The 247,411-nt window shown below is 40.7% G+C and overlaps 6 protein-coding genes across 12 annotated transcripts in view; 4 read left to right on the top strand and 2 right to left on the bottom strand.

Annotated features, from left to right (window-relative positions):
* The first annotated feature begins 6,078 nt into the window (after positions 1 to 6,078).
* dhrs9 (dehydrogenase/reductase (SDR family) member 9) lies at positions 6,079 to 20,607 on the top strand. 3 transcript variants are annotated; one of them, XM_054788480.1, is made up of 5 exons: positions 6,079 to 6,212; positions 8,912 to 9,228; positions 16,621 to 16,879; positions 16,948 to 17,111; positions 18,962 to 20,606. In XM_054788480.1, the coding sequence occupies exons 2-5, from the start codon at positions 8,916 to 8,918 to the stop codon at positions 19,183 to 19,185; spliced, it is 960 nt and encodes a 319-aa protein (XP_054644455.1). In that variant the 5' UTR covers positions 6,079 to 6,212; positions 8,912 to 8,915; the 3' UTR covers positions 19,186 to 20,606. The 3 variants fall into 3 exon arrangements, with proteins under 3 accessions (XP_054644455.1, XP_054644456.1, XP_054644454.1); XM_054788481.1 differs by lacking the exons at positions 6,079 to 6,212; positions 18,962 to 20,606 and adding exons at positions 6,237 to 6,614; positions 17,181 to 18,306; XM_054788479.1 differs by lacking the exon at positions 6,079 to 6,212 and adding an exon at positions 6,246 to 6,614 and having other exon boundaries at positions 18,962 to 20,607.
* On the top strand, positions 19,567 to 37,175 carry rdh1 (retinol dehydrogenase 1). Of its 2 annotated transcripts, XM_054788458.1 has the most exons (7): positions 19,567 to 19,604; positions 23,608 to 23,640; positions 23,733 to 24,063; positions 27,584 to 27,842; positions 32,666 to 32,737; positions 34,581 to 34,744; positions 34,807 to 37,175. In XM_054788458.1, the coding sequence occupies exons 1-7, from the start codon at positions 19,602 to 19,604 to the stop codon at positions 35,025 to 35,027; spliced, it is 1,083 nt and encodes a 360-aa protein (XP_054644433.1). In that variant the 5' UTR covers positions 19,567 to 19,601; the 3' UTR covers positions 35,028 to 37,175. The 2 variants fall into 2 exon arrangements, with proteins under 2 accessions (XP_054644433.1, XP_054644434.1); XM_054788459.1 differs by lacking the exon at positions 32,666 to 32,737.
* Positions 35,045 to 170,169, bottom strand: lrp2a (low density lipoprotein receptor-related protein 2a). 2 transcript variants are annotated; one of them, XM_054788394.1, is made up of 81 exons: positions 169,453 to 170,169; positions 158,727 to 158,834; positions 158,419 to 158,541; positions 154,324 to 154,440; positions 153,826 to 153,936; positions 149,299 to 149,412; positions 149,092 to 149,208; positions 146,224 to 146,367; positions 146,011 to 146,130; positions 145,786 to 145,914; positions 144,043 to 144,212; positions 140,274 to 140,497; positions 136,659 to 136,865; positions 132,950 to 133,152; positions 132,731 to 132,871; positions 132,449 to 132,652; positions 127,046 to 127,238; positions 122,687 to 122,812; positions 122,458 to 122,588; positions 119,187 to 119,324; positions 118,833 to 119,114; positions 118,523 to 118,762; positions 117,923 to 118,042; positions 114,761 to 114,877; positions 113,512 to 113,892; positions 113,318 to 113,332; positions 111,946 to 112,194; positions 111,339 to 111,550; positions 111,078 to 111,262; positions 110,772 to 111,000; positions 109,022 to 109,199; positions 108,744 to 108,872; positions 104,862 to 105,028; positions 103,981 to 104,124; positions 103,792 to 103,901; positions 101,183 to 101,360; positions 100,910 to 101,123; positions 98,779 to 99,018; positions 98,437 to 98,625; positions 94,769 to 95,689; positions 94,522 to 94,687; positions 94,256 to 94,414; positions 90,838 to 91,127; positions 90,571 to 90,771; positions 88,586 to 88,612; positions 88,465 to 88,500; positions 88,144 to 88,386; positions 85,911 to 86,036; positions 84,123 to 84,242; positions 82,005 to 82,136; positions 80,131 to 80,332; positions 79,756 to 80,051; positions 78,993 to 79,659; positions 69,815 to 69,985; positions 69,507 to 69,730; positions 69,178 to 69,355; positions 67,861 to 68,057; positions 67,531 to 67,776; positions 65,746 to 65,874; positions 62,217 to 62,336; positions 60,640 to 60,756; positions 59,050 to 59,166; positions 57,210 to 57,347; positions 57,021 to 57,143; positions 56,825 to 56,953; positions 56,490 to 56,621; positions 54,572 to 54,703; positions 54,347 to 54,490; positions 54,120 to 54,285; positions 50,678 to 50,806; positions 50,378 to 50,601; positions 50,130 to 50,309; positions 44,668 to 44,787; positions 44,419 to 44,509; positions 44,278 to 44,345; positions 42,831 to 42,948; positions 41,376 to 41,496; positions 41,068 to 41,178; positions 39,236 to 39,355; positions 38,519 to 38,590; positions 35,045 to 37,295 (listed from the first exon to the last, which is right to left on the bottom strand). In XM_054788394.1, exons 1-81 carry the CDS (start codon positions 169,520 to 169,522, stop codon positions 37,272 to 37,274), a joined length of 13,896 nt encoding a protein of 4,631 aa, XP_054644369.1. In that variant the 5' UTR covers positions 169,523 to 170,169; the 3' UTR covers positions 35,045 to 37,271. The 2 variants fall into 2 exon arrangements, 1 of the variants encoding a protein (XP_054644369.1); XR_008572556.1 differs by lacking the exon at positions 44,419 to 44,509 and having other exon boundaries at positions 39,236 to 39,352.
* Positions 170,170 to 172,696: 2,527 nt separating this feature from the next.
* Positions 172,697 to 189,863, top strand: zgc:172182 (coiled-coil domain-containing protein 89). Of its 2 annotated transcripts, XM_054788457.1 has the most exons (7): positions 172,697 to 172,974; positions 179,784 to 180,256; positions 180,336 to 180,466; positions 182,679 to 182,815; positions 182,885 to 182,961; positions 187,169 to 187,268; positions 187,338 to 189,863. In XM_054788457.1, exons 1-7 carry the CDS (start codon positions 172,876 to 172,878, stop codon positions 187,422 to 187,424), a joined length of 1,104 nt encoding a protein of 367 aa, XP_054644432.1. In that variant the 5' UTR covers positions 172,697 to 172,875; the 3' UTR covers positions 187,425 to 189,863. The 2 variants fall into 2 exon arrangements, with proteins under 2 accessions (XP_054644432.1, XP_054644430.1); XM_054788455.1 differs by having other exon boundaries at positions 187,169 to 189,863.
* LOC129188218 (ATP synthase subunit beta, mitochondrial-like) lies at positions 187,499 to 202,901 on the bottom strand. Its single transcript, XM_054788426.1, has 10 exons — positions 202,730 to 202,901; positions 202,067 to 202,240; positions 201,817 to 201,991; positions 196,632 to 196,753; positions 196,359 to 196,543; positions 191,802 to 191,960; positions 188,396 to 188,518; positions 188,117 to 188,329; positions 187,815 to 188,016; positions 187,499 to 187,722 (listed from the first exon to the last, which is right to left on the bottom strand). The coding sequence occupies exons 1-10, from the start codon at positions 202,833 to 202,835 to the stop codon at positions 187,625 to 187,627; spliced, it is 1,557 nt and encodes a 518-aa protein (XP_054644401.1). The 5' UTR covers positions 202,836 to 202,901; the 3' UTR covers positions 187,499 to 187,624.
* Positions 202,902 to 210,988: 8,087 nt separating this feature from the next.
* Positions 210,989 to 247,411, top strand: part of col28a2a (collagen, type XXVIII, alpha 2a) — a 48,057-nt gene continuing 11,634 nt past the window's right edge. For both annotated transcript variants that reach the window (XM_054788396.1, XM_054788395.1), the window contains exons 1-21: positions 210,989 to 211,342; positions 211,470 to 211,607; positions 218,852 to 219,426; positions 222,927 to 222,947; positions 223,048 to 223,107; positions 225,448 to 225,501; positions 226,681 to 226,725; positions 226,810 to 226,836; positions 226,926 to 226,970; positions 227,053 to 227,097; positions 231,023 to 231,076; positions 235,309 to 235,377; positions 235,488 to 235,556; positions 235,625 to 235,693; positions 237,750 to 237,818; positions 245,559 to 245,627; positions 245,708 to 245,776; positions 245,852 to 245,920; positions 246,324 to 246,395; positions 246,495 to 246,563; positions 247,319 to 247,390. In XM_054788396.1, the coding sequence (XP_054644371.1) occupies position 211,342; positions 211,470 to 211,607; positions 218,852 to 219,426; positions 222,927 to 222,947; positions 223,048 to 223,107; positions 225,448 to 225,501; positions 226,681 to 226,725; positions 226,810 to 226,836; positions 226,926 to 226,970; positions 227,053 to 227,097; positions 231,023 to 231,076; positions 235,309 to 235,377; positions 235,488 to 235,556; positions 235,625 to 235,693; positions 237,750 to 237,818; positions 245,559 to 245,627; positions 245,708 to 245,776; positions 245,852 to 245,920; positions 246,324 to 246,395; positions 246,495 to 246,563; positions 247,319 to 247,390 (1,761 nt within the window). In that variant the 5' untranslated portion in view covers positions 210,989 to 211,341. The remainder of the gene's footprint in view (positions 211,343 to 211,469; positions 211,608 to 218,851; positions 219,427 to 222,926; positions 222,948 to 223,047; positions 223,108 to 225,447; positions 225,502 to 226,680; positions 226,726 to 226,809; positions 226,837 to 226,925; positions 226,971 to 227,052; positions 227,098 to 231,022; positions 231,077 to 235,308; positions 235,378 to 235,487; positions 235,557 to 235,624; positions 235,694 to 237,749; positions 237,819 to 245,558; positions 245,628 to 245,707; positions 245,777 to 245,851; positions 245,921 to 246,323; positions 246,396 to 246,494; positions 246,564 to 247,318; positions 247,391 to 247,411) is intronic.

The following is a 247,411-nucleotide window of genomic DNA, read 5'->3' as shown; positions in this document are numbered from 1 at the left end:
TAATAGCCCCCCGGCTCGGTGCCTCTGTGTTGGAGTCATCCCCGGTGAACGAGAGGGTCATTTCCCTACGCCTTCGGGTTGGGGAAAGGGTCCTGACTGTCGTTTGTGCGTACGCGCCGAACGACTGTTCAGAGTACCCAGCCTTCCTGGAGTCCATCAACTGGTGACTCCATCGTTTTGCTGGGAGACTTCAACGCCCATGTGGGCAATGACAGTGTGACCTGGAGGGGCGTGATTGGGAGGAACGGCCTCCCCGATCTGAACCCGTGCGGTGTGATGTTGTTGGACCACAGTTTGTCCATCACAAACACCATGTTCGAACATAAGGATGTCCATAAGTGCACATGGTACCAGGACACCCGAGGCCGCAGGTCTGTGATCGACTTTGTAGTCGTATCATCAGACCTGTGTCCGCATGTTTTGGACAAGCGGGTAAAGAGAGGAGCTGAGCTGTCAACTGATCACCACCTGGTGATGAGTTGGATTAGATGGCGGGGGAGGATGCCGGACAGACCCGGGAGACCCAAAAGTGTAGTGAGAGTGTGCTGGGAATGTTTGGCAGAGTCTCCTGTTCGTCGAGTCTTCAGCTCTCACCTCCGACACAGAGCTTCGCCTGCATCCCGGGGGAGGACGAGGATATTGAGTCCGAATAGGCTCTATTCTGTGCCTCCATTGCTGAGGCAGCCGATCGGAGCTGCGGCCGCAAGGTGGTCGGTGCCAGTCGTGGCGGCAAGCCCCAAACCTGATGGTGGACACCAGAGGTCAGGGCTGCCGTCAGGCTGAAGAAGGAGTCCTATCGAGCATGGATGGCTTGGGGGACTCCTGAAGCAACCAACTGCAATCAAGCGTTAGTGATAACTTGCAATGAGTCTCTGAGGAGGAATTGTGGCCCACTCATCTTTGCAAAATTGTTGTCATTCAGCCACATTAGAGGGTTTTCCAGCATGAAGCGCCTTTTTATGCCACAGCATCTCAATAGGATTCAGGTCAGTTTGACGAGGCCACTCCAAAGTCTTCATTTTGTTTTTCTTCAGCCATTTAGAGGCGTACTTGTTGGTGTGTTTTGGATTACTGTTCTGCTGCAGAACCTAAGTTGGTTTCAGCTTGAGGTCACCGACAGATGGCGGACATTCTCTTTCAGGATTTTTTGGTAGAGAGCAGAATTCATGGTTCCATTTATCACAGCAAGTCTTCTAGGTTCTGAAGCAGCAAAACAGCCCCAGACCATCACACTACCACAACCAGATTTTACTGTTGGTACTTTGTTCTTTTTCTGAAATGCAGCATTACTTTTATGGCAGATGTAATGGGACACACACCTTCGAAAAAATTCAACTTTTGTCACATCAAACCACAGAGTATTTTCCCAAAGGTCTCGGGGATCATCAAGATGTTTTCTGGCAAAACTGAAAAAAGCGTTAATGTTATTTTTGTTCAGGAGTGGTCTTGGAACTCTGGCCGTTTTTGCTCTGTGTCTTTCTTATGGTGGAGTAATGAACACTGACCTTAACTGAGGCAAGTGAGGTGTGCAGCTCTTTGGATGTTGTTGTGGGGTCTTTTGGGGTCTTGGGGTCATTTTGGTTGGCCGGCCACTCCCGGGAAGGTTCACCACCATGTTTTTGTCATTTGTGGATAATGGTTCTCACTGTGGTTTGCTGGAGTCCCAAAGCTTTCGAAATGGCTTTATAACCTTTTACAGACTGACAGATCTCAATTAATCTGAGTTAAGTTATGTTTTAACGGGCAGGCAATAACTTTATCACACAAGGCCTTGTAGGTTTGGATTTTTTCCTCCCTTATTAATGAAAGGTTTTGTTTAAAAACTGCATTTTGTGTTCAGTTGTGTTGTCAATGACTAATATTTTAATTAGTTTGATGATCTGAAACATTTAAGTGTGACAAACATGGAAAAAAAAACAAATCAGGAAAACACTTTTTCACACCACTGTATATCATATTAATAAAATACAAAGTGTAATAAACAGTATTTCTTTCTTTTACTATTATATTTTATTTGTCTATGTTTTATTTTATATATATATATATATATGATTAAAATAATTAGAATCAATGATTATTTATTTAACATTATTTTAAATTTGAATAAATTGGTCAGATGTTATATGTTATTGATGGTTAATTAGTTATATATTATATTTTTTTACACAGAGGTATTAGTTTTTGTATTACATAATGATGATTAGTGGAAGTCATTATTCTAATTATTATTTAAAAAACTGTGACAGAGATGTAAGTCAATATTGCAATATAGTCATTAATTTTGGCTTGGCAGCTTGACTGATTAATTTGTTAAAATATTTATTATTAATTGTAGTTAATTAATGATTATCATTTGTGTTGCTTCATATTTCTTTAAGTTATTTCCCAAGTATAGTACACAAATAAACAATTATGGGGTGATGAGTAATGGTTTGTCATATTAGTCATATTAGTACAAGTACAAATGGTCAAGAAGGGGAGAGATTTTTTTTCATAAATGAATAAATACAGTATGTAAATATACTGTATGTATATCTGATGAATAATAGTTGATATAGTGCAATGAGTACAAGTCATTAGCCTATATTCATCGCTCTATGACAGTATTTCCTATTGTTCTACCGCGCTTCTTATCTTTGAGGGCATCCATAGTGCATAAATATAATAATAATGTGTGGTGACGAGAGGTTAATGCCCACACGGACACAAGTCGTTAGATGTGGAATTTGCTCTGTCTGATATTCTCGGCACAGGTGATTGATAAGTCAGAGGAAGGCGGGACTTCATTCAAAGACAACACTGTAATGAAAACAAAGGACTCTTAGGATCTTCTTGGATTGATGGCGCTTTTATGCACTCTCACCTCTTATGTTCATGTTTTTACTGTATAGCATGCAGTACAGTCATGCATCCTTCACTCCGCCATCATATATTGTGTATACACAATAAACAATACTATGTACTGTACAGCCAAAATGGATGAATGGATGAACAAAGGGGTAGACCATAGCATAGATGGTGCTACATTTCTGCTGCTGCTAGCATTATATTGCTCGTAAGCCACGCCCCACACAACACACACAAAGCTGTTGATTTCATTTACAATCCAATACTGAGTAAAACTCAGGGTGGTATCGGCAATCCCGATCCGATACAGATACTTTCTGCAAATTCACCTGATGTGTCTGGTAAATTTTAAAGAGTAGTGTATTTCATATCATAGCATAAAGAATAAACGACATTTAAAGACTGTTGTGATGCATGTCGAGGGGGTTGGGACCCCAGAGGCAGGGAGCTTTAGGAGCAGTTCAACACTTTTAATGCAAGTGTGCAGGCAAAATCCAAAGAACAACAAAAGGCGATTGTGTATAAAAGGCAAAATTAGGAATCATCATGAAGTAGTCCAAAAACAACAGAAGCAGCAGGGCTAGCCTGGCTAAAACTGGAGACTAGGAGTAGACGTGTGGGCAGATGGCGGTAGTCAGAAACAAAGAACCAGCAGCATCCAGCTGCAAGCAGTCAGCCGAAATGGAGGACGAGTAATCAGCAACAGGTGTGCCCAGTGTCCCCGCCTCCAGCCCGCTCACGGTGTAACTGCAAGAGAAAACCCAGGCCAGGAGAAGGCAGGAACTAAAGCAACATCGAGAGCGAGAGAAGGCCACTGACGAACGTGACGACTGTATTGATTAAGTAATTTATTAAGTTAAATACATTAACCATTGAATAAATAATTTGAATAAATTAATCATTTAATAATTAATTTTAGTAATTCATTTACTTATCTTAAACCCTGAAGGATATTGAAGTAGCAGGGTGATTACAATATAGCCAAGCAACAAAAGCATATAAAATATGTGAAAATTGTATTTTAAACAATAAAAAAGAAAATAAATAAATAAAACCATTAAAATAAATCATTCATTCTTAAGAACTACTATAAGAATGAAAACTTTATTCACAATTAATACATGGCTCCGTTTACGATCGGTCATCGTTTCAACAGACAAACGTTTCACACAAACATGACTTCAAATGACTGAAGTATCAAAAGGATCTATGTTTTGATTTGAGAATCAACTTTAGAGCATGAAAAGCTGGTATCGGAAGTATCGATATTTCAGTATTGATCAGCACATCACTGACAAGTATTATTAAGGTTGTGGTCAGCGAACATTACTGTAGTGATTTGGCAAAGTTTAGCTACAAACATTAGCTATCATTGAATGTATATTCTATCATAACAGCAACATGAATATAAATTGTTGCTCGCCTCTCTAGCGGTTGTTTTGCATGTGTGTGTGCATGTGCGTGTGTGTACCCACCCCTTGGCGTATACGTGAACCAACAGCCGTAAGTGACAGCCATTTTATTAGGCCCGAAAGTGCCTGACAATTTGTTATGCAGTTTAACTCCTAATTGTGGAAACATTTTTAATTATCCTTTATAGGGGTAGTTGGGATTTTTTGACACAAAGTTGTATGACATCCCCATCAGAAGTGTAGTCCATTAACAGTGACTTACCACCCCCCCACTTGGTCTCCCAAGTCCAGTTCTGCCGGATTTGGGTGATGAAGAACGTCGTTCCAGGTAGTCGCTGGGGTTACACAAGTACAGAGTTTGGCTTCTCAAAACAATATGCCTTCAAAAGAGTAATATATTTGCATCACATTTATGGAGGCATTTTTGTGATGCAAATGTATTAGTCTTTCGAACGCATATTGTTTTGAGGAGCCAAACTCATTACATGTTATGGCGCACATGCTTTCATGCCGCTAAAAAGAGTTAATGAATGAAATAAATGAGTTATCACCGTTAACGCACTGTTTTTTGACAGCCCCATTTTTCAAAACGGTTGAATGATTTTATGAGTTTTGCCTTTAATTTATTGATTTTATTTGAATTTATTTTATTTCACACATGCTTAACACGTTACATTAAGGCAGTGGTTCGCAATTATTTTCTGTCATGCCCCCCTACGGGACAGAAATGTTTTCACACCCCCCGATTTGAAATACTATTGAGAAACTGACAATATCTATTTATTTATCCGTACTGTATAGACTGAACTTGAAATTGAAACCAGGAAAATGCAAAAAAATGGAGAGCTGAGAAGCACACAAGCGTATTCAAGAGCCAAATTGCATGTTGAGTACAATAAATTCATACATGTTGGCAGGTCTGCACTAACATTGAAAGTACTCCTGCCTCTCACCCTCCTGACAATTCATCGTGTCCCCACATCAGAGTAAAGACATGTAAGCACAAAGACAGTAAGAATAAATATATACTGTAAATAAATGTGTGTGTATATATATATATATATATAAATACTGAAAGTGAATTTTTTGTACTGAATAAAACACAGGACAAATATTTTAGGCAAACAAAAGTATTTGTATCAAGAAATTTACAGCCTTGGTGAACAGTTGATCAATATTTAATACACCAATGTATACTTTTATTCGCTAGTTTGAGCAAAGTAAAGTCAATAGTGCAAAATACTTCAACAAAAGCAAAAACTACTATAGTATAAATATTTAAATGCATGCAAAATATTTGAACAACACAACAAAAACACAGAGATGTTTATGAAAAATGGCATAGAAGAGATGTTTGTCTGGCAACCAGTCCAGGGTGTACCCCACCTATCGCCCAAAGTCAGCTGGGATAGGCTCCAGGATACCCCCGCGACCCAAGTGAGGATAAGCAGCATAGTAAATTAATAATTTATATTAATAGTATTTGTTTATTTATTGAAAACCCTGAAGTATAAATCATATAAAGTATGTGAAAATGTATTTAAAATAAGAAGACAATAAAAAAAGAAAATAAGTAAAATAATAAAGCCATTAAAATACATGACTGACTATTAAGAACGACTATAAGAGTGAAAGCTTTATTCACAATTCACACATGGCTCCAAATACGTCAGACAAATACTACTCAAATGACTTCAGTATCAAAAGTATCGATATTTTGATTTTGGAATAGATGTACCATGAAGCGATGGTATCATTAGTATCGATATTACAGTATCGATCCGACAGCACTATTTTTTTGTTTTTTCTTTACCTTTACTTCAGAGATCAAACCCGGAAGTACAAGCACAAATACAAGGCAGACAAATATTGGGGGAAAAAAGGGAAACTTACGTCCACCTCGTCGCCACTCTTTGCTGCCCCTTCCTGCCTCTCCGAAGAACACTTTTACGTGTAAGTTGATAAGTTAAGTACTATGTACACACTGAATGTCGACGAAGTAATGCTAATAACGGTGCACGAGCCAAACCAGTTTTACCGTTAACGTAACAAATGAGAATTACTTACATTTGCCTTTATTGTAGTGGATCAGTGCTACCAAGTAGTATTATAAAACTGTGGAACTATATACAATAGACGAGAGGAGTGAAAATTAATCTTTAAATCAAATATTACCTCAGAACGTGCATTCAATCAAATTGTTCTGTACTGTCATGTTTTACTTCACCGAATTCATTAAAATGTAATTTTTGGGCCGTAAACACTCGAGTCGCCGGAGAACAAGTTACAGCACGCAGCGTGTATTCATCCGCTGTGCGTGCTGTGGATGAACACTGTGTACCAAGGATTTTGGAGGTAAGAACAGGATTGCTGACTCGGCCGCAAACGAATGGAAGAGTGAAGTATGGCATGGAGCTGAAAGTCCGCCATGATAGCGTAAAAAAGAGGTGGGCGGGACTAGGCGGACAATACAGTACAATTTATTCGCTAGCTCTGAACTGAGTATAAAATAAAGTTATATATGTGTGTGTGTGTGTGTGTGTGTGTGTGTGTGTGTGTATATATATGTAAATATATATATGTGTGTGTGTAAAAATCCTTTATACTGCAGAAATATGACCTACATGTAGATGTAGACATGTAGATGTAAACCTGAGCAGTAGCAAGAAAGTGTTTCCTTTTTAATTTCCTTTTTTCCTTCCTTTCAGTGTTACCAACACTTAACAATCAACATACAGAATAATAATAAATCCTAATAATTGTAATTGATAAAATAAATCACTTTTAAAAAATATATATATTTTTCTTCCCTTACAGTGTTACTAAGACTTAACATTTATAAAAAAATGCTCCAATGAGGTGACATTACTTTACTAAGTGGATGAGCAAATCAAGTGCTTCTTTTTTCTACTGTTTGTGACGTTAACGTCCAGTCGTAACATTTCCTAAGCTCACTTGTAAACAAACATTCACTTTCCGTGGAAGACATTTCGTGTGCTAAATGTACCAAATGCTCCATTTTGAGGGGGGGGGGGAAAGTCATTGAGCACACGAAAAACCCCACCTGAGATGCCAGTACCACAGTGTTTGAAAAGTGCAAAAGGGACCTCCGTGGCGTCACACCGGCTGCTCTAAGCATGTGTCCGAATACAGTGTACCTTGCTGGGCCACAGGAGGTTTCTTCCTCCGCTCTACACTGTGGTTCTCCTGATAGTAGGGCACATATAGACAATCATTCCATTCACAATTCAGAGTCGCCAATTAACTTCCGCTGCATGTTTTTGGAATGTGGGAGGAAACAGGGAGAAAACCCATACGCACACGGGGAGCACACATGCAGAAATGCCCAGGGGAGAATCGAACCCAGGTCTTACCGATCTCCAACCAACAGCCGTAAGTGACAGCCATTTTATTAGGCCCGAAAGTGCCTGACAATTTGTTACGCAGTTTAACTCCTAATTGTGGAAACATTTTTAATTATCCTTTAAAGGGGTAGTTGGGATTTTTTGACACAAAGTTGTATGACATCCCCATCAGAAGTGTAGTCCATTAACAGTGACTTACCACCCCCCCACTTGGTCTCCCAAGTCCAGTTCTGCCGGATTTGGGTGATGAAGAACGTCGTTCCAGGTAGTCGCTGGGGTTACACAAGTACAGAGTTTGGCTTCTCAAAACAATATGCCTTCAAAAGAGTAATATATTTGCATCACATTTATGGAGGCATTTTTGTGATGCAAATGTATTAGTCTTTCGAACGCATATTGTTCCCGATCTCCAGACTGTTACTGTGTTGGCCAACATGCTAACCACTAGACCACTATGCTGCCCTCATGATATTTCATAAGGACAAATCAACAGGTACAGTTGGTGAAATCCTAATTTTTTCCTATTCTTCTCCCCTCCTGGTGTGCACAAACTACAGTTAAGTATACATTAAAAAAAAGTAGATCTAACAAAGTCATGGGTTACAATAACGGTGCAATAAACCTGTGGCTTGATCAACATGTACACTTCTGTAAATTATGTAGAGTGGGGCAAAAAAGTATTTCGTCAGCCACCAATTGCGCACATTCTCCCACTTAAAAGATGAGCGAGGTCTCCAATGTTCATCATAGGTATACCTCAACTATGAGAGACAAAATGAGAATAAAAAAATCCAGAAAATCACATTGTCTGATTTTTAACTAATTTATTTACAAATAAAAACTAATAGAATAAATAGACTGAGTGCTTCTCCAGTTAGGCTGAATGCTTTATTATTTTAGTGATGTTTGGCGGGCTGCCTTTTGAGGATCCCTGCTGTTTATCATGCAGGTTTTACGGAATCTACTACTAAAACATTTGTCAAAGATCCTCTGAATGACAGAAGCTGCCAAAATGCTACTTAAAGATTCTCTGCATGCCAGGAGTTTCTTTGAAGGACCGACAGCAAAGCTGTCAAAGCTGTTCTATTGGAGAGGAGTTTTTTGGTGCTTAGGAATCTGCTTCTAAAATGTTAGTTGTTCCCAAGTTTTAAACTGAACTTGCAGGGGCACTTCTGATGTCATTTGAGGGCTGGATTTGGCAGTTTGACAGTTAGCAGAATGTGTACTTATTCTCAGCACACAGTATTTGATGTAAAGTTCTTCTCTTACTTGCTTCCCCTGCTGCAGAGAGATGTTCCTGTACATGGTGGGACTGCTGGCCTTGTGGTATGCCTACCGGTGGTTCAAGGAGTCCAAACGAGTGTCCAACAAGGGAGCCAAACATGTCTACATCACGGGCTGCGACTCCGGCTTTGGCCATGTCCTGGCCAGGCACCTGGACACGCTGGGCTTCCCCGTTATTGCCGGCTGTTACACGGAAAAGGGGGAAGATGAGCTGAAGAAGATGTCCTCTGACAGGCTGACGACCCTCCATGTGGACGTCAGCGACTCTGCCAGTGTTGGACAAGCTGCCGCTCTCATCCGCACGCTGGTCGGACAGAAAGGTAAAGGGACTCGACACCTAATAAGATTCAATATATGAGCAACAATTCTGTTATTTTAAAGACGGTCAATATGTTTACATGCACTAAAAAAATCCATCTATTGCATCACCTTGCTCAGAACCAGCTTTTGAAAACACATGTAAACACCATTCAGAGGTATCCAAAGTGCGGCCCCAGGGACATTTACACCTCATGGCTGTTTTTTTAAATTGGCCCGCAGCACATTCTAAAAATACAAATTAATAATATATTGTAATATAAATATAATTTATTATTAAGATAAAAAAAAAGTTGTAATCTTTGTAATAACTGAAAAAGGCATAAGTTGTCATTTTTTGAAAGGGAGGCTGCCGGAAAATAATTTTTGGAGAATAATGTAATAATAATAATGTAATAATAATGTTTAGTCTCATAATAACATTATGAGACTAAAGTCATAATTACAAGAAGAAAATTTATAAGAAGAAAGTAGAACAAGTTGGAAAATATAAAAAAAAAAACAGCAGAAATGAAAAAAACAGCCATTATTTTTGGAGAATAAAGTCAAAAAGTTAGAGAAAAAGTTGTAATTAACAAAAAAAGTCATCATTTTACAAAAATGATGCATTGTTGTACAAAATATCAAAGTAGCCAAGTTGCGTCAACAAATCTCACAATACTACAGCATCCTGTAAGGCACATTCATTTGGCAAACTCGCATGCTCAAACTAGTCCTTTTGCCTGCCTATCATTCCACGGACTGCAGTGCCCAAACAAAGAATCCTGTCATGATCTGAATCCCTGCTTTAGCCCCCCTGTATATGTGGGAACGTTCTTAGGATTTTTTTTTTTTTTTGAAAAATGTTGCGTCCGCGCTGTGACATTGATTAGTCCATAGTTTCATCCAGACGGGAAGACATCACTGAGTGAAAACAATGTAATACACAAGGCACACCTACGTGTGGCGCTGCGAACAGACATGCAGATGAAACCACCTGACACTCCAAACCATAGAAGAAGAAAGAACTACTGCGCATAAGTCCGTCGTCTTTCACTTACGAGAAGTGGAATTACTTCTGTGAGCCATTATGGTGCATAAGACAACGAAATATCACAAAAATGTCGACTGAGGTGAGTCATGTCTGTCTAAATGTTCAGATATTATGTTGGGTTGTCGTTTAAAGCTCACTTCTGGTCACGTGACGACGACAAGGCGGAAGTGGGTCTGTAACATCATCGTTCTCCTATTGCCTGAAAGCTAGTGCTTTCAGTGATAAAATATTTTGCCGTTTTGACCTGAAAACGTTTCCGTGTGGATAGCCCCTAGACCGCTAACTAGTTGAGACTGACTCCCCTGGTTGTAGACAAGTAGTGCACCCCTCCATTGCTTCATGAATGAGCAATGTTGTTATGATTATATTAAGGTTTAGTATTATTTAGTATTATTTAGTATTATATTAAGGTTTAGTATTATGTTATTCAAGATGTGGTCCTGGACTTCAAACTCCTGTAGCGTCTGCCTGACGGTAGGAGTGTGAATAATGAGTGTTGTGGATGTGTGCTGTCCTTGGTGAGGTTGTGTGTTCTGCGTAGGACTCTGGTTTTATAAATGTCTTGCAGTGAGGGGAGGGTTGCCCCAACAATGTTCTGTGAGGTCTTGATCACCCACTGGAGTGCCTTCCTATCACGTGTTGTACAGTTACCGTACCAAACAGTGATGGAGGCAGTAAGGACACTTTCGATAGTGCATCTGTAGAAACAACTCAGGATTGTGGTGGGCATGCCAAATTTCCTCAGTCTTCTCAGGAAGTACAGTCTCCTTTGGGACTTCTTCAGAATTTGTTGGGTGTTGTGAGACCAGGTGAGGTCCTCGCTGATGTGTGTGCCAAGGAACTTGAAGGTTTTCACCCTCTCCACCTCAGTCTCATCAATAAACAGGGGTTTATGCGGCTCCTTTTCCCTTGTTCTTGGGTCGATGATCATCTCTTTAGTCTTATCTGTATTGAGAAGGAGATTGTTAGCACGACACCAAGCTATGAGGTCCGCCACCTCTCTTCTGTATGATGTTTCACCACCACCAGTGATCAGTCCGATGACTGTAGTGTCATCCGCAAATTTAATGATGCTGGTGTTGTTCTGGGAGGCCACGCAATCGTAGGTGAAGAGCGTGTAGAGGAGTGGACTCAGCACACACCCCTGTGGGGTCCCAGTGCTCACAATTCTTGAGCTGGATGTGTGGTTGTGGACTCTGACTGACTGGGGCCTGCCTTTGAGAATGTTAAACACCCAGTTACAGAGGGAGGGAGACAGGCCAAGTGTGAGGAGCTTATCTGTGAGTTTGTGGGGGCTGACTGTATTAAAAGCAGAGCTATAGTCTATAAATAGCATTCTGACATATGTGTCCTGGCCCTGTAGGTGAGAAAGGGCTGTGTGGATGGCAGTGTTGACTGCATCATCCGTGGACCTGTTCTGGCGATATGCAAACTGTAGAGGGTCCACAGTTGCCGCCGGGATGCTCTTTTTGATGTGGGTCATGACTATTCTTTCAAAGCACTTCATAACAATAGGAGTGAGTGCTATAGGGCGATAGTCATTCAAGCAGGTCACGTTGCTCTTCTTGGGTACGGGCACTATGGTGGTGGACTTAAAGCAGGTCGGTACAGATGCTTGTGCAAGCGACAGGTTAAATATGTCAGCAAGCACATCAGCTAGCTCTGATGAGCAAACCCGAAGTGCACGTCCTGAGATGTTGTCTGGGCCTGCTGCTTTTCGTGGGTTTGTTTTGTTCAGAACCCTGCGCACATCAGCTGATGTCACCATGAGAGGTGAGTCCTGTGTGCTCCCCAAGTCCAGCCACCCTCTCTGCTCATCAGGAGTTTGGGTGTCAAAGCGGGCATAGAACTCATTCAGCTCATCTGGAAGTGTGGTTTGGCTGGACGTGGCTACGCTACTCCGCTGTCGATAGTCTGTGATGTGCTGGAGCCCCGCCCACATGCGCCGAGGGTCTGAGGTGGAATAGTAGCCCTCCAGCTTTTGTCTGTACTGTTTTTTGGCCTCTCGTATGGACCTTCTCAGGTCATATCTGGCCTTTTTGTAGTCATCAGCGGTGCCCATGACAAATGCAGTCGAACGAGCACGTAGCTTAGCCCTTACATCACAGTTCATCCACTGTTTTTGGTTAGGGTATTTTCTGTAATACTTGGTGGTGGTAACAGTCTCTATACATGTGCTAATGTAGCCAGTAACAGCAGAAGCATATTCATCCAAATCAACAGTACAATCTTCCCTCCCCGCTGCAGTTTTAAACACATCCCAGTTTGTGCAGCCAAAGCAGTCCTGAAGTGTCACAGTCTATGTGTTAGCCTGCGTGACAGTTTAGTGTGTTTACACTTTTATGCCTTAGTTCCTGTTCTATGGTCTTATTTTGGTAGTACTTCCTGTTTTGCCTGGTTTGTGTCCGCCTGCTTTGCTTTCTTCTTTATCTCTTGCACCTGTTGCTAATTTGAGTTGTCCTATTTAGTTCAGGTGCGTGCATCTTTCTTGGTTGTTGCATTTCGTTTGTGTCGGTGTCTGTGTAAGCCTGACACGCTACTGCAAAGCGTTCTTTATCGAGTTCCTGCCGCTGCGCTGCAGCCATCATTAAAGATAAGTTTTTCCTGCAACGAGTGCCTGCTTTCTGCATACTGGGGTCATCGCCACTATGCCAAGAACAAGACGTGACAGAATGCAACAACCAGAAGAAGATGACCTCGCAGAGAGCGATTTCTGGACCTGGCAGATCCTAAAGGCTATGGAAGAGAAGTGCACAATGTTCTCCCCAGAGGAGCTGGAGGACATGGTGTGGGGACCGGACGGCACGCTTATTCCTATGGCGTGGGTTTACCCGGGACCCACCAAAGGCACATCTGACCAGCCGCGACGCCAAGGCTTGTTTGGACCGGCTCCAGCGAGAGGTTCACGGCGTAAAAGGGTGAAGCCACTCAACTCTTCCTCGCCACGCCAAGCAGAGGTGCAACTCCCTCTTTGCAATGTTGCTGAGTGCCGGCTGATGGCTCAGCCCATTACGGTCCCCGCTCAGCGTCAGCACGATGAGCTCTGGCTGCCCCCCTCCTCCGTTTCTCCGCTTCCCACGCAACGCCAAGAGGAGGTCAGTCTCCCTCAGATTCCCGCGTCCCGAAGCTCCGAGCTCCAACTGCCCTCCGTTGTTTCCAAGTTGCTTCCCAGGCAACGTCAAGAGGTCAGTTCTCCTCCCACCCTTGCACCTCGGCTCAAAAAGTGTCAGACTCACCCTGTGCCCACTCCACGCGGTGTGAAGTCACAGACTCCGCTGGAGCCTACACCACACAGCTTCAAGCTTCAGTCCCTCCCGGTGTCCGTGCCGTGTTGCTTGAAGTCACAGACTCCCCCAGAGGCCACACCTGGCTGCCTCGAACCTCATAACCCCCCTGTTCCCACCCCGCGGCATTTCAAGCCTGTTCAAAGACCACGCCTGACGCCACCTGCAGTTCCGTTCGGGAGGTCAGAGCAGGTGGAACTACTGACCCACCTCCAAGCCCCCCTCCTCCCTTCCCTGGTTCCGCCTATGGCAGTGAACGGCGTCTGGGATCCGCCTTCGGAAGGGGGGGGCTAGTACTACCAGCTGTGAGTTGGACGCGCATTCCGTCTCGCTTGTGGAAGAGAGGAATGGTGCCATTAGTTCTGCGTCTGAGGAACTCCAGTATGGTCCCGCACCTGCTAGCCAAGACGCAGGGCTCGCTGTAGCTGATCAGGAAGCACAGTCCACTCCTGCTCTTACAAGCGAAGACACACAGCTCACTCCTGCTGCTGCTAGCCAAGACACACTTCTCACTCCTGTTCCTGCAACACTGGACGCAGGGCCCACTTGTCCACATTCAAGCATGAACGCAAATCTCAGTCCTCCACCTGTAAGTCAAGATGCGGGGCTCACTGCGTTAGTAAAAGACTTACAGCCCACTCCTTTGTCTGCTAGCCAAGACACACAGCTAGTTCCTGCCGCTGCAAGCCAAGACAAACTTCTCGCCCCTGTTCCTGCAACACTGGACACAGGGCCCACCTCTCCACATTCAAGCTTGACCGCAAAGATCATTCTTCTTCCACCTTCAAGTCAAGATGCGGGGCTGTCTGCGTTGAGAAAAGACTCACAGCCCACTCCTTCGTCTGCTAGCCAAGACGCATAACTCGCTCCTGCTGCTGCTAGCCAAGACACACTGCTCGCTCCTGCTCCTGCAAGACGAAACGCAGGGCCCACTTCCCCGCACGCAAGCTTGAACGCAAGGATCATTCTTCCACCTGTAAGTCAAGGTGCGGAGCTCACTGCATCAGGAGAAGACTCGCAGCTTGTTCCTCCTGCTAGCCAAGACGCACTGGTCAGTCCTCTACCTGGAAGTCAGGCTGCAGGGCTTGTTGCAGCAAGCCAAGAACAGCAGCCCGCTTCGCCTGCTTCTCCTCCTTTGAGTCCAGAGGACGAGACTCCTGAATATGTTCTCTCAGTTCCTGTCCTGGCGTTTCCCACACGTCAGCCGGCTTCGCCTGGAGTTTCCACCCTGGGGTCTCCAACATGCCACCGTGCCCCAACTCTCGTTCCTATTCTGACATCTCCCACACGCCAGTCTTCCTCTGCTGAAGTCCCTGCCACTGTTCAGCTCTCCCGCCAGGCTCACCATCCTGGCCGTCCTCCGGAGAGGTTCCGCCACTCACTCCACCGGACCTGCCGTTCTAGCCGACCGCCGGATGGGTCCCAACTCCTCTGCCAGGCTCACCATCCTGGCCGTCCGCCGGAGGGGTCGTGCCGCTGACCCACCACCGGTCCTCCCACCACCCATCCCTCCTTTCTTTTGTTGTGACTTTGGACTTTTCGGACGTCTAGGATCCGTCCTTGAGGGGGGGGTACTGTCACGGTCTATGTGTTAGCCTGCGTGACAGTTTAGTGTGTTTACACTTTTATGCCTTAGTTCCTGTTCTATGCTCTTATTTTGGTAGTACTTCCTGTTTTGCCTGGTTTGTGTCCGCCTGCTTTGCTTTCTTCTTTATCTCTTGCACCTGTTGCTAATTTGAGTTGTCCTATTTAGTTCAGGTGCGTGCATCTTTCTTGGTTGTTGCATTTCGTTTGTGTCGGTGTCTGTGTAAGCCTGACACGCTACTGCAAAGCGTTCTTTATCGAGTTCCTGCCGCTGCGCTGCAGCCATCATTAAAGATAAGTTTTTCCTGCAACGAGTGCCTGCTTTCTGCATACTGGGGTCATCGCCACTATGGCAAGAACAAGACGTGACACTGAAGTACTTGATCAGTTTCTTCATTACACACTTTGACTGCTATACGTACAGGGGGAGCTTGTTTGAGAAGTTGTCTGTATGTTGGATAAAGGAATATAGAGATGTGGTCAGCCTTTCCAAAGTGGGGTCTTGGAACAGCCTTCAAAGCCTTTCCCCTTGTGGGAAAGCTCACATACTGGTAATATTTGGGGAGGACAATCCTGAGGTTACAGTGGTTGAAATCGCCAGATATAATAAATACAGCGTCTGGGTGTTTGGTCTCGTGTTTATCAATGATGTCATGCAGGAGGCCTAGTGCGTTAGCGTTGTTAGCTCGTGGTGGGATGTAAACAGCAGTTAAATACACAGCGCTAAACTCACGAGGTAAATAAAAAGGTCTACATTTCACCATCAGCAGCTCAATGTCCTGCGAGCAGTGCTTTTCCATCGTCTGTACGTCTGTGCACCACCGTTTGTTTACGTAAACACAGACGCCGCCACCTCTGTGTTTATCAGATGCTAAAGTCCGATCTCCCCGGTAAGCAGCAAATGTTTCCAACTGGATCGCCGAGTCCGGTATATCCTCCGTCAGCCAGGTTTCTGTGAAGGTGAGCACACAGCATTCCCGGATCTCACGTTGAGCTGTAATCCTTGCTCTCACGATGAGCTGTAATCCTTGCTCCTAGTTCGTCCATCTTGTTTTCGAGGGAGCGGACGTTGGCTAGCAGCAGGCTTGGTAGCGGTGGCCTAGTCGCTCTAGCTTTTAGCCTAGCATGCCTCGTTTGCCTCGTTTACGCCTCGGATGCTTTGCTCGCCGGGTATTCACAGGCAAAGTCTGAGAGGCTAAATGAGAGTTCATGGTGAACCCTACCGATGTTTAAAAGTGTCTCTCTGTTGTAATGTACTGCGTGAGTGTGTTGAATGTCCCAAATGAACAATAATATAGCAAAAAATAGAAAAAAGCGGGAGAGTGTCACAGAGACGTCTGCCACGGAGGGCGCCATCTTTGACGAGGCGCCCTCCGTGTCATAACAATGTCATCATAACATTCCATTGTTATGATGACATTGATGGTAAAAACTTACTGTGTGGTAAAAAAGTGTCATTTATTTGGTGCTTTCTATGTTGTGTGCTCTTCTAGGTCTCTGGGCTGTGGTGAACAACGCAGGCGTCTCGGTGCCATCGGGCCCCACAGAGTGGCTCACGATTGATGACTACAGAAGCATGCTGGGCGTCAATCTGATGGGTGTGATCGGTGTCACGCTGAGCGTCCTGCCTCTTATCAAGAAGGCGAGAGGCAGAGTGGTGAACGTGGCTAGCGTATTTGGACGACTCAGTCCCTTCGGCGGGCCGTATTGCGTGTCCAAATATGGCGTGGAGGCCTTCAACGACAGTCTGAGGTAAGCGAAGCCACTCCCCACACAACACGCCGCATTCACCTCCTGCAAGCGGCGCTTCTGTGCTTCAGGTTGAACATGGCGCACTTTGGAGTCAAGGTGTCGTGCATCGAGCCCGGCTTCTTCAAAACAAACCTCACCAACATTGAGCATGTGAACAACAACCTGAAGAAGCTCTGGGACAGACTGCCTCAGGAGGTGAAAGACGACTACGGACAAGATTTTTTGGAAACATGTGAGTTTCTTCCAGCTTTGTGATAGAATTGCTCTGCACTTCTTTGTAAACATGACATGTTAATGCTAGCTGCTGTCATGGGGGTATTCTGCGAAAGTGACTCAACCAACCAGGCTTTGTGCTCAAGATGCAGCAAAACCTAAGTTCTCCAAACAGACCTCAACAACTGCAGCGGTGGTTCTCAACTATCTTTGTCAAGTCCAGTTTTCAGCTTTGTGCTACTGTAAGTGCACGTTCACATAATAGGGGGCGTTTGACGTCATATTAGTCTACTTCTGCTCAAACATGTCGCCATCCTGACTGGTGTATTTTACAAAACATTAGTAATTACAATGCAGCGTTCTGAGGAGTTCCCAAAAGATTATGACTGCTGAAAGCAACACTCTCGCTGCCAACAGAGCGGGGAAGGACCGCTGACAGAATATTGCTGAGATGTAATGGGCAAATTAACACCAATTTATTATACTAACTATACTCGTCTTTTCATTTGTCAATGCGCAACATTACACAACTTTGACATCTTAACACTTATCCATTAAAAAAATAATTGGAGCAAACAACTTATTTTTTTCATCTTTGACATATGTCTTCTTGTTGTATCTCGTTGTGACCACTAGATGGCAGTGTTGATGTACTCATATTGCATTTCATTCCTGGTGCTCGTGTGAGCATACCTAGCGTATTTCCTCGTCTGAAAATCTATCTTGCTTATAGATGGATAATATCATCAGGGAATCCTGTTTTTTTTTCTCCCCATGTCCCCAAGGTACCTACGGAGATTATAAATAAACATGCAAGTGATGCCATCTCCGAATTAGCTAAACCGTGAAACAGTAGCACTTTCATAGACGACTTTAAGATGAAAGCCTGGACATAACCAGGTTGTGAGTTTAGCCTCAGTAACAGCTGCTTTAAAAGATAGCTACTGTCGCTGAACAGGCAATACAATCAACACTGCTCTCTAACCCACTAAACTCGCTTCACAGAATACACAGTAATACTTACACTATTTTGCCGTGGTCATTTTAAGCATTAGCAGAAATACCTTCCTGGATGCATTGATTTCACATTGATTTCAATATACGGTTCTGGTGTATAAGTCGCTATGTCAGTAACGTAGTTCGTGGGCGTAACAATGTTAATAAAACAATAATAATAACAGCTGTAGCTTGGTTAATATGCATGTCACATTATGTAAATGGAGCCTTGTTGGCGCTTTTTGGAGGTTTTTTCAGAAGTCTTTATAGGCTGGATAGGTGCTTCCCATTACGTGCATTCTTAGCAGCCTCTTTTTAGCTCTTTTTAAATCTTTAGAAAGCACAGAAAAGAGAAAGATGTGTGTTCATGTCTTGCGTAAGGATTGTGGATGATGGGCAAAATTCCGAAAAAAGTGCACTAGCCTGCACTGCTACTCGCCAAGTAACAAGTCAGGCGTTGATTAAATGCGGGACAAGCCGCAAGTTAATTTTCATACACTCTGTGACGGATAACTCGAATGAAAATGAGTACCTGATTCACTTCAGTGAGTGGCCTACAGCATAAGAACTTGAGTCAGTAAAAGGAATCTGGTTTCCCATCGCTAGTGTGGAGCACGTCATCATCGCGCCGATATCATTATCTGCAGAAAAGCCAATACTGATATGAACCGATATGGCATTTTTACGCCAATATCGGTCCGCCCATCTTTAATCAAACCTATAGTTGATTCTCAATTTATCATCTTCCATCAGAATGAGAATAAAGCAGTATGGAGGGTAGGAAGTTAGCAAGGAGTTGGACAAAAACATAATGTGTAATATTATATTCATTATAATAAGTTATGTTATTGAAACAAAACATTCGCATTCCAGCGTTGAAAACCACAAAAGACAACTTTGATAAGCTGATGGACGGCGACCTGATGAAAGTGGTGGGCTGCATGGAGCACGCCGTGGCCGCCATCCACCCTCGCACTCGCTACTCGCCTGGATGGGACGCCAAGCTCCTTTGGCTGCCTCTGTCGTACCTGCCGTCCTTCATTGCAGACGGATTCTTCCTGAAATTTAGCCCCAGGCCTAAAGTGTCTTTCTTGTAGCAGCGGTGTGCAGCTTGGTGCACCACTGTGTCTTTTCTTCACTCTCAAACCAAACAAGTCTGTGACCTTTCATCTAATAGTGTTGCTGGTGGAGGGCTTAATCTTCAACTTGCTTTTCTTCTTCTTGGACTTTGACTCAGTAAGGATTTGGGAAGGGCAAAAGAAATCATCTTTGATTATGGGTTATATTATACTGTATGTGTTTCCATGTATCTCTTATTAGTACGGCATGTGCATGTAACATGTCAAAACACACTACACCAAAGTCTACTTTTCATTTCACCTCATTATTACACTATTTTTTTCAGTGTTTGTGTGTTCATTATCTCGATGCTATTGTGTATTACACAATCCTGCACTAGTGAAACATTAAAGGGATCTTCTGTGCATTCACCCACACCGCGGCTTGTGCAGACATGGTAAGTTTGTTATTTGAAAACACAGCTTATGTAAATGTACGTTTGTTTGTCTGCTGATTGTTAGATGGAACATTTCTCAACGCGAGCTCAAGTATAAGTGTGAATGGTACAAGACATACACCAAATGTGCTGGTGGTTAAGGCGCATTCAGTTAGTTTCTTTTTGTCCTGTCCAGCCAACGGGGCAAATAGTGTTGTTGATCTTGATGCCCTTACATGCTAAACAGATTTGTTCTGCCAGGGAAAAGTGAAAAATACTCTTAGCTCTCCTGTTGCATACTTTTTATTTGACTGGTGGGGATAGAGAAGAGGCGAAAAGGAAAGAGGGGGTAGTGCGGGGACAACACAGAGAGAGACAACAACAGCAACAGAATTACAGACTACAGACTACATCAGCAAATGTCTATGACAGCCTAAAGTCCATGAAAAAATATATATATATTATCAACAGCCAGTAATAATGAAAATAATAGCCATGGTAATGATGAGATTGACAATAACTGTTAGTAATTTTATGATTACCGTCATGTAATCCCACTAACACGACAATACCATGAACACACAATGAATGCATGCAGTTCACCCACAACTCCGTTGAAACAACTCAACAACAACAACTCAACGTTGAAACAACTCTGTTGAAAGGATGACCAATCGTAAACGAAGCCATGTATAAAATGTGAATAATGTTTTCATTCTGATAGTTCTTAAAATCATTTATTTTACTTTTCTTTTTTGTTCACATAGTTGATATGATTTTGTCCTCTTGAGTTTCTGTAGTTGTATTTTTGCGTGGGTTTTTTGGAAAACACCCCCGCTACTGCAATGTACTTCAGGGTTTAATTAAATTAATTATCTGAGTGTGAATGGTTGTTTGTCTATATGTGCCCTGCGATTGGCTGGCCACCAGTCAGCTAGGATAGGCTCCAGCATACCCCCGCGACCCTGATGAGGAGAGGCCGCATAGAAAAGGGATGGATGGATTACATAATTTTAACAATGTATTAATCATGCTAATGATATATATATATATATATACATTTATTTGACATGAAATAAACTGCTTTTTAAAATTTACCAGACCCATACTGTTGCTGTCGACGATACTAGCCTGACTTTTACTCAGTATCGGATCAGAGATGAATTCAGTGGTATCGCACATCACTAGTATTGTGCACATTAATAGTGCGATACACACGGTTGGTCAGGTAGAGGTGCTGTTTTCTCGTTTACTAAAATTGTACTGTATAAGGCGTTCTGCATATAACAACAAATAAAACTTGGACACAATTTACAAATGTAAATATTAGTCAATGACAACACAACTGAATACAAAATGCAGTTTTTAAAGGAAACTTTTAATTATTGAGCGAGAAAATAATCCAAACCTACATTGCCCTGTGTGAAAAAGTGATTATCCCCTGTTAAAACATAACTGTGATTAATTGAGATCTATCAGTCAGTAAAATGTTATAAAGCCATTCCTAGAGCTTTGGGACTCCAGCGAACCACAGTGAGAGCCATTATCCACAAATGGTGAAAACATGGAACAGTGGTGAACCTTCCCAGGAGTGGCCGACCAACCAAAATGACCCCAAGAGCGCAACGACGACTCTTCCAAGAGGTCACAAAAGACCCCACAACAACATCCAAAGAACTGCTGGCCTCACTTGCCTCAGTTAAGGTCAGTGTTCATGACTACCGTAAGAGAGACACTGGGCAAAAACAGCCTGCATGGCAGAGTTCTAAGACCAAAGCCACAGCTGAACAAAAAGAACATTAAGGCTTGTCCCAATTTTGCCAGAAAACATTTTGATGATCCCCAGGACCTTTGGGAAAATACTCTGTGGTCTGACACGTCTAAAGTTGAACTTTTTGGAAGGTGTGTGTCTCATTGCAACATCTGGCGTAAAGGTAAAAAAATAAAAAGAACATCATACCAACAGTAAAGTATGGTGGTGGTAGTGTGATGGTCTGGGGCTGTTTTGCTGCTCCAGGACCTGGAAGACTTGCTATGATAAATGGAACCATGAATTCTGATGTCTACCAAAAAATCCTGAAGGAGAATGTCCGCCATCTGTTGGTGACCTCAAGCTGAAACCAACTTGGGTTCTGCAGCAGGACAATGATCCAAAACACACCAGCAAGTCCACCTCTGAATGGCTGAAGAAAAACAAAATGAAGACTTTGGAGTGGCCTAGTCAAGGTCCTGACCTGAATCTTATTGAGATGCTGTGGCATGACCTTAAAAAGGCGCTTATGCTGGAAAACCCTCCAATGTGGCTGAATGACAACAATTCTGCAAAGATGAGTGGGCCAAAATTCCTCCACAGCGCTGTAGAGACTCATTGCAAGTTATCACAAACGCTTGATTGCAGTTGTTGAACTGCATTTTGTGTTCAGGTGTGTTGTCATTGACTAATATTTAAATTTGTTTGATGATGTGAAACAAAGTGTGATAAACATGCACAAAAGTACGAAATCAGGAAGGGGGCAAACTGTATATACTGTATATCTATATGTAACGGATGCCAGCCTGTGAGACTGTGCTAGTGTACGTTGGTCAACCGCACTCCCTCTGCCTCAAAGCAATGGCCGACAGTCTGGGCTTTTAGTCGTGTGGTCAGCGCCCTCGCCTCCCATTACGAATGTGTTCGAGCCTCGGTGCGGGGAGGGGCGAAATAGGGCGGGTTACATATACTGTAGATATAGATATACAGTAGATATAGATATATACAGACCTGATAAAAATCTTAAGACCAGTTAAAAAATTGCTAGAATTTGTATTTTGCACATTTGGATCTTAATGAGGTTTTAAGTTGAGCTACAATATGCAAAAACAAGAAGTGGGAGTGAGACAAAAAGCATTTGGAACTTGTAATTGAAACAAAAAAAAATAGGCTGTTTATCAGCTGATCAAAGGTTTAAGACCACAGGCTATAAAAGGCTATAAAAAATGTTCATTTTCTGTCAGGCATTCACACTGTCATGTCCTGATGTCTAAAGCTAAGAAGTTTTCTTTTTTGAACGTAGTCGGATTGTGGAGCTGCATAAGCAAGGCCTCTCGCAGCGTGCCATTGCTGCTGAGGTTGGGCGCAGTAAGACAGTCATTCTAATATTTTTTTTAAAGATCCTGAGCATTATGGAACGAAAAAGTCAAGTGGTAGTTGCCAACACCTGTACTGAGCCAACAAGGGATGCACTTTGTCATGTATGGCTGGGAGAATCCCAACTAGTCTGTAAAACCTCAATGGCTTCAGTTTGACTGCTTGCCACAGGCTACACCAATCAATGCCAGTGTGTTTGATCACTCCCTTATCAAACCTATTGTTCAACTTTTCTCGCATCTTTGTTTCCATGCTTTGCCTAGCCGTCACTGGCAGCAGCTGGCTAGCTAGCTAGCTAGCTAGCAAGAGTTGTCCGCATAGCTTCTCGTCTTCCAACTCCAAATGTGACTTTTTACCACAGTGACATTTGGTTTTTAAAACACACAAGCAATGCGGTTAGTTTGCAGCTGATTTTTGTCCCAGGGGGAAGTGGATATCACATTCATGGGTACGTACTAACTTTTCCAAGCATTACTGAACAATTTTGCTCTCTTGTTGTCATTATACTAATTATGTCTCGTCCTCCAATCACCATTTGTGTGTGGTTGTTTCGTGAACAGCCTTATGATGGTGATACTATCACAGGGGTCTCCGAGCTCGACAACGGATTTTGAGTATCTCACAAAGAATATTTGCTTCAATTCTTAGTTTTTTAATTTATTTTATTTGATAACTTTTGAATTGAGACTTTATGCCTTTATATAATGACAAGTGAGCACAAAATAATATAATATAAATAATGTAATTTGCATACAGGAACGAATCACAATTCACTAACAAACAACTCGTAAATGCAAATGGTTGTCAATGTTCAAAAGAGCCGTTCAAAAGACTCCAACTCTTTTGTGAACCTCACATTTCTATGAGACTGAATGGTGATGTCTTTTGTCTGTTCAGGGGATTGAAGGACTGACATCACATCTCTTGGAGGTGGGTGGAGTTTTATCGAAAGTGGGTGGAGTTTTCTGTCTGCATGAATATTAACGTTTGTTTACGAATGCTATGAAAATGGTGTGTTTTAGGCCGTGGCGTCATATCCAGTCCTGACCTTCGCCTTGCTTTTGGCCACCCTGTCCTCCACATGTTGGTACATCCGAGACTCCTCCAAGGTGGACGCCTTCAGCCTCAAGCACGTGCTGATCACAGGATGCGACAGCGGCTTTGGGAACCTGCTGGCCAGGCGGTTGGATCTCCAAGGCTTCCACGTCATCGCGGCCTGTCTCACCCAAAAAGGCTCTGCAGACTTGGCGTGCTCAACCTCCCCCAGGCTGAAGACGCTCCTCTTGGACGTAACGGACAGCGAGAGCATCCGGAGGGCGCAGCACTTTGTGAGCAGGGAGGTGGGAGAGCGAGGTGAGCTGCAGAGGGTGCAGGCTGATAGGGTGCGAGTCACAACTGAGCACCGGGCGATAACCTGCACCACCATACCCATCATCATCATCTACTCTTCATCCTCCTACTGATAGTCTGACACAACTTCGTGCACTGGAGAAAATAACCAAGCATCTAATTTACAGTGGTAGGAAAAAGTATCTGAACCTTTTGGAATTTCTCACATTTCTGCATAAAATCACCATCAAATGTGATCTGATCTTTGTCAAAATCACACAGATGAAAAAACTGTGTCTACTTTAACTAAAACCACCCAAACATTTCTAGGTTTTTATATTTTAATGAGGATGGCATGCAAACAATGACAGAAGGGGGAGGAATAAGTAACTGAACCCTCACATTTAATATTTTGTGGCCCCCCCTTTGGCAGCAATAACTTCAACCAGACACTTCCTGTAGCTGCAGATCAGTCTGGCACATCGATCAGGACTAACCTTGGCCCATTCTTTTCTACAAAACTGCTGTAGTTCAGTCAGATTCCTGGGATGTCTGGCATGAATCGCTGTCTTGAGGTCATGCCACAGCATCTCAATGGGGTTCAAGTGTGGACTTTGACTTGGCCACTCCAGAACGTGTATTTTGTTCTTCTGAAACCATTCTGAAGTTGATTTACTTCTGTGTTTTGGATCATTGTCTTTTTGCAGCATCCATCCTCTTTTTAGCTTCCACTGTCTGACAGACGGCCTCAGGTTTTCCTGCAAAACATCCTGATAAACTTTTGAATTCATTTTTTCATGAATGATTGCAAGTTGTCCAGGCCCTGAGGCAGCAAAACAGCCCCTAACCATGATGCACCCTCCACCATGCTTCACGGTGGGGATGAGGTGTTGATGTTGGTGAGCTGTTCCATTTTTCCTCCACACATGACGTTGTGTGTTCCTCCCAAACAATTCAACTTTGGTTTCATCAGTCCACAAAATATTTTGCCAAAACTTCTGTGGAGTGTCCAAGTGCCTTTTTGCGAACATTAAACGAGCAACAATGTTTTTTTAGACAGCAGTGGTTTCATTCGTGGAGTCCTCCCATGAACACCATTCTTGGCCATTGCTTTACATATAGTTGATGTGTGCACAGAGATATTGGACTGTGCCAGTGATTTCTGTAAGTCTTTAGCAGACACTCTAGGGTTCTTTTTTACCTCTCTGAGGATTCTGCGCTGAACTCTTGGCGTCATCTTTGGTGGACGGCCACTCCTTGGTAGAGAAGCAACGTTGCCAAACTCTCTCCATTTGTTGAGAACTTCTCTGACTGTCGATTGATGAACATCCAGACTTTTAGAGATGGTTTTGTATCCTTTCCCAGCTTTATACAAATCGACAATTCTTGATCGCAGGTCTTCAGACAGCTCTTTTGAGCGAGCCATGGTGCACATCAGACAATGCTTCTCATCAAGACAATTCTTACCAATTCTATGTGTTTTATAGTGTTCAGGGCAGCTTTAAACCACTCATCAGTGATCGGGCACACACCTGACTTGAATTGTTTGGTAAAAATTGGTTTTAATTGCTCTTTAAGTCTCCTTAGGCAGAGGGTTCAGTTACTTATTCCTCCCCCTTCTGTCATTGTTTGCATGCTATCCTCATTAAAATATAAAAACCTATAAATGTTTGGGTGGTTTTAGTTAAAGCAGACACAGTTTTTTCATCTGTGTGATTTTGACAAAGATCAGATCACATTTGATGGTGATTTTATGCAGAAATGTGAGAAATTCCAAAAGGTTCAGATACTTTTTCATACCACTGTAAGCTGACATGAATTCAGTCAGTCGAGCATCCATAGAAGGTACATTTAAATGTCTCATGTTACTCTGCACAAACAAATATACAAAAATGCAAAATACACTTGAAAAATATGTGCTAAAAATACAAAATGTTAAAATATTCTAAAAGGGGACCTACAGTATTACACAAATTTTCAGGCCTTTGTATTGAGTTCTGGACAGAGCAGCTACACACGATAACTTGCATCTTCCAGACTCTGCGCCTCTTCCTGCAGTGTTTCCTGCCCCCCGCGCAAACGGTCTGTGTAATTTACTCTACCCCTGGCCTTCCTCCAAGGTACGGGTCCCGCCGAGCCCACTCCGCTGTGATTGGTCACACTCCCTCCGCTCGCTGTATGCACACTCTATAACACATGTGTCAAACTCGTGCCACGGAGGGCCAAGATGCTGCAGGTTTTTTCTCCAACCAGTTTCTTCAGCGGGTGATTTAAGTGATGAGCTCCTTCCCTCAAACTGAAGGTGTTGATCATTAAAATCACCTGCTTTAGTGTCTCGGCCCTCCGTGGTACAAGTTTGACACCCCTGCTCTATAATAACCGCTTTTGTCCGATTACTTACAAAAAAGTTAGGACACTGATAAATTGTTACTTACAGCTTGCTCTTCTGACTCTTCGACACGACCAAGTAACGTTGAAAAGACGTCGGATTTCAGCAACAGTTTGGCGGATAGTCCATCTTCGTATTGCCGTTGACGATGAGCATGTTTCTCTCTTGCTGGCTGCGAATCAGCAACTCCAACCACTTCTGCCTGATGCTTGACTCTTTAGGCACACCCGAACAAAAAATTCCTGGGAGCCATGCTAACAAGGTAAACAGAGAGAAGCGGGGTGGGGGTGGGGGTCAGACCTACAGCGTGTGCTTGGGCATACCCATATAAGGAAGTCCGGGTTGACATCAGTGGAACTTGGTGTTAAAAAAAAAACACAGCGTGCAGAGCCGTCCAAAACTGCTTTCAGGGCTCACTTCCAAATGCGCAACCTCATTATCTGATGCGTTGGCATCGTTTAACACGAGAATACAACATTGTAGCAACATTTATACGTCAGAAAAGAGGAAAAGCATAATAGGTCTTTTTTAACCTTATTCTTGTCCATGATAACTCATTTTTTTCAATGTAAAATGTTAATATGCAACAAATAATATGAAAACAACATAGAAATATGTCATAGAAATACTCCAAAATAAGTATAAAATCAAATAGTATAAGAAACATTTTATCTGTGCATGATAACCACTCCCCCAAATTCATTCAAGCTCAAAATGTGTGCAAAATATGGCTGAAATATTAATCTGCAACAAAAAAAATACTGCAAATATTTGTACTAAAATAATACATAAATTTAATTCATTTGTACTAAAAAATTAAATGTGTACTCAGAGCAATTCCCCCCCTCCCCAAAAAATCCCTCCACTAAATACATTATAATTGGATGAGATTGTTTAAATTAATTTAGTAGTAGTAGTAGTAGTACTAATACAACTACTAAATAACTAGTGTTACTTCTAAAAATATTTGACTTCAGCTGGAAGGTAAGTCGGAGAGAAAAGGTACATCAGTCAGCCTTTGGCGTCTTCTGAAAACACAAATTGTTTTGATGGCATCCTCATACTGCTTACAGCCACTAGGGGGCGTATTGGCGCTATCTGGGGATTGCTATGAAGCATTTTGAAAGAGTTGCATGTCCTTTCCTCATCATGCAGGTCTGTGGGGGTTGGTGAACAACGCTGGCAGGTCCACGCCCATCGGCCCGTGTGATTGGATGCGATTGGAGGACTTCACCAAGGTTTTAGACGTGAACCTGCTGGGCGTCATCGAGGTGACGCTCCAGTTTCTGCCGCTCCTGAAGAAAGCCCGGGGGCGGGTGGTGAACATGGCCAGTGTGCTGGGACGCCTAGGGATCATTGGAGGCGGGTACTGTCCTTCCAAGTGGGGGGTGGAGGCCTTCTCTGACAGCCTCAGGTCAGCATCATCACGACCACATGTCGCTTAGAAGTAGTGATGGTAAACTCGATTCCTTTCTTTGACTTGAGTTTTTTTTCACTCACTCAGCACGCATGCGCAAAATCCTCACCAACACCTAATTGAGTTGGTTGGCCCGTTGCAACGATACTTTTGATATGGCAGATCTGCTCCTTAAATAAATGTAAGAGAATTTACCAGCCTTGATAAAGCGCCTTTCTACAAAGTCTTTGGAGGCTGGTTTCACCCACAGTATTATCCAACAGCATTATGCCACAAAGTCAACAAATTCTGTTGGTAAAATGATGTTATAATGGTCAAATACAATGAAAAGTATTTTTCAGTCTTACCTGTGAGATTTAGTTTGGACTGTAAACTAGTTGGTACAATTCCGTTAAGAACATGAAGTGGGCATCTTCCCCTTTCTCTCTTGCCACAGCCAATATGGTGGTGACGTCGACGTATGATTCAGCACTCAATGTGGCGTCCACGTCAGCCAAGAAGCTGGCATATGCGCAACAAGTCCACCCACCCGACTCACAAAACCTGTGAGCCCAAGTCAGGTTCATGACTCACTTGTCGGCACCCTCACTCGTGTGGCCGAGTGAATCTAGTGAGTCTAGGTTTGTGAGTTCCCGGGTTCAGTGCTCGGCTCGAAACTCGGGAGTTTTGAACAATTCGGTCAATACTCAACCATCATTAATTAGAAGCTAAACTAGTTTACAAACTCAGAACATGAACGCCCTCGCAGTTGTGTTAAAAAACGCATCATTTTCATGACTACAACCTTATACAATCCTAAGCATTAATATTAATATAGACCTTTAAGCACAAGTGCATGTCAGTAATTTGGAATATCATTGAAAACGAGTAGCTCTTCTATGGATTCACTACACACACAGTGGAATAATAAAAAACATTGTTCATCATTTTGATTAAATAGTTTGCAACTAACAAAAAAACGAATTCAGTATCAAATGTAAAAAATTGTCAAAAAGTTTGACATTGTAAATTACTGGCTCATGCTCTAATCAGCAAACTAGTGATGTGCAGATCGATACCGAAATATCGATACTTACGATACTTCTCAAATCAAAATATTGCTAGTTTTGATACTTGTCATTAAGGACGAACGTCTGAGTGATTGAGTGATCCGGCGTCGCTGTTGGATCGGTATCACCGATACCAGCCTTAATTCATCTGTCAAAATGCATCTGCAAATGATCTAATAGTAGTCTAATTGTCTTGTCTAGTATGTTGTATACTAGTCTAATTGTCTTATTGTAAAATATGTTGTAAAGTAGTCTAATTGTCTTATTGTATAGTATGTTGTATAATAGTCTGTCTTATTGTAAAATATGTTGTAAAGTAGTCTAATTGTCTTATTGTATAGTATGTTGTATAATAGTCTAATTGTCTTATTGTAAAATATGTTGTAAAGTAGTCTAATTGTCTTATTGTATAGTATGTTGTATAATAGTCTAATTGTCTTATTTATAGTATGTTGTAAAGTAGTCTAATTGTCTTATTGTGTAGTATGTTGTATAGTAGTCTAATTGTCTTATTGTATAGTATGTTGTATAGTTGTCTAATTCTTATTGTATAGTATGTTGTATAGTAGTCTAATTGTCTTATTGTGTAGTATGTTGTACAGTAGTCTAATTGTCTTATTGTATAGTATGTTGTATAGTAGTCTAATTCTTATTGTATAGTATGTTGTATAGTAGTCTAATTGTCTTATTGTATAGTATGTTGTATAGTAGTCTAATTGTCTTATTGTGTAGTATGTTGTATAGTTGTCTAATTGTCTTATTGTGTAGTATGTTGTACAGTAGTCCAATTGTCTTATTGTATAGTATGTTGTATAGTTGTCTAATTGTCTTATTGTATAGTATGTTGTACAGTAGTCTAATTGTCTTATTGTATAGTATGTTGTATAGTAGTCTAATTGTCTTATTGAATAGTATGTTGTATAGTAGTCTAATTGTCTTATTGTATAGTATGTTGTATAATAGTCTAATTGTCTTATTGTATAGTATGTTGTATAGTAGTCTAATTGTCTTATTGTATAGTATGTTGTATAATTGTCTTATTGTATAGTATGTTGTATAGTAGTCTAATTGTCTTATTGTGTAGTATGTTGTATAGTTGTCTAATTGTGTAATTGTCTTATTGTATAGTATGTTGTATAGTAGTCTAATTGTCTTATTGTATAGTATCCATCCATCCATTTTCTATACCGCTTCATCCTCATTAGGGTCGCGGGGGCATGCTGGAGCCTATCCCAGCTGATTCGGGCGACAGGCGGGGTACACCCTGGACTGGTCGAGTATGTTGTAGTCTAATTGTCTTATTGTATAGTATGTTGTATAGTAGTCTAATGGTCTTATTGTATAGTATGTTGTATAATAGTCTGTCTTATTGTATAGTATGTTGTATAATAGTCTAATTGTCTTATTGTATAGTATGTTGTATAGTAGTCCAATTGTCTTATTGTATAGTATGTTGTATAGTAGTCCAATTGTCTTATTGTATAGTATGTTGTATCGTAGTCTAATTGTCTTATTGTATAGTATAGTTGTATAATAGTCCAATTGTCTTATTGTATAGTATGTTGTATAGTAGTCCAATTGTCTTATTGTATAGTATGTTGTATAGTAGTCCAATTGTCTTATTGTATAGTATGTTGTATAGTAGTCCAATTGTCTTATTGTATAGTATGTTGTATAATAGTCTAATTGTCTTATTGTATAGTATGTTGTATAATAGTCTAATTGTCTTACAGTATTGTATAGTATGTTGTATAGTAGTCCAATTGTCTTATTGTATAGTATGTTGTATCGTAGTCTAATTGTCTTATTGTATAGTATAGTTGTATAATAGTCCAATTGTCTTATTGTAAAATATGTTGTAAAGTAGTCTAATTGTCTTATTGTATAGTATGTTGTATAATAGTCTGTCTTATTGTAAAATATGTTGTAAAGTAGTCTAATTGTCTTATTGTATAGTATGTTGTATAATAGTCTAATTGTCTTATTGTAAAATATGTTGTAAAGTAGTCTAATTGTCTTATTGTATAGTATGTTGTATAATAGTCTAATTGTCTTATTTATAGTATGTTGTAAAGTAGTCTAATTGTCTTATTGTGTAGTATGTTGTATAGTAGTCTAATTGTCTTATTGTATAGTATGTTGTATAGTTGTCTAATTCTTATTGTATAGTATGTTGTATAGTAGTCTAATTGTCTTATTGTGTAGTATGTTGTACAGTAGTCTAATTGTCTTATTGTATAGTATGTTGTATAGTAGTCTAATTCTTATTGTATAGTATGTTGTATAGTAGTCTAATTGTCTTATTGTATAGTATGTTGTATAGTAGTCTAATTGTCTTATTGTGTAGTATGTTGTATAGTTGTCTAATTGTCTTATTGTGTAGTATGTTGTACAGTAGTCCAATTGTCTTATTGTATAGTATGTTGTATAGTTGTCTAATTGTCTTATTGTATAGTATGTTGTACAGTAGTCTAATTGTCTTATTGTATAGTATGTTGTATAGTTGTCTAATTGTCTTATTGTTGTATAGTAGTCTAATTGTCTTATTGTATAGTATGTTGTATAATAGTCTAATTGTCTTATTGTATAGTATGTTGTATAATAGTCTAATTGTCTTACAGTATTGTATAGTATGTTGTATAGTAGTCCAATTGTCTTATTGTATAGTATGTTGTATCGTAGTCTAATTGTCTTATTGTATAGTATAGTTGTATAATAGTCCAATTGTCTTATTGTAAAATATGTTGTAAAGTAGTCTAATTGTCTTATTGTATAGTATGTTGTATAATAGTCTGTCTTATTGTAAAATATGTTGTAAAGTAGTCTAATTGTCTTATTGTATAGTATGTTGTATAATAGTCTAATTGTCTTATTGTAAAATATGTTGTAAAGTAGTCTAATTGTCTTATTGTATAGTATGTTGTATAATAGTCTAATTGTCTTATTTATAGTATGTTGTAAAGTAGTCTAATTGTCTTATTGTGTAGTATGTTGTATAGTAGTCTAATTGTCTTATTGTATAGTATGTTGTATAGTTGTCTAATTCTTATTGTATAGTATGTTGTATAGTAGTCTAATTGTCTTATTGTGTAGTATGTTGTACAGTAGTCTAATTGTCTTATTGTATAGTATGTTGTATAGTAGTCTAATTCTTATTGTATAGTATGTTGTATAGTAGTCTAATTGTCTTATTGTATAGTATGTTGTATAGTAGTCTAATTGTCTTATTGTGTAGTATGTTGTATAGTTGTCTAATTGTCTTATTGTGTAGTATGTTGTACAGTAGTCCAATTGTCTTATTGTATAGTATGTTGTATAGTTGTCTAATTGTCTTATTGTATAGTATGTTGTACAGTAGTCTAATTGTCTTATTGTATAGTATGTTGTATAGTTGTCTAATTGTCTTATTGTTGTATAGTAGTCTAATTGTCTTATTGTATAGTATGTTGTATAGTAGTCTAATTGTCTTATTGAATAGTATGTTGTATAGTAGTCTAATTGTCTTATTGTATAGTATGTTGTATAATAGTCTAATTGTCTTATTGTATAGTATGTTGTATAGTAGTCTAATTGTCTTATTGTATAGTATGTTGTATAATTGTCTTATTGTATAGTATGTTGTATAGTAGTCTAATTGTCTTATTGTGTAGTATGTTGTATAGTTGTCTAATTGTGTAATTGTCTTATTGTATAGTATGTTGTATAGTAGTCTAATTGTCTTATTGTATAGTATCCATCCATCCATTTTCTATACCGCTTCATCCTCATTAGGGTCGCGGGGGCATGCTGGAGCCTATCCCAGCTGATTCGGGCGACAGGCGGGGTACACCCTGGACTGGTCGAGTATGTTGTAGTCTAATTGTCTTATTGTATAGTATGTTGTATAGTAGTCTAATGGTCTTATTGTATAGTATGTTGTATAATAGTCTGTCTTATTGTATAGTATGTTGTATAATAGTCTAATTGTCTTATTGTATAGTATGTTGTATAGTAGTCCAATTGTCTTATTGTATAGTATGTTGTATCGTAGTCTAATTGTCTTATTGTATAGTATAGTTGTATAATAGTCCAATTGTCTTATTGTATAGTATGTTGTATAGTAGTCTAATTGTCTTATTGTATAGTATGTTGTATAGTTGTCTAATTGTCTTATTGTGTAGTATGTTGTATAGTAGTCTAATTGTCTTATTGTGTAGTATGTTGTATAATAGTCTTAATTGTCTTATTGTATAGTATGTTGTATAGTAGTCCAATTGTCTTATTGTATAGTATGTTGTATCGTAGTCTAATTGTCTTATTGTATAGTATGTTGTATAATAGTCCAATTGTCTTATTGTATAGTATGTTGTATAGTAGTCCAATTGTCTTATTGTATCGTATGTTGTATAGTAGTCTAATTGTCTTATTGTATAGTATGTTGTATAATAGTCCAATTGTCTTATTGTATAGTATGTTGTATAGTAGTCCAATTGTCTTATTGTATAGTATGTTGTATAATAGTCTAATTGTCTTATTGTATAGTATGTTGTATAGTAGTCCAATTGTCTTATTGTATAGTATGTTGTATAGTAGTCCAATTGTCTTATTGTATAGTATGTTGTATCGTAGTCTAATTGTCTTATTGTATAGTATAGTTGTATAATAGTCCAATTGTCTTATTGTATAGTATGTTGTATAGTAGTCTAATTGTCTTATTGTATAGTATGTTGTATAGTTGTCTAATTGTCTTATTGTGTAGTATGTTGTATAGTAGTCTAATTGTCTTATTGTGTAGTATGTTGTATAATAGTCTTAATTGTCTTATTGTATAGTATGTTGTATAGTAGTCCAATTGTCTTATTGTATAGTATGTTGTATCGTAGTCTAATTGTCTTATTGTATAGTATGTTGTATAATAGTCCAATTGTCTTATTGTATAGTATGTTGTATAGTAGTCCAATTGTCTTATTGTATCGTATGTTGTATAGTAGTCTAATTGTCTTATTGTATAGTATGTTGTATAAAAGTCCAATTGTCTGATTGTATAGTATGTTGTATAGTAGTCCAATTGTCTTATTGTATAGTATGTTGTATAATAGTCTAATTGTCTTATTGTATAGTATGTTGTATAGTAGTCTAATTGTCTTATTGTATAGTATGTTGTATAGTAGTCCAATTGTCTTATTGTATAGTATGTTGTATAATAGTCTAATTGTCTTACAGTATTGTATAGTATGTTGTATAGTAGTCCAATTGTCTTATTGTATAGTATGTTGTATAATAGTCTAATTGTCTTACAGTATTGTATAGTATGTTGTATAGTAGTCCAATTGTCTTATTGTATAGTATGTTGTAAAAGTGTGGTCGGGATGATTGCACAGTTTTGATTGTACTGCTGTATAAGAGACAAGTAAAGGCATTCTGATACTAAATACTTGTCTTTATTACAAAAAATTAAAATTACAATATTACATATTGTGGCTTTAAAAAGGTTTTGCTTCAGATGCCTTAAAATTGACTACAATTTCTACTGAAGTAAAACACGTAGTTATTAGTTAAATGCATTTTTCTACTGAAAATGTATGAAACAAATGAGAGGTTAACGTGAAGAAAACAGTATTATTTCCTGATTTAGTGTGATAAGCCTAACTCTGTTCGCTGGCTGTGGGTTTGAATGAGTATTTTCAATATTGTGTGTTCTGCTCAGGAGGGACATGCAGCAGTTTGGTGTCAAAGTGAGCATCATAGAACCCGGTTTCTTCAAGACTAACCTGACCCAGCTGGATCTTATTGAAGCCGACCTGAGGCGGCTTTGGACCCGCCTCCCCCAGGAAGTGAAAAGTTCCTACGGCGTGACGTACTTTGCAGACTGTGAGTAAAAGCGCAAGTCGGAAAAGCAATGAGGAGTCTGACTTTGTCTCCTTGGCTTTCAGACTTGAAGGCCCAAGATTTGTCCATGCGCATCCTGTGCAGTCCACACATCGCCATGGTAACCAGGTGCATGGAGCAGGCCTTGACTGCTCGCTTCCCTCACACGCGCTACAGCGCTGGCTGGGACGCCAAACTGTTGTGGATTCCTTTGTCCTACCTTCCTTCTTGTGTGTCCGACTTTGCTGTCAGCTTCTTTCTACCTGCACCTGCTGCTGCACCATGAAGACCACCTTCACACGCTCAAGACAAAATAGAACATTTATTCACGTTTCAGCAGCAACCATTCAAAGAGATGTGATCAGATCAGAGATGTGGAATCATTACCATTTTTCAAAAACGGTGTGACTCTTCCAAGATCAATGAACTTCCATATGCGCACGTTCAAGCACTGCGTCCATTACGCTCATATTAGGACTTTAAACATCTTATTTGAAAAATCACAATGATTGACTCATTTTTCAACACTCACACGTTAAACTGCATGTTTGATGGACAGATCATTCTATACACCCCCAACATATTCAAGTGTATATATACTGTACATACATACACACGCATATATACAGTATATATATATTCGGGATGCACGATAATTATCGGGCCGATATGAGGGAATTATGACATCATACCGATAATCCAATTAATTAACATTGAAAATAGCTCCGATAACAGATCAATTTTAAAAAATGCTCCAATTAGACAAGATTACCCGGACTGTGAGGTGAGTGAATCAAGCGCTTTTTGGCACACCGGCTGCTCGGAGTGTGTGCCCAGATATAGTGCAAATCAGCAGGTACAGGTGGTCAAATCCCAATTTGTCGCAGTCCTGCTTACCTCCAGTGTGCACAAACTACAGTTAAATCCAAATTTTAAAAAGTAGATATAAAAAGAGTTATTGGTTATCTGTACCATATTGGTAGCACATTGGTGTCGGTTTGAAAAAGAAGGTATCGTGCATCTCTAATATGTTTCGATCTTTTATCTCATGGCGAAGGCAGAAATTCATTCTGTACATTGCAGAACACAGCTCAGCTTGTACAACATGAAGTACTCATAAAATGAAGTACAGTAAATCCCTCATTTATCGTGGTTAATTGGTTTCAGTTGTGGCACAGGAACCCTGTTTACCATCTTCCAAATAGCTTTAAACCTTTAATTAGAGTCCTCCAGACATGAACTAACGGCCATATACAGTAGTCACCTTTACGTTAGCTTACCCATAATAAGAGAAAATAAGCCTTAAGCCTTAAAGGAAAACTGCACTTTCGGAATTTTGACCACCATCCACAATCCTTGAACACAGCTTTCTATTTTCTGTGCTTTTTAAAGATATAAAAACAAGTTAACAAGAGGCAGGTAATTAATGCACGCAATGGGACAAACCTATTCCGCCTATTAAAACACCTCCACAAACCTCCAACAAGGTTTTATGGTTTTATATCCATGCTGTGTTCATGTAGTAACAGGTACATTCATGATAACATGTAATACTTACACTATTTTGCTGTATTTTTGCTGTATCATTTTAAGCATTAGTAGAACTTCCTTCCTGGGTGCATTGACTTCACATAGCAACATAGAAAGGAACGCTACACCGAGCGTTAACTTTCCCAACTCAGCAGCAGCGGCGGCAGCTCCAATATGTAGCGTTACCTTTCGGTAGTGGCCCGAGGCATTGTGAGCAAGTGTGTGGTGAAGCTAGTCGCTAGCTGGCAAGTAGCTAGCCGGTGGGGTGTGGCGAGGTGTCACTAGGCCAGTAACGTAGTTCCTGGGCGTAACAATGTTAATAATAATAATAATGTTGCTGTAGCTTGGATAATATGCAGGTCACATTATGTAAATGGAGCCTGGTTGGCCCTTTTATTGTTTTTTTCACAAGGCTTTATAGGTGGAATAGGTGCCATTTTATGCGGCTTCTTAATTCCTTGTATTTAACTTTATTTAGCCTTTTTTTTTTTTACTAATAGGCCGTATTCAACCACAAAACAGCAAGATTTAAGAATGAATATATGTCTGAAACACTGATGTGACGAGGGAAGACTGTACTCATAACATGAAGTACTCAGATCTTACTGCTGAAATGCAGCGTGAGTGCAAAGACATACATATGCAGCTACACGCACCTGGAAAGTAGCTCACAATCAAGAATTGGCATGAGAAACGGCACAAGGCATAGACTTTTTCTCTTCGTTCTATAGAAATGTTTATCTTTAAGCTGTTTTTTTTGTTCCCCGCAGGCTGCATAAAAAAATAAATTCTGTGCAAAGTGTGACCGCCATCGTTGTGGGCGGGGCTATACGTCACTGTCCTCTTTGACCAGGTTGGCGGTGTCCTTGAAAGTGTCCTCTGTTGGTGAAAAGGTGCCGGGATGATGGTGGTGGTGGTGGTGGTGGTGGTGGGGGTCGTCGCTCCTTGGAGATTTAGTAGGTGGGGCAAGCGGTGAGGGCGCAGAAGTGTCTCCGCCCCCTCATTCGGGCTTCTCATCCTTCATCTGGCAAATGTTGGAAAGGAATAATAAGTAAGTTCATAAGTTGAGTACATTGGATTGCTGGTTCGCTCCAAAGGTTTGATGAAAATAAATGTAAATCCATTTATTCCCTTTCAGACACCCAAAAATATGAACAAAAAATACATTTGATAGCGAATATTTGTAGTTTTACATGCATAAATATATGATGATATATGAATATAATAATGATAAGTGAGAAATGAATGGAACTTATGGAACCAGCAGCATCAAATTGTCAGCATCAAATTGGTGCCACTTGTAACTTTCTTTGGCCCCATGACGGGTTATTTAGCAGCCGCACTCGATAAAAAAAAGGATGCTTATTGAGTCTGCAACGCGTCAGCCGCTTTGTTTGGGAACTCCATTCAGCGGAACGATACAGTACAGGTCAAATGGACTACAGCAATCCCTCACCACTTCACGCTTCGAATTTATGGCTTCACTCCATCACGGTTTATCAAAAACAGATCCATAAATCATGCTGTTTCCTGGCTGACTATGGCCTATTATTACTCCAAAAAGTATTCACATTGGAGCAAATTTTACATATTTTTTGCCTAAATGAACCATTTTCAAGCATAAAAATGACTAAATGAAGTAAAATGCAAGTACGAGGCACTCAAAACATACGTTTATTACTCTGGTCACTAGGTGTCAGTAATGTTACTGGAATCTCGGGACAGACACACCAGCACCAGACTTGATGCCTGAACAACAGGCGAAATAATCCTTAATAAAAACATCAGCGACCCACGCCAAGTTAAAAATCAACTGGAAACCTTCCACCTCCGGTCCGCCCCTCACTCAGCTGCCCAAGCACTGGAACACATTTAGAGCAACACACACGTCTCATTTCTATCTTATTTTCTCTTATGATGTCTTCTATATTGGGTAATAGGAGTGTAAAGGTGACTATAGGGGGGTTACTTCATGTCTACAGTGCTCCAATAATGTTAAAAAGCGTACTTAGAAGGTGGTAAACAGGCTTTCTATGCCGTAACTACCAAAATATTCCATTTCTAAATAAGGAATCCTACTTCACGGACATTCACTTATCACGTGCGGGTCTGGAGTCTAACCACCATCAACGAGGGATTACTGCACTTTGTTACGTGCAATACTGTACAAAACAGTGTATGAAAACTGACACCAAACTTTTTTGCTGGAAGCCTCTAGACTGCCTTTGTGGTTACAATCCAACCTACCTTGGAGTAAGACGGCTTCTCAAAGGCGCTGCCGGTCTTCAGTTTGCGTTTGAATAATTTCCATGTTGACTCCTGCAAATCCCAACACAAACATCATCACACTGGATATTTACCTCGCGTCCGTGTCTAGAACATCCAAACTACACTAGTACTTATAGCACCACGCCTCTCATTTACCACCCCCCCTCTATTTCTCAAGGGACAACACTATCGAAAGGCAACTTGATTGTACTTTAGAGTAGTCCGTGTACAGCTTCCAGTATTGGTAGTCCTGTAACGGCGTTATCGTTAGGGACAGTGAAATGTGGCGCATTGTTATGCACGCATATGTCTAGCAAGCATCTGGAGGTGGCTTCCTCGTTAACTACTGCTACACAGGAACATAAATAGTTAGCAACAAGAGTTGTGCTTGCGCACACCCAGGAAAATACTGCCCCTTGTGGTAGAGAATTGCAAGTCACGAGCTCAGCCTTCAGCCTTCATCTCATGAAACATCCTCAACTAACTACTAAGAATGACTAACTAGTAACTAACTAACTCGCACCCCATTGGATGTGTAGATGTCGTAGTGTTCATGTGTGGCAACACAAGTGAGTGCATGAGTGCTGCTGGCACAGGGGAGCTGCGCTTCATTGAGGCACAGTCCCAAGAGAAGATGTTTGTGTGAGAACCAGTACATGTTTTTGACATAAAGTAACAAAAAGAAAAGCGACAGACCTCAGCTGCTTTGGTGCTGACACACGTGGGGTTAACAAGAACCCCGCTGTGTTCCGCACGATACACCGGGTTCACAAAGTTGTTCTGGAACGGCTCAGCGCTCACATTCACTGTCACCTGCTTATGAAGAAAAGAGTGATTATTTTGCACATCCCGGCAGACATGAAACAACTTCAAAATGCATGAAAGTATCCAAGATGTAATATCCAAAATATTCAAGATTTACCAAGTTAATTGACCAAGAAATCCACATTTGTTTTACTTTGTATGATTTAACTATGTTTTATCATCATTTAGAAAGATCAAGCACACAAGTAAACACTGGAATGAGTAGAAAAGTTCTATACTTTTTCGGTGAATTGAAAAACGTGTTGTATAAAGGCATGTCAAGCTAACGTTGCTAAACAAAAGTCCAGTTCAAACACAATGTACTGCACAGTTTATGTACTACTACTTACTAACGCCTCATAAAAACACTGCACTGATGTACGGTAAAATGTCCTAGGATGACATGTGACATGTTTAAATCTATTTGTTAATAAATGATTCAGCACTGAATGGATGTTGTTGTTGCAGTTCACAAAAAGTGAAATCAATGACTGATATTTGTTAAGCCTGCACAGGGCTAGTGACCAACTTTGGTCACACGTCGGAAACTGGTGTCCTTTGAAAACCACGTGATTGTCAGCCAGCCAATCAGTGAGAATCAGTCTACATCCCAGTGTGTGTCATTGCAGCAAATGACCAGTCAGTGGCGGTATTTAGCACAGTAAACGTCCTTGTTCTTTGGAAGCCAAAAATATGGTGAGTAGTACTTGCGATACCAGCGCTTCATCCTCTAAAATCCATTCCCAAATCAAAATATCAATACTTTTGATACTTCAGTCATTTGAGGTCACGTTTGTCTGTTGAAAGGATAACCGATGGTCAACGGAGCCATGTGTGAATTGTGAATGAAGTTTAATTGTTGTAGTAGTTCTTAATAATTAGTCATTTATTTTAATGGTTTTATTATGTTACTTATTTTCTTTTCTATTGTTTAAAATACAATTCTCATATATTTTATATGACTTTGTCATCTGTTTTTTCTGTTGTTGTATATTAGCTCGGCTATATTGTAAGTCACTCCGCTACCTCAATATACTTCAGGGTTTAAAATAAATAAATACATAATACAATACAATAATACAAATAATACATAATACAAATTAAATTATTACTTTATTTAAATTATGACTTTTTATTTATTAATTAATTCATTAAATGTCTTGTATTCTTTATGCTATGATATGAAATACATCCATCCATCATTTTCTATGCCGCTTATCCTCACTAGGGTTGCGCGGGTATGCTGGAGTCTATCCCAGCTGACTTTGGGTGAGAGGCAGGGTACACCCTGGACTGGTCGCCAGCCAATTGCAGGGTGAATATAAAATGCACTAATTTTTAATTTTTTAAATTTAATTTTAAATTTACCAGATACATTAGGTATCGGCATCGGATCGATATTGCTGATAACAGCCTGACTTTTACTCAGTATCGCATCAGAAACTAAATCAGCGGTATCGCACATCACTAAGTAGACGATGCGCAACATATTTTATGGCTGAAGCGTTCAGGTTAGTGATGATGCAAGTGTTTTGTATGGTTTTCACCACCACTGGGCAAGGAACCGTAGAAGCTCACTTTGTTCAAGTGGATGAAAAAATGGTTGTAAATATTATGGAAGTATAATGTTTAAATAATCAATACTCTGAGGTTTACAAAATGACCTAACGACAAAATGCACCTAATTATAACCTGTGTGTGTGTGTGTGTGTGTGTGTGTATACCTGAGAGGCGTGGATCACAGCTGGGTCGGCGGACACGGCGGTTGTGTTGGCATATAACGGGTTCTCAAACGTGACAGGATGCCTCGCAGCTTCCATAGCAAAATGATCATCCTATGGTGACATTGTTTCATAAGACAAGCTTCATGTGCTGCTACAGCGCCCTCTGCCGGCAGGACGCTGCTGTGCAATGTCAGCATTAGCCGTGCTTCATGTCAACATGCAAATACATTTTTTCTCACTTCATGCCTGCTAGCCTGCCAGGAACAACCCTTTTCAAACAAATCCTGACTATTTCCATTTGAACTCACCATCTGCATGGTGGTGTCAATGAAAGACACTCCAATGTGCGCAGGTCCGAGATCCACATTGTCACCGGAGTGAAAGGTCACCCCATTGCCTGCGTCGCTGGACTTCACCAAACTGCTGAGGCTGCAGAAAAACAAACACTAATATTTCAGCTTACTCCTTAACTCATTCAATACCACAGACGCATGTATACGTCTTTTACGTTTTTTTTAGGCAAAAACAGGAGATGACGCAATTGCAACATGGACCTTTTTGCATGTAAAAACACACTCGACAGCAAGGAGGAAGTGGTAGAGCATGGAGGATAGTAGCATGCAGAAGGGTATGTATTGTAGGGAAATATAAACACATGCACACTCGCATGCACACACACAGTTTAATTCCAAAAGTGAAAATTGTAAATAGTTCATGGTGTTATATTTGTATTGTTTATGTTGTGGTATATTTGTTTAGATATTTGAGTCAAAGTGATAGTATGCTTGAAATGTATCTTTTCACAAAAAGTTGTTTTTCTCCCTTTTCTTGTTGGGAACTGATATTTTCCTGAAACTTGCCGATGTTCTACTGCTCATTACTAAAGAAATATACAAACAAACATTTTTTCTGATGAAAGACGAGAGTCTAATCTTTCGTTTGGTAGGCTACATTTAAATATCGCCAAAGAACACAATATGTGTTCCTTGTGTGCCTTGAAAGATCAGTCAAAATTGTCTAAAATGGCCGCTACTGAAGGGGTTGTCTTTTGTAAAATGGCTGGGATTGAATGAGTTAATATCCTTTATACAGTTTTCAAACTCAAACTATATTAATGAATACATCAGGCTGTTTCATGGTCCCAAAATAGGCATATTAAAGCCATTTTCTTGTATTTTGGCCTACATGCAAGGGTGTCCGAAGTGCGGCCTGTGGCCGTTTTATTCATGGCACGTGGCAGATAAAAAACAAAAACTTAACATGATGATGAAAACTAATGTCATTTTAGCATAGAGTTGAAATATTAAAGAAAATCTTTGTTATTTTTTAAAAGTCATAATATTAAGAGAAACAAAACAAAAGTTGTAATTGTAATTGAAATTAGGCTGGAGAAAGTTATATTATGGGAATAAAGTCATAATATTACGAAAAGAAAAGAATTTACAAAGATTAAGATGAAAGTTGAAATATTTGGAAATAAAAAAACAACAGTAAAAATTGTGAAAAATGAGTAAAGTTGATATAATAATATACTTTTTCACCTGTATGACAAAGCTGAGATGCACTGTTTTTTCTTGAAATATAACTTACATATCTACATGTGTGGCTTTACAAAACAGCCGAGTGGCAAAGTTGCATCATTTCATTTTTTTTCCTTTCATTTGTCACTGGGAAAATGTTTGGACACCCCCGTCTAATTACATTTATGAAGGAGTAATTCCATTACTAATAGAACTATTTTTTGTGGCGGGCGGTGGGGGTACCTGGGCAGCTTGGGCATGGAGGGGATGAAAGATCCGGTACGTTTATAGTTGAGGAAGACTCCGACTGCCAACGCTCCAGTGATGATGATGATGATGACTGCCAGTAGAACTGCCACTGCTGCAGACACGAAAGGTGGAAAATGACATGTCCAAAATGTGTCATAAACGTCTTGTAAAAGCAATAATAAAGGATGAATGATCTGAGCATCATCTTAGTGCTACCACAACGTCCCTCATTTTCAGAAAAAAAATCCTTTAGTGTTACCTTACTAACTTGATATAGCCCTTCAACACAGCCACAGCTGAAGCGAAGGGCTGGACGTGCAATTTTGAAGTAAAATACAGGAAAAAACAAATATAAAAATAATTCCAAAAATGTTTTCAAAGAAATTAGGTGTATAACCTTTGAGTCAAAGACGAATAGCATGAAAACATGACTCGGACTAAATACAGCTTAGAAAGTTACATATAAGTAGTCTGAGTAGCGTCTTTTGTTGTCTATGAAATGTACTAATTACTCTGTAGACAAGCACCTAGCTTCATATGATGCATGTCACATAAGCGTCAAAGTAGCCCTTTTTGCGTCATCATCGTCATATTCATATTTAATGTACGTGTATTTTTAGCATCTTCATGGTCATAAGACCAAAAGACCATGACCAAAGACCAAAATCATCATTATCTTTGATGAATACTAGTACAGTTATGTGGTGTTTATTAGAGATGCACGATATCTGTATTCATTATTGTGACTGTTGTGAGATCATTTAAACCTGCAATAAAAGTCTGTTGTTCCAGCGATCAAGTCTGGTGCTTGTCTCACCAAACTGTAGTCTGACACCTAGTGACCAACGTAGAATACTACAGTTTTTTTTATGCAACTTCTTAGTTCCTTGTATTTGTATTTTAGTTAATTTAGCCATTTTTATGCTTAACAATACTTTATTTAGACAGAAAATACATAACATTTGCTTTTATATGCATATTTTTTTAATTTTGATTTTATGTGAAAAACCTGAGTGAAGCCACAAAATTCAAAACGCATTGTGACGAGGGATGACTGTATAAGTTACACTTTTGCATCTCACAGCAAATATGGTCAATGTTTGAGGAAAACACAGTGAAGCATAAAGACATAAACATGTCAAAATTGCGGGCTTTTTTAAGCAGTGGTACATTTTACCTGTATTATCCCGCATTTATAAATTATTACCTACTTTTGGGGAATGATAATGAGTTTTCTGCGGAAAAAAATCTGCCTATTTTGAACAATTTTTTACTACATTGAGCAAAAATCTGCTTTCCTGGGGCTGTGAATGCTGAAAGGCGAATATGTGGGGATGCACTATCCAGCTTTGTACCGGGGTCATTAGATTGTGCAGGTGTATCTACCTCTCTGTACTGATGTAACATAATGAAAGCTTCAGTTGGAGCAGTTTTGCTGTACCTGTTCCTGCGGGAGCGCCTCGTGACTTGCCCATCTCACAGTAGCTCCCCACATAACTGTAAGGACATCTTAGCAGAAGACAGGACGACATTAGTGGGTGAATATTTACCGTCTGGTCATCGACACCTGTAGTACACTCACTTGCACTTGGGCAGACCCCCCTCATCAGTGTAGCACGTCCCACCATGCATGCATCTGCATGCAAGCGGCATTGCAACAGGCGCCTCAATGGCTGCGGGGGAGGGGGAGGGGGAGGGCAGAAGCCCAGCAAACATCAAAACAAAGAAAGCAAATGTGTGTATTTCCAACAAAAGGGAGACGGAGACACAAGGCAAGCAATGCAGCACACGATGGCAGTGATGCAGTCATGCAATCAGGATGAAAGCTTACCCGCGTCACATTCACTCGAGTCAAAATTCATTGGAGAGGACCCTTGGGGGCAGCCACAGGTGTACCCCCCAGGCCGGAGGAGACACAGGTGACTGCACACATTCTTGCAGGGGTTGGGCACTGAGGAGGGCGGAGCGCAATCATTGGATCATGTTGACATGAAAACACGTCATTGTATGAACATCATTAAATAACCGTTGACTCCTATAAGACTTAGCATCTAGGAAATAACTCACTGGATTACTTTGATGGCAATTCTTGTCGTGCCTGTGCAAGTTTTTTTTACTTCATCATGACGATACTTCTTGATGATACTGACACTTTTTCCCGCAGGTCTTTGTGGTGTGGCTGCTTCTTTATTGGTGTGTGTGCGACTGACAGAAAGAAAAGCTCTGCTGAAAGTAGGAAGCTCCAATCGATCGGCCACCGATCAGCATTGACCGGTTTCTGTGAAACCGGTTTCTGTCACTTGATCGACTTATGCCAATAAATCGAGGAAAAGGCTTCTTGAGACGTCATCTGTACTTCTGTGAAGAAGGTGTCGGACGTTTCGCTCCTCATCCGAAGAGCTTCGTCAGCGAACTAATAAGTGCTGGTAGCTTAGGCCTTAAGAGACTAATTTTTGTCTCAAAAGACAAAAATTTGTGCATCCTAAAGACAAGGCTCCAAACCGGAAACAGAGCAATGTGGTCTATTCCATCCACTGTAAAGATGAGGAATGCAAAGAGCACTACATTGGGGAAACTAAGCAAATGCTCCAAAAAAGGCTTACATCGCAGGGACAATGCTAGTGGTCCTCAATCAGCAGTACATCTACACCTTAAAGCAACCAATCACTCTTTTGAGGACAGCGAGGTAAAGATTTTAGCCAAAGAAAACAGATGGTTTGAAAGAGGAGTAAAGGAAGCTATTTTTGTCAAACAACAGAACCCATCATTGAATCAGAATGGTGGTTTGAGGTTTAATTTGGACCCTGTGTTCAGCAGGTTACTGAGACCAAAACCCACAGCTCTTAGTCATGCAAATGAGGTGGAGCCAGGGTCGAGCCAGAACAATAGATGCTAACGAGCCAGTATCAGAGTCGTTCATACCCAACTCAGGGAGCGACACTTCCCTTTTATCGGAGGTGTTAATAACAGGATAGGATTATACCACTACTCCCCCCAGGCTTAGTGTAACGAACCAATAGGAGGAGGGTGTTGGCACACCAATTCCGCCCACTCTTACTGTATTTAAGGCCTAAGCTACCAGCACTTATTAGTTCGCTGACGAAGCTCTTCGGATGAGGAGCGAAACGTCCGACACCTTCTTCACAGAAGTACAGATGACGTCTCAAGAAGCCTTTTCCTGGATGGACAACTCCTGTACGACTGAGAGCCTACACAGACGTATGCCAATAAATGCCTTTAAACGCCAATCACCTGTGGCTCGTACTATTACAGGCTGCAGCCTGTAGTGATTCCTGCGTGCAGGGTAGTGTCTTGGGTAGCGTCCTCCTCCGACTTTCCTTCACACTGCACAGACGTGCCAAAACGAAAACAATCATGTCTGCCATGTGGAACTTACTTGACAACACATTGACAAAAGCTATGTTGTAGGGGTAGCTTTCAAAAGCTTGGACTTAATATGCCGTTTGAAGAACAAACACTTGACGGAGCATGGTGAGTTAACGCAACCAAAAGGCTGGGCAACACTCACCCGTATGTGTGTGACAGTCAGAAGGCTAACCATGTGTTACCTGGAAGTCGTAGCTCCACCAATGTAATCTCACATCCAAAGTGTCGTTAAAGAAGTCGTCTCATCCTCTGTACATTTCATCAGTCATATATATTCTCAAATATGTTTTTGTCTAAATCCTCGGTTCCCAAAGTGGGGTACGCCTACTCCCAGGGGTATGCCAATTGTGATTGGGGTACGTGAATAAATATGAATAACAATTAGTGCCCAACGCTCACAATTACGAATGTGTATGAACGCCTCACGGCGTGAGAGGAAGGCAGCAGAAAGAAGACAGTGCATGAAGTTGTTCATTGCTCTGTGTGCATTATATGAACAAATAAGTAAGTTTGATGATTATCTTGTGCATTAATAGCGTTTAATCTAGGAGATTTCATTTATTTTGGGGTTCCAATCCCCGCACGGTGCAGCGGTGAAAGCCTGTCACTGTGAGTGGGGATTCCCCCGAAAATGAGGCTTTATCGGTGCTTGTATGTATTTTTGCACTTCGGAAACAGTGACTGTTAGATGTTCCTCTTCAATTTGGTATGACATTAATATGCAGACTTAAACCATAGCCATCGTCAGTGGACAAAAAAGTGATGCTCAAATTCAGCCCATTCAAACGGAAGTATGCCAACATCAGGCTGGAATAAAAGATATGTAGGATGATTACTTATCTATTTATCAGTGCTCATGTCGAACTTTAGCAAAATGTGACATCCAAAATACACATTTTTGACCTGGAATTACTATAAAAGTAGTGAAACAATTTTGTTCACTATTTCAAATGCATTAAGATGAAAAGGTGTATGCATTTAAGTGCGCAGGAGTAGGGCGTACATGGCTTCAGGTCAAATGTTTGAAATTACTTCTGGTCTCAATGAAGGTGACTTTATGGTGCCTTTTTCATATCACAGAGCCAATAGCAGGGGTGCAACCAGGACTTCTGGGCCCCATGAAAAAAATATACCCTCAAAAACACCCGTTTTGGCTCCATTCGCTGCTGTTTGACAGACGATCACATCGTGGGACTCGAAAAGTCACCACACTCCAAATTCAAAATTAAAGCTTTTTAACATGCTACCCTGGGGAGATATTTTTCGTGGCATGTTTTGCAGGGTGCAAATTTTTTTGCAGGTAAGTTCCACATGGCAGACATGTTTGTTTTGGGTTTGGCACGCTTGCGCAGTGTGAAGGAAAGTGGGTGGGGGATGATCACTGGTGATCAGGTGATCGACTTTTCTGATCGGCGTTGAAAGGCATTTCTTGGCATATGCCGATCACGTGCTTTTTCACAGAAATCGGCTGATACTGATCCGTGGCCAATCAATCTGAGCATCCCTAGTAATTACCTATTTTTTTGGCCTCATGGCAGTCAGAGGACCATGGAATTGTCTTGACTTTTCCCCCTTATCGGCACCCCTGGTCAATAGCACTTACAGTATCATAAATAAATTGAGAAATGTATAATTAATCCATGTGATTAGTATCTGAGGATTTCACTTATAGATGATCGGCAGCATAAAATCCTGATTGGAGCTTCCCTAGTTGGGGCCACCAGTTGGTTTGCACGTATAAATCTCATGTAATTTTTTTTTTCTCAGGAAAAAATACTGCCTCATATTTGGGTACGGCTCGTCAATCCAGTCAAATGTTGTTTTTTGTACGACCCAGTTTTCACATGATGTTTAGTTACTGTTTTCATACGCCATCTCGGTTATCATACAATTTTGCTCATAACAAACGAGTCACTGTATATATATATATATATATATATACAGTCAAACCTGTCTTAGCGGCCAGCTGCCTATAGCGGCCACTGAAAAATCCCCCGCAGAAAATTTACGTGTTATAGACCCTGTGTATAGCGGTCACCTGTCTAACGCGGCCAGCGGCCACCCATTTTGTATCCCTTGGTCAATATCTGACTGCATATAGCGGCCAAAATGCCGACTCAAGTAGAAGCTTCATGCACTAAAAAGTTTCGTTTTTTTAAGCAATGAAGCCGTCGTGTGTAGACTTTAATTACTGAGTCCTAGTTCGACATAAAAAAGCCGTCTTCTTACTTTGCAATGCTGCCCTGAAAAGATTCAATGACGGCCAAAACGGTAATCTTCCCACTTTGCAATGCCGTGAATAAATTCTAAAATAGCCAAAACACCTGAATAAAACATCTAAAATATCACTTAATTGCCGACTAATTCGAGATTAGAAGCCCATTCAATAAGAAAGGAGCGGTGGTATTGTTAGTTTACGACGATCTTCGCACCTCCTCCGCACTCAATTGTTCACGCACACACCCATTCATGACTGCTTCACGCGTATCCTGTACATATATCCACGGGCTCGTTCACTAAAATTTTTATTTCTTGCTTTTAAAATCGTGTTTTAAAAAAAATCAAAGATGGAAATTTGTGACGTTCTGCAGGACAGGAGCGAGCGTCCCCTGTCCTGTGTTCTTATTTGGCGGGCTGTGCCTTCTCCGGGGAGGAAGAGGCAGCCGCTTCATGCCTGGCGGCCGCGCAGCTGTGGTCAATTAACATTTGTGGCGGATAAAAGGCCAGTGCTGTCGAATGTGAGGCGCTGGTTCATTGTTGTTATTGATATTACTAGTTTCCTCAATGGAGCTGTTACCTAGATTTACCTACCTGTTTATGTGTCAACAGAGCGTTTTCCCCTATGTCTCTTGGTTTTGCTCCAGTCTTTTTGTGAATACATGTTAATATGTGTGCGCACAAATTCCAAATGGCCGCCAACCTGTCTATAGCGGCCACCTGTCTATAGCGGCCACTGAAGGGAAATGGCAAAAGTGGCCGCTATAGACAGGTTTGTAGATAGAATAGATGAAAAGAAAAGTTACAAAGATTATTTAAGAAGAAAGTTGAAATATTTTGGAAAAAAAACAGCTAAAAAGGGGGAAAAAATAAAAATAGCAGAGACTTTTTGCTTTTTCACCTATATGACAAAGCTGAGATGGAGTTTTTTTCTTGAAATATACACAACTTAGCATATCTACTGCGGGTGCACGATAATTATCGGAAGCTACAATGAGGCGAGATTACCCACACTGTGCGGGTGAGCAAATCCAGCGCTCCTTCTGTCTCCCGCCTGTTATGTTAATGGCCTGTCGTAACTTCCCCTGAGCTCACATGTAAACAAACATTCACTTTCCGAGGAAGACATTTCGCATGCTAGTTGTACCAAATGCTCCGCAATTTGGGGAAAACACCCCACCCCATCGAGCACTCAAAAAACCTTATCTTCCACCTGAAACGTCAGCACCGCGGTGTTTGAAAATGCAAAAGGTTCGACAGAGACCTCCATGGCATCACACAGGCTGCTCGGAGCATATGCCCAAATGCAGTCCACCTTGCTGGGCCATGCCAGGTGGCTCCCTCCGCTCTATACTCCGGTTCTGATAGTAGTGATGTGGTAGTAGTAATGTCATGATATTTGATTAGGACTAATCAACAGGTTGGTCAAATCCTAATTTGTCCTTCTTACCTCCAGGTGTGCACAAACTATAGTTAAATCTAAATTTAAATAGCAGATATAAAAATGTTATTAGTTATAAGTTATTAGTATAAAAAAGACATAGTGCATCTCTAATATGCTTTACAAAATATCAAAGTGGCAAAGTTTCATCCTTTCATTTTTCACTATGGCCATCGCTGGAAAAGGTTTGCACACCCCTCCCTGCATTAGTGTCTGGCATCAACGCGTTAGTGTGATGGAGGTCTGACCTGACAGGTTGTGTCGATGCTCCTGGTAAATGCGGACCTGGGTCAACCAGGGGTTGATGGTTAAAACTTTGACTTTGCTTCCTCTCCCAAACTTGTTGGTCCTCCACACTTCCCCTTTCTCCTTGGTGGTCCAGTACACATGGCCCTCAAACAGGTCAACGCTGTAGGGATTTCCAATGTCTGGATCACAAAACAGCACAAGAGTGTTTAGGATGCCTTGTTTTCATTTTTAAGAAGACATTTCTGACCTCCAGATATGATGATCTTTCTGTCTGTGCCATCAGGCTTCATGGACTCAATGATGTTTTCTTTGGAGTCACACCAGTAGATCCTGTTCCCATTCAGATAGTCCAAAGCCAGACCAGTAGGCCAGCCAAGGTCTTCTTGGCTAACCAGAACCTGCCGGTTCTGGCCGTCCATCCATGCTGACTCGATTTTGGGTCTCCTGCCCCAGTCTGTCCAGTACATGGTCCTGCAGTGAACACAATGCTTAGCTTCATAGAACACATTGCACAACAACCACAACCCGTATACACCCATACCCATACCCGAGTGCTGGGTTGACAACAATAGCAGCAGGCTGGTCCAGGTCAGTGTGGATCAGCCACTTCCTGTAGCGCCCATCTAATTTGGCCACCTCGATGCGATTGGTGCCTGCATCGGTCCAGTAAATGTGTCTGGAAGTACACATACGTGTTACCCATAAAGGCATATCTAACTGTATTTTCCAGACTATGAGTCACATTTATTTCACAAAATGTAAGACCAACAGCAGAAATTCATGTGGAAACGACCCAACATCACACACAACAGACTAAATAGGTGTCCGCTAGGTTAACTTAACACATGACACTTATTCAGCTACACAACAGCATAAAGCAGGGGATCTCAAATGGTCGCAACCTGGGACCCATGTTTTTCCAAAGGTCATTACATCAAAGGTCATTACATCACGACCCATTCGTTTTTTTTTTTAATTCCATCTTTTAAACATTAATACACACAATGATATACCCACAATGTATTTTTTATGAAATTATTAAGGCATTTTATTGAAATGAGGAGGAACATGGTAACTGCATGCAGACAAAAAAATGCATACATAAAAATTAATTTTAAAGATTGCTATAGATAAGGTCACAAAATAACATATTTCATGAATATATATCAAGGGGGAACATGACTAAAATATTGCTTAAAAAATTGCCAACATTGACTACAATTTTACTTTAAAATAAAAAGTCAGAAAATCAATGGTCAAAAGCTGGTCAAAATATAATTTTTGACCAGCTTTCGGTGACCCACCGAGAATGGATCTGTGACCCACTTTTGGGTCCTGACCCACCAGATGAGAATTACTGGCATAAAGAACATACCTGGGAGGCTGAATAGGCCTAATTAACATAAAAGCCAGCAAGTCCAACAACCAAGTCACCGGTAAGCAAGTTCACTGACCTCCCGATCTCATACTACATCACTGAATCTAAGCATGAGTGCAAGAGTGCCCTCTTGTGGCGAAGGTAATGTTCACCCCTGGGTTCAGTCAGTCAGTATGAATTCACATTTAAAAACACGTTCAATTAATATTTTAGACGTGGGAGGACCAGATAAACTATGAAAAAAAATTTAGACTTATACACTGCTCAAAAAAATTAAAGGAACACTTCGAAAACACATCAGATCTAAACTGGGGGAAAAATGATCTTGAATATCTTTCCTGATAATAAGTGGGTGATGTATTAGTAACAAAATGATGCCACATCATTTGATAGAAATGAAAATGATCACCCTATAGAGGGGGGAAATCAAAGACACCCCAAAAATGAAAGTGAAAAAATGATGCAGCACACTGGTCCATTTTGCTAAAATGTCATTGTAGCAACTAAAAATGATTCTCGGTAGTTTGTGTGGCCCCCACGTGCTTGTACGCATGCCTGACAACGTCGGGGCATGCTCCTAATGAGACTACGGATGGTGTCCTGGGGGATCTCCTCCCAGATCTGGACCAGGACATCACTGCAGTACCTGGACGCATGGAGGAGATGCCAGGAGACAGGTAGTTACTCCAGGAGAGCTGGACAGGGCCGTAGAAGGTCCTTCAACCCTCAGCAGGATTGATATCTGCTCTTTTGTGCAAGGAGGAACAGGATGAGCACTGCCAGAGCCCTACAAAATGACCTCCAGCAGGCCACTGGTGTGAATGTTTCTGAACAAACAATCAGAAACAGGCTCCATGAGGGTGGCCTGAGGGCCCGACGTCCTGTAGTGGGCCCTGTGCTCACTGCCCAGCACCGTAGAGCTCGATTGGCATTTGCCATAGACCACCAGAATTGGCAACTACACCACTGGTGCCCTGTGCTCTTCACTGATGAGAGCAAGTTCAACCTGAGCACATGCGACAGACGTGAAAGGGTCTGGAGATGGATTGGAGAACGTTATGCTGCCTGCAACATCATTCAGCATGAATTGCTATTAGGGATCGGGATGAAATCTTTGGACCCATTGTCAGAACCTACGCTGGTGCAGTGGGACCTGGGTTCCTCCTGGTCCACAACAATGCCCGACCTCATGTGGATAGTGTATGCAGGTTGTTCCTGGAGGATGAAGGAATTGATACCATTGACTGGCCCCCACGTTCACCTGACTTAAACCCAATAGAACACCTCTGGGACATTATGTTTAGGTCCATCTGGCGCCTCCAGGTTGCTCCTCAGACTGTCCAGGAGCTCATTGATGCCCTGGTCCAGATCTGGGAGGAGATCCCCCAGGACACCATCCGTAGTCTCATTAGGAGCATGCCCCGACGTTGTCAGGCATGCGTACAAGCACGTGGGGGCCACACAAACTACTGAGAATCATTTTGAGTTGCTACAATGACATTTTAGCAAAATGGACCAGGGTGCTGCATCATTTTTTCACTCTCATTTTTGGGGTGTCTTTGATTTCCCCCCTCTATAGGGTGATCATTTTCATTTCTATCAAATTATGTGGCATCATTTTGTTACTAATACATCACCCACTTATTATCAGGAAAGATATTCAAGATCATTTTTCCCCCAGTTTAGATCTGATGTGTTTTCGAAGTGTTCCTTTAATTTTTTTGAGCAGTATAGTTGGTGAAATATGGTGTACAGTCGTACATCGTTTATGGTGGTTAATTGCTTCCAGACCTGATTGCGATAAGTGGATTTCAGAATTCAATATTAATAAATTGAATATTTTCATAGTTATGGCATAGAAAACCTGCTTACAATCTTCTAAATACAGCATTAACATTATTAGAGCCCTCAAGACATAAAATAACACCCCACAGTCAACTTTACATTTGTATTACCCAATATAAGCTATAATCAGAAAAAATAAGACATATTAGACATAAATACAGTGGTGTGAACAAGTGTTTGCTCCCTTACTGATTTCTTATTTTTTTGCACGTTTGTCGCACTTAAATGTTTGAGATCATCAAACCAATGTGAATATTCGTCAATGACAACACAACTGAGCACAAACTGCAGTTTAAATGGCTTTACACTAGAATTACCCAATGTAGTAGACAAAAATGGGTGTAAATAAGCCATTTAAGACATACTGTAAAGCACCGTGTATAAACCGCACTTTTTTTCCACTGATAAGAAGCAAAAAATCGGGGTGTGGTTTATACACGATGACAGGTCTGTGACCAGACACAGAAATTGACGAGAAGCCCATTTTAGAATAGCCGTCTGTGGGTCAGACAGTTGCTTTGACTTCCAATGTAGAATACTACATTCATGCTTTTTCTGCCTTGTATTTGTATTTTAGTTCATTTAGCCATTATATGCTATATTTTTAAACTAATACTAGGCCGTATTCAACCACAAAACTGATCATTATATTAATTAATGTTTGAAAAAACACAATAGAGCGAGGGAGCAATGTTCAAACTGCAATATTGCGAGGGATGACTGTACATCCATTTGAGCAAAAGTAAAACAATTTCTGGTGCGTTACCCGCCAACCCAGTCCACAGCGATGCCGTCAGGATTGGCCACGTATTTCAGGTTGAGGTCCACATCTCTCACGGGGTTGTTGCCTTGATCGTTGAAGGTGGTCATGTACGCCCGTTTGATGGAACCAAATTGAGACGCCCGACCAAGAACCGTCCAGTACACAATACCTACAGCACAATATCAGTCAAACTACAGCAAAACATTTCAAGGATTATTATAAAGTCTTACTCAGGCCTTGTCTGTCCGGGTCCCACAGGTAGTCCAGAGCTTGAATGTGCTCTGCATTGTCCACGTAGTCGGAATACTGCTCCGACGACAGGTTAAATCGACGGATGCGCACGTTATCTGGCAGGAGAAGCACTGGTGGGTTTCCTTTTGAACGCATGGCAAAAGTTCATATTTTAGTACTTTTTAAATGAACATAAAGGTAATGTGTCTTCTGAGAGCGCAAACCTTGGGCAGCACACTCTGTGCCGTGCGGCTCTCCGAAGGAGACAAAGCCTTCGGCACAGAAACACTCGTAGCTTCCCTTCGTGTTTTTGCACTCTTGTGGACAAATCCCGTACACCTCACACTCGTTGATATCTTTTAAAAAAACACAAAGTGTCAAGTGAATGTAGAAAACAACAACTGGAAGTTCCCTTACGAATAATACACTGTGAATTGCTGCCAAAATACCAACAACAAGATACTAAAGATATCTTCACTGATCTTGATTTTGGAAAAACCTTCTTTTAAAATCCTATTTTCAATATCAGTGAAATAACAACTGGTAGTTAATAAAATATATATATATATATTTCTTGGTTGGCTAATGATTCTGCTTCATTGATCAGCATCAGTTTGCATGTATAAATTCAAGATTCAAGAGTTTTATTGTCATATGCATAGTAAAACAGGTAAATACTACGCAATGAAATTCTTATTCTGTTCATTCTCCCAAGAAAAGAAAGAAAACACAAGAAAATGAATAAGAACATAAGAAACATTAATACAAATAAATTAAGCAACAACAACAGAAGAGACATTAATACCAATAAATAAATAAATAAAGTGAAGAATTTTTGCATTTTATTCACTAACCCAAATAGCACACACTCTATTCTGGTAAAATAAGTAGACAAGGTAAAAAAATGAATTCTAAAAAATTTAAATGGAATTCAGGAAAAAAAAATAAAACAGATTTCATAGGGCCATAAGACAGTTTGTTAGAAAAATGTCATATATTCTAAATCACACCATAAATTGATCTAGAACCATGTCAAATGATTAGTCCTACCCTAAAAGTATTTGGCACGCCCATTTTTTCCAATTTCATCTTTTATTGGATCTTTTATTGGATTGGAGACCTGACTCACAGAAGATTGTTACAAAAGCCAAACAATATTGTTGATCAAGCTGTGGAATAAAAAAGTAAATTCAGCAATACTTTGGTTGCATTATTTTTAATACTTTGAAGAGCTGTTTTCATATTCACACATTCTTGCACCTTTAAATATATGAAGACTTGCCCACATACAGAGATACCTGTACACACGTACATATGCACACTCACAGTACATACGTACTTCCCCACATTACTCACGGAGTTAACCAGGGTGTTATTATGTTGTTGGTTTTATTACAGCAACGGTGATATCAGCAGTATGATTATAGTTTTTACAATGATGTGCATTACAGTAATTATCATTCTGTTCACTATCATAGATAATCATTTCATTACTACAATTATGTGACTGTTTCAATGCAGTATTGTCATTGTGGTTGTTGATATTATTTTGTCCTTTCCGTCAGGGTCTTTATAGTCATCACAGACATTTATTTGCTGATGTAGTCCTGTATGTTTCTGTTGTTCTGTTCTTGTTGTTACAATTGTTGTTGCTGCTGTTTTCTCTTGTCTCTTTTTTTTGTCCCCCTCCAATAAACCTGATTGTGATTATGGTTATTTCATGTCTAGAGGGCTCTAATAATGTAAAAAAAACAGATCATAAACAGGTTTTCTATGCCATAACTACACAAATATCTCATTTCTAAAGAATGAATATATTTACTATTATAGTACTATAGCACCAACTGGGCATCCATAAATGACCCTTATGTCATCCGTGTGCTTCTCACAGCCACTTGAAGGTATACTCTGTATATGCATGCAACTGTAGGACTGCTACAATATGCTGTAAAGTACAGTATTGACCCATATACAGTGTATATATACATATACACACACACACACACACACACACATATATATATATATATATATAGTCCACTAGGACTAAAATAGTCCACTATTTTGTTATTAACATAAATAATACAAGACAAGACACTGAATGATAACTCTTTGCATAGAAGTGTTGAAAGTGTCCCTCACCTTCACAGGTGTGTCGTTCAGTGCTTCTGGCCCGGTAGCCCGGAATGCAGGAGCACAGAAAGCCTCCGTCGGTCAGGTCGGTGCAGTTGTGTTCACACAAGTGGTCACGGCAAGTGTGTCCACTATGCTGGTCTGACATCAGCACATGCAACAATATGATGAGCATTACATCTATACAATATTGTATAGGTCAATCCTCTGTCATATGCTATATAGGAGATTAGGGTCCAATTAAAGCCCAGTTGGAAAGACCAGCTGGTACCTCCTCTGACAGCCTTTCAAGGTAAAATCAAGTCCTGGTTTTAAATCGTTTTTAAGTGTTTCATGTTACTTACGGCAGCCCAGTTCATCGGACTGGTCCCCACAGTCGTCATAATCATCACAGGCGTACTGTACAGGAACGCATTGGCCATTAGTGCATTTGTACTCCTCATCTGTACATGGCCCATGTGTGGGACTTTGGCCTGGAGGAACACAAACACCACTCACCGATGAAAGTCAGATCATCCATGACAGTCGTGTCTCACTTACAGTTTTCTTGTCTCTCGTCCGAGCTGTCGCCACAGTCGTCTACGGAATTGCACAGCTCGTGGGTGTAGATGCATCGGTTGTTGTCACAGCGGAAACGAAACTGCGTCTCACACGGCACCGTCACTATGGAGGAAAGACGCGGTGACACCCACGTATGTGGAATGCAGGACTTTGTGTGCGGCGTCTTACAGCACAGGTGAAGCTCCTCGTCTGAGTTGTCTCCGCAGTCGTTGTCTCCGTCGCACTTCCAGTGAGGCTGGATGCACACGTGGTTCTTGCACTCAAACAGGAAGTGGGGGCAGTATGTGCCATTTGGAAAGCGTGGCGCTAAAAGTCAGAAGCAGAATGTTCAAATTAGGGGTGCATCCAGAAACTCAAGATCTGCAGTATCAGTGCCTCATTTGGGTGGTCAGCAGCCTGCAACAAGTGCTTGACAGTGAGACTGTGCACGCACCATTTTGCAAGTACTCTAACATCCTGCCACACTCACACAAGGTCTGACGCTCATTTTAAGCGACACACTTTGTCTCATATTTCTGTGACAATCAACACCAGTCTGTAAAACCTCAATGGCTTCAGTCTGATAGCTGACACAGGCTACACCAGTGTGTTTAATCACTCCTTTATCAAACCTATTGCTGTTTGACTTGTTGTTGCCCTTGGAATTGCCCCTGGCCAATACCACTCATCATAAATGAATTGAAAAATGTATAGTTAAACCATGTGATCAGTATCAGTATCAGTATCGGCCGATCTCACTCACTGAATATCGGGGTATTGGAATCGGCAACATAAAACCCTGTTATACAGTATCATCACATTGTGGTTCGAATTTCGCAGCTTCACTCTTATCGTGTTTTTCAAACATATATGAATTAATAAATCATGCTGTTTCGTGGTTGAATATAGCTTATTAGTCAAATATAAAGATAATATACATACTGAAGCAAAGGTTTCGTATTTTTGGCCTAAATTAAGCATTGTCAAGCATAAAAATGGCTATATGAACATAAATACAAATATAAGGAAATGAGATTTAAATTGTGAATGTCGTATTCTACATTGGTCACTAGGTGTCAGTAACTGTTCGGTAAGACAAGCACCAGTTTTTTTGTGTGCTGGATGTTTTTTTTTCCCCTCATTGCATAGCATTTGGTACCTAGCATGCAGTGAACGTTTGTTTACAAGTGAGCTCAGGGGAAGTTACGACAGGCCGTTAAGGTCACAGGCAGGAGAAAAAAGGAGCGCTTGCTTTGCTCACAACCGCACAATACGGGTAATCTCGCCTCATTAGAGCTTTTATTGTTTTTAATGTTATCAGAGCTTTCTACATGATGTTATAATTCCCTCATATCGGCACGATAACTATCATGCACCCTTAATGAAAATATTCTACTAATAAATAAGGAATCCTACTTGGTAGAAATCCACTGATCACTGAAACCAATATAGACAAACAACCATTCATCCCTATGGACAATTTAGAGTCTCTAATTAACCTAACATGCATATTTTTGGAATGTGGAAGGAAACCGGAGTACCCGAAGAAAACCCACACACAAGGAGAACATGCAAACTCTACACAGAGTGCGGCCCTCTATGTAAATGATAAATCAAAATAATAAATAATTAGAGCATTTACGGGAGACTAAGAAGCAATGGAATCATGAAGAAGATTTGGTTGTCACCGTTAAAGGCAATGAGAAAAACAACACTTTAAACCAGGGGTCTCAAACTCAATTTCACTGGGGGCCAGTGGAGTTAAAGTTGGTGGGCTGCAAATGGCCCGCGGGCCGCGGGTTTGACACCCCTGCTTTAAACTCAGCTAGCTCGTATCGGCCCATCCCCGTGTCTGTCAAAATCAATACATTTCTTATTGGGTATAGGAGAATAATCCCTGAATAAAAATCGCTGAATAATACCATCTGAGTAAAGTTTACTGCACTGTTTCTCCAATGGAGCGTTTTCTTGAAATTGCACAGGGAGAAGTTTAAAAAGCGAGAAGAAGCACACAAAAGTAGACACTCACGACATGCCAATTCGTCCGTGTAGTCCACACAGTCTGCGTTGCCGTCGCATTTGAAGCGATCGGCGATGCAGTGTCCACTTCCACACTGGAAGTAACCTGGGTGGCACCTCCGTAGCTCTGCAAGATAAAAACAGTGCTACCATACATTTTACAAGACTTTTCTCACAAATATTGTAACCACTGCCATTCTATTATGATGGAGATATTACAGTCCATCACTATTCACTGACAGTACAAGTCTAACAACAACATGGAGGTATGGGGAATGTGAGATGTTAGCTTAGCTCATTTGATTCATTTGTTTGGATAATCAGCTGATTGTATGCAGAATGCTGGTGCCACCAACTCATGCAGTGGTCTGTACAGATACATAAATAAATATGAACAGGCTCTCAATCATATTTCAATTCGGGAGGGTGTGAAAAATTTTTGTCCGCTGGGGCGGCATGACAGAAAACAGAATATAGAATTTTTTTTAGAAGTCTAAGAAGACTAATTTTTTCGAAGAAAAGGGTGAGGTACGAGCCAGGTACGAACCATAAATAGACATTTTTACGGGCGTATCCATTTTTTTAAGAGTTTTACCATTCAAAAAAGTGGGGATGTATACACTATATGTACAGTATATATGATTTACATTTTATTTATTTATACGTCATACTCCCCCAGGGAACAGAAAATGTTCATGCCCTCCTGAACTGAAATACTGTTGAGAACCTGATCATATTTATTTATTTATTTATTTGTACAAATGTATTTAACTGATTTATTTGAAAAAAAAAAATAAATCAGATTTTTTTGTAAAAATTATTGTAAAAAAATTATGTACAGCATAAAATATATATTTTTTCAAAAAAATACGCAATTTTCACAGAAAACACATCTAATTCACCATAAGTGGGTAATACTTTATAAATATGTGATAATAAAGTAAAATATACAGCATATATATATAGCACTGTTAAAAAAAAGCTCACAATTTTTTTACATGTTTATGTCTTTCTGCTTTCTGTTTTTTGCTAATTTCATTAATTTAATTCAATGAAAATTTCTTGTCAAGCATAGAGACTTGGCACTTTGTTCAGTCATCCTTGAACGCACCATAGTTGCTGTGAGACGCAAACATGTCATTTGAAGAGAAAAGGGGAGGGCTATGGAGCTAATAATCTAATCTAATAATTCTAACAGTCACTTTTATTGCAAATGTAGATCTGAAATCAGAGAAAAACGTGAACATCAAGCCAACAAGAAAGTTTGAGGGGGAGGAGTGAGCTGCGTGTCATAAATAGACATTTTTAGGGGTGTATCAATTACTTGCAGATTTATACCATTTAAAAAAGCGAGGGTCTACTGTATTAGTAATTTTATGTACCTGATTATGTTGTATAATCAAGTTTGAGAGAGAACACGGTCATCTATTGTCCCGACTCTACTAGCACTGCATGCATGGAAGCTTTCATTTGGCCTGAATAAAAGACGGCAGGTGGTCCTGTCTCAGAAAAATCCAAGTTTTATAGCGTCTTGGCATGGTGGTCCACAGCTCCTCACAAACAGGCAGACCCCCAGCCAAAACAAAGAGCCTCCACCCACCACAGTCTCTTTCATCCGAGTTGTCCTCGCAGTCGTTGTCATGGTCACAGACCCAGCGGTCGGGAATGCAGCGCAGATTATCGCAGCGAAACTCACTCTCGGTGCAAGTGCGTGGTGCTGAGGGGGAAACAGAAAAGGAGATATTTCACAAGTGAGGAGTTAAAGCTGCTTATTTTCACAAAGTCATTCCTCTGAGATGCATTTATCAATCCTGAAGGAACAAGTCAACATGCTTTCAAGGCCTCCTTATGATTGTACTCCTTATTATGACCCAACCATCCACATCTTTAAGCATCAGCAGAACCAGTAAGACACTTTTTTTCCTCCTTATGAAGCAGCATCTTCTCAGGGTGGATTGAATTCTGTGGGGGCAAAGGGTGACAGATTCCCTCCCTCCTGAGGACAGTCTGGTTCTCAAGATGCTGATAAGCTTTGCATGTCTCCTCTAAGCAGCACAATTCTTGCAAAATATCAGTTCTGATAAAAGCACAACAGAAAAGAATGATTTGCCGTCTGTGCTTATTGGCATTCACACACTTCTCTTACAAAACATATGGGCACTTTATGACACACACCGTCATTCATTACACGTTTACAGTAATTCTGCCTGAAATGATAACAATGCTCTCAACATGTATGAATTATCTCTTTTTTTGTCTTCAATTTCTAGACGAAGGACTGACTGGAGGTTGATGGTGATGGTTTCATTTATTTTCAACATGCATACACATTACAACGGAATACAGTACATCACATATTACAGTTCAAAACTCCACATGCCCAAAAAGGAGTAGGAAAAAGCACGGCTTATTTAATCCTACCCCCATCCGTATCAAGGTTAAAAGTGTAATTTACCAACTTCACCACTAGGTAGGGCAATGACACTCTAGCACAGGGTTCTTGCTCTCACCCTGGGACCCACATTTTCCCAAGGTCCCTAAGTCTTGACCCACTTTTATAGAATTCCAACCAAGAACCAAGAAAACATATTTTTAGTTTTAAAAAAAGTATGTATGTAATATTTTAACATAGCTACACATCATACAATCGCTCGGCGTTATATTTGTCTCCCGCCGTATCCCTGTCGCCTCTCCATTCATGTGTATACGATGAAGATTCTCGCATCTTCATCCGAGCGCCGCAGCCATCTTGTTCACGTGTGTTCCACAGCGGAAGAAGATGCGAGCATCTTCATCACATACACAAGAAGGGAGAGGCGACAATGTACAAATATAACGCAGAGCGATTTGTAAGGTCTGATTTTTTTCGAGCAGGCCTTTTTATGATGCTATGATTTTTATGACTTTTGAACGCATATTGTTTTCAGAAGCCAAACTCTTTACTTAAACTCTTTACTTAAACTCCTGCCATTTTGTGGCATTAGTATTAAAAAAAAACAAAAAACTACATCAGGAGGTTGTCTACAGCCAGAGCAGTTTTTGACACGGTGCTAATTATAGACCCAGGTGGTTATTTGCTTTCGTAGACCATGTAGAGTTCCTGGCTACATGAGACCGAATTTTGTCATTGTCTCCCGCAGACAAACAACAACCAGTTGGAGCAAGAGGAACACTCACCGCAGCTGTGTTCGTCAGAGTTGTCCCCACAGTCGTCATCCCCGTCACAGCGCCACCGCAGCGGGATGCAGCGATGGTTGTCACACTGGAAGTCTCCACTGGCATCACATTCCACCTCATCTGAAGGGAAACGCGATAAATACATTACATACAAATACATACTACTTAGAGATGCACAACATCAGAGATGCAGTTTGTGCAAACCTGGAGCTAAGACGGACTGTAGAACAAATTAGGATTTGACCAACTGTACCTGTTGATTAGTCCTAATCAAATATCATGACATTACTACGACCACATCACTACTATCAGGAGAACCAGAGTATAGAGCACCTGCTGTGGCCCAGCAAGGTGCACTGTATTCAGGCACACGCTCTGAGCAGCCGGTGTGACGCCACGGAGGTCTCTAGCAAAACTTTTGGACTTTTCAAACGCTGTGGTGCTGGCGTTTCAGGTGGCTGATAAGGTTTTTTGTGTGCTCGATGGGCTGCGATTGGCTGGCGACCAGGGTGTACCCTGCCTATTGCCTGGAGTCAGCTGTGATTGGCTCCAGCATGCCCCCGCGACCCTAATGAGGAGAAGCGGCATAGAAAATGGATGGATGGATGGATGGGTTTGCTCAATGGGTTTTTTACCCTCATCGTGGAGCATTTGGTACAACGTCCGTCCTTTGAAAGTGAATGTTTGTTCACAAGCAAGCTCAGGCAAAGTTACAAAAAAGTGTGCTTTATTTGCTCAGTAAGGGTAATCTCACCTCATTGGAGCAGTTTTTAAAATTATCAGTAAGTATGTCACAAGGTCTCATGCAAATATAACGTGACAAAAATGTCTGGTGTACACCAGGCCTGGGACAGTAAAAAATAAATTAATCACTGAATAAATGAAAATGAACTTGATAATTTTCAATATATTGCCATGTGCATTCATGTCTGTTTTCGACAAGTGTATGTCGATTTTGAGAAATGATCACTCTACACTTAGAGTTTACAGCAGGGGTGTCAAACTCGTGCCATGGAGGGCCGAGACGCTGCAGGTTTTCTTACCAGCCAGTTACTAAAGCAGGCAATTTTAATGATCAGCACCTTCAATTTGAGGGAAGGAGCTCATCCATTAAATCACCTGCTAGAGAAACTGGTTGGAGATAAAACCTGCAGTGTATCGGCCCTCCAGGGCACGAGTTTGACACCCCTGGTTTACAGTATATAAAAATGCACCCAAATCCAGATTTTGACCTCATTAATGTTTAATGCTATACTTTAAAACTGTTAAATATACAGATGAATGTACAGGCCAAAGATGTATTACTGTTTTATTGCCATCCTGACATTACTCAAGTCTTTTGTAGATTTTCTCCTTGTTGTTTTCCTTTAGAGCTGCATATCTGGCCACAGTGAAGAGATAGTCGCTTACTCTGAGGAAAATAGGAATTTATTTACCAGATTTATGGTCACGTTTGTTGCAGAGAACAACGCATGAACGGAGTGACTCTTTGTGTCAGTAATACAGTCTCTTTGTCTCACTGGGTGGAGGTGATAAACACAGAGTACAGAAAAGTATAACATAGTGAAATTTAATTAGTAGATTGCAATATATTCTCATATTCTATATTCTCATATATGTTTTATATTATTTTATTTTTGTATTTTTCTTAAAAGTAATGTTAAACTCTCATCCTGTCTCGTTCTCGTACACCCAATCTCGTGTATCGTCTCATCTTGTAAACTGAGTGTCTCATGACACCCGTGATTATCGGTTATCTGAGCTATTTTTAATGTTATCAGATTCATCGGTATGATGTCATAACTCCCTCATATTGGCCCAATAATTTCCGTGCACCTCTAACATGTACCTTATACAAGTACTGTATATAACCATTTTTATCAATCTCAGCAGCACTTTACTGCACTCAATATAATGATTGTAATAATGGACTGATTTATATAGCACCTTTCTCAACACCCAAAGTGTTTATACTGACAACCCATTATTTATTATTTATTGTCTCCACAGTCACACTGTGGTGGTGGTAAACTCCATCTGTCGGCATAACTAGCACAGAAACGTGGGTGGCAAACTACAGGATTACTATTGCTACAACAACATCAGTAGGCTAAACTAACCTGTCTCAGGATGGTCCAAAGTCAGCTTACGCTCCCTGCCAATACATGCATGTGCCCCCACCCCCATTTATACAGTTTGGGCTGCACTTGCTGTCAGGGGGGTGAAGTTTCTTGCCCAAAGGACACAAAAGCAGTCGCTGGGATGGAGGAAGCGGGGTTCCAACCCCCAACAATCGAGTTTCTGGACAACTGCACCAACTGAACCACTGCCACTCCCTCAAAAAAATCTATGCTCATTAAATTTGATCAGATTTCTTTTTTTTATTATTTTGTTTATTTATTTTGTATAAGCTCTTCAACACTTGAGCATCTAAAAAGCCAGGCCATGCAACACGCGAATGTTTATGTACTAATCTGTGCTAATACAACTATAATAGTTTTACTGTTATCATAAATACATTACTCATAAAAAAACCTTATTTGCTCTGATTGAATTTGAAAAGTAAAAAAAAAACAATAATAAAAAAAACCTTTTACAATAGGAATATGTTGGAATGTTGTGAAGGTTATATCTAGTTTCTTGTGATTATGCCAGAATCAGCATGCAGATGGTTGTATTTTTTTCGAAGAATGTCATTTGTATGAACCTGGCAGGTATGAGTGGGTGTGAGGGGCAGCCTTGTTTTCATAAGATCTGTTACACATTGCTAAAACGTATCCTCACAATGTTATGAGTAGACATTCTCTGCCTGTGTTTACACCATAGATTGAGTTCTGACAGCGTTTTGGCACACATGACATCCCTGCTTTCATAACTTCATTGTCGGGGGTCTTAAGTCATGCTGAAAGTTTGAAACGAAACGCAACTCCTTTCTTAATTAAAGTGCAAAGGAGGGAGCAGAGGAGCATGTCTGAGACAGATGGGTGACCTCCATTCATGCCCGTGTGTGTGTGTGTGTGTGTGTGTGTGCGCGCGTGTGTGTGCGTGTGTGGACAAGGCTGCAGTGGGAAGTGGAGGGAAGTTGATGTGAGCCGTCTCCACCACACGGTGCTGGGTGTGAAAGATAGAGTCTCCACCTGGCCCATCTGCTGCATTCTTACAGGAAGATTAGCGCAGCTCTCCCTCCTGCTCGGGCATGGCACTAATGGAGCCAGGGCCTCTGATAAGAGCCGGGAAGGCGGCGGCTCGTGTGTGTGTGTGTGCGTAGACTACAAAGCTTCCCATATGAACCCGTGCCCCCACGCACGGACACACCAACAACACAGATATGGAGGCCTATTTTATCCAACAGCTCGTAAATTTGGGAATGCTGATACGCTCTTGTCGACAATTTGCACTACATCACAGTGTGTAATGTTGCTGCCGAGGTCAAGGTTAATTGGCATTCACACACTCTTGTTTCCATGTGTGACTGATGGTGTGTAGGTGGAAGCTTCATAGCAGTGTCACTGAAACACGGGGGACTTACCACAACTCTCCTCGTCGCTGTTGTCTCTGCAGTCGTTGTGTCCATTGCACACAGACCAAAGTGGCACACATCGGTAGTTGGTCTTGCAGGAAAACTCAGTGTGGTTGTCACATCGATACGCCGGCCCCACTTGGGAAAAAAACAAAGACACTGTGGCACTTTCTAAACACAGCGACCCTGAGAGGTGTTGAACTGTTTGGAGGCCCAGAAACTCAATCTACTCTCAAACGCAAAGTCACTCCTAAGATTTGAAGGACAACACTAAGGTTGGGTATTGTTTACATCAGGGGTGTCCAAACGTTTTTCCAGCGAGGGCCACATAGCGAAAAATGAAAGGATGCAACATTGCCACATAGATATTTTGGAAAGCAACACATGTAGATGTGCTAAGAAGTTATATATATTTCAAGAAAAACCTGCATCTCAGCTCTGTCATATACTGTAGATGAGAAAACACATTTATTAGAATGAACGTCCATCTTTGCTTATTTTTTCCCCAATTTAGCTTTTTAATTTTCAACTTTCTTCTGAAATAATCTTCATAAATTTTCTTTTCGTAATATTATGACTTTATTCCCATATTATAACTTTTTTCTCCAACCTAATTTTATAAAAAAATTACAACTTGATTTTGTTTTGTTTATTTCTCATAATATTACGACTTTAAAAAAATAATATATAATATTAGAATACATATTATAAATATATCAAAACATATCTAATAATACTGCTATTGGCTGGCGACCAGTCCAGAGTGTACCCCGCCTGTCGCCCGAAGTCAGCTGGGATAGGCTCCAGCATACCCCCGCGACCCTAATGAGGATGAAGCGGTATAGAAAATGGATGGAATGGATGGCACTAAAATGTCATTCTTTTTCCTCATGATATTACAAGTTCATTATTTTTTCTCGTTAGAATATGACTTTTTTTCTCTTAATATTTGGACTTTATTCTAAAAAAATTGCAGTATTTTTTTTCCATTTTTTCCCGTTTTTTTAAATTGCCAAATATTTCAACTTTAGTCTTAAATAATCTTTGTAAAGTTTGTTTTCGTAATATTATGACTTTATTCCCATAATATTATAACATGTTCACCAACCTAATTTTCCAAAAATTAGAACTTTATTTTGTTTTGTTTGTTTCTCATGATAGACAGATATTATCTTATTATTATATTATTAAAAAATAACATTTTTTCTTTAATATTTCAACTCTATGCTACTAAAATGTCATTATTTTTCCTCATTACATTACGACATTATTTTTGTAAAATGACAGTTGTTTTTCTTCTCATACTTAGGGCTTTTAACTTTATTCTCCAATATTCTAACTTTTTCCGCAACCTTATTTTCCAGAAATTACAACTTTATTTGTTGTTTTGTTTATTTTTTCATCATATTCCGACTTTGAAAATTTTTTGGGGTATACTATTTCAATTTCATGCTAATAAAACAACGTTATTTTTCCTCATAATGTTACAACATTTGTCTCATAAAAATGACTTTTGATTTTATTCTTGTAAACTTACTGCAGATTTTTCCTTTTTTTTTTTTTTTTTAAATTATAGGAAAAAAACTGCCGCGGGCCGCAAATGGCCTCCAGGCTGCACTTTGGTCACCCTTGCTGGAGAGTGTTTAAAAGTTAAATGTGACCACTAACTGCAAATAGAGCCTCCTATTCTGAAAGTCCTCTCACAGTTCTGTATATGAAAAATTAGTTTTGCTTGTATACGAGATGACAGAATGATGGAAGACATAATGAAGGAGTGGATGACACTTGACTTACTGCATTCGTCGAGAGGCTCATCAGAGTTGTCCCCACAATCGTCATCCGTGTCACATTTCCAGCTCTGAGGGACGCAGCGGCCATTACGGCATTTAAACTGTCCAGGGCGACACGTCCTGGTGGAACAATGAGAAGGGTCTTCGTCGGACTGATCAGTGCAGTCCTCTTCTCCGTCGCACTGCCACGACTCGGGGATGCATTGCTTATTCCCACATTGCCACTGGTGAGCTTGACACTGGTGTGTCGCTGCGGGGAAATAACACTAAACACTGAGAAGAAGAACATGAGAATAAGACAGACACATGAAGGCAGAAATAAAGCATAGCCAACCACACAGCACAGGGTCTTCATCAGAGCCATCATGGCAGTCCTGCTTGCCGTTGCACAGGAAATGCGGACTGGTGCAGTTCCCGTCGTGACACTGGAAATGGCCCAGCCTGCAATGGCGAGGGGGGCAGGTAGACGGCTCGTCCGAACCGTCTCTACAGTCTCGCTGACCGTCACACTTCCACCAGATTGGAATACAACTGTTGGAGCAACAACAAGAACATTTTATGGCCTTTTGCTTCACACGTTTGATTCGTTTATGTGCAATGTTACTAGCAGGAATATCCTTGCCTGTGAAGCCCTTTTTGTGCTAAGCAATGATGACTGCATGTATTTCTTCGCAGGTAACCAAGGTTAACAAAGGAAAAACTAAGATTTCAAGCCACCCCCCCCTTTTTAAAGCTTCCGGTTTGTTATTCTTTCTCAGTCAGTATGACAGACTCATCCCAGCCTTCATCCTTGTCAACACTCCCACCTATGTTCAGCAGAGAATCACTAACATGATTTTCAGCTGCTTCTTTTGTGTCAGGGCTGAAATGCAGTGGAAATGCTTTTTTGGGATCAAGTTCATTTTCATGACAAAGACTTTGCAATTCATTGCCATTCATCTCATCACTCTTTATAATGTTCTGGGGTATGTGCAAATTGTCCTCCTAAAAACTGAGGCAGCAGACTTTGTGACAATTAATATTTATGTCATTCTTAAAACTTTTGGCCCTGACTGTACAATCAATGTTCAATGTTCATACAAAATCCGCACATTTTCAGGGTTCAGAATGAATGGGGATCCCAGGTATTGTTTTTTTTTTTTGTTGCCATTTTTAGGCCTGCCGGAGCCGCCGATTGATGTGTGGTAGGATTCTCCCACATCCCGGACAAGAAAGGCGTAGTTTAATCAACTCGAAAAAATGAGATTCCTGACAGCTTGCCCATCCTCACAAAAAAAAAATTGACCTGTCGGAAAAGTGGTGGGTTTTTTTTCATCTTTGGATTTCGCCAGGACCCCTAATAAATGTCTGGTAAGTTCCCCCAACTTCCGGACTAAACGTTTTCCGACGGGTCAGTTTTCGGCAGAGTCTTTGTGCAGACATTGCATTAACATGTTGAAATGTTTAACAGCATTTTGCTTGTTTTGATTGGTTCATGTTAATGTTCTCATGTCCATATTCATGGTTCTGTAGTATGTGACTGGTAGTTACCATAAAAGTAACCATCATCACCATCATCATCATTAAGAATAGTATGAACATTACCAAACCCACACCGAGGATAACATAGACACTCAAGGTAATCGGATCCAAAAACAGAAAGACAACAAACCGCTCATTGTTGGTGCATCGGTACTGGGTGCTGGTGCACATGGGAAGGCATCTGGTCACACCTCCTATTTGCACTGCCAGGAAGTGGTCGGGACACTCGCAGGTGTGCTCCCGCCCCCCGTGACGGATGAGGCACAGGTGAGTGCAGCCTCCATTGTTCAGCCCACAGGGGTTGTTTACTAGCAGAGGAAGGAGCAAACAATCTCAGTTTACCATTGCTGGTCAAATACAGGACGAGCATTGTTGAGCAGGTAATCTAAACCTCTGCTTAAATCAAAGTAAACGGCAGCACAGGATGAGATCAATCAACAGCAGAGCACTGCTACTCACCAATGGGCTGTCTGTAGGGATGGCACACATGGATGTCAAAGGGTCTGTGTGTGGTGTTGACCAGGACCTGGCGACCAGAACCATCGTATTTATTGCCTTTTTCCACGGTGCGTGTGTTCCAGTCGGTCCAGTAGACCGTGTCTTCGAACAAGGTCAGGGCAAACGGGTGAGGCAAGACTCCGTCGTAGACAGTGCGTCTGTGGTGACCGTCCAGGTCCGAGTACCTGACACGTCAAGAAGGATGGATGAAAATGCTAGTCTCAAAGTCTGTACTGTAAGAGAATTCCAGACAGACAGGATGTACTCACTCAATGTAGTTCAGATGTGCATCAGACCAGTAGAGCTTGTCATTCGTGTAGTCAATGGTGAGCCCATTGGGCCACTCGATCTTGGTGGTGACGATCGCTACTTTGTTGCTTCCATCCATTCCAACTCGACCTATGAAGGCTTTTTCTCCCCAGTCAGTCCAGTAAATATATCTAGCAAGAAGAAACATGTCAGAACGCATTACAAACAGTGTAAATAAGATACAGTAAATACATGCATAGTACAAATATGATGGACCACTAAAGCAGATGATCGGGGTTTGCCTTAGCAATGACAGAAATGCAATTTGTCACATTCTGCTCGTGTTTCCTATTTAAATGACTGAGCTCCAGTTGTGGCGGCACCATAGGATTCTCCTGTTTCCCATTACAATTGTCCACCCTTCTTATACCTTATATAGGGCCCTATGATTTTCACGTTGACGGAATCACAGAAAGAATCGTGGAATTGGTGGAGTCTCACGGAAATTGACGTCATGTGAATGAAATGCTGTCATTGTCATGAGAAGGAACGTTTGTGTAGGCAAGTATTTCCCCGGCGGACTGCTCAATCGTGGCGGAATGTCATCACAAACACTGACTCCCTCACAACCCAAACATGTTAATACGGTGGCCTGAAACACCGTCAAATGTTGGCGGAAAAACTCCTCTTACAGAGCGTGAATGGAAGCTAGCTGGGTTAGCTGAGTTTAGCAGAGCATGCTGAGTGAAGTTCTGAGTGAAATAATATGTGAGGCATGTTTATTCCTGCTCCTAGCTCATCTGAACTAGACAGATATTCTAAACACACACAATACACTTCCGGCCTTCAAAATAAGAGTGCTACCTCCTGTCTAATTGTGCAAACAAAATAAGGGTGTCATAATAAATATCTTACATTACAACTGGAATTGCATCGGTGACTACGTCCATGAATATACCATAAGCACAGGCATTACAATTTGTTGAGGATTTTGTATGGCAGTGGCTGACATCCCGTTAGAAAAGTTAGCCAAGCTACATCCTCTTCTGAATTACTGGGCAAAATTGTCCAATGATGTATTGCATCAATAAATGTAAGAATTTTTAAATTTAATTAAAGGCTTTTTATTCAGTAAAAAGCACAAACGCTTTGCTGGTAAAATAAGTATAACAGGTAAAAAAGGGAATTCTTAAAAACGGAAGAAGCAGAATTTCGTAAAATCGCTAGTCTTACAACTTGTGTGTGTTTGCTGTACGAAAAAAACAACAGCCGTATGCCCAAGCAGCCTCAGATTTTGCGCGTGGTATGCACATTCGACTTACAGGTTGTACGTTGGGTGAGCAGTAAACTAACTCCTTCATGGTCACCCAAACTACATTCTCCACAGAAAGAAGAAAAACGCAGTAAATTGTGGAACGCCATAAATCGCATGGCCAAAAAATCTGACGTCCAGTTGTGACCAAGGCTTTAGGAACTTTTCAGTGCTTTTTTTTGTTTATATTTTGGGATCCCACTAAACTAAACATGACACTATTACATTATTATGACTTGATGCAGCTTAAAGTCGCGCATCTCTGCAATAATTACATAGATAATGCGAAATTCAACAATATTAAACGATTTCCAGCCATGGAAAAAAGGATTAGATCAGCCTTGTTTCTTCAGTTTGTTGTTCATTTTAATGCCTGTTACAACTAAAAGTTTTAATTTGATGATGACAACAAAAATAGCTTAAAACACTGGAATTTTGTGGCAGGACAATGTTCTTATTAGCTATTTTTGTTGACACAATTACTTAATATCCAGAAATTACTGACAGACTTCAACGCCCATGTGGCCAATGACAGTGTGACCTGGAGGGGTATGATTGGGAAGAATGGCCTCCCCGATCTGAACCCGTGTGCTGTGATGTTATTGGACTTGTTGAACACCATGTTCGAACAAAAGGATGTCCACAAGTGCACTTGGCACGAGGACACCCTTGGCCGTAGGTCTAAGATCGACTTTGTAGTCGCATTATCAGACCTGCGTTCGCATTTGTGGTGGTGAAGAGAGGGGCTGAGCTGTCAACTGATCACCATCTGGTGATGAGTTGGATTAGATGGCAAGGGAGTATGCCAGACGGACCTGGGAGAGTCTCCCATTCGTCAAGTCTTCAACTCTCACCTTCGTCAGAACTTCGCCTGCATTTCGGGGGAGGACGAGGATATCGAGTTCGAATGGGCCGTATTCCATGCCTCCATTGCTGAGGCAGCTGATCAGAGCTGCGGCCGCAAGGTGGTCGGTGCCAGTCGTGGCAGCCAGCCCCAAACCTAATGGTGGACACCAGAGATCAGGGCTGCCGTCAAGCTGAAGAAGGACTCCTATTGAGCATGGATGGCTTGTGGGACTCCTGAAGCAGCTGACAGGTACCGGCAGGCCAAGCGGCACGCGGCTTTGGTGGTGTGCAAGGCAAAAGCTCGAGTATGGGCGGAGTTTGGTGAGGCCATGGAGCACGACTTTCGGTCGACCAAAGAGGTTCTAGCAAACTGTGCGACGCCTCAGAAAGGGGAAGCAGTGCCCGGTCCACACTGTTTACAGTGGGGACGGAAGCCTGCTGACCTCGACTGAGGATATAGTCGGACGGTGGATGGAATGCTTTCCCAAGCACATACCTTCCATAGAGGAAGCAGAATCCGAGGACACGAACGTGGACAGTTCCATCACCGTGGCTTAGGTATCTGGGGTAATCAAAATGCTCCGCAGTAGCACAAGACCCTGGACGTTGAGGGACTGTCTTAGCTGACACGTCTCCTCAAAATTGTGAGGCAGTCGGGAACAGTACCTGTGGATTGGCAGCCCGGGGTGGTGGTCCCCCTTTTCAAGAAAGGGTACCAGAGGGTGTTTTCCAAATATAGGGGGCTCACACTCCCTGGGAAAGTCTATTCTAGTGTGCTGGAGAGAAAGGTACGACCGTTGAATCTCAGCTACAGAAGGTGCAATTTGGTTTTCATCCCGGTTGCGGGACACTGGACTATCTCTACACCCTTGCGAGGGTACTGGAGGGTACATCGGAGTTTGCCCAACCAGTCTACATGTGATTTGTGGACTTGGAAAAGGCATTCGACCGTGTCCCTCTCAGTGTCCTGTGGGGGGTGCTCCGGGAATATGGGATTGGTGGCACGCTACTATGTGCCATTTGGTCCTTGTACAACCAGAGCAGGAGCCTGGTTCGCATTGCCAGCAGTAAGTCCAGCCTGTTTCCGGTGAATGTTGGCCCCCGCCAAGGCTGCCCTTTGTCACAGATTCTGTTCATAATTTTCATGGAGAGAATTTCTAGGTGCAGCCAATGCGTCAAGGGAGTCCAGTTTGAGGGCCTTCGGATCTCGTCTCTGCTATCTCCAGACGATGTGGTCCTGAAGGCCTCTTTGGGCTGTGACCATCAGTGTTTACTGGGGAGGTTTGCAGCTGATTGTGAATCTTCTGGGATTAGACTTAGCACCTCCAGGTCTGAGGCCATGGTTGGAAATGGGTGGATTGCACCCTCTAGGTTGGGAATGAGATCCTGCCGCTGGTGGAGGAGTTCTAGTATCTTAGGGTCTTGTTCACGAGTGAGGGAAGGATGGAGCAGGAGGTCGACAGGCAGATTAGGTGCAGCCTCTGCAGTAATGTGATCGCTGTACTGGACTGTCGTGGTCAAGAGAGAGCTGAGCCGGAAGGCAAAACTCTCAGTTTACCGTTTACAGTTTATGTTCCCACCCTCACCTATGGTCATAAGCTTTTGGGTCGTGACTGAAAGAACGAGATCGAGGATACAAGCAGCTGAAATGAGTTTCCTCCGTAGGGTGGCTGGACTCACCCTAAGACATAGGGTGAGGAGCTCAGTCATCCGGGAGGGGCTCAGAGTAGAGCTGCTGCTCCTTCACATCGAGAGGAGCCAGTTGAGGTGGCTCGGGCATCTAGTCCGGATGCCTCCCGGACACCTCCTGGTGAGGTGTTCCGGGCATGCCCAGCCGGGAGTTCCCGTGGCAGACCTAGGACACACTGGAGGGATTAGATTTTGGTTCACTTTTTTCATGTTTATTTGAACATGAAAACAACATTTATTCCTATTTTACTACTTTTATTCAAATTGAATACAGTTTAATTTCCATCCATCCATCCATTTTCTATACCGCTTCTCCTCATTATGGTCGCGGCGGTATGCTGGAGCCTATCTCAGCTCACTTCGGGCGAGAGGCGGGGTACACCCTGGACTGGTCGCCAGCCAATGGCAGGGCACATATAGACAAACAACCATTCACACTCACATTCATACCTATGGACAATTTAGAGTCACCAATAACCTAACATGCATGTTTTTGGAATGTAGGATCCCGATATCCAGACTGTGACTGTGTGGCCAACATGCTAACTACTAGACCACTGTGCGGCCCCCAGTTTAATTTAAACCAGGTAATAAAAAAATAAAAGCTAAAACACAAGCAGCCTTTCCATCTCAATAATAAGACCACTAAATTGCCTAGTTGATATTGAGCCAGGCGCGGATTTAGAGGGCGGTGTGGGGGGTGTACACCCCACCGTTTTGAGGCACCCACGATTTTTTTTGCCTGATTCTAATGTATGTCCATAGGGACATGTGTAACGGATGCCAGCCTGTGAGGCTGTGCGAGTGTACGTTGGTAAACCTCACTCCCTCAGCCTCAAAAGCTGCGCTGAACATGCGGCCGACAGTCCGGGCTTTTAGTCGTGTGGTCAGCGCCCTCGCCTCCCATTACGAAGGTCCTGTGTTAGAGCCCCGGTGCGGGCGGTGCGGAACAGGGCGGGTTACACATGCATCTGACATGCATCTGAATTATGGGCGCGTGGTGGACACATATGCCAAAATGCAAACGAGACGCATGCTATTCCTGAACCCACTGCCAGGCTGATCATTGACATTGGACATGAACCTGTGCTGTACATGGCTATTCAGGTGGAGGTGCAAAATAAAGGTTCTGGCATCATGACTATAAGGAAAACTGTTGTCTATTCTCAATGACAATTAACCAGAAAAGCGATCCCCAGCGACATAAAATTATACTCAAATCCTCGGAATTTACAGCTGCTTCAAATTGGAAAATATTTCAGGAAATTGAGCTAAAATGGGTTTCTCCTAGTACCGGTAATTTTAGAAATAGAATGTTTTGGCTTAAATGATATATTGCAAGGATAAAAATAACAACAAACTCTTGAATCTAAGGACATAAAATTGGCCTCAGATATCACCAGATTGCAGGAAATGAGGTCTAATTTTAAAATTTTTTCTGGGGGAAGGTACCCAGACCGCCCGCTCCATTTCCACCGCCTCGGCCTGTGGCCTCCGCCACACCCCCCATTTTCAAAAAAGCTACATCCGCCCCTGTGAGTACATGGTATATTCTTCTACAGCAAACTGCACGGTAACTAGCTTTCTAAAAAGTCTCTTGTTTACAGACAAAAATAACATTTTTTATAAATTTATGGGAGCACAAAGTGTAAAGCCCCCGTCACAGTAAGCACAAATCAGCATGAATCCAGCATGAATTAAAAAGTTTTTAAAATCTCGCCACAATCAGGAGAAAATTTGAAATTCGTAAATTTGGCTCCTTTTTCTTAGCGCCGCGTCAATGGTGAGTGACGTTTCAGAGGGCTTCTTGGCTAACAACACCTCTGCACTGCCCACGCCGTTGGCCGCTGGTGCGTTTACTTGGGCCTTTGGTTTTTTTCCTAGGCGAGTGATGAGAATGAGGTGACGTTTCATAGCGACGCAGCTGGCTGCCTTTTTTTTCCCCTAATGCGATCACAATGGACCTCATTCACGAAACGTTCTTACGAACAAATGTGTTCGTAAAGCCTTCTTACGAAGATTTTTGGCATTCATGAAACGTGTTCTTAACTCACAGTTCTTAGATCTAAGAACAAATTCCACGAACGCTCAGGAGGACTCTTACGCACAAGCAAAGCTCGCACTTTCAATGCGCAATCGCCCTCATGATGGCTTTTGCAACCTGATCCCAAAAAATGTAGTGCAAATAAAATATCCCAACAATTATTTCTCATCAAAACAACTAAAATATACTCCATCGATAAATATATATTCAAATCCCAATTCATCCAAAAAAAAAAGGAGGAATTTCACAATTAGAATATGTAAATATTTTCTGCCAATTAAGTCCGATTTAAATTGAATAATCCGCAGACCCCACAAGAACAAATGTACAACCAAAAGCACACACGTACACGCTCCTGCGTGGAGCGCACCATCGGTATACTCAAGGGACGCTGGATGTGTTTGGACACTGCAGGTGGAAGGCTGCTCTACAAACCAGAAAAGGTACAGTAGGTTTTGTAGTATTTAATATGAGGTTTTAGTTTATTTATGCTTTGGAATGGCAAAAAAATAAGAGGCAAACATTCTGATTCTTTGTTTGTGAAGGCTCTCATTAATCCAGGAATTCTCCATTGCAAATATGTTTTATTTGGTCAACTGGATAAATAATTGATTCTCTCTGTTATTGCAGGTGTGCAGGATCATAATGGCCTGCTGCGTCTTGCATAACATCGCAATGAAACGTGGGGTGTCTATTGCGCACGTCGCACCACCAGATAACGACATGCGCCCCCAGCCACGTCTTGAGCCAGAGCACGGGGCTTCTGTATTAATTAGGCAGCGTCTAATCAAATGTAACCACAGAAAAAATAAATTGTCACACACAAACTATGTATTTTGACTTTATTTTTCCATCATAATTGTGTAAATATTTACTAGAGTTTCCGAAATGGTTTGGAGTGTCGTGGCAATTTGAGAAAGTGAGTGTGCTATTTGTTGTTGATTAGCCAGTACAGCATCAGAGATGATTCTGGGGTGACGGTAGGAAGCAGACACTTGTGTCGGAGTCCTGGCTCGTGTCGGGGTTCGGGCCTGAGTCGGGATTTGTTCTTCTGTTATCGCCTGTGTTTTCCGTCCTACTTGGTCCTCTGAAATCAAATGAAAGAGATACAGGGGTTAAGATAGAAATAAATAAAACCGAATTAAAAGTCTAAATTTGAAGTGTGGAATTATAAGAGAACTACAAAGTCACCAAAGTTTGGTAACAAAGATAGGACAGCATCAATTTGAAAGGCATTTACAATGTTAAAATAGCAAAATGTGACTCACCAGCTTCGGAATCAGATATGAAAAATGAAAAGTCCACATCCGTATCCAGGGCCTGGGTGTTTGGAACCCCACTGATGGATGTCTCCCCGATGATGGCGATGATTCTCTCATCCACCTGTGAGGAGCCTGCACTGATTGATGGCCCACCTCCCGTTTCCTCCAGATCCCTCCGATGCAGTGCAATCTTTTTTTTTTACTCTGATTTTAAGTCAAACCACTTCTTTTTAACCTCTGCGGTGATGCGTTTCTCCGTGGAAACGGCATTTATGTTTCCTGCAATGGTGCTCCATGCCGACTCTTTTTGGACGGCCTGATGACCGGTGGATACACATGAAAATAAGGTGGTCTTGTGTTCGCTCGCTCCTTGTAAAAGCACCTCTATTTCAGTACAATTGAAGTTTTTCTTTCGTTTGTTGTCCAGCTGCTCCTCAGTCTTGCCCTTGCGCTTTGGCATCTTGGCCTCCAGCTCCCTGTTGCACACGGCACATTTTTGACCTTATATAGGAAATAATAGGCGGTGACCTATGCAAATTAGGCCTCACATGCACGGGCATCGCAGTTGGCATTCATCAACCTAAGAACACCGGTGCGAACGATTATCCCTACTTAAGAACGTGTCGTGAATGTGGCGCAGTTTCCAACCCGTGCCTTCTTAAGTACACTTCTTAAGAAGACTTTTAAGAAGATGTTCGTGAATGAGGTCCAATGTTTGGAATGCTTTTGGAATATCGTAACAATATTTAAGAATAGGCCTCAATATTTGGAATGCAGTCAGTAATTTTTGAAGGCACTTCAAATATCCAAGAATAAACCACTAATTTTCATTACGTCATTCTGGCTCATTCTTCCTCTCGTGCAGGAGTTAGTAACCCGCGGCTCCGTAGCCGCATGTGGCTCATCAGCCTCCATGATACGGCTCCCTTCGCAGTGATTTTTTTCAACACCGGAAGATGGGAAATGTCCATTTTCGAAAAGAATGTGAAATATCCTACACGCCGCAAGTCCGTCAACGCATCTAGACTGCATTCTGACTGCTGATTGGATGAGCAACCTAGGCTAGTGTATGCGGTGAGTCTCACTGTGCGGGAGAGAAAAAAGGTGAGGGAGTTTTGAGTTGAGTCTGAAGCAACTTACGGCGCAGTAAAATAAATACATTTAACAAGAGCATAGAAATATGTTTTATAACTAGAAGCGCGCTGTAGCTATGTGCTCAGAGCCGGTGACACGCTAATCGCCGAGGTGGTGACTCCAGGAGAGGCAGATAGTGTGCTGCTGCAGCTGGCTGTGCAGTCACCGCTCACAACAATATGTGCTTTAGCTTTCACGTCTCAAAAATACCAGAAAAATCTCCCAGCGATGTCAGGAGAAGTCTTTGCATTTGTCGCTGGTCGCTTTTGAGAAAATAAGTCAACAAGAGGGTTTTGGAAAGTCGCCAGATTTAGCGAGAAAATCGCCACTGGGCTGCACATGATATGGGAAGCCATTCACAGATGGAGAATACATGAAAGAATCGTTCATAAAAATATCAGCGCATCTGTTCTCCGAATTAAAAAACATAATAGTCAAGGACAGCACCAATAGATGACAATTTAGCGCAGGTATGTAAGATGTGAACTCTGGACTTTTTTTTTAATCTTAAAGTTGGCTACATTTTTTTACATTTATTTATTTGACACAAATATGGGAGACACTCAGTAAGACTTACAGACTAAAGTGTTTAAATGGTTCCAGAGTAGGCCTACAAATGTAGGCGCACTTCTGTTTGATTCATTTTGTGGTTGTAACAAGTTCATGAGTTGTGTAATGTTTTGTGGCTCCCGACAATTTGTTTTTTTTACTGAAAGGGGAGGCAAAATGGCTCTTTTGATGGTAAAGGTTGCCGACCCCTGCTCTAGTGTGACCAGGGTATAATAATGAAACAGTGTAACACAGTACAGAGCATGTCTGTTGCCTAACCTTAACCCAAACCCTAACACGTCTACCACACTGATCCTGCCAATCCATCACTCAGGTTCAATGCTGAAGTTGTTTCTACTCACCCATGTTTGGGATGCAACACCATGGCTCTGGGGTTCTCAAAGCAGTATGTGTTGTTGGCGTCGACGCAGTGTTCGGCCAGTTTTTTCACAAAGCGACCATCCAGCTCCGAAACTTTCAGGCAATCCATAAAGCTGTCCACCCAGTAGAGCTTCCTGCCGATCCAGTCCACGGCAAGGCCCTCTCCGTGCAGAACCCCGTTGACCACCACCTCCCTGTTGCTGCCGTTGAAGGACATCCTCTCGATCACTCTGCGGCTGACGTCAATCCAATAGAAACGCTTGTCCACGCGGTCAAAGTCTAAAGCAACCACGCTGGTGAGGCCCTGCAGGATTAACGAGTAGGCCTGCCCGTCCGTGGACAGGTTCCTGAGGTAGTAGCGGTTGCTGAAGATGAGGTACGGCGATATGTTGCTGTTCTGGCGGCAGCTGCGCCCGTTCGGCTCGCGTAGGAACCCCGGCGCACACTTGCAGACGTACGAGCCCACTGTGTTCTCACACACTTGGCTGCATACGCTCGGCGTGTCGTCGCACTCGTTGACATCGTCACATGTTTTGGCGTCAGACATGAGGCGGTAGCCGGGGCGGCACGTGCAGATGAAGCTAGTGGGCGTGTCAGTACAATTGTGGTCGCAGTGATGGATGGATGGGTCTGTGCACTCATTGATACCTTTAATGAGAGATGCACAGGAGTCATTACTGATTCTGCCTCTTCACATTCTGCTCAAGTTCAGGGCTGCAAAAGATGAAGTCTGGTCACACTTACCGCATCCTTTCTCGTCACTGTTGTCAGAGCAATTGTCATCACGGTTACACAACTGGCTCAGAGGAATGCAGCGTCCGTTGTCACATCGGAACTCTCCTGGGGGGCAGGTGGGTGGCGGGGTGTGGCACATATGCTCCAGCTCGTCGGACTCGTCGCCGCAGTCGTTATCCCCGTCGCAGACAAAGTCATGTGACACACAGCGTCCATTCTGGCAGGTGAACTGGTGCTGTTGGCACGGCTGGTACGTGCAGCCTTGTTCATCGCTGCTGTCACCACAGTCATTGCGTCGGTCACACCTGATAAAAGCAACATCAACGCTGTAGAGCCAGGCAGGATAGACAGACGTCGTTTTCAGAAGAAATAGCTTCATCTGACCTGTAAGAAGAACGTACGCAGAGGCCATTGCTGCACGTGAACTCGTTGATGCCACAGGATCTGCGGGTGCAATTCTGATGCTCATCTGATGCGTCGCCACAGTCTGCATCACCATCGCACAACCAGTCCCGAGGAATGCACTTGCGCTGAGGAGGTTGGTTGTTTTCACAGGTGAACTCTGCACTGGAACACGTGCGGTTGGCTGCATGCAATCAGACAGGAAGACGACCCGTAGTCACAGCCCAAACATTCCAAACTGGATTTCAAAAAAACACTCAGCCTTGACTGGAAATTCTTCATTGGTCTAGCACGGTTGATCCACTTTGTTTAAAGTCTTCTACAGGGCTGGAGGCTTCTTATAGCGCAGAAAGAACACACACGGTAATGAGTGATGAAGGAGGAATGAAGAATGTGAGCTGCTTGTACAAAACAGGAGACTAACATGTGTACTAGCTATCCTGAACGCTAGGGGTGTCACAAGATCTAGATTAAAAATGTCTTGTGAGCACTAGGCCTGGGCTGATGATAAATAAATTCATTAATCACAATAAATGAAAAATAGTTTGATAATTTTTTTTATCGTTTTTTTACCAGTTTCAATATATTGCCATGTGCATGCGTGTCTGTTTTCCTCATCTCTCGGTTCCAAACGGAGAGGAAGAGGTTCACTCTGTGCATTGGTTTCAGCACCAGAGTGCAGAAGTGTGCATCGTAGGAGAAATTATATTAGATTATATTTTTTTTCATTGTACTTTTCTTAAAAGCATCATGAAATGAGTCTTGTGACACTTCTACTAAATGCCATATTGGCCCCAGTATAAGACATGTAACACAAACCCTCTTTTTCAAAAATCTTTTTTAAGACAAAAAAAAAAACTATTCTGAGCTTCACTGATCAGCATTGTCAATTCAAATTAGCATCATAACTCTTCCTCTATTGCTAATCAGCAGGTCCCAGTGCCTCTCCAGGTCACTGGTGTGTGTGAGTGACAGGCAGAAAAGCTCTGACTCATTTGGGGAAAAGTTGTTTGGCATTACCTGCTGGTTTACAATATAGGTGGTCCTCAGTTTATGGTGTTTTGGTGATTATGAACGCGGTCCCATAAATTTATTAAAAAGTTAGCTTGGGTCCGTAAACACAAGACTTACTTTTGAACTAGTTACAGTGTTCCCTGGTGGAAGAATATAATATAATAACAATATATAATAACATCGCTTATTAGTTCACTTTTCACGCTTCATCACCAAGCGGCAGTGCGGCAAAGAAAAGGAAATCCATTACCATAGAAGTGAAAATGAACATCATCAAAAGCTCAGAGGGAGGAAATGTGCCCACCAATATTGGTTGCAACTAGAGGTGCAAAATAGCGATAATTATCGACTTATGACGTCATACCAATAAAATTAATAATATCTCCGACCAACCAATAATTTAATTAATAGTTCATTTGAAAAGTGCAAAAGGTTTTGCCAGAGACCTCTGTAGCGGCACACCGGCTGCTCAGAGCAAGTGTCTGAACATAGAGCACTTTGCTAGGCCACAGCAAAGTTGTCTCTTAGCCAAAAAGGTTCCTGACACCTGCCACAATACAATATACAGCATGAATAAAATTGTTGCTTGTTAGGAAGCGCGACTCGAAGTAACAGGCAATTGGCAATTTGGGGCTCCACTGCCCCACACAACAGAATAAAGACAAGGACACCCGGCAAAAACACATATAGACAAAGTAAAATAGACAGACAAAAGGTCATTTTTCCCAAAACAACACCATTATGACAGGTATTAATTTTGCAATGAATCCATTGAAACAAACTGACACTGATGATGAAAAGGAATGATATGGATTAAGAAAGCGCTCATGAAGGCCACATACCACAACTGTGCCTCTGATCTTCGTCGCTCATGTCACCACAGTCGTTGTCTCCGTCACAGATCCAGGAGGAGGCGATGCACCGTCCATCATCGCAACGGTACTGATCAGCATTGCAGGTTCTGGCTAGCGTGGCTACAAAGACCAAATATAACCCCAGCTAAGTGATCTTCCTAAAACATTTCATTCATTCATTGTCTACATCCATGGGTAAGCTGGAGCCTATCCCAGCTGATTTGGGGCGAGAGGCGGGGTACGCCCTGGACGGCTTTCTGTCAAGAACAGGGCACAGACTGGAACCTTGGTTTTTGGTAATTGGTTCCAAAACGTCAGACAGATGCTTTTTCATTCCAGTCCGTTACAAACCTTTACGTGTAGCCCTTAAAACTTTCTCCCCGCAACCTGTGTTTTATACATTTCCATCCGACGCTACACTCCTACTTTGCTACCACGTCTTCCTTCAATTCAATACAGTGTTTCTGTATTGAAGCAAAGTTTAGCAAAGTTCTGTCACTTGCTACTTTTTTTGCAGTCATACGCAATAAAAAAAAAAGCCCACTGTCTGAAAGCCTACTTGAAATACGCAGTGTGCTTGAATGCCTCATCAGACCGCGGCGCACAGTACGTATTAGGAAGAAGAAAGGAGAAAGGATACGAGTTGTGTTCTGTGTGTGTTCTATGAACAAATAAACCACACACACACACACACACACAATAAAGATGATTACTTGCAAGCATGTTAGGATGCAAGCATGGGGAGTAGTGATGTGTGGATCCATACTGAAATATTGATACTTCTGATACCAGCACTTCATGCTCTAAAATCGATTCTCAAATCAAAATGATACTTATATTTCAGTCATTTGCGGTAATGTTTGCTGAATGGATGACCGATCGTTAGCAGAGCCATTGTGAATTGTGAACGAAGTTTTCAATCATAGACTAGTTCATAAAAGTTCATCATTTATTTTAATGGGTTTATTATTTTACTTATTTTAGTTTTTTTTATTGTTTACAATGCCATCCATCTTTGCCGCTAATCCTCACCTAGGATAAGTAAGATGGAGCCTATCCCAGCTGACTTTGGACGAGAGACGAGGTACACCCTGGACTGGTAGCCAGCCAATCGCAAACAAGCATTCACTCTCACATTCATACCTGTGGACAATTTAGAGTCGCCAGTTAACGTAACATGCATTGTTTTGGAATGTGGGAGGAAACCGGAGTACCTGAAGAAAACCTACACAAGCACGGAGGGAACATGCAAACTCCACACAAAGATGCTCAACAGAGATTCGAACCCGGATCTTCCAGATCGCCTGACTGGCCAACATGCTAACCACTAGGGCCACCTGCTACCTCAGTATACTTCAGGGTTTAAATTAAATAAATAAATTACTTAAATTAATTATTACATTATTATATAAATTAGAAATATCAATAAATCAATTTATATATTTATTTATAATACAAATTATTTATTTAAATTAATAAATTACTTAATGAATACATTAATTATATGTATTGTATTTTTTATGCTATGATAAGAAATAAACTACTTTAAAATCGGATCGGTATCGCTGATACCAGCTTAAATTTTACACAGTATCGGCTCAGAAACAAAATCAGTGATATCGCACATTACTAATGGGGAGAACACTGCCACAGTGCTGCCCCTAAAACACTTTGGTTATAAATATTGGTAGCCTTTATAAAAATCACAGCTCCATGTGTATTTTGTAACAATCTAACATGGGTAGAGCTTTCAAACTAGCAAAACGGTCTTGGTAAGCACACATTCCCATGCATGGCTAGCTATTTAAACAAAAGCCAAAGTGAGGCTCTGGAACCCCCGCACGACAAAAGGGGTTTGGAGAGGGGGTGCACCACAGTCCAATCCAAAACACAATAGGAGGCCTGGCTGACTACCTTGTCAACAAAGAGACACACCGCTCAAACACTCCCGGGGCGCATCACTCACCGCACTCACAGATGGGCGGACAGGCACCGACACACAAAAAGCAGGGGGGAGGGGGTGGGTCAGTGGTGATGAGTTCAGACACACAAAGGCAGCAGAGGCCATTTGGGCCACTTTGGGTAAAAGAGCTGCATGACACTCACTGCAGGAGAGGGGTTCATCTGAGCCGTTGGCACAATCGGTCCCTCCATCACAGTACCAGTGGGCGGGGATGCAACGGCCACTGGAACAACGGAACTCGCTCTGGGAACATGTGGATGTTGCTGTTTGGAAGGGATGATGACATCACTTGCAAGTTTTACTGAGGGTTAATGCACATAACACATATACGTCATACACACTTACATAATACATATATATCACAAATCATCAATACAGTTATTGATTTGTATGCAATGTTGTATTTGTTTTACAATCACCATATCGGATGCAACAAACGCATCAAGCAATGACTTTATGAAAGCACATGCAACAATTACATGTCAGAATGCAGAATACTCAATTGATGTGTTCAATTTGTAAGCCAGGAGTGTCCAAATGTATTCCAGTGAGGGCCAGGATGCAACATTGCCACTGTGATATGTAAAATTGGAAAGCAACACATGTAGATATGCTAAGAAGTTACATATTTATTTCAAGAAGCTTTGTCATATGGGTGAAAACGGACTGTGCTCTTTTTTTCACCCATTTTTGATGTTTTTTTGTTTACATTTTCCAAATATTTCAACTTTCTTCTGAAATACTCTTCTTAAACTCTATTTTTTTACATTATTCCCATAATATTCTAACTTTTTCCCAAACCGAATTTACCAAAAACTGCAACTTGATTTTGTTTTGTTTGTGTGATTTTCATAATATTACCATTTTTAAAAATTATGTATTTTTCTTTAATATTTCAACTCTATGTACTAAAAGGACTATTTTTCCTAAAAAATGACTATTTTTCCTAAAAAGGATGATTTTTCCTTAAAAGGATTAATTTTCCTCATAATATTACCAGTTAATGCTCATAAAATTGCAACTTTTTTCTGTTAATATTTTCGCTTTAACATTGCAGCTGCTTTTTCTATTTCTGCTGTTTTTTTAATTCAAATTTTCCAACAATTTAAATTTTCTTCTTTTAATTATGACTTTATTGTAGGAATGCACAATAATGATCAGACTAATAATTATCGGGCCGATATGTGGGAATACTGATAAATCTGCTAACATTAAAAATAGCTGAGATAACCAAAATGAGGCGACAGTTGGTCAAATCCTAATTTGTTCCAGTCCTTCTGAACACCTCCAGGTGTTCCAGGTTAAATGAAAATTTTTAAAAAGTAGATATAAAAAAGCTATCAGCTATCAGTTATCAGTTATCGGTATCCTATCCATCTTGAGAAGCAGAAAGTTATCGGTATTGGTCACAGTTTGAAAAAAAAGCTATTTATTATTCTCAGAATATTTTGACTTTACATTGATTACTAAAACATTTATTACATTATAACTTTTTCCGCAACCTAATTGTCCAAAAATTACTACTTAATTCTTTCTTTTGTTTGTTGCATAATATTATGATATTCTAAAATGTTTTTTTCATATTTATGCGACAAAAATTACGTTATTTTTCCTCACGATATTATGAAGTTATTGTCATAAAATTATAATTTATACTTGTTATTACAACTTTTTTCTCATAATATTTTACTTATTACTGTTGATCTTTTAATTTTTGCTTTTTTTCCCCATAGTTTTATTGTTAAAATTTTATTTTTAAAATGTGCCGCGGTTCAATAAAAAAACAGCTGCGGGCAGGAAACACCAAATTGCAATTACATCATTCATTGGTCATATGTCATAATGGGGACTACCCAGAAAGGGAATTAGTTCCATTACAGAGAAGAAGTGTACCAAGAATACAACCTTTATTGATTTCTTCTCAAACTCACCACAGTGTGTCGGACTCTCGTCGCTCATGTCTCCACAGTCGTTGTCTCCATCACACAGGTAGGAACGAGGGATGCAAATGTTGGTCGACTGACACTTTGTGTGCTCCGGCTGGCAGGTTCTCTCCGCTATTTCAGCATTTAAAACATGAAATCTCTATTCAATATAGCATTACATTTTCTACGCTGCTTATCCTCAATAGGTTTCTTGGGGGTATGCTGGAGCCTATCCCAGCTGACTTCGGGCGAGAGGCGGGGTACACCCTGGACTGTTCGCTAGCCAATGAATGGCAGGGCATATACAGACAAACAAATCATTCACACTCACATTCATACCTATGGACAATTTTGCGTCGGCAATTAACCTAACATGCATGTTTTTGGAATGTGGGTGGAAACAGGAGTACCCGGAGAAAACCCACGCACACACGAGGAGAAAATGCAAACTCCACACAGAGACTGTGTGGCCAACATGCTAACCACTCGGCCACCGTGCGGCCTATAACATGAAATATCTAATACATTTAGCATTTTTCAGATTTAGCTCAGAGCTGGAGCTGAACCGGTGTTGGCCAAGAACAGATTCTACACCAGATTAATTTTCATTGTGCTGGGGAGCCGCTCTATTACGTCACAAGGGTTATGCCTCTGATCAGGAAATAACAAATGGAGATCAGCGGGGGTCACGCAATTTAAATAATGCAATTCAATGACTTGTCTTTTATTTTGAAGATTACGCATCTTCCGTCAGAATTTAACAAACTACCAGACAATCAATACTTAAAAAAATACTAACGGCTATTATTTTGTGCAATATTCAAGTAAAGAATAACTGTTATGTAAGACTACAGTATTTATTTTTGAACGTTACCCTAAAGCACAGCTCTGTCACCGATATGAAACTCTTTCTGCTCTCCAAAATAAAATACAATACACGACCGTAGAAAAACCATAAAAACCTAGAAATAATCATAAAAAATATACTCTAAATGTAATAAAACTGTGGATTAAAAGAATAAACCTACATCAGTGGTCACCAACCTTTTGGAGCCCAAGATCTCTGGTCTCGGCAGTGAAATTGTGCAAGATCAACCCCCCCAACCCCTGGGTTTTGGGGACTCGGCTCCTGGCTGGAGCTTGCGGGGTGCGTCCCTGGGGAGCGGCAAGGCGAATGGGCGTGTTCATTGTTCAAAATGCGTGCCTGTTGGTCACTCGCGGGGACGTGGGGCACTGATGTTATAATACTTTTAAGAAATATATATATATATATATATATATATATATATATATATATTTATTTATTTATTTTAAATTTATTTATATATTTTTATATATATTCTCGCGATCGACCCGCAGAGTCCCAAAGATCGACTAGTAGCCCGCGATCGACAGGTTGGTGAATCCTGACCTTGATGGTGACTTATATGTTTATATTTATATGCAGTGGAAACACACTCCTTCATAACAAATAGTGATTTAATATTAAGAAATGTCAGAAGAAATTACAATTTAAATTATTCACTGCATTGTTTGAGGGACGTTGCGGTACAAAATATTTTCAGACATTTGCGTAAAAGTATGACACTTGCTGACTAAATTAAGCAAGCTTTTGGAGCCAGAGCTGAACCAAAAAATACGGCACCAGTTCTGCACCCCCGTGGAACCATGATAATGGAAAACCAAACCTACTCTGAAGCAGCTCCAAACCAGTTTCGGTGGAAAAAGTGAACTGTCTTCCCTCCTGTTTGGAGGCGAGAGAAGAGGAAAACAGACACGCATGCACATGGCAATATTTTAAGGCCGGCAAAATGATCCACTTAATTTTCATTTATTATGCGATTAATTAATTAATTTATTATTGTCCCGGGTCTAGTGACCACAAGACTGTTTTTTTCTGAATGAGAAATCTTGTCAAGTTTTAATCTCGCATAACAAACACTGAATCATATGAAAAATGGGGTGTACAAAAACCGAGGTAAAAACTGTATAAAGCACACAACAGCGCTTCTTGGATACGCATACGCTGGCTGAGACAGGCGTAGACAAACACAGCTCATTAACATTAAAGCTACATACACACAAACTGACATGTCCCCAATAGGGCTTACTAAAAGCACAGTCTCATTTCCAGCATCAAGGCTAGAGGGCTCCATTGTGGGACTTCTGAGACTTATTAACAAAGCTGAAAAATAGCATCATAGGGAACCTTGAAGTGAAATAAGTGTGTTTTACTCACGGCAGTTTTGCTCATCAGAGGTGCCATTGTCATAGCAGTTGTTGATACCATTGCAAACATAATCCTTGGCAATACAACGGCCATTGTTGCAGGCAAACTCCGCGTTTGGGTCGCACGGTCTGAACAGACAGCCCCCCTCATCGCTGTTGTCGCCGCAGTCGTCGTAGTGGTCACAGCGATAGTGGTACGGCACACATCGCCCATTGCCGCAGGTGAATACTGTGGGCTCACAGGTGTGGAAGGCTGACGGATGGAATGAATATGTCAGAGTTCAAAGTATATTTCCACTTTGTGCACACCTGCACTGGATGCTGACGTTACCTGACAAATCTATGAATGATGACAGCAACCGAGGGACTGCATGCAAGAATATGCTTGATGTGTTAGTTTGGATTGGTTGCAGGGTGAATGTTCATTCTAATCAAGAAGCAAGTATACACACCAAAATAGTTGAAATCACTCTTGTCTCCTAAAAATGGCAGTTGTTACAGTGAAAGAGAGAGCTTGTTAGTACAAGTAGTATCAGGTTAGTGTTTGGATGATTGTACGAGCAATGCAGGTACACTAAGTCAGAGGTGTCCAAATGTTGTTCCAGTGAAATATGAAAGCTGCAACTTTGTCACTTTGATGTTTACTGTATATATATATACAGTAGTACCTCGCATAACATAAACCTCCTTTTACACCGCCTACGCTCTCATCTCATTGGCTGATGATCGGGGCACCACCTACGCTCTCATCTCATTGGCTGACTTATCCGGTGCATCCAGTTTGTGTGTGAGCTCCCTTCCCCATCTTAGTCGCCCTTAAACTAGTTTGCACGCATTGAAATCTCTTCTTAATTTATTTACTTTTATTTGTGTTAAAATGACCGTAGTCATGGGCCCTAAACCAAGTGTAAGTGGTAAAAAAAAGGGAAAAGTTGTCGATCGAAAAGAAACAGGAAGTTATGCAGAAATTCTGACGCTTCATGCTCTCATTGGCTGATTCTCGGAGCACCGCCTACGCTCTCTTCTCATTGGCTCTCATCTCATTGGCTGACTAATCCAGCGTGTCGGTGTGTTTATGAGAGACATGCTGCTCCCTTCTCCCATCGTAGTCGCCCTTAAACTAGTTTGCACGCATTGAAATCTCTTCTTAATTTGTTTACTTTTCTTTGTGTTAAAATTACCGGAGTCATGGGCCCTAAACCAAGTGTAAGTGAGAAGAAAAAAAGGGAAAAGTTGTCGACACAAAACAAAGCAGGAAATGATCCAGAAGCATGACGGTGGTATGAAATGAAGTGATGTTGCTAGACTATACGGCCGTTCCCCATCGACCATTATACCTTATTTACCTTATTTTATATTGGAATGTTACTCTACTATGTTTATGCTGTTTTCTTATATTTTCCCACCATATTTGGTGGACTTTGAATATTTTGAAGTGCCAAAGGGGTGAGTTTGGGAAGATCTTGGAACGGATTAGGCTATTCACATGTATTTTATGCTTCGTATAACATAAAATCCCTATAACATAAAGGTTCTTGGAACGGATTATTTACGTTGTCGGGGCGTCTACTGTACTATATTTCAAGAAAAACTGCAACTCAGCTTTGTCATATAGATTTTCATAGACATTTTTCAACTATTTCAGCTTTGTTCTTTAAATTTTCTTCTCACAATTATGACTTTATTCCCATGATATTTTGATGTAATAAATTTAGTACTATATTACTATTCTTGTGACATAACTTTTTTCGCAACCTAATTTTCCAAAAATGTATTCATTTTGTTTGTCTCATATTACAACTTCCATCCATCCATCCATTTTCTATACCGCTTCTCCTCTTTAGGGTCGCGGGGGTATGCTGGAGCCTATCCCAGCTGACTTCGGGCGCCAGCCAATCACAGGGCACATATAGACAAACAACCATTCACACTCACATTCATACCTATGGACAATTTAGAGTCTCCAATTAACCTAACATGCATGTTTTTGGAATGTGGGAGGAAACCGCAGTACCCGGAGAAAATCCACACACGCATGGGCAGAACATGCAAACTCCACACAGAAATGCCCAAGGGAGAATCAAACCCAGGACTGTGTTGGCCAACATGCTAACCACTGGACCACCGTGCGACCCATATTACAACTTCTAAAAAAAAATGTCATCTTTATACAACTAAAAATTGTTATTTTTCCTCACAATATTATGAAATAATTTTCATAAAATGACAATTATTTCTTTGTTAGATTCCAACTTTTTTCTTTGAATATTTTACACTTTATTCTTGTAAATTAACTGCTGATTTTTCATTTTTTGCTGGGGTTTTTTTTGAGAATGTGCTGTCGGTCAATAAAAAACACAGCAGGCTGCGCATTTTGGACACCCCCGCAATGAGAAGAGCAAAGGACGGAAGTGCAGGAGATTTTCAGGTTGCCTACCACAGACTCTCTCCAGCTCATCACTGCCGTCTCCACAGTCGTTGTCATTGTCACACTTCCATTGGGCACGGATGCAGCGGCCATTCAGGCAGCTGAACTGTCCCACCTGGCAGCGGGTACCATTATCAGGGATGCAATGCTTATTGTCAGCAAGGTACCAGTGGCCCTCTGACGGACAGTGACACTCCGCTCCATTAGGTCCTAACAAGATTGCATGAGCATTTATGTCATTGATATTGGCATGAAAAGCAAAGGTGGTGAAGGTACCTGGTGTGCAAATGTGGCTGCAGCCTCCATTAAACTGCTGGCAGGGACTGAGACACTGCTGCTGCTTCCCGCTGGCCAGAACGTGAATATCCATTGGCCGAGACGGAAGGTTCTGAATCAAAACCGTTTGGTCAGAACCGTCGTGTTTGTTGGCACGGTAGATGCTCCGTGTGTTCCAGTCGGTCCAGTAAATAGACTGCCCAAACATGGCCATGGCGAAGGGGTAGATGGCCGTGCTGACGATGACCTCCCGATTTGATCCCGTCAGAGAGGACCGCTCAATCTTCTGTCTGGTGGCAGAGAAGAAATGATAACAACAACAACAATTTAATACTTGAACCTGGAAGAGGAGCGTAAAGACACTCGGAACTTGGATGGGTTGCAAATAAGCATGAAAGTGAAATGGGCTGTTCATGAGCTGATCAAAAGTTTAAGACCATAGCTAAAAAAAAACCCAAACCTCCCTAAAATAAAACTTTGTAAAAAGGAGTCAGTAATGAGTAGCTGTGCCATTCTTGTTAATCAGCTGAAAAATGGGTTAGGGCATGCTTGATGCCAGTGTTTCCAGGAGGCTAGTGGGGATGTTGCTCCAGGTGGTGAAGATGACTTCACGGCGCGCCTCCTATGTCTGGAACATTTTTTTGTACACTTCCGTTGCCATTCATCCCCAAATGTTCTCAATTGGATTTAAACCAGGGAAACACGCAGGATGGTCCAAAAGAGTGACTTTGTTCCTCTAGAAGAAGTCCTTTGTGAAGTGCAGCGTTGTCTTCAGTCATGAGGAATGCTCCCAGCAACATCTTCACATAGCCAGCTGCTGTTTGATGCCCCTGCACAGCCTGAAGCTCCATTGTTCCATTAAATGATCATGATGGCGCCCCCTCCACTGTGCCATGTGGAAAATATCTCAGGTGGGATCTCCTTGTCATGCCAGTAATGTTGGAAGCCTTCAAGACTATCAAGGTTACATTTTTTTCTCATCAGAGAATAAAACTTTCTTCCACCTTTCAATGTCCCATGTTTGGTGCTCTCCTGAAAATTCCAAACAGCCAATTTTAGATGGTGTCTGATGGTTTTCGGACTGCACTCGGCATCAGTAGCAACCTTCATTTGGGCTGAGGATGGTCCCGTGTCCTGATGGGCAGCCAATGGGATCCTCCAGCTCAGTGACATTTTTTTAATGTGTCCAACCTCAGCAGCAGAGGCCTTGCTTGTGCAGTTCAACAATACCAGCGTGTTCAAAGAGAGAATGCTTTTTTGTGACAGTGTGAATAACTGACACAAAAAATTCCATTTCAGGCACATTTTTGCCAAGATTTTGCCTTTAAAGGCTGTGCTCTTAAACCTTTGGTCAGCTGATGAACAGCAAATTTCACTTTAACGTTTCTTTGAAATAAATTGCTTACTTATTTCTTCTTTTTGCATTTTGAAGCTCTACTGAGAACCTCCTTAATATCCAACAGTGCAAAATGTACATTTGTGCTATTTTTCAACATTTTGATCCAGAGTATATATACCATTTGAAAATTAGAGCTAAAAGAAGGAAGCTATATCGCTATATGCATCAAAATAAAGTGTGTTTCACGATTTCACGCTTTCATTTCCAAAAGGGCCCGTCCCTCACATTTTAGCAACCATTTTTATTCGAAGTGTCACAAGACCTTGCAAAATTAAAACATCACAACAAAAAAACATCTCATGGGCACTAGGCCTAGGACAAAAATAAATACATTAATTAATCACACAATAAATGAAAATAAACTTTGACGGCCTCAATTTTCCTGCCATCTGCATGTGTGTCTGTTTTCCTCGTCTCTTGCCTCTAAACAGGCTGGGAGAGGATTCACTCTGTGAATTGGTTTCAGCACCTTGGCACCTTTGTTCCCTAGAACCATGGCATGAATGGAGTGCGGCCTTTTGTCAGTCATACAGCCTCTTAGTCTTGGTGGGTGGAGGCAGGGCCGCTAGCATACACACGGAGTGCAGAGTGTGGCCTTGTGAGGAGCAATGCAAGGTAATGTAAAGTAGAAATTCAATTAGTATATCACAACATATTGTCATATATTTTTGTTCTTGTACTTTTCTTAGAAGTAATGTTAAAAATCTTGTCTCGTATGCGTGTCTTGCGTATCGTCTCATCTCGTGAACTGAGTGTCTAATGACACCCCTAATTTTATTACAGAATATCTTCTGAAAGGACAATACTATAGAAAATACAGTAAATCAACACACAACCATTATTGTGTCAATATTTGGCAACACAAGTGAGCAACAAGATCATTGTGTCTTGTCTACAGTCAAGCAATCAAGGAGTTCATTAAGCTATCATTTAGGTAGTTTAAGTTCCAAATTATACTAAAGCGGCGTTTACACTTGCACGCATTTTGCCTCCGTATTGTTCCGCAATTTGCTGTGGCATTACATGTCATTTTTATTTATTTATGGCATGCCTGAAAATCGTAAAGAATAGTTTGTGCACTGTTTGCCTTGTGTTTACGCATAAAGTATGCACTTGACATGCAATTCGTGACCGAAAATGGTGCATATTGGCACGAAATGATTACGCTCCCTTGTCAAGTAGTGTTTACTGTACAGCCAGTGCACGACAATAGTGCATGCAATGCTCATTGTTCCTGCATGGGTATGCATTGTCATCACCACTTCCCGCATCCGTGAAGAAGTCATGGCATTATTTGGTTGTGCAGTATCCCGCTGTTGCCACGCACCAGCATGCATCACCCCATAGCTTCATTAATTCCTCTATTTGCAAGGGACCTACAAGATGTTGAACTTCAGAGAAGAAGCTCATGCAATAAAGAAAGGTAAGTCTATATTTATTATTATCTTGCAGCTGCAGGTAGAGCATCTGCAAAGAGCAGGGAGGAGGCAATAAACTAGAAAAAAAAGAAACATGGACAGTGTGGGAGAGGGAATTGCTGACTAGAAGACATCGCTTTGGACATTATGATTAGTTATTAACAGAAAATCACGAGGAAGATCCAAGACACTACAGAAATCGCTTGAGAATTCCTCCCGAATTGCTCCAAGAGGTGGTGGAAAAGGTAACCCATTCATGCGAATGAGAAACGCAGAGGCACGCTTTGATACGCACCACCCGCATTTGTACATAGATCGCGGTGTGTTCACGTTGCATTCACGACTAGTTCATTTATGCTTGCCGCAAATTTTGAACATTTGAACATTTTCATTGTGCTTCACACCTGTTTACTCATTGGCACACAAAATTGCGTACCACTGTGGGGACAAAGTGTGTGCAAGGCTTAAAACACGACTTACTCACAGCTTAGGAATGGCAGTCTTTGGTAACCTGAGGATAAAATGGTTGCTGGAAATATTTGGGAGTGTACTGAGGCCACAGAGATACTGTATTTTTAAAAAGTATGTTGTCAGATCTTACAAGCTGGCATCCGCCCAATACAGCCGTTGCTCTTCATAGTCTAAGGTCAGTCCATTGGGCCACACCAGACTGCTATTCACAATCTCCTTCCGGAAGTTCCCACCTAAGGTAGCACGCTCAATCTTTGCATGGGTTCCCCAGTCTGTCCAATACATGTATCTGTGCAACAAGACAGGAAGTACATCAAAATACACACAGCAAAACAATATGTGTGTGGGTGTGTGCGTGTGTGTGTGTGTGTGTGTGTGTGTGTGCAAGTGTCTAACCCCCTGCAGGGATCCAACATGATGGCCCTTGGTCTGGACACATGGGCAATGGTGGTCCTCTGAGATCCATCCACAGACATGGAGCTGATGCTCTGGTTAGCATAGTCACTGTAGTAAATGCGTTTATTTATCCAATCATATGCGATTCCATCAGGCGCCCCTAGATCTGCCACATCGTAAGAATGGAATGTCATTCAGAGGCATCAAAAGCTCATCATTAGGCTCATGAATGAACTGTATGAGATACCTGAGGCCACCAGCACTGGAGCTGATGTCGGAGAGGAGAGGCTGATGTAGCTGATCTTGCTTGCTCCTGCACCTGAGCTCTGAGTGAAGTAGATCCTTTGGTCAGTGAGGTCAAAATCCAGCGCCACAGAAGTTCGTGGCACGTTGATGACAGGGAAGGGCACGCTGTGGTCTTCAGGATCCAGGCGCAAGCTTCGCACTGTGCTCTCCGTGGTGTAGATGAGATAGTCATCCGTTGACACCACGCAGCTCTCATTATCTGCTGCAAGATTTCCAAATGCACAGGAACATTTTTTGGAGGGGTTCCCTAGATGGGTGCTAGGCAGGGCAAAGCAAAAGTGGGCACAGCCTCCGTTAGACTCCAGGCAGGGGTGATTGTTTATTGTGGGCTGAGTGCGCTGGTCAAAGATAGCAATGTCTCTCAACATGTTTATGTTGTCTCGGATGACGACGGGTTGCTCTGTGCTGCCGGGCTCTTTGCTGGCTTGGAACACCTTCTTCAGGTTTCTGTCCACCCAAATGATACTCCCTTCAAACACAGCAATTCCATAAGGAGTCGGATAGCGACCGCCATACCGGACTACCTCTGTCTCCCCTCCCTGGGGGCTGACTCGAGCAATCATATCCAGAGAGTCATCTACCCAGTAGACAAATCCAGTTTCCTGGTCGAGAGCAAGACCACGTGGGGTGATAATTCCTGATGATACTAAAACGCTGCGGTTGCTTCCATCCAAGAGCGCTCGCTCAATTTTGGGGTTCTGACCATAGTCAGCCCAGAATAGATATCTATTTCTTGGGTCCACCACAAGGTGGCGTGGCATGTCCACCTGGGTCTTCAATAGTACTCTTCGGAAAGTTGTGTTCAGGCGAAGAACTTCAACATATGTCTCCGTCAGGAAAGCGTTGGTGAAGTAAAGGTTCCCTGGGGATCAATCAAAGTGAATCAATGCCATAAATACATCATCAAGCTGATTGTGACGAATACAGAACTTGAACTTACTGCTATATTTGAAGGTTTGACAATATAATCATTGGAACATTCTTTATCACACTAGTATAATATTTATTCATTCATTCATTTTCTACCGCATGACAAGAAACAGGGTATACACTGGAGTGCTCACCCGGAAATCACAGGACATGGTATACGGCCATGCTCGCGACATCACGATTCGAACTTCCCTCCCTCTATCGCTGATTTTCAAAAATTAATTAATTAATTAGATGATGCAATGAACATAAGAGTAGTTTGTAAGCTGAAGCTGGGCTGAAATGCTGTGGAACTGTGTTGAAATGTAAAATGAATGTATGAAAGATACCCAGCATGATAGCCAAGTGTTTCTATAAATTTGTACTTACAGTATAATAACGGCTAAAAAGGCTAATATACTAAGCATGCAATTTAGTTAATAAATAATCACTGTTTTGTGGTTGTGGTTGTCAACTTGTGAATGTAGTTTTCTGCATTAGTCACTAGGTGTCAATAATTGTTCGGTGAGACAAGCACCAGACTCGATCGCCAGAACAACAGCCTTTTATTGCAACTTTAAAATATCTCACAACAGGCACAATAATAATAACTAGGGGTGCACGGTTATTTTGGGCCGATAATTACCAGGTCGATATGATGGGGAATTATGATGTCATACCGATAAATCTGATAAAGGTCTATTATTAATATCAACTTCATTCTTGGCCCTTTTCCCCATTTTGGCTGTTTTTATTTTTTAATTTTCCAAATATTTCAACAAGGGGTGCGCGATAATTACCGGACTGAAAAATTATCAGGCTGATATAAGGGAATTATGACATCCGATAACATTAAAAATACCACTGCGACCCATTAATTTTAAAAAATGCCCCAATGAGGCAAGATTACCCATACTGTGCGCGTGAGCAAATCAAGCGCTCCTTTTTTCTCTGCCTGCGATGTTAATAGCCTGTTGTACTTTCCCCTGAACTCACTTGTAAACAAACATTCACTTTCCGAATAACTAATTTTGCGTGCTAGTTGTCACAAATGCTTCGCGATGAGGGGAAAAAACCCATCGAGCATATAAAAAACCTTATCAGCCACCTGAAATGGTAGCGCCATGGTGTTTGAAAAGTGCAAAAGGTTTGCCAGAGAGCTCTGTGGCGTCATACCAGCAGCTCGGAGCGTGTGCCCGAATACAGTGCAACTTGATGGGCCACGCCAGGTGGTTTCTCCCGCGCTATACTCCGGTTCTCCTGAACTCCGTAGCGGCACACCGGCTGCTCGGAGCATGTGCCTGAATACAGTGCACTTTGCTGGGCCACAGCAGGTGGCTCCCTCCACTCTATACTCTGGTTCTCCTGATAGTAGTGATGTGGTAGTAGTAATGTCATAATATTTGATTAGGACTAATCAACAGGTACAGTTGGTCAAATCCTAATTTGTTCCAGTCCTTCTTTACTCCTGGTGTGCACAAACTACCGTTAAACCTAAATTTAAAAAGTACACTCAACAAAAATATAAACGCAACACTTTTGTTTTTGCTCCCATTTTTTATGAGATGAACTCAAAGATCTAAAATGTTTTCCACATATACAATATCACCATTTCTCTCAAATATTGTTCACAAATCTGCCTAAATCTGTGATAGTGAGCCCAGGACCTCCACATCCAGCACGTTCACCTCCAAGATCGTCTGAGACCAGCCACTCGGACAGCTGCTGAAACAATCGGTTTGCATAACCAAAGGATTTCTGCACAAACTGTCAGAAACCGTCTCAGGGAAGCTCATCTGCATGCTCGTCGTCCTCATCAGGGTCTCGACCTGACTCCAGTTGACCGACTTGAGTGGGCAAATGCTCACATTTGATGGCGTCTGGCACGTTGGAGAGGTTGTTCTCTTCACGGATGAATCCCGGTTTACACTGTTCAGGGCAGATGGCAGACAGCATGTGGCCCCCCCATAAAACAATACTGAACATTTCAGAGTGGCCTTTTATTGTGGGCAGTCTAAGGCAAACCTGTGCACTAATCATGGCATCTGTGCATCTTGATATGGCACACCTGTGAGGTGGGATGGATTATCTCAGCAAAGGAGAAGTGCTCACTATCACAGATTTAGGCAGATTTGTCAACAATATTTGAGAGAAATGGTGATATTGTGTATGTGGAAAAAGTTTTAGATCTTTGAGTTCATCTCATTAAAAATGGGAGCAAAACCAAAAGTGTTGAGTTTATATTTTTGTTAAGTGTAGATAGAAAAAAGTAATTGGATATTGGTATCATATGGGTCTTGAGAAGAAGAAAGTGATCAGTATCGGTTGAAAAAATATATATATTGTGCATCTCCAATTGCAACAGTCATTTTTAATGCAACTATTGATCCAAAATTCATGGAGCTGAACAAGTACTATACGCACAGGATATTATGTTCTACAAGCTAAGCAATTAAAGCCTTTATGGTCCACCTCACTGCAACTTGAGGATTTTTTTGGAGGTGCATGTCACGCTGAAACTGGAGAAATGCAACAAAATGCGTACCTGGAGAGCCATGCAAGCATATTCAAAGGTGAAAATGTGTGCCGAGTGTAAATACTGGGTCTGTCAGTGAATGAGACTCCAGGTTTCCAGATATAAGGTATAGATGATGCTAGTTTACAAAAACAGCCTTTAACGGTCAATGGTGAGCAGCATACCTGCAGCCCAGTCCACGGCTATGCCACGTATCCCATTGCGGCCAATTCCAGACGTGACCATGCTACGTAATCCTGAGCCATCTGACTTGATCCGTCTGACCCCGTTCTGTGCTGTAACGGTGCTGCTGAAGTCACACCAGTAGATGAAGCCGGATGCTACGTGCACATCGATGTGTAAAGCATTGCGGCCTGGAAGGACAAAATAAACTTATTAGGTGCAATTATTGTCTCTTTAAATACAAACCATACATTTTGACATGGACCTTGAAAAAAATGGGATGCTATTCCGTGTTAATGTTGAGCATCTATTATTGCAGGATAATCATAATCACATCGACTAACCTCGTCCGGCCACTGGCACCATGGCCTCCGAGTGGTCTTCCCCTTCCAGACTAAATCCTTTGATGGCGGATAGTGTAGAGATGACCACGTAGGACTGGTAATGTCCGCAGGTTGTGTTGTCAGCGTTGAGTTTAAAACCTGTGGCACACGCGCACCTGAACAGACCCTGTGGCCGAGGCAGGCACAGCTGCTCGCATGCAGCCTCGCTGTTGGTGCAGCCATTGGACGTGCCTGCAGAAGCTACAAAGTGTGAGAGAAGTTAGTAAGTGAGATTAGTGTGTGACAAACAACATTAGAACAAACAGCAATTAGGCAGAATCGATGGCCGCAACATTAGGTACACTTGAACAGTGTAATTTGAGGATGGTATCAAAAATACCGTGTGAGAGAAATATTTATTATTGCGGTTGGTAATATTTTGATTATTCAACTGCAGGGAGGGGAAACATGTTAAGTTAATCATGTAAAACTTTTTCCGCCGAGAGCTGCATACAGAAAAATGTAAAAATGGGGGGGGGGCCCTTGAATATTTTTATATTTTTTTTGCATTTTTGTACAAAGGTAAAAGGTAAAAATCTTTTATGTCTATTTCAAGACAAAGTTTTGTGTTATTATTAGTTATTAGTATGGGTGTCACTAGATCTTGTGTGACAAGAGCTTACAAGATTAAAACGTGATTTTCTCGTTCAGAAAAAAGTCTCATGTACACTAGGTCCGGGATGATAATGAATAAATGAATGAATCACACAATAAATGAAAACAAACTTTTGCTAGCCTCAATTTATTGCCATGTGCATGCATGTCTGTTTTCCTCGTCTCTTGTCTCCAAACAGGCAGGAAGAGAGTTCACTTTGTGCATTGGTTTCAGCACCTTAGTGTGTTTTTCCATCGAACAACGGCATGAAACAGTGAGCCCTTGTCAGTCATACGGTCTCTTTATCTCTGTGGGAGGAGGTGAGGCCAGTAGCACACGCAGAGAGTGCAAAAGAGTGTAATGTAGTAGAAATGATATTAGTAGCAAAATATTGTCACACATTTTAAAATATTTTTTCATTGTATTTTTCTTAGAAGTAAAACCTTAACTCATCCCCATCTCAATCTCAATCTCGTTATCATCTTGCCTTGCGAACTATTAGTGTTAACAGTTTAGCTTTTTCTCTTCACATTCTGCCTTTTTGCTCTATTTTACCATTTTTTTTTTTTCTACATTGTGCCTCAAGACAATAAAAAGCCAGCCATGGGCGACAAATTGCACCTGGGCCACACTTTGGACACCCCTACCGTAACACAATTTATTTATGTACCATTAATATTATTATATTATATTATGCACTTATGGCCCTGCAAAATTAATTTGCTCGAATTTGTAATGGTTTTTGACTCCAAAAATTAATTTTTTCCCACAATTTTTACATTTTTATGTCTTTATTAGGGGGTGCAGGATACTTATCGGACAGATAATTATTGATCCGACATGCGGGAGATAGGATGTCATACTGATAAATACGATAACATTAAAAATATCTCAGATAACCGATAATTTAAAAAAATGCTCCAATGAGGCGAGATTACCCATACTGTGCGGATGATCAAATCAAGCGCTCCTTTTTTCTCCTGCCTGTGACATTAACGGCCTGTCCAAGGAAGACATTTCACGTGTTAGTTTACCAAATGCTCTGCGATGAGGGAGATAAAAACCCATCAAGCACACAAAAAACCTTATCAGCCACCTGAAATGCCGTTCCCACAGTGTTTGAAAAGTGTAAAGGTTTGCCAGAGGCCTCCGTGGTATCACAATACAGTGCCCGAATACAGTGCACCTTGCTGGGCCACAGCAGGTGGCTCCCTCCGCTCTATACTCTGGTTCTCCTGATAGTAGTGATGTGGTAGCAGTGATGTCATGATATTTGATTAGGACTAATCAACAGGTACCAAATTTGTCAAGTCCTTCTTACCTCCAGGCGTGCACAAACTACAGTTCAGTTAAATCTAGATATAAAAAAGTCATCCGTTATTGGTATCATATCGGTCTTGGGAAGCAGAAAGTTATCGGTATCGGTATTGGTTTGAAAAAAACAGGCAGAGTAGCAAGAGTTAGATTGGTGCAGGTAATATTTAGCATTTTACTCACTCTCTCGATAATGGACTTTCAGAACCCTGAGCCCAGACACGTTGTCTCGTAGCACAACCCGGTTGGCCCCTGTGGATTTGTCCACGCGCTCGATGACCTCAAAGTCGCGGTCAGTGAAGTACAGGAAATTCTGATAGACTGCAACGCTGCAGGGATGAGCCAGACCAGATACGATGGTGACACGGTTGGTCCCATCAGCATCTCCACGTTCAATCTGTGGACATCCAATATCAGTATTTGTACATGAAGGCATCACAGGATGAGGTGACCAACCATTCCGGTGCTGGTAACAGCCCAGTAGAGTTTGTTCTCTTCAATGTCCAGAGTGAGGAACTCAATGTGGTCCAGGTTATTGGTGAATAGTATGGCAGAGTTCCTGCCATCCATGTCTGCAGATGCCACCTTGGCAGGGATGCCGCTCTCGGTTCCTTGATCGCTCCAGTAGAGTTTGCTTCAAAACAAAAGTGGAAGGTGAAGGTATACACAGACTAAGGAGCTAACGATAATGGTTTAGTTTATTTCACACATGCTTAACAAACATTGAAGTACACCACATGTTTACACTTGCACAATTCAACATGTCCGAAAAGGAGTCGGATTATCCTATCTCAGTTACTGATTATAAAGACAAGAAGTCTTTAACATGTTTCATGTTACCAATTTGTGATCGAAAAAAGGATCAAGAATGTCTAATAATGCAAGTTTTACATAGCTTATTCCAGGGGTGTCCAAACTCTTTTCCAGCAAGGGCCACATAGCGAAAAATGAAAGGAAAAATGAACGGCCTGTCGTAACTTCCCCTGGGCTCACTTGTCAACAAACATTCACTTTCGGAGGAAGAAATTTTGCGTGCTAGTTGGATCAAATGCTCTGCAATGAGGGGAAAAAAAACATCAAGCACACAAAAAACCTTATTAGCCACCTGAAACGCCAGCGCCGCAGCGTTTGAAAAGTGCAAAAGGTTTGCCAAAGACCTCCGTGGTGTCACACCGGCTGCTCGGAGCGTAAGTCCGAATATAGTGCACTTTGCATGGACATAGCAGGTGGCTCCCTCCCCTCTACTCTCTTTAGAATATTGTTTCCACTAATACTATGAGCTTTTTCTCGTAAAATTGCAACTTTTTTCTTTTATTATTTGGACTTTATCTGTCCCCGCTTGGTGCTTCTGGCTTCCGTGCCTCGTGGGTGTGGCCGTGCTCCGCTCTGTGTGGGGACTGGTTCTCTTGTGGTCTCTGGTGGGGTCTGGCGGCTGCTCTGCTGCTGGTGTGGTCTCACCTTCTCAGCTCTGGTGCTCGGCCTCCCAGCGGCTTGGGGGCGTGGCACTCCCTCTCCGGGGATTTGCTGCCCCGCGGGTGTTGGCTGGCACGGTGTGGTGGGTTGCCATGCTGCTCGTCTGTTTGTCCGACTGCGTGCTCAATTGCTGGCTTTCCTCCTCGCCTGCTCCTCTGTCTGCCTTGCTGGTAACGTCCTGCTGTTGGGATGGGGGGCCCTGGGGTTTTCTTGCTCCTAGTGGTCTGCTTTCTCCGGGGCTCGGGATCTGGGTTGTGATCTAGGTCGGGATCTCCAACGCGGGTCCCCTGCGTGCGGTATCTTGCGATGAGTCTTCCGGGTGTCGGGCGGTCAACCACGGTGTGTGTGTGTGCGTGCTTTTATTTATTTATCTTTTAAATCTTTGTTGTTTTTTTTTTAATGAGAAAACACAGGGGTTTGCTGCGTGGGGGCAGGTTCTGGGTGTTACATCTCTGCCACTCTGGCCTCTGTCGCGTGCCTCCTTCGTCCCTGGGCAGGGGGGTCCTCTATTCGAGGTTGGGCATGGGGTGGACAATTACACGCTCACACATTCTTGCACCTTTATATACTGTATATGAAGACTTGCACACATACAGAGATACCTGCACACACGTACATATGCACACTCACAGTACATACTGTACGTACTTCCCCACAGTACTCACTGACTTAACCAGGGTGTTATTATGGTGTTGGTATTGCTTCAGTGACGGTGATGTCAACAATATAATTATAGTTGTTACAATTGTGTGCATTACAGTTATTGTCATTCTGATTACAATCATAGTTCTGATTAATTAATTAATTTCATTACTACTATCAGTACTATTATGTGTGACTGTTTCAATGCAGTATTGTCATTGTGGTTGTTGATATTATTTTGTCCTTTCCATCAGGGTCTTTATTCCGTCACAGACATTTGCTGATGCAGTCCTGTTTGTTTCTGTTGTTTTGTTATTGTTGTCACAACTGTTGTTGTTGCTGTTGTCCTTGCCTATCTCTTTATTGTCCCCCACCTTGTCCCCCCTCTGTTTTCTTTTCTCTTCTTTATCCCCTCCTGCTCCTGTCCGGCCACTCCAAATGTGCATAACAAAAAAACATCAAAGTCAAATAAAGTGTATCTGACACTTTTCCCTGGCAGAGCAAATCTGTAGGGGCCAGGGGCAGGCAGGGGCATTTAGATCTACAATACTATCTGCCCTAATGGCTGGACAGGACAAGAAAAATATATTTATATATATAGTTGGACTTTATTTTTGTAAAATTACTGTTGATTTGCCTTTTTACTATTTTTGTTGTTTTTGCTTACTTTTCTGGTTACATTTATTTTTAATATGTGCCACAGTCCATTACGACAACAGCCACGGGCTACAAACGGCCCCCGGGCCGCACTTTGGATAGCCCTGGCTTATTCACTAATAAAGAATACATAAATAAACAAAGTACCGGTAGTCAAATTTGACAGAAACATTGTAACAGTTATAAATAAGAACAGGATACATGATAAACAATACCTTAATGAAATGAAAGTATACATAATGAGTACAGAAACAGAGGTTGTTAGTGTTTGTGAGGTGTAAAACAAGGCTTACCCACGTGCAGGGTCCACAGCAATTCCAACAGGACTGCCAGCTCCAGTTGGAGAGCCATTATTTGTGATGAGAGTTTTGCGGTACTGAACCTCCTCTCTCAGCCTCAACACCTGCCCAAGCACAAACAGCTCTGCTTTATTCTGGATGTATCCAGTCTTTTTTCTATATTAATATCATTCCAAGAAATACCTCAATGGACTGTGTAGTAGGATTGGTGTAGTAGAGGTTTTCTGTAATCCAGTCAAGGGCCAGGCCCACAGGGGAGCCCAGAATAGCTGCAGGGGCAAACTCGGTCCTGTTGGTACCGTCTGACTTTACTCTGTGGATCTCACCCTGAAAGACAAAAACACACTCACCTTCATGTCCAAAACCGAAGCAAAAACCTTCTGCTTCTCAAGACCGATATGGTACCGATAAGCGATAACTTTTTACATCTACTTCTTTAAAATTTAGATTTAAGTGTAGTTTGTGCACATCTGGGGTTAAGAAAGACTGGAACAAATTAGGATTTGACCAACTGTACCTGTTGATTAGTCCTAATCAAATATCACAACATTACTACTACCACATCACTACTATCAGGAGAACCACAGTATAGAGCGGAGGGAGCCACCTGCTGTGGCCCAGCAAAGTGCACTATATTTGAACACATGAATCAGCCGGTGTGCCGCTACGGAGGTCGGGAGAACCGGAGTATAGAGCGGGAGGAGCCAACTGGCGCGGCCCAGCAAGGTGCACTGTATTTGCCTACACGCTCTGCTCCAAGCAGACAGTGTGACGCCACGGAGGTCTCTGAAAAACCTTTTACACTTTCAAACTCTATGGCGCTGGCATTTCAGGTAGCTGATAAGGTTTTTTTTTGTGTGCTCAATGTTTTTTTCCCCCTCATCGCGGAACAACTAGCAACAACTATCACACAAAATGTCTTCCTCGGAAAGTTTGTTTACAAGTGAGCTCACGGGAGCTTTTTTTTTTTAATTATCGGTTATCGGAAAATTATTGTGCACCTCTATGTTAAATGTATTAATATGTCTCTTTTGCTACTGTTTACTGTACTATAAATGACTTACTGGGTGTTCGACCCAGTAAATGGTCTGTTTGCTGTCATCAAAGTCGACGTCGTAGCCGTTCTGTAGCCCGGCCACTGGCACCATGGCACCATTGCTTCTGTCTTCTGGGCTCAAGGGAATGCCATAAATGATGCTGTCTCTCACCACCACCAGGAAAGGATCCACGGCTAAAAGCAGAAAAGACATTGCATAAAAGCCATTGTGTCTTTCAAACACAATGATGTGGTACATATGTTCCATGAGCGTTATCGTCTACTGATGAGTGAAAGTTTGTGCCACGATGTGCTTTGCTTTGTCAGCAGAGATTAGAATCAGTCAGTGGTTGAGGAGCAATTTCATTCTTGGATAATCATTGCCTGCGGGATGACTGTGTTGGCTTTCATGTGCTGAAACCTGAGATGAGCTCAACTGGAGACACAAGAGAGACTCCTTAAGACACTCAACTAAAGACTCATTGTCTTCTTGAGACTTTGAAAAGCAGGACTATATGATTCTTTATTCTCTTTTTTTAAGGGAGCCATACCTGGCAGGGGGATCTGAAGGACAAATGAGGAGACTCTTAGATTGAAAATATGGGAGAAAGAAATGAACAATACAGAAAATAAAAACACGGTGGAAACTCGGTTAGCGTGTTTTTCAGGTCAAAAATTTTCACCAAAATGTAATTACATTTTCTGGTTAGCATAAATACGGTGCGCATCTTGCGGCGCTATTAATAAACAGCTTGAGTCCAGCTGTGTTCTCCATGTGTTTTTATCACAAAACGTCCTTAGCCCTTCCAAAGAAGCCAGCTTGCTAAAAAAATGGCAACCGGAAATGAAAGTCAGCAACAAACATGTTAAAACAAAACATCTTTTTTTTACAGTTTTACATGCATAAAACTATTCTAAATAAATATAAATGATGAATTAAAGAGATTAACATTTCAGGTTACTTTTCCCTTCATTGAAGACGTGATAGTTGACGTGAGTGTTCCCAAAGACACAATGTTGCAGCGGGACACACCACGGACACATTTCTTGAATTCAGTTCAATTCAATAGTGTTTTTCACCTTCTTTATCAAAATGCTGGCACATGAAACTTTCTTTGGCTCCATTTTGGGTTATTGAGGTCTTGCTGCCACATTGTGTCTTTGGGAAGACTCACATCAAGAATCACGTCTTCAATGAAGGTAAAAGTAAACTTAAATGTTCATTTACCCCTTTAATTTATCATTATATGTACAGTATTTATATGCATTTAGATCTGTTCTCTTTGCATGTAATGTGGATCCACCTAAATAGCTCTGACTACTAATGAGAAACCGGTAGCGCTGCACACACTTTCCAGGGGCCACAAAGCAGCTACACATCTGGCCAAACAGGAAACAAAAAAACAAAATAAGAGCGCGAAACAGGAAAGGACGTGAAAATTAAGGAAAAGTGCAATGTGTCCTGCGTTTTTTAATAGACAGGGGAATAAGGCATCTTCTTGCAATACTTTTAATCCAGGGGTGTCCAAAGTGCGGCCCAACACTGTTTTTTTGTTATTGGTCTGCAGCACATTTTGAAAATAGAATTTAACAAGAAAACAAAAAAAAAAATAAAAACAAATAAAAATAATATTATAAGGAAAAATAATGTAATTTTAATAGCATAAAGTTGAAATATTGGAGAAAGATTACTTTTTCAAGTCATAAACAAAACCACAAATAAAATTGTCATTTGTGGAAAATGAGGTTGCAGAAAATAATACTAATCAAAATACTACTAAAGTCATAATTACAAGAAGAAAATGTACAAGAAAAAAATATTATGCATACATGTACATCATAACATTTTATATATATACACTCAACAAAAATACAAACACAACACTTTTGTTTTTGCTCCCATTTTTTATAAGATGAACTCAAAGATCTAATACTTTTTCCAAATACGGTTTCTGACAGTTTGCGCAGAAATTCTTAGATAGCTCTTTGAGTTAATCTCATAAAAAATGGGACCAAAAACAGAAGTGTTGTGTTTATATATTTTTTGAGTGTATAAGAAATAAAAAAATAAAAAATAAAAGTAATTAAATTTGCGGATGACACTACAGTCATCGGCCTGATCACTAGTGGTGTTGAAACATCATACAGAAGAGAGGTGGTGGACCTCATAGCTTGGTGTCGTGCTAACAATCTCCTTCTCAATACAGATAAGACTAAAGAGATGATCATCGAGCCAAGAACAAGGGAAAAGGAGCCGCATAAACCCCTGTTTATTGATGAGACTGAGGTGGAGAGGGTGAAAACCTTCAAGTTCCTTGGCACACACATCAGCGAGGACCTCACCTGGTCTCACAACACCCAACAAATTATGAAGAAGTCCCAAAGGAGACTGTACTTCCTGAGAAGACTGAGGAAATTTGGCATGTCCACCACAATCCTGAGTTGCTTCTACAGATGCACTATCGAAAGTGTCCTTACCGCCTCCATCACTGTTTGGTACGGTAACTGTACAACACGTGATAGGAAGGCACTCCAGCGGGTGATCAAGACCTCACAGAACATTGTTGGGGCAGCCCTCCCCTCACTGCAAGACATTTATAAAACTAGAGTCCTACGAACACACAACCTCATCAAGGACAGCACACATCCACAACACTCATTATTCACACTCCTACCGTCAGGCAGACGCTACAGGAGTTTGAAGTCCAGGACCACAAGGCTGGCTAACAGCTTTTACCCACAGGCCATCAGGCTTCTCAATGAAGCACTCACACACGCCGCACGCAACACACGCACACACTCATAGCACTTTTATTTATTTATTTATTTATTTATTTGTATTATTTATTTGTATTAATGTCTCTTCTGTTGTTGTTGCTTAATTTATTGGTATTTATGTTTATGTGTTTATGTTTTCTTATGTTCTTATTCTTTCTTGTGTTTTCTTTCTTTTCTTGGGAGAATGAACGGAATAAGAATTTCATTGCATGGTATAACTGCCTGTTTTACTATGCATATGACAATAAAACTCTTGAATCTTGAATCTTGAAGACAAACAGACCGACACTTTATTCATCTCCAAGAGACATTCACGTTTCGAGCAGCTCTCCAAAATCATAAAACGTCATAATAACCAATCCAGGCAAGACAGGAGAGATACAAAAAGAAAAATGAGAAAATAGAATATGAATAAATACATGAATAAAATCAAATGAAAAAATCTACAATTTTACAAGAATAAAGTCAAAATATTAAGAGAAAAAAGTCGGATTCTAACAAAGGAAACAGTTATATATTTTACTATACTATGAGGTAAGACAGTGTCATTTTAGTGGCATAGAGTTGAAGTATTAACGAAAAAATACATCATATTTTAAAAATTGTCATATGATGAGAAACAAACAAAATAAACTAGAATTGTCATATTTGGAAAATTAGATTGTGGAAAAATTGTAATATTAAGGAAATAATCCAAAAGTTATTTGAAGAAAATTTACAAAGATTATTTAAAAAAAAAAAAAAGTAAATATTTGGAGAAAGCAAAATGGGGGAAAAAAAAAGTTCATGTCAAAGTGGGAAAGTTGCATATTTTTCACTATGTGGCCCTCGTTTGGACACTCTTGTGCTAATTCAATATCACGCCTTGGGAAAAAATCAGACAATATCGTAAGAAAGGCCATATCCAGCACCTGTAATTATGATGTCTGAGTGTGAAATAAGCAGCATTAGGCAAAAAGTGGACGAGATTTTTTTGCAATTTATGTTTGATGTGAATTCGGTAGTACTTTTAATACTGGTACTACTATGTACAGTATCAGTGTCTGCAGATACTCACGGTGGAGCTTTGTACGAGTACAAGACAACAACCAGAGATGTACAGAAGCACATGAAACTTAGAAAGCATTCGTACTTTTGGTGCAGGTCGCTTTATCCGCTGCCAGCATCCACCCGGAGGGGCATGCACATGAGTAAAATCCAGGTCCAACCGCTGAGAGCAGGCAGATGTGAGTGCACGGGTTCTGGAAGCAGGGATTGGTTCCTATAAATGAATAGCCACACTCATAAATGTGAGGGAAAAGCTTGTGTATAGAAAACAGAGTGACACATTTCATATAGACACCAGATTCCTAAAACTGCATAAGCCTGCTAATAGAGCGGTTCTGCTGCAGCACAAGAACTCCGCCATACCTGCTGGCTGCCGGGCTGGGTGTACAGCCACCAGACCCATGGGCTGAGGGAGGTTGAACAGCATCACTGTCTGGTTCTCCCCGTGCCACTTATGCGCTCGCATCACGCGGTTGATGTATCTGTCGGTCCAATAGACAAAATCCTCAAAAATGGTAATTGCGTGGGGGTGTTGAAGAACCTTTTCACAGAGAGCAGCAAAAGAAACAGAAACACACAGTGTCTTAAACATGCAATAATCTCTTTTCAAGTTACACTATGTTTGAATAACTTTATAAAATAAGGTATTGGCCATAGTCCATCTTATTATGACCCTAAAGCATTCATATGGAGTTGGTTCAGCCTTTGCAGCAGGAACAGCTTCCAGTCTTCTGACTTGTCCATAACATGCAACTTTACGTGTTGGTGCAGGGGTGTCCAAAGTGCGGCCGGGGGGGCCATTTGCGACCCGCTGCTTTTTTTTTTATTGGCCCGTGGCACATACTAACATATGTTATTTTTCTTAAGTCTTAATATTTTGAGAAACAAACTCGAAATAAAACAACAAACAAAGTCAAAATTTTGTGGGAATAAAGTCCTAATATTACAGAAAGGAAATTTAAAAATAGTTGAAACACTTGGAATAAAACAACAACAGCAGAAATGGAAAAAGCAGCTGTAATCTTACAAACATATAGTCAAAATATTATGACAAAAAAGAGGTATTCTAATGAGAAAAAAGTTTCAGTTTTAGAGGATAAACTCTCAATAAAGTCTCAATATTGTGAGAAACAAAGTCGAAATAAAGAAATAGATAAATAAAGTATTAAATAAAGTAAAATATTAGGGGAATAAATTCATAATATTACATGTAATATTAGCTGTAATTTTACACAATAAAGTAAAAATATTATGAAAAAAAATTAGCATTTTAATGAGAAAATAATTGTAGTTTTACGAGAATGAACTGGTAATATTAGGAGGAAAAATAATGTCATTTTAGTAGTACAGAGTATAATATTACAAATAATATTATGAATATATTGTGTTCTGATTATTATATATAAATATATATACTTTTAGTAAATAGGATCAGGACTAGGGACTACAGATGAAAAATTGCCTTTTGGCTAGTTGTGGCATATTGACAGAAATGTTTATTAATATGCACTGTCTTTGTAAATAAATAAATAAATAAGTATGAGAGAAATAAATGTGGAAATGTAAATTCATTTAAAAAACAAGCAAAAGAAAATATAGTTGCAATTTTTTGGAAAATTGGGATGGGTGAAAAGTTATAATATTATAGGAATAAAGTCACAGTATTACGAAAGGAAGACTATGAAGAGATTAAATGTTTGGAAAATTTAAAAAAGACAAAAATGTAAATCAAAAATGGTTAAAAAAAAGAGCAAAGATGGAAGTTCATGCTAATAATATGCAAACAAAGCTGAGATGATGTTTTTCCTTGAAATATATATATGACTTCTTAGCACGTCTTTACAAAATATCAAAGTGGCAAAGTTGCATCCTTTCATTTTTCACTATGTGGCCATCGCTGGAAAAAGTTTGGACACCCCTGTGTTGGCGGAAGACTTGGTGTAGGTCCTTCCTGCTTCCATTTTGCATGAAAATCTCTTGTGAACGATCTAGTAGGTAATACATTTCTCTAATCGATGTGTTGCATCCAATCACATTGGCCCTGAATTTAGTTATCACGAGGTGTGGCCCAATATATAACATGCACTATCGTACAAACGTGTCAGCCACTCACCAGGTCGCTGGCCAGAACTTGTTTCCTGTTCTTGCCGTTATAATCGCAGTAGTCGATGAAGTCCAAATAGGCATCAGCAAAGTAGAGTAAGTTGTTGGGGTAATCTACGGTAAGACCGTTGGGCCAGTACAACTTGTTGCTGATGATGACGGTTCTCAGGTTCCCATCCATGCTTGCTCTCTCAATGCGAGGGTTCCTCCCCCAGTCGGTCCAAAACATCAGGTGAGCGCTGCAAGACAAAACCTTTTAGCACCAATGGGATAGATAATGACACACGGAGATGATACCATGCACTGCTGGCCTGACCTGTCTCTTGGGTCCAGCACCAGGCCTCGAGGGTTTGTGACGTTCTCACTGACCAACACGGTCCGGTGAGTACCATCAAGTCTGGAAACCTCAATGGTCTCCAGAACATAGTCGCTCCAGTAGAGGTTCCTGCCCACCCAGTCCACTGCAAGGCTCTCAGTTACTGTCACGCCGCTGTCAAACACCTGCCAACCAACGTCTTCAGTTTAAGGCAACATGTTTGCAAGTCGATTCATTCTTTATTTCAGTGTGCACACTCACCACAGCTCGATCGCTGCCGTTTTTGTGAGCGCTCCAAATCCTGTCCTGGCTGGTGTCGGACCAGTACACGCGGTCAGAGGCCGAGTCAAAGTCAAGGGCCACGATGTTGCGTCCGTCCCGGACCAGTGAATGCACCACGTTGGGCTGAGCGGTGATGTCATCTTGCACTATCTGATTCCGACTGGCCACCAACAAGACGGCTTGACGGGAATCTGTTGGCAGACATGGAATACTTTCTTATGTCTGTTCTCATGCTAATAGGAGCGCTTGCGTGTCCACTCAACCCTCCAACAGACCCTTCTCGAACGGAACGGCCATCCTTGTGGAATGCAGTTATGCGCAAATAATGAGACCTATTGTATTGCAATTCCTTTCAAGGGGTTTTCAGTGGAAAAGGCACACTCCCTATAAACAGCCCTTTTGTGGGTGATGACGTCCTAATTACACCAGCGGTTGACATGTATGCTATCTTATCTACAGGTATCCGAGCAGCAAAGGGAGACAAGCGGGAAGAAAGGGGTAAAGCGCCCCTTTAATCATTGCTCATTCCTGCAAAAGCCCAAACATGAGAAAATCAGCTTGTAATGTGAGGTTCATGCTTCATCACCTGAGGCCTTGCAGGTCCGCTGGTCCTCTTGCAGCGCGTAACCATCGTGGCAGTGACAGCGGAAAGAGCCTCTCTCGTTAAAGCAATGCTGGCTACATCGTCCCGGAGGGTGACATTCGTCCACATCCACACAGGTTTTGGAGTCGTTACTCAGTTGATAGCCAACAGGGCAGGTGCACTGCGCACCAAAGGGCCCTTGGATGCAACCGTGGGTGCAGCCAGCATTGTTGTCAGAGCAGCTCTCCTGGTCTGAGTTGGAAGAAGGAGAAAAATATCATCAGAAACATTATAAACATCAATCACAGTACATGCATTGCAAAATAATGAATAATACAAGACACAGCGATTGTGTGGGGGAAATGTCTTCTACTTTGTTTTTTCTTCTACAGTTTTTCTAGACGGCCATAAAATAGTCACTGGTCATCAGCAATTAAATAAGAACTAACTTCCCTATCTCCACTATTGGATAGTTATTGCTGTGATAATGTTTCGGGATGAAGTTATTTGAACCTAACTGATATGGTGACATTTCTACCATCAACAAAAACATATGCTGAGATTAGAGATGCACAATATCTTTTTTTCCAAACCAATATCGATAACTTTCTGCTTCTCAAGACCAATAAGATACCGATACCTTTTTAGCCAATAAACAATAACTTAACACACCTAGAGGTAAGAAGGACTTCAACAAATTTGGACTTGACCTAATGTATCTGTTGATTTGCCCTAATTAAATACACTATCATGACACTACTACCATATCACTACTATCAGGAGAACCAGAGTATAGAGCCGGAGGAGTCACCTGGCGCTGCCCAGTAAGGTGCACTATACTCGGACACAAGCTCCGAGCAGCTGGTGTGCTGCTACAGAGGTCAGGAGAACCGGAGTATATAGCGGGAGGAGCCACCTGGCCTGCCCCAGCAAGGTGCACTGTGGGCACACACTCTGAGCAGCCGGTGTGATGCAACGGAGGTCTCTGGCAAACCTTTTGCACTTTTCAAAAGCCGCAGCGCTGGCGTTTCAGGGGGCTGATCAGGTATGTTGTGTGCTCTATGGGTTTCCCCCCCCCCCTCATCTTTCTCTTAAAGTGAATGTTTTTTTACAAGTGAGCTCAGGGGAAGTTATGACAGGCCATTAATGTCACAGGCAGGAGAATAAAGGTGCACTTGATTTGCTCACCACCACAGAATGGGTAATCTCATCTCATTTTTTTAAAATGATCATTTATCAGAACTATTTTTAATGTTTTATTTTTAATCATTATGCCCATAATTATCAGTCTGATAATTATCATGCACCCCTAATTAAATTATTCATGAATCAAATCAGTAGTATTTTTACCAAGTGATTGAGTTTTTGTTCATACCTGGCAAAGGCTCATCTGAAAGTTGTGAGAGAAGCAAAAAAGGAAAATCACAAATCATTGTCAGGTTATGGAAAGTGTAATCACACACATGCATGATCTGAAAACAATTCAGAGGCAGCCAAACAGCACAATACTGCTGTGGGATGATGCTACTACTGTGTGGAAGCTAAGGAAGCCCTTCTGCGGGGACTTACTGCAGAGAGGAGACTCGTCTGCACCGTTGGGACAGTGCGGCGTGTTATCACACACGGTGGTCAGGCTGATGCACAGACTATATCCGGGACACTGCCACTGCCAGCCCAGGCATCGGAAAGGTGGCGTGGGACAGTCCCGCTCGTCACTCATGTCTCTGCAGTCGTTGTCGCCGTCACAGAGCCAGCTGCGCAGTACACAGTTGCCGTTGTCGCAGCGGAAGAGCGAGGAGGGGCAGGTACGCGGCGGGCAGGCTTGGTGCTCGTCGCTGCCGTCCTCACAGTCGGCGTGTCCGTCGCACTCCCAGGTGGCCGGGACACAGCTGCCATCCGACTGGCACTGGAACTCGCTCTCGTGATGGCACATTCCTGGAGGCCTCGTTGCTGAGAAACACCAGCAAGAACATCAGCAAAATAACACATTCTAATGCCAAGTCCTTTACAAGGCCAATGATTCAATGCATAGTTATTTCTCTGGAAAGGAATCATCTTTATATAGCTCCTGCATTTGATTCCATTAGACCCAAACTTTTTCACTAAGTGCCACATACTGAAAAATCAAGAGTGCGGGTGCCACTTTGAGGTGTTATATTGTGTAAAGCAACACTTGTAGATATGCTAAGAAGTTTAATATACTTAAAGAAAAAGCAGCCTCCATATTAAGCTTGGTGTTATAGGTGACAAAGTGTATTATTAATATGAACTTTTTCTTCTTTCAATACACTTTTTTGCTAATTTTTGCATTTCTTTGAAACAAACATTTAAACTTTATTCTCATTTTTTTCTCTAAATATTGTGACTTTATCCCAAAATAGTTTGACTTCATTCTGTTAAAATTATAACATTTTTTCCAATCTAATTGCACAATAATTTGTTTTGTTTTTTGTCATATTACAACTTGTGAAAAAATCATGTACTTTTTTCTTGAATGTTTCAATGTTTCATGTTGTTTCTAAAATATTTTTCCTAATAATATTACAGCTTTTTTTTCATAAGATTATCACTTTTATCTCTTATCAGTGCAACTTTATTATCCTAATATTTTGCAGTTTTGCAGTTACTGCTCCTTTCTTCCATATTTGCTGTTGCTCTTTTTAGTTTTCCTGTTTAATTTAATTTTATGTTTATTTTAATGGCCGAGGGCCATTAAAGAACAGCTGTGGGCTGCAAATGGCCCCCGGGTCGCACTTTGGACCCCCCTGCATTAGATTGTGCAGGCATACCTACTGAAGTGTAAGAATGAAGTACTTACGACAGCCTTGCTCATCCGAGCGGTCGGTGCAGTCAAAGACGCCATCGCAACGGTAGAAGGAGTTGATGCACTGGTGACCGCGGGTGCACTTGAACTCGCTCCCCGTGCAGTTGTAGACTGTAAAATCCAGTTGGGCAGGGTATAGGTGATATTCGTTTTTTTTTGTCTTTTATATGCAGTGGATTCCCGAACATTTACAAATTTCCGGATTTGCTAAAAAAAAAGAAAATTTTCCCTCCAAAATAGACTGTTTTTTTCCGCAGAAAACACATCTCATTCACAATAAGTGGGTAATAATTTAATAAATAAGTGAAAATACAAATAAAATGTAAAGCCAACAAATTTTACATGTTTATGTCTTCATAAGGGCTGTCAAAAACAGCGCGTTAACGGCGGTAACGCGGTACGTGACTTTTTTTGACAGTCAGTCAGAGTCCACAATCGCACATCCAGCTCAAGAATTGTGAGCACTGGGACCCCACAGGGGTGTGTGCTGAGTCCGCTCCTCTACACGCTCTTCACCTACGATTGCGTGGCCTCCCAGAACAACACCAGCATCATTAAATTTGCGGATGACACTACAGTCATCGGACTGATCACTGGTGGTGTTGAAACATCATACAGAAGAGAGGTGGCGGACCTCATAGCTTGGTGTCGTGATAACAATCTCCTTCTCAATACAGATAAGACTAAAGAGATGATCATTGACCCAAGAACAAGGGAAAAGGAGCCGCATAAACCCCTGTTTATTGATGAGACTGAGGTGGAGAGGGTGAAAACCTTCAAGTTCCTTGGCACACACATCAGTGAGGACCTCACCTGGTCTCACAACACCCAACAAATTATGAAGAAGTCCCAAAGGAGACTGTACTTCCTGAGAAGACTGAGGAAATTTGGCATGCCCACCACAATCCTGAGTTGCTTCTACAGATGCACCATCGAAAGTGTCCTTACCGCCTCCATCACTGTTTGGTACGGTAACTGTACAACACGTGATAGGAAGGCACTCCACCGGGTGATCAAGACCTCACAGAACATTGTTGGGGCAGCCCTCCCCTCACTGCAAGACATTTATAAATCTCGAGTCCTACGAAGAACAAACAACCTCATCAAGGACAGCACACATCCACAACACTCATTATTCACACTCCTACCGTCAGGCAGACGCTACAGGAGTTTGAAGTCCAGGACCACAAGGCTGGCTAACAGCTTTTACCCACAGGCCATCAGGCTTCTCAACGAATCACTCGCACACGCACACACTCATAGCACTATATATTTATCTATTTATTTATTGGTATTAATGTCTCTTCTGTTGTTGTTGCTTAATTTATTGGTATATATGTTTCTGATGTTCTTATTCATTTTCTTGTGTTTTCTTTCTGTTTTTGGGAGAATGAACAGAACAAGAATATCATTGCATAGCAGAACTACCTGTTTTACTGCATGTGCACATGACAATAAAACTCTCGAATCTTGAATTTTTTTGTGTAATTAACGTAGATGCGTAGTCAGTGAGTCATGTCCCCGCTGTTAGCCCATACTTTCCCAGATGATGGGGTGCAATGTAGGACGCCTACGACATTCATACAACGATACACCACAGTAGAAGTAGAAAGCGTTGTTTACAACACGGTGACGAGCATTAACTTAACGTTTCTCTGTGTTTGATAAAGGACGATAGCCAAGCCATCTCTTTCAGAATTGGTGGGGCATTCTTGCCTCCTCCTGGATCACCACTTTTCCCTATAGTGCCCTTTCTTGCCTTCATATATCGGTCTCTTAAATTTGTCCAACTTTTTTTTTACTGTTTCCTCATCTCTTCCAAGAGTGGCAGCAATTTCTCTCCAATAATTGATGACAATCTGTTGATCGTGGTGATTTTTATGAGCCGAATCATAAATATGTCTGTATTTTCCAATCTCCGCCACCAGGGGCTATTGCTTGTCTGCCATGTTTTTCCGTGCGGGGCCGTTAGTTAGAAAATTTCCTCGGTGCGCAAAATTTGGGCTGCGTCGACGCCGCATGGAAGGGCGTGGTTGCAAAAGTGACGTACGTAAAAAAAAAAAAAAAAAAAAAAAAAAGTGACGTACGGAATTTGGCTGCGCGGAGCTGTGTGGACCTTGTGGCTGCGTGAAGCATAGACCATGCTTAAGTGTCCTTCCAAGGACAAGAGGACTACAGACGTGTTTATGAGTTGGAGACAGACATGGTGTTGGAATTGCTTTGCTGTTGACATGTTCAGGTCAAAATATAGTTAGAAAAGAGACTCCAAGACAGGCAGATAGTGTGCCGCAGGAGCTGTGCACTGGCTGCTTGTGACTGCTGTGAAGTGGGGCGGACCTCTTGGCAGCAAACACAGAACAATATATGCTTTCATTTTTATGTCTTGAAATACCAGAAAACTCTCCCAAAGACGTTGGGAAAATTCCTTACATTTGTTACTGGTCGCTTTTGAGAAAATACGTTTGGAAAGTCGGCAGATATAGCAAGAAAACCTGCCAAGTTGGCAATGCTGGGCTGCACATGAGATCGGGAGGAGGGGGAAGCCGTTCACAAATACGAGAATACGTGAAATAAAAATATTAGAGAATCTATTCTGTTAAAATCAACAGGAAATTATTCAGGAAATGAAAGAATGCCTCTCTCTGCAAAGACAGTCAAGGCCAGGACGAATAGAATGATGACAATTCAGCGCAGGTGTAAACAGTATTGAGCAAACAATTTTGTTGTTGTAACAGGTAACATTACATTTTTTGTTTTTTTTGTTTATAAGCTGTGTAATGTTTTACGACTCCAAACTATTTTTTTTGTACGGAAAGAGGAGGCAAAATGGCTCCTTTGATGGTGAAGGTTGCCAACCCCTGATCTAGCGTGAGCCTGATGACCAGGCTTAAGGCTACACCGTGACTCCCATTCCATGTGTTCATCCATCATTTTTCATTATCATTCATTAGTGGTGAGTCGCTATACATTTTATACTTGAAATGTGTTTAATAAGTGTATGAGACATATTTGGGGCTTAACCCTGATTTGTGGTGCCATGCATTTCGTTTAAAAGGTAATGCATGCAAAAAAAAATTTCAAATAACTAAATATATTTTTTAACAAAAATGTGCAAATATAGGGGGATCCACTCCATGAGACAGCAATGTTACTTACTGCATCCTTGCTCATCTTCCCCATCCACACAGTCCCTGTCGCCATCACAGATGTAGGTGGGGGCGATGCAGCGGTGGTCTGGACACTGGAATTGGTCTGGGAGGCATGTACTGCTCATATCTGGGGACACATGTTGACCATCATGTCCTGGGAAGAGATCAACTGTCTAGACTAGGAATGTCTAATATGCTAATTAAGGATGCTTCGATTGATTGGCCACTGATCAATAACGGCCGATCTCCTTAACGGCCAGTTTGACCGCCATGATGGAGAGCAGAATCCAGAAACTATGCATTGAAAAGAAGACCTCGGCACACTCAGCTGTTAATTGCTCAAATAGACGGTCCAAAATCGTTTTTAGAGGTGTTTTGATAGAGGGCCATGTAGACGCAATAGGTGAATCCCATTAGTGCATTTTTAGCTGCTTTGTACGTCTCACATAAGGATTGTGGATGATGGACAAAATTCCAAAAAAAGGGCAGTTTTCCTTTAAGGTGGTGAAATACTTCATTTAAGAAAAGCGTTAACAAGATGCTTTGCAGGAATAGTGAGGGTGATGTATCGATCCGTGCCAACACTGAGGTTTGTTGTGGAACTCACGGCAGTCGGCTTCATCTGAGCTGTCCCCGCAGTCGTTATCAGTGTCACAGCGCCAGGTAAGGGGGACGCAACGGTGGTTGGCACAGGTGAACTGATTGGCTGAGCAGGTTCCGGGTACACGTGTCGGGCAGTTGGACTCGTCGCTGTGGTCCAGGCAGTCGTTGTGTCCGTCACAACGCCACGCGACCGGCACACAACGCTGATTGGCACACATGAATGCAGAGGGGGAACAGGTGTTGTCTGGGGAGAAAAATGAAGTATTAGCAAGAAAAAGATGAAAAAGCTTTTGATGGCGAATACTAAGTTTTACTGTTTATGCCGCAGTTGGCCTCATCACTGTCGTCGTGGCAGTCGTTGACACCGTCGCATCGGTAGCTGCTTGGGACACATTTGCCATTGGCGCAGGAGAAGGAGTTGGCGCCACACTGCAGGGTTGGCGGCTCGCTGGCGGGATCCTCCACACATGTCTGCCGGTTGTGGGCCAGCTTCATGCCGTACGGACACCCACACACCCTCTGGGAGTCAGGCGCCGGGAAGCAAAAGTGGCTACAGTCCCCATTGGGATTTGTGGGCCGGTTGCACAAGTTGGAACCTGAAATGGGTCGGAGTTAAGAGAGGTAAGGAGTGGAAGTGATAGAATGGAGCTGTTAAGAAAGCTACTCACCGATTTGAGAGTTGGAGTTGAAGGATTTGACGTGCATAATGTGGCTGATTCCTCGTCGGATAACCACCATCTCACCACCGTCAGTCTTGCGCACACGCACAATTCCACCCAGACGCCAGTCAGTGAAATAGGCATAACCTTGGGGAGTGATGCATAACAAAGTCATGGATGAAAAATGGATGAGGGCCCTCCGCCTACATGTGACATGCCAAGTCACAAACTCGTCTCAACATCGTGCTGATCATTGGCGGTTGACCGAAGAAAGACTGAAGACGGCTAACACCATTTTTACAGAGGCAAAACAATCCTCTGGGGCCTCATCTATAAAAATGTGCGTGGAGTTCTGACTAAGAGTCTGCGTAAGCCAGCCACCCAAAATGTGAGTGCGGGCAAAAATATTCACAGTTATAAAAAGTGGCGTACGCACACTCTTGTGCAATTTGTCGTTCATAGATTCCACCTTGAGTGGAAGTGAGCGTGCCTCGAGCCACACCCTTTCCATGCCTCCACTTCACCACAGATGGTCAATTCAAAGTGACTCATGGATGTGGCATCAATATTTAAAGAGCCTTGATTGCATTGTTACTAGGGATGTCACGAGACACTCAGTTCATGAGATGAGACGATACACAAAATTGGGTCTACGAGAACGAGACGAGACAAAATTTGAACATTACTTTTAAGAACAATTAAAGTACAACGACAAATTATAAAAAAGATATATATTGCAGTCTTGTAATTTAATTTGTACTACGTTCTCTTGCACTGCTCCTCATGAGGCTACACTCTTCACTCTGCCCTCTGTGAGTATGCTAGGAGCCCCACCTCCACCCACCAAGACAAAGAGACTGTATGACTGACAAAAGGGCTCACTCCGTTCTTGCTGTTGTTCTATGACACAAACACGCCAAAGTACTTAAACCAATGCACAGAGTGAACTCTCTTCCTGCCTGTTTGAAGGCGGGAGATGAGGAAAACAGACGCGCATGCACATGGCAATACATTGAGAAATTATTGAGTTCATTTTCATTTATTGTGTGATTAATTAATTAATTTATTATTGTCTCAGGCCTAGAGCCCATGAGACATCTGTCACAAGACCTAATTGTTACCGTGGCCACTGTCATTCTGAAGCACAACTGGTGGGACGACGACGAGGACGAAGAAGCGGACTTTCACGGAAATGGAGGCATAACAAATAAAACAAAAGATAGAGTGACAGCAAGTAAATGGTGTGAATTGAGCAGGCCGAACTGAGGCAAAACTAAAACAAAACAAAACAAAAATTACAATTTTATTTGTTGTTTTGTTTGTTCCTCATAATATTATGACTTTAAAAATGTTTTATCTTTCTTTAGTATACAGTCAAACCTGTCTTAGCGGCCACCTTTATAGAACGGCCACCTGCCTATAGCAGCCACTGAAAAATCCCCCGCAGCAAATTTACATGTTATAGACCCTGTGTATAGCAGTCACCTGTCCAACGCAGCCAGCGGCCACCCATTTTGTATCCCTTGGTCAATATCTGACTGCATATTGCTGCCAAATTACCAACTCAAGTAGAAGCTTCATGCACAAAAAAGTTTCGTTTTTCAATCAATGAAGCCGTCGTGTGTAGACTTTAATTACTGAGTCCTAGCTCAGTCACAATCATTCACAAGATCCACACAAACTGTCAGTTGTTCCACATAAAAAAGCCGTCTTCTTTTGAGCTTGCTATTTCCTGGTCAAACATGTAACTTTAAGAGCATTTGCACCAAAACATTACCGCAAATTAGGCTAGGAACAGGACGTGCTCCCAGCGACGCTACAATAAAAAAAAAACATACGCTAGCATGCATGCGCCAGCGGGAGCAAAACTGAGTTCGGGTGTACTTAATTGAAGTATTTTAGAATGTACTCACGTTATTTTTGATCAATCCTCATCCACAAATCCATCAAAGTCCTCATCTTCTGTATTCGACACAAACAAAGCCGTCTTCTTTTCCGTTCGCGACTAGTCTGTTAACTTGTCAGTGTTATTCAGCTCCGAAGCAAAGAAGGAAACTTCTCCTGTTGCTTCTGCCAACTTTATTTATTGAACGCGGCCACCAGACAGCAGCTCAGAACACACACACATCTCTCAGCATCATCTCTCCTTCCTGCTTGCCCACAAGGCAAAGGTTAAACAAGCCCCACTACATAGCTGTCCAGCCAATGCCTGTAACAAATGACACAGTTTATTTCCTGGTGTGCACTGGTCAATACTGTAATGCCGCTTGTTGTGGGGAAGGAGAGACTCACATCGCCGATGCACTTTAATGGCTTTATTAACAGCGGAGAACACTGCAGGACTTTACATCCACGCCAACATAAACACACTTCCCAACTCTCTCCAAACTCACAGCTAGCACTGAGCCTAGCTCTCCTGCTCGGGACGCCCACCGTCACTTCCTGATGAACTAAAGCTGTAATGACACTCTGCCGTATAAAAAGTAAAATATAAAAAACAAGCGTAAGACATTACTAGCACAGCTTTGTTCTGTGGGTTGTGGATATATTCTATCAGTTATTATTAAGCCTCTAGCTTCCTTTTAGTAAGTAAAAACCTTGGCTATGATTGCACTACATTGTCATGTAGACCTACAAAGTACACTTGGAAGAACAAGAGGTGAATAAATGTATTGCAACTGATGTGAAACTGATGAGGGGTAGGATTAAATAAGCTTGGCTTCTTCCTACTCCTTTTTGGACATGCAAAATTGTGAATTGTACTATGTGATGTGCTACTGTTTGACTCATGCATGTTCAGGATTAAAACCATGAACCATGAACCATGATAATAACAAGCCTAGTAGTGCTGTACAACTTTTACTCCGCAGTCCGCAGTGCCCTTTACTGGTCAACATTATTATTATTATTATTTTCCCTTTACTGGTCAACATTCAAACTGGACGCCAACCTGTCTATAGAGGCCACCTGTCTATAGCGGCCACTTTTGCAGACTCCCTCTAGTGGCCGCTATAGACAAGTTTGACTGTATTAACTTTATACTGCTAACATGACATTATTTTTCCTCATAATGTCACATTATTCTTGTCTCATTAGATTATAAGTTTTTTCTCCTAATATTTTGACTTCATTCTTGCTGATTTTTCCATTTTTGCTGCTGTTTGCTTTCTTGTTAAATTCTATTTTTAGAACATGCGGCGAGCCAATAAAAATACACCACTCTTTGGACACTCCAAAATTGAGGTTCCACTGTATATGCAAACCAGAGCTATATTATTACCGTCAAAAATGGTGAGTCCAAACGGATGGGACATCTGAGCAACGCGGTCCAAAGAAAGCCTATTGTGTCCATCAAAATTGCTGTGTTCAATCTTGTCAAAGAAGGCATCCACCCAATACAAACGCATGGAGCTGGGTGAAGAAGAAACAAAAGGCAAAATGTCCAAATAAAATTCATAGAACACAAATAATTTTGCTTTGATAATAATAATAATCGTAATACCACTCACCTCCAGTCAATAGCGAGGCCATTAGGCCAACCAAGAGTGGTGTTCACGAGAGACAGGGAATGTGAGCCATCGCTCCAAGCCCTCATAATCTTTGCTGGCCGGTACCAGTCTGTCCAAAAAATATAGCTGGGAAAGCATAAAAACAACAAGAATGGCTGGAATTAGCAGGTCAGCAGTAAGGGTTAATTGAACACTATAGGCCAGGGGTGTCTAAATGTTTGTCCAGCGAGGGCCACATAGTGAAAAATGAAAGGATGTAACTTTGCCACTGTGATATTTTGTAAAGCAACACATGTACTGTGTTAAGTATATATTATATTTCAAGACAAAAAATGCATCTCAGCTTCGTCATATAGGTGTTTCCAATGTTTACTGTTGTTGTTGTTGTTTTATTTTTTCTTAAATGATCTTCGCAAATTCTATTTCCAAAGATTAAAACTTTTTCTCCAACCTAATTTTCCAAAAATTACAACTTTATTTATTTTTTTTCTCATTATAGTCCAACTTTTAAATACCAACATTTTTTTTCTTTAATATTTCAGCTCAATTGGACTAAAATTACATTATTTTTCCTCATAATATTTCAAGATAATTTTCATAAGATTTCAACTTTTTTTTATTTAGAATCCGGCAGTTTTCTCTAAATATGTTGACTTTATTTTTAAAAAATGACAGCTGTTTTTTCCCCATTTCTGTTGTATTTTAATTTTCCAACTATTTAAACTAGAGATGCACCATATCTTGCTTTTTTTTTTTCAAATCAATGCTTTCTGCTTCTCAAGGCCAATATTGTACCAAAAACCAATAACTTTTTTATATCTACTTTTTAAATTTTAATTCAAGTTTAGATTTTGGATTTGGATTTTACCAAATGTACCTGTTGATTTGTCCAATCAAATATCATGACATTACTACTACCAAATCACTACTATCAGGGGAACCAGAGTATAGAGCGGAGGGAGCCACCTATTGTGGCCCAGCAAAGTGCACTATATTCAGACACATGCTCCGAGCAGCCGGTGTGCCGCTACGGAGGTCAGGGGATCACCAACTGGCTTGGCCCTGCAAGGTACACACAAGTACACTTTATATGTATCATAATGAGGTGGAGAGGGTGAAAACCTTCAAGTTCCTTGGCACACACATCAGCGAGGACCTCACCTGGTCTCACAACACCCAACAAATTATGAAGAAGTCCCAAAGGAGACTGTACTTCCTGAGAAGACTGAGGAAATTTGGCATGCCCACCACAATCCTGAGTTGCTTCTACAGATGCACTATCGAAAGTGTCCTTACCGCCTCCATCACTGTTTGGTACGGTAACTGTACAACACGTGATAGGAAGGCACTCCAGCGGGTAATCAAGACCTCCCCTCACTGCAAGACATTTATAAAACTAGAGTCCTACGAAGAACACACAACCTCATCAAGGACAGCACACATCCACAACACTCATTATTCACACTCCTACCGTCAGGCAGACGCTACAGGAGTTTGAAGTCCAGGACCACAAGGCTGGCTAACAGCTTTTACCCACAGGCCATCAGGCTCCTCAACGAAGCACTCGCACACGCCGCAAGCAACACACGCACACACTCATAGCACTTTATTTATTGATTTATTTATTGGTATTATTTACTTGTATTAGAGTCTCTTCTGTTGTTGTTGCTTAATTTATTGGTATATATGTTTATGTGTTTATGTTTTCTTATGTTCTTATTCTTTCTTGTGTTTTCCTTCTTTTCTTGGGAGAATGAACAGAATAAGATTTTCATTGCATGGTATAACTGCTGTTTTACTATGCACATGACAATAAAACTCTCTTGAATCTCTTGAATCTTGAATATGCAGACCTGATCAAAATCTTATACCAGCTGAAAATTTGCTAGGATTTGCATTTTGCACATTTGGATCTTAATGAGGTTCTAAGTAGAGCTACAATATGCAAAAGCAAGAAGGGGGAGTGAGACAAAAAACATTTAGAACTTGTGATTTAAACAAAAACAAAACAAAACTGAAATACGTTATCACCTGATCAAAAGTTTAAAAACACAGGCTATAAAAGCCAAAATCTGCTGAAATTTTTCATTTTCTGTCAGGCATTCACACTGTCATGCCCTCCTGATGGCTAAAGCTAAGAAGCTTTCTCTTTTTGAACATGGTCGGATTGTCGAGCTGCATAAGCAAGGCCTCTCGCAGCGTGCCATTGCTGCTGATGTTGGGAGCAGTAAGACAGTCATTCAAATTTTTTTGAAAGATCCTGAGCATTATGGGAAAAAAAGTCAAGTGATAGACCCAAAAAAATCACACCTGCGCTGAGCCGGAGGATCCGATTGGCTGTGCATCAAGACACCACCCACATTAAGGCCCTTATTGGTGCCGACTGCAACGCAATAACCATCAGACGGTATCTGCAGCAAAAGGGTTTAAAAAACAAAAAACTAATTTAAAGACGTCGTCTCCTTCAACGCCACAAAACTGCCCGTTTAGACTTTGGGGAACATCAAACATGAGACATTGAAAGGTGGAAAAAAGTTTTTTTCTCTGATGAGAAAAAATGTAACCTTGATGGTCCAGATGGCTTCCAACGTTACTGGCATGACAAGGAGATCCCACCTGAGATGTTTTCACAGTGGAGGGGGTCCATCATGATCTGGGGTGCTTTTTCATTCAGTGGAACACTGGAGCTTCAGGTGGTGCAGGGTCGTCAAACGGATGCAGATGTTGCAGCGGGCATCCCTCATGACTGAGGGCCCTCGTCTGTGTGGTAACAGCTGGGTTTTTCAACAGGACAACGCTGCAGTTCACAATGCTCGCTTGACCAAGGACTTCTTCAGGGAGAATAACATCACTCTTTTGGACCATCCTGCATGTTCCCCTCATTTAAATCCCATAGAGAACATTTGGGGATGATGGCAAGGAAAGTTTCTAAAAATGGCCATCAGTTCCAGACAGTTGATGCCCTTGGTGAAGCCATCTTCTTTTTTTTTTTTTTCTTTTTTTTTTTTTGAAGCCATCTTCACCACTTGGAGCCTCCTGGAAACACTCGCATCAAGCATGCACAAAGCAATTTTTGAAGTGATTAACAAGAATGGTGGAGCTTCTTATTATTGAGTCCTACTGAGAACATTTTTTGTTCTGGTTTGGAGAGTTTTTTGTTATTTTTTGAGCGATGGTCTTAAACTTTTGATCAGCTGATAAACAGCCTATTTCAGTTTAATTGTTGTTTTCAATAAATTACTTTTTCAAAATACTTTTTGTCTCACTCCCCCTTCATGCTTTTGCATATTGCACTCTACTTCTGCAACTTAAAACTTCATTAAGATCCAAATGTGCAAAATGCTAATTCTAGCAATTTATCAACTGGTCTTAAGATTTTGATCAGGAGTGTATTATAATATTACAACATTATTTTCGTAAAACGATTACTTTTTCCTGTTAGATTACAACTTTTTCCATTCTCCTTCAGGATTTTTTGGTCGGTAGCAGAATTCATGGTTCCATTTATCACAGCAAGTCTTCCAGGTCCTGAAGAAGCAAAACAGCGGCAGACCATCACACTACCACCACCATATTTTGCTGTTGGTATAATGTTCTTTTTCTGAAATGTGTCGTTACTTTTACGCCAGATCTAATGGGACACACACCTTCCAAAAAGTTAAACTTTTGTTTTGCCAGACCATACAGTATTTTCCCAAAGGTCTTGGGGATCATCAAGATGTTTTCTGGCAAAATTGAGACAAGCCTCAACATTCTTTTGTTCAGCAGTGGTTTTCATCTTGGAACTCTGCTATGCAAGCCATTTTTGCCCATTATCTTTCTTATGGTGGAGTCATGAACACTGACTTTAACTTCAATCACTTTTTCACACAGGGATTTAGGATTTTTTTTGTCCCTTAATAAATAAAATGTTTCATTTAAAAAATGCATTTTGTGTTCGGTTGTGTTGTCATTGACTAATTTTTTTTATTTGTTTGATGATCTTACACAAAAAGTGTGACAAACGTGCAAAAAAATCAGGAAGGGGGCAAACACTTTTTCACACCCCTGTACACTCATGGTTGTGTACACCTGACAATCAGAATCCATCGCAACTGGACTGTGCAGGTTGTCTAAGAACATACTGTATATCGCTTCTCATCCAAGTAGGCTTCATTAGTTCATGCTCAAAGACTAGGTAGGACAGCTCCAATCTGACTAGAAAGGACAACTCTAGTCTGAGGGGATGGTGCAGGATCTTCTAAGACAACCTGAACAGTCCTGTTGCCATCAATTCAATGCCCTGAGAATATAATGACCTGGATCAATGAGATTATTCCCAGGTATCATTTGTAAATGTGTTTTCTTATAAAGATGTACCCAACAAGAGGATGCACCACGATGGCCCTTGGGTTGTTGAGGTTCTGTATGATGGCCCTCCTGGACTTATCAACAACCTTCATTACAGATATGCTCCTGTATCGCGGGTCAGTCCAGTAGAGATTTTTAGAAATCCAGTCGTAAGCCAGGTCCTCCACGCCATCCACTCTGTTGGCTGCCAGCACCTCCCTGCCTGCACACATGAAACCAGTGAGACCTCTCTTAAACACAGAGCTGAAAGCAGGGCCCATGTGACTAAACAGACCGTCAGCTTGCAGTATCCTCAAGTGAACCAGAAGAGCAGAACTAGGGCTGCTCCAAAAACGTGTCTACTGGATGCAATGGAGCATCACTAGTGGATGTTTCTAAATACTTTCACTTCTTGGATGGATAAACTACAGGGTCAGGCAAAATGATCTGACACATTTGTAGGTTAAATAAAAGGCAAATAAAGTAAAGAAACAAAAAAGTGTTTTTATTTTTGAAAAGTACAAATCATGCCATTTTTTTTCATATAATGCCATTTTGCTTTGTTTCTTTATAATGCCATTGTTTTTCATTTCTTTTTCACTTGCTGCCATGAATTGGACTGGTGAGCATCGCGCTTTCATTGTGGAAACGTTTATCAAAACAAATTAATCTGTAACTGCAACACAACGAGCGTTCCGTTTGCACTTCAGTCTTGGTAGACATGATCCCGTACGAGCTGGAAACACCATCTGGTTATGGTACTTCACAGCTACTGGATCTGCATTGAGTGTGTGGACAATAATGGATCCCATTTGACTGATTTAATTTTTAAAACATAATGAAACAGAATGGCATTATATGTACTTTTCAAAAATAAAAACACTTTCTTGTTTCTTTACATTATTTGCCTTTTATTTAACCTACAAATGTGTCAGATCATTTTGCCTGACCCTGTATAACTATTAACAGATCAACTCCAGCAGAAGGCAAAAAACCAGGGATGTCAGATATTATCGGCTGACCAATATTATTGACCGATTTTGGCTTTAGTCCATATCTACATAGTTTTTTCTCGTTTAGTTCAGTATGTCCATGGTCAGGAATTATGTCCAAGTTTCGCCTTCAAATTGTATATAATAGAGATGCGCAATATATTTTTTTTCAAACCCATACCAATATCAATAGCTTTCTGCTTCTCAAGACATATGATACCGATACTGGCCGATATAATACCGATAAGCAATAACATTTTTATTTTTATTTTAGATTTAACTGTAGTTTGTGCAAACCTGGAGGTAAGACAGACTGGAACAAATTGGGATTTGTTGATTAGTCCTGATCAAATATCATGACATTACTACTACCACATCACTACTAACAGGAGAACCAGAGTATAGATCAGGAGGGATCCACCTGCTGTGGCCCAGCAAAGTGCACTATATTCGGACACATGGTCCGAGCAGCCGGTGTGCCGCGACGGAGATCAGTAGAACCGGAGTATGGAGCGTGAGGAGCCACCTGGCGTAGTCCAGCAAGATACACTGTCTTCGGGCACATGCTCCGAGTAGCCGGTGTGACACCACAAAACCTTTTGCACTTTTCAAATGCCACGTCGCTGGCTTTTCAGGTGGCTGACAAGGTTTTTTGTGTGCTTGATCGTTTTTTTCCCCCCTCATCGCAGAGCATTCGGTACAACTAGCATGCAAAATGCCTTTCTCGAAAAGTGAGCTCAGGGGAAGTTACGACAGGCCATTAGTGTCACAGGCAGGAGAAAAAAGAAGCACTTGATTTGGTCACATGCATAGTAAGAGTAATCTTGCCTCATAGGAGCGTTTTTTTTTTTTATGTTATCGAATGTATCTGTATGACGTCATAATTCCCTCATATTGGCCCAATAATTATCGGTCATGCATAGTTATCATGCACCTCTCATAAACTGCAATTTTATATGTGCAAAATTTGCATACAATATCATGCCTCAGGAGGAATCACTCGGAATCACCATGCAAGCGATTCCTATACGGATATTTGTGCCACATACAAATGTGCAGCTTTCCAGATGGTATCATTGTCAGCAATATTTCATTGGACTCTTATTAGTGGATTTATTAAGAAAATATATGTTATTTCAGTTGACTATTGATCGGGATTTTGTAACGACTATTTTGTTGAGAGAAAATGTTTAAAATAAATATGGCCGTTTTTCTATCATTTCTTTTTAGGCATGTCTGATATCGGCCCACAGATAAAAATATCGGTTCATATCGGTATTGGGTTTTTCTCTATAATGAAAAAAACTACTGTATATATAGGCCGATGGGCTCCTGTACTTGCCGTCATCGAGGCATCCAGCAGCGCCAATACGTGGAAATACTTCACCATGTTCAGTGTTATTCCTCGCAGTCGGACCTGGGCTTTATATTCTGATGTGCCGCAGATAGCACTGACGTTAGCTAACTCGTTAGGTTGTAGTGGCACCGGCATGGTCTCGCTGTATCTGTTGTCATTCGACATTTTTACCCACGTCGAGGGTCACCAAAGGTGGAGATGTGATTCACAACAAGACAGGAGTCGAGGTAGGTGGCACCAATCAGTTTACGTTCCACTCGACAACAAGCAACAAGCATAGACATGAGTTTGTCCACTGCTGCAAAGTTAATGCTTCTCATTTATACATTCACACACGCACTAATATACTTGGGAAACAAGCACCAAAAACAAAGTACAGTAGTACCTCGCATAACATAAACCTCCTTTTACATAAATTCCACAGAACATAAAGAATTTATGTAAAGTTTTTGCATCGTATTACAGAAGAAATTCCATATAACATAAAGCGTCAAGTCAGTGCAAGTCTTTTTTTTTTCAATCAACTTTATTAATGCCTCAACTCGGTGCAAGTTCAGACTTGAACAACCTAAACACTTGGTGACGCATCACGCTCTCATTGGCTGATTTTCGGGGCACTGCCTCCGCTCTCATCTCATTGGCTGATTATCGGGGCACCGCCTACGCTCTCATCTCATTGGCTGAGTTATACAGCACGTACCTGAGTTTGTGTGAGAGACAGGCTTCTCCCTTCAACCTCCTTCCTCTTCCTAGTCCCCCTGAAACTAACTTAAACAATTAAGTTAAGTTACAAATTATAATTTTGCACACAACATTATCGTGTAGTGCGTGTGCGTTTGTCTGTGAGACTAGCTGACTCTTAGACTCTTTGAGTCGCGTTTCGACTCAGACTAGTCCTCCTCCTCCCTCCTGCCTCCACTTGCGCTCTTGATCAAGACATCTCGTGAACGGTAGGATTGTTTTTGTTTTTCAGTTTTATTCATTTACAGTAATCTTATTTATTACTTTATTTTATGTTGGAATGTTACTCTACTATGTTTATGCTAACGTTTTCTTATATTTTCCCACCATATTTGGTGGACTTGGAATATTTTGAAGTGCCAAATGGGTGAGTTTGGGAAGATCTCGGAATGGATTAGGCTATTTACATGTATTTTACGCTTCGTATAACATAAAATCCCTATAACATAAAGGTTCTCGGAACGGATTATTTACGTTGTAGGGGCGTCTACTGTACAGTATATGTGTACGTATGTACAGTAAATATGAGTTTGGATGCAGTAGTAATATTAAACGAGGATAATTAATGAAAAAAACAATAATAAAAGTAATATAATAATACGTAATGATAAATGTTATTTACCTTTGAAGAGGAGTGGTCGAGCATACGTCGTTGTGGTGGAGTTGGAGGAGGAGATATTGAAAAAAAGGACAAATGGTCGTCATCGTTAGACTCTTCTAAAAGAGGTAGTGTTCTGTGGGTGGTGTAGAATTAAGCAGGCCTATTAACTCTTCATAAACTTTAATCACACGCTCTGTCCGGGTTGTATAATTTAGCTTTCCATGTAGCTTTATCTCCCAGGGGTCTAACTCTTCTTCTGTTGGTTTCATTAGCTCTAACTTTGCCTCTGTTGGTCCCATTAGCAGTGTCACAGTGCCCTCTACTGGTCAAGCATGTACAGTAGCAGTATAAATACTGATTGAGCGACTACAAGGCAAAATAAAATAAAATATAGACAAAGGACGGTTTAACAGGCTGCAGAAATTACTTGAGAATTCCCCCCGAATTGCTCAAAGTGGTGGTGGAAAAGTTAACGCATTCATGTGAATGAGACACACAGAGGCACGCTTCGATACGCACCGCTCGCATTGTTTGCACATTGGTTGTGGTGCATTCACAACTAGTTTACGGAAATCATGCGTGCCACAAGCTTTGAACATTTCTACATTTTTATTGTGCACTGGCACGCAGCCCCGCAGTTTACACATACAGTAGACACCACTACAACGTTAATGATCCATTCCGAGAACCTTTATGTTATAGGGATTTTATGTTATATGAAGCGTAAAATACATGTAAATAGCCTAATCCGTTCCAAGATCTTCCCAAACTCACCCATTTGGCACTTCAAAATATTCAAAAGTCCACCAAATATGGTGGGAAAATAAAATAAAACGTTAGCATAAACATAGTAGAGTAACATTCCAATATAAAATAAGGTAATAAATAAGATTATTGTAAATGAATAAAACTGAAAAACAAAAACAATCCTACCATTCACGAGATGTCTTGATCAGGAGCGCAAGTGGAGGCAGGAAGGAGGAGGAGGACTAGCCTGAGTCGAAATGCGACTCAAAGAGTCTAAGAGTCAGCTGGTCTCACAGACAAACGCACACGCACTACACGATAATGCTGTGTGCCAAATTTTAATTTGTAACTTAACTTAATTGTTTAAGTTAGTTTCAGGGGGACTAGGAAGAGGAAGGAGGTTGAAGGGACAAGCCTGTCTCTCACACAAACTCACGTACGTGCTGTATAACTCAGCCAATGAGATGAGAGCGTAGGCGGTGCCCCGATAATCAGCCAATGAGATGAGAGCGGAAGCGGTGCCTCGAAAATCAGCCAATGAGAGCGTGATGCGTCAGAAGGCGTCACGAAGTGTTAGTCTGAACTTGCACCGACTTGAGGCATTAATAAAGTTGATTGAAAAAAAAAAACACTTGCACTGACTTGACGCTTTATGTTATATGGAATTTCTTCTGTAATACAAAGCAAAAACTTTACATAAATTCTTTATGATTAGTGGAATTTATGTAAAAGGAGGTTTATGTTATGCGAGGTACTACTGTACTTCACAACTGTTAACCACTAATTTACTCATTGGCACGCAAAATTGCGGACTACGGCAGGGAGAAACTGTGTGCAGGTGTAAACAAGGCTAAACAGTGTTTATTTGTGAAACGCATTCCAGTGGCCCCAGTAAAAAGAAGCATCATGTGGTCATGAGGGAAGAGCTTCTGTCTGATATTGGTACCGGTAATGAAGCGCTGGACAATTTCGGTATATCGGTAAGAAATACTCACCAGTCCCATCCACTTTCTGTTTGTAGATGATGTCCTTGGCTGTGTCCGAGAAGAAGATAGCATCATCCTCAGCACTGAAGTCCACCCCAACAAAGTAGGAAGGGGATCCAGTGATGGGCAGGATGATGTCCTCCTGGGAGGAGAGGTTGAAGGGGATCCCTCTCACAGCCAGTTGGCTGGAGAAGAGCAGAAACTGCCTAACAGCTGGAAATCAGAAGAAAGTCCACATTGAAAAAAGGCAGATCAATATTTGGTCATTCGATGGGGAACACGTTCTCATACCCAAACATGTCTTGCCATCAGTGTGTAGGTCGTAGCCTATGCGACACTTGCAGCGGTAGCCCAATCCCCCATTGTCACTCCTGTGACTCAAAACGCAGATGTGATCACATCCACCTCTGTACACCTCGCAAGGGTTTGCCACTGAAGACAAAACCAAACACCATCAAGTGTCATTAAGACGCCATTCCCTGCAGGAATCGCATGGACAATCAGGCTTACCATGCGGCTGTTTAAGATGATGTATCACTGCCACCCCGTGTGGCGTCTGCGACGTCGCGTAGACCACATGAGGATTGACGTCTGAGAACTTGTTTGCTTTCATCACCGCCATTTTTGTCCAGTCGGTGAAATACAGGCTGTGCTCAAACAGGCTTATGCCAAACGGGTGTGGGACCACAGCCCCTCCATGGACAACAGTCTTCCTATTAGTGGACAAAGTAACGGAATACTCAGAAGGGTACTTGTTCTGTAGAAGAGCAACAATGATAGTAAGATTTTGATTTTCCCTTGGGGTCTTCCTTAGTATTATAGATTCCATGAAAGTTTGCAAGACGATACATTTAAAATTGGGACAGGAAGTGAGTCAAAGGCGTTGGCTAGGGCAAGGTTGTCCCATGGCAAATTCTAAAAATATACTTTTACAAGAAAACCACAAATAAAATTTAAAATCAGTAATTTTACAAGCATAAAGTCAAAATATTTAAAAAAAGTTGGACTGTTGTACAATAGAAGAGGAAAAAACCCAAATTTTAGTAGCATAAAGTTCTAATATTAAAGAAAGATGTTTTATGAAAGTCGTAATATTATTTTTTTAAAGAAAAAAAACAATTAATAAAGTTGTAATTCTGCAAAATTAGGTTGAGGAAAAAGTTAGAATGTTACAAGAATAAAGTCATAATATTATGGGAATAAAGTCATAATTACAAGGGGTACACGATAGTTATCGGTCTGGTAATTATTGTGCACCGCTGGTAATTATGACTTAATTTGAAGTCTTATGAGAAACTAAACAAAACAACAAATACAATTTGGGGAAAAATAGGTTGCGGAAAAAGTTGTGAGAATAAACTCAAAAGTCACAATTGCAAGAAGAAAATTTTATAAGAAAAACGTTGAAATGAGGGGTGCATGATAATTAGGGCCGATATGAGGGAATTATGGTGTCATACCAAAAAATCTGAACATGAAAAATAGATTCTCATCCCACCCGCTTCACACTCGGCTGCGAACCGATCCATGGAGAGTTGAAGGTCACGGCTCGATGAAGCCAACAGGACCACATCATCTGCAAAAAGCAGAGACCCAATCCTGCAGCCTCCTCCCCTTAACGCCCTAACTGCGCCTAGCAGATTCAAGATTCAAGATTCAAGAGTTTAGAAATTCTGTCCATAAAAGTAATGAACAGAATCGGTGACAAAGGGCAGCCCTGGACGCCAACCCTCATTGCAAACGGGTCAGACTTACTACCGGCAATGTGAACTAAACTCTGACACCGGTCATACAGGGAACGAACAGCTGAATTAGGTGGTCAGATACCCCATATTCCCGGAGTACTCCCCACAATATTCCTCCAAGAACACGGGCGAATGCCTTCTCCAAGTCCGCAAAAGACGTAGGCTGGTTTGGCAAACTCCCATGCACCTTCAAGGACCCTGCCGACAGTATAGAGCTGGTCCACAGTTCCATGACCAGGACGAAAACCACACTGCTACTCCTGAATCCGATATTCAACTATGCGGGGGATCCTCTTCTCCAAAACCTCTGAATAGACCTTACAGGAAGGCTGAGAAGTGTGATCCCACGATATTTGGAACACACCCTCCGGTCCCCCAAAATGGGACCACCACCCAGGACTGCCAATCCAGGGGCACCTCCCCCGATGTTCATGCAATGCTGCAGAGTCGTGTCAACCTAGACACTCCCACAGCATCCAGGGTCTTAAGAAACTCCGGGCGGATATCATCCACCCCAGGGGCCCTGCCACCAAGGAGCTTCTTGACCACCTCGGTAACCTCAGTCCCAGGGATAGGAGAACCCACCACGGAGTCCCCAGGCACTGCTTCCGCTCCGATAACAAATAATTTAAAAAAAACTCTCCAATGAGGTGAAATTACACATGTTGTGCCGGTGAGCAAACCAAGCGCTTCTGTGACGTTAACGGCCTATCATAACTTCCCCTGACCTCACTTGTAAACTAACAGCCACTTTAAGAGGAAGGATGTTGTACTAAATGCTGCGCAATGAGGGAAAAAACTCATCAAGTACATAAAAAACCTTATCAAACACCTAAAACGCCAAAAGGCTTGGACCATGTGCCTGAATACAGTGTACCTTCCTGGGCCACGCTAGGTGGCTCCTCCCACTCTATGCTCCAGTTCTCCTGACCTCTATAGCGGCACACCGGCTGCTCGGAACTTGTGTCCAAATACACTGTATTGTGCACCTTGCTGGGCCACAGCATGTGGCTCCCTCCGCTCTATACTCTGGTTCTCCTGATAGTGATGTGGTAGTGGCAATGTCATGATATTTGATTAGGACAATTCAACAGGCAGAGTTGGTCAAATCCAATTTTTTTCCAAATTTGTTCCAGTCCTTCTTACCTCCAGGTGTGCACAAACTACAGTTAAATCTAAATTTTAAAAAAGTAGATATAAAAAAGTTATCGTTTATCAGTACCATACACCATATTGGTCCTGAGCAGAAAGCAGTGAAAGTGAGCAGGTATCGGTTTGAAAAAAACATATCGTGCATCTCTAATAAATATTAGAAGAAAATTTACAAGAAAAAAGTTGAAACAGCTGGAAACTAAAAAAAAAACCTAGTAGAAATGGAAAAAACAGCTGTAGTTTTATGAGAATGAGGTCAAAATATTAAGATTAAAAAAGTTGTAATCTCACAACAAAATCTCTTTAACAAAAAAAAATTGATTTTACCAGCGCAGAGTAGAAAAAGTAAATAATTTTTTAAAAAGACGTACTTCTATGAGAAACAAACCAAACAAAATAAAGTTGTCGTTTTTGAAAATTAGGTTGGGGGGAATAAATTATAATATTATGGGAATTAGGCATGGGTCGGAATAAGATTCTGACAGTATGACAATCTGGGGCATAAAAAGTCACACTTTCTTTTTTGACTTCACTTTTTCAACCGTGGCATACCTTGAAACCCATAACCAGCCCATGCCTAATGAGAATAAAGCCATAATATTACAAAAATAAAATTTACAAAGAAAGTTGAAATATTCAAAAAATAAAACAAAATAGCAAAAATAGGAAAAAAGAGCAAAGAGTGAAAGAAAAAGCAAAACATATGCACAGAGTTAGTCCTCTGACGCTTGCTGAGTTGATGTCGATGTTGAAATTGGGGACGTCATGCGCAACAGCGGTACAAATTCCCAAGTTCCTGCGACTTAGAGGGCACATTTTTCCCCCCAAACATTGGTTACATTCCCAAACAAGCATTTTGGCCTCAGGTTCCTATGGCGTTCTCTTTTTGGAATAATTTTCCTGCAAGCTTTTGTACGTTCTGTCTTTGGTTATAGCTAGTATTTTGTAACATAAGTGTTTTCTATCCATACAGAGGAGCATACTTTAAATGTCTTGAAATGATTAGGTATCTTTGAGTGAACTTTGAGTATTATTTGAATATCTCATGGTCAGGTTGAATGTTCTGGTTTGCGGTAACCAAAATATAGTTACCCTGACGTTGGCTACCTTGACACAGATGTCACTTTCAAAATGAATAGGCTGCCTGCCCAGATATACAGGTAGCATAATAAAACTTATCTGAAGATTGGTTGAAAACTACAAGGACAGATAGGAAGAGAGAATCCCATAACATGGATCATAAATAAAATGTATATTTATGCTGTGTGCTTATTTCGAAACCAAATCTCGAGAAATAAAATCATTTTTAAAATCTTATTTACCTGTGAAGACCATCATAGGTTGCAGTTTCAATGTAATCATAGCGACTATCCACCCAGTAAACACGCTTGGCCTCCATGTCCAGTGTGATGCCAGCTGGCCAGCCCAGTTTGCTCCTGATGATCCCGTAACGGTTGCTTCCGTCCATGTAGGCTCGCTCAAGACCCGGCTGTCCATTGAGGGCCTCCCAATCTGAGAAGAACATGTAGCTGTGGAGGGGACATTTCAGTTAGTCCCAAAGTGCTTATTTTTTGCAGTATTCAATCATTGCCACTTCATAAAAATCAGGTGAAGAGTGGGGAAAAGAACATTATGTCAATATATGTCAGTCATGACTGTACACCACATGATCATTACTTTAATAAGGTTTTATTCATATGGAGTCATTTCGCCCCATAACTACAGCCTAGATTCTTGCTTTGCAGCTGTTAGAAAGAAAACAGAAGGCGATCAGGCGCTTCCCACGCTAATTAACGAGCGCGATGGCAGCGAATACGAAAGGTAAGGATTGTTATTGGATTTTCAAAGTGTCTGTACTCGGTCATATTATCTGTATAGCAGAAATTGACAGGTACCAGCAGGACAAGCAGTTTGTAGCTCTGGCAGTCGCCAAGCCAAACTCGGACGTGGGAGGAGTTTGAGGAAGCCATGGAGAATGACTTCCGGATAGCTTCGAAGAGATTCTGGACCACTCGTTGGGAATGTTCCCCATCGTGTGATCACACTCTTCAGTAAGGTCTATTCAGGGATTCTGGAGAGGAGGATCTGCCAGACAGTTGAATTTCAGATTCAGGAGGAGCAGTGTGGTTTTCCCTAGTCATGGAACTGTGGACCAACTCTACACTCTCGGCAGGACCCTTGAGAGTTTGCCCAACCAGTCCACATATGTTTTGTGGACTTGGATAAGGCATCTGACCGTGTTCCCCAATGAATCCTGTGGGGAGTACTGCAGGGGCCACCTAATTCAGGTGGTTCATTCCCTGTAGACCGGGGTCTTCTTCATGAGTGAGGGACGGATGGAATGTGAGATTGACAGGCGGATTGGTGCGGCGTCTGCAGTGATGTGGACTCTGCATCGGTCCGTTGTGATGAAGAGGGAGCTGAGCCGAAAGGCAAAGCTCTTAATTTGCCTGTCGAGCTACGTTCCTACACTCACCTATGGTCATGAGCTATGGGTAGTGACCGAAAGGACAAGATGGTGAGCACAAGCGACCAAAATGAGGGTGGCTGGGCTCACCCTTAGATATAAGGTGAGAAGCACTGTCATCCGGGAGAGACTCGGAGTAGATCCGTTGCTCCTCCGCATTGAGAGGAGCCAAATGAGCTGGCTCGGGCATCTTGTCAGGATGCTTCCCAGACGCCTCCCTGGGGAGGTGTTCAAGGATGACTCAGGACACGTTGGAGGGACTATGGCTCTCACCTGGCCTGGGAACCGCTCGGAGGAGCTTGAGGAGGTAGCCAGGGAGAGGGAAGTTTGGGCATTCGTAATTAGGCTTGGATGCCATTGGATAAGAGGAAGAGGATGGATGGACCATGGATGGCCGGTCCATGGATGGACAGAAACAGTGTGTGCATTTTGCAAACGTCACGTCAATAATGACTTCCACTGCAAATTATTTTCACACTTCATATCAGAACCCCTCAATAAAATCACAATATTCCTGTAGCCGGAATACCTGGAGCAAATGCGTCTTAACCCATCCATCCATTTTCTATACCGCTTCTCCTCATTAGGGTCGCGGGGGTATGCTGGAGCCTATCTCAGCTGACTTCGGGCGAGAGGCGGGGTACACCCTGGACTGGTCGCGTCTTAAACCAAGGGTTCTCAAATGGTCTCAACCTGGGACCCACATTAACATTAAGTCAATGGTCATTAAGTCGCAACGCACTTTTATTTAAGTCATTTTTCAATTTTATTTACAGTATATTAATAATTTGTTACCCTTTTATTTCAGTCATTGCTATTTTTTATTTATTTTTATTATTTTGTACACTTTTATTTAAGTCTTTTTATTCTTTTATTCTTTCATTTATTTATTAAATCAATTCATGTTTTTTCTATAATTATTTTAATCAAACCAAGCATATGTGTTTGTTTTGTTTTTTAAAACACTTGTCACCTTTTCAAACTTTAATACACATAATTACATGTCCACGTCATTTTTTTTCATGGGACGGGACCTAGAATTCCTGGCTGCACCCCTGCTACTGGCTATATGGTAAGAAAAAATTAATTAATTAATTTAGACAATAACATATTTTACTTTATTTTTTTAAAGAAAGCATATATCACTCTGAAACTTCCAAAGGATGAGTCGCCTTCTTTAAGGAGACTTTGGCGAACCTGGTGTGTTCCACACAGTTAGGTTCCACAAGGCAGACATGATTGTTTTTGTTTTGAAGGAAGTGAAGTGGGAGGATGACACTGCCAAAGGCGCTAGTTAGGTCAAGACACTACACTGCACAAAAGGGTCGTTGCGGACTGCAATAGTGCTAGCCACAAGGCTTCTGTGATCGGTGTTGGCGGTGTTTTTCACGTGATTTTTTAACGCTAGGGGTGTAACAACATGTGTATCTGTAACGAACAGTTCAATACACGTGCATACTGAACTGTGAACCCTGTATCAAACAATACGCAGTTTCATATTTATTTTATCAATTTTGATGGCGTTTTCTCCGGGTACTCCGGTTTCCTCCCACATTCCAAAAACAGGCATGTTAGGTTAATTGTCCATAGGTATGAATGTGAGTGTGAATGACTGTCTACAGTATATGTGCCCTGCGATTGACTGGCGACCAGTCCAGGGTGTAGCCCGCCTCTTGCTCAATCCCCAGCTGGGATAGGCTCCAGCATGCCCCCGCGACCCTAGTGAGGATAAGCGGCATCGAAAATGGATGGACGGATGGAACTTCTGACGGCACTCTCTGCTGAAATCTCAGTGTATCTGCAATCAACTACTTTGGCTGAGGTTGCATTGTCAAGCAGAGAGCCACTGAGCTCCGCCTCCCACATTCATACCATGCTGAAAATGTTGAAAATGAGAAAAATGTGAGAAATGTTGGCAATGTCAATAAAATTCAAATTAAAAAAGGCACGGTAATTTAGTTTTTGTATCGAAAAAATATCAAACCGTAACACAAACGTATCAAACCAAACCGTGAATTTTGTTTAGCGTTGCACCCCTAGCTGATACTGATCACTGGCCGATCGATTGGCGCATCCCTAATGGATACAACTAATGCATACGTTAAAATTAAATATCAAAAAGAGCACAGACATTAGTTGTATATTACATATTTTAATGGATTTTTTTACTTGCTGTCTGCAACCACTGTCTTAAGAGTTAAGAGTATGAAGACATGCTGTGTTATATTCCCAGGTTGGTGGTTGTCCATCTCACCCTCCTATTCATTGGAAAGAAGCAATTTAGCTGGAGCCACCTGGCTCCCCCCTCCCTTGAATTGGATTACAATTAGGGTCATCACTTACATTGCTTCTCCCTAATCCACTGCAGGCAATCTGCTAATCCCACGCACACACACATCCATTATCCTGTGCCAATGAAGCACAAAACAGATAGTGTGAGCGGGCACGGTGAACGGGGAGATGTGCTTACCCGACAGTTGGGTCCACCGCCAGTCCTCTCGGGTTTCCCAGATTCTCGGTGATGAGCGTGACCCGGTTATTTCCATCTAAGTCCACCATGTCGATCCTGTTGACACTGGCCTCCACCACATACAGTTTATTGTTCACCCAGTCCACCGCCAGGTTCTCAGGGTAGTCAACTGATACATTTAAAACCACCTGCATGTTGGATCCATCCATGTCCACAGAAAACACCTGTACACAAAAGATGGCATTGTTGGTGGGAAATTAGCTCCTAGGTGGTCACTGCTTGGAGAAATAATGAGCAAATATTATTAAGAAGAGGAATGAATCAACCTAGTGACAGTCTCGTGAAGTAATATAGAGGTAATATTACAGTTGTTCTCCTTGATATATTGCAGCTAATTAGAAGAGCTTTGCTTTTTCGGACTTTCTGCTGACCCGGTTCAAGAGAAACTGTATATGTGTGGTATAACCTCTCTGCTTACATTCACATGCCCTAATTTCACCCTGCCTACTTTCATCATGCAGCTACAGAGGCCTTTCATTGACAAAGATCCCCTTTAAAAGATGAGCCCCTGGAAGGGACAGAAGAACATTTTAAGCGGGGCAAAGAATGTGTTTCGAGGGACGGTGCCATAGAAAATAAGTACAGCATGATTGCTTTCTGCAAGCTCGCCTTACAAAAATTGCACGCTGGTATGCGGCCATCATAGCTGCCTATCAGATAGGTCTAAGGATAATACACGTGGATTTGCTTTCACGTCTTACAGTGCTTCCCCTTCATTATGACCCCATGGCGCAGGGGCCAGGGGCCATCATTTAATTATCGTATCAGCATTGCAGATGCTTCCAGTGATAACTCCTATCCAACATAACTATTTCATCAAAATGTCATTAATTTCTTCTCAGGCACTGATGCACGAATCTCAAATGCTAAAATAGAAGGTGGAAAGAGAAACAATGCAATATGCATCTACAATAGAAGATGCAAACATAGAATACAAATGTGTTGTCAAAATGTAAGTAAGAAGTGTGAAATCCTTGATGGTATTGCAACTACATTGTCTTCTTCCGTCTGAGGACACTGTCTTAAGGTCCTGTCCACACAAGAACATTCCTGGGATTTTTTTTTTTGCAGGGTTGAAAAAAATTTGAGTCCACACTGTGCCATCCATCCATCCACCTTCTTGCGCTTATCTGAGGGAAGCAGCTTAAGCAGGGAAGCCCAGGCTTCCCTCTCTCTAGCTACTTCATCCAGCTCTTCCCGGTGGATCCCGAGGCGTTCACAGGCCAGATGAGAGACATTCACTGTCCAACATGTCCTGGGTCTTCCCAGAGGCCTCCTACCGGTTGGACATGCCCTTTACACCTCCCAGGGAGGCGTGCAGGAGGCATTCTGACAAGATGCCTGAACCAAATCATCTGGCTTCTACTCAGAGAGTTTTTCCCAGATGACAGTGCTTCTCACTTTATTCTAAGGGAGAGCCCAGCCATCCCAAAAAGAAAACTAATCTTGGCAGCTTGTGCTTTCGGTCACTACCCAACGCTCATGACCATAGGTAATGGTAAGAACGTAGACAGACAGGTAAATTGAGAGCCTTTCGGCTCAGTTCCGTCTTCACCACAACGGACCGATGCAGAGTTCAAATCACTGCAGACGCAGCACCAATTCGACCATCATCTCAGGTTCCATCATTCTCTCACACGTGAACAAGACCATGAGGTATTTAAACTCCTCCACCTGGGGCAGGACCGCATCCCGGACCCAGAGATGGCACGACACCATTTTCTGTGAGAACCATGGACTTGAACTTGGCGGTACTGATTCTCATCCGAGCTCGTCTCAGCTCGTCCCACCTGAATTAGGTGGTCTGCTACCCCATACTCCCAGAGTACTCCCCACAAGTTTCCTCGAGGAACACACTCTCCAAGTCCACAGAGCAGTGGACTGGTTGGGCAAACACCCATGCACCCTCAAGGACCCTGCCGACATTGTAGAGTTGGTCCACAGTTCCACACCAGGACAAAAACCACACTGCTATCCTGAATCCAAGATTCAACTATCCAGTGGATCCTCCTCTCCAGAACCCCTGAATAGGCCTTACCAGGAAGGTTAAGGAATGTTATCCCACGATAGTGAAACACACCCTCCAGTCCCCTTTCTTAAAAAGGGGGACCACCACCTCAGTCTGCCAATTCAGAAGCACCGCCCCCGATGTACACGCGATACTGTAGAGTCGTTTCAACCAAGACACCCCCACAGCATCGAGGGCCTTAAGGAACTGCGGGCAGATCTCCTCCACCCCCCGGGCCCTGCCACCGGGGAGCTTTTTGACCACCTCTGCAATGTCAGTCCCAGAAATAGGAGATCCCACTGTGTAGTCCCCAGGCACTGCTTCCTCACTAGAAGACGTGTCGGTGGGATTGAGGAGGTCTTCAAAGTGTTCCTTCCATCGGTCCACAAGATCTCGATTTGAGGTCAGCAGCACACCATCCCCACCATACACGGTGTTGACAGTGTATTTCTTCCCCTTGCTGAAACGGCGGATGGCAGTCCACAATATCTTCAAAGCCGTCCGGAAGTCGAAGAGCCGCAAACCGCTTGGCCTGGCAGTACCTGTCAGCTGCCTCCGGAGTCCCATTGGCCAAAAAGGCCCAATAGGACTCCTTTTTCAGTTTGACAGCATCCCTCCCTGACCGCTGATGTCCACCAATGGGTTCTGGGATTACTGCCACTACAGGCACCGACCACCTTACAGCCACAGCTCCAATCAGCTGCCTCCACAATGGAGGCACGGAACATGGCCCAATTGGACTCACTATCTGCTGCCTCCCTCAGAACATGGTCGAAGCTCTCCAGGAGGTGGGAGTTGAAACTCCTTCTGACAGGGGACTCTGCCAGATGTTACCAGCAGACCCTCACAATGCATTTGGGCCTGCCACGTCTGACCAGTAACTCCCCCACAATTGGAGCCAACTAACCATCAGAGCCCGGTTGTTCAAAACTTGGTTATTTATTTAACCACTGGTTAAGTAGACTTAACCAACCGTTAACTTTAACGGCACCGCTATCTTGTTGTCCAAAACTCGATTAACTTTAACCGGCTGTTAACTTGACGTTAAAGTTAACACACCTAAGGACCACCCCTAACTTTTTAACAGGTGGTTAACTTTGGAGTTTGCGGCTAACGCTGCCTTCATGATGCCATACTGTCATGTCTCCTTACGTGCATTGCTGATGTCTGGGTTATGCATTACTTCACACTTTACTGTACACTGCAGGTTTTCAACACATGACAAATTATTTATATTTGCAAGACAGAAAAACATGCTTTTAACTGCCTAGATTTTAAAGGAAACTATTTTATTGAACCGTGTTAAACTTGCAAATTCTATCTTAGTTAGTCATGTTTGATGGAATAATTGTACATAGAGCTATTTGAGGCTTTATCTGCGTCACAAGATTGTATTTGTAAAAATTTTATTTATTAAATATAATTAATACAATACATTCATTTAATCAATAGTCTCCTTTCATCTTCCTAATAAGCACAGTGCGCTGATGGCTGGTGAGGCGTTCAAGCGCACTGTGTATTTGAGTGTTTTGCAAGCTTTTTTTATTACAGCTGCAAAAGACGCCACTGTAATGACAAAGAAAGTTGCAAGTGCTAACTTTGAAGGTGAAGGTGAGAAACATTGCCAAACAATGCCGTTTGGCCACCAGGCAGCCGAATTACATGATTGTTATGCAGGATGGTTGTTTACCATTTAAGTACCTTATTCTGAATGGTGTCAGTCCAGAAGATCGTATGGAGGTCAAAATGAAAGTCAACTCCTACTGCAACTCCTCTGTTCTGTGACTGCACCAAAGTGCGCAGACCATTGCCATGGATGTCACCGATCAGCAGGTCTCTGCCATTAGAAAACACCAAGGACGGGACCCCGGCTGCAGGGATGGAAAATAAAATCACTGGCAAACATTCACAAAGAGCAGTACGGAAGGGAGAAATATTTATGCTGGATTTGTTTCAGATTGCAGCTGAAGGCAATGATGACTTGTGAATGTGAAATGTCATGTTATTTTAGAACAGGGGTGTCAAAGTGCAGTTCGAGGGCCATTTAGGACCCGCGGTTGTGTTTTTTGATGGCCCGCAGCATATTATAAAATATATAATATAGATAATTTAACAAGAAAGCAATTAAAAAAAAAAATGTAAAAATCTGTGGTAATTTTACAAGAAAGTCAAGATATAAAGAAAAAAAAGTTGTAATATAATGAGAAAAAAATAACAACGTTGTAATATTATGAGGAAGAATAACGTCATTTTAGTAGCATAAAGTTCAACTATTAAAAAAGATTTTTTTAAAGTCGTAATATTATGAGAAATAAACAAAACAACAAATAAAGTTGGAATTTTTGGAAAATTAGGTTACAAGAATAAAGTAAAAATATGGGAATAATGTCAAAAGAAAATTTACCAGAAGAAAGGCAAAATAGTTGGAAAATTTTAAAAACATCAGAAATGGAAAAAAAACAGCTGTCATTTTATGAGCATACGGTCCAAATATTATGGGAATAAAGTCATAATTATGAGAAAAAAAATGTAAAAGAAAAAAGTTGAAATATTTGGGTAAAAAAACAGCAAAAATGCAAAAAAACAGCTTTAGTTGCATGAGAATAAAGTCAAAATATCGCAAAAAGTCGTACTGTAGGAGAAAAAATGTGCAATTTTACAAGAATAACCTCTTATTATGAGTAAAAATAATGTCATTTTAGTATCATAGAGTTAAAATATTAAAGAAAAATATATTATATGTTTGATTTTAGTTATGTTTTAGACGTCGTAATATTATGAGAAACAAATGAAAAAAAGTTGTAATTTTTGGAAAATTCAGTGGGGTAAAGTTATAATAATATGGGAATAAAGTCACAATATTATGTAAAAAAATTACAAACATTACTTCAGAAGAAGTTAAAATATTTGTTGAAGTATTTATAAATGTATATATGTACTGGATATAAAGTAGGGGTGTCACAACACTCTCAGTTCACAAGACGAGACAATACACAAGATTGGGTCTACAAGAACAACACGAGACTAGATTTTAACTAGGGAAAGTTGATCTTAATATGCTTTTCCACCTATATCACAAAGATACTTTACAAAATATCAAAGTGGCAAAGTTGCATCCCTTCATTTTTCAGTGTGTGGCCCTCAGTGGAAAAAGTTTGGACACCTCTGTTTTAGGATGATGACTGTTCCAGCAACGTAAAGTGCTTTCAACGCACACCCCTCTCACTGAGGCAAAGAGGTCAGCCTCTCAGCTGGACCAAGCCAAGAGACTTTGACTAAAACAACAAACCACAAGCACCAATGAACCAGCAAGGAGTGCAAATCAGCCACGGGGGGTGTCTACAAAGAAGGGTGTTACACTAACAGGCATTGTTTCCATGCTTCAATCAGAGATTTCAATATGCGCTCACTGTATGCCCGACCGTGAGGAAACATTGCACTTACTCGAGGCGTCGGCTCGACAGTATCTGTGCTGTTCCAGAACGTATCCGTCTTTGCAGCTGCAGTGATGTGAACCCACGCGGTCCTCGCACAGCTGGTCACACACTCCCCACACTGAGCAGTCATCAAAGTCTTAAAAAGAAGGAAAATGTCACACACATGATACCTAGCAAGGCACCTTGGTTGAAGTCAGTTGTACAGTAGTTCATATACGGAGGAGTGATGTACCGATGCATGAGCGGCTGTCATTGCTGCTGACGATGTACCCAGAAGGACAGGAACAGGTTCCTCCGTCAGGAGAGGGAAGGCAGCGATGCTCACAACTCAGAGAGGAGCATCTCCAGATACCTGACAACAATGAAAGCTAGCCGGTGCGAACTACAAACTGCAATTGCCGATAGAGCAATAAACAGACAGAAAGTACGAAACACAGCTACTAACTGCAGTTGTGTCCAGAAGTGGCATTGGTTTCGTCTTCCCCATCAGGACAGTGGGGCATGCCATCACACAGGTGATCCATGGGAATGCACACACCAGAGGACATACATGGCCATTCTCCTGGATAACACTCCTGCCTGGCATGATCTATTCATATCAACATAAATCATCAGCTGTTATATAAATACTGTATATAAACACATGCATCTTCATATCAGCATTGAATAATATTGTGAGACATGGAATGTGGCGCTCATCTTTAGGACTGTCACATTAAATCAGGGGCGTCCAAAGTGCAGCCCGGGCCATTTGCAACCCACGGCAGTTTTTTTATTGGCCCGTGGCACATGCTAAAAATATAATTTAACAAGAAAGCCAACAAATAAAAGAACAACAACAGCAAAAATTGAATATTTTACAAGAATAAAGTCAAAATATTCAGAGAAAAAAAGTTTTAATTTTACAAGAATAGCATAATGTTGTGAGAAAAAAATGTCATTTTAGTAGCATTTTTTTAAACAATAGCAGAAATTGAAAAAACAGCACTAATTTTACAAGAAGAAAGTCAAAATATTAACAGAAAAAAGTTGTAATCTAACAACAAAAAGTCATAATTTTACAATAACCTAATTTTGTGAGGAAAAAGAAAGTCATTTTGGTGGCATAATATTGAAATATGAAAGGAAAAGGGCATAATAAAAAAAATCATAATATTATGAGAAACAAACAAAATAAAATAGGTAGATTAATTATAAAGTTACTTTTATAAAAATAATGTCATTTTACTAGCGTAGGGTTGAAATATTAAAGAAAATATATTATTTTTTTCAAGTCGTAATATAATGAGAAACAAATAAAACAAAGATGTAATTTTTGGGAAATTAGGTTGAGGAAAAGGTTATGATATTATGGGAATAAAGCCATCATATTACAAGAAGTAAATTTACAACATTATTTAAGAAGAAAGTTGAGATATTTGGAAAATGTAAAAAAAAACAACAGCAATATGGGGAAGAAAAAACGAGCAAAGAGTGAAGTTGATAGTGATAAAAGGCTTTTTCACCTACTGTATGTGACAAAGCTGAGATGCAGATTTGTCTTGAAATATATACCGTATAACCTCTTGTCATATCTACAGTACATGTGTTGCTTTACAACAAAGGCAAAGTTGCATCCTTTCATTTTTCACTATGTGGCTCCCCCTGGTAGAAAACGTTTGGACGCCCCTGCTTTAAATAAATGCAGGGGAGTGGATGGGAATGTGAGGAAGGTCAAGGGGGGCTTCCACAACCCATCTTCTAAAAACACCACTCTTCACAGACGTGTGGATGAATTCAAAAGCCCTTTGCTGGTAGAGGTGGGGTGGGGGGGTTCACAATCATGTCCCACACAGAGACATTGGAACATCTGAACGATACACTCGAGAAAAGCAGCTTGCTAGGCAGCACCTATAGTACACGGAGAGGGAAACAACGCAGCCCACAAACTGCTAAGGTTACTCCTTTTTAGTGTTATAGGTGTTTGCTCCTAATAGGAAGCTTCAACTAACACTTTCATTGGGACAAAGCAATCAAACAGGGCTGGGGGGCACCTCCAAGTTTTCCCCTGAGCCTTAGATGACATGTCGGACAATTGAATACTTGGTGGGAACAGCTTAGACGCACGGCCGGGTAGATAATGGCATGCTTGGATGAGTTGGGTGTGGAAAAACTTCAGAGCCCTGACCTCAACCCCATCAACCATCCCAATAACATCACTTCCTGTGACGGGAACGGACGTCTACTGCCTGAGCAGAATGCTATTTGCGATACGATTTTGGCACTTTTATTGATCAGAGTTCTTTTTTATTGATTGATTTATCACAGTTTTTGATGAAAATTATAGATGTGTTTGCTGACACCCTTGGTTTAGATAGCATGCGGTGTAGTTATGGTTGCCAATATCCACAAGCAAGACAAGCCAGCCTTTATCTCTATATTTATGTTCATGTATTTTCTATTATTTATTAGTTTTATTTATTTACATTTATCTCGCAATGTTCTTTTCGTAATTATGACTTTAATCTCATAATATTTCTTGCAACATTAGACATTTTTCTGCAACTTCATTTATTTTACCACTTTATTTGTTTCATAATATTACAACTTTAAAAAGTATTTTTTTTCTTTATTATTACAACTTTATGCTCCTAAAATGATGTTATCTTTCCTCAAAATAGTGCAACATTATTCTTGTAAAATGTACCCTTTTTCTTCCAATTTTGCTGTTTATTTTTTCTTTTCCGAACATTTCAACTTTCTTCTTAAATAATCTTTGTAAATGTTCTTCTTGTAATATTATGACTTTATTCGCATAATATTAGAACTTTTCCCCAACCATATTTTTAAAAAATTACAACTTTATTTTGCTTTGTTTCTTAAAATTGACTTAAAAACTTTGATATTTCAACTCTAAGCTACTAAAATGACATTATTTTTAAGTTTATTCTTGTAAAACATTGCAATATTTTTCTTGTGGAAACACGTTTTTTTTCTTGTCAATATTTTAAATTTACTCTGAATTACAGCTGTCTTTTTCTTACTTTATTCTCGTAATATTGTTTGTTTCTCACAATATTACAATTTTTAAAAAGTGTTTCTTTAATATTTCAACTTCATGCTACTAAAATGAATGATGATATTTATCCTCATAATATTATGAGTTTTTCTCATTAGATTATAACTTCTTTCTCTTAATTTTTTTTATTTACTTTTGTTGGGTTTTTTGTTTTAGCTTTCTTTTTAAATTCTGTTTTTAGAATGTGCCGCAGGCCAATAAAAAAACAGCCGCGGACTGCACTTTGGACAGCCGTGGTGTAGCGTATTTCCGTACCGCAGCCTTTTTCATCTGCATTATCCTCACAGTCATCCTCGCCGTCACAAAGCCATACTTGGTGGATACAGCGGCCGCTGGGGCAGGTGAAGTAATTGCCCCTGCATGAAGGATAATCTGTAAATGAAAATAACACTTTTAAGTATTAAAAAAAACAACCAAGACTGATGACGGTAATGACGGTAAGAAGTAGAAGGGCTCTCATACTGCAGTTGAGCTCATCGCTTCCATCCCCACAGTCGTCATCATGGTCGCAGATGTACCGCTGAGGAACGCACATGCCATTATGGCATGGAAACAGGCCGGTATTGCAGTGCTGTGCTAAAGAAAACACAGGAAGAGAAATTTAGGCAAGTGTAACCCAGTGGTGTCCAAAGTGTGGCCTATGGCTGTTTTCATTGGACCACGGCACATTCTAAAAATACAACTTAACAAAAAAACGTAAAACAAATGGAAAAAAACAACAAAAATGTGTAATTTTTAGAAAATTTGGTTGCAGAAAAATGTTTAATATACGAGAATAAAGTCCAAATATTATAAGAATAAAGTCATAATTAAGAGAAGGACATTGACAAGAAGAAAGCTGAAATAGTTGGGAAAATTTTAAAAACAACAACAAGTCCAAATGGGAAAAAAGCTGTAATTTTATAAGAATAAAGTCACAACATTAAGAGGAAAAAAGTTGTATTCTAAAGAGAAAAAAGTCACAATTTTATCAGAAAAAAATCCTAATGTTACATAACAAATGTCAGTTTAGTAGCATAGGGTTGAAATTAAGATGTCCGATATTATCGGCCACCGATAATTATCAGGCCGATACTGACATAAAAACGTGATGTCGGCCAACATCGTATCTGTTTTTTTCCCTACAATAAAAGCAGATGCAGAACTTTTAGCGCTAAGCTTGCAAATTTGGCAACACTGCTGAACTTGCATCATGAAGTTAATACTGTGCTGCTCACACGTCTGTGAGAATAAGGTACCTCTATTCAAACAAGCAGAGTAACAACACAGCTCACAATGAACTTACCAGCTACTTAGAAATCGAGGGGGGGTTACTATTCCACACACTAGTCTTACTCACTGTGTTTTTTTCAAGAAACAGCTAAAAAAACATCACACAGAAACGTGATAGGTAAACAACAACAGACGAGACACTACCAACGAGTAATGCAGAGTAACCGACAACTATATGAGCTAAGCTGCTATTTGCAACAACAGTACTGCAAAGCATGCTGGGAAACGGGAAGCACTTTCGTCAAAACCATATACGTAGACGCCTCTTCGCTGAGCTTCAGCGTCGCCGCTATATTGGATAGGGCAAGGCTGCGGTGGAAACGTACTTCATAAAACGCCTTTCTACAAAGCAATTTAAGTTAATGCCTCTCATTTATACATCCACACACGCACTAATATGCTTGGGAAACAGTTAGACACCAAAAACAGTGTATTTGATCTTCTCACAGTGGTAATTCACATTAGATCAGCTATAAAGCACAAAGTAGTGCCAAAAAACCACAAACAGTATAATATATATACAGTATATATATGTTCATCACACTTCCTGATGAACAATATCGGCATATCGGTTATCGCCAAAAAAGCCAATAGTTAACATCCCTAGTTGAAATATTACAGAATTTTTTTTTAATCTGAATATTATGAGAAACAAACAAAACTAAATAAAGTTGTCATTTTTGGAAAATTAGGTTGGGGAAAGAGTTATATATTATGGGAATAAAGACATAATATGACAAAAAGAAATGTAACCAAAAATATTTATGAAGAAAGTAAAGATATGTGAAAAATTAAAAAAACAGCAAAAATGAAAAAATCCACAGTAATTTTAAAAAACAAATATTAAGAGAAAAAAGTCATAATTTTACAAGGATAATGTTGCCCTATTTTGAGGAAAAATAACATAATTTTAGTAGTATAAAGTTGTAAAAGTAAAAAAAAACACATTTTTTTAAGTCGTAATATTATGAGAAACAAACAAAACAACAAATAAAGTTGTAATTTTTGGAAAAGTAGGTTGCAGAAAAGTCAAAATATTAAATAAAACAATAACATAGCATAAAGTTCTAATATAAAAAAAAAATACTTTTTTAAAAGAAATTCCTTACATTATGAAAAACAAACAAAAAAACAAAAATGTGTAATTTTTAGAAAATTAGGTTGCAGAAGATTTATAATATATGAGAGTAAAGTCCAAATATTATAAGAATAAAGTCATAATTACAAGAAGAACATTGGCAGAGAGAAAGTTGAAAAATTAAACAAACCACAACAGTAGAAATGGAAAAAACAGCTGTAATTGTAGTAAAAGTGAATTTCTCTTGGAGATTAATAAAGTATAGTCAAACCTGTCTTAGCGGCCACCTTTATAGAAGGGCCACCTGCCTATAGCAGCCACTGAAAAATCCCCCGCAGCAAATTTACATGTTATAGACCCTGTGTATAGCAGTCACCTGTCCAACGCGGCCAGCGGCCACCCATTTTGTATCCCTTGGTCAATATCTGACCGCATATAGCGGCCAAATTACCGACTCAAGTAGAAGCTTCATGCATGAAAAAGTTTTGTTTTTCAATCAATGAAGCCGTCGTGTGTAGACTTTGATTACTGAGTCCTAGCTCAGTCACAATCATTCACAAGATCCACACAAACTGTCAGTTGTTCCACATAAAAAAGCCGTCTTCCTTTGAGCTTGCTATTTCCTGGTCACACATGTAACTTTAAGAGCATTTGCACCAAAACATTACCGCAAAGTAGGCTGGGAACAGGACATGCTCCCAGCGACGTTACAATAAAAAAAAAAACATATGCTAGCATGCATGCGGCAGCGGGAGAAAAAACTGAGTTCGGGTGTACTTAATTGAAGTATTTTAGAATGTACTCACGTTATTTTTGATCAATCCTCAACCACAAATCCATCAAAGTCCTCATCTTCTGTATTCGACACAAACAAAGCCGTCTTCTTTTCCGTTCGCTACTAGTCTGTTAACTTGTCAGTGTTATTCAGCTCCGAAGCAAAGAAGGAAACTTCTCCTGTTGCTTCTGCCAACTTTATTTATTGAACGCGGCCACCAGACAGCAGCTCAGAACCACTGATCTAAAAAAAAGACTGGATCGAGCTTCTATTGTTTTATTTTTGAAGCCAATGGAAATTTGCGGCGGCCATCTTGGTAAGACCACTTTGCTGTGAGACAACAGTATGGCAACGCACTGGTAAAACTTCGATTGATCGTATAGCCACCAAAATCAACTGCTAAAGGTTATAACTACTCAGATTTATACGCTTTTGTGTCATTTATCAAGCTAGTAAGATGTATTTTAGCTTCGAGACGGACGAAAAATTGGCTGTGTGGCAGCCTGCAAACATTGTTTACGTACGGAATTTAAAGTCTATCTTTATCTAATTATTTTCCTACGGTAAACCATTATTTTTTTTTTATCTCAGGATAAGGTTAAAGCAGGAAGAAAGCAGAAATTTTGTCACATGTCTTCTACCTTTGCGTGAATCATGTGTGGTATCAGAATTAATGTAACTTGGTAGTTGTGGCTTTTAAAAAAGCTGTTTTTTGGTACAAAAAGACATTAGATAAGTGCAAATACTCAAAGCCTACTGTAAAAAAACTGCATAGAAATAATTTTATCATTGATTGCTAGGCTAGGCACCAAAAAAAGGCCTAGTTGTTACAGGAAGGTGTAACTAGAAAATTCTTGCAAAACCACCCATCAAAGTTCAATAAATAGTTCAGTAAAGTTCAGTAAAATATTAAAAACAAGCGTAAGACATTACTAGCACAGCTTTGTTCTGTGGGTTGTGGATATATTCTATCAGTTATTATGAAGCCTCTAGCTTCCTTTTAGTAAGTAAAAACCTTGGCTATGATTGCACTACATTGTCATGTAGACCTACAAAATACACTTGGAAGAACAAGAGGTGAATAAATGTATTGCAACTGATGTGAAACTGATGAGGGGTAGGATTAAATAAGCTTGGCTTCTTCCTACTCCTTTTTGGACATGCAAAATTGTGAATTGTACTATGTGATGTGCTACTGTTTGACTCATGCATGTTCAGGATGAATTAAAACCATGAACCATGAACCATGAACCATGATAATAACAAGCCTAGTAGTGCTGTACAACTTTTATCCGCAGTCCGCAGTGCCCTCTACTGGTCAACATTATTATTATTATTATTTTTTCCCTCTTTTTTTTCCTCTACTGGTCAACATTCAAACTGGAGGCCAACCTGTCTATAGAGGCCACCTGTCTATAGCGGCCACTTTGGCAGACTCCCTCTAAGGGCCGCTATCGACAAGTTTGACTGTATCTAATTTTATGAGAAGTAAGTGAAAATAATAAGAGGAAAAAAGTTACAATTTTATGAGAATAAACTCATAGATATTATTTTGAAAAATGTCATTATAGTAGCAGAGGGTTGAAAAATGAAAGAATACATTATTTTTTTTAAGTCATAATATTGGGGGAAACAAAAAAAACGAGAATAAAGTCTTAATATTGTGGGAATAAAGTCATAAATAAAAAGTTGAAATATTTGGAAAAAAAAAACGACAGTCAAAATGGGGAAAACAGTGTGACGTTGATATTAATAATAGGCTTTTTCACCCATATGACAAAGCTGAGATGCAGTTTTTTCTTGTGGCCCTCGCTGGAAAAAGGGTTTCTTTTTTTCACTTTTTGAAGGTGTAAAAGAGACTTACTGCAATTTGCTTCATCAGAGCCATCACGGCAGTCAAGTATGTGGTCACATCGCTGGGTCCGCTTGTAGCAGGCACCATTAGCACATCTAAGCTCTGTGCACTCGGGGTAGTCTGAAAGATGAGATCATCATCTGAGCAACATAATGCACAAATGCCAGCCTGACAGCCAGTGAAAAGCTTGGCAAATGGGAGGGATAAGCAGGGACATTTTAACGCCGAGCAACAGCACTTTAGCAGCATTCTTGCAATTGAGATTCCTAAAGTGCGTGGTAACGTTTTGAGCGCACCATGCCCATGCTCGGGATAATAGCTACATAGACGATGAACTTCAGCTTGACTAATAAGCGAGGAATCTGCAATCAACCTCTGACAACAAGAAGCATATTGTGGCCCTTTGTGTCCGTCAGCGAGCCTCTTAATCTGAACAGGTTGATTGAAATGCCACGGGATGAATTCATATACTGTATGGGGGAACGCAACTTGGGGAAGAACACTTACCGCAGTTTCTCTCGTCTGAGCCGTCTGTGCAGTCAGACAGATGGTCGCACCGGTACTCTGATGGGACGCACGCCCCGTTGGAACAACTGAACTGTCCACTGGTGCATGTCCTCCCGGCTGAGAACAGATTAGACACATTTTACAAGCACATTGAAAGATTAGACATAATCATTGGGTACACCTGCACAATCTAATGGCATCCATGACAAGAGCTGTGTGAAATCATAACGTTTATGATAATAGGATCATTAAACTGGGCCTGAATACAGTGCACCTACCTGGGCCACAGCAGGTGGCTCCTACCGCTCTATACTCTGGTTCTCCTGATAGCAGTGATGTGGTAGTAGTAATGTCATGATATTTGATTAGGACTAATCAACAGGTACAGTTGGTCAAATCCTAATTTGTTCCAGTCCTTCTTACCTCCAGGTGTGCACAAACTACACTTAAATCTAAATTTAAAAAGTAGATATAAAAAAGTTATCGGTTATCGGTACCATATCGGTCTTGAGAAGCAGGAAATTATCGGTATAGGTTTGAAAAAAAAGATATCTAGCATCTCTACTTCAAACCTTAATAACCGCAGAGTGCTCGTGGATCTTTGACTAAAATATTGGTTCTGATTTAATATATGTGTGCTTATTGTGACTTTATTTACTGTATGATGACATTAGCAATATAGTGAGCTACATTCTTTTAAGGCACGGCTGAGCCTTATGTTGACATTACCGTACAGTAAATATAAAATTAGAATGTATCCGTGCGTAATTGGAATTAAGCATTCACAACCCTGGAAATTTGCAGATTGTTGGTCCAAAAATGTATTTTTTTCTGAAAATTGCCGTCAGTAATAATTCAAAACGTCACTGCAAGATGGCCGCACCCTGTGAATTGGCTTCTACAATAAACTTATTACAGTCCAGACCTCAAAACGTGCAGTGAGGTGAACACAAGTTAATATACAAGTATGATGCTACAGTAAATCCTTACTGACATGACATCAGGCAAGCAGTGTGGATTATGTAGACGCAGCTTCTCTAGCCTGCTGGCTTCTAGAGCACGGTTGCCAATTATGTCGATCGCAAGGTATCGGTAGATCACCAAGGTAGTTTGGGTCGATCGCGTAAACGTCACTTTGCAGATGTCATATGACATCAGTCAGCTGATTCGCTCTTGCCCCTTCCCGCGGTGTTTCAAGCTACACACGGAAATGCAACTTTCATCTTTATTATCCTGATTACTGATAAACTAGGTAGAGTAGGTAGATAAACTAGGTAGATCATTCTGACTTGTAACTTGCATGCTGAAGAAGTGCGCGCGCCCCTGATATACATGTATAACGTACATAAAAACATATTAATTGTTTTTATAAATATAGTAAAAATATACAGGTACATTCTCCATTGGAGTACCCCTGCTCTAGAGCTAGCCTGATGACCAAGCTATAGGCTATACTGTGCCTCCCATTCCATATGTTCACCCATCATCTTCCATGATTAGTGGTGAGTACATTTCATACGTGAAATACCTGGATTGTGCTTCTATGCATTTAACTTGATAGCTTCCTTTGTTACAAATGAACAATGGCAATTGAAGAGAGAAGGGCAGAGTTCTGGAGCTGAATTTAAACCGGAGGTATCCAAACGTTTTTCCAGTGAGGGCCACATGGTAAAAAACGAAAGGATGCAATTTTGCGAACTTTGATATTTATACATATATATATCAAGAAAAATATGCCTCTCAGCTTTGCGATATAGGTGAAAAAATTTATTATTAGTATCAATGTCACTCTTTGCTCTTTTTCCCCCATTTTTCTTTTTTAATTTTCTAAATATTTCATCTTTTTTCTTGTAAATGTTCTTCTTGTAATATTAATATTAATAATATTAATATTATTGTAATATTATGATTTTATTCCCATAATATTATAACTTTTAACCCAACCTAATTTTAAAAAAAGTTATTTAATATTTTAACTCTAAGCTACTAGAATGACATTATTTTTCCTCATAATTTATTCTCGTAAAAATGTTTTCTTCTCCTTAGAAAATGACTTTTGTCTTTTAATATTTTGACTATATTCTAGTAAAATTACTGCAAATTTTTCAAATTTTTGTGTTGTTTTTTTTAAATTTCCAAATATTTCAAATTTCTTGTAATCGTTCATCTCTAATTAATCTAATAATAATTAATCTGATGATGACTTTATTCCCATACCACTGCCTTTTGTTCTGGCGAAAGCACACAAGAACTCATTAAAAAGGTCAAGGGTGAAAAGGTCATATTAAAGTCATGGTTTGACAGGAACAGATTATCCTTGAACTTAAGTAAAAGTAAAATAATGCTATTTGGTAATAGTAGAAAGGATACGTACGATCAAACACAAATTAACGGAGTGAATATTGAAAAAGTGGAAGAATATACAGTAAGTTCCTGGGGATCATAATAGATGAAAATATGAGTTGGAAATCTCATATTAAATTCATACAACAAAAGGTGGCGAGAAATACTTCAATATTGAATGAAGCAAAATATGTTCTTGATCAAAAATCACTCCACACTCTGTACTGTTCCTTAGTATTACCATATTTAATGTATTGTGTGGAGATATGGGTAATAATTACAAAAGCAATCTTCACTCACTCACTGTACTGCAAAAAAGATGTGTGAGGATCATTCATAATACCAAGTATAGAGAACATACAAACTCCTTATTTTTAACATCGCAGATATTAAAATTTGCAGATTTAGTATTCTTTCAAACCGCTAGAATAAATGTATAAAGTTAATAACAACTCGTTACCCAAAAACCTCATACAGTATTTTTCAATCAGAGAGGAGAAATATGATCTTAGAGGAAAATTAAACGTAAAACATTTATACGCGAGAACTACGCTGAAAACACACAGCATTTCTGTATGTGGAATTAAATTATGGAACGGATTGAGTAAGGAACTCAAACAATGTACAGAGATGAGCACATTCAAAAAACAATACAAGCAGTTGATGTTTGCTAAATACAAGGCAGAAGAGTCTTGATCATCACAATGATTGTTCTGTCAGGTTCATTTTTTTTATTTTAGTTTTTTTTATTTATATTTATTATATATATATATATATATATATATATATATATATATTTGGTCTTCGTAGTGTTATTTATTATTACTCTGATTATTATAGGAAAACATGACATGGAATGCAGGAAGTGAACTACATGTACTGTACTAGATGTAGAATGGATGGGGGGTAGGATTAAATAAGCTTTGCTTCTTCCTACTCCTTTTGGACATGTGGAACTGTGAAAGGATGATTGATGAGATGTATTCCATTGTAACCTTCATGTTCAAATAAACTAAAACAAACCAAAACAAACCAAACTATAATATTTGTAATTTATTTCCATTATATTTTGACTTTGTTCCCATAATATTATAACTTTTTCCCCCAACCTAATTATCCAAAAATATTAACTTTTTTTGTTTGTTCCTTATAAGAATAACATCAATTTTCTTTATTATTTCAAATTTTTGCTACTAAAATGACATTATTTTTTCTCATATTGCAATGTTATTCCCAAAAAATTATGACTTTTTCTTGTTGGATTACAAATGTTTTCTCTTAATATTTTGACTTTATTCATGTAAAATGACTGCTGATTTTTCTAACTGTTTGCTGTTCTTTTAAATTGTATTGTTAAATTATATTTGTAGAAAGTGTTGCAACAAATGGCTCCCGGGACGCACTTTGGACACCCCTGATCTAAACTATACACTAATCAGCGCTATCATATTTTATATAATATCTGTGACACTCTAATTAGATTGTGCAGGTAATGTTAGAAATACAGTATAGCATGCAAATAGCAGGCCCAATAAATTGTTTTCTATTTTCTCTCTATGAAGCTAATTATTAAGTGTCACTAAGCACTGGTAGGTCAGTGTAAATACAGTTTGCAATAAAAACATTTGAAGTTGATGAGTGAACATATTCCTGTGGTTAAATTCAAACTATAAGACATCAATTATGGCTAATAACTGCAATAACTATGAACCACTTGCAATAAGAATAATTCATACTGTACAATGTACTTACGACAGTTTTGCCTCTCATCAGAGCCATCTTCGCAGTCTTCCTCATCATCGCACACCCACACATCTGGAATACACTCGCCATCACTCAGACACTGGAAATGACTGTCATCGCATGTTACCTGGGCTGTTGGGAAGAATAGAACATGGGTTTTTCCATATGTAAAATAAGATGAAATATCACCAGCTACTAAGTATGATTGCCTTTTTCATGGCGGAAAACAACAGATAAGGTAGTTCTGATGCAAAACTATTAAAGAATAAAGTTTCAAAAGTAAACACAACACTGCCAGGCTGGGAGGAGCAACTCACGGCAGTCATGTTCATCAGAGTCATCCGAACAGTCCGATGTCCCATCACAGTGCCAGTCCCATGGGACGCATCGCCCCATCCCACAGCGAAACTGCCCCAGTTCACACCCTACACACACGCACACGCACACGCACACACACACACACACACACACACGCACACACACACACACACACACCCACACACACACACACAGACATTACATTTTAGCATCAAGTAGTCAATAGATTCAGGTTAAACAGATGAAGGAACCATATCCACCAGTACCAGGGAATGTGGAATGGAGTAACAGGGCCCCATGCAAGTTTTGAAAATGTTTTCTTTTATTTAAATGTCTAAAGTGCAACCCAGGGACCATTTAAAAAATCAGCAGTATTTTTACAAGAATAAAGTCAAAATATTTGGACAAAAAAGTTGTAATCTAATGACAAAAACCTGTAATTTTACAAAAAAAAAGGGCAAGTGCGTTGTGTTGCCTTTTATCTTGCTACCACTTACGAAAAAATTCGGAATACTGCCTCGTACTTCTACAACGTTACCTTGCATTGCTCCTGAAGAGGTGCCACTCTTTTGCTGTTTATGTATGCTAGCGGCACATCCCCCCCCCAGAGACAATGCAATTGTATGACTGCCAAAAGGTCTCACTCTGTTTTCCGTTGTTCTATGAAGCGTCTAGGTACTGACACTAATGCATAGAGTGAAACCTCTTCAACCCGTTGTTGATGTGTATTTTTTATAGATGCATTATAGATGCTGAGGTGTGACACTGGTTGGGTCTTGTGCAGAATATTGTACAGCAGCCTTAGCAATGCCTTAGGGTGGAGTAGGGGGCCCTTCAGGAGGCCTACTTGAGGCCTTGGCCTGTACCAAAAGTTTCAAAACACCTAATTTACTGGCATGGGACAGTGTGTCTAGCCTTTTGGCTATGTATATAAATCAATACAGGATATTTACACAAACTTACAGTGAGGAATAAATACAAATGTAAAAAGCATTGTGGAGTCATGAAAAAGATGTTGTAATGAGGGTGATGAAACATGCAGTTAGCATCGCTGATGAGTGCTGGAGACATGCGTGCCACCCCCCCTCCAGGAAGTTGCACAATCTTGTTCTGCACTCATACCGTGCCTGCTTTTGATGTTCCAAATGAGTGGCATTTGTGAAGATAAGATACCACCACGCTACCATCACTGACATCTTCCGAGGGGATTGCGGGGGATTGGTTTGGTTCAGGCAGCATAGCTGAGTGGCAGAACACTCCATCACAGCATTCCAAACAGGAATGTGCAATTCAGAGTGGCTCTGATGGCCGATCAATGGATCACATTGCTGGTGTTTGGTCTGAAATGGAATTGGAATGAATAGTTCTTGCCGTAACTATAATTAGACCTCCATTGTTAGTATTGGAACGGGGGTGGGTAGACCCCTAAGTTCATCCTTAATTTTAAAGGAAAAATTTACTTTTTTTTTAAAATTTTTCCCATCATTCCGAATCTTTATGTGAGACATAAACATCTCATCTCATAAACATTCTCTTTTCTGTGCGTTCTAAAGATGTAAAAACACTAAAAAGAAGCAGCTAAAAGTGTGCGTAATGGGACACACCTATTCCACGTACAGTAGAAAGCCTTCTGAAAAAAACCTCCACCAAGAAGGCTCCATTAACATAATGTGACCTGCATATTAACCAAGCTACAGCGACAACGTTATTATTATTATTAACATTGTTACACTGAAGAACTACGTTAGTGGTGTAGTGACACCTCGCCACACCACACCGGCTAGCTACTACCTGGCTAGCGACTAGCTTCACCACACACTCGCTCACAATGCCTCAGGCCACTATCAAAAGGTAACTCTACATATTGGAGCTGCCGCGTTTTTAATGACTGTTTTTTGGCCCTGGTCCAGATCTGGGAGGAGATCCCCCAGGACACCATCCGTAGTCTCATTAGGAGCATGCCCCGACGTTGTCAGGCATGCGTACAAGCACGTGGGGGCCACACAAACTATTGAGAATCATTTTGAGTTGCTACAATGACATTTTAGCAAAATGGACCAGTGTGCTGCATCTTCTTTTCACTTTCATTTTTGGGGTGTCTTTGATTTCCCCCCTCTATAGGGTGATCATTTTCATTTCTATCAAATGATGTGGCATCATTTTGTTACTAATACATCACCCACTTATTATCAGGAAACATATTCAAGATCATTTTTCCCCCAGTTTAGATCTGATGTGTTTTCCAAGTGTTCCTCTAATTTTTTTGAGCTGTGTATATATATATATATATATAAGAAATGAGGAAACATGATAACTGAAGTCGGCACAAGAGATCAGATCTTCAACATCAGGATCATTATGGAGAAGGTGAGGGAGTTTAAGGTCAACACTGTACATGGCTTTCCTTGACTGTCGGAAAGCGTTTGACTCAGTCTGACACTCCTCACTATGGTCGAGGCTGAGGAGGATGGGAATTAGTGAGGCTATAATTAACTCACTGAAGGAACTGCAAGCGGCAGTGAGACTTGAAGATGAACAAAACAGAACAGTTTTCCATCAAGAAGGGTGTATGACAGGGCTGCCCTGTGTCACCAGTCTGCTTTAAATCTTTCGGAAGTAGACAGCAGAGGCATCAAAGGACTGGAGAAGAGAATCATTGACTTCGTGCATAAGAATTGCACAGGATCGATGTGAATGAAGAAGACTGGCGCAGGGACTCATGGTCCCCGACCCTCCTCCAAATAATTCAGCAGATATTTTACTTATAACTGTGCAATGAACATATACCAGGGAGGAAGATGACGAAAATATTGCTCACATATATTTCAAAATAAGTCATACATCAGATGTATATTACATATTTTTTTATAATTTTTAACTTGCCGTCGCGACGCTCCCCAGAATGGATCCGCGACCCACTTTTGGGTCTCGACCCAGTTGAGGAGCACTGATTTAGACGATGGGAACAATGACGTATGGTACAATGAACCTCCCCTCAAACAACATAAGGGGCCTCCCTTACAGCCCCAAAAAATGATCTATCTGGAGCATACTTTATCTGCCTCACACTTTGAAACCACCAAACTCGACCCTTTCTCAAACATGCAACTCTCAACCGCATCATTTTTGGTAGTGGCGGGTGCTGTCTTCAAGTGGCTAAGAATGCAGCATGTGACCAAGGAGACAATGATTTCATTCCCCTTATTGGAAAAGCGATTCAGACTCACTGCTAAAGCAAAGTTTGAGGCTATCAAACTTCGCAAGTTAGAAAGCTGCAAATCTTCCCACTGGATAGCGTAGTGGTTCACTTGGCTGACTCCCATGCAGCCAGCGTGGGTGGGGTTCCCACTCAGGAACAGTGTGAGTGTGGTAGGTTAAGTGGTAGAAACGGTTGGATAAATCTGTCCACTGCTCCAGTGAGTCACTAATGCTTTAATCTTACCGTGGCCATTCCTTTGATAGGTTAAATGCAGGCACCGGTTTTCATGCAATGCATGTCAATGTAAATTCATGACATACTGTATCAAACATGAACAGAGATCTCTCAGGGTCCAGCAGTTACCTGCAACCTATAAAAGGTTTTCTGGATGAATGGACTCAAAAAAATGGAAGCTGTTAAAGCTGCAAATGGGAAACCAACTCTACAGTATTTTCTGATATCTTCTATTCCAACAAGGGTGATGGCCTGGTGTACCAATTACTTCTGCTCCTACAGTGTACTCCGGATTATTCTTGAATGAACTATTTCACTACATCGCGATCTCCAAAGTGTGGCATGGGGGCCATTTGTGGCCCAAAGCTGAAAAATTATTTTAGCAGCATAAATTTTAAATATTCAAGAATGAAGATGTTTTTTTAAGTCGTAATATTATGAGAAACAAACAAAACAACAAATAAATATTGTTGGAAAAATTCGGTTGCGGAAAAAGTTATAATGTTACAAGAATTAATTCAAAATATTAGGGGAATAAAGTCATAATGACAAGAACAAAATTGAAAGAAAGAAATAGTTGGAAAAAGTCACAATTTTAATTATCGTATTTTAATGTCATTTTAGTAACATGGAGTTGAAATATTAATAATAATAGAGAAAAAGTATGTTATTGTTTTCATTAGTTCAACATTAGTTAGAATATTATGAGAAACAAACAAAACAAAACAAAGTTTTTTGTTTGGAAAAGTAGGTTGGGAAAAAAGTTATAATATGACAAATAAAGTAAAAATATTATGGAAATAAAGTCATAATTACAAGAAGAACATTGAAAGAAAGAAAGAAAGAAAGTTGAACTAGTTGGATTTTTTTTTAAAAGCCAAAATGAAAAAAACAACTGTAATTTGATGAGAATAAAGTCAAAATAAGTGTAAAATAAGTGGTATTCAAAAAAGAAAAAAAGTCGCAATTTTATGAGAATAAACCTGTCATATTATGAGGAAAAATAATGTAATTTTAGTAACATACTGTTGAAATATTAGTTTAAAATATGTCATTTTTCATAGTATTACTTATTAGTTAGTAATATTATGAGAAACAAACAAGACAAAATAAAGTTGTAATTTTTGGAAAATTAGGTTGGTTGGGCTCCTTCTTCACCACAACGGACCGGTGCAGAGTTCACATCACTGTTCAATCCGCCTGTCGATCTCGCTTTCCATCCTTCCCTCACTCGTGAACAAGACCCCAAGGTACTTAAACTCCTCCACTTAGAGCAGCACCTCATCCCTGACCTGGAGATGGTACGCCACCTTTTTCCATGCGAGAACCATAGACTTGGACTTAGAGGTGCTGATTCTCATCCCAGCTGTTACACACTCGGCTGCTAACAATCCATTGAGAGTTGAAGATCACGGTCCAATGAAGCAAGCACGACCACATCAGCAAAAAGCAGAGACCCAATCCTGCAGCTACCACCAAGATCCCCAACGCCCGGGCTGCGCCTGGAAATTCTGTCAATAAAAGTAATGAACAGAATTGGTGACAAAGGGGGCAGCCTGAGTGGAGTCCAACCTTCAGATTGACAGTCAACACAGTTTAAGGTGTGCTGAAACTGCCTTCAGCCTACAGCATAAAAACATAATTTTTCAAGACCGTGACATCAGAAGACATCAGAAAATTCTTCAAAAATTGAATTGGCTCATCAGCCACCTGAGGATACACTAACGGTCCCAATATGGAATAGACAGAAGACCATCATCCTCAGAAGAAAAGGCACAGCCACTATATCAGCAATCAGAATGCAACTACTGTATCCGGGAGTGTTTCTGTGTAAGTAGGTGTTTTCCTTTCTCTTTTGTTTGGCCTTGTCTTTTCTTATTGCAGCCTAAACCCACAGCAGGAGAGGACACTGCCCTCTACTAGGATACCCCACCATTGTCCAAGAGAGAAGAACAGTAAAGGAATTTTCATTCAAATGAAGCCCCAATACAGTATGTCTTAAACCCCACTGTGGAATCACAATGGCACAAAAGAAGCACCAGGAGGGATGGAAACTCAAAGTGGAAGTGGAACCTTGAGAAGCCACTTGGATGGAGAAGAAGAGGGTACAGTGGATTTAAATATGTGACCATCCACACCTGACCCCTTTCACGTGCGGTGCCTTGAAAGATGTCAAGCTTTCCTCAATGGCAGCTTGCTTTGGCACAGGCCTCCAAACTGACTGTGAAAAAAAGCATGAAGTAAACAGCTGCTGGCCGCATGAAGCTGTCCATGCTGGTTGAGCAAAGTGCAGTGGCCTGTTTCATATGGAAATGCATTCAGCAGAATTCAATTACCAAACAAGTGACTTTGGCGCTTAGTGCTACAAACAAAACAGTGAAAAGCCTGAGGGGGCTTTTGGCACCGGCATGGGAGCACTGAATGGAGCGTGGACTTAAGCCTTCGTTTGGTTGGAAGTGAAAAATCCTCAACATAATTTTTTTTTCTTTTGGGATGTGTCAATGAAAAAAGCATTGTGATGGTTAGCAGAAATTAAGTTGTCACAAGGTAGTGAGACAGCTGAACTGTCGCCCAGTGTTGGAAGTAACGTTTTCCAGGAACGGGTCATCTAATTTATCACTGTTTTAAACATTACAACACGGTTATTGACAGTGACATGTGGCACACTATTATGCATTGATATCAATATGAATTATCTGAATGTAACAATAGCTCCTCCTTTGGCTGCTGACGTATGCGGTGCTGTGTTGCGTCATTTCCAGTTTAAGGACATGCGCCAACAGTGCACTGTAGTTGTTCTGTTATACCCTCTAGACGCTTATTAATCAACTTGCTAATTTTGTATTCATAAATGGTTCATCTTTGCTGTAATGCGGCTCCAGCCAGACTTCTGTTAAGTGCACTTTTTTTTGTTTTCGCTACTTTACATTCATCCTTCCCTCACTCGTGAGCAAGACCCTGAGTTACTTGAACTCCTCCACACCCTTTTCTGGGTGAAAACCATGGACTCGGACTTGGAGGTGCTGATTCTCATCCCAGCCACTTCACACTCGGCTGAGAACTGATCCAGTGAGAGTTGGACATCACGGCTCGATGAAGCCAGGAGGACCATATTATCGGCAAAAAGCAGAGACCCAATCTTGCAGCCACCAAACCTGATTGCCTCAACCGTGGCTGTGCCTAGAAATTCTCAATAAAAGTAACGAACAGAAATGGTGACAAAGGGCAGCCCTGGCAGGGTCCAACCCTCATTGGAAATAAGTCTGACTTATTGTTGGCAAAGCGGACCAAACTCTGACACCGGTCATACACTGTACAGGGAACATACCACTTGAATTAGGTGGTCTGGTACCACATACTCTCGTATTCCTCTAGGAACACAGTGGAATGCCATCAGCAAGTCCACAATACACATATGGACTGGTTGGGCAATCTCCCATGAACCCTCAAGGATCCTGGCGAGAGCGTAGAGTTGGTCCACAGTTCCACAACCAGGAAAAAAAAATCACACTGCTCCTCCTGAATCCGAGATTCAACTATCCAGCGGATCCTCCTCTCCAGAACTCCTGAATAGACCTTACCAGGAAGGCAGAGGAGTGTGATCCAACCCTCCGGTCCCTCTTCTTAAAGAGGGGGACCACCACTCCAGTCTGCCAATCCAAAGGCACCGCCCCCAATGTCCACGCCATGCTGCAGAGTTGTGTCAACCAAGACATCCCCACAGCATCGAGAGCCCAAAGGAACTCCGGGTGGATCTCATCCACACATACCCTGCATAGTACACTGCCCCCTAACATTTTCAAATCAAATCAAAGTTTATTTGTATAGCGCCTTACAACATCCCAATGAAATAAGGCATAATTCAGTTGCTAAATCAATTAATTAAGTGGACAAGTAACTAGTAACTTTTTGTAAGTAATTTGCTCAACACTGGAGTAAGCAAACCCTGTCGTGTATAAGAGCTGTGTAGGAGAAAAGACCTACAGTATGTGTGCCAACGTTCTCATGTAGTCTTACTGTTGTGCAAGGATTTAGGCTGGTAGGGGTGAGGTTTAACATGCACGTGCTGTCTAAGTTTGAACACAACAAAAGGTGTTTTTTATCAATCCAACGAGGGCAGTCTAGCCTCCCAACGGACCAAATGACAAGCTGTTCAAAACATGTTTAAATAGTAAGTTATTGGCTGACACCATCAAGTGCTTACTGTACAATTTACTGGTTATTAAACAGCCAATAATTCATGTAAATAACATCTCTGATTACTGACAAAAGCTGCCCAAACAGGCACAAAAGTAAGTGGAGAGTTAATGGACCAGCTCTTTCTAAGATACTGCATTAGCATTAGCAGCATGTTGCAGCTTTATGGGGCCTGGATAATGTGTGACTGGAGGTTATCGGGGCTTGTTATTGTAGGGGAGTGGGTGGCGGGGCAATCACAGACTGGTGAAAGTACCCCCTGCTGTCACAGCAAAACAAATGACATTGCTAATCGCTTAACAAACATATGATCACTCTTCCTTACTAAACTTACTAAAATACACATAATACTACCATATTATTGACACATACGACACATAACTGTTTCCCAATAGTGATGCTCCGATCAGGGTTTTATGCTGCCAATCAATGATCACCCACGAGTGAGATCGTCCGGGCCGATACTAATCACATGGATTAACTGTAGATTTTTCAATGTATTTACATTGTATGATGAGTGCTATTGGCCCGGGGTGTCGTTAGACAATTCCCTGGCTAATAGATAAGTAAAAAACTAACTTTAGGGCGGATAGTTTTTTGTTGTTATTGTTTTTTTGTCTTTATTTGTTCGAAGCAATTTTTTTACTTAATTTTAACACAAACCTGAATTTAATTTGATGCACGTTTTGGAATAATAGGAATACATGGGATATAAAATGTTCAATAATTTATTTTTTGTTCAAGATAACAAAATGAACAGAAAAGTAATACAAATAAATATCTTTATTAAATAGAAATCTGTCAAGTTGCAGGGGTGTCCAACTTTCATCACCATTAGAGCTGTCAACTATTTGTGTTTTATTTCCGACTGGTGTACATTTCATTTGTACACTTCTTTATTTGCCAAGCACGTCTCCACTCAAACAGTGTGGCTATCATCTTTATGCTATTTTGTGCCCATTTGTCATTATATAAAGGCATAAAGTCTGAATTCAACAGTTAGAACAAAAAAATACTAAGAATTGAAGCAAATATTCTTTGACCCGTTGTGAGCTACTCAAAATCAGCTGACGAGCTAGGAAACCTCTGTGATAGATAGAAGGCTGGACACCCTGTGTGTTTATGTTCATGAAACACCCACGCACAAATAGTGATTTGAGGACAAGACAAAATTAGCATAATTACAACAACAGAGCAAAATTGTTCACTTGAAAAAGTTAGTAGGTACCCCATGAACGTGATATCCACTTCCCCATGGGGAAAAAACAAGCTCCAAACTAAGCGCATTGCTTGTTTGTTTTAAAAAGAAAATGTTACAAAAGTCACATTTGGAGTCTGAAGACAAGAAACTAAGCAGAAAACTCTACTTAGCAAGCGAGCTAGCTGCTGCGAGTGATAGCTAGGGAAGGCTAGTTTTGATTCTTGCGGCAATACGAGAAAAAGTGCTCAATACGGGTGTTGGCAACAATACATACACAGCACACATGTAGGGTCGGTTTTTGTGATCAGCTTTGAAAGGCGTTTATTGGCATATGTTTTTTACGGAAATCAGTTGATACTAATCGGTGGCCGACCAATCAGAGCATCCATAGTTCCCATACTTTCATAGTCCCGTACCCTTTCAGACATTTGGCCTGAAGCCATGTAACCCCTTACTCCCGCACACTTTAAAACAACATAAATCACAATAAACACACAACAAAACATCTTGTTACCTACTTAATACATGTGCTGAATTATGAGACATTATAATATATATTATTATATATATATATTAATTTATATATAATATTAATATACATATATAATATTTTAATTATTCAAGAATTTGTTTTGTTTTTTCCATTTTATTTGAGATGTTTTAGACATACCTTATATCTCTTGTGAGTTTCTGTGCTTTTATTGTTTGTCTTTTATATACAGTATTATTTTTACAGCACTTTGGTCAACTGAGGTTGTTTTAGAGTGCTGTATAAATAAAGTTGGACTGGGTCCAAAACGGGAGCTGTATCAAACATGGCGCCTACACAAACATAACAATGCTCATTTTTTAATTGACACAGCTAGAAAGTATCATTTAGCAGTATGTTTCTAATAGTGGTTGTAGTTTGCTGTGGTGGGGACTGCACTGTCATATGGAGAACCGTATCTACTATTTTGACTTTTCAAAAACACCAAATATTAGAAAACACCTCATTGTTTAATGCTCCAAGAATAAATATGTCGTTACTTTACTAAAGTATAAGTATTTTTGTCAAGGCGAAATATGTGATAAAGCTCTTTAATTGGATCTCATTAGATTGTGTACATCTAAGTGAAGTGCTGTAATGACCAACATGATGCTGACAAGTCACATCTCAGCAATACTGGTTATATAGGATGATGTTTACATGCTTAATGTCAACATAATCTCTTTTTTGCCACTTCTTCTGTGTTTTGTGTGTGTTTTGGGCCATAGAAGCAAGCTCTCCAAGCTTTTCTTAGGTAGAAATGGTTGCATTCTGCAGCAGCTGCAGTGTAATTAGTAGCTACATTCACACTAAGAAGCTTACAACCTCAGGGTTGAGCAAAAAGAAAGCAGATTACAATTTGAGAAGTAGGATCTAGCTGGGCTGCAAACATAAGAGACAAGCGCAAATCAAGCTTGGGAGGGAAAAAAAGTTCAATTTGACCATTTGTTGTTTCTCTCTTATCAGAAAGGTTCCGGGAGGCAGAGTTGAGATTTGCGGTTTGCTGCATGAAGTCTGCCTGAGGGAAATTAGCTTTTTGAAGCAGTACCTCTCAGTGCTTACAGATTGTAAGTCACATGCTCCTCTCTGTTACCTAGCAACAGTAAAGCTCAGGCAAAAGTTCCTCCAGGAGAACTTCCATTCTGACTGAGTGGGGGCTTTGTGCTCAATCCTTTAAAGTAATAACAGTAAGTGGCAACAAAAACCCAACATGCTATTTAAGTATTTGCATCCTCCATAACTTGTTTTGTTGTTGGCAACATGCAGCTCACAAAAACAGGTGCCCTTAAATGCAACTTTGCAAATAACCAATTGAAATTTCATCAGTAATTGTATATGTAATGTCATGCACATGAAAGCACTAACCTTGCGATTGGCACCAGGCAAGCCAGCAAAAGACGAGGAGGAAGAGTTGAAGTGGTACTGCTCTCCACATTCTGGCTGGTCCGTCCAGCTCCAGTGTGCAGATGGAGGAGCTGCTGGGACTTGGGGGGTATTGGATGCTGTTAGCTTTCCTCTAACTGGGTTTCTTGGCCCGCTACTTGATCAAAAGGGGCGTGTGCAAAGTACACCCTCCCTCTTACACCCTCGGTCTGCCCTGTGGGTAAATCCCTTAAGGCGGGCCCCGGAATCTGCATAATCATATGCAGCTCCCATTCGGCCCCATGCCCCGCAAACATTGCATCACTGCATACGCACAATTCAACAGAATCATCAATATATTTTCATTTACATTGAAACTTTAAGATCATACGTTTTGTTAAACACCATCCTGATGAACGAAACATAAACACTATTTTCGTCACCATGTGCTTGGCCTTTCCATGTCAACAACGTTCTACACTGCCCCCAAGTGGCAAACAAGTGATACTACTGTACATGCCTCTTGTTGCCATGACTGAAATCAGTGGCAGCCCAGCCGTGGTTACCAATGGCAACCAAGCAACAAAAACTTATCAATAGTTTGGCAGTGTGTTCTTGTCGGTATTTCTTCGAGGCTGCATAGAGATATACTGCACATTGAAACGTGCACATGTTAACAAATGGCAATTCTATATTAACGAGCAATGGTATTTCTGTTACGTTTAACAACTTACGCATTGCATGTTGACGCTTGCACAATTCCACATGCCCGAAAAGGAGCAGGAAGAAGCAAGAGTTGATTTCATCCTTCTTCGTGTGTCGGCGACATGATCTGTCTGTTTAGAATGAATAGATAGCTTATTAAATCATGAAAGAGTACATAAACAGAAACATTGTATAATGACTAAATAATGTATTAAAAATATATAAATACAGTGGTGTGCCATCAGGGCAAGCAAAGCCTTCTCCGCTGGCCTATCAGAAGCACTGACTTACATTTGCAACTTCAATTTTGGTATTTGTTCCATTAATTATTCCTGATAGTCTATAATCTTCATTTAGTGTTTCTTGGCTGCACTGCATCCAGTTAGACTGTTTTATCCAGAGGCGTATTTAATCATGTGGGGGCCCAAGGCAAGCCCAGTCAATGGGGTCCTCCACATCTTTTATATTCTCACCTCAACACAAGGTTGAAACTTTAAGATCATGTGGGCTCGTTGCTACTTATATAGCCATGTTTATATAACCTCCCCCCCAAAAACAAATTTAAATATTAATGTTCATCATCTACTAACAAGTGTGAATATGAGAAAATTCATTACGCAACATTTAATATAGTTTACCACTTTCATACTCGCATCTTTGTGATGAAAAGCGTCACTCTCAGCTTCGTCTTTAGAACGACTACATTCTCCGCGGCTGACACTGACACTGAGTGTCTGGCTCTTGCTGTCGTCATGTGTCTATGTTTGTTGTGACTGTGACTTGTGAGCAGAAATGTGACTTAGGCGTATCAGTGACTATGTATTGGAAGATAAAGGGTAAACTGGGTTTCATGTTTGCGAGATCGACAGGCAAATTGGTGTGGCATATGAAGTGATGCGGACTCTGCATCAGTCCGTTGTGGTGAAGAACCGAAAGGCAAAGCACTCAATTTACCGGTCGATCTACGTTCCTAACCTCACCTATGGTCATGAGCTTTGCGTAGTTACCAAAAGGACAAGATCACTAGTACAAGCGGCTGAAATGACTTTTCTTTGTGGGGTTGCTGGGCTCTCCCTTAGAGATACTGTGGATCAGGGGTGTCAAACTTGTGCCATGGAGGGCCGAGACACTGCAGGTTTTCTTTCCAGCCAGTCACTAAACCAGGTGATTTTAATGATCAACACCTTCAGTTTGAGGGAAGGAGCTCATCAATTAAATCACCTGCTGAAGAAACTGGTTGGAGAGAAAACCTGCAGCGTCTCGGCCCTCCAGGGCACGAGTTTGACACATGTGCTGTAGGGTGAGAAGCACCGTCATCCAAAACTCAGTGTAGAACCACTGCTCCTCTGCATGGAGAGGAGCCAGGAGTCCGATATAAAGGAATTATGATGTCATACTGATAAATCCAATAACATTCAAAATAGCTCCGCTAACCAATAATTTAAAAAAACGTTCCAAAGAGGTGAGATTACCCCCGTAGTGTGTGGGTGAGCAAATCAAGCGCTCCTTTTTTCTCCTGCCTGCGATGTTAATGGTCTTGCGTAACTTCCCCTGAGCTCACTTGTGAACAAACATTCACTTTCTGAGGAAGACATTTTGCATGCTAGTTGTACCAAATGCTCCACGATGAGGGGCAAAAAAAATTATCAAGCACACAAAAACCTTATCAGCCACCTGAAACGGCAGTGCCACGGCGTTTGAAAAGTGCAAAAGGTTTGCCAGAGACTTCCATGGTGTCACACCGACTGCTTGGAGCATGTGCCTGAATACAGTGCACCTTGCTGGGCCACAGTAGGTGGCTCCTATAGTTCAGGAACAAATCAATCAAAAATGACATCAGACATGATACTTCTCGGCTTTCTTCCTCTTCCATACACGTTGTAAATACCATAAGCTTGTACTCTTTCCTGAACAGGCTCATATTGGTACATTGCATTTATGCTTTTATTCCCCATATTGAATGTTTAAAGTTTGTAGTGCTTTGCAGGCATACTTATTTTTTTGTTATTTTATGTTTGCTTTGTGCATGATTCGAGTTGTTGGAAATGTACCACACTGGTGACATTTTACTAATAGAGATGGTTTCTGTGTTGAAGTGATTGCAGTGTAGCCTAGCATTACAACTGCATAAATATAACACCGGAAAAACTAAATAGGATTCTGTACAATAATTTTTTAAAATACAATTAAAGTCCTCGATATTTCAAAATGGATCAGCTGGGTGAATTTCAAAGTTTGGTTGTTTTAGGACTCGAGGGTTTGCCGGAGCATTGCAACCCAGCATGACATATGTTATCCAATATACTGTATAATAAAAACACAGATTCCGGAAAATATAGACATGATGTGTGCTGAGTTAACAAATACTGCAAGAATTATACATGCTATAAAACTGAAATAACATCTACTAGTGCTTACCTTGTAAATACAGGTATGTACGTGTATTGATACAGACTGGTGACGTACCTACAAAGAACAGGACAGTATAGGCACGAGACCGTGACGTCATGACGTCTGTGCGGCGTCCTTGCGCCCTGGGAAACCTGAATAGTATACAAGGGTGCAAGTGTACAAGTGTGCCAGTACACAAGTATACGAACCTCGCGTACTTACCGAGAAAACATCGCGGAAGACTAGAAACTTGCAACTAGTCAAAAGAGAGTCTTAGTTTGAGAATAGTGCACGTTCAGTTCAATTAGGCGTCACAATCTTGACTACAAAATGACGACCAAAAGGAAAAAGTCAGAAATCGTGAGAAAGAAAATGAACTCCAAGTCCGAGGATAAACTGCTGATCTCCAGTCTGACACTCAACGTTGCTGTAAGTATTTGTTTTAGTTCATATTTGATCAGTTTGTTACTTATTAGAGATGGTCGAGCATTGACCGAGTCGTTCAAAACGCCCGTGTTTTTTACTGAACCGGACTCGTGGGGATTCGTCTCTGTTAACTCGTTCACTTATCCTGCTGCCCTCGCTAAATTAAAACGCAAACCAGGTAACATGGCATTAATGGTGCAATTGTTAAGCTAACTGCATTTGTATAAATGTATTAACCCCGTGGAAAAAGCAACAGATCTGCGCCCTACCTCAAATCAACTCTCCTTTTCACCTATTCTTTCTCTGTATGTGCTGCTCGCTCGCTAACGCCGAGCGAGGACTCTAAGAACCAGGTGACTCACTCACCAACACCGGCAGAGTGCCGACAAGTGATTTGTGAACCTGACGTGGGCTCACGGGTTTAGTGGGTCGTGCTGGGCTTACAGGTTTATTGCACGGGTAGGTGGACTTGTTTCGCATGTGCGAGTTTCTCTGGTGACGTAGACGCGGCATTGAGCACTCAGTCATACGGCGACGTCACCACCATATTGGATGTGGCAAGAGAGAACGGGGAAGATGCCTGATTTATGTTCTGCATGGAATTGTATTTTAGTGAGTGACTCATAAAACTAAAAACAAACTAAAAAAGAAATCACTGACATTGTCAATAATTGTAAAGCAAAACATCAACTGATTGTAATGGAATTGAAATGGAAACAATAAAAAGGGTTGTCAATGAGATCGTAGAACCGTTAACATATATCAATAACTTATCATTTCAGACTGGACAATTTCCTAACAAAATTAAAATAGCTAAAGTAGTTTCAATGTTTAAAAGTGGAGACAAACATCAATTTACAAATTACCGACAAGTTTCCTTATTACCTCAATTTTCTGAAATTATCGAGAAGCTATTTAATAACAAGGTCGACAAATTTATTCAAAAGAATGAATTACTCGCAGATAGTCAATATGGATACAGAGCCAACATTTCAACCTCCATGGCACTGATTGAAATCCCGGAGGGAATTACTAACATTATAGACCACAGAAAATGTGCAGCTGCAGTATTTATGGATCTTACAAAAGCCTTTGATAAAAAAATAATCACAACAGCCTAACAGCAAAATTAGAAACGTACAGAATCAGAGGATTAGTTTTGAATTCCGTTAAAAGCTATCAAGCACACAGGAAGCAATTTGTAAAGCTAGGAGAATATACATCTGCAAGTTTAAATATTACGTGTGGAGTACCCGAGGGGTCAATATTGGGACCACAACTGTTCAATTTGTATATCAATGTATACTGATGTATAACAAAAGACTTAGAGTTGGTATTATTTGTGGATGTTACTACTTCCTTTTGTTCTGGGGAAAGCACACAAGAGCTAATTAAAAATGTCACGGATTAAATGGTCATATTAAAAAGATGGTTTGTTTAAAAACAGATTATCGTAGAACTTAAGTAAAACTAAAAAAATGCTATTTGGTAATAGCAAAAATGACACGTATGACCAGATACAAATAAACGGAGTGAACATCGAAAGGGTGAACGAAAATAAATTTCTGGGGATCATAATAGATGAAAAAATTAACTGGAAATGTCACATCAAAAATATACAACTTGTATTACCATATGTAACGTATTGTGTGGAGATATGGGTAATAACTATAAAAGTAATCCTCACTCGCTAAATGTACAAAATGTAAAAAAAGATCAGTGAGGATAATTCATAATGCCACGTATAGAGAGCATACAAATCCCTTATTTTTAACATCAAAAATATAAAAATTGTCTAATTTAGTACATTTTCAAACCGCTAAAATTATGCATAAAGTTAACAATGACCTGCTTCTCAAAAATGTCATACAATACTTCTTTACAAGAGAAGAGAAATGTGATCTTAGAGAAAAACTAAACTTGAAACACTTATATGCAAGAACAACGTGAAAAACCCACAGCATTTCCGTATGTGGAATTAAATTATGGAACGGATTGAGTAAGGAACTCAAACAATGCACCGAGATGAGCGAATTAAAAAAACAATACAAGCAGTAAATGTTATATATATAATGTTATATAAATGTAATATAATGATGTGAAGGAGCAGCGGCTCTACTCTGAGCTCCTCCCGGATAACCGAGCTCCTCACCCTGTCTCTTAGGGTGAGTCCCGCTACCCTACGAAGAAAACTCATTTCAGCCGCTTGTATCCGGGATCTCGTTCTTTCGGTCATGACCCAAAGCTCATGACCATAGGTGAGGGTGGGAACATAGATCGAACGGTAAATTGAGAGCTTTGCCTTCCGGCTCAGCTCTCTCTTCACCACGACGGTCCGGTACAGCGACCGCATTACTGCAGACGCTGCGCCGATCCGCCTATCGACCTCACACTCCAACCTTCCCTCACTCGTGAACAACACCCCGAGATACATGAACTCCTCCACCTGGGGCAGGACCTCATTCCCAAGCCGGAGGGAGCAATCCACCCTTTTCCGACTGAGAACCATGGCCTTGGATTTGGAGGTGCTGGGTCTCATCCCAGAAGCTTCACACTCAGATGCAAACCGTCCCAGTAAACGCTGCAGGTCACAGCCCGATGAGGCCATCAGGACCACATTGTCTGCAAATAGCAGAGATGAGATCCTAGTGCCCCCGAACTGGACTCCCTCGACACCTTGGCTGCGCCTAGAAATTCTGTCCATGAAAATTATAAACAGAATCGGTGACAAAGGGCAGCCTTGGCAGAGGCCAACGTTTACCGGAAACAGGCTTGACTTACTACTGGCAATGCGAACCAGGCTCCTGCTCCGGTTGTACAAGGACTGAATGGCACGTAGTAGCGCGCCACCAATCCCATATTCCTGGAGCACCCCCCACAGGACACCGCGAGGGACATGGTCGAATGCCTTTTCCAGGTCCACAAAGCACATGTAGACCGGTTGGGCAAACTCCCAAGTACCCTCCAGGACCCTTGCAAGGGTGTAGAGCTGGTCCAGTGTTCCGCGACCAGGACGAAAACCACATTGCACCTCCTGTAGCCGAGGTTCGATTAACGGTCGTACCCTTCTCTCCAGCACCCTGGAATAGACTTTCCCAGGGAGGCTGAGGAGTGTGATCCCCCTATAGTTGGAACACACCCTCCGGTCACCCTTCTTGAAAAGGGGGACCACCACCCCAGTTTGCCAATCCAGAGGTACTGTTCCTGACTTCCAAGCAATGTTGAAGAGACGTGTCAGCCACGACAGTCCCGCAACATCCAGAGCCTTGAGGAATTCAGGGCGAAACTCGTCCACCCCCGGAGCTTTGCCACTAGGGAGCATTTTGACTACCCCAGATACCTCAGCCACGGTGATGGAACTGTCCACGTTCGTATCCTCAGTCTCTGCTTCCTCTATGGAAGGTATGTCAGTGGGATTAAGAAGGGCCTCAAAGTATTCCTTCCACCGCCCAACTATGTCCTCAGTCGAGGTCAGCAGGCTCCTGTCCCCACTGTAAACAGTGTGGACTGGGCACTGCTTCCCCTTTCTGAGGCGCCGGACAGTTTGCCAGAACCTCTTCGAGGCCGACCGAAAGTCGTGTTCCATGGCCTCACCGAACTCCTCCCACACCCGAGTTTTTGCCTCGACCACCGCGAGCCGCGTGCCGCTTGGCCTGCCGGTACCCGTCAGCTGCTTCAGGAGTCCCACAAGCCATCCAGGCTCGATAGGACTCCTTCTTCAGCTTGACGGCAGCTCTGACCTCTGGTGCCCACCATCGGGTTCGGGGCTTGCCGCCACGACTGGCACCGACCACCTTGCGGCCGCAGCTCCGATCGGCTGCCTCAGCAATGGAGGCACGGAATAGAGCCCATTCGGACTCGATATCCTCGTCCTCCCCCGGGATGCAGGAGAAGCTTTGCCGGAGGTGAGAGCTGAAGACTCGACGAACAGGAGACTCTGCCAAACGTTCCCAGCACACCCTCACTACACGTTTGGGTCTCCCGGGTCTGTCCGGCATCCTCCCCCGCCATCCAACTCATCACCAGGTGGTGATCAGTTGACAGCTCAGCCCCTCTCTTTACCCGTGTGTCCAAAACATGCGGACGCAGGTCTGATGATACGACTACAAAGTCGGTCATAGACCTGCGGCCTAGGGTGTCCTGGTGCCATGTGCACTTATGGACATCCTTATGCTGGAACATGGTGTTTGTGATGGACAAACTGTGGTTCGCACAGAAGTCCAACAACATCACACCGCACGGGTTCAGATCGGGGAGGCCGTTCCTCCCAATCACGCCCCTCCAGGTCACACTGTCATTGCCCACATGGGCGTTGAAGTCTCCCAGTAAAACGACAGAGTCACCAGTTGGGGTGCTCTCCAGCACCCCTCTGATGGACTCCAGGAAGGCTGGGTACTCTGAACTGCCGTTTGGCGCGTACGCACAAACGACAGTCAGGACCCTTTCCCCAACCCAAGGCGTAGGGAAATCAAGATTCAAGATTCAAGAGAGTTTTATTGTCATGTGCATAGTAAAACAGCAGTTATACCATGCAATGAAAATCTTATTCTGTTCATTCTCCCAAGAAAAGAAAGAAAACACAAGACTCCAACACAGAGGCACCGAGCCGGGGTCTATTAATAAGTCCACACCAGCTCGCTATCTCTCCCCTGCAGCAACTGCAGCAAGAGTAGAACAAGGTCCAGCCCCTCTTGAGGAGTTTGGATCCAGAACCCAAACTGTGGGTCGAGGTGAGTCCGACTATATCTAGTCGGAATGTCTCAACCTCTCTCACAAGTTCAGGCTCCTTCCCCGCCAGACAAGTGACGTTCCATGTCCCAAGAACCAGATTTGGCCGCCGAAGACCAGGTCGCCTAGGTGCCCGCCCTCGACCGCCACCCAAAACGCAATGCACCGGACCCTTATGCTTGCCCCCGCAGGTGGTGGGTCTACGGGAGGGAGATCCCGTGTGGCTTCTTCGGGCTGAGCCCGGCCGGGTCCCACGGGTGAAAGCCCGACCACCAGACGCTCGCCTGCGAGCCCCTCCCCCAGGCCTGGCTCCAGGGTGAGGCCCCGGTATCCCACTTCCGGGCGAGGTGCGGTCTCTCCTCGTGTGTTTATTCATACGGGTCTTCTGAATCACTCTTGGTCTGGCCCGTCACCCAGGACCTGTTTGCCTTGGGAGACCCTACCAGGGGCATATAGCCCCAGACAACATAGCTCCTAGGATCACTCGGGCACACAAACCCCTCCACCACGGTAAGGTGGTGATTCATGCAGAGGATGTGGAACTGTGAATGGAATTATGTGATTATGTGATGTATTCCATTGTAACTTGCATGCATGTTCAAACAAAATTAAACCATAAACCACTGCTCACTTCTCTACACAATGCAGGTTTAATCCCTAAATATGCCTCACTCACTTATTAAACACTTTTAAAGTATAAAATGTATCGCTACACACCACTAACGATGAATAATGTAAGATGATCCATGAGCCTCGCCTTTAGCCTGATCGTCAGGCTAGCAGGCTAGAGAACGTCTACATACTCCACACTACTTGCCAAACAAAATGCAAAAGCTCAACGCTTGACAAAAATATAGCAGTGAAGCATATAAATATGTAAAAATTGTGGTCTTTTTTAAAAAAAAAGTGGTACATGCATCCTGTACATTTTACCTGTATTATTTCCATGCAGAGGAGGCATTTCAGTATGTGGAATCAAATTATGGAACGGATTGAGGTAGGTACTCAAACAAAGCACTAAGATGAGCGATGCAAGCAGTTGATTTTTGCAAAATACAAGGAAGAAGAGTTTGGAACCACTGTGTAATCACTACAACACTACTCTTCATTCTTGTGAGTTCATTGTCAGTACTCACCGATTATTACAACTAAGTTCAGTTATGTCTATTTAAACTGAATATATGCACATGTGGAACTGTGAATTGTAATATGTGATGTATTCCTTTGTAACTTGTATGCATGTTGAAATAAAATGAAACCCTTACAATTACCATTACCATTTTACATGAGCTTATCCTCACTAGGGTTGCGGGGAATTAAATGTGTTTTCTGGCGTGGCCCAGCAAGTTGGGCAGACGCTCCGAGCAGCTGGTGTGATGCCACGGAGGTCTCTGGCACAGGCGCTTCAGGTGGCTGATAAGGTTTTTTGTGTGCTCGAAGTCCCCCCCCCCATCGCAGAGCATTTGGTACAACTAGCACTTCCTCAGAAAGTCAATGTTTGTTTACAAGCGAGTTCAGGGGAAGTTATGACAGGCCGTTAACGTCACAGGCAGGAGAAAAAAGCAGCGCTTGATTTGCTCACCTGCACAGTTCGGGTAATCTCGACTCATTGGAGTGTGTTTTAAAAGACTATCTGTTATCAGAGCTATTTTTAATGTTATCTGATTTACCGGTATTAATAAATCTGTATCGATATATCATCCCGATAATTATCGTGAACTCATAATTTTTTACCAAAAATCCACAAGTTTGCGAGGCAATGAACGGTGAATGGTGAATGTGCGGGGATCCACTGTACACCAATGTGACACTTTATTAGGTAAACCTGATGAGTTCCACGAGAGAGCTTTATGAAAAATGACAGCAATTATAATTAATTACAATTAAAATTTTGTGGCGGTAGTCTAACTAATCATTTTTAATATGCTAACTGTGTAGCTAAATTTTACAAATGCAGTTCTACAACTGCAAAGTAAACTTATTGTGAAATACATATGGGACAGTGATGTACACTAAGTCATACATAATGGTGTGGTTATGTGTGTGCATGCCACTATCACCTTGTCTTGGCTTTTTCTCCCCAGCTTATGGACATCAACCAGAAGACACTGGACACATGCAATAACCTCTCTGCAGAAGATTTAACAGACACATTGCTGCTGCAGTCCAGAGTCAAAGAACAATCCAATCTGATCTGCGTACTGAAGGACAGATCAGACGAGCTGTTCGTCCAAACTCAAACCCTGCAGGAGGCCAAGACGCAGCTGGAGAATCAACTTGAGATCTGTCAGAAAGAAGTAGTGCAAAAGCGTGAGAGAACAGAGATGGTGGAAAAGCGCTTCATGGATTTAGACGCCAACAGTCGAGCCATCATCGTGTTCATGGAAGAGTACAAACATCAGAATGCTCAGCTGAAGCTGATGAACAAGCAGCTGCAGGAGGAAAACAACACGCTCTTCTCGCAGAATTTACACGATAAAGAGGTGGCCCTTGAGCAACTTAAACAGGAAGTCAAAGCGTTGACAGAGAAGTTCGCAAACAAGAAGAGGGAATATCTGTAAGATTTTTTTTTCCAACCAATAGTTGTGCCAAGCAGTCAAAATGATCCAAATGTTTCTCATGACTTTCTTTCAAAGGGAGAAAATTGCAGAAATGGAATCCGCATCCAACATGCAATTAACTGAGCATCAAGAGAGAGTGGCGTCGCTACTTGAACAACTACACGTGTCTCAACAGCAGCATGAAGTTGTGGAGCAGATGTGCAAAGGTAAATGTGAGGACAGTAGAGCCCCGCTTGTTACGAGCATTGCTTTCCGGGACCACCAACAAATGGCGAAAATTGCAAGTCATTGATATGCCTATAAAAATATCTATTTTTGACACACGGCTTGCTCCTCCCCCCTATCTCTGCTCCTCGTTTGTCATTGACGTTCTCTGATTTTTGAATTAACAGTTGCAGTAAAAGTGACTGTTGTAATTGTGAGATTATATTCAGCTCCAGAACCCTCACCATCTCTCTTCATTTGCCATTGTTCACCAATCGACACAATTAGGCCTGTCACGATAACAAATTTTGTTGGTCGAAGATTGTGCTACAAATTATTGTTGATATTTAATATTATTGACAACATTTTTTGAGACAGTTTTTTCATTATTTTCATGAGGTGTAATTCACATTTGAACCACTAGATGGTAGTCAAGTATAGTGTACGGTGTACCTGTGTGAGACATTAGCCTGGCACAGAAGTTGCCTGTATGTATGTTTTTGCAATGTAGCCAGCGACACCGTCTGTGAGTGAGCCCCATTTTGCACATTTGCACTGTTTTGTTTATATCTGCGGCCAAACGGCTCAGTAAGCATTGACTGTCGGGACGAAGGCACCGCTGCCCGAGCACCTCCATCCGTAGTTTTTTTCCCAGTTGAGAAAACTGTCTTTGTCAGTCTTTGGTGTTCATTCTGTTTAAAACCGAAATATTTCCACACTGTGGCTGTGGCATTCGCCTTAAAAACTATCGCTTTTGTGCGGCCATTCATCCCTTTAAAGGGATAGTTGGGATTTTTTGACATGAAGTGGTATGACATCCAAATCAGCAGTGTACTACATCAACATTGACTTACTCCCCAGGTGGTCCCGTGAGTCCAGATCTAGTCGGATTTTCGTGACAAGGAATCCACTTAGTTGCTGGGGACAATTAAGTAAAGAATTTGGCTTCTCAAAACAATATGTGTTCAAAGGAGTAAGACATTTGCATCACAAATGCCTACTCGAAAAAATCAGACCTCACAAATCGCTCAACGTTATATTTGTCTCCTGCTGCATCCCTCCGCACTGTCGCCTCTCCATTCTTGTGTATGTGACAAAGACGCGAGAGTTTTTTGTGAGTTTTTTTTGAGAAGGCAGTTTTACGACATATTAGTCTTTTGATCACATATTGTTTTGACAAGCCAAACTCTTTCCTTTAATGTCCCAGCAACTAAGTAGAACTGTGTTCCTCGTCACGCAAATCCAACCAGATCCAGACTCACGGGACCAATTGGGGGTTAAGTCAGGTTCTGTAGTACGCTGCTGATGGGGATGCCAGCCTTTGAGGAGTGAGGAGGAAAACAAACACGCATGCACATGTCAGTGGAACAAGGCTAGCAAAATTATCAAGTTTATTTTTATTTACTGTGCAATTAATTGATTTATTGATGATCATGACAGGCCTATGTATGCTGCACATTTGACCTGTACTGTCACATATTTAGAAATGATGAGCGACTTAGGGTCAATGGGATGTTTTCTGTGGAAAAAGTAGCCTATTTTCAGAGAGAAAAAGGAAAAATATATTTGCAGGACAAAAAATCCAAGAATTTGCAGGACTGTGAATGTGCAGGGATCTGCGATATATGAATGTAGTCTTTGTGATGATGGTAAGTTATATTTCTATATTTCTATATTTTTTGCCATCATCCACAATCCTTATGTGACATGAACATGCTTGTCTTCCTCTTTTCTGTGTGTTCTAAAGATATAAAAATAGCTAAAAAGAGGCAGCTAAGAATGCACGTAATGGGACACACCTGTTCCGCCTGTAAAGCCTTATGAAAAAACCTCCACAGACCACCAACAACGCTCCATTTACTGTATTACATGTTACCATGAATGTAACTGTTACTACAAGCTCACAGCATGGATATAAAACCATGAAACCTTGTTGGAGGTTTTTGGAGGTGTTTCAAAAGGCGGAATAGGTGTGTCATACAGTATCTCACATAAGGATTGTGGATAATGAGCAAAACTCCAAGAAAAAGTCCACCTTTCCTTTAAGATAAACGCCCTAAAGTTACAGTGGGGGTTGAGGGCATGTGAAAACTTTGGGGTTTAATAACAGCGCCACCATGTGGTGCATGTGTCAGCACAGCGGGAGTGCATGTTTTGCCAGATGTTCACCGTTTTGAGTTCAGCACTGAGGTAAGCCATCGTCTTTTTCAACAGACTTAAAGCTGAAGTTTCATAAAGAGGAGGAGCAGCACACTTTGAAGGAAACCACAATGAACAAAAGCATCATCAGCCTCACCAAAGAGCGAGACAAACTGCTGCGTATCTCTGTGGAAAGAGAGAACATCATACAAGTATGTTGGTGGCAAGGGGCAGTGTATCTGTGAGCATCATTTCACATGAACCCACCTGTGGAACTACAGGAGAAGCATGAGGAACTCAGACGTCTGGAGTTACAATGTAAGGAGCAGAAGAGAGCCCGGACAAGAGCAGAGGAAAAGTAAAGTGTGATTCAATTTCTAAATACAGGTGGTCCTTGGGTTGCAGCGTTTTGTAGTTGCAGACACACTCCAACAATTCATTCAAAACTTAATAAGGGATCTGTGAAATCTGTTTTATTTTTTTCCCAAATTCCGTTTTTTACACTTATTTTACCAGTGTGTGCTTTTTGGGTTAGTGATTAAAATGTCCGTTAATGAAATGCAAAAAACCCTTACATTTATTGATGCGATACATCATTGGCCAATTGTGCCCAGTCATTGAGAAATGGAAGTAGCCTGGCTAACTTTTCTAAAGGAATGCCAGCCTCTGCACACATTGCTACTAACTTCAATCTTCAACAAAATATAATGGCTGTGCTTGTGATCAAGGAAGATGGAGTCAATTGCAATTCCAATTGCATTATCAATGTGAGGTGTTTTTATGGCACCCTTATTTTGTTTAGACAAAATATTACACAATATTACACAATTAAACGAGATGTGACAACGCTCTTACGTCCGAAGGCTGGAAGCGTTGAGAATGTTGGCGGTTAAGATGAGCTGGGTGCAAGCATAAACGTGCCTCATCTTTTTCCACTCAAAACTCGCACGTCGTCACCGGGGATTGTAAAAGGCTCCTTACATTAAAGCGGTAAAACACAACACGGTGTAAATAAAGTTCTAGCCTTAGCGAGCATGCTCTGCTAAACTAAGCTAACCCCGTTAGCTTCCATTCACGCTCAGTAAGAGTAGATTCCGACAACTTTCGCTGGTGTTTCAGGTCTTCATTTCGACATGTTTAGTTCGGGAGGCTGCGCTTTAGTATTTGTGATGACATTCTGCCAAGATTGAGCGGTCCGCCGGGGAAATACTTCCCCACACAAACATTCCTTCTCCTCACGATGACAGCATTTCATTCACATTATGTCAATTTCCCACGTTTAACAGTAAATTCTGTTTTCATTGGCCAATTCCACGATTCTGTTCGTGATTCTATGGAAATCATAGGGCCCTATTTAATTTTGGTACATAAATACCCAACTTGCTTGAGAACTAGTTACAGCAGGCGCAGCGGTCCGCTCGGTAGTGATGTGCGGATTGAAACTGAAACATCGTTACTTCTGATACCAGCTCTTCATGCTCTAAAATCGATTCTCAAATCAAAATATCGATATTTTTGTACTTCAGTCGTTTGAGATCATTTTTGCCTAAAAGGTTTGTTGAAACGAGCCATGTGTGAATTGTGAATACAGTTTTTATTGTGATAGTAGTTCTTAATAATTTATCATTTATTTTCATGGGTTATTATTTTACTTATTTACTTTTTTTTATTGTTTAAAATATAATTTTCACATAATTTATATGATTGTGTCCGCTGTTTTTTGCTGTTGTGTGTTAGCTTGGCTATATTTTAAATCACCCTACTACCTCAATATACTTCAGGGTTTAAAATAAATCAATAAATAAAATTAACTATTAAATGCATCATTTATTTAAATGAATAATTTATCCAATTAATAAATTCAATATCTAGTAAATATCTAGTGTTACTTTATGCTATGATATGAAATACACAACTTTTTTACATTTACGAGAACATATTTGAATTTGCACAAAGTATAGGTATCAGATCAGTATCGCCGATACCAGCCTGAATTTTACACAGTATTGAATCAGAAACGAAATCAGTGGTATTGCACATCGCTACCGCTCGGCAACACCCGGGCAACATTGGTGTAACACATCCTGTAGCCAGTGAGGTCATGCCTTCAAAATAAAAGAAGCACACCAAATAGCACGGCCGCTTCCCTTATTTTATAATACAAATGTTGACAGGTATGGCACCAAGGCAAAGAAAAGCCATCACCATGGAAGTGAAAATGATCATAAAAAGCTCCCGAGGGAGGAGAAACACCCATCAATACAAGCTGCACTTTTCTTCTCACCTGTTCAGACTGTCACAACCATCATGGATCAAGGATAAAGATGGTATCCTTGAGGATGTTAAAGTTTCTGCTCCTATGAAAGTGACAGGAATAATTAAGCAGTGTAGTAGTCTTATATTGAGATGGAAGTGTTGTTAGTGCTTTGGTTGGAAGACCAAAATCCCAAAAATGCTATAATTCAGTTTTTGACAAAAATTTGCCCAAATTTTGCTCCAGTCTCGGTATTCCACAATATTGCGCAAACTGGTATGTTTTTCCTGTACTGTATCATTCCACAGGTTGCTGACTCACTGTCTGTGCATTTTTTATTGAGTGTTCTACTAAATAGCCCGCCATGGGGCCAAAGAAAGTTGCAGGTGCCAGCAATTTGACAAAAAAGGTGGGAAACAAGAAAGAGTTCAAGAAAGAAGTCATCACAAAGTACAAAGATGGCATCTCCTCATTTTTTGGTTTATATTTTTGGATGTCTAGAACAGTTCCATTATTTCCTATGGGAGAATTGGCTTTGGTTTTCGTAGGTTTTGGTTTTTCGTCAAACCTTTGGAATGAATAATGAAAACCGAGGTTCCACTTTATTTTTACATGCCCTTCATGTGTTCCGTGTGTCGTATGAGTGACTTAGGAATTAATTTAGTTATAAGATCTTAAAGGAAACTGCACTGATTTCGGAATTTTGCCCATCATCCACTGTCTTTATGTGAAACATGAACATGTCTTTCTCTTTTCTGTGTGTTCTAAAGATATAAAAACAGCTAAAAAGAGGCAGCTAATTAATGCACGTGATGGGGTACACCTTTTCCGCCAATTAAAACACCTCCAAAAAGGTTTTATGGTTTTATATCCATGCTGTGAGCATGTAGTATCATGATCATCATTCATGATAACAATCTAATAATTACTATTTTGCTTTATTTTGGTCATCTTAAGCATTAGCGGAACTTCCTTCCTAGGTGCATTGACTTCACATAGCAACATAGAAAGAAACACTACACCTAGCGTTAACTTTTCCAAAAACAAAAACACAGCAGTGGTGATGGCTGCTCCAATATGTAGCATGAGCTTTCGGTAGTGGCCTAGTAGTTAGCCGGTTTGTTGTGGCGAGGTGTCACTATGCCCGTAACGTAGTTCTTCAGCGTAAAATGTTAGTGTAGCTGTTGCTTGATATGCAGGTCACATTATGTACTGTAAATGGGGCGTTGTTGGTGCTTTTTGGAGGGTTTTTTAGAAGGATTTATAGGCGTAATAGTAGGGATGTAAATCTTTTTGTGCTAGACCGTCAACATACGTGACTTAAGATACCGTTCAAAAACAATGTATTTTAAAAACAGAACGATTTGATATGATACTTTGTACAATTGATACGATTCAACGGTTACATTTGTTGATGTAGACATTAATTTTACATAAAAAAAATAAATAAGCCAATTGTATAAAAGTGGCATTCTTACAGTATTATCAAATGTGTAAAAGAGCACATCATACCCCCAAGCATGCTGTAAGACAGGGGTCGCGGCCCGGGGGTTGGGGACCACTGGTATAGACTACTATACTGTATTTTTCCCTTTTTCTTTCTCCTCCTATTTGGTCCCAAATGCTGATATTACATAAATGTAAGATTTGATGACCTTTTTGAGTGCTAATGTGCATATTTGTGCGGTGCACCTTTGGTGGATGGTGGCTCTGTATTCATTTAATGATTTTAATTTGATGTTCCTGTCTTAGTATTAAACAATACATAAGATAAATTCGATTGCTATAATGTACATATGTTTTGCTGGTGTGTTGAAAATCTTTCCCGGTTACTAGCTAGCGCGCTGCTAATGCTATTTACATCCATTCTCATCTTCAGTTATGCAAAGCTATGGCGCATAAGCAACAATCCTTTCACCGGCAGCCCATGCTCTTGTGTTGTTTAAGAGATGACAGTCAACAGACAGACAGACCGTCAACTGGTTGCTAGTTTTGCGATACCTGGTGCATGACTGTACAGTCCATCTAAGTATTTATGGGTCATTCTTATGCATCCAGGAGGCTGCTAATGATGCAGCCACATCTCTCACTTTTAAACCGGATATCTGGTCGCATGGGTTTATTGTTCACAACCCTATGGAATAGGTGTGTCCCATTATGTGCATTCTTAGTTGCCTCTTTTTAGATATCTTTATAACGTACAGAAAAGAGAAAGCGGAACGGACTTGGTTGTAACCTGAGGACCACCTGTACGTCTGCTGTTGAGTAGAGAAATTAAGAGTATAAAGCCACCATTTGTCTCTCATGTCAGGTTTAAACACGAAGCAGAAATGGTGAATGCAGATAAAAGAGTGAAATCTCTGAAGGTGGCTCTTGAAGAAGCCAGGACAAAGTATGAGACGCTGAACAAGGTTTGTTTTTGTTATCATGCTAAAAATACTGGCAAAAAAAAAAATCTCATTGTCATAAATATTTTCCAGGATTTTGAGGCCTTCAAAGAACACAGCAGTGGTCTCCTTCATAAGGAAAGGGAGTTAAATAAGATACTAAGACACTTGAGGAGCTAAAGCTACAGATTTTACTAATCTTCCTCATTGATCAGTTTCAATTAGAAACAACCTGCACATACAAGACAGACCATGAGCATTGTTATATATTACAGTATCATCTTTAATCTCCTTCCAGAGCAACACAAACATGACACATCAGAAGTTCCTCAAATAGAAATTATACTGTACAATTCAGAGATCCTTCCATACGTCAGCATTTACGAGTGCTCCTCTGCCAGTTTCTCTGCCTTTTGGACCACTTCTTCAATGGGACCCACCATGTAGAAAGCCTGCTCAGGTAAGGCATCATATTCACCTGGACAAGAGGAGGCACAAGAAGTTTTTTACCAGGAAAATATGAAAGCTTCAAGTCATTCTGGGAGTATACTAGTGGTGGTGAATCACTACCTCCTAGGATGCTCTGGAAGCCTTTGATGGTTTCTTTCAGAGGTACCAGCTTCCCCATGTGGCCCGTGAAGACTTCAGCCACCTGGAACGGCTGGGACAGGAAACGCTGGATCTTGCGAGCACGGGCTACGGTCAGCTTGTCTTCCTCAGACAGTTCATCCATACCCAGAATAGCAATGATGTCCTGCAAGGATTTGTAGTCCTGAAACAAACATGCAAGTCATTAGAGCGTGTTCTGACTCATAATAAAAAAAAGAAAGGTGACTAATTAAAAAAAAAAAAGGTGACATGACAAGTCTTGCCTGGAGGATCTTCTGTACACCTCGAGCGACGTCGTAGTGCTCGGCCCCAACAATGTTGGGGTCCATGATGCGGGAAGTGGAGTCAAGGGGGTCCACGGCAGGGTAGATGCCGAGCTCAGCGATGGCACGGGACAGCACGGTGGTGGCGTCCAGGTGAGCGAAGGTGGTGGCAGGAGCAGGGTCGGTCAAGTCGTCAGCAGGCACGTAGATCGCCTGCAATGCAAACATTTTATTAGTCAATGGAAGCCGTGATATCACTGTCATCCACTCACTCCTTACCTGTACTGAGGTGATGGAACCCTTCTTTGTGGTTGTAATTCGTTCCTGCATGGTACCCATATCAGTGGCCAGGGTGGGCTGGTACCCCACAGCAGACGGGATACGACCCAACAGCGCAGACACCTGGCAGACCGTCCGACAAATTAATCTTGGCAAATACATTTTGTAGGTGCAGTGGATGCCTTTTCATGGGCGTTACCTTCGGGGGACCACCGTACAATGGTGACTCTTTTTTTTCCCCCAAAAATGTCTATTTTTGATGTTGATGTTCTCCTCCAGGTTTCATTCCTAAATATGCCTCACAACCTTAAACACATTTAAAGTATAAAATGTAAAGCTGCTCACCGCTAATTAATTATAATGTAAAATGATCCATTCAGGGACTGCCAAACAAAGTGCGAAATTTCACCACTGGCCGAAAAAACATCAGTGAATAAAGACATAAACGTGTAAACATTTCATGTACGCTGTACATTTTAACTGTATTATCACCAGTTTATAAAGTTTTAGCGACTTATGGTGAATGAGATGGCCTATTTTCGGAGAAAAAAAATACAGTAATCCCTCGTTTATGGAGGTTAATTGGTTCCCGACCTGACATTTCCCTGAAGTAGGATTCCTTCTTTATAAATAGAATATTTAGGTAGTTATGGCATAAAAACCTGTTTACGATCTTCTAAATATGCTCTTTAACATTATAAAGCCCTCTAGACATGAAATAGCATCCTATAGTCACCTTTACGTTCATATGACCCAATATAGTAAATATAATCACACACAATAAGGTATTTATTTGAGAGTTTACCTTGTAGGGGAGCAGAATAGGTGGCAGACAAAAAGTGATATTGGGGTTCAGAGTTGAGTGATATCTTGTTGTGGGCTATGGCAGCAACAGTAGCCCGTGTTATTACTACTGTGTCTGTTGTGAGATTTAAAGCTGCAATAAAAGCCCATTGTTCTGGCGATCAAGACTGGTGCTTGTCTCTCTTAGAGATTATTAAAGTACCGTATTTTCACGACCATAAGGTGCACTTAAAAGTCTTAAATTTGGGCGGGGCGCCTTATAATGCGAAGCGCGTTATGTGTACGCCGAGTTCCAAAATTTTGTACTGGCAAGTGTTCATGTGTGACTTTCATGAGCGCTCCTCTTGACTCACTGGCAGCCCTGCCTGCCGACACCCTGCTTATATAGAGCAAAGGCGGGCGTGATTGAGGACAGCAAAGAAAATGCGGACGTAATAGAGGACAGGAGGGGGGGTGTGGCGTGAAAGAGGACGCTGAAGACACTCTCCCAGTAGGTACGTATATAGTGCCCGTATGTGCACTGTGCAAAACAACATTGGTTTGGCGAAGAACACACGAAAATGGCACCTGCAAAGAGATGCTTATGAAGCACAATTTAAACTGAAAGCTATCAGTTACGCTGAGGAACATGGAAATAGAGCAGCCGCGAGAGAATTTAAGGTGAGAATGAATCCATGGTTCGCAAATGGACGAAGCAGGAAAATGAGTTTCGCCAAGTGAAGACGACGACGCTGAGTTTCCGCGGAAACAAGGCGAGGTGGCCAGAGTTGGAAGACCAGCTGGAGCAATGGATCCACGTTCAAAGAGCAGCTGGGAGAAGCGTGTCTACAGTCACCATTCGACGGAGGGCAGCAAAGCTTGCCAAAGAAATGAAAATTGAGCATTTTCAAGGAGGTCCGTCTTGGTGCTTTCGTTTCATGAAACGGCGCCATCTATCCATCCGGACAAGGACTACCGTGGCACAGCAACTGCCGGTGGATTACAAGGAAAAGGTGGCCACCTTCCACTCCTTCTGCTGTAAAAAGATCACCGACAAAAAAAATCCAGCCCAACCACATCACCAATATGGACGAGGTGCCGCTCACTTTTGACATCCCAGTGAACCACACTGTTGAGAGGAAGGGAACCGGCACGGTAGCTATACGCACAACGGGGCACGAGAACTCTGCTTTCACTGTGCTTGGTTGCCATGGTGATGGTCAGAAACTTCCACCCATGGTTATTTTTAAAAGGAAGACGCTGTCGAAGGAAAAGTTTCTAGCGGGAGTCGTCGTGAAGGCTAATCAAAAGGGCTGGATGGACGAGGAGAAAATGAAAGAGTGGCTGAGTGACGTGTACATAAAGAGACCGGGTGTTTTTTTCCACGCGTCACCGTCCTTGATTTGTGACTCCATGCGCGCCCACCTAACAGCTGCTGTGAAAAGGCAAGTGCACCAAATGAACTCTGAGCTTGCCATCATTCCGGGAGGCTTGACAAAGGAGCTGCAACCGCTGGACATCGGCGTCAACAGGGCTTTTAAAGTCAAGTTGTGAGCGGCGTGGGAGCGTTGGATGACAGAGGGCGAGCATAGCTTCACAAAGACTGGGAGACAACGGCGTGCAAGTTACGCCACAATTTGTGGCTGGATTGTGGATGCTTGGGCGTGTCTGCGTGTCTGCTTGCACTGTTGTTCGAGCTTTCGTGAAAGCCGGCATTCTTTCTGAGTCGCCGCACGGGAACAGACACAGACTCTGATAATGACGAGAGGGAGCCTGTTGTGTTCGATGAAGAACTTGCTCAGTTGTTCATTTCGGACACAGAAGATGAGGACTTTGATGGCTTTGTGGATGACGCTTGATAAAATAATGTGAGTATTGTGTTACATAATATATTTTCAATAAAGTACTACCGCACTCAGTTTTGCTCCTGCTGCCTTTTTCTAAACATACAATAGCATGCATGCTAGCGTATTGTAGCATCGCTGGGAGCACTTCCTGTTCCCCAGCGTGCTTTGCGGTAGTGTTTTGGTGCAAATGCTCTTAAAGTTACATGTTTGAGCTACATAGTTGTTAGTCATTGTTCTGCAAAAATAGAGGTAATGTCTTGTCTGTGTTTGTGTTGCTGTGTGATGTTTTTAGTTGTGCACCATGACTTAAACTGTTGTGTGAGTGACCATCCTGATTTCAAGTGGGTTCGTTAAGTCTGTATGTGTTACTGTGCATACCTGTGCTCAATAGTACGATGTGCCTTGTGTATGTGTTAAATCTAAAAATAGCACCTCTGAGACTGCGCCTTTTAGTACGGTGCGCTTTATGGTCGTGAAAATACGGTATCTATCGACACCAAGTGACCAATGTAGAATCCTACATAAGTTGAACGCTGGTCTTAATGACTTATATTGTATTTTACTTCATTTGGCCATTTTTAGGCTTGAAAATGCTTTAATAATACGACATCGTCAAGCACAAGACAGCAATCATTTATTAACAAATACATTTTTGAAAAACCCTGTTAAGTGAGGGAGAAACGTTCAAACTGCAATGTAGTGAGGGACAACAGTAGTATTAAACCAACTATTAGACCAAAAACCTGAAGTGCGAATGTGCAGTGAGTCCTCCATACCTCTGATCCAGCCTGGGTAAACCGAAAGATGTTGTCAATGAACAGAAGCACATCCTGCCCCTCTTGGTCGCGGAAATATTCAGCAACAGTCAAGCCGGTGAGAGCGACTCTGGCACGGGCGCCTGGAGGCTCGTTCATCTGACCATACACCAGCGCCACCTGACAGCACACACGTTACAATGTGAGACAGGACCTTTCACTAGGGGTGCATGACAATTATCGGACTGATAGGGTATTATGACGTCATACCGATAAATCCGATAACATTAAAAATATGGCCAATCATTTTTTTAAAAATGAAGCGAGATTGCCCGTACTGTGCGGGTGACCAAGCGCTCCTTTTTTCTCCTGCCTGTGACGTTAACCGTCTGTCGTAACTTATCCTGAGCTCACTTGTAAACAACACTTTAAGAGGAAGGATGTTGTAACAAATGCTCCGTGATGAGGGGAAAAACCCATCGAACACACAAAGAACTTTATCAGCCACCTGAAGCACCGGCGCTGTGGCGTTTGAAAAGTGCAGAAGGTTTGCCAGAGACCTCTCTTGCGTCACACCGGCTGCTCGGAGCGTGTGAATGGTAAATGGACTTCCGCTTTTCTACCTCTAAAGGTACTCAAGTACTGTTGTACTGTTCCTTGGTATTACCATATTTAATGTATTGTGTGGAGATATGGGTAATAATTACAAAAGCAATCTTCACACACTCACTGTACTGCAAAAAAGATGTGTGAGGATCATTGCACTGTTCTCTATACCTAGTATAGAGAACATATAAACCCTTTATTTTTAAAATCACAGATATTAAAATTTGCAGATTTAGTATTCTTTCAAACCGCTAGAATAATGCATAAAGTTAATAATAACTTGTTACCCAAAAACCTCATACAGTATTTTTCAATCAGAGAGGAGAAATATGATCTTAGAGGAAAATTAATCGTAAAACATTTATACGCAAGAACTACGCTGAAAACACACAGCATTTCTGTATGTGGAATTAAATTATGGAACGGATTGAGTAAGGAACTCAAACAATGTACAGAGATGAGCACATTCAAAAAACAATACAAGCAGTTGATGTTTGCTAAATACAAGGCAGAAGAGTCTTGATCATCACAGTGATTGTTCTGTCAGGTTTTTTTTTTTTAAGTTTTGTTTTTTTATTTTATTTTATTTTATTTTATATATATATACACACACACACACACACATTTTTTTGTGTTGTTACTGTTATTTATTATGTATTCTGATTATCATAGAAAACATGAAATTGAATGCAGGAAGTGAACAACAAGTGTTGTACTAGATGTAGAATAGATGGGGGGTAGGATTAAATAAGCTTTGCTTCTTCCTACTCCTTTTGGACATGTGGAACTGTGAAAGGATGATTCATGGGATGTATTCCATTGTAACCTTCATGTTCAAATAAACTAAACCAAACCAAACCAAGTCACTTTGACACTGTTAGCACATTTACCAACTGATGACGCAGCATTAGGAGGGGGTACAGCAGGGGTCTCAGACTCGCAGCCCCCGGGCCAACTGCGGCCCTCGGGACGATAGTTTGCGGCCCCCGTCTTAATATGAAAGATTAATATTCGTGTGGCCCCCAAGTTTGATATGAATGACACTTGTCGTGTGCGGAGCTGAACGAACCAATCACGGTGAGGTATATGGCTCTCGAGGGCGAGACCTCGGCCGAATAGTATGTCCAACGCCTCACCGCCTTGACTCGTTCGCTCGCTCATTCATTCATTCATTCCTCCACTCATCTGGGCAGAGGAGAAGCCGTGAAGCCGCTGACTACGCTCGGCGCCGCCGCTTCTGTGCCGATCTTTGCTCAGAAATGAAGGTTTGGTTTGGTTTGGTTTGGTTTAGTTTATTTGAACATGAAGGTTACAATGGAATACATCTCGTGAATCATTCTTTGACAGTTCCACATGTCCAAAAGGAGTAGGAAGAAGCAAAGCTTATTTAATCCTACCCCCCATCCATTCTACATCTTGTACAGTACATGTAGTTCACTTCCTGGATTCCATGTCATGTTTTCAGTGATAGTCAGGATAACACATAATAGATAACGGTGAGATAGCCCTCCCCCCCCAAAAAAGAGAGAACATTCATAATAATGATAATAATGATGACAATACTAAATAAATAAATAAATAAGAACAAAGCTTTTTTTTTCTCCTTTCTTTTTTTTCCCTTTCCTTCTTTTTTTTTTTTTTTTAAACACAACAAAGAAAATTATAAAAAAAAATATATATATAAAATAAATAAAAATAAAATAAAATAAAATAAAATAAAATAAAATAAAATAAAATAACAAACCTGACAGAACAATCAAGACTCTTCTGCCTTGTATTTAGCAAACATCAACTGCTCGTATTGTTTTTTGAATTTGCTCATCTCTGTACATTGTTTGAGTTCCTTACTCAATCCGTTCCATAATTTAATTCCACACACGGAAATGCTGTGGGTTTTCAGCGTTGTTCTCGCATATAAATGTTTTAGGTTTAATTTTCCTCTAAGATCATATTTCTCCTCTCTGATTGAGAAATACTTAATTAGATTTTTGGGTAACAAGTTATTATTAACTTTATACATTATTCTAGCGGTTTGAAAGTGTACTAAATCTGCGAATTTTAATATCTGTGATTTTAAAATAAAGGGTTTGTATGTTGTCTATACTTGGCATTATGAATTATCCTCACAGATCTTTTTTGCAGTACAGTGAGTGAGTGAAGATTGCTTTTGTAATTATTACCCATATCTCCACACAATACGTTAGATATGCTAATACTAAGGAACAGTACAGAGTGTGGAGTGATTTTTGATCAAGAACATATTTTGCTTTATTCAATATAGAGATATTTCTCGCCACCTTTTGTTGTATATATTTAATATGAGATTTCCAACTCATTTTTTCATCTATTATAACCCCAAGGAATTTATATTCTTCCACTTTTTCAATATCCGTTCCATTAATTTGTATTTGGTCGTACGTGTCCTTTCTACTATTACCAAATAGCATTATTTTACTTTTACTTAAATTCAGAGATAATCTGTTCTTGTCAAACCATGACTTTAATATGACCATTTCATCCTTGACCTTTTTAATGAGTTCTTGTGTGCTTTCACCAGAACAGAAAGCGGTGGTATCATCGGCGAATAAGACCAATTTTAAGTTGTTAGTTACTTTGCAAATGTCGTTAATGTACAAGTTAAACAGTTTTGGTCCCAGTATGGACCCCTGTGGTACTCCACGCGTATTGTGTAGACTCCCAGATGTATATTCTCCTAGCTTTACAAATTGTTTCCTGTGACGCTGTGATCTGTGATCCAGCCTATGCCTGTCTGTAGCGATCTCGATCATGGCGCTCAGAGAGCTGCAGTGTGTTTGTTCTTCTCCGAAACTCCAACCTATGTAACAGTGCACTTCTAATTTTCTCCTTTTATGTGTAGTTACACAAAGATGGGTTTTATTTTGACACACCTTTACAGTACATTACTTCATGGATGTCTTTGGCGCTTCCTGCCCCCCTTGTTTCCGCTTTTCTTCATTCATATTTCATATTCATATTCCTTCTTCCCTGTTTCTGTAACCCTGGGGAAGGTAGGCTTGCTCCATATTCCACTTTTCATAATCTATCATTAATCTCCGTTACGTACTGTCATCCATCCCTTTTATCACTATAACTTTGTACATGAAATTATGTACAAAGTTATAGTTAATTATAATAAATTATAATTGTAATGTACAAAGTTAGTTAATTATAATTAATTATAATTATTATTAAGAAGAAAGAAAATAAAGTAACGGATTGATTTATTTATTTTCTTATTCTTAATTATTTTTTTTCATCTTATTTTGTGTTAAAAAATAAAGATATTTGAAAACATTGGAATGTTTTTATCAGAGCTTTTCTTGTTGAAATCCGGATGCGGCCTAGCCTCACCCAGACTCTGCTTCCAGCGGCCCCAGGCAAATTGAGTTTGAGACCCCCGGGGTACAGTATCTTGCCCAAGCTTACGTCGACATGATCATGGGAGGATGAAGGATCGAACCTACAACCTTCAGGTTGGGAGACAACTACTCTACCACCCGAGCCATGAATGTGTGCCCGAATACAGTGTGCCTTGCTGGGCCACAGCCGGTGGCTCCCTCCCTTCTATACTCTAGTTCCCCTGATAGTAGTGATGTGGTAGTAGTAATGTCATATTTGATCAGGACAATCCAATCCAAATCAAAATTAGTCTGAGTCCTTACAGCCAAGTGTGCACAAACTACAGTTAAATCTAAATTTCAAAAAGCAGATACCTGTATAAAAAAAGTTATGTGCCATATCGGATTGAGAAGCAGTATCGGCTTGACAAATAAAGATATCGTGCATCTCTAATTTTCACCCACGTAAACACACAATGTAGCCTGGGATCAGTACAAACAAAAACTATGAATCCAGTGTACTCAATAGTAAGTATTAGAAATGCAGATATATTGATGGAGTTCTTGTGTTGGATGAGAATGTGCAGGTGTAGGCTATTATTGTGGGTGTTACCTTTGAGGTGGTGTCCTTCAGGTTAATAACGCCAGACTCAATCATTTCATGGTACAAGTCGTTGCCCTCACGGGTGCGCTCTCCCACACCCGCAAACACAGAGTAGCCACCGTGAGCCTTGGCCACATTGTTGATCAGCTCCATGATTAGCACCGTCTTGCCCACACCGGCGCCTCCAAACAGGCCTGACGGCAAACAGAAACAACGATGAGGAGATGCTTGCTCCTCTAACGCCATCTGAAGAATGTTCTGGGAGTGAAATGAGCTACTGACCAATCTTTCCACCCTTGGCATAGGGAGCCAGCAGATCTACAACTTTGATCCCAGTGACTAAGATCTCCTGCTCCACACTCATGTCTGTGAACTCAGGAGCTTCAGCGTGGATAGGAGCAGTCCTGAATGGCAGCAACAAAAAGGTTTCATTTAAAAACTAATAATAATAATAGTACAACAAACACACAGCTGCCACAACATTAGTATGTTGACCCGCACTGTATTACCGAGAGCTGTTTGTCACGTTTTGCCTTTTAAACTCACTATAATAATAATCACATAATATCTGATGAGATGTTACATTAAGTGTATCTAATAAAGAGTCCATTGAGTGTTTGGTCGGAGATCTACTTGCTTTAAAATTAGAGATGCACAATACAGGTTTTTTTTCAAACCGAGACCAATAACTTTCTGCTCCTCAGGGCCGACATACTTTTTCACATATATGTTCTTTAAATGTAGTAATTTAGTAGATTTAATTGTGGTTTGTGCACACCTGGAGATAAGAAGGACTTGAACAAATTAGGATTTGACCAGCTATACCTGTTGATTTGTCCTGATCAAATATGACATTACTACTACCACATCACTACCATCAGGAGAACCAATATCAATATGTCATATTTCCCTCATCCGTCCGATAATTATCATGGACCCCATAAATACTTGTACACACTGCCTCGTGTATCATGCGTTGGGTTGGTGTGTGGGTTATGCGCATCCTGGGGAATTAATGTGAAGCACTAAAACACATCCAGTCCAACAACCTTTTTTTCACTAGTTTGCCAAACATCAGCCAAATCATGTCAAGCCTAGGTTCCCAAAGTGGGGTACGCCAATTGTCATTGGGTGTACGAGAATAAAAATGGTTTGGTTTGGTTTAGTTTATTTGAACATGAAGGTTACAATGGAATGCATCTCATGAATCATCCTTTCACAGTTCCACATGTCCAAAAGGAGTAGGAAGAAGCAAAGCTTATTTAATCCTACCCCCCATCTATTCCACATCTAGTACAACACCTGTTGTTCACTTCCTGCATTCCATTTCATAATTTCTATCATGATCAGAGTGATAATAAATAACACTAGAAACACAAAAAAAAGATATATATATGTCCCCAACTAACGGACACAATTGGTTCCAGACGACCATTCTTATGTTGAATTATTCTTAAGTAGGGGAAAAGGTAATATTACTACAGTACTACATGTACGTGTATACATATACAGTATATGTGTATGTATGTAAATATGAGTTTGGATGCAGTAGTAATATTAAACGAGGATAATTAATGGTAAAACAACAATAAAAGCGATATAATAATACGTAATGATAAATGTTATTTACCTTTGAAGAGGTGTGGTCAAGCACACGTCGTTGGTGGTGGAGTTGGAGGAGGACATATTGAAAAAAAGGACAAGTCGTTGTCGTCGTTAGACTCTTCTAAAAGAGGTAGTGGTCTGTGGCTGGTGTAGAATCAACCAGGCCTATTAACTCTTCATAAACTTTTATCACACGCTCTGTCCGAGTTGTATCATACAACTACAATTTAGCTTTCCATTTAGCTTTCTCTCCCTAGCGTCTGTTGGTCCCATTAGCAGTGTCACAGAGCCCTCTACTGGTCAAGCATTAGCAGTATAAATAATGGAGTTAATGTACTAAAAGGGAAAATACATGAAAAAAATAGACCAGTCGATTTGTGTTCGTATCTCCGAAAGTTCGCATGTCGGATGTTCGTAAGTTGGCGACCTAGTGTATATACATATACATAAATGAAAAACAATTGGCACCTAACACTCACAATTAAGAGCGCACCATCATAGCAGAAAGAAGGACGGAGAGACAGCATGATGAAGTTCTTCATTGACGAGCTGAACGAGTTCTACGCCCGCTTTGAAACCCAAACTCCTGAGAGGGTGGCTGGGTTTGGGGAGCACACAGTACTCACCTGTCATGGTGACATCAGCAGATGTGCGCAGGGTTCTAAACAAAACAAACCCATGAAAAGCAGCAGGCCCAGACAACATCTCAGGCCGTGCACTTGCTCATCAGAGAAATCTGATGGGCTTGCTGACATATTTAACCTGTCGCTTGCACAAGCATCTGTACCGACCTGCTTTAAGTCCACCACCATAGTGCCCGTACCCAAGAAGAGCAACGTGACCTGCTTAAATGACTATCAACCTATAGCACTCACTCCTATTGTTATGAAGTGCTTTGAAAGGATAGTCATGCCCCAAAAAGAGCATCCCAGCCACTGTGGACCCTCTACAGTTTGCATATCGCCAGAACCGGTCCACTGATGATGCAGTCAACACTGCCATTCACACAGCCCTTTTTCACCTACAGGGCCAGGACACATATGTCAGAATGCTATTTATAGACTATAGCTCTGCTTTTAATACAGTCAGCCCCCACAAACTCACAGATAAGCTCCTCACACTTGGCCTGTCACCCCCCCTCTGTAACTGGGTGTTTAACTTTCTAACAGGCAGGCCCCAGTCAGTCAGAGTCCACAATCGCACATCCAGCTCAAGAATTGTGAGCAATGAGGGGACCCCACAGGGGTGTGTGCTGAGTCCGCTCCTCTACACACTCTTCACCTATGATTGCGTGGCCTCCAAGAGCAACACCAGCATCATTAAATTTGCGGATGACACTACAGTCATCGACCTGATCACTGGTGGGGTTGAAACATCATACAGAAGAGAGGTGGTGGACCTCATGACTTGATGTCATGATAACAATCTCCATCTCAACACAGATAAGACCAAAGAGATGATCATCGACCCAAGAACAAGGGAAAACGAGCCGCATAAACCCATTTATTGATGAGACTGAGGTGGAGAGGGTAAAAAACCTTCAAGTTCCTTGGCACATACATCAGCGAGGACCTCACCTGGTCTCACAACACCCAACAAATTATGAAGAAGTCCCAAAGGAGACTGTAGTTCCTGAGAAGACTGAGGAAATTTGGCTTGTCAACCAAAATCCTCAGTTGCTTCTACAGATGCACTATGGAAAGTGTCCTTACAGCCTCCATCACTGTTTGGTACGGTAACTGTACAACACGTGATAGGAAGGCACTCCATCGGTTGATCAAGACCTCACAGAACATTGTTGGGGCAGCCCTCCCCTCACTGCAAGACATTTATAAATCTCGAGTCCTGCGAAGAACACACAACCTCATCAAGGACAGCACACATCCACAACACTCATTATTCACACTCCTACCGTCAGGCAGACACTACAGGAGTTTGACATCCAGGACCACAAGGCTGGCTAACAGCTTTTACCCACAGGCCATCAGGCTTTTCAACAAAGCACTCACACACGCCGCACGCAACACACGCGCACACTCATAACACTTTATTTATTTATTGGTATTAATGTCTCTTCTGTTCTTGTTGCTTAATTTATTGGTATTAATGTTACTTTTGTTCTTATTAATTTTCTTGTGTTTTCTTTGTTTTTTTGGGAGAATGAACAGAACAAGACTTTCATTGCATAGCATAACTACCTGTTTTACTGTGCATATGACAATAAAACTCTTGAATCTTGAATTGCTGTGTGTGAGTTATACGAATAAGTCAGCAAGTAAGTGTGATGATTATGTTCTGTATTAAGAGTGTTTAATCTTGAAGGTTTTAACTTATATTGGTGTTCCAATACCCGCACTGTGAAAACCTGTCAATGTATGTGCGTGTCAGGATGAGAGAGTGGAGGTTCCACTGAAAATGAGGTTTTATCGCTGCTTGTATGTATGTTTGTACTTTGGATACTGCTTTATCATGTTTGTTCAACTTTCCCCTTCAATTTAGTTTTAATATGCAGATGTAAATCATAGCGATTGCAAGTGGACACAAGTGAAGCTCAGGTTCAACCCATTCAAAAAGGGAAGGATCCCAACATCCGGCTGAAATAAAAGATATGTAGAACAAATACTTACATACTTTATTCATCTCCAAGAGATATTGACATTTTATCTACACAAGTAAAACTTTTATCAAAATTTGACCATGCACAATACAAATTTTTGAACCTGAATTACTTACTATACTAACTAATTAACCAATTAATCATGCTTAATATTTCAATTTAATGAAATGTAAAAATGGTTCATGTTTTTTAAGTGTGCAGTCAACTATAAAAAGTTTGGGCAGTAGAAGGCTTGTACAGTATCTCAACCAATATGGCACTATCAACTCTATAGCAAGGAAAAGTAGACACTGAAAATTTTACTTTTCACAGCGCCTGGACTACAGAATTTGCATTTATCCAAGAAATATAACAAGCAAGGCACTTTGAAACCAAACATCACCACTTTGACGCAGTCCATCCCTCCTGAGTATTGAAAGGCGATTCGGTTTTGGAGAATATGGACCCATGCAAGTCTGGATGCTGCAGTACAGCTAATATGAGTCTGTTAAAACTGACTGTTAAAACTGGGCTCCGTACGTTCTCAAATGTAATGCTGAAGAAGTAAATCCACGCATCCGTCTATCAGCAAGGACAAATGAAATCCAGTCATGTAGTTCTCCTTGAATGCCAAATGACCCCAGCTTTCTTTATGTCTAATGCGAGAACTCTTCAGTCCACCACTGAGTGATGTAAAAAAAAAAAGCAATTTTTTCTTTAACATTTTAACTACGTGCTATTAAAATAATGTTATTTTTCCTCATAATATTACGTTACTTTTGTAAAATTACAACTTTCTTCTTAGAGTACAACTTTTTTTTCTTGGTATTTTGACTTTATTTTGTAAAATTTCTCAATTTTTGCTGCTTTTTTAAAAATAAGTTTTCTTGATAAATTATATTTTTAGAACGTGCCGCAGGCCAATAAAACAACATCCAAATGGCCCCTGGGCTGCACTTTGGACACCCTGGTATATCCTGTATGTATTTATGTGCCACCAGAAAGTGAACCGAGAAAAATGGCACTTGAAAATGTTACTCTTTCTGCAAATATCTTAACATTTTCTACTCTCTACAAGCATCACCATGTTTGTAGTCTGCTTTGTCTCCTTTGTCATTCCTGGTGTTCTGTAAATCCTGATATCTTTTATCTGCCCCCTAGTGGTGTCCTTCTGTCACACTGGCTAGTATATCATGCCACAAACATAAAAAAGGTTTTTGATGGAGTTGCTGCGTTAAAAAGTACATGTCCCCCAAGAAAACTTACTGTTTCGTGCTAATTGGACCACGTTCATCAATGGGTTCTCCAATGACGTTCATGATCCTGCCCAAAGTCTCAGGACCTACAGGTATTCTGATCGGAGCCCCAGTGTCAAGAACCTTCTGCCCACGGACCAGACCCTCTGTGCCGTCCATGGCAATTGTCCTGACAGTGTTTTCACCTGAGGAACGACACAGGATGGGTTAAAAAGGGATTGGGGATTTGCTTCAAGTCAAGTGTCATGGAAACCACTGACCCAGATGCTGGGCCACCTCAAGAACCAGCCTGCTCTCACGGCCTGCCACCTCCAGTGCATTGAGGATGGGGGGGAGGCCTTCATCGAACTGGACATCCACCACGGCGCCGATCACAGCCACGATGCGACCGTTGGCCAAAGCTGCTTGAGCAGCTGGGCTAGCATAACCCCGCCCTAAAAATGATATGAAAGTTTTTCCATTTCAACCACAACATACTGACACATAATAAAGATGAATGGTTGTGATTTCAATGAATTGTGCTTTTCATTCATCAACATCACAAATAATAATAATAATACCTGCACAAAATCAATATCACAATATTGTACACCACTTTTGGTTAGCCTTTATAGCCTAATAAATGACACCGTTCACTTGACTTAGATTGGACAAGTGCCCCTAATCAAGTGTACTTTGCTACAATCATTATGAATGACAACTTGCTTGCAGTGTTTGAAAGGTCATTGAAGCAGAATTGCCAGGGGCGCAACAACGTCACATTAAAAATAAAATCAGCAAATATCGTTACCCAATATTCATCTTCAAGATGAACGATATAAATGTGTTTAACGCAAATAAAACACCCAGGCCAAGTAAGTAGAGGCCCTTCCACAGGACATTTAGCAATGACATTCCACTGCGGTACAAAAACATCAACTTACCCGAATTTAGGCTTACATGTCTACCGCTTAAGGTCTTGAATGAGTTGATAGCAGGTTTAAAAGCCTGCAGAGCACCACTACAGCCGCGTCCCACAGCGCCCAGCATTGTTATTAAGATGGCTGAAGGACAGTGACGCTGCTAGAGGACAGCTTCGTCACCTCCCCGCCAGACACTCCTGAGCATGCGCAGTGTGTACTGCGTTCATGCCCACTCCTGCCGCAAGATGGCGGTAATAACCTACCAACTACCATAGGCTACTTCCATACAACCACTGAACTCTATACTACTGGAAGGGGCGTCCCTGCTAACTGCATGAAGCCATTGGTTGGCCATCTTGCTTCACCCAAAAAAAGCACACACGCATACACATACATATATCTTCATTCACTAAATTTATTATGTTTCAAAAATTCAATTGAAACAGAGTAAATTTACTAGACCCAAATCTCAAAAGTTCCCTCCAGTTGAAGTTTTGTCCTACCTCTACCGTGTTAAATTACGATGCATAACAACTCAATTTCAGTGTTCACAAGGCATTTGTTATGATAAGGATCTACATAGTATCAAAGCTAAATGCAACGCATACCTTTAGAAGATGATCAGGAAAGTCAAATATTGTTGGAACTGCATTTTGTCGCAATCTAACAGTCTGGCCGGTCCTGTCGAAGTTCTCCTCGGTGAAATGACTTGAACACAGTTGCGATCTGGCTGCAGGAACCCACCTGTCTCTCCGCATATTTACTACCCATTGCTTTAGAAGTTGAGCATTGCAGTGTGGAAATCTAAAGGAGAATAAGGGATAATTTACAACTACTTACGTGAAAAGATCCTTACAGATTTAAAGTATCTATTTTTTTTTACTATTTTTATTATTTATAAGCATTTACCTACCTGTGAAATGTAAGTCCCTTCTCGCGGTTTTCACGAGTACCACGATTTGTGCAATTAATAGCAGCACAAGACGGCATCTCGAACTAGTTCTCAGGCTTTCTTGTTTTGGGTGAAACAACATGGCGACTTCCATACTTCCGGTGGCTTCAGGCCTCCAATGCGCAGCAAGCGATCGGGGCCATTCCAGTTACAGAATTCAGTGCATACAACCCCAGACTACGACCTCGCTTCCGGTGAGAGAAACGTTCCTGTTATTCAAATCAGATTCGTGTGGCTGAGATGAGGTAAAAAAAAAAGAAAGGAGGAAGTGGATTGGAATGGTACATCCATATAAAAGCGTGCATGTTACTGTTTTTTATCATTTCCTGGTGTAAAACGAAACTTATATTTTCTTTCCTTTGTTCAATTTTACTTTCAATACAGCAACACAAACAGACTACTTTTTTTGCTTTTTTTCCTGCACAAAGTTTTTCAATTAAATTAAATTAATTAATTATGATTAATCACAATTTGCAACTATGTGTGAAATATGACCATTTTTACTGTATTTTATGAACAGAAATAACAGGACACAATTATACAGTGACTAACCGTCAGAGCAATGTGGTGTTGCATTCAAAGACACCATGTACTTTAAGTTGACTTCACATGTTTTGACTGTAGATGTATTTTCTGGGGTTCCGAGCATAATTAAATGCAGCAAATAGTACTTCCGCAGTAACAGTTACAGTATGTTAGCGAGTGATTAGAATATCCACTTCCTGTTTTACTTTGTATTTTTGTGTATCTAGACCACACATACGCACATAATGAAGACATAGTTGTGATTTTTTTGGTGTTTTTTTTGTTGTGATTCTTTCTCGGAGAGTACTTGAACGCACCTCACTGTCTCGTGACAATGAGGAATGGTCATTCCTAGGAGTACTAAAGACGTGTTTGTGAGTTGGAGATACAGACATAGATGTGTCAGAATGAAGTTATTAAAGACTGTGTGACTGTGTGAGGACGCTATTGTGCTGCAATAACAGAGAAATGTATCTTGATATGATGCCCATGCGTTAATGAATGTAATTAATGAAATAAATTAGTTACCACACTATTTTTGACAGCCCTAATTTTTCAAATGTATTTTGAACCCTTTAAGTGGTACTTTAAACAATGCACTTTTTGGAAAACAAGCATGTAAATGAAAAAGATCTATAGTTTCACTTTTAGGGTTTTGTCAGCAATTTGTCATAAATAAATTTACCAAAATTATTTATTAAATTATTTATTTAAATTAATAATTTAGTTACATTAATAGTGCATTCAATTAATACATTAATTCTATTCTTTATGCTATGATATGGGCCGCACGGTGGTCTAGTGGTTAGCACGTTGGCCAATACAGGAACAGCCTGGAGATCGGGAAGACCTCCCCTGGGTTCGATTCTCCCCTGGGCATTTCTGTGTGGAGTTTGCACGTTCTCCCCGTGTGCGCGTGGGTTTTCTCCGGGTACTCCGGCTTCCTCCCACATTCCAAAAACATGCATGTTAGGTTAATTGACGACTCTAAATTGTCCATAGGTATGAATGTGAGTGTGAATGGTTGTTTGTCTATATGTGCCCTGTGATTGGCTGGCGACCAGTCCAGGGTGTACCCCGCCTGTCGCCCGAAGTCGGCTGGGATGGGCTCCAGCATGCCCCCGCGACCCTAATGAGGATGAAGCGGTATAGAAAATGGATGGATGGATGGATGCTATGATATAAAATGTGCTACTTTTTAAAATAGACCAGACACATAAGGCGAATTTGCATAATGTATCGGATCGGTATTGGCGATATCAGCCTGAATTTTACTCAGTATTGGATCGTAATTGAAATCAGTGGTATCACACATCACTAATAGCAAGGGATCACTGTACTGTAATATTGTAGAGACATTTAAAATGATTACAATAAGGCAGTGGTTATTTTCTGTCATGCCCCCACTGGGGGGACTAAAATGTTTTCAGCCCCCCCCCCCCGATTTGAAATACAATTGAGAAACTGATATTATCTGTTTATTTATCTGTGCTGTACACACTGAACTCAAAACTAAAACCAGCAGAATGCAAGAAAATGGAGAGAAATGAAGCATACACGCGTATTCAAGAGTCCAATGTGAGAAGAAATGTGAGAAATCGATTGACGGTGGTAAAAACAGTCAAATTTGGACTCATTGCAGTGACATTGATGACACAAAAGCAGTGCAGAGCATAAAGAATGAAAATTTCACAATGAGCCGGGTTGACAAATAACCCTTTAGAACGTAATGCAGCTAGAAGAAAAAAAGACTAGCACTCTGCTCTGTGGGTATAATAATGCATAGAAATGAAAACATTTCTTCATTCATTTTGCACGCACATGTTATTTTTGGAGATACTTTCATTTCAGCAACAAAAAATCTGAGGTGAAAGTGTTGGATGTTTTTAGAGAATTACAGTCACGACTGAGAAAAAATGAATATGCCCAACAAATTTTAAAAAATGTAGTTTTTATATGATTTAACTTTGTTACTAGTAGCAGCTTCACTACATATACATCTTTATTTCCAGAATGTAAGTTTACTACCTGCTACTGTACAAAAAAACCCATCTGAACAGTCCCAGTCAGTTGATGAATTTATTTCCAGTGCATCTGTTTTTGTTCAATGGAATGCATGTGCAACTTCCACAGGGAAGCTGGAGCCTATCCCAGCTGATGTAGGGTGAGAAGTGGAGTACAGCCTAGACTGGGGTGGCACATTCTAAAAATATGATTAAACAAGAAAGCTAAAAAAAACAACAACAGAAAAATGTAAAAATCAGCAGTGATTTTAAAACTATTAAGAAAAAAAGTCATATTCTAATGAGAAAAAAGTTGCAATTTTATGACACTTGTAATATTATGAGGAAAACAATGTCATTCTCGTAGCATAGAGCTGAGTTATATTTTAAAAGCTGTGATATTGTGAAAAACACAAAACAAAAAAGTTGTAGTTTTGGGGATAATAGGTTGGGGGCAAAGGTTATAATATTATGGAAATAAACTCAAAATATTAAGGGAATAAAGTCATAATATCACAAGAAGAAAATTACAAGAAGATTATTTGAGAAGAAAATTTTAATATTTGGACTTTTTTTTTTTAAAACAGCAAAAATGGGGAAAAAAAGAGTTTGGACATCCCTAAACTGACCACCTGTCAATCACAGGACTGACAAATGAGGACAGGCTTACATGCGATTAAGAGTCTTAATTGAGCAAACATACTGTACATATGTTGATGCACTGGCAACAAAAGGGGGCGGCAGTAAAGCCACTACGGAATAGCCAGACTGTAATCATACATTTTTAAAGGAGGCCATTATTTTTGACAAGCAAAAAGTTGGCTCAGTGGTGGGTTGCTAAATGATGAATGTGTGCATGTTGGAGTTCATCATTTTACCAACATTATCATTCAGTGCAGCATTCTTTTCTGTCACAAAGTCTCCTCCAATTACGTCTTGCCTGCAGCTTTGCAACACAAAGCCTCCTCAACTGGAACACGGTGGGCTTCATCTCCATGAATTCTCCACCTGCAGTGTGCACACGACAACCACGGCGACAGGAGGGTGCCTCAAGGTCATCTGACGTCCTTGAAAAGAACTCATGAAGCTGCCGCTGATTCTGTCTGGAAAAACAAATATCAACTTTCTTTAAGGAAAAGTGCACTTTTTTTCACCATCTGCAATACTTATGTAAAAATGAACACACATCTTTCTCTTTTCTCTGCTTTCTAAAGATAAAAAAACAGCTAAGACGCGGCAACAAAGAATGCATGTAATGGGACACACCTATTCCGCCTATAAAGCCTGAAAAAAACCTCCAAAAAGCACCAACAACGACCCATTTACATAATGTGACCTGCATATTAACTAAGCTACAGAGACATTGTTATTGTTATTAACATTGTTACACTGAAGAACTACATTACTGGCGTAGTGACAACTCGCCGCACCACACTAGCTAGCTACTAGCCGACTAGCGACTAGCTTCACCACACACTCGCTCACAATGCCTCAGGCCATTAGCGAAAGGTAACGCTACATGTTGGAGCTGCTGCCACTGCTGCTGTGTTTTTGTTTTTGACTTTGGAAAAGTTAACGCTAGGTGTGTCAGGATTTGCGTGCTGCTCTGCTGCCCTCTCATTGTCCTCTGTTGCAGTACACCAGGGGTGTCAAACTCGTGCCCTGGAGGGCCGAGACACTGCAGGTTTTATCTCCAACCAGTTTCTCCAGCAGGTGATTTAATGGACGAGTTCCTTCCCTCAAATTGAAGGTGTTGATCATTAAAATCACCTGCTTTAGTAACTGGCTGGTAAGAAAACCTGCAGCGTCTCGGCCCTCCATGGCACGAGTTTGACACCCCTGCAGTACACCCTCTTCGCCCCTTGGAGCCTTAATTGACGCACCTGCAGCTCATCTGGCATCCTTCTTAAAGCACCAAGCTCACACCCAATATGCTGCCAGATTGTTGCCAACTCTGGCTCCTCGCAGCATTAGTCCACGGCGCCCATTAGTGTTAGCCTTGAACTGTCTGTTGCTAATCCTGCCATTTCCATGCCCGTCTACCTACTGGCAGTGTGAGTACTTTTCTGTTTAGCATTGTGCCTCCTTTTGTTCTTGGACTCTAGCCCTTTTCTCTGCCTGGTTTTCGGCAGCTCTTAGTTATAGTCACCTCTTTTTCCCCGTGTGCATTCCGGGTGCTTTTGTGTTTTTGTATTTTACATTTTGTTTTTTATTACTCCTACTTGTGTAATAAATGGCTTTTTTTCACCTAACCTTGCTCTCGCATCTTGGGTATCCGAGTTCCGGCTACGCCGAACCCTACAAAGTGTAGCGTTCCTTTCTATGTTGCTATGTGAAATCAATGCACCCAGGAAGGAAGTTCTACTGATGCTTAAAATGAAAGTACTGTAAGTATTAGATATTAGATATATATAGTTATATATAGTTATCATGACTGTATCTGTTACTACATGAGCACAGCATGGATTTAAAACCATAAAACCTTGTTGATTTTTGGAGGTGTTTTAATAGGTTTGTCCCATTGCATGCATTAATTACCTGCTGCTTTTTAACCTTTTAAAAAAAAAAAAAAAAATTTAGAATGCAAAGAAAAGGGAAAGACATGCGTGTTTGTGTCACATAAGGATTGTGGATGATTGGCAAAATTGCCCCAAAAAGTGCAGTTTTCCTTTTAAATGAAAGAATGGATGAAGAGCGTTTATTCCAAACACCACAAAATGCTCACTTGTTATTTCAAGATGAATTAATTGAACTTAATTATTTCATGAACACAATGACATTTTCACCTTGTTTCTCCAGGCAGCGGAGGTCAGCTTTGAGTGCAAAGGTGACAAGGTCATTGCCATTATGGCCTTTAAACTTTTGACCACCCCCCCACCCCACAGCTGAGGAATGTATGCTTGCATCAATTCTAATTTGTTTCATTTTACCACTGACTGAGTTCTTATGTGATTTGTTTTCTTCCTGCAATTAAGAACCGGATATCCGGTCGTGTTTGTCGCTCACACCTTTAGATGGTAGTATATTAGATGTTAGCATGCCACAGTGCACTTCTTTTTTCTAACAGTGTCAGTTACAACTGTAAAGATATCGCTTTTGATACGGCTCAGTCATAAGATCATATTTGATCGGGGTCACCAACGTTTGAAAGCTTGAGACTTTTACAAAATGAAAATGAGCACGAGCGCCTCATTTTTGTAACATTTATTTCCTAGCTTGCTTCCTAGCTCTTGTTTTACAGAACATTAACAAAATACTTGTATCCACAACTCACTTTTTGCATTTCAGAATGCATTTATTTCTAGTGTTCTCACATTAACAAAAACCTGAATGAAAGGCAGGCTTGCGGGCGCCTCAAGGGGCTACCTGGTGCCCGCGGGCACCACGTTGGTGACCCTTGTATTGGATTATGCTGGTGGACCTAGTCAAGTGGCCATTGAGAGTATATTTAACTCTTGGTGAGCATGAAAGTAATGAGGATAGCAAGGAAATAACGATAATTCCCTTCAATCAAAAATGTTTTCAAATACTTTAGTCCCATTTACTTATTTTAATTAGGGCTGTCAAAATTTTTACACCATTTGCAACTGTCTAAAATATGCCTATTTTTACTGTATATAATAAACAGGAAGATAAATAATAAATTTGTATGCATTAATGAACTGAATATGTCAATCTAAAACACACCACAAGTCTAAAAATCTATTTAACAATAGTCTCTTTTTAATAGTAGCAGAACATTTGAATCACACTTTCACATTTGCCGGTGGCCTTCTCGTTCTGTCAGTTGTTCCAGTCCCTGCCTTCTCCTGGCCTGTGTTTCTCTCTTGCAGTACCCTTGAGCGGGCTGGAGGCGGCAAGGCTGGGCACACCTGTGGCTGATTGCTCGTTCCCCATTTAGGCTGACTGCCTGCAGCTGGATGCTGCTGGCTCTTTGTTCAGACTCCTAGTCTCTTGTTTTAGCCAGGTTGCCCAGCTGCTTCCTAGCTATCCAGCCAGCTTCTTCCCCTTTTGTTTGAACTGCCTCCTGGTGTTCCCTATTTTTGGATTCTTCTTAACGCCATCGCCTTCTATTGTCCTTGGACTGTAGCTCGCTGATGCCCTGGTCCAGATCTGGGAGGAGATCCCCCAGACACCATGCCCCGACGTTGTAAGGGATGCATACAAGCGGGGGGGGGGGGGGGGGTGTGTCTTTGATTTCTCCCCTCTATAGGGTGATCATTTTCATTTCTATCAAATTATGTGGCATCATTTTGTTACTAATACATCACCCACTTATTATCAGGAAAGATATTCAAGATCATTTTTCCCCCAGTTTAGATCTGATGTGTTTTCCAAGTGTTCCTCTAATTTTTTTGAGCAGTATATATTTATGTAAATTTTATTTATTTTAAATGCTCATTATTTTTAATTATGAATTAATTTATATAAATAGTCCTTTTTGTAAAGGAAAACAATTTTTTTTAAATGAAAAAGACCATTTTCCTTACTAAACGTAGTTGTACTGCATGCTTGCAATTGGAGTTTATTTGTATTTTTTTGTTGTCAAAGCCCATTTTAAATGAATAAAACAATAGTTGTATACTCAGATTTCTGCTTGGCAACTTGACTTCTTATTTCAGTGTAAATTTGTTGCTAAAACAATACAACATGTCATGAGCTGATTATACATTTATGACAGAGCCTCATCTTGGGTTTCTGCCCTGATAAAGAGAGGTGCAAATTCAACGATTCTTAGTGAAGAAAATGGTCAAAACCCTGACCACATGTCACTGGATTCCACAAACTGTTTTTCTGCATCTTTCCATCAAAAATGAGGAAAAACATATTCTGACATTCAATGTTATGTTCATTCTGTGTGTGTAAAAACAAAAAGTTGCAAAGCAACATTTGCAGGGTGTAACATTCCATCTTTCAAGGCTTGGAAAGATATTCCAGTCTTCACAAGCCCTGAGGCTGGACAAGGAGTCTGTCCATTGAATGTGGTGGGGTGGTTCCACCTTATAAAAGAGGAGCGGCATGCTCCAAGTTCTCGCACTCGCACTCTGCTCCTCACGGACAATGACATCGCTGCTGATGCACCATCAATGAGATAGCCGCAGCTCTGTGTGCACCCTGGTCCTTCTGCAGGTCTACTTCTCCAATACATCACCAGTAAGAAAGCCAAACACAACAAACTGCAGAATCTCTAAGTAGGTCGTAAACTGTAAATATTGCATCCATGTAATTTTGTCTTGTTAGTAGAAAATTACTTTGTTTTTGCTGCTTTTTCTCACTGGAGTGGAGAAGATGCTCCTCTCTATTGCATCTGTGCTGTTGGCCGCAGCACTGACTCGTGTTTGGGCCCAAGACCTCCATGACAACAGAAAAACTCAATCTGGCACAAAACCTTTGGCTGCAACCATTTACAATGGACAAGGTGAGAAACATTTCCAAATGCAACACAGCTGTATCTACAGCAATGGGTGTCCAAACGTTTTTCAAGCAAGGTGCCACATAGTGAAGAATGCAACTTAGCCACTTTGATATTTTGTAAAGCAGCACATGTAAATATGCTAACAAGTTATATACTCTATATTTAAAAAACTGCATCTCAGCTTTGTCATATAGGTGAAAAAGCCTATTAATATCAACTTCACAATTTGCTTTTTTTTCCCCCAATTTTTGCTGTTTTTGTAATTTTCCAAATATTTCAACTTTCTTCTTAATCTTTGGAAATGTTCTTGTAATGTTATGACTTTATTCCCACAATATTATAGCTTTTTCCGCGATCTATTTTTCCCAAAATTACAAATTTGTTTTGTTTTTCTCGTAAAATTACAGCTTTTAAAATATAATTATGTATTTTTTCTTGAATATTTCAACTCTATGCTACTAAAATGACATTTTTTTTTGTCATATTGCAAGTTTATTCTCATAAAATGGCAACTTTTTTTCCTTATTACAATACAACTTTTTTCTGTTAATATTTTGACTGAATTGTTGTAAAATTACAGCTGTTTTTTTCAATTTCTGCAGTTGCTTTCTTAAAATTTTCCAACAATTTAAACTTTCTTCTTGTAAAATTCTACTTGTAATTATGACATCTTCCGATCGTATTTTGACTTTATTCTCATAACATAACTTTTTCTGCAACGTTTCCAAAAATTACAGCTTTATTTCTTGTTTTCTTTGTCATAATATTAGGACTTCAAAAAAAGAGCCTTTTTTCTATAATATTTGAACTGTAAGCTACAGAAATGACACAACTTTTTCTCATATAATATTATATTGACTTTTTCTTGTTAGATCACAACTTTTTTCTATTAATATTTTAACTTTGTTATTGGAAAATTACTACAGATTTTTGCAATGTTTGTTTTTTTAAATTTTCCAAATATTTCATCTTTCTTCTTCAAAAATCTCTGTAAATTTTCTTTTTGTAATATTAAGACTTTAGTCCCATAATATTAGGACTTTTCCCACAACCTGTTTTCCCAAAAGTGACAACTTTATTAATTTTTTTTTTTTGTTTCTCGTAATATAACTACAACTACAACAACACTAAAATTGCAACTTTTTTTCTGCTTTACAATAAGACTTTTTTCTTTTTTCTTCTTATTTGATTTCATTCTCGTTGTCACGCCGTGAACTTGGTTGGACCCAAAAAGGCAGACAAGCAGGGTGGTGTCAAAAAGGAAGTCCTTTAATAGTTCGTTCACCACAGCAAGAAAGAAGAAAAAAGGGGTAACAACAAAAATCTATGGTGCAGAGCAAACAGTAAAATAGCACCACGAAGGAAGGGAACCGAACATAAAGCCTACCAAACTCCAAACGGGAGGGCTAACTGGGAGAAGCTACCGAACTGGCAGGAAGGCAATAAAACAAGACAGTATATATCTACCGTGTAAGTTAAGGATGAAGACGGGCAGCAAGAATGCGTCTGGAAAGATGATGATGGCTTGTGGCGTGAGTCCATGAAGGTCAATCAAACGACGCCTTCCTGCTGCCACGTGTGAATATAAAGAGGCAGCTCTGATGAGGAACACCTGTGGCTCGTTCGGTAGCTTCACCCATCAAGGTGGCCCTACAATGAGAAACACCTGAGAAACCAAACCCAAAACAAAGAGACAAATAAGTAGCTCACCTGCAGCACCAGAGTGGTGTCACTGCAAAGCGTGACAGTATTTCCCCCCTCCCAATTAAGTGGCACCCCTCGAAGGGTTACCTGGCTTGTCGGGGAATTGCTGATAAAAGTCGGCAAGAAGGGAGTCGTCAAGAATAAGAGAACGAGAGACCCACGAATGTTCCTCTGGGCTGTATCCCTCCCAGTCGATAAAATACTGTACACCCCTGCCCCGCTTCCTGGCATTCACAATAGATTTGACCGTAAATGCAGGATGGCCATCCACCAACCGAGGAGGAGGAGGAGGCACTGGTGGAGGGCTGAGCTCGCAGGAGGAGACAGGCTTCATGAGGGACACGTGGAACACCGGGTACTTCTTGAGAGATGGCGGAAGCTTCAGTCTGGCTGACACAGGGTTAACCATACGGATGACCTCAAAGGGTCCAATGAATCTGGGTGCCATCTTCTTGGATTCTCCGGCCAACGAAAGGTCCCGTGAAGACAACCAAAATTTCTGGCCAGGCTTGTACTCGGGAGCAGGCTTGCGATGCCGGTCCGCCAACCTCTGGTTCCGTTTGGCGGTGCGCATAAGTGCAGCCCGGGTGTCTCGCCATACCCGGTGGACCCGGCGCAACAGGGTGGCCACAGAAGCCACAGATGATTCTTTCTCCTGGGAGGGGAATAGGGGAGGCTGAAAGCCGTGGGCTACGTGGAATGGGGAGAGGCCCGTGGAAGAGCATACCAAGGTATTGTGGGCATATTCCACCCAAGGCAGATAGCGGGACCAGGAAGTGGGATGCTGGTGGCACACACACTGCAAAGCTGCTTCCAAGTCCTGGTTGGCCCTTTCAGTCTGTCTGTTTGATTGAGGATGGTACCCCGATGAAAGACTCACAGTTGCTCCAAGGGTTTTGCAAAAAGCCTTCCAGGTAGCAGCAGCGAACTGCGGGCCTCTGTCTGACACCACATCGAGCGGGATACCATGGATGCGTACCACATGCTGGACCAGAAGTTTAGCTGTTTCGATGGAGGAGGGTAGCTTGCGGAGTGGGATGAAGTGGGCTGACTTAGAGAACCTGTCGACGAAGGTAAGGACTGTAGTGAAGCCCCTGGTTGCAGGTAGTCCGGTGACAAAGTCCATGGCTATGTGTGACCACGGACGGGCGGGGATGGGGAGTGGCTGCAGCAAGCCTGCCGCTGCTTGATTGGATGACTTGTTCCTCGCGCATACTGAACACGCAGCTACGAAACTCCTGGTGTCAGCATGCAGGGACGGCCACCAGAAGCGCTGTGACAGGAGGAACGCCGTACGTCTGGCTCCGGGATGACAGGCGAGCTTAGAGGAGTGAGCCCATATGAGGACTTCAGACCGGAGGTTGCGAGGAACAAAGAGTCGATCAGGTGGACATCCAACAGGAGGGGGTGTGTCCTTGTTGACCTCTGCCACTCGCCTCTCCACCTCCCATTGGAGCGTTCCTAGAATCCGGTCTTTAGGTAGAATGGTCTCAGGGGGAGAAACTTCCACCGGAGGGGCGAAAACCCTAGAGAGGGCGTCGGGCTTCCCATTGAGAGATCCAAGACGGTAAGTGAGGACGAAATGAAATCTGGTGAGGAAGAGGGCCCAACGTGCCTGACGAGGGTTGAGGCGTTGTGCAGTACGAATGTAAAAAAGATTCCGGTGGTCTGTAAAGATGATGAACGGATGAGCCGCCCCCTCGAGCCAGTGCCTCCACTCCTGCAAGTCGAGGACAACCGCCAGAAGCTCTCTGTTGCCAATATCATAATTACACTCCGCAGAGTTAAGGCGTCTGGAGTAGAAGGCGCAGGGGTGCAACTTTTGGTCCGAGCTAGAGCGCTGGGAGAGTACGGCCCCAACCCCTGTGTCAGACGCATCCACCTCGACAAAGAAAGGGAGAGACGGGTCAGGGTGAACCAACACAGGAGCAGATGTAACACATGACTTTAATCGCCTAAAAGCAGTGTCAGCCGCTGGGGTCCAGACAAAGGGAATCTTGGTTTTGGTTTGGTTTGGTTTAGTTTATTTGAACATGAAGGTTACAATGGAATACATCTCATGAATCATTCTTTGACAGTTCCACATGTCCAAAAGGAGTAGGAAGAAGCAAAGCTTATTTAATCCTACCCCCCATCCATTCTACATCTAGTACAGTACTTATTGTTCACTTCCTGCATTCCATGTCGTGTTTTCTGTGATAGTCAGGATAATACATAATAGATAACGGTAAGACAGCCCTCCCAAAAAAAAAAAAATTAAATATATATATACTGTATATACATATACATTAATAATAATAATAATAATAATAATAATAATAATAATTAATAAATAAAGAATTTCTTTTTTTTATAAACAAAAAAAACCAAAAACATAACAAACCTGACAGAACAATCATTGTGATGATCAAGACTCTTCTGCCTTGTATTTAGCAAACATCAACTGCTTGTATTGTTTTTTGAATGTGCTCATCTCTGTACATTGTTTGAGTTCCTTACTCAATCCGTTCCATAATTTAATTCCACATACAGAAATGCTGTGTGTTTTCAGCGTAGTTCTCGCGTATAAATGTTTTACGTTTAATTTTCCTCTAAGATCATATTTCTCCTCTCTGATTGAGAAATACTGTATGAGGTTTTTGGGTAATGAGTTATTAACTTTAAACATTATTCTAGCGATTTGAAAGTGTACTAAATCTGCAAATTTTAATATCTGCGATTTTAAAAATAGAGGGTTTGTATGTTCTCTATCCTTGGTATTATGAATGATCCTTACAGATCTTTTTGCAGTACAGTGAGTGAGTGAAGATTGCTTTTGTAATTATTTCCCCATATCTCCACACAATACATTAAATATGCTAATACTAAGGAACAGTACAGAGTGTGGAGTGATTTTTGGTCAAGAACATAATTTGCTTTATTCAATATAGAGATATTTCTCGCCACCTTTTGTTGTATAAATTTAATATGAGATTTCCAACTCATTTTTTCATCTATTACAACCCCAAGGAATTTATATTCTTCCACTTTTCAAATCAATGGAGCAATCATAAGGCCGGTGAGGAGGAAGAGACATAGCACGATCCTTACAAAAAACTTTGTGGAGTGAGTGATCTTAGAAGATGTTAGCTTATTTAAAGGCTCTGCGACCTTGCTGAAGTTCTGTATAAAGCGCCTATAAAAGTTGGCGAACCCCAGAAACCTCTGCACAAGTCGGCCATTCGACCACCGCCTTAACTTTGGCAGGATCAGGTCTGAGTTGGCCCTTCTCCACAATAAACCCCAAGAACAGCACTGAGGAGGAATGGAATAAACATTTTTCGGCCTTGACAAACAGACGGTTGACTAATAATCTTTGGAGCACCAAGCCAGGGGAGAAGATGACGGATGTATGTGACCCGCCACGAGAGAAGAGGAAATATAATCCTCGAGTGCCCTCTGTTCAGGTTGAGAGATGTTATAAAGATGAGTAGAGGGAAGAGGTGCACCTGGCAACAAATCAATGGAGCAATCATAAGGCCGGTGAGGAGGAAGAGACATAGCACGATCCTTACAAAAAACTTTGTGGAGTGAGTGATATTCCTTGGGCACTAAAGTGAGGTCAGGACGATCAGTGAGGACGATTGGTGTGAGAAGCGGCGACAACCGCTTCTCACGCCAATCGTCCTCCAATCGTCCTAACAGTGAGTGTGACAAAGATCACTCCAATTGGTAACTTTAGGTATAGCCCAATCAATTGTGGGGCTGTGCTGTTTAAGTCATGTGAGGCCAAGGACCACCGTAGCTGAACGCAATGGGATTATAAAAAAACTAATGGTCTCCCGATGGTTACCCGCAAGGAGAAGACAACAAGGAATTGTCTGGCTAATAATGCTAGCAAGATGGCCACCATCAAGTGAGCGCACAGTCTTAGCAGAAGGTAACAACACAGTAGGAATGTTACAATGCTTTACTAACTCACAGTCAATAAAATTATCGTCTGCTCCTGAGTCAATAAGAGCCTTTATGGATCATGCCTCTCGCCCCCATGACAGCGTACCTTTGATCTGGAGACGTCCGACCACAATTGAGCTCTTTGAAGGTCTCTCGCTGGAGGAAGGCGATCGGCGCCCTCCAGGGCGAACCGGACAGCCAGCGAGCGAGTGATCCGCCTCCCCACAGTAGAGGCACAGATGGAGGCGCAGCCGCCGGCTCCTCTCGGTCGACGACAGGCGATTGGCTCCCAGCTGCATGGGCTCGATCCCGCTGGAGTCCCCTGAAGACGGTCCACTGACATCCGAAGGAGGAAGGAGGGGATCCAGAAGGGTTGATGGTGATGCCCGTTGTGGAAAGGTGGGAGTCTCCATTCGGCGTTGGAATGAGCGTTCCCGCAGCCGACCATCCAACCGAAGAGACAGAACGATCAGCTCCTCCAATGATCTTGTCTCGTCCCGTGCTGCAAGCTCGTCCTGAAGGCGGGAGCTGAGGCTTCCTAGGTAGCTGCAGCGTAGTGCCTTCTCGTCCCAGTCGCTCTCGGCCGCGAGAATGCGGAACGTGACAGAGTGGTCGGCGACAGAGGAGTTGCCCTGGCGGATGGAGAGAAGGCGCATGCCAGCTTCTCGCTCTCGCATCGGGTGGTCGAATACTTTTTTCATCTCTGTCACAAACGGGTAAGTTGTCACGTAGCTCTGTTTTTTTCTCGCAGATGGCCAACGCCCAACTGGCAGCGCACCCCGAAAGGAGGCTAAGCATGTATGCTATCCTTGCGGAGTCTGTGGCGTATGTGCTTGGTTGTTGTGCAAATATGAGGGAGCACTGGTGCACGAACAACCCGCACTGACCAAAATCACCTCCAAACCTTGCCGGGTGGGGAATGCTGGGTTCCCGGACAGAGGAACTGGGCAGCATGAAGGAGGGTGTGACTAGGACAGCGTGTAGGGGCTGGTCTTTAGAGGAGGTGGCATGGGCAAGTGTCCGGACATGAATGTCTTTAATGAGGGTCGACATGTCTTCTAGGACTTGCTCATGGCGGCTAATAGTCTGGCCATGAGCCTTGAGGGCCAAAAAAATCTTTTCCTGCTCTGCAGGGTCAGAGCGTGACACTCGTTACATTACGTTACATTATTTATTGTTTTGTTTCTCATAATATATGACATTAAAAGAAATAACATCTTTTTTCTTTAATATTTCAACTTACTTACGCTACTAAAATGAAATTATTTTTCCTCATAATATAATGATGTAATTATGATGATTTCTCGTTAGATTACAACTTTTTTCTGTTAATATTTTGACGTGTTTTTTGTAAAATTACTGCTGAATTTTCCTTTTTTTAAAAAAGTTTTTTGTTAAATGATATTTTTAGAATATGCCTCGGGCCAAAAAAAAACAGCGGGCTGCAGTTTGGACCCCTGATCGACTGAACCCCCTCTATTCACCTGCTTGTGTATTTGAGTCAAGAAATGATGTTTTTGGTTAGGTGATGAATCCACGTGGACAGGAAGCCTTCACAGAGCAAGGAGGAGCCGTATTTGGTAACCTCCACTTGGTGTTTCTCCACACAGCTATCCTGGATGAGGACTGCAGCCTGGAGCTTTCCTTTCTGTTGGACAGCTCTGAGAGTGCCAAGGACAACCACGAGCAGGAGAAGCAGTTTGCCATGAACTTGGTGGAGAAACTCCAAGGCCTGAAGCTGAATACGGGCCGCAGCATGAGCCTGCGGGTGGCACTGCTCCAGTACAGTAGCCACGTCATCACGGAGCAACGCTTCAGCGACTGGAGGGGTTTGGAGAACTTCAAGAACCGCGTGGCTCCCGTCATCTACATCGGCCACGGCACCTATACCACCTACGCCATCACCAACATGACCAAGATCTACCTGGAGGAGTCCAGCCTGGGCAGCGTCAAAGTAGCCGTGCTCCTCACTGATGGCTCCTCCCACCCGAGGAACCCCGATATTTTCTCTGCCGTCGCCGATGCCAAGAACCAGGGGATTAAGTTCTTCACTCTTGGTATCACCCGGACCGCCAACGAGCCCGCTAACGTGGCCCAGCTCCGCCTCCTTGCCAGTTCTCCTGCCTCACACTTCCTCCACAACCTGCAAGACAAGAACATAGTGGACAAAATTGCCTCCAAGATTGTAAGTATCACCTTGATTGTTATCATCATGCACCAACTGACATGCTAGACATGTAGACATGCTAACCAGTCGCACAGCCAATAAAAAGACCACTGCACTGCTTTATTATTAGTGTCGCTTCCTTGGGTGCTGATCGCCTCATCATTATCCTTAATGATGGTTTCAACGATTAAGACCAAAATATTGGTGGGTGTCTTTCTTCTCTGGGAAGCTTTTTATGATGTTCATTTTCACTTCCATGGTGATGTCTTTTCTTTTCCTTGGTGCACTTCCACCAGATGCGACTGCCTTACGCTTGGGAGACATAATGAAGTGCAAAAAATTAATAAGCGATGGTATCCGCGCCGTGTAGCTGCTAATGAGGCACACGCTATGCTCATCAGGCATATTCATTAACACTAGTTCTCCAGCAAGCCCAGTGTTTATGAACCACAATTAGGTTTTTAATTCATTTATGGGAGCGCACTCATAGGGGACCGCCTGTTTTTACTCAAAGAAAAACCAGCATGGCAGCTCATCTTGTAGGTGGCAAAGGCTAGGCCCAGGTCACACTATGCTGTACTACATTGTTGCACTTGAGATGGATGATATAATCACCTGTTATAATTGGATTATTGTTAGAATACAACAATGCATTATAACAGGGGTGTCCAAAGTGCGGCCTGGGGACGGGAGACATTTGCGGCATTCTAAAAATAGAATTTAACAAGAAATGGAGAAACCAGCTGTAATCTTGCAAGAATAAAGTCAAAAAAGTTCTAATCTTAACAAGAAAATGTTGTAATTACACGAGAATAACATTGCAATATCAGGGAAAATAATGTCACCTTAGTAGCGTAAATTTGAAATGTTATTTTCAAAGTCGTAATATTGTGAAAAATAAAACAAAACAAAACAAAGAATAAAGTTTTAATTTTTGAAGAATTTGGTTGCGGAAAAAGTTATGTTATGAGAATAAAGTCAAAACATTACAGGAATAAAGTTATAATTACAAGACAAAAATTGACAAGAAGAAAGATGAAATAGTTGGGAAAAACAACTGTAATTTTTCAATAATAAAGTCATATTCTAACGAGAAAAAATTCACAATTATATGAGAATAAAGTCTTATATAAACTTGTAAAATAAAAATAACGTAATTTTTGTAGCATAGAGTTGAAATATTAAAGACAAAATGTTATGTTATTAAAAAATGTAACATTATGAAAAACAATCAAAACAAAATAAACTTGGGTTGCAGAAAAAGTTATAAAAAGTCATGGGAATAAAGTCAAAATATGACAAGATTCTTTATGAAAAAAGTTGAAATATCTGGAAAATTAAAAAAAATCTACAGCAAAAATGAGGGACAAACAGCAAAGAGTGAAGTTGATACTGATAATTAAACAAAAATAAAGCTATAATAATAAAAGTAATAAATATAAGAAAGTATATAAAACATAATAATAAAAAATTCTGTTGTTTTAACGGGAAAAAGTATACATTTTATGAGAATAACATTGCAATATTATGAGGATATTATGAGGAAGTCGCATAAATATTAGAGAAAGACATAGCATTGGAAAAAGGTTGGGGAAATATGGATGGGAATAAAGTAAAAAGTATAATGGGAATAAAGCCATAATTACGAGAAAAAAAAATTACAATAAAAACGTCTAAATAGTCGTAACATTAAAAAACAGGAATGGAAAAAACAGCTGTGGTTTCATGAGAATAAAGTCAAAATATTAAGAGTAAAAAGTCATATTCTCACGAGAAAAGTTGCAATTTCATGAGAATAAACTTGTAATATTAACAGGAAAAATGATGTAATTTTAATAGCATAGAGTTAGAAAAATTACATTCTTTTATAAAAGTTGTAATTTTTGGAAAATTTGGTTGTGGAAAAAGTTACAATATTATGAGAATAAAGACAAAATATTATGGAAATAATGTCATATTACTGCAAGAAGAAAATGTATGATTATTTAAGAAGAAAGTTGAAATACTTGGAAAATTAAAAAACAGCAAAAACTGGGAAAAGAGAGTGAAGTTGTTACTAATAATAGGCTTTGCCACCTCTATGACAAAGCTGAGATGCAGTTTTTCCTTGAAATATATAAAAGTGCTTAGCATATCTACATGTGTTGCTTTACTAAATATCAATATAACTTCTTAGCATATCTACATGTGTTGCTTTACTAAATATCAATATAACTTCTTAGCATATCTACATGTGTCGCTTTACTAAATATCAATATAACTTCTTAGCATATCTACATGTGTTGCTTTACTAAATATCAATAGAACTTCTTAGCATATCTACATGTGTTGCTTTACTAAATATCAATATAACTTCTTAGCATATCTACATGTGTTGCTTTACTAAATATCAATAGAACTTCTTAGCATATCTACATGTGTTGCTTTACTAAATATCAATAGAACTTCTTAGCATATCTACATGTGTTGCTTTACTAAATATCAATAGAACTTCTTAGCATATCTACATGTGTTGCTTTACTAAATATCAATAGAACTTCTTAGCATATCTACATGTGTTGCTTTACTAAATATCAATATAACTTCTTAGCATATCTACATGTGTTGCTTTACTAAATATCAATATAACTTCTTAGCATATCTACATGTGTTGCTTTACTAAATATCAATAGAACTTCTTAGCATATCTACATGTGTTGCTTTACTAAATATCAATATAACTTCTTAGCATATCTACATGTGTTGCTTTACTAAATATCAATATAACTTCTTAGCATATCTACATGTGTTGCTTTACTAAATATCAATAGAACTTCTTAGCATATCTACATGTGTTGCTTTACTAAATATCAATAGAACTTCTTAGCATATCTACATGTGTTGCTTTACTAAATATCAATATAACTTCTTAGCATATCTACATGTGTTGCTTTACTAAATATCAATATAACTTCTTAGCATATCTACATGTGTTGCTTTACTAAATATCAATAGAACTTCTTAGCATATCTACATGTGTTGCTTTACTAAATATCAATAGAACTTCTTAGCATATCTACATGTGTTGCTTTACTAAATATCAATAGAACTTCTTAGCATATCTACATGTGTTGCTTTACTAAATATCAATATAACTTCTTAGCATATCTACATGTGTTGCTTTACTAAATATCAATAGAACTTCTTAGCATATCTACATGTGTTGCTTTACTAAATATCAATAGAACTTCTTAGCATATCTACATGTGTCGCTTTACTAAATATCAATAGAACTTCTTAGCATATCTACATGTGTCGCTTTACTAAATATCAATAGAACTTCTTAGCATATCTACATGTGTCGCTTTACTAAATATCAATAGAACTTCTTAGCATATCTACATGTGTTGCTTTACTAAATATCACAGTGACAAAGTTGCATTCTTTCATTTTTCACTATGTGGGCCTCCCTGGTTTGGACACCCCTGCTGTCTAATATAACATGGATGCAATGAAATGTTGTTTGTCTTTCTTTGCAGAGTGACCTGGCCGATGAAGGAGTAAGTCTTGCTTTTTTTTTTCAAACTTGCACGCTGACATTCTCTCATGAAGAAAGTGGGTGAGTTCCACGCGGTCTACTTAAATTCTCTGTCTTTTCAGTGCCCTCTGGCTCAGAAATGTGCTTGTGAGAAAGGCGAGAGGGGGCCCAGCGGGCCTGCGGTGAGTGGAAACTTCCTTGAAGAAGTGTCACCAGTGGATATGTCCTCAGGATAGGTTTTTAAAAAAAATCTTTGAACAGTATTTCCACACGTTTGAATAATCAGCTGAAATGCTCCTTTATCCGCCTTTGCTGTAGCTTGCAGGCATTTTACACGCAAACTATGCATATTCACCTTCCACTTCACCAGATGTGCCTGCACAAGATAATAAGACACAAGATAATAAGACACAAGAGCTGTGTCAAAAAAGTGTTTTGATACCATACTTAGACATAAAACCACCCAACCGTAAACTCCAACCACAAGACAAAACATTGTTTTATCATTAATAATGAATGATGATTCCTATTCTTACAATGTAGAAATAGGAATCTGTTTAAGAAACACTGCAAAACTTTATAAAAGTACATAGAAGAAGACAAATGCTGGGACCCATCTACTGTTTTGATATTATTTATCCTGGTTTCTTTCATTCATTATTATTACACAGGTTTTTGCTTCATCTATAATCTGCATTTATTGATAAATTATACAATGTTTTTGTCAAATTTTTACCCCTGGATTTATCCATTTATCTTAATGATTTTTTTGTATTGAATGTATTTTATTTGATATGTACATATTAATTTTGATTGTATTATTTTATTTCTGTTGTTTTTTTACTCCTGTGTTTATCTCTAATATTATATTTGCTTTAATTTGTTTAACTTGATTCATTTTAAATGTATTTAATTTTTTGCAGAAACACTTCCTCCTCTTCTTTCTTTTTATCTTCTTTTATCCCTGCATAAGCATTGTTAATATTTTTTTCTGCTTTAATTTATTTGTTTGTCTTTATTTCTTTATCTTCGTCTTTTATTTTGTCTTTTGTCTTTATTGTCTTTATTTTATTGATTTGTTATTTGTTTATTTGATGTTTCTTGCTTCTTATTTTCCTTTTTCTTTCTTTTTTTACCTTTTCTTTCATACCTGCATAAGTATCTGTGGTGTTTTATTTGCTGAAATGTATAAAACCTTTAATGTGTTTGTTTATTTCTTTTTTTTTGTTTCCTTTTTCACTCTTGTTTTTCTTCCGCTTTCTTTTTTATTTTTTCTTTCATCCCTGCATAAGTACCTGTAATATTTGTATTTTCTTTAATTTATTACATTTTCAATTTATTTATTCTATTTATTTCTTATTGAAATTATTTATTTTATGTTGAATTTTTTAACACTTCTTTTTTTCTTCTGCTCTTGTTTACCTTTCTGCCATCCATGCATAAGCTTTCTACAGTATCTATTATTACACTTTCTCTATCCTTTTCCAACCCTATGCTAAAATGGTAACATTAAAACCCAGCAAGGACAATTTGTCAAGCCTGTAGTCGATGCAGACTTTTACCTGAGCATTTATTCCAGCAAGCTTGTAGATAATGGTGCTGTGCTGACAGACGGCTGCACGGTTATTAACCAGGTGCTTTCTCCACTGAGAGATTCTTCGCATTCTTACACTCAGACGTGGAGGCTCTCCTAATTGCTCTGATTGGTGAAATGGTCATGAAGGCATCTGCAGGACAGCCACTGACGCATCCAGGTGCATCTCAGACGCAATGACCCCCTCGACCCCCAGCGGGCAAGACACCTCATGCCCACTTTGAGTAGAATAGATGTTGCATCGTCCTTAAGCGCTTTGCACACATTCACACGTCAGCACATTGACCTTTTACCCCAATACGTCTGTCACAGCATCTCAGCCTGCAAACAATGTCAACTTTTGCCTTTAAGTTTTTAGAAGTGAATGCGGAGGCGTCACTAAATTTGAAGGACTGGGGGAGGCTGAAAACGATTCCAAATGCATATAAATACATATAAATGATGAATGAAAGGCATAAGTGGACATTTACGGTTACTTTTACCTTCACTGAAGAAGCGATTCTTGGTGTGAGTGTTCCAAAGACACGACGTGGCAGCAAGACACCACACGGACACCACCGTCCTCTTTTGCTATGAGTTATTTCATCAATTCAATTCAATTCAATAGTGTTTCTAACCTTCTTTATCAAAATGCTGGCACTTGAACCTTTCTTTGGCTCCATTTTGGGTGATTGAGTTGAGAAACATGATTAAATTTGAGAAATAACTGATGACAAAACAGGAAGGTGGTGTCGATGTTGTGTCGCTGCCACATCACTCACATCTAGAATCAGGTTTTCAGTGAAGGTAAAAGTCAGCTTAAATGTTCATTTATCCCTTTCATTCTCATTTATATGCACTTACGTTTATTTTATGCATGAAGGAGCAGATAGAAATACCACAAGGTAAGGAGACCAATCTAAACCTGCGATTCTGTTTCATTCTTCAGGGGAAGAAAGGCCGCTCTGGAGAGGATGGCGCCCCAGGGCTGAAAGGGCAGAAGGTGTGCATCTTTTCACACACATGGCTAGACTTTTCTTTTTTTTTAGCTGGCAGGCTCTTTAAAAACTGATTTATACTTTGTAGCGAGTTCCACACCTGACATGCATTTTTCACTATGAGTGTGGTTAACCAACACCTGTCAATTATAAGGAGACAGGCTAGAGAATACAATAACATCTTGTAATGCATGGAAACAGACAACCACAATTGTACCCCATTGGACATCCTGCAGATGTTTCTCATATAGTTATGTGGTGTAGTAGTGTAGTTAGTACAGTTAAAGCAATAAGGTTAGCTTCGGATGATCAATGACACCAAATATGTGCGTGAACAGACGAGTACACGTTGATATTTCTGCACCCCGCCTGTGTTGCATGTGCTATTATTTTTCTGACAAATACACCACATGATGGTGCAAAGGTTGGACCCCATAAGTGGCATTGGCTTGAAATTTCTCACTCACCCTGTGCAATTTAATGGTATTTAGCTAGAATGACCACAACATTTGGTATACACCTTTAGGGGGCCGAACTTAACTCTAACTCTTAAACTAAAATGGAAATTTAGAGACATTTGCACCCTTCAACATTCTATCTTAACCTAACAGCATGTTAAAATGAACCTTTCTGTAAACTCCAGCTATTTTCCCCTTTTGGGGTTCCTTAAGTCCCCCCAAAACAATCAATCGAGTGACTAAAGCAGAGGTGTCCAAAAGACAGCCTGGGGGCCATTTGAAGCCTGCAGCTTGTTTTTTACTGGCCTGTGGTACATTGTAGAAATAAAAATTGCAAAATGGGAAAAATTGACCAAAAAGGCTAAATGTAAATGTTACTACCAACTAACACAAAGCTTTGTCTTGAAATATATATACAGGTAAATAAATCCTAAATACATTTGAAATAATCTTAATATGAACTATACAATCAGACTAATTGAATACAATTATTAATATTTATTATTAATTTGAATAATATTAACAGATTATTAAATGAAAAATAATAGGTCATTTTTTTTTGCCTTTTTAGAACATTTTAAAATACATAAAAATATCAAAGTGGTCCCCCACATTTGATTTTCAGTATTGTGGCTCTGGTGGAAAAAGTTTGGGCAAACCTGGACTAAAGATTGGATGAACTTGTATTTACTGATCTAACAACTCAGTGTCATGGTGACATTTTAGGGTGAAGCAGGACTTGGTGGTCTACCCGGACAAGAAGGTGCTGAGGTAATCGAAGCAAACATTTTAAGTTTAAGTGTGCACATTTTCTCTGTATACACTTGAAATACTAATAATCATATTCACGGGCAGGGAAAACCAGGTTATAAAGGTGATAAGGTAAGTCGATGATTGATTGATTGTCATTTTATGACATGTACATGTACAGTATGTACAATAGCTTGTAATACTTGATAACGTGTCCATAGGGCGAAAGGGGAGAATGTGGCACCCCAGGACTCAAAGGAGACAGGGTATCATGAATACCACAACATACAGTATACTGTGTATACTGTATGTCAATGTTAATGCATTTCTTTATGCGACCTCCTGCAGGGTCCTGAGGGTGCAATTGGTGTAAGAGGAATGAGAGGGCTACAGGTTAGTAATTGCTCAACACAATGTTATGTGCAGTATTGTTGGAAAATAAACACAAAATACAACACACACCAAAAGGAGTTCATCAAACCAAATGCCTACCTCACTCAACAAAGTACACTAAGTCCCCAACTAACGAACACAATTGGTTCCAGACGACCGTTCACTAGTCGAATTGTTCTTAAGTAGGGGAAAAGGTAATATTACCAATGATATAGGTACTACATATACGTGTATACATATACAGTATATGTGTATGTATGTAAATATGAGTTTGGTTTGGTTTGGTTTAGTTTATTTGAACATGAAGGTTACAATGGAATACATCCCATGAATCATCCTTTCACAGTTCCACATGTCCAAAAGGAGTAGGAAGAAGCAAAGCTTATTTAATCCTACCCCCCATCCATTCTACATCTTGTACAGTACTTATTGTTCACTTCCTGCATTCCATGTCATGTTTTCTGTGATAGTCAGGATAATATATAATAGATAACACCACCCCTCCCCCCAAAAAATAAATAAAATAAAATAAAAAAATATATATATATGTATATTCACATATACATCAATAATAATAATAATAATAATAATAATAAATAAATGTTTAAAATAAATATGAATAAAGAACAGAACTTTTTTTTTTAATAAACAAAAAAAAACAAAAAAACGAACCTGACAGAACAATCATTGTGATGATCAAGACTCTTCTGCCTTGTATTTAGCAAACATCAACTGCTTGTATTGTTTTTTGAATGTGCTCATCTCTGTACATTGTTTGAGTTCCTTACTCAATCCGTTCCATAATTTAATTCCACATACAGAAATGCTGTGTGTTGTCAGCGTAGTTCTCACGTATAAATGTTTTACGTTTAATTTTCCTCTAAGATCATATTTCTCCTCTCTGATTGAGAAATACTTTATTAGGTTTTTGGTTAACAAGTTATTATTAACTTTATGCATTATTCTAGCGGTTTGAAAGTGTACTATATCTGTGAATTTTAATATCTGCGATTTTAAAAATAAAGGGTTTGTATGTTCTCTATACTTGGTATTATGAATGATCCTCACACATCTTTTTTGCAGTACAGTGAGTGAGTGAAGATTGCTTTTGTAATTATTACCCATACCTCCACACAATACATTAAATATGCTAATACTAAGGAACAGTACAGAGTGTGGAGTGATTTTTGATCAAGAACATATTTTGCTTTATTCAATATAGAGATATTTCTCGCCACCTTTTGTTGTATATATTTAATATGAGATTTCCAACTCATATTTTCATCTATTATGATCCCCAGGAACTTATATTCTTCCACTTTTTCAATATCCACTCCATTAATTTGTATTTGGTCGTACGTATCCTTTCTGCTATTACCAAATAGCATTATTTTACTTTTACTTAAATTCAGAGATAATCTGTTCCTGTCAAACCATGACTTTAATATGACCTTTTCATCCTTGACCTTTTTAATGAGTTCTTGTGTGCTTTCGCCAGAACAGAAAGCGGTGGTATCATCCGCAAATAAAACCAATTTTAAGTCCTTTGTTACTTTACAAATGTCGTTGATGTACAAATTAAACAGTTTTGGTCCCAGTATGGACCCCTGGGGTACTCCACATGTAGTGTATAAACTCCCAGATGTATATTCTCCTAGCTTTACAAATTGTTTCCTCTTTGCTAGGTAGCTTTTAACCCAATTTAAGACTGAACCTCTAATTCCGTACCTTTCTAATTTTGAAATTAAGATATTGTTATTAATTGTATTGAAGGCTTTTGTCAGATCCATGAATACAGAAGCTGCACATCTGTTGTCTATGGCAGTAGTGATTTCCTCCGTGATTTCGATCAGTGCCATAGAAGTTGAAATGTTGGCTCTGTAACCATATTGACAGCTAGCAAATAATTCATTCTTATTAATAAATTTGTCCAACCTATTATTAAATAGCTTATCCACAATTTTTGAGAATTGTGGTAACAAGGAAGCTGGCCGATAATTTGTAAATTGGTGTTTGTCTCCTTTTTTGAAAATTGGAACCGCCTTGGCTGTTTTCATTTTGTCTGAAATGATAAGTTACTAATATATGTTAACGGGTCTACAATCTCATTGATGACCCTTTTAACTGTTTCCATTTCGATTCCATTACATTCAGTTGATGTTTTTGCCTTAAAATGTTTAACAATGTCAGTGATCTCCTTTTTGGTTACAACAGTGAGAAACATAGAATTAAGATTCCTATTAATGATATCATTCCATTCATCAATTGTGTCTTGTTTTGGAATTTCTTCTTCCAGTTTTGGTCCAATATTTACAAAATAATCATTAAACATTTCAACTACCTCATTCATGTCATTCCTGTTAGTGTTTCCAACCATGAAATAGTGGGGGTAGTCTGCTTTCTTAATATTCTTTATAATACTATAATATATATCCTCGTTTAATAATATTAAACGAGTAACAAGTAACATTTAGTAATGTTAAACGAGGATAATTAATGAAAAAAACAATAATAAAAGTGATAATAGTAATAATAGTAACAATAATAATAGTAATACGTAATGATAAATGTTATTTACCTTTGAAGAGGAGTGGTCAAGCATACGTTGTTGTGGTGGAGTTGGAGGAGGAGATATTGAAAAAAAGGACAAGTCGTCATCGTTAGACTGTTCTAAAAGAGGTAGTGTTCTGTGGGTGGTGTAGAATTAAGCAGACCTATTAACTCTTATAAACTTCACACGCTCTGTCCAGGTTGTATGGTACAGCTACAACTTAGCTTTTCTTCACCCTTCTCCCCCCTGGACTTCATCACCTGTTGGTCCCATTAGCAGTGTTACAGTGCCCTCTACTGGTCAAGCATGTGAAATATGGACTTAAATATAAATAAATATGGACTTATAAGGCAAAATACATGAAAATATAGACCAGTCGGCTTGTGTTCGTATCTCCAAATGTTCGCTAGTCGGATGTTCGTAAGTTGGGGACTTAGTGTAATACTATTCTGGCAAGTCTACATGCACACATCAGGAGGTAACCTAGCATGCGTGTATGCATGCATATTCGTGTGTAAGCGTATCCGTCAATACCCACATAGTCCATGTGGTGCAGTTACATTGCGTGCTCCACATGTGTTACTTGTGTTATTTTTGCACAGAGAAATGAGGGAAAATGAGTTTGCTATTTTGCCTGCATTGTTTTTTTGGATGACCGTATTTGGTAACTTGCTGTATGTGACGACCTTGGCATTTCCTGTACATATTTCTCTAGCCAAGAAAAATAAAAATGTAATTTACAACAGGCACTTTTTACCAGAATATGATATGACAATAATTAGGGCTGTCAAATGATTCAACATTTTAATCAGATTAATCAGTTTTAAAATTAATTAATCCTGATTAATCACACGCCCGAAGTCAGATGGGAAAGGCTCCAACATGCCCCTGCGACCGTAGTGAGGATAAGCGGCATAGAAAACAGATGGATGGATGATTAATCATCCATTAGCAACTAAAATATTCCCATTTTACTGTATTTAATGAACAGAACAATAAATAAGTGATAAGAATATCCACTTCATGTTTTTCTTTATCTTCCTGTTTATTTACACACTAACACACACACACGCACATTATAAAGCCGTTTTTGTGATGTTCGGAATGCATCTCGCTTTCTTGTAATGAGAATGAGGAAGTGTCGCTCCCAGGATGAACTGGATACAGACGTGTGTGAGTTGCAGATACATACCGTATATGAGTTGGAATTGTACTGCTGTTGATGTTCATGTCAGAATGAAGTTATAACACAGCGTCAGACTGTGTGTGACTGTGTGGGGACGCTCCACGTTATTTGTGACAGCCCTAATAATACTTATAATAATAAAGTAGAGATAGTATTAGTAGTTTTGAATGGCGTGTCTGTCTGTGCAGGGGTTACCAGGACCACATGGTGACGTTGGGCCAGCGGGCCTACAGGGAAAGCAGGTTAGTGCCTTGTTAATGACATACCCTGTCAACTTTATGTTTCCTTTTATAATAATTGTAACAGGCTGCAGTTTTACTACCAACACAGGAGCAGCACAGGAAGCAATTTGGTAAAGAGCCCTTTGTTTGCAAATCTTCCCTGTCATTATCCGAATAACAAGGGAATGAAACATCACTAAGAAATATTTGATGTTGTTCCAATGGATTGCATCCACTTTCTGAAGACGCACTAGAAAATAGTGATAGGAAACTCCATTCCTTTTACTCACTCGACTTCTTATGAAACTGAAGTGTACTCATTCACTCGAGCCACTTCTCACGAAGCGCATGCCCAAAAACGCTCACATGAAACTTGAGTCTTTGTGAGTACTTGTGTGTTCGCGAAACTCGAGTCTTAGTTGAGTCCACATGAGTCAGTCAAACTTGAAAATTTGTCACACACTCGGGAGTCAGTGAAACTCCAGTCTTGTCGAGCTCTCATGAATCAGTGAAACTCTAGTCTTCGCTGAGTACTTGTGAGTCAGTGAAACTGGAATCTTTGCGGAGCACCCGTAAGTTAGTGAAACACGAGTCTTTGTTGAGCAGCCGAGAGTCAGTGACGCTCTAGTGTTCATCAAATACTCATGAGTCAGTGAAACCCATGTCTTTGTCGAGCACCCGTGAGTCAGTGCAACAGCAGTCTTTGTCGAGTACTCGTGAATTAGTGAAACTTCTTGTCTTTGTTGATTAATCGTGTGTCAATGAAACTCGAGTCTTCATAGAGTGCTTGTGAGTCAGTGAAACTTGAATCGTTGTCGAATACCCATAATTCAGTGAAACCTGAGTCTTTGTCAAGCCACCGAGTGTCAGTGAAACTCTAGTCTTTGTCAAAGACTCATGAGTCAGTGAAACATTAGTCTTTGTTGAGTACCCGTGAGTCAGTAAAACTCTAGTCTTTGCCAAGGACTCATGAGTTAATGAAACTCGAGTCTATGTTGAGGACCCGTGAGTCAGTGAAACTGGAGTCTTTGTCGAGTACCTGTGAGTATGAAACTCTAGTCTTCATCGAGTTCACTACCTGGGTTCAAAAGGTCAGAAAGGTCACAATTTAGCTTTCTTTTTTGTCCACCTCAGACAAAACAAGCTTTGGAACTTGCTCATCCAATTAATGATCTAAGTCTTGTAGAAAACAAGTTTATCATTTTATTATTATTTTATTATATATTATTTTATATATGATTTCCTTATTTCCTTTCTGTTATGCAGCAGCCTGTTGTGGCACTATTTCATTCTGAAAGTTTACTTGAAAGTGATGACACATTTGCTGTACAGTGTGCCCTCGCTACATCGCGGTTCAGTGCAAAAAAGGACTGGCCAAATTTAACATAAAAAGATATAAAGACAAAATGTGGGGAAAAAAACTAATGAAATGATCCGTCCATGCAGCATGTAAATTTTACTTTACTAAAGCTGTATCCTGAAACTAGTTGGCGGATCTTGACATAAGCCTACATCCATCTTAAATGCAAAAAAAAGGGCTTGCCAAATATAAGATAAACAGGCTACATATTAGGAAAAAATACTTAAAACAAGTGAAATTATCTGTCTGTGCAGCTAATTTATTTTACGTGATAAAAAATCCTAAATTAAAGCTTCTATATCTAGAAATAAACAGGACCTTTTCAGCTGAAAATGCTTATTTTCTGAATAAAATACTTCATACAGCCAATAAAAAGTGAAATATTATTAAAATAATAGAAAATGACATATCAATGTAAAGTTAATAAGCTGTATCCTTGAACATGCTGATCTTGAAATAAACCCAAATTAATCTTACAATTAGGCCAAAAAGTCTAAACAAAAAAAGTCTACTTGTTCTACGAACATATAGTATATCTGAACTCACAAAATCACAACCAGGACTGCTAATTTGATAACATCAATATTTATTTTCTTTAACCAGGAAACCAAGTTGCTCTACAAAATCTGTAATTTAGTCATGTAGTCATTCTTCTGTATTGGTCATCAAAAATGGTTTAGAGTATCCATTACCTTTCTGGTTCATAAAGTGAATGTTAAAACATTGTTTTTTGGCAGTTCATAAATTTAGCATCACGTAGATGTTGTGGAATCTTTAAACAAGATTTAATTTGCTGGGAAAACCAAAATAACTTATTCTGAGAGTTTATCAATTTTAACAATCCCTCATTCTAAAATTAAGTTTATACTATAAAGTCAATGAGTAAATAGTCCTTAAAACTAGGGAAATTATCTAACGTGTCTAGAAATGTGATTTTTAAATCTTGGCAAGTGGCAAATAATTTGCAGTGGTCACCTTCCGAGGTTTTGCGGGTTTTTGTGCAATTCTGCAATTTTTTTAAAACAGTATATGAGAGCACATTGTGTTCTGCGTCCTTGTGGTGTATAAGGGTGATCTATCAGTGCTCTAGCTGTCTCTTTACTTCTGCTACCAGTAGAGAGTGTTATATACTCACGTGAGCGTTGAAGACGTGCCTTTGGAGTAAAGATGTCATCCCTCATAGAGTCACAACACTCCTGATCGGCTAAGGGAGAACCCGCCCATTGTATTCTGCATTCTGATTGGCTGTGGACCATTGTCAATCAATCTCCTCAACGCATGTTTTCTGTTTGCTCGCGATCAAAGTCGCATGATTACTAGGGCGCCATTATGGAATACTGTAAATGAATCTTCGGTTCATGGAGGGCTATGAGGAGGAGTAACAACAGGATCTCATCATTAGCTGGACAGTGTTCGTCATTGTGTTGTTACCGCTTGTTGTCGCATGTCACTCACGGAGTTGCATTGTAAAATGGCACAGAATAAATTGTGTTTGTTTTATTTTATTTTAAAAAATATTTTATACAGTTCAGATTGGATTTTATTTTGTTGCACAGCAAGGATTTGTTGTGCAATAAGAACATACGATCTGTGCACGATTGCGCACACACGCAGCTTAGAGGGAATGTTGCCCATGAGTCAGTGAAACCCTAGTCTTCGTCGAGTACCTGAGTCAGTGAAACTCGAGTCTTTGTTGAGAACCCATGAGTCAGTGAAACTGGAGTCTTAGTTGAGTACTCGCGTGTCAGTGAAATGCGATTCTTAGTCGAGTACTTGTGAGTCATCGAGGAAAACTCCTGTAGTAGTACAGGACAACTCCTGTACGACTGAGAGCCTACACAGACATACTTGTGAGTCAGTGAAATTTGAATCTTTGGTGAGTACCCATGAGTCAATAAAACTGGAGTTTTTGTTGAGTACCCGTGAGTCAGTGAAACTGGAGTCTTATTAAGCACCCTTTCTGCAACGGGGCAGGAATGGTAAAGAAGAGTCAACTTGAGGCAAGGAGCAGATGCGTTGCTTTTTCCGTGGGGTGAATGCATTTATGCAAATGCAGTTGAAGTTCCACAAATGACAGCGTGTTACTTTCTTTACTTTTTTTTTATTTAGCTTGTGGTAGCAGGGGTGAGTAGGTCTCTTGGAGGAAGTGCCTCCAGCAGCGTCCGCAGCAAGCATTACATAAAGCACAGTACATGACAAGTATCTATGTCTTGCCATGTGAGGACATGTACGCAACATTTCCACAAACATAAATCATCGTACATCACCTAGTCTGGCCTCTTTCAGTTTCATTGCTATAAAAGTAATGAAATGTATCATGTATAATGTCAGGAAACAACTTCCTTTTATTGTTTTGACACAAATAAGAAATGGTACTCTGCATTCAGTGGTGCGATATGAAGGAAATGTGCTGGCTTCGTGAGAAAGTAAAGGCAAGTTTACTTATGCAGCATATTTTCAGTCAACACGATGCTTCAAAAATGATACACTTAGCATATAAATGAAACAAAAGCACAAATGGAGTGAAACCAATGCAACCGTCAGTGCTGTATCGCAAATGTGCAGCGATCCACTGTACTGTACTTAGATTTCTTTCACTTGTTGGTAGAAAGTGTTAAGGCGTTAAGATTGGGATTTGGAGGTTAAGGTTAGGGTTGGCTACAGTTTCTTATGAAGAGGAAGTGCAGTTCATTGGCTTTATAGCCAAACTCTGCACAATGACAAAGTGGGATGGAACTGAAGCATTTTCAAAAGCACATTGTAAGACATGAAGTGCATTTGATGTTACGATGCTTTATGTCATGGTTGCATAATCTGTGAGACACTGCAACATAAGAGCTGAAACATGTCCTGACCTGTTATGAGATCACTGATAACCTACATTTGATGACAGGGGGAACGTGGACCACCCGGCCCTCCAGGTATTCAAGGGGAAACTGGCATTGGGCTACCAGGACCTAAAGTAGGTCATTACCTCTTAGTTTTTGCTTGATCTATTTTCTTATCTGCACTGGTTTACCTGCATTTATAATTTTCAGGTTGTTAATACATCACATTTTTCAAATTCTGCAGGGTGACATGGGATTCCAGGGCCGGCCAGGTCCTCTTGGTCCTCCAGGAGTTGGTGAACACGGCCCACCTGTGAGTTTGATATCAACATTTTAGTTGTGTATGCATGCAGCTCTTTGTGAACTTTAGTTTTTTTACAGGGACCACAAGGACCACAAGGTGTCCAGGGGGAAAAAGGACCCCAGGGCGAGGGCTTTCCTGGACCAAAGGTATTATTTAAGCAGAGTAGTATTATTTGTTATTTTAAAACTAATTGAAGAATTAAATAATCATAATGTTGTTGATTGACAACAAGGCGCCCCATATGGCCATTTATGTGGAAAGAAACTCTATTTGCTAACTTCCTTTTAGGTCCAAGTGGATGCCAAATGCATCACTATCATACTACTACAAGAAAGGTAATAAAAAGTGATTAATTTATGCAGTAATTAAATACTTTAACATGAAAAAAGTTTATTAAACTTGTTTGTAATGAAAAAAAGTTGATTAAACTAGTTATACTGTATATATTATAGATTATAAATATATATGATATAACCCATAATAATATAATTATATATATTACAGAAAATTAAATAGTGCTTTTTTTTCATCACTATATACAGTATATATTATAGATGCACAATATCTTCTTTTTTTTCGAACTGATATTGACACCGATAACTTTCTGCTTCTCAACCAATATATCGACTTTTTTTTTAAATTTACATTTAAGTGTAGTTTGTGCACACCTGGAGTTAAGGAGGACTGAAACAAATTAGGATTTGACCAACTGTACTTGTTGATTAGTCCTAATCAAATATGACATTACTACTACCACATCACTACTATCAGGAGAACCAGAGGATAGAGCGGAGGGAGCCACCTGGCGTGGCCCAGCAAGGTGCACTGTATTCGGACACACGCTCCGAGCAGCTAGTGTGACGCCACAGAGTCAAACCTTTTACACTTTTCAAATGCCGCCACACAGCATACACACAAAATGGTTTTCTTGGAAAGTGAATATTTGTTTGCTAGTGAGCTCAAGGGGAAGTTACGACAGGCTGTTAATGTCACAGGCAGGAGGAAAAATTAATGCTTGATTTGCTCACCCACACAGTACAGGTAATCTGGCCTCATTGGAGGGTTTTTTAAATTATCGGTTATCGGAGCAATTTGTAAAGTTATCGGATTTATCAGTATTCTGTCATAATTCCCCCATATCGGCTCGATAATTATCCATCCGATAATTTCCATAAAGTGTAACGGATGGCAGCATGTGAGGCTGCGCAAGTGTACGTTGGTAAACCTCACTCCCTCTGCCTTAGGGCTTTTGGCCGTGTGGTCAGTGCTCTCGTCTTCCATTGCGAAGGTCCTGTGTTCGAGCCCCGGAGCGGGCAGTGTGAAGCAGGGCCGGTTACATAAACATATAACAAAAATGAACGAAAGCGCTGTCGAATTTTCTGGGCTAACAAATTCTCATCACGGTCCAAGAAGCACCATAAAAGCAAATTGTTCACATTTTTTACCAACCTAATACTGCATGGATTCAATTGAAGATGTACAATAGTTCATGAAGTTCATCTGTCACAATCTTATCTCTGTTCCAACTTGCTCAACTCAGGTGTTACTCAGGTACTACAGCATATAGTCAACGTGTTCTTTGTGATTTTTTTTCCATGCTGCATCTCAGTACATGTACTATGTGCGTATACTTTTTTTTTTTTTTTTTAAACAAGTGAAATGAAAAGTCCTCATCCAGGCACAATACCAACTGACTTACTGTGCAGTTGCATAGAAATAACCTAGGTAGAGTGACTTGAACTATTTTTCAGTTTTTTATTGCAAGACACCACCTGTGTCGACATTCATCACTGGGAGGAGCTTATTTATGTGGAAATAAAAGACATTTGTTGAAAGAAATACATTGGAATTGTCCTCCAGGGAGTACACATCTGTTGCCAGATTTCCTGGGCGTTGCTGCTTGTACTCCTCAGCTCGAGTCAGCCTCACATTGCAAAACACTGCTAACATGAACACCTTGCAAAGCATACAGTCGCACTAAATGTCGCTGGTATGGAAAAAAAATCCCACTGCAGCTTGACAAAACAAATATACAGTACTTCCATTCCTTTTGGGCATGCTCATGAAATGGTAAGTAGGTAACAGGAGCCAACACGCTCCTTTTCGTAACCGTCTCGACTGACAACAATATGGACTTGGCAAAGACCCATCAAATAGCAAGTGGGAGCGATGGAACTAACTAGACATGATTTGACTTCACAGGGGGACCGAGGGCTGCCAGGGCCTAGAGGATCGAGAGGACAGCAGGGGGTTGGACTTAAAGGAGAACGGGTGAGTATCATTAAGGAATTTCTCTTCGTAATGTCATTAAATCATTCGTGGGGGTTATGTTCCGCAGGACCATCGGCGAATGACAAACTGTAATTGATACGCACACATTTTTTGTTTGACAACGGCTCACTCCTCCCCCTCAAAAACCTCATGCTAGCTTGACATTGATGGTCTCCTCTGATTTTGGATCAACATTTTCCATAAAAGTGATGAGATGCCGCTCGAGAACCCTCCCCTTTTCTCTTCAATTGCCATTGTTCACTGGCGACACTGTAAGGCTCGGCTTGTGCCGGAGACTGGATCCCAAGATGCGTGAGCCGATGAGGTTTAGGAAAGGTATTTATTCCAATCCAATATGCAGTAGGTGATGGCACAAAACAGGATCCAAAGTACAATTTAGGAATAAAAATACAAACAAAAAAACACCCGGAATAATCACGGGGAAAAAGGGCATAAAGACCTAAAGGAGCTACCGAAAAGAGGTAGAGAAATTACTGGTAACAGTTCAGTAAACACAAAAGGGCTCTGCTGAAAACCAAGCAGGCACAGGGTAACAAGAAAGGTTACTTACACTGCCGGAGTAAGCCGGGCAGGGAACAAAAGGTAGTGCTAGGCAATAAGGCACAATATACAAGTAGTAGCAGAACAATTGGTTAGCTGCTGCAGATGAGGGCCTGAGCCTGAGCCAATTCATGATCTGAATCTTGTAGGAAAGCCCTAGTTTATTATTGTGAGGATACGGCGTTAAGCCGTGACTCGGACCCCAAGATGCGAGAGCACAAAAGTATTTATTACAAGGCGAGGTAATAAATAACAAAATTACAAAGTACAAACAAGAGTGTGTTTGTCCAACAACACACACCCGGAATGGACACGGGGAAAAAGGAAATACAAAAAACTGAGGGAGCTGCCGAAAACCAGGCAAGGTACAAAATGCAAGAGTCCAACAACAAAAAGCCACTGCTGAGAACCAAGCAGGCACGAATGCTAAATAGCAAAATACTCCCACTGTCGGAGGAATGCCAGACGGGAGATATGACAGGATAACACGATACAGGTAGAGGCTAGCAATAATAGCACAGAAGGTTGCAACAGCGAGGCGCATGAGCTGGCACGGTAGGCAACAATCTAGCAACAAATGGATGACGGCTTGCTGCTTTAGTAGGTCATCCAGATAAGCTGCAGGTGCGTTAATTAGAGCTGGCTGAGATGGAGAGGATGTGCTGCAACAGACAACAAGAAGAGGGCAGCAGAGCAGCACACAAATCCTGACAATTATTTAATTTTCCATTTTTTTCTTGTTTCCTGTTTATTTTGTTGACTAGGTATACTTCAATGTCCTTTCTGTTTTGCAACAACCTGTTGTGTCACTATTTCGTCCTGGAAATTTACTTGAAATTGATGCGATATTTGTTGTATATGTTGACTTTTCTCTTAAAAAAAAAAAAAAATAATTTAAATTAAAGCATGTTAGTCGAAAAAAACCCATCTTCTGGTCTCTTCGGAAAAACTCTGCGTAAAACTTCCTTCTTTTGGTCAATCTGGCCATCAAAATAAAAGCACACTGCATGTACTACATGCACGGTTAAGCAAACATGACATTCAGCCCTTTCTCATTCGAAAAAGAAAAAATTTCACCCAGATTCACCTCTTCAAGTTCACCTTAAAAGAACTATTTTGGCTGGAAAACAGCATATACTACATAACACGCTGTTAATGTATTGATTGGCTGCGTGAGTAAAACATAAATCTTCATTGGCTGAACAATGTTCGTCATTGTGTTATGTTGTTGTCTTGCTGTCGCTTGTCACTCACGGAGTTGCATTACAAAATGGCACAGAATAAATTGTTGTGTGAAGGGATATCTGATAATATTGGCTCACTGATATTGGCCCGATATTAATACAAATTTAATATCGGTCAGTGTTGGTATCAGGATTTGGCCCTATAATGAAAGCCGGTAACAAACATAATGCTGTATATAGGCCTATGGGCTCCCGTATTTTCTGGCGTGCAAATGATTACCTCATCAAACTACCTCTCAAGTGTGTAAACAACTGTGGGTGGCTAGTAGCAAGTTAACTTGTTCCTTCCATCCATCCATTTTTATGCCGCCTAGCCTCACAAGTAGGAATGTATGGACATTTTCACCCAGTTCATCTGACTAAAGAAATTGAAAAAGAAATAGGGAAAGTTAAATACGCCAAAAGTACACATACCAGGAGAGGCAGCAGCAATAAGAGGAGTTATATCAAATGTACCGATGGAAATGTCCATGGATGAGGTGAAGAGAGAAATAAGAGGTGGCAAAATAACAGAAGCTAGACGACTCCAAACCAGCAGAGGAGGAGTAAAAAGTGACAGTGAAGACAGTGATTTCGACAAGGGGACGAGATTCTATAAATGTGACAAGTAAAATGAAGGAAGCAATAAAGAAGATAGAACAATGGTCATATGACTGGGGATTTAAGCTATCGCCCAATAAAATATGTTACATGACGATTACCAGGAAAAAAAGCATAAAAAATCAGAACCTGAAGCTGTATGGACAAAAGATGGTAAAAGTAGATCATTTGAAATACCTTGGTGTGTGGCTAGATCAGAAAGGCACATGGAAGACCCACGTGGAAAAGGTAGAAGAGAAATGTAAGAGGATAATAAACTTAATGAGAGCTGTTACAGGTAAGGAGTGGGGAGCAGATAAACAGTCACTAATGTATATACAGTCAAACCTGTCTTAGCGGTCACCTTTATAGAAGGGCCACCTGCCTATAGCAGCCACTGAAAAATCCCCCCCAGCAAATTTACATGTTATAGACCCTGTGTATAGCAGTCACCTGTCCAACGCAGCCAGCAGCCACCCATTTTGTCTCCCTTGGTCAATATCTGACCTGCATATAGCAGCCAAATTACCAACTCAAGTAAAAGCTTCATGCACGAAAAAGTTTGGTTTTTCAATCAATGAAGGTGTCGTGTGTAGACTTTAAGTACTGAGTCCTAGCTCAGTCACAATTATTCACAAGATCCACACAAACTGTCAGTTGTTCCACATCAAAAAGCCGTCTTCTTTTGAGCTTGCTATTTCCTGGTCAAACATGTAACTTTAAGAGCATTTGCACCAAAACATTACCGCAAAGTAGGCTGGGAACAGGACGTGCTCCCAGCGACACTACAATAAAAAAAAAAACATATGCTAGCATGCATGCGGCAGCGGGAGCAAAACTGAGTTCGGTTGTACTTAACTGAAGTATTTTATCAGTTATCAGTTATTATTAAGCCTCTAGCTTCCTTTTAGTAAGTAAAAACCTTGGCTATGATTGCACTACATTGTCATGTAGACCTACAAAGTACACTTGGAAGAACAAGAGGTGAATAAATGTATTGCAACTGATGTGAAACTGATGAGGGGTAGGATTAAATAAGCTTTGCTTCTTCCTACTCCTTTTTGGACATGCAAAATTGTGAATTGTACTATGTGATGTGCTACTGTTTGACTCATGCATGTTCAGGATTAAAACCATGAACCATAATAACAAGCCTAGTAGTGCTGTACAACTTTTATCAGCAGTCCGCAGTGCCATCTACTGGTCAACATTGTTATTATTTTTTTCCCTTTTTTCCTCTACTGGTCAACATTCAAACTGGACGCCAACCTGTCTATAGAGGCCACCTGTCTATAGCGGCCACTTTTGCAGACTCCCTCTAGTGGCCGCTATAGACAAGTTTGACTGTATATAGAGCTTTGATGAGAGCAACTATAGATTATGGAAGTTTTGTACATGGAGCTGCAGCTAAAACACATTTTATGAAAATAGAAAGAAATATTCACAAAGCATTTAGGATATGTACAGGTGCAATCACATCAACACCAATTAAAGCAATGCAGGTTGAGTTAGGAGAAGTAGCGTATGACCTGAGAAGAGATCAACTTATGTTAACATACTGGAGTAGACTTAAAGGATGTAAGCATGGACATCTGGCCAAGAATGTGATAGAGGAATGTTGGGAGTATAATACAACTAAAAGTAATAGCTTTGGGTGGGTAATTAAAGATAAAATAGATAAATATAACATAAAAAATATACATATGAATAATTCTACACCCATAAGCAATATTCCTATCTGACTATATCCTAAACCTGAAGTAGATATATATATATATATATATATATATATATATATATATATATATATATATATATATATATATATATATATATATATATATATAAATAACAGAGTTAAAAAATAAATGGAAAGATAGTGAAAAGGGACATAAAGCAAGTCAATATATTAAAAACAAATATTATAGTTACTTAGATATTTATACAGATGGATCAAAAAGCGAAGAAGGGAAGGTGGGGATTGGAATCTATGTACCATCAATGAATTATAGCATCATTAAAAGATTACCAGACCAGCTCTCGGTTTATACAGCAGAAATGATGGCAATTATTATAGGCTTGCAATGGATAGAGGAAATAAAACCAGATAGAGTGGTATGTTGTGTGGACTCTCTGGCAGCATTATATAGTATTAAAAATATGGAATCAAGTCGAGAGGATTTATTATTAGAAATACATCAAAGCTTATTCCAACCACACATGTTAAAAATAGAAATAAGATTTTGCTAGGTACCTGCACATGTAGGGGTGGAAGGGAATGAGGTGGCAGATAAAATGGCTAAAATGGGAATTAGAAGGAATGAAATTATAGATATACCTGCTGGTAAAGGTGAAGTAGAGGCAATAATAAAAAAAACAAATGATGGAGAAATGGCAAAATAGGTGGGACAAGGGCAGTAGTGGGAGAAAGTATTATAAAGTACAAAGATCTATCAGTGCACAAGGGGTGAAGAGAAAAAACAGAAAAGAGGAAATTGTGTTAGGATGAGGTTCAATCACACCAGGTTAAATGAGAAGATGTTTTTGATAGGGAAATGTAAATCAAAAGTATGTATGGAGTGCAAAAGTATAGAGAACGTGGAACACATATTTCTACACTGCAAGAGATACAGGGAAGAACTTGTAAAGTTAAGGATTAAGAAGATAGGAAGGGAATGGAGCATTGAGAGTATCTTAGGAACAGGTGGGGAGGGGGTAAGAGATATACAGAGGGCAGTGATAGAATATTTGAAGGACACAGGATTATATAATAGAATATAGATAATTATTAGAATATTTTATTATAGTATTATTATTAAGATTATTATTAGTAGTAGTATAGGTAGTCTTCTCATTATCTAAGGTAGTATAAAGTAAGATACTGTATATGGCCCATGTTACATACTCTGGTACTGTAGGTGGCGGTATGCACCTTTTAAAGTCATGGTTGCAACCCGCCATTAAACTAAAAGAAGAAGAAGAATAAGAGTAGGAATGTAACAATTCCCGGAAGTAAGCGAGTGTAAAATCTGACACTGCGTGTCAATTAGGAGAGTCTGTGGAGATGCTGCTTTTTCATATGATATCGGGTGTATTTTCATTCGTACACATCTTTGTTAGGTAGAATACTTTTTCTTTTCAATATCGCATTGGATTTATACTGAGTGTTGGACCACCTCTAGTCATACGAGTGCTTTGAAAGTTTAGTCCAACTTTAAGCCTTTCAAACTCATGGATCGGAGCTTCAGGACAAGATAAAAGCTATGTAGGAAATAAAGTCACTTTAATACTGTATCTATCTGCAGATGAAATTTCATTAAAATCTGATGGTGCAAAATATGTTCATTTTGGCTCATAATTACTGTGTACATGCAATTTGTCGTGTGCCTACATGAAAATTATGACACTTGATTTTTTGATGATCAAAAAATGTAAAGGGCTATTCTCTTGACATTTAAAACAAATGGCACAGCCTAAGCCTAATCGCAAGTATTTCTCAGATGTTGTTTCTCAGTTGTTTACAGCCACGTTAAGAAGATAACTGCTGATGCTGTATCCATTAACTTTACAACAGATATGTGTTTAGATAGTTTGATGCAAAAATGTCATAATGAACTTCATAAAACTTAATCACAAAATAAAACAACCAAACATGAGCAATCAGGAAAATAGAATACGAATAAATAAACAAATATAGATATATAAAAAAACAGATCACATCGAATTTCTAGTGCAATAATACATAATAAATAATAATAATACATAATAAGGTAATAAGTCTAGTCCAGTCCTTCCATGACAGGAGATATGTGATGTTACACATCTTGGTATCTGTATCGGTTGACATTGGAATCAGAAATTAAGAGCTGAACAATTCCAGCATATCGGTTCTTGGCAAAAAAGCCAATATCAGATATCCCTAGTTATGTGTTCATTTTATTACAGCTCATGTTGGATTTTATTTCGTGCACTGCGTAAATTTGCTGGGCGCTGACAACGCTTGAGCAGTGCACGATTGTGCAGGCGCGCAGCTTAGAGGAACATTGGTGGTCAGGCTAGCGCTACAACCTTTTGTTTGCTGTGGTGCCGCCTCCATCTCTAAAGCGGCTTGTAGTGGTGCGTGGATTCGCTGCTCCCAACCTGTCAACGTTTGCATTTTTGAAAATAAGGGAAATTTTCTGGAAAATGAGAAAAATTTTGGTCTTTGGTCACCAGAATTTTCCCACATGATCATTATCATTTAACCATTCATTAAATTTTTTTCCTTTTTTTTTTTTACCAAACATCTACAAATTTGTAGGGCTATGAATGCTGAATAGCAAATACACGCAATGTCGATAAATGCCTTTCAAAGCCAATCACAAAAAACTATCTGCGTGTGGCGGCAACCCACACTGTGTGCTGTGCCAAGTAGGGTTGCCAACGTCTGTATTGAGGGACGTCCCGAATTGCCACGAGAATCAAAACTAGTCTGTAAAACCTCAGTGGCTTCAGTTTGACAGCTTGACACAGGCTACACCAATCGATGCCAGCATTTTTGATCAGTCCTTTATCAAACCTATTGCCGTTTGACTTTTCTTGCATCGTTATTTACATGCATTGCCTAGCTGTCACAAACAAACAAGCAATGCGGTTACTTTGGAGCTCGTTTTTTCCCCACGAGGAAGTGGATATCACATTCATGGGGAACGTACAAACTCTTTCAAGTGAACAATTTTGCTCTCTTGTTGTCATTATACTAATTATGTCTTGTCCTCAAATCACTATTTGTGTGTGGTTGTTTCATGAACATAAACACATAGTGTGTCCAGCCTTATGATGGTGATACTATCACAGGGGTCTCCTAGCTTGCCAGCTGATTTTGAGTAGCTCACAAAGGTTCAAAGAATATTTGCTTCAACTCTTAGTAATTTTTTATTATAACTGTTCAATTCAGACCGTACGCCTTTATATAATGACAAATGACCACAAAATAGCATAAAGACAATAGCCACATTGTTTAAGTGGCGATCTGCTTGGTAAGTAAAGTAGTGTACAATTGAAATGTTGCCAGTCATAAATAAAACACAAATAGTTGACAGCGCTAATAGTGATTAAAGTAGGAGACCAAGCAGAGCTTTGGGACTGCAGTAACGAGGACCGGCCAATTACTGTAATGTCGCTTATCAGATAAACTATTACATTTACTAGTACTACTCAGCTCATACACTACATACTCTATAGTTATGTAATGGCCTACAGTTATCATACAAAGCAATACCATACATAAGCAATACTAGCAAGCATGTAACTTTAAATAGCCAAACTCTGACTAAAGGCAGAAGGTTACATGATAATGTGTCTTCAACAATTCTAGGGTGAATTGGGGCCTGCAGGACCTCCAGGACCCACTGGGCTCACAGGACTGGGCATACAGGGCGAGAAGGTTTACATTTTCATAATTTCAAACCACAACATGTGCACGTTGCAGCCTGTATTGCTGGAATAAACTGCAATACTGTGCAGGGAGTTGAGGGTCCAAGGGGTCCGCCAGGAGGACGCGGGATCCCAGGAGAAGGTTTGCCAGGACCTAAGGTTGGTGGAAACCATTCTTGTTCTAGAAGCTACTGTCTGCTGGGAAGACCGTCATGTGGTACAATGTCTTTGTAGGGGGACCAAGGTTTACCTGGAGAGCAAGGATCTCCAGGAGACAGAGGCATTGGTGAACCGGGTCCAAAGGTGAGACAAATCTTAATTCAATTAAACATACCATAAATGCTCTAAGTATAGCTGGGACTTTTATTTATCTAAAACACAAAGTGCATGGAGCCTTAATTAGAAGCAGGTGGTAATTAGTGAGGGGCTGCTGTTTCCCTGATTTTAACTTTAATAATGATTTGGAGTCCATTTATTAACAAGTCTGTTGCACAACACAGCAGCAACAGCAAACAGCAAATCCTGTTAATGCCAATATTTTTTGACTCCAGTGCTAATTGTTTATTTACCCAGCGACGATGGGAGAGTTATGGAAGACAGGCATTAATTGGAGCATTTACAGTGTACTATGAATCCTTTTGCCCGTACTGTATGTGTCAATGTGCTGAATATATCAGTATGAAATGATGGCTCTGTGTGGGTACAGGGAGAGCCAGGATCTGCTGGTTTGGGCGGCTTGCCGGGTCTTCCAGGAGAAGATGGGGCACCAGGGCAGAAGGTACAGAACCTTTCATCAACAACCCTAACCTGTGTCTGTCTGATGTTGCCTTCTGGTAGACTTGAATCAAGCGACTAAAAGTTACATTTCCTCTTCTAGGGGGAGCCTGGGTTGCCCGGTTCAAGAGGTCCTGAGGGACCACCAGGTGTTGGCACTCAAGGAGAGAAGGTGTGTATTTTATTGGTTAGTAGTTTGCATCTTAAAATGACAACAAGGTTTACCGTAAAGCACCGTGTATAAACCGCACCCGTGTATTAACCGCACCCCCATTTTCAGGCTCATGGCGGGGGAAAAAAACAAATTTTAGTTCATAAATGCTTGCCAACTCTTTCATCTCAAATCAACATGCGTAAAGGTACCAAGCAATTTCAAAAAGAAGAAGAAAGGAGAAATCTGAACTTCGGCATCTAGATCTTTAATATTATGGCTGAGCACAGATTAATAATAATAATAATAAATCAAAATAAAGAAATTAGCAATTTTCAGAGATGTTTTGATATCTTATCTTTCACTGCTTCTCTTTTTCTCTATTATTATTTTATTGCATTGCTTCAGTGTGAATTTGAATAAACTCCAACGTTGTATTGTATTTTACATCTGCAATGTTTTAATGGAAGCTTAGGTTATCTTCAGTGTATGTAGAGATCGTTTCACTGTGTGAAAATACAGACAGCCGTCAGATAAGTTAGTTGCATACACAAGCATTTTCAGCAACTGTACAGCAGAGGGCGCTAAAGTCAAAGCAACTGTCTGACCCACAGACGGTTATTCAAAATGGGCTTCTCGTCAATTTTTGCGTCTGGTCACAGACCTGTCATTGTGTATAAACCGCACCCCAATTTTTTGCTTCTTACCAGTGGAAAAAAAGTGCGGTTTATACACAGCGCTTTATTGTAGTTGCTTTCTGTGGTATTCCCTTGTAGGGAGACCAGGGTCTGAGGGGCATTCGTGGATTACATGGACCTCCAGGGATCTCAGGACCATCTGGACCAAAGGTAGAACAAATGATGGTGCTT

The sequence above is a fragment of the Dunckerocampus dactyliophorus genome, chromosome 9, assembly GCF_027744805.1.
Source record: "Dunckerocampus dactyliophorus isolate RoL2022-P2 chromosome 9, RoL_Ddac_1.1, whole genome shotgun sequence".
NCBI lineage: Eukaryota > Metazoa > Chordata > Actinopteri > Syngnathiformes > Syngnathidae > Dunckerocampus > Dunckerocampus dactyliophorus.
This window is presented reverse-complemented; position numbering and strand designations above follow the sequence as displayed.

Coding starts and splice junctions, on each gene's coding strand:
- dhrs9 (XM_054788479.1), top strand. CDS start 6,586: ATGAACACTGTGTACCAAGGATTTTGGAG. Junction 6,615..8,911: donor GTGTACCAAGGATTTTGGAG/GTAAGAACAGGA, acceptor CCCCTGCTGCAG/AGAGATGTTCCTGTACATGG. Junction 9,229..16,620: donor CACGCTGGTCGGACAGAAAG/GTAAAGGGACTC, acceptor GTGCTCTTCTAG/GTCTCTGGGCTGTGGTGAAC.
- rdh1 (XM_054788458.1), top strand. Junction 27,843..32,665: donor GCCTTCTCTGACAGCCTCAG/GTCAGCATCATC, acceptor CATCCTCATTAG/GGTCGCGGGGGCATGCTGGA. Junction 32,738..34,580: donor GTACACCCTGGACTGGTCGA/GTATGTTGTAGT, acceptor TGTTCTGCTCAG/GAGGGACATGCAGCAGTTTG.
- lrp2a (XM_054788394.1), bottom strand. CDS start 169,522: ATGTGGAGAGCAGTACCACTTCAACTCTTCCTCCTCGTCTTTTGCTGG. Junction 146,368..149,091: donor TGCAGATGAAAAAGGCTGCG/GTACGGAAATAC, acceptor TGATATGAATAG/ATCATGCCAGGCAGGAGTGT. Junction 54,704..56,489: donor TGAACGACACACCTGTGAAG/GTGAGGGACACT, acceptor TTTTTTTAAAAG/ATATCAACGAGTGTGAGGTG.
- zgc:172182 (XM_054788455.1), top strand. CDS start 172,876: ATGACGACCAAAAGGAAAAAGTCAGAAATCGTGAGAAAGAAAATGAAC. Junction 182,816..182,884: donor AAAGAGAGAACATCATACAA/GTATGTTGGTGG, acceptor GTGGAACTACAG/GAGAAGCATGAGGAACTCAG. Junction 182,962..187,168: donor CGGACAAGAGCAGAGGAAAA/GTAAAGTGTGAT, acceptor CTCTCATGTCAG/GTTTAAACACGAAGCAGAAA.
- LOC129188218 (XM_054788426.1), bottom strand. CDS start 202,835: ATGCTGGGCGCTGTGGGACGCGGCTGTAGTGGTGCTCTGCAGGCTTTT. Junction 201,992..202,066: donor TGAGGTGGCCCAGCATCTGG/GTCAGTGGTTTC, acceptor GTCGTTCCTCAG/GTGAAAACACTGTCAGGACA. Junction 188,017..188,116: donor GTGTACAGAAGATCCTCCAG/GCAAGACTTGTC, acceptor TGTTTGTTTCAG/GACTACAAATCCTTGCAGGA.